Source organism: Solea senegalensis, linkage group LG14, assembly GCF_019176455.1.
Source record: "Solea senegalensis isolate Sse05_10M linkage group LG14, IFAPA_SoseM_1, whole genome shotgun sequence".
Lineage (NCBI taxonomy): Eukaryota > Metazoa > Chordata > Actinopteri > Pleuronectiformes > Soleidae > Solea > Solea senegalensis.
This window is the reverse complement of record NC_058034.1, coordinates 3,453,962-3,724,534: the sequence shown is the minus strand read 5'-3', so window position 1 is coordinate 3,724,534 and position 270,573 is coordinate 3,453,962. Positions and strand designations below refer to the sequence as shown.

General features: G+C 39.6%; 14 protein-coding genes and 1 long non-coding RNA gene across 27 annotated transcripts; 6 read left to right on the top strand and 9 right to left on the bottom strand.

Annotated features, from left to right (window-relative positions):
* Nucleotides 1-13,154: 13,154 nt before the first annotated feature.
* Nucleotides 13,155-28,706, bottom strand: hapln4 (hyaluronan and proteoglycan link protein 4). Its single transcript, XM_044044567.1, has 7 exons — nt 28,612-28,706; nt 26,204-26,336; nt 17,157-17,346; nt 16,818-16,990; nt 16,599-16,714; nt 16,070-16,256; nt 13,155-14,294 (listed from the first exon to the last, which is right to left on the bottom strand). The coding sequence occupies exons 1-7, from the start codon at nt 28,612-28,614 to the stop codon at nt 13,903-13,905; spliced, it is 1,194 nt and encodes a 397-aa protein (XP_043900502.1). The 5' UTR covers nt 28,615-28,706; the 3' UTR covers nt 13,155-13,902.
* Nucleotides 28,707-39,072: 10,366 nt separating this feature from the next.
* Nucleotides 39,073-53,021, bottom strand: tm6sf2b (transmembrane 6 superfamily member 2b). 2 transcript variants are annotated; one of them, XM_044043426.1, is made up of 11 exons: nt 52,972-53,021; nt 52,562-52,679; nt 49,916-50,019; nt 47,859-47,956; nt 47,553-47,656; nt 46,142-46,224; nt 45,682-45,806; nt 45,260-45,361; nt 43,593-43,685; nt 40,568-40,687; nt 39,073-39,508 (listed from the first exon to the last, which is right to left on the bottom strand). In XM_044043426.1, exons 2-11 carry the CDS (start codon nt 52,639-52,641, stop codon nt 39,260-39,262), a joined length of 1,158 nt encoding a protein of 385 aa, XP_043899361.1. In that variant the 5' UTR covers nt 52,642-52,679; nt 52,972-53,021; the 3' UTR covers nt 39,073-39,259. The 2 variants fall into 2 exon arrangements, with proteins under 2 accessions (XP_043899361.1, XP_043899362.1); XM_044043427.1 differs by lacking the exons at nt 39,073-39,508; nt 40,568-40,687 and adding an exon at nt 40,706-40,929.
* A 3,294-nt stretch (nt 53,022-56,315) lies between these two features.
* Nucleotides 56,316-59,146, bottom strand: LOC122781068 (piggyBac transposable element-derived protein 3-like). The gene is made up of 2 exons (XM_044044566.1): nt 58,242-59,146; nt 56,316-58,163 (listed from the first exon to the last, which is right to left on the bottom strand). The coding sequence occupies exons 1-2, from the start codon at nt 58,493-58,495 to the stop codon at nt 56,867-56,869; spliced, it is 1,551 nt and encodes a 516-aa protein (XP_043900501.1). The 5' UTR covers nt 58,496-59,146; the 3' UTR covers nt 56,316-56,866.
* A 397-nt stretch (nt 59,147-59,543) lies between these two features.
* On the top strand, nt 59,544-122,078 carry si:ch73-63e15.2 (protein strawberry notch homolog 2). The gene is made up of 33 exons (XM_044044381.1): nt 59,544-59,705; nt 73,240-73,460; nt 75,207-75,295; nt 81,216-81,339; nt 100,122-100,298; nt 101,492-101,578; nt 102,303-102,408; nt 102,519-102,679; nt 102,761-102,894; nt 103,097-103,187; nt 103,332-103,475; nt 104,089-104,206; nt 104,299-104,404; nt 104,579-104,732; nt 104,813-104,989; nt 105,274-105,371; nt 105,945-106,027; nt 106,756-106,938; nt 107,926-108,047; nt 108,139-108,270; nt 108,349-108,484; nt 110,932-111,044; nt 112,399-112,470; nt 112,580-112,688; nt 112,778-112,849; nt 112,977-113,120; nt 113,467-113,561; nt 114,761-114,853; nt 115,621-115,752; nt 116,186-116,262; nt 116,422-116,612; nt 117,467-118,287; nt 118,381-122,078. Exons 2-33 carry the CDS (start codon nt 73,353-73,355, stop codon nt 118,828-118,830), a joined length of 4,899 nt encoding a protein of 1,632 aa, XP_043900316.1. The 5' UTR covers nt 59,544-59,705; nt 73,240-73,352; the 3' UTR covers nt 118,831-122,078.
* A 1,396-nt stretch (nt 122,079-123,474) lies between these two features.
* Nucleotides 123,475-149,945, top strand: tjp3 (tight junction protein 3). 4 transcript variants are annotated; one of them, XM_044044378.1, is made up of 30 exons: nt 123,475-123,672; nt 132,699-132,755; nt 133,675-133,799; nt 133,930-134,032; nt 134,119-134,410; nt 134,509-134,612; nt 134,705-134,900; nt 135,054-135,129; nt 135,445-135,542; nt 135,751-135,850; nt 136,467-136,652; nt 137,879-137,982; nt 138,535-138,619; nt 139,321-139,397; nt 139,920-140,016; nt 140,817-140,905; nt 141,009-141,081; nt 142,284-142,357; nt 142,610-142,676; nt 142,799-142,955; nt 143,573-143,681; nt 143,766-143,985; nt 144,528-144,733; nt 144,829-144,924; nt 145,034-145,107; nt 145,272-145,482; nt 145,932-146,032; nt 147,180-147,749; nt 148,677-148,732; nt 148,964-149,945. In XM_044044378.1, the coding sequence occupies exons 2-30, from the start codon at nt 132,708-132,710 to the stop codon at nt 149,088-149,090; spliced, it is 3,921 nt and encodes a 1,306-aa protein (XP_043900313.1). In that variant the 5' UTR covers nt 123,475-123,672; nt 132,699-132,707; the 3' UTR covers nt 149,091-149,945. The 4 variants fall into 4 exon arrangements, with proteins under 4 accessions (XP_043900313.1, XP_043900311.1, XP_043900312.1 ...); XM_044044376.1 differs by lacking the exon at nt 123,475-123,672 and adding an exon at nt 127,910-128,283; XM_044044377.1 differs by lacking the exon at nt 123,475-123,672 and adding an exon at nt 129,159-129,451.
* Nucleotides 149,946-150,698: 753 nt separating this feature from the next.
* On the top strand, nt 150,699-171,842 carry arhgap45b (Rho GTPase activating protein 45b). 3 transcript variants are annotated; one of them, XM_044044189.1, is made up of 25 exons: nt 150,699-151,203; nt 152,694-152,852; nt 153,855-154,098; nt 155,418-155,600; nt 159,117-159,257; nt 160,342-160,426; nt 161,350-161,422; nt 161,539-161,602; nt 162,690-162,821; nt 163,037-163,098; nt 163,227-163,337; nt 164,026-164,106; nt 164,187-164,354; nt 164,752-164,889; nt 164,982-165,175; nt 165,303-165,418; nt 166,459-166,545; nt 166,676-166,777; nt 166,872-167,035; nt 167,532-167,720; nt 167,801-167,938; nt 168,689-168,960; nt 169,061-169,298; nt 170,382-170,484; nt 170,958-171,842. In XM_044044189.1, the coding sequence occupies exons 1-25, from the start codon at nt 150,910-150,912 to the stop codon at nt 171,392-171,394; spliced, it is 3,975 nt and encodes a 1,324-aa protein (XP_043900124.1). In that variant the 5' UTR covers nt 150,699-150,909; the 3' UTR covers nt 171,395-171,842. The 3 variants fall into 3 exon arrangements, with proteins under 3 accessions (XP_043900124.1, XP_043900125.1, XP_043900126.1); XM_044044191.1 differs by lacking the exon at nt 150,699-151,203 and adding an exon at nt 151,273-151,477; XM_044044190.1 differs by lacking the exon at nt 152,694-152,852 and having other exon boundaries at nt 150,703-151,203.
* A 321-nt stretch (nt 171,843-172,163) lies between these two features.
* On the bottom strand, nt 172,164-174,215 carry polr2eb (RNA polymerase II, I and III subunit E, b). Its single transcript, XM_044043434.1, has 8 exons — nt 174,025-174,215; nt 173,395-173,569; nt 173,144-173,259; nt 172,912-172,992; nt 172,774-172,832; nt 172,595-172,673; nt 172,437-172,505; nt 172,164-172,301 (listed from the first exon to the last, which is right to left on the bottom strand). Exons 1-7 carry the CDS (start codon nt 174,079-174,081, stop codon nt 172,440-172,442), a joined length of 633 nt encoding a protein of 210 aa, XP_043899369.1. The 5' UTR covers nt 174,082-174,215; the 3' UTR covers nt 172,164-172,301; nt 172,437-172,439.
* Nucleotides 174,216-174,465: 250 nt separating this feature from the next.
* gpx4a (glutathione peroxidase 4a) lies at nt 174,466-180,625 on the top strand. 2 transcript variants are annotated; one of them, XM_044043435.1, is made up of 7 exons: nt 174,466-174,624; nt 176,966-177,051; nt 177,148-177,292; nt 178,150-178,301; nt 178,457-178,481; nt 179,079-179,138; nt 180,321-180,625. In XM_044043435.1, the coding sequence occupies exons 1-7, from the start codon at nt 174,529-174,531 to the stop codon at nt 180,351-180,353; spliced, it is 597 nt and encodes a 198-aa protein (XP_043899370.1). In that variant the 5' UTR covers nt 174,466-174,528; the 3' UTR covers nt 180,354-180,625. The 2 variants fall into 2 exon arrangements, with proteins under 2 accessions (XP_043899370.1, XP_043899371.1); XM_044043436.1 differs by lacking the exon at nt 174,466-174,624 and adding an exon at nt 176,095-176,269.
* A 528-nt stretch (nt 180,626-181,153) lies between these two features.
* LOC122780474 lies at nt 181,154-183,019 on the bottom strand. The gene is made up of 3 exons (XR_006361697.1): nt 182,962-183,019; nt 181,332-181,443; nt 181,154-181,219 (listed from the first exon to the last, which is right to left on the bottom strand). It is a non-coding gene; the product is annotated as an uncharacterized LOC122780474 (long non-coding RNA).
* pip5k1ca (phosphatidylinositol-4-phosphate 5-kinase, type I, gamma a) lies at nt 182,863-212,149 on the top strand. Its single transcript, XM_044043433.1, has 15 exons — nt 182,863-183,190; nt 197,932-197,963; nt 198,511-198,597; nt 198,752-198,882; nt 199,102-199,219; nt 200,049-200,201; nt 203,415-203,714; nt 204,378-204,586; nt 206,352-206,435; nt 206,835-206,883; nt 208,635-208,719; nt 208,974-209,135; nt 209,599-209,740; nt 209,942-209,974; nt 210,252-212,149. The coding sequence occupies exons 1-15, from the start codon at nt 183,058-183,060 to the stop codon at nt 210,409-210,411; spliced, it is 1,878 nt and encodes a 625-aa protein (XP_043899368.1). The 5' UTR covers nt 182,863-183,057; the 3' UTR covers nt 210,412-212,149.
* An 878-nt stretch (nt 212,150-213,027) lies between these two features.
* On the bottom strand, nt 213,028-220,833 carry LOC122780469 (tax1-binding protein 3-like). Of its 2 annotated transcripts, none has more exons than XM_044043431.1 (4): nt 220,513-220,833; nt 216,884-217,003; nt 214,703-214,780; nt 213,028-213,840 (listed from the first exon to the last, which is right to left on the bottom strand). In XM_044043431.1, exons 1-4 carry the CDS (start codon nt 220,831-220,833, stop codon nt 213,688-213,690), a joined length of 672 nt encoding a protein of 223 aa, XP_043899366.1. In that variant the 3' UTR covers nt 213,028-213,687. The 2 variants fall into 2 exon arrangements, with proteins under 2 accessions (XP_043899366.1, XP_043899367.1); XM_044043432.1 differs by lacking the exon at nt 220,513-220,833 and adding an exon at nt 218,407-218,617.
* An 882-nt stretch (nt 220,834-221,715) lies between these two features.
* On the bottom strand, nt 221,716-225,000 carry hsh2d (hematopoietic SH2 domain containing). Of its 2 annotated transcripts, XM_044043429.1 has the most exons (6): nt 224,819-225,000; nt 224,249-224,401; nt 223,848-223,937; nt 223,599-223,764; nt 223,233-223,475; nt 221,716-222,062 (listed from the first exon to the last, which is right to left on the bottom strand). In XM_044043429.1, exons 2-6 carry the CDS (start codon nt 224,365-224,367, stop codon nt 221,718-221,720), a joined length of 963 nt encoding a protein of 320 aa, XP_043899364.1. In that variant the 5' UTR covers nt 224,368-224,401; nt 224,819-225,000; the 3' UTR covers nt 221,716-221,717. The 2 variants fall into 2 exon arrangements, with proteins under 2 accessions (XP_043899364.1, XP_043899365.1); XM_044043430.1 differs by lacking the exon at nt 224,819-225,000 and having other exon boundaries at nt 223,848-223,942; nt 224,249-224,339.
* A 1,547-nt stretch (nt 225,001-226,547) lies between these two features.
* On the bottom strand, nt 226,548-233,540 carry LOC122780381 (ras-related protein Rab-8A). Its single transcript, XM_044043278.1, has 8 exons — nt 233,309-233,540; nt 232,731-232,791; nt 231,342-231,402; nt 230,889-230,966; nt 230,398-230,487; nt 230,218-230,283; nt 229,256-229,306; nt 226,548-229,141 (listed from the first exon to the last, which is right to left on the bottom strand). Exons 1-8 carry the CDS (start codon nt 233,430-233,432, stop codon nt 229,052-229,054), a joined length of 621 nt encoding a protein of 206 aa, XP_043899213.1. The 5' UTR covers nt 233,433-233,540; the 3' UTR covers nt 226,548-229,051.
* Nucleotides 233,541-234,242: 702 nt separating this feature from the next.
* Nucleotides 234,243-236,056, top strand: LOC122780382 (40S ribosomal protein S27-like). Its single transcript, XM_044043279.1, has 4 exons — nt 234,243-234,386; nt 235,039-235,147; nt 235,248-235,358; nt 235,489-236,056. Exons 1-4 carry the CDS (start codon nt 234,381-234,383, stop codon nt 235,563-235,565), a joined length of 303 nt encoding a protein of 100 aa, XP_043899214.1. The 5' UTR covers nt 234,243-234,380; the 3' UTR covers nt 235,566-236,056.
* tpm4a (tropomyosin 4a) lies at nt 235,892-257,118 on the bottom strand. Of its 4 annotated transcripts, none has more exons than XM_044043274.1 (9): nt 256,798-257,115; nt 254,507-254,632; nt 240,976-241,109; nt 240,649-240,766; nt 240,457-240,527; nt 240,284-240,359; nt 239,564-239,626; nt 238,626-238,695; nt 235,892-237,214 (listed from the first exon to the last, which is right to left on the bottom strand). In XM_044043274.1, exons 1-9 carry the CDS (start codon nt 256,909-256,911, stop codon nt 237,132-237,134), a joined length of 855 nt encoding a protein of 284 aa, XP_043899209.1. In that variant the 5' UTR covers nt 256,912-257,115; the 3' UTR covers nt 235,892-237,131. The 4 variants fall into 4 exon arrangements, with proteins under 4 accessions (XP_043899209.1, XP_043899211.1, XP_043899210.1 ...); XM_044043275.1 differs by lacking the exon at nt 235,892-237,214 and adding an exon at nt 237,749-238,017 and having other exon boundaries at nt 256,798-257,118; XM_044043276.1 differs by lacking the exons at nt 254,507-254,632; nt 256,798-257,115 and adding an exon at nt 249,323-249,924.
* Between the last annotated feature and the right edge of the window lie 13,455 nt (nt 257,119-270,573).

Genomic DNA, 270,573 nt, shown 5'->3' with positions numbered 1-270,573 from the left:
GATTAGAGCACGGCCACGTCGCTGTGTTCTCGTCCACTCTGTTTGAGTCGCTCAGGTGGGAGCACAACTTGGTTTCATTTGTTGTACAGTATTTATTGTCAGGGAGTGTGTGTCTGGTTGAATCAGTGTGGCAGAAGTGGTGTGAACCAGTCAGAGGAAATTGAGTTTGGATCTTGCCTGTGCCTCAGCTCACAAAAAACAGTGTGAATGAGAGAATGGATAGAACGATAGAACTCACATGTGTCCAAGCATGAATTTAAACAAAGGCAATGAAACAAATTCCTTTGTTAGAATATCGACTTTACAAGTTAGGCAATTAATGCTTGTTGTTGTTGTGCATGTCCAGGGTTGTGTTGAAGTGCAGGATAAAGGGAATCTATCAGCTAAAAATTAAATTCTAATAATGTTATTTTGGTGTATAATCAGCAGGAGCTAAAGAGCGGATCACATCGACGCATTGTTAGAAAGATGTCGATAACAAAGCCCTCGTTTTCAGTTTTCATGGGCCCCATGATCTTCCCTTGTGGAGTCACAGCAGCTGTCAATGTCACACTTAAAAAGCAAAGTCAAGATCTGCTGTGTCTGTCAGATCAAACTCTCACAATTGTCCTTTGTTACCCCATGAAATCCTTATATCTTCATGAAGAGGGAGTCCTCTTTAAAGGACTCTGCCATGTAGCGCCCGCATGTTTATTTTACGATAGCTCAGAATGAACAAAGAGAGTTCATTGACATTCTCCCATACATTTGTGACTATTCATGTGGGTGCAACATGGAACTCTACTGCAAAAAGTCACTGAACCTTCAAATATTGACGAGATGGCGACAGGTGTGGTATGAAACTCAAACCCTGAGGTTCGACTTTTCGTTTTCTGTTTGAAACAGCTGCGATCTGAGCAGGCCGCTGTTCTTGGACAAAACATAAAACTAAAGGAGCAGCAGGGTCCAGCCAGTTAGTCCAGTAGTATACAAAGCATAAATAAAGATTTGGGAAAGTGAGTTTTATTTGTATAGTAAGCGTCAGCTCTGGCTGTAGAGATGTGGTGGCACAATATGACAGGCTTCATAAAGCAATTTACTTTACAAAGAAAATGATTGAATTATTTACTTATACAAGCATATTTATGGGTCGTATATTACCTTATAAGCCCTTACAAACAAAGAACACTCTTAATACAACGCAGTGTCCACAGCTGTCATGTTAACAGGCCTGCGTTGGGCTTAGTCATCAGTTAAGGTGTGATTTGTGTGAGTCAGTCAATTAATGATGCAACGACAGTTCATAGCTGAGTGTATTAGCCTGTTTATGTGTCGTCAAGGGAAATAAGTGGCAGTGATTGTCTGCACTGGTGTGAAAACATTCATCCTTGTGTGTTTAAGTTGATTTACAAACAGTGTAAGCTAAGAGTATTAGTTTTCTACATGAAGCAAATCTTGCGAGCTATTTCAGGCAGCTGGAGCCGCACTGTTCTCCTCATGTGACACTGCTGTCACTGCCAACAGCATTGCCCCACCATCATCATCATCATCCACGACTGCAGGCTCTGACAGTGTTTGTCACTCACTAATATATTGATGTAATCATGAACCAAAAAAAAAGTCATTGATTGATTGATTACAGCATGCATTGATGGTGGCCTTGTTTTGACACAACATTTATTTCAAGTTGCATTCGTTTTATCACCAACATTTGTGGCGGGAGAGTCTGAAGTCTTCTCCAGCACATCCCACACATTCTGAATGACCAGTGTGTGAATCCATGTGTGAGGATGTGTGAATCCGTTATTTTCACACATGGATTGGCCACCACAGCTGACCTCGTTTTTGAAAACCCAGACCTGAAGCAACTGAAGCGATCCCAGGTCATAACACAGGTTTGCACTGTAGACACAGAGACACAGTTTTCTGGTTAGAAAAGTAAGTCTTCAGACGTAGCAATTACCCACCAGGTGACGAACTTTAAAAAGAACTCCACTGAAGTGGTAGTCTATAGGAAAATTAGCCTACTTTTCACTACCTTTTCCTGTGGAGTTAATGGTCTGAATCCCTAGTTCCGGGCCTTTTTCAGTAGAACATGTCAGTATGTTCTGATTTAGATGGAAAATAAGACAATTAAACATGACACATATGAGTGGACACCAGTGTGATTGACAGCTGGTATCATCTAGTCGATGCTTTGAGAACTTCCACTTTTCAAGAGTTGACACGAAATACGTATATACTTTATTTTTGGCTACGCGGCGCTTATGGAGAAGTGATGACATGGTCGGAGACTTGAAACTCTAATCATACTTTGCTGCAGTGACAAACATTTGAAACCCGAGTTGTTTGTTTGACTGAACTGTTCTTTTACTGCGGGGACTGTAGGAAATTAAACGCCGCACTTGTCAGCAATGACAACCAAACTGAAGTGACAGAGGCTTTTGTCCTCAGTCACACACAGACAGACTATTGATTTCACGATTACGCTGTCTGTCTTTGGTTCCTATTAAGTCTGTCGATGGCATTGATGGCGCAGTAGCGTCGACTGACTGTTGGATATTTTCCTGACATACTGTCGTGTTTACTGCTGTTCTAACCCCTGAACAGCTGTGTATGTTCTCATGTGACCAGTTCTGTTATTCTCAGATATTTTCTGCTCCATTTGTATCATTATCTTGTTTCCATTTTCCTATCTCCAGCTCATCAGACCTTTCAAAAGTCTTTGTTTTCCTCTTGTGGATTGCGGCATCGTTCTTGAACCAGTCAATTTCTAATGAGTAGGTACACCTAGTGGTATTTGTATATCGTGTCTCTGTCTGATACTAAGTTGAGACAATTTGTCATTGTCAAGAAGAGAAAGGCTGCGTTCTGTTGGGATGGATGGATGCCTGAATGAATGGAGACACGTTACAGTGAGAGAATGAGTAATGAAAGAGACGAATGCAGAGCAGAAACCAATAACAAACACTCCTCCTCTCTCCTCTGTGATGTAAATACTCTGAAGTTGTTCTTGTTTTTTTCTAAACAATCCATTTAAACTCTGGGTGTTTGTTGCTTAGTCTCCCTGGACCATGTTCATACAGTCTGTAGATCCAAAACACATCTCCCTCTTTCTTGTGTTGTTCCTGTCTCCTTCACACACACACACACACACACACACACACAGAGAAAACGTACACCCCGGTTTTTAAACTGCTGCATCAGGAACACACAGATGCTCTCGTCACCACACACTCGGCAGGTGATAAGTTACAGTACAGACAGAAAGATGGACGTCACCTCTGCACAAACCTCTGCTTTCTCTACGCGTGTGTTTACGTCGACTGTGAGCACAAACACACTGTACCTGCGACTGAGCCCGTCTGTGGCTGTGTGAATGTGGTCCACAAGTATTTATCCATATTTACTGATGTATGTTCTTATGAATTCCAGTCCTGTCATTGTATTAAATTCTTTACAAGTGATCATTAAAGGAACCCCTGTTTGGATCCGTTATCTGGCTTCATTGGAGTGGTCATTTGTCTTCGATTCACTTAGGACTGTTTACACATCCAGTTTGTTGCACTAGGGTTTTCACACAACGCATGAGCAAATAACCAAGTAATAAATGAAAGAACACACCTGCCTTTTTGATTAGGTACACGTGTTCAACTCATTGTTAATGTAAATATTTTAACAGACTACATTTGTCAATAAGATCATTTTTGACATCGTTTGACCATCTGACCTTTGTTACTAATTTTCATCACTTCCTGTTTTATTTTGGTAACTGACATTCTTTCTCATTTCAGATTGCTTCACTTCCTGTGATTTCCCGCCACTTTTTTGATTGCATGCTCCTCCCCCAATTAGTTTCAGCTGTGGTCAATAACTGACCTCACTATTTAGCCACTGCTCACCCTTATGTTTCTGCCAGTTTGTTTTCACTAAACATCCCAGGATTCTGTGTCTGGTGCGACTGCTTAGTCTTGGACTCATACCTTTGCTGTCTTTATTTTTGGAGAGGATTAGAGGAGTTTGCCTTTGTTTGGTGTCTGTATTTGAGTCATCAGTGTGGGCTTTGCTGAGGAGTCATGTACAAAAGTGTAAAAAATGACATTTCAAGCAACAATTCTGCACCAGATACAGTCAAGCAATCACCTCTAATGTTTGTTGTTTGTATAGATGGCCACACAGACAGATGTAAGATAAGTAAAAGTATTATTTACTGGAAAAAAAAATAGAACTCCTCAGTTCCACACATCAGTTTGTGTTGAATTGTATTGATTTGTTTGTCAAGGCTTTGTTCATCATTCCAGAAAACATTTGTGTTCCGTCTCCACTATTTTAACACCCACTTTCTTCCTCTGTACAGATTTGATTATGTTTTAAGATGCTGACTTTCTACTGGAGAACAATCTATGCCTCTTTGAAGAAATCCAAATGTCCTTGGATCGGGCTGAAATATTTTCGTCCGTCTTGCCAAATATCAATACAAATGTTTTTTTTATTATCATTTTGAACAGTTTGAACAATACAAATTAAAAAAGAGTAGGAGGAAAATAAGAAGAGTTGGACAAGTGGGGAGAATCAAAAGTGAAGGAGAGGCAGAATGAGAGAGAGAGAGTTGGTGAATACATCCACTGTTATTCTGTCTAACCTGAGAGACCTTCAGTTCACCTCTGATGATGAACTTCCCCTGATGAGCTGAATCTTGAGTATCCTCTCTTATCAGAGAATGGTTTCATTTCCTCGCTGCACAGTCACCTGTGTAAAACACAACTGACTCTCTGTGTCTCCCGGCCTCCTTCTTTTCATCTCCTTTTTGATATGCGCCTCTCTTGTTTCGTTCCTATTCAGAAACGCTGGAAGATGCCACACTGCCGGGTTCTGTTTTCTGTCGACCATCAATCACACTGAATATAGCATCTCTTCCTTTACATCATCAGCCTCTGGTATTTCTTCTTTTCTGTCTTTTGTTTGCTCAGCTCAGTCAATTCCTAGAACACTTGCTCATTAAAGCTGCCTGTCATTGAGTTTCTGTAAAAGTCACAGCTTTAAATGACCTTTAACTGTTACTCAGATTTGTTCCAGACATTTGAAGTGGAACTCCAAATAATCACAAGCATGATGAGCTCCGAAATAGTTTGCTTCAAGGACCAGCATGCACTTGTGAAGGTTACAAAAACATAGCCAAGAATTGCAGAACTTTCTCATGATAACTAGTAAGGAGAGTTAAAAATGCACCACTGATGGCACAGATTTGTCCTGATCCTTGTTATACAACTTGGCTTTTGAGATGAGCAGATAAATTACGTGTGTGAAAAACACTCCTCATCATAACCTTGTTCCTGCGTCGATATCGGGCTCATCTGGCAGGCGTGGCGAATCAATGGGGATCTCTGCTCTTATCCTGCATTATCTCCTAATGACGTTGCCAAAGTTCCTGAAGATTATAAAAAGCAACAAGGGATTTACATCATCTTGGGCCACGGAGTCTTCGACTCAACCTCGGAGCCACTCGGCCTCTTTTCCTTTCAGGATTACTGTCTTTATCTTGCACATCAATTTAGGACACTGGAGGCAAAAGCATAAGCACGCACACACACACACACACACACACACATGCACACACAGCAAGCTGCTTCTTCAAATCATCATCTTTAATGCAGCCAGGTTGGTGAATCTCTTCACCCATGATTCTGCTTTTACACACCCGTCCTCATCATGGCTGCAGATGGTGCCACGTCAGCTCGCTAACAGCTCCTTTTACACTGTGTGTGTGTGTGTGTGTGTGTGTGTGTGTGTAAAGAGAGGAGCAAAGCCAGCGAAAACATCAGAGTGAGCCAGGTCTTTCATACACTGCCGCCTTCATATTCTGCTCTGCCAGCTGTGTGTAGACTGTGCACTGTTTATTTGGATGACCCCTGACTGACAGTTTTGGAAATCTGGCACTTCTAAGTGAAGGAAGGTAACTAAACTAAGTAAGTAGTAGTGTTTTTTCAAATACTGTAAGTACTTTCAGGGTACATACTGTGCTCAGTAATAGAGGTTATACGTGGAGAAGATGGTTGTGCAGTCTCATTGAGTGTAGAATGGTTGACTAACGTTTAAAGAATTACTTCCGTCATTTGTGTCGCGTATACTAGGCAGTTTTTGTGCAGCCGCGCTGTGAAGATCCCGCCCACGTTGAGGATGTACTATGGAGTTATAGAAAACAACGCGTCTAGTACCAGAACTGTATATTGGAAAAGTGCCATTAGTCTCGGGGTCTGACAGTAAATGTATGACAAATGTTCCCCGTGTTGCACCACAGAGTTCAACAAAGAGGTTGTCCTGACATGCAGAGGAAGGAGGAGAAGCCATGGACAACAAGTATGGGTCATACTATCTAGGCCACAGTCTCGTGAATACTAAAATGAGGGTCTGCAACCATCCACACATGCATAATCAATGTTACATTCCATTACTGCCAGGTTCACCTTTTATTTGGATGTCCTTGTATTCTATGAGTGATTGTATCCTGTGGTTGTACATACTGTATGTGGGACCAAGTGTCCACAGTAAGTCTTCTGCTTTGTCTCGCAGGAGCAGGAGGTGCTCGTGTACATCTGCCAAAGTATGACCCAGGCCTTAACCAAAAGACAATGTCACAGCCCACAGATCTCCATGTATATGAATGTAAGATAGTGTAAAGATTTGTCCACATCAACATAAAAGGCTGTGCCAGTTTTTCTGGTCAAGAGTTAGGGCACTTTACGCTGGCTTCCTCAGGAAAGTCACCCCGAATTCCTTCAAAGATGATTGTGCCCACAGCCCGTGAAGTGAACTGCAGGTGTTGTGAATGAGGTGAGATAAGGTTCAGCAGTGCTGTGTGCTCCAGGAGCCACTCAATTCCTTCTCTCCCCTGCAGGACCACAATAGCTGACTGACCAGCCTCCTGCTTCCCCCCAGCACTCTGCATTCTGGCAAACTTTCTTCCCATTCTCTACTTTTCCCTCTTATCTTTCTCCTTTCATTTGAGTCCCCTCACCCTGCCTCCCATGCACCTATCTCTCCTCCACACTTTCTATTCTCTCTGTTGCTGTCCCTTTCACTCTGTCCTACCTTGTGACTCTCTGTTCGTGGTGTGACTGTTTCCTCTCCTTCATCTCTTTCTAGCTTCCTAACTGAGCCGGGGACCTCAACAAGGTTTCAACAAGAGTGTATTCATTTTATGTCTGGAATAGAAATGAATTTAAAAAAAAACAACTCAGCATTAAAATCATTTTTGTGCGTGAAAACAAATAGAGTGAATGATTTCTGACTGAATTACTGGGTGCTTATTCAAAGGTGCCAGGTTTTTGGGTTGTTTTTTTAAAAAAAAAACGCTGATGGGAGTAAAGAAAGCTGAGGAAATACCGTTTTTGGGCTCTCATTAAAACCCTGGGTGCTCAGGCTGTTTAAACATCAAAACAAAACTCATCCACAAAATAAGCACAAGCAAAATAAATAAGCCACAGACAAAGGGCCACACATTTTAAACGTAAACGGGATTTATAATAACAGCGAGTGCTTATGAGCAATATTCTTAATTTGCTGTAAAACTTGTTATTGGGGGCTCTTAAACAAACTCATCTACAACCTGCAACCTAGAGGATATACACACACAACAATCGTGGGTGTCGTCCAATTTTAGAGATAGGGTTAGGTTTTTAGGTTTTTATATATATGTATATGTAAACATATATATATATACACATATATATATATATCTATATATATATAGGTATATATATAGATATATATATAAATTATAGTTTTTCTTAGGTGAATTAGACAGATTATCTGGCCAAATTATCCTGTAATGTGAGGGAACGCATCAGTCTTCCCCGATTTCAAATTCAAATTTGATTAAATTTCAACGTATTAAACATGTTTGATATTTACGACGTGAAGCAGAATCCCAAAAATAACCAATGAGAGCAAGTTGAGCGGGTATCGGACGTTGCAGACTTGTACTTGGAACCGTAACTTGTACAAGTCCATGGTGATCCAGATCTGATCACAGAAACCACATTCACAGGTGTTGTGAGGACACATGGTTGCATGAATGCCATCCGTCCTCAGGATGGAGTAAAGGCCGCCAATTTCACAGTATTTACACCACAATATTTATATCCGAAGGGTTAAAATCTTATCTCATGTTACAACACGAGTAGAGCTTTGAGTCGGTGTATATGTGAATAAATAGTGGGGTTGCCAGATCCAGTCATGTGTGTTTAATGCCAGGTTTGAACAGCCGTACAAAATTCTCATGGACTGAGGTTAATACCAGGTGTGAATGGGGGGTAATGAGTTTAAGCTTCTACCTTCAAACATATGGTTCCCACTTCCTGGTTTGCCTTGCTACATCATTATATTGTTAGTAGTCTGTCTTCATCAACTGGAACCACTGGAACAAAGCCTCTCCTTGTTGTGTTCTTGTTAGTTTCTGTACTTTGAGTCTTATTCCATCAACCTGCCAACAGGGACGACATCGTTAATGGCTACAATCAGGCACGTTGTTGCTCATTAATGTGTAATATAAAAAAAAAAGTGCAACACACAAACAAACAACATTCCCACACAAATGGTCTGAGCAGTTTCATTAACCTCCCACTGTTCTCCGTCAACACAAACTACGGATGTCGTGAGTGCGACAGATCACAGATGGAAGATGGACAGAGGTGAAGAAAAAGCACACTTTTATTTACAGGCACCTATGGAAGACTAAGCAAACGCTGCTTTCCATTACCCCCACAGTGCACTTCTCCATTAGATGGTTAACACTTTCAATTACCGCCACACTGCTGCCTGTTTGCTCTGCCCCGCACTCTGGGGGAAAGCTCTCACAATATGGCCAATTACCCACATCTCCACAAACCAAGAGCTTTCAAAGCATAATATGTATCAGCGTGCTCCAGCCAAATTACACACACAACACATAAAGCATTAAGGGAGATTGTGAGGGGAGATAGGGTTATTTAAGAAGCTATTTCCCATAGGCTGGTGCTGTATTGCATATTATTATGCGTTCTTTCATAGCAATGTTGAGGTCTGATGGAAAGTTCAACTTAATCCCTGTGAGCATAATCTCCACACACTGCATTATTCCCTGTTCAAGCAAACATATGTCAACAAATGAATCCTGTCCTGAGACATTTGTAAACATGGATGCACAGAGGATTTTTCTACTTTTCTAATCTTAATGATGATGTTCTTTGTTGTAAAGTTCACGGTGGAGACGTGGTTTTTTATTTTTTTGATTTATTTACTTATAAGTGTGAGTGAACAATTTCCCCGTGTAAATGTTAATATTTTTTTGGTTTATTCTCTCTTCTCTGACAGTAGATTAAACATCATTTGTCTGGTTATATTAACTGTGTGTGTGTGTGTGTGTGTGCAGGTTTTCTTCGATTTCTTATCACACGTTTCTGTGACTAGTTCCCTGACCTCTGTCCTAGGATGATAAATGAGAGGCAAGCAAGAGCCAACGTCGTCCTATTCTTTTGAATTTATTGTTTAGAAGTACTCTGTTGTTATGGGGTCACCTAATTTAATTCTGTTCTCATAAGAACAGGTGATGAAAGTGTTCAATTACATTTCCTTCTGTGTGCCTGTCTTTGCACCATCCATTTTCTTGTCTGTCTTTTCTCTCTGCCGCCGTTATATCAAATGTTTATCTTGTCACGGAATAAAAAACGTTTGAAAAAGCTTTAATCAAGGCCATTACCTCTGTTATTTTTCTGTCTCGTGAAGATTTTCCGCTGCGTGCCCTGTTGATCTCGCCATCTGTCGGATGAGTTGATTTCTTCAAGCGTTCACTAGGTCCAACATGTAGCTACTATTGCCATTCATATTTTTGTCAGATCAGAGAAGAGATAAATGCTTTTATTGACACATTCAATTCCATTCCGTTTGTAATGGACACATGTACAGACACACATGGAGTCTGAGTTGACTGTCAAGAGCTGGACTATATCTCTGAGTGTTACCGGATGCTGAAACATGTTTTCTTTGGCAAATGTCATAACAAAAAAAATAAAAATTGGAAATTAAATGTATGATGATAATGGGGGCGGGACTAGTTAAGCTTTGCTTCTCCCGCTTTTCCCTTTCGGTTATGTATATTGTGTGAACTGCACTGTTATGTGATGAGTGATCTAAATGTCATGACCGAAATAAATAAATAAATAAATGTCACACTAAGCAAAAATGCACATAGAATACAATTCATCACTGACAGGAATCTGAATCTATTGTCCTAAATTGGAAACAATAATAATTTATTATAATAATTATAATAAATATAAATAAATCATTTATAAAAACATTTTGTTATAACAGAGAAAACCTGCAACTAAGGATTGTTAGTTCAGTACTTCCAGCATGACCGGAGCAGCGACTCCATCTGACGTAGTCACTGAAATATGGCTGAAGAAGTTATGATGCAGCTCACGATCCCCGGCTTTCAGCGGTGCTGTCAATAAATACACCAGAATATCCTGTTAAATATTGAGATTTTAGAAATGTCCATAGTAAATGTTGGAGATTAACACACGGTTTCAGGATTTTTAAGTCTTTTTAACTGATTTACGGTTTGGAATTGTTCAGTTTGATTCATTTTCACATAAACCTGAGGGTTAGCCAATGTATTCCAGCGTGTCCTCAACTGGCAAACCAGATGTGTCTTCTTCTCTCCTTGTATGCTGTTGTAAGAGTATAGGTTGATTCATGGAGGTTCTGCAAAGGTTACACAAAAGCATACTGCACACAGACCTGTCTCAGTGTTTGCCAAAGCGCTGATAGTCATCCTGGAGGTATCGGCTGCTATTTATGCAGCTCAGTAGCTACTAAATGCTAGACAAAGTGAATTTCAAATGTTAACATCACAATCCAGAGCACATAAAAAAAACATCTAAATTACTTCAGCGCTGAAATCCGGAATACATAACTCACTGTAAAATATAAATGTCACCGTGCATCAAGCAAGACTTATTATGCTTATTAATTTAGTGGCTGTGACTGAAAATTCGCACAGTAGCGCAGACTAAAAGGGCTGGTGGAAACACTTCGGAAATCATTAAAATCATCAACTTTGATCGTCTACGTCACACAAAGGTCAGAGCATCTCTTCTCTCTGGAAAACCACAGGGAAGAGCTTTTCCTCAGGTTTGTCACTCACAACAATGGTTTTATTACATTGGACTGGCCGTGAACTTCACTTTGGTTACATGCTGTTGGTTGCTATGACGATAGCAGTGTTGGCTCTGTTGTGTTGGCGTAATACCAACTCACTCATACTCATAAGCTTGGTGCACTCCTCAGCAGCTTCCCCTCACTGGCAAACACTGAAATATATGAGACAGTGTGAAGCACATACAGTAATGTACACTCCAGACTTGAAACATTCATCATTGAACAAGTGTGACTTCGACCAACACATTGACTCCAGACTGCAGAAGGAGCTCAAGCAGGAGCACTGTTTGCTTTCAGAGATAAATATCTTCTCGCTACGTGGACTTACTGCAAATCAGCATGATGATGAGTTGCTTTACTACATTACATAAATGTGATTATGACCCTGCACCCTGCCAATCTGTATGTGCAGTATGTGCAGTGTGTAAGATTTGGCAGAAACTAAATACATAATTACCCATGACCATGTATGTTAGCTGTTAATTGCTTTAAAATAATAGTTTAGTTTTGTTGCCTTACACTAAGGATTTTTTTATGTACTTTAGGAAAGGGCCTTGCTTTATGGAGACCACCATCTTGTGTCGCAATGTTTCTACAGGAGCCCAAATGGACAAACCACCCAGAGTGGGGGGGGGGTCCTTCAATACAGCATATAGCAATCTCGTCACCACCTAAGATCAGGTGACAGTTCTGAAGATAAACGCTGAAACAAGATAAAGGAAAACGTACTGTTGTCTACAAAGAACCAAAAAAACGCACCAGAAGACATAATGAACATGCACAATATAATATACCAATAGGATACACAGTAGTATACACAGTAGTATACACGGTAGTATACACACTTTTCCACTATACAGTACTAGCACTACTCGGCTCGGCACGGCTTACTCCATATTACCTCCTCAGCGCGGGTGGGTTCGCCATAGCGCGACTGCACGAAACTGTTGTGACGTTGTTTTATACACGACACAAACACACTAAGTAGTGTCGAGCAAAGCAGTTCCTTAGAATCTGTTTTTAAAAAGGTTAGTTCAGTACTTCCTGCATGACCGAAGCGCAGTCACTGAAATATTCACTGAAATATTCCATTGACGACACTGTCACTGGAATATTTCAGTGAATATTTCAGAGACGACACAGTGTGAACAATCAGCAGCCGACTGTCTGCTGACGTCACATTTTAGTATCGTCTCAGCTCACTTGGAAGCTCACCAGAGCAGGTACTACAAAAGCACCGGGCACCAGGTACTTTCACTAATGTTAAAGCAAAAAAAAACCAAGCAGAGTCGAGCCATGCCGAGCCAAGTCATGCTATAAATGTATAGTGGAAAAGCGCCATTAGTTAGTTCACCATTCTAAACCAGACAGTTGACTTTACTACTTCCTCAACTGCCAAGGTTCCTATTTATTATTAAGCTTTGTGAAGATTTGCCATGACATTTAGTGCAGATCTTGACAATTCCCAAAGGAAATATCCAGCTGACTTTGGCACTGTTACTGTTTTGTGGCTTGCCATGAATTTCAGTCACTGTGCACATGTTGACATTCTGCTACACTGCTAATATTGCAAAGAGACTGCCATGTTTCAGGGTTTTTGCAACGACTGGTTTCACTCCATTTTATTTACATGCACATAAACAGTCGGGGTCTGTGTTTGAGCAGTTTGAGGAGGTTAAACTCAGTAAAGTCAGGATTGATCTCGGACCCTGCTGATGTGCTTTGATGACACTAAATCTCCAATTATATCCCGTGCTGGTTAGCCACACACCTTGGGTGGATTGTGCTTGCTGCCAGTGTTAGTGTGTGTGAATGAGGCGTATTGTAGTGTGCTTTGGATAATACCCTATAGAAATGTATTCTATTCTTATACAAGGAACCAGTGAAGCTTTCAATAATCAGAAATGAAAAGTTCACTCAAATGTTAAAAACAACTATTTCAAGATGTTATTGATTTATCATTTTATTTATTTCCCCAGAACATTCTATTGTGACAAACATTCTCTGAGATAAGGTAACATTTATAGTGCAGTTGGTGATCCAAGTAGCTCAGAAGTGCAGCATAATGAGGTAAATAGCATTTGCTTTAGCTTTGCATTTTTGCTAATTCAGCCCTGGTGACTACGCTCTAATACATGCTCGCTAAAGTTCAAGCTAAAATGCTGTACTAAAATGTAGTCCTATGCAGTTAAAGTGCAAATATTTGAAGAGCTAGTGCAATATTTACTGCTTGGCTTGTGCAGCTCTGATGATAATGAGATTGCCAGGTCTTAGTTAATGAGAAACATGAGTCACAATTGTGCCAGAGGGTTGCAAGCCAAGCATGGTTTCCGTTGCAGGCAATTGCACTTTCTACAATCAAAACCCTACCACAGTATCTTGGATTTTTTTTATTTTTTTTGTATGGTGAAGCAGATCATCTCATCTCACCAGCTAATTAATCCTTTCACCCTGGCACTGAGATTCTAGCTCTGACTGAGGCTCAGTGCTCACACACACATTTAAACATGTAAACAAGGGTTTAACGGCAGACTCTCTGATTTGATGTATGTCTGATTGATGATCAAGCTGCTGTTTAATCTAACACTTTCCTGATGACAGATTAGCTAACATACTCCTTAAGATGATTGACTGGCTTTAGACAAAATGGAAAATCACCCTAGGCGACAGTTACAGCAAAATCTAAAATCTTCCCCCCCCCCCGCACTCAGTCTTTCCACTTTAAATCACTCGCGTGGCATTCATGGGGATGTTGTTGCTGCTCTTGCTCTTTGTCAAGCTTTCTGCAGGGCTTCTCTTCATGTCAGTGCCTCCTTCTCTTTCGTCCTTATTCTTGAGGAAACAGTAGACCCCGTAGAGGCGGAACTTTTTATCGGGGAAGCCCAGGTGTCGCACGCCTGGCTGGGATCCTCCGCAGCGAGAGCGGGGGTTTACTATGGGGTAACGGATGCTGCCGTCCTCCAGCCAACCGGCTTCACAGCGGTCCAGGAGCTGGAATTTCCACGCTGCATACAGCTGACCCACTTTGGCCACCACAGAACCGTCTCGGATGCAGGCCTTCGTGGCCTCAGCGTAGTTCACCTTCTTGAAGCGTTTGAGGAAGTACACTTTGCCTGATGGGGATACAGTGGCAAAGGAGAGGAGAGGAGGTGCGGTTTGTTATGAGAACAAGTGAAACGGGTGAAAGAAAACAAAGCAAGCCCACTGTTCAGGAGGGCAAAATCAAAGAAAGAGAGAGAAGAGAGTGAAGGAAGCCACAGAGACGGGCTGAGCCCTGAGGGTGGATATTCTCTGTTGTACTTGGCAATCACATTGTGTTCAGAATATCATTCAAAAATCTGTATTGGAAGCTGCTCAAAATCGAAAGCCAATAGTCTTTTTGTGGACGGCACTCGACATCAGTCTTAAAGCTGTAGTGTGTAACTGTCACACAATACTATCAGACCTGACTGAGCGTTTATGTGAGGGCAACAAGCGTTTATCCTGTCAAACTTCTGAACCACCGAGTGTTTTAAGAAGTGGAATTTACTTGTGAATCAACCTGTTTGCGGCCATCATGCTTTACTTGCACAATGTTGTTTTTTTAATAATTCTGGCTGTGTTTATGCATTAGTCATGAATTCTGGCAAGATTGTGTATTTTTATTTGATCTTAAATACACTGTGTACAAACAAGTGTTACACTCGTACTGTTAAGCGCGAAAAATGTGCCATTGAAACACATTCAAACTTTGATTTTTTTTTTATCTCAATTTCCATTAAAGCATAATACATGCATTTTATTATATCTGGGTGTTAATCTGGGCTTTTGCCTTAGAATTGATCATCTTTACATTTCTCCACCAGATGACATAATTTTGGCCATATTATGCATAATAAACATGCTATTTCCATTAGATGGGACTGTCACGTCAAGGGTTGCTGCTAATCATTGACAGGCTGTAATAATTCAACACAGAAAAATGACTCTGCATGTAGTATATTGAAAAAAAACTTTAAAAAGCTTGTTTTTGTGCTCAGCGGTACGAGTGTGACCCGGCTCTTCAGGCTGCATCTCCTCAGAAAGAACTAAAGGAAGAAGACTTCTCAGAATAACTGCTATCATGGAAATTGTGTCCACAACTTCAGTGTTGCACTTGGCTCAGCTATTGATTTAGTGTTTATTTATGTGGCTGGTGGTTATTAGAGGGGCAGAATATATTCTCATATTTCCCCAGGGGACGGGAAACAACACTGGTCATGACCACAGACTGTCAACTAAAGTTAACACACAAGATAAGCCAAGAGCAATCATTTCACGTCATTTTTTTGTCACAGAGGAAGGTCTTTCTTTGTTTTTGTGTGCTAAAAGTTAGGAGAAAACCCCAGAAGTGACACTCAGCACACCCCATTTACACTATAGCCAGCAGCAGGTTGACATTATCCACCTGCAGTTATTTCTAAAGCTCACTCATTAACATAATTACATATGATTTTTTGATCATGTGACCCTGCAGCTGGCATGTGTGACAGAGGCATGCACACACTCTCTTTGGGAATGTTCTGTATATCAAGCAACTGGAAGATGAAAAGCAATGGATGGCATCCAGTGGACACGGTGGCCCTAGCAGTGCTGAATCAAAGCTTGATCTAAATCCAATGGCCTTAGGCCTGTGAGCTCAAAAGCTGACAATAGTGGCACATGCCTCATGTTCCCAAGATCCAACACTCATGATACATCCTCTCCCTACACAGTATCACAACACTCCACCTCTGCTGGTGTCAAGTTCTCTTCCAAACACAGATGCAGGATAGTGGCTGGATGTTATGATCATGTAAAAGGTGTGTCTGATTGTCAGATACACACACACACAACTGTGGCCTCCAACCCACAGTATCTCTGATCTCACCATTCAGCTTGGATGTGAAACAGAAACCATCATAGCGTTCGTCCTCCTTATGCCTGTAGCCATAGTTACGAACACCAGCTGGGGTGTCCTTGCGGCCACACTCGTCTCTGGGATGAGAGATGGGGTACTGGACTGAGCCGTCCTCCAGCCACCCAGCATTACACCAGTCTAGTCCCTCCAGCCAGGCCTGTAGAAGCAGATAATTGAGGCTAGTGGGCCATACTGAAGGATTAAAGACATTATTAGGTGGAGAAAGAATACAGTTTATCTCTTTTGACATAACTCCACTACTATGGACTATTTTGGATGTTAGGATGAACCTGCAGTTAAGTTTTTGGTCTTATCATATGCATATTTCAAATTTCTTATTCCTGATTTCAGACTTCCTGCTGCTGTAAAAGTGTTTATTACTAAGTGCATTATTAGATCCACATATGTAGGCCAATAAATGAATGTACAATAACTCCACATGAAGCCGTGGTTATGATATTGGATTTGTACCCTGACTGCAGGGACAGATTGAGTTTACCTTGTGCAGTTGAGAGTGTGAGGCCAGAATGGCGTCCTGCTGTTTGCAGGCATCCTCAGCCTGGTGGTAGTTGAGCTTATAGCGCCCCTCACGGGGGTAATAAGGAAACACCACCCCTGCAATTGACAGAAACAAGGTTATTGTTGAACATGAGGCTGTAAAACTGTGAGTATGGCAACATTGTTTCAACTAAATCTCCAGCGGGATTTAAAGCCCGACCTTCTAGATCAAGGTTCACAAATCCTGTGTCGTCTTCCATGTCATTAGTGACTTCACATTCATAGCGTCCGTAATCCTCCAGAGTGACGTTTTGGATGATGACTGAGGCATCGCCTGGTCCTCCCTGCTCCAGAAACACACGGCCTCGGTAAGGGCCAAACACTCGCTGCTGCCTGGAGACGTTTGACACAGGTTTAGGTTTCATTCCGTTGCAAGAGCACAATGATTCATTATAAGCTTCTTATTGATAAATCATGCTGTTGGTGTGAGGAACAGCAAACTCTGTTCAAAACCATAAATACAAACTGACTGACTGAACAATGCAGTCACAGAATTTACCTTCCAAGTGCTACAAAGACGTCCTCAAACTGCAGTGCATCTGTCACTTTGGTCCATTTAATGCGTATGCGAGCGGGGTCAGTGTTTTCTGGCTCGTGATGGAATCTGCACGGCAGAGTGATGGAGCCACCGCGATGTGTAATCACTTTACCAGGAGCTGTTTGCACAATGACCGCCCCACTGTCATCCTCTGTGTGAGGGAGGAAGAAAAACACAAGGGATTTGCAGGATGATATAATTATATTATTCATTTCTTTGTCTGATTTGTTTTTCATTTGTTTGTCCCTTCATTCATTTAGCGGTCTATTAGTTGTTGGAGCAGGTGGGTGAGTGTTGGGTTGGTGTTTAAGTGGCTAGCTGGTTTGTTTTTCCGTTCAAATATACTTCCATCTGTCCGTTTGTTCTGACCTTTAAGGCATGTTGTCATTACCCGGTCACTGTTATGAGCAGAATTCAACATTTTGAATAGTGGTGCATATGAGTGAATGCCTAGGGGATTTTCATATCCATACAAATGATGCACAGTCCAGTCCTTTCAGTGCTGTTTGCAATCATCAACAACACTGCCAGTGTTTGTAATTGATATTCTAATCATAAAATCCGATCTTTGAATCTCTTTGTGAGGGATATCACAGCAGGGCACTGGCAAAATTGAATCAGCATCATGTCACAAAGCCTATGCTGTCACTTTTGTGCCTCAACATTCAGCATATTAACTGGACATTTTTTTTTCATCAAAGGTTTCAGTTCAGACTCGCTTCTGTCCAGATCTTTCAAAATCTGTGTGTGTGTGTGTGTGTGTGTGTGTGTGTGTGTGTGTGTGTGTGTGTTCCCTGGCAACTGAGCAGTATGTGCATGACAAGTGTGGTGAAAACATTTCAAACATTTAATGAGCAGCTGCAAGAGGTTTTCTGCTATGTTGTGACCAGATAAAGGCACCTACAATTATTCATGCCAGCCAGCAATTAGTACTGTCACTGCTCCCTGCTCTCTGCAAAGTTGTTTATCACCAGCAGTGACGAAAGCATCAAGTGGTGTTTGATCAAAACTTTCAGCACATTATTTCCCAACATTGGACAGGGAACACACAAAGAACCCCGTGGTACTGTTCCATTAGGGAATTCACAGACCTGATGCAGCAGGGGCAGTTAAAATCCCAAAGGTCACTGCACTATTGTGCAAAAAAACACAAACGCATCAAGATTAGTTTGCCTCTGTACCTGATAGATATTTAAAGTGACAATTCTGGTCCTGGTGACCAGCTGTCAGGACACACCCTGCATGTTTTAGATGTTTCTCTGCTCCATCACACCTAACGACCCGTTTATTTGAACCAGGTGTGTCGGAGCAAGGAAAGATATAAAACATGCAGAGCAGTGAGTCACGAGGACCAGGATTGAGAAACGCTGCTTTACAGATTTAAAGCCTTGTTATTCAGACATGTTGGACTGAGGGCAGACTGGCTGCTACACTGACTATTGTCTTTTGAAGGACTTGAGGTGGATTCACAAGAAAGGACATGATTAAGCTGGCTGGTGAGCATGCTTACTTAAGTGGATAACTTTGCAAAGGAACACAGAGATGTCTTTGAATGTTTTTTTTTATGTTCATATTTATTTTTAAATGGTGTAAACCACATATGGTTTATATATTAGGATATTAGGATTGATTTTAAAATTCTCTTTGTTTTTAAAACATTGAATGGGCTGAACTGGCTGAACTGCTGCACCTACACAGTCCAGTCAGAGTGCTTAGGTCGGCTAACCAGCAGCTTTTAGAAGTCCAAAAAACAAAGTTAAAGACCAGAGGTGACCGAGGGTTAGATGTGCCCAGACTGTTGAGCATTTTAAATCCTCTTTAAAAACCTACTATTACTCCATGGCATTTAACACAGGTTGAGTTGGACTCCCATTGTTTTTGTTTGTTTGTTTTGCTTCTTATATGTTTTTACTATGCTCTGTGTCATTTTTAAATGTTTCATGTTTTCATACTTTCTATTTTTACTTTTATTTTGTTATTTGGCGTCATTCTGTACCACACTTTGGTCAAACTCGGTTGTTGTACTTATGCTATAGATGTAACCATCTCCTTTCTGTCATCTATTATCTTGTTTTCCACTTTTTGTATTACACTTCCCCAAGTTTTCATTGTTGAATTGTCCAAACTGGAACTGTTGTCAAGGCAACACCATAACCTGAAGTTCAAAGGACACCGTGACTTCATGAACTTGCATGTTCATAGCAACAATAATGACTTTGATGAATAGAGGAAGTCAGTAATGCAACATTATGCAAAACGCTGTAAAATACCAATGAAGTTTTTAGGTTTAGCTATATCCAGCTTGCATGCCACAAGAGACAGAATTAACAACACAGTATTATGAGACCAAAACTGACAGACAGGATTTAAACTCACATAATCTGAGGAAATGGACTCAATGGGGAAAACAGATACTAGGACAGAGGACAGTGATTTATTCACTGACAAGCTTGTCTTAGACATCATCAAGCAGACTGTGGTGGATATCGAGGACCTAAAGATGTCACTCTATATGTGGGATGCACAGGAACTTCATATGTATGGGGATCATGGGGATGAATTCAAACTTGGTCTGATCACAAAGGGGAAGGCAGAAGAATATCTGGAGATGTTTTTTAATTTGCAACTAAAGTCTACCAAATCTTTTTGGGGGACCCAGGATCTCCCTCCAGCTTTGTCAGAGGAAGAGGGACAGGACAAAGATGTCATGATTCCTAAGACAAGGTCATCCTCCAACTGCTCTACTGGATCTTCCCCTGCTTCCTCCTCATCTTCTTCTGCCAGCTATGATGAACATAGCAAAAACATTGTAATCCCTGCAACATCATCCTCCAAATGTTCCACCTTTGAGGTGACCCACTGTCTCTCTCCAACTATGACAGAAAATGAGGAAACCCACAGACTAGCTCCAACTTCCACTGCAGGATTAACAGAGGCCACCCAACACAGTATCTATCCACCTCTGGTGGGTGAGGATTTGAGGGTATTCACTCACCACATTACCCAATCTTTTAAAATGTTAGGGGAACAGGGAGAGAACAATGACTGCAAAAAGGTGATGACCCCTGAATCACAGGAGAGGATCTTTGAGGAAACCTGCAGTGTCTGTCCAGCTTTGTTAGAAATCAAGGACAACCACAATCTCTCCCCAGCTTTGTCAAAGACAGAGGGCCATGAAGAAGACAGTAGAAATATACCAATTCCTGAAGTAAGGTCATCATCAAAATGTTCAAATAAATCAGAGGACACTTCTTCCCCTTTACCAACGGTTATAGCAGTGTCTGAAATGGAAGGCAGTTGCTCTATGGCCATTGAGGAGACCAAGACCTGCAGTCTCTTTCCATCTTCATCAGTCAAGTCTCCAGCTTTGTTGAAGCAAGGAGAACATGATGAAGAAAATATGATGATCTCTGCAACAATATCATCCCCCGAGTGCTACACCAATTCAGAGAAAGAGATCGAAACAGCTTTCCCTGCATCTACTACTCCAATGTTCAACCCTGAGATGGAAGACATTTGCTCTCAGGCCTTTGAGGAGACCAAGACCTGCAGTCTGTTTCCAACTGCATCTGAGAATGAGGAGACCCACAGTTACCCTCCAGCAATGTCAGATAAAGTGGGACACGACAAAGACAGCAAACACGTTATGATCCCTGACACAAGATCATCCTCCAAGTGCTCTGCCTGGTCAGAGTTGAAGAAGAAAACAGCTTCCCCTGCATCCTCTCTAGCAGTGTTCACCCCCAAGATGGCAGACAGGTGGTCTCAGGACTTTGAGCAGACTGACACGTGCAGTCTCTTTCCACGTTTATCAGAGAATGAGAAGACCCTCAGTCTTTCCTCAGCTTTTCCTGATAAAGGAAAACATGAAGAATGCACAAAAAAAGGCATGAACCCTGGAAGACGATCATCACCCAACTGCTTCACCAGATTCCAGATGAGGGGGAAAATGTTTTCGCCTGCTTCCTCTTTGCCAACTACTACAGCAGTGTCCACCTCTGAGTGGAGAGACAAATGCCATCAGGCATTTAAGGAAACCCGCATTCTGTCTCCACCTTTGTCACAGAAAGAGGGTCATAAAGGAGACAGCAAAAACATCATGATTCCTGAGAAAAGTACGTTATCAAAACGCTCTAATATATCAGAAGTGAGCAGGAACACTTGTTCCCCTTTACCAACCATTACAGCAGCGTTGAAAATGGAAGAAAGTTCCTCTCAGGATTTTGAGGAGACTGTGACTTGCAAACCCTTCCCAGCTTTATCTGAAAATGAGGAGGCCCTTACTCTCCCTCCAGGTTTGTTAGAAAAGGGCGGACATGAGCAAGAAGACACCAAAGAACGTATGACACATGTGACACGATCATCATCAATCTGCTCCACCAGATCACTGGTGGGGGGGGAAACGTCTTCACCTACTTCTTCTTTATCAATTTGTACAGCAATGTCCACACTTGAACCGGCAGACAGTTACTTTCAGGTGTCTAAGGAAACCTGTAGTCTCTCTCCACCTTTGTCAGAACAAAAGGGACATGAAGGAGACAACAAAAGCGTCCCCAAGACACGTACATCATCAAAATGCTCCACCACATCAGAGGCTTGGAGGAACACTCCTTCCCCTTTGCCAACTGTCGCAGCTTTGTCAGAGAAAGGGGGAGATGATGAAGACAGCCCCAACAGCATGATCCCTACGTCTAGATTGTGTTCCATTGGGTCAGATATGATGGGGGAAACTGTTTTCCCTGCTTCCTCTTCACGTACAGCATTGTCCACCCCTGAGATGTCAAAGGGTTCCTCTCAGGCCTTTGAGGGGACCCAAAAACTATCTCCTGCTTATTCAAAATTAGAGGGACATCAAGAAGACAGCAAAAATGACACAAGACCATCCTCAAGATCCCCGACTAAATCCATAATGGGCATAAAAATTGATTCCTCTGATTCCTCCATAAGTTCCGCTGCATCTTTAACAGAGGCCACTCTATGCAGCATCTCTCCAGCTATGGTGAATGACAATCTGAGAATATATACTCACCGTCTTGCCAGATGTTTTAAAATGTTACAGAAACAAGGAGATAAAGATCGGAAAAAACTCCGGTCACCTGAGACACCATCATCTCCTATGCCTAATGCCTCTTTGCCAACCACTACAGCGGTGACCATCCCAAAGTTGGCAGACATTTGCCTTCAGGCTTTTGAAGAAACCTGCAATCTCACTTCAGCTTTGTTAGAGAGCAAAGACACCCACAGTCGCTCGCCTGCTTTGTCTGAGAAAGAGGGAAATGACGAAGACAGCAAGAACATTAGCATTCCTGAGACAAGGTCATCATCAAAATGCTCAACTAGATCAGAGGTGAGGAAGAAAACAGCTTCCCGTCCATCCTCTACAACTGAATTCACCCCTGATATTGCAGACAGTTGCACTCAGGCCTTAAAGGAGAATGACACTTGCAGTCTCTTTACAGCTTTATCAAAGAATGAAGAGACCCTCAGTCTCACTCCAGCTTTATCAGAAATGTATACATATGATGAAGATGGCAAAAAAACCATAAGCCCTGTAACACAATCATCTCACTGCTCACCAAAATCACAGTTGAGGGGGAAAACATCTTCCCCTGCTTCCTCTTTGCAAACCACTACAGCAGTGTCCACCCCTGAGCTGGCAGACAGTTGCAGACAGGAAACGGGCAGTCTCTCTCAACACTTGTCAGAGAGACAGGAATCTGACGGAGACAGTAAAAACATCATGATTCCTGAGACAAGTACGTCATCTAAGTGTTCCACCAAAACAGAGGTGAATACAAAATCAGCTTTTCTTGCATCCACTTCTCCTACTTCTACAGCTGTGTTCACTACCAAGACGGCAGACAGTTGCTTTCAGGCCCTTGAGGAGACTCAGAACTGCAGTCTCTTTCTAGCTATATCCGAGAACAATAAGACCTACAGTCACTCTCCAGCTTTGTCAGAGAAAGGGCGACTTGATGAAGACAGCTCCACCATCATGATCTCAAGGTCATCCTCCAAGTGCTCCACCAGGTCAGATGTCAGACAGAAAAAGGTTTTCCCTGCTTCTTCCTCTCTTACAGAATTGTTCACCCCCGAGATGGCAAAGAGTTGCTCTCAGACCTTTGAGGAGACGCACAGTCTCTCTTCAGTGATGGCAGAAAATGGTGGGACCCTCAGACTGTCTCCAGCTTTATCAGAATTAGAGGGACATGAAGACAACAGAAAAACTGTCATGGTCCCTGACACATCCTCTAGCTCCTCCACTCGATCGGAAATTAGTATAAAAAATGATTCCTCTGATTCTTCCTTAAGTTCCACTGCAGAACTAACAGAGGCCACCCTACGTAACATTTCCCCATCTATGGTGGATGAGGATCTGAGGAGATACACTCACCGTCTTGCCCAGTGTTTTAAAATGTTACAGAAACGAGGAGATAAAAACAGCAAAAAGGTCAGTTCTCCTGAGACACGATCATCTCCCACCTGCTCTAATCGAGCAAGGGTGTGGGGAAAAACAGCTCTCCCTAACTCCTCTTTGCCAATCTCTGCAAAAGCGCCCACCTCTGAGCTAGCTGACAGTTTCCTTCAGGCCTTTGAGGAAACATGCAATCTCTTTCCAGCTTTGTTAAGGATAAAAGAGACTCACAGTCTCACGCCAACTTTGTTAGAGAAAGAGGAACATAAGAGAGACAGCAAAAACATCACGATTCCTCCAACAAGGACTTCATCAAAACACTGCTCAGAGGTGAGCAGGAACACACCTTCCCCTTTACCAACCATTATAGCGGTGTCTGATATGGAAGACAGTTGTTCTCAGGCCTCCTGTTTTACTCCAGCGAAATCAGCTACCTCAAGCTCAACTACCTCCTCAACAGTGTCCAACCCTAAGACGGTACACAGTTGCTCTCAGGCCTTTGAGGAAAGCAGCAGTCTCTCTCCAGCTACACTAGAGAGAGAGGGACATGGTAAAGACAGCAAAATCGTCTTGTCTGGCACGGACCCATACCCCAGCGGATTCGGTAACAAGAAAATTGTTTCATCTTCTACTTTACCTACCACTGCAGCATTAAGTGAGATTGCCCTACAGGGCATGTCTCCAGGGGCAGTGGATGAGGATTTGAGGTGGTTTACTCACCGTCTTGCCCACTATTTTATAATGTTGGAGAAAGAGGAATATGGAGACAAAAAAAGCGTGATCTGTGATGTCCCACAGCAGCAACCAGAAAGCGGCAAGCAGCAAAAGTCTGCATGGAGGAAGTTTTTTCATGCAAGACGTAACAACAAGATCCATCCTCTTTCACATGAGGACCTGAAAGAAGACTCCACCGCTACTTCAGCACAGTCCTCCGCCAGAGAGGATCCATGCCAGTCAAAAGATGACACTGCTGAGCTGCAGAAGAAGAGGAAAAAGTCTGTGTGGGGGAAGTTTTTTCATACAAGGCAGAACGAGGTCCAACCTCATTCACAGGAGGACCAGAAAGCAGAATCCGTCACTCCTACAACACCAACCTCCGACAGAAAGGAGCCATGCCAGCCTAAAGATGAAATTCTTGAGTTGCAGAAAAAGGAGAAGCAGAAAAAGCCTTTGTGGAGGAAGTTTGTTCCTGCAAGACGGAACGGAACAGAACAAGATCCATCCTCTTCACATGAGGATCAGAGAGAGGATCCCTGCTCTCCTTCAGCACCTCCCCTCACCACAGTGGACCCATGCCTACCTAAAAATGAAACTCATGAGCAGCAGAAAAAAGAGATCAAGTGGAAGTCTGCTTGGTGGAATTTCTTTTGTCCAAGGAAGAAGAACAAAATCCACCCTTTTCCACAGGACGATCCATCATGACCTGGCCCAAAATGTCACAACAAAAAGGGACAAATATCATGTTTAATGTTTAAAGGATACTTAAATTAAATAAAATCATCATTTAAATCTTCCATGTATGAGATGTGTAAATCAGCAGTCAGTAGCATGGACGTGTACAGATAGACCCTTGGGGCGATACCCAAGCACCTGCCACATATTTATCAGTTTGTCTGATTTTATATTTATATGTGGGTTATCAATTCTCAATTAAATGTTTGTAATAATTCCCCAAAATTTCATATTAACATCTATTTAAAAACGACAAGCACCATGCTATTAGTAGGTAGTGTACTTAAATTCCCTTGTTTCAATTGAGCGCCACAGACTGATTCATTGGCCGTCTTTTAATGACGTCAACCACTGTGCTGGGCTGCTGCTGTTTTACAAAGGGTTTGCTTTTGAAAATTGCCATAATTAATAAAACTTTTAAAATGCTTCAAAAGCTCCTCTGTACTCAATAAAATGCCAGGACCTGCACACATTTCACAATAAAAGCAGGGAACAGAAACGCCAGAGTGAGTTTACTTTGACATGGGTACAGGACTTGTTGTATTTGTCACCCATGTTACAGATAAAGACATTGGCCTGCTGTTGAGGGAGAACTGAGAGCCAGTCAAGCAGAGAGAGAGAGAGAGAGACAGAGGAGTCAGACGGTCGTCATCACACTTTAAAAACAGCTAATTGTTTTGTGGCGTATGCAGCTTTTTCAAAAAACCTGCAACACAAAGAAGTGACTTCAGGATGATCAGTCATATACTCAGGTGAACATTGAACACTACTCTGTTCACTTCATTGGGCTCACTACACTCTTACACTGATTGCTTTGTTATAACACTACACTGGCACTGATTCATTTAATAGAAACACTTCATTTTTTGGGGGAAACTACACTAATCAGTTTATTAGGAACCCTACATTGATCACTTCATGAGGCCCACTACACTGACACTGATCACTATTAGCAACACTTACTCACTTTCAGTGGATGTGGAGGTTTGTTTGAGATGGTTCCCATAGAGAACTCGTATTTGGTATCCCCAAACAAATATAAGTATCACCTTGGACTGAATTTATATCGTCACAAACTAACATTACAGCCATGCATCACTTTGCCACTGTGAGAATCCTGAAAAGAATAAAATGTCCTTACCGAGAACATGCACCACTTTTCTTCTTCCCTTCTCGATGTCAGTGGGTAGGGAGGTCACTGTGATGCCACAGGTCACGATGAGAACCACAAAGGACACTTTTTCAAAAGCCAGGGATTGAAAAGACTTTGGAAACTGAAAAGACAGATCAGAGCAGTGGGAGCATCACAGGCTCGCTTAAGGTGGAGAAACTTGAAAGTAGCATAGTATGAGCACACATTTCCCATGCATCTTGGACAAAATTCATCACCTTCCTGCAATTTTCCCTGAGTTCAGCCATGCTGAAACTTCCAAACGCCCCAGAATTCAAACGAAAGTGGATAAATCCAGGTGGTCAGCGAGTCGTGAAAAAGGCAACACACACAACTGATTTCTTTAACTTTCTCAAAACAAGAAAAAAAAGGTCACCTTGTTTAGCTTCAGAGTTTCACACTTTAAACATCTGCTTTAAGCTGGTTTGGCACTTTTTACGGCTCAGTGCCAAGTGAGGAGGAACACCAAGAATTTGCAAAGTGTTGAGGTTGACATACAGAAGAAACACATGAAGGCTCAAATGATTTTTTTTTTTTTTTATCTAGGCTGGGTCTCACATGTAAACAAACAAGTGTAATCTCAGTATGACTTCATAGTATAAATAAAAGATAAATTTAAGTATTCTATGAGGGATGCAGGGGAAACTGGAGCAAATCCCAGGTGACATTGTGTGAGAGGCACCAGGATATCACCTACATAAATATGGGCCAACATACAGAGACAAACATTCGCATTCACATGCACAACTATGGTACAGTATATTGTAACCCAAAAATGCATGTCTCTGTACTGTGTACCCACAGAAATCCCCCCCCCACACGGGGGAACCTCCACACAGAAAGGCCTAGGCTTGCTTTCTTCACAGAAAGCAAACCCATAGCCTGTTGCATTATATGTGAAGGTTGGACATACAGTATTTAACAGTGTAGAACGATTTTTTTGCAAGTCCAAGTCAAATCTCAAGTCTCTGGTTTAAATTAACAAAATAAAGCAAAGCTACAACTGATACATTTTAATACTGTACTGGATGGATTAAAATTGATCAGTTGTAGCTTTACTTTAAAACTTTACTTTTAAAACTGCAATATCATGTTGAGAAACATAATAAAAACTTTGTTTTAATTTCATCACAGTATTTTTGCAACGTTTAAATGTTAGTGTTATTAGTAGATTATTGTCTGTGTTACTAACAAGCTGTTTGAGGATTCATACAGTTCTTATTGTTATTCAACAATAATTAAGAATTAGAAAAAACAACCCTCTGCAAGGCTATACAGCTAATGTATATATATATATATATATATATACATATGTATATATGTATAATGGAATACTGTCCTTGAGTCAAGTCTTGAGTTCTTTGAGGTCAGGTTGTCAAGTCTGAAGACACTGTTTGTGTGTCTTAATTGTGACTTGAGTCTGAGTCTCAGACTCAAGTCCGCATCATCTGTTGTAGATCTTTGTGAGGACATTTTGGCTGCTCCTTACATTATGAAGTTCTTTATGAGGGTTAAGACTTAGTTTTAGGGTTGGAGTTGGAAATGGGCCTGTAGGGTTAGGTTAAGGCTGTGTTTCCCCAATCCTGGTCCTTGGGGATCCCTGCCCTGCATGTTTTAGATGTTTCTTTGCTCCAGTACACCTCATTCAAATGAGTGGGTTGTTGTCAGGCTTTTGCAGACCTTGATGACAAGCTGACTATTTGAATCAGGTGTGTTGGAGCAAAGAAACATCTAAAACAAGCAGGGCAGTGGATCCCTGAGGACCATGACTGGGAAACACTGGGTTAAGGCTTTTGGTTGTGATGGTTAAGGTTAGGGTAAGGGGTTAGGGAATGCTTTATGTCTATGAGTCTGTCTCACAAGAATGAATGTTGTGTGTGTTTGTGTGTGTGTGTGTGTGTTTGTACTGGATGCAAGGACCCCTACAGTAATCGACTCATGTGTTTATACTGTATTATTTATGTTAACAATGACGATGCAGCTAAAAATATAGCTCTTTGCCAAGTGCAGACTTTCAACAACTGCACAGATTCTCCTGTGGACGGAATAAAATAGTCACAATAACAAATTAAATTGGTCCAGTGGGTATCCTTCTACTATATGCATTGCTAGAGGTCTGCATTGTCAGTGTCACCCATGAATAATTGCCTCCCATAAAGCAGCACTGCAGCAGTACATAACATTTAAATATGAAGACAGGCCCCAGTGAAGCAGAGTAACTAAAAACAACAGCTATTTCACATGCACATTGTACACTAACAAAAGCTCTGCAGCATCATTTTTCTCAAGGTGAGTCCAGTGGCCGTCTCTGCAGTTCTCATGCAGCACGGAGAAGTGCAGGATAGAATCACACTATTTAAGCACAGAAGTGAACTTACCATGACTACCAGAACAGAATGAATGTGTAGATGAAGCTGATGTGCCGCTGTGCACAGCTTAACTCCTCATCCACCGTAAATGTTGTTCTGCAGCAGCTCTCAGCTCTCCTCCTCCTCCTCCTCCTCTATAGTTCTCCCTTCTCACTCTCTCTCCCCGTTTCCAGTCCCATTGCTGATCTCTCACACTGCAGGGGAACCACTGGTGTTTGTGGGTCCCGCAGTTCTCCAGTGACGCAGCAAACATATGACTGTGCACACAGCCACAGCAGTGGTTTCACACATTTGTGTGATAATGAAGCCCATCAGAGTGACGCTCATTGCTTTAACAGCCACACTTTGTTTCAGTTGATGCAGTAACACCGCATTCATTTTCACACAGAAAACTATGGCCATTCGAGGCCCATCCGAATCATGGTGGCTGTTTGTGTGGATGTGATGATTAGAGGCTGAAGCTGTGCATCTTATTCAAAACAAACCAAATTCAAACAGCCTAATGGCTGAAATATGAAGAGAGGGGTAATAGCATTTAAATGAAAGCCATTAACTTTTACAGCAGTGACGCAGCGTAGCTCACAGTCAGTTCATATTCAGGACAAATATGAGATAGTATTTCTACTTCATACTGAATTTGGCCTACACTTGTTTTACTATTACGAGATGATTGGCCTTTTAAGCCATTACATTGATTTGGCAATTTCAGATATTTATATGTTCTGGCTCATCAACCTGCCATTCAACAAAGTTGATTTTGAGGCATAGTAAATTAAACTGAAGCCCAAGCAGAATAGAATAGAATAGAATATAATAGAATAGAATAGAATAGAATAGAGCAGAGAGCTTTACTGACATTGTATAAAATAAAGAGAGATAAGGAGTGCTACTCTAAAAAAAAAATCAAAGATATCTGTAAAAGTGGAGCTTAAGCTATATAACTGAGTTCATCTTGAATTCAGTTGCACAAACACCAAACAAGGATTTGAATGCATGGATTGTTGGAGCCAGATGTAACTGATCCTAGTAAGTGCACATTCACAGCCTTTTGAAGTAGACCCTGAGGTCAAGTGCAGGTTTACTGGTGCAGAAATGAAGAGCGAGTAACAGCTTTTGATAGAAACGTATGAAGGGGTGAATCACTTGATATATATTCACTTTTAATGAGACCAGATAATAGCAGCCTGGCAGACAATAGCAGACCGACTGAATGCAGTGGCCCAGAATAAATACGTACAGAGCTAATTTTGGCAAATTAATTGTTGGTAATATCAATCAAACTGAGTGCATTTGACCAACAAAAGAGAGGTACTCTAAAAATAAACATTTGAAAAACAAAAAACAATACTTTTTTTTCTCACTTGTGCCAATTGTGCCAGTCTGTTTCTGCAAATGAAGTCCTCACTTACAAACCACTGCTCCATGGAAATCATCATATTTGCAATTCAAGGGGTTTTCATAAGAAAATGTACACTCTTCATGTTCCTCTGAGGGATGTTTGATGTGGATCCATGTGCAGTCCAGTGCACCAAGCACACAAAGGAAAAAGCTGTAACACAACATGAGTTACACTACTGCGACTGTAAGGGAATGGGTTTTTTGTGTAATCTGTGTTTCATGTTACCGTAAATCTTGCAGAATTCCTCTTTGATGTAGCACAATTTTCTGTGGCCAGAGAAGCTGATGAAGATATGTGTCACTGACTTTATTAAAACATTTACTATATACTTTGCAAATTAAGCCTTTATTCATATTTTCTGTATCTCCAATATAAAAAAATGCTGAATCTTGGGAAGAAATCTGCACATGCAAAAGTAAAAAATAGACTTCTCGTGCAGGTACTTGTCAGGAAACACCAAGGGAGTTTGACCTGCCTCAAAACCCTCTCTACCATCTAAATTATCATCCAAAAACAGAAAAGTCATTGTGAAAGAAACACACATGACATGAATTATTGCCCTCGTCACAGACTTCATTGACACCATATTGTTAACCTCCAGTCATTCTAATCATCTCAACAACTGCAATAATATTTTGCATCGACACGACAATCAGTCATCATGAAATCCATATAACAGAAGTAATACGATAAGATACAACTTTATTGTTAGTTATAACTGAAATTCATTTTGCAGTTCATAGGACGCTCTGTTGCAAAAAACAACATATAGTACACAAACAAACAGTGCACAGTCATAGACCCTGGTCTTGATGGTATTTAACTCTTCACTGGTTCTGGTAAAGCAGCTGGATAGATTGGTGGATAAATTAATTGATTCAGTTTATTGTGTTACAATGACTCATCTGTTTGAGGGGAGAATGTCATGCTCCGCCTGCAATCAGTTCACCTGCGGCAGGAACACACCTGCTCCCAATCTAATCATCAACCCTCTACTTATTGCCTGGTTTTCCAGCCTCTTGTAACCAGATTGTTACAGACCTCTGTATGTTGAGCTGCATGTTTCTTGCTTCTCATCCACTCACCATCGGCATAATGTGTTGAAGAAATGCATCACTGACGTGTCAGACTCTGAAGTCTCTCTTTGACTCCATACGGACAAGCGGCGTAGGCTCAGCAAGAGCCGTCAGTGAGAATGACAGCGAACTAAGTGAGGCTCCTGAGATCACAGCAGCCAAGAATGAGAGGAGACAGGACACTCAGCATGAGGCAGCTGCACGTTGTGTTTAAAATAAAAAAAAAAATGATGCTGCATGGCTACATTATTCCATCCTCTGTTGCTGAGCAAGAAAGTGGACCTGTCAACTGCTGTGCAGCTGCTGGTGTTACACTGGCCCTTAGTGACATCACTGCGAGAGCAGTTTCCACAGTTTGAGACATGAGCACATCACAGAGGGAAGAGGGAAACATTGTGTCCAGAGACGTTTAGCTTTACTGACACTAAAACATTAATATTGTATTCACACAGCTTTGCTTTAAGGCTTGGATGTTTCTGAATACATTAACAGACAGTTTTGTATCATTGAACATAATCTTCATTGAATTATTCTTGTATTCTTTGTATAAGACTACAGAACAGGAGAGAGATTATCCTTCCAAAAACATTATATATATATATTATATAATATAATATAGACTGCAGGCAACTGGAACCTGGGAAGGAGGTCAACTTCTCAAATTAAATGCATGAATAAGAATCAAGAATAACCCTGGGCCTGAGAGTTTGAAGACATGAAAGTAAAGAGTGTGAAAGCAGAATCAAAGACATCAGTAAAGATAAAAGTGTAATTTATAGATGCATCAGGAGTCAGTTTTTGTTAAACAGAATAGGTTAAACAGATTGTTGTCTCACTGATTAATGCAGATGTTATCCCTAGATTTGCATGTTCATAACACACTTAAACATACTGATTGAGGAGAATTGGAGTCATGCAGACACATACTTGGCCTTTTGACTGTATTTAGACTTACACTAAAGTAACATGCAGAGACGTGATGTGGCTTATTGGTTAGTATTACTTAGTTACCCCGAGATAAGAAACGTCATCTTTCATTTTATGCACAGGATCTCCAGAAATAAGTGTCATTCAGAGTTAACCCAGAGTTTAGCTCAATCGTGAAGGTGGTAGACTCATACTCTATGATTTATACTTTTACACTAGCAGTGTAGGAAAACATTTGGACACACTCCTTCATAGTGTACTTTATCTATATTTCAGTATTAATCTGCAATAATAAAGAAAAATCATTGAATGAGAAGGTGACTGTTATTCTTAACCTTTATTCTAGGAGACCAGGCCTAAAAATGATTCACAAACTATGTAATAAGTAGATATAGTTTTTAAGAATGATTTATAATTTGTTTTGTATTGCAGCAATACTTAAATTGAAGCTGGATCATCTATTACATGCAGATAGCATGATAGCAGATATTGGTGAAGTGGAGGAAGGTGACCAAAGATTAAATGGTCTGTTACCTTCAAAATAAAAATACTATGGATTTAAAGACATAACATAAGTGCACTACTCAACAAAGCATATACCATTAATCTTTTTAGATATTTCAATGCAGAAATCTTACATATTGTGTCTTTAACATGCACCAAAACATCTCTTCAAAAGGTATTTCCTTTTAAAACAAAAGGAAGCTGCAGAGCTGAGCAGAGATGTGTAGCAGAAATCTCCTGTGACTCCCATCATGGGATTACAAAGCTGTTTGGAGCAGCCGTGTTTGATTTAAAGCCTCTGTCATAGTCACAGAATGCACCGCTAGCATGTGCGAGCAGGGGTGATGCCTCACTTCAGCGTGAAGAGCTGCTGAGCGAGTGAATTAAATAGACTGCCCCTGTCGTTCTGCATGTGTGTGTGTGTCTGTCTGTTTGTGAGCTGGTGTATTGCACAGCGAAGTACAGGGGATAATTGCTGATGAGTGAGCTACTGTTATTGATGGAGTAGGCACAGAGAGAGGGGTCACGCTGCTGTTTTAAAAAGCTTTATCTGACCACATAAATAGCCCCATTTATCTCTGTCAGTGGAAGGCTGTTTGGTCATGTGAATGGCTGACCTGCGTCAAATATCATCATTACTGAAAAGGTGTGGCAGACACAATTACACTGTATGGTGTGCTGGTAAACTGCTTCGTTTTATACAACCAGTAGTTCTCACTGTAGAGGGTTTAATTGAAACTAGATGCTACAGTAACGTTCACTTTCATGGTTCTTAGAAAAGGGACCAAAGAATAGGACTCGGATGGGTAATCTTTATGAATTTTAGATATTTCTCATGTCTTTCAAATTTAAAATTGTTCGGCCAAACCTCGGCTATGGGATTGTGTATCCACCTTTTTCTGTACTAGATTGTGATAGTTTTGTTGCACTGCAGTTGGGAAGACAGCTTTTTTTTTGCAGCTACAGCAAATAAGAGGAACAACCTGCCTGACGATGTGAGGAACTGCAGCTCTTAAAAGTAGCATAGAAAGTGTTTCTGCACTGATGACACTGTCGTAGAGCACAAGAATAACTTTGTCACGTGAATCTTGAATCTCAGTGCAGACAAAAACGAAATGTATGTTGTTCGCCACTTCAAAAACTGCGAGATCAGCGCTGACATTTTAAAGCGTTTTAACAAGAAATTGTACTGATATTGGGTAGGGTCATGGTGGGAAATATTTTTAGACCTAGTTCCTGTGCAATACATTTTTGCTTGCATGCTGCTTGCTCCCATTGAGAACTCCCCAGAGCTTCAGGCCGCCTGAGGCACAGGGAGAGAGAACGCAAAAGTTATTGTGAGGAAATGCAAAAGCATTGTGAGGGAACACGAAATTTTGGTCTAATTAAAAATACTACCTGGTTTCTACTGAAACAGAAATTGGTGGAAACAACCTTTTTGCCTGTTTTTGAATATGGAGATGTGTTGTATATGAATGCTTCTGCTCATTGTCTTTTGCTCTGGACGTGTCTCTCCTCCTGTTTCCTCTTCATCTTTCCCCTCTTGTTCTGTCGGTGTGAGTGGGTGTGTTTGTGGGAGTGTCTGTTAGTCTTTTCCCCTGCAGGCTGCCCGGGGAAACCCCATTATTTGTTTTCCCTCCACTACCTCCAACTCACCTGCAGTAGGTTATCCTGATTAGCACCACCCACTGTTTAAAAGCCCGACCATCCTACCAGTCTTTGTCAGATTGGTTGTCCTTCATCTGACACTTGGTCTTCATGCATGTTCTAATTACTCTTTTACTCAGCCAGAGTTTCTATAAAGGTTAAATAATAATTGATTTGACTTTTCTTTTTTTTTAAATTTTCTCACAAGTGTACATCTGTGATGTCATTTATTTGTTGTTTGCTATATATCTGTGTATAAATGTGTAGTTTGACAAAGGGTACTGAGTACTGCCCCAAAAAATCCAATGAGTACAAAGTGTCAGACTGAGGCAAAAAAATTGAAGGAGAAGTCACAAAAATAAAGATATGTGCAGAAAAGAGTACTAGAAAGCTAAGGTACCTGGCAACAAAGCTGGTGTTTATTTCCTTTAGAAACATAATAAGAGGAATGGGAGCAGGTCAGGTGATTCTACTATGAGAAAGACAGGTAAGAGCAGGGTCAGAAATGACATGAAAAATAAGGCCAGACTACTGGACTGGTTGAAAAGTGAATGAAAGGACGTGACAGGTGGTCATTTCCATGTTAAACCAAACAAAAACAGAAGTCATTCATTTGATTCATTTGTAAAATCCAGTGATGGGTGCAGCAGCTCCGGGCCACCCACTCAGAGCAAACACATCAATCAGCAGAACAGAAAAAGAGGGTCAGGGAATGAAAGAGGAGAAGCATCGGGAAAGTGTTTCAGTCTGGGAACTCGGGATTAGACTGAACACAGGGTGACAGAAGCATGTCCAGTTAAACCAAGAAAGAAAAGCGGTCTGTTAACAGGGAAAGCCTGGAAATAGACACCAGCAGTGTGAGTGACAAGAGCCACTGTTGAAGTATCCATTACCTTGTGCAGCGTGTCTTTCATCATCATTGCTTCATCTCAGCTGTGGTTGCTCCAGTGTGGTTGAGTAACAAATAGCAAGAATATTGTGCTTTATCAAACCCAATATTCAATAAACGTAAAGGTCCATGTAACATCCAGGAGAGTTAATTGGCAGAAAATCAATGTAATTGTTGGAGCCACTTGTGAAACACTCTTGAGTGTATTTTGACCCATTAGCTGAGTGTTTCTGTAGCTTCTCACTTAATGGTTTTGATGTTGATTCGAGCCAGTCCCAGCTTCTGATTGGCTGGATAATTATCACTCTGCCTGTGCTTGTTAAGAGAGTTTAATTGAAGCTGTGGAGCTGGGAGAGCAGGTTTTAGTTTTGAAAAATACTCCTGATGTATTTTATTTTGTTTTTGTTCTGAGGTCTTTAAGTTTTGCATTAGAGAAAATGCTTTAGTGAGTGTTTCATTCGACTCATCTTGACTGTCAGGTTTTGTTGAAGCACGCGTCGGATACCATCTTTAACTCCACAGCTTTTGTGGCCCCTTTTTTGATGAAGTAGACAGAGCCACATTAACAGTACTTTTTCATGAGTATGTTTGTGTAAATGTAAAATCACTTTAAATTAAAACTTGCTTGGTTTTTATAGCATTAGAATTAACCTTTTATTCGTACCTTTACGAAAGGCCCTTGCTTTAGAGGGGCTGCCATCTTGAGCCAATAGTATTTGTACAGTAGCCCAAATGGACAAATGGATTATTTTGATACCCTAACCCTTACAACAGGGGGCAAATCACCTCTGTCAAAGCCATTGACACTATATAACTTCAGATTTCAGGTCAACAACTACAACTGCCAACATTCTACTTTACAGCATGCAAAGTAGAATGTTGTTATACAAACATTGCATACAACATTGTTGTTATACAGATCTTGTATAACATGCTGTAACATAGGTTGCTGTACTTGGTCTGAAGACGTGCTTGTTTGTACATTAGAAGTGCTGCTTCAGAGTTCACCTGTATACATGTTTGCGTGACATCATTGTGTGAAAAACATTGTTTTCTAATGTCACTAGATGGCACTTTTTTCACTCTGGAAATCCTCTGAGGGTGCGAGGACTCTTGGGTAATGATCTCATGAGAGACTTGGAAAAGAAACAGAATTTCACTCAATGTGCACACGCAGTGTTTTCATTGCAGACAGTTTTGAAGATTTCTCTCAGGACATGTGTGGAGCAGACACTGCCCTGCGACCACTGTTAGCACTCCTGAACATATTGTTTTTTGGTATTTTCTTTTGTCATAGAGACTGACTGACAGTCCAAGTAAGTGTCGATTGTAGCCCTGAAGTTATTGAACAGTGAATGTGTTTGCGGCACATCTAATAGGTCTGACAATATTCTGAGACTAGAAACCAATAAAGGTCCTCAGTGCTGGGTTGATTTGATTTATTTTTATTGTGAGGCATTTCAATCCAGTTTTTATTCATTGCTGTTCTATAATTCTTTCTTCTCTGAAGAATAAAGACCCCAAAATTATGTCTGTGTCCTCTGCCGTTATGTTAACTTTCGCCAGGTTACACTACATTGTGTTACTTTGATAAAAAGGTCAAAGTGCAATGAATAATAAATTCATTTTTTCAGGGAACGAGCAAGTTTGGATACAACTTAGGGACTGGAAACATCCAGATGTGACTCCAGATGTGTTTGGTTCTAACTAATGAGTGTTCTAACTATAAACTGTATTATTGGCGAAGACTTTTGGATGGCGTTCATCTTTGACTAAGATGATCTTTTCTAAAGGAATAGTTGCTTATCCGTCTGTTGTCACACACAAACACTGATACACACACACAAAGCTAATGCCATACACACATGGTTTAAAATTGCTGTCTGTCAGAGGCTGCTTGATTTTGCTCCGCTGCTGTGTCACATGTAAATTGTAAATAAAGCTTTTGCCACGCGAAGCTGAAATCTTCCCCTCTGTCAATTCTTTTCTCCACAAAAATGTTTGCAATCTCAGTTCAAACTATTTATAGTCAAGCCATTCTACTGGAAATGAGAAATAGCTTTTTCTGGGTTTTTGGGGAGGATGTGGCCAATAGACTCATCAATCAGGTCACCTACTTATATTAATGACCTCAAATTCCATTGTCACCTTAAGTTTCTTTCTTTCTTTAAATTAAAAGATAAAAATGATAAATAGACACAAACGACCAAAGCAAGTGGTGTGTGTCCCCCTCTTTTGCCGTGACAAATGACAGTACTATCATAACTAATTCGTTTTCTAATGTTACTTGTAGAAAGTTGCAGCAATCTTTGCTGGTCCACCAGAGTCAGCAATAAATCAGCTTAGCAAATTGTAAATGTAAGCATTATTCTTAAGTCTCTGTATTTATATTGTTGTTGATGTGTGTTTTCATTGCATTTTTATAAACAACACATTCTACTATACTGTATTATGCTGCTTTCATCTTCTCTCTGCTCCGACTAATACACAAGCTGAACAGAGAGGCCTCGTTATGTCATTCACCGGGCTGTTTGTGTCCACCTTCTCACATTTAGTCACACTCTATTACCACTTAACAACTTCAGCAAAGAAGAGTGCCGCTCGTTTTCATCTGAGGTTGAACGCGCGGGAGAGTCTTGCAGGTATTTTCATCAACTCCCCTTCATCTGCTGTCTAATGAAAGTGCAAACTCAATCGTGTGCATCTGTTTTCATACGACATCCTGAAAAATAGCACGACAGATGTCTGAGAGGGAAAAGGTGCTTTATGAACAAAGTGTCTTTGAACCACAATATGAATCGTAAAATAAAATGGACCTGGTTTCAGGTTTGGACGGTTTAGATATTTATTAATTTATATGAGATATTTATTATAAAACAAGTGTTTCTTATGTAATACTTAAAAAGAAGTTACATTAACACAACTAGAACACCAAAATGTGTTCATATAAAATGAAGCTATAAAAATTGTATTGTTGTTTTATTGTTTTAAATAATATTTAATTAATAAAAACCCTTAGTCCTCATCATACATATCAAAGATTAATTGTTTTTTTTAAATGTTTTAACCCTTAACTTGCCAAGTTTTTGTCACGATGCATCATAAATTGTGACGTGAACGGGTTTCAGTGAACACATGTTAGTGTGAGTATTTTGGTTAATGTTGTTTACAATAGACTCGAAATAAACAAATAAAAATGCAAATATTGTCGAAATTAAAAACACAAAAATGTGTGTTTTTAAGGGTTAAATAACAAAAAATAACAAATACATTTACGCCGTGGAATCATATTTGGTTTTTATAAAGACTGCGTATATTACTCTCATATCTTCTGCACTGTTTGAACTGACAGTGATTAGTGCAGATCATAGGCTGTTACACTGTTAGTGATGGCATCTGCCAACATTCTAGTGCCGCATTCCACACAAATATAACCATGACAGCATGTTGTTTCAGCTGTCACTGGGATGTTTCCGTAAGGCCCATGTAATGGAAGGGTTCAGTCATTTTAAGGATCTTACTGTTCATTCATCTCCCCTTTGTCTTTGAACGGAATCAAGAAAATGTTCAGTAAACTCTAAACAGTGTTGGACCTTTGTTTGAGTCGTGTGTCTTCCATATGACCTCTGTGACACGACAGGTACGGGTACGACCTTGAGGGGTTCGCACTTACTTGTTATTTGTTGTTTTTGGTACTTTTTTGGAAATATTGTTCTCCTGTATATATGACCTGAGTGCGTAGAAAATGAAACAAATAATAAAAAGAAGAAGAAGAACTTAGTAATTAGAGTCACTTTATTGCTTGCTCCATTTTAATCTAATTTCACTACACAAGTGTGTGAAGTATATGTGAGAAAGAGGAGGATGATGAGAGAGCAAATTACTCTTATTGGGAAGAAACATGGTCTAATTCATCAGTACTGATGTAGAGTAGCATAAGCCCATGGGTTTCATCCTCTGTGGATCCTGAATTACCTGAAAAGATCCACAATAGTCGATTGAAACATCACCATTACATTACAAAGCCATTGTGCTGCAAACCATGTTTATTGACCAGTCAGCTGTTTCGGTGCATGACATTAAGAAAGACAAACACATACATAACAATTAAATCCAAAGATGTCGAGCAAGACAGCGTTACATTTTGGCATTTTGAAACACGGTAATAAAACAGCTCTCCATTAATTACCAATTAACTCCAAAGGTCAGTGAAGATTACATTTTTTTAAATTTGTCTTTGTACTTGGTATCTTTCTCCTCACTGTTTGGTAAACCCGTTTGCCCAGGAAACTGATTGATCTTAAGGAAGAAATAGGGATTACTATGAACCCGCAGGGCCACCAGGATGGGAGTGGCAGTGTAGAGCAGATTAGCTGTCAGAACACACCAGAAAACATCATTTGGTATATGAAATGGAGCTGTGGTACGAGGATGCAGGGACCCGCCGATATGAGCCCACTGGCACTGAAAGCAATAAGAGGGGAAAAAAACATCAGTGCATCAGTGCAGATTACACTGGCATCACAGAATACTGTATATTATATCTATCACCACTGACGCTTCCACTGTTTCAATCGTCAAGTCATTTTATAGCCTAATGTAATGATTCTCATTCTGCCACAGCCCCCTGATGGGCCGTGAAGGTAATGCAGGTAAACCGCATGAGATTACAACAACAACATAATAGAAAGGATTTTATGTTTGAGTTGAGTCAATAATAAGCTTCAAATCATTTTTAGATGTTAAGGATTCATCTTTTTTTTCTTTTTTTACACCAAAGCCACTTATTTTAACCATAAAGGGCCAGAAACAGAGTACTTTTACTCACAGGACACTTACTTACCATTTACTGCATGTTACAATAGTGCAGTTGTACATGAACACCAGATTTTGCGTGTTGAATTTGAACAGTATATAACATGTGTAAAGTAACCCTGTAAGTTAATTACCCTTGCTATTTTTAATTGTGCACCTTGAAAGTAGGTATAAATTAAACAATGCTTAAGACTAATAGTTACATTCACTTACCTTTATCAAGGCAATGAGTTTCCTTAATTTGTTGGACTAAAATTTACTTAAAATGGACATTTCCTGACTGGTAAGGTTTTTGTTGGGCCTCATGAGGTTTTCAAAATTTGAACTGGGCCACAACATCCTTAACTTCAGTAAAGGCTGAAACACTCCAGAGAATGAACTTGGAGTGATGTTTTCCCCAGCAGTCATTAGTCTACACAATTGTGCAGATCAGGATCACTAACAGGTGATAAACCACTGCAGAGACATGTAAAAAAAAAGCTGGTGATTTATCAGTTAGGGAACACAGAGTCTGCACCCTCAACCTGAACACCAAAAGAAGACTTTAATCAAGGACTCAGATAAGGAGAATATAAGGAGAGGGAAAGGGATGAGTGTAACGTCAGACCTCTTTTAAGATATGAATAAAATATTCAGTTTGAGTCATACCTGGATCCTAACTACATATGTTCAAGTTTCCCTTAAGATTCTTATAAAAATGATCTAGACCTGAGTCATGGCTCCAGCGAAGAACACCGTCCAGTCTGTCATCCATGTGCAGCCAGGCTTGAGGAGACCGTAGGTAAATGCACCCAACAAGGGTAGTCCATAGAAGAACAAGTGCAGCATCTGTAAGAACCAGTATTCACCCATTAATTAAATCCTTTTTTTTTTTGCCTTCACATTTTATTTTCCAGTCTGCATTTTGCATCATAAACTGACATGAGTGAGTTGGAAATGTAGACATTATAGTTTATATTCCAGTGGGTATTCTGGACACTGTAGAAAATGGACAAAGAAAGTGCCGTAAGGCTTTTCCCTCCATCACTGTCGCTGCTGATGTCGGGCACCGGCCTGTATGAACAGCATTCCTGCAGACAATACAGCATATCTTCTTTCTCCTGTGGCCGACACAGCACTTCACCTGCTGACACTGTGACTCCTCAAAATATTACCATGGGTTCCCCATTTAAGACACGGCATAAAGGCAACACTGACAGGGCTTGAAACTTATCATGTTTGCAGTTAAGATGTAGAAGTATGAGAAGTAAATGTAACTTAGCTTCGTTGGGACTAGAGCCATGGTTCTCAAACTGTGGTACATTTACCACCATTTGTACGCGAGCTGAAATACCGTTCAACTGTATATACCAGGGTATGTGATCAGAGTGGAGCTGATTGATTCTGACTGGAGTGTGCAGAAAATGAAACAAGTAACAAGAAAATTATAATTAATGAAATAATAATAATAATCAGAGTCACCTTATCTTTCATTACATCTTAATCTAATCTCACTATACCTGTGTGTGAAGTATTTGTGAGGAAGAGGAGAATGGTGCGAGACCAAATTATCTTATTGGGAATAAATCTGCTTCCTGTGAACAGTGTGGCCTATTTACACCACTGTATTTTAACGTTGGTGATAATGGTGCACTTCGAGAGCTCAATATTTTCTCAGGTGCTACTTGGAATAAAAAGTTTGTACTCGAACCCTTAAAGCTGTAGTGCATGATGTATGGTATTTTTTGTTGTTGATGATGTCACAATGTAATTATTTGTATGCCGCGTCCTCCAACTGAAAATAGGCTATTTCAAGCAGAACTGTCAGGTCTGATTGAGGGAGCAGGTAAGAAGCATTTATCCAGTCAAACTGCTGAACGACTGTGTTTTTCCAGGAGTAGAACTCACCTCTGAGGCTTTTCATTGGTGCCTCTTTCTTGCTTTTAGTAATACACTAACCTATTAGCAGCCATCTGTCTTGACATACAACAAATCACTTCCTGTGTGCAGCGCAGGAATGCTGACACGGCGATACTGAGAAACACAGAGAGAGAGAGTCGTGTGGAGCTGATAGATGTCACCAGCATTGTGTGAACTCATTTGACAATGGTTTGACGTTTGTTTATATTTATCCAATCCAAAACGCCAGTGATTACGGAATTTGATAGAAATGAAAACGACAAAGCTGGTGGTGCCGCAAGACTTTTGCACAGTATTGACAACCGACTTCCTACATGTCTGTGCTGCCAGGCCTTTATTACTACTTCTTTCAAAAAGGCATTTTCTTACTCTGCCCCTTCCACGTTTCAACAGGATCTGAAGTTGTCCAGGTTGATTCCATTGGGGGACTTGAGGGCATTTGAAAAATCTCTGGAAACTTGTTCCTGTTCTTAGCGTTTTAATCCGCTCCGCTTGGCACTTTGATTTTATTGTACTGTTTTGAATGTGCTTCTGTGTTTCTGTCTGTCTGAAAGAGGTCTCTCTTCAAAATGAGTCCTCATGTCTCAATGAGACTACCTGTATAAATAAATCCATCCACCCGTCCATCTTCTACCACTTTGTCCTTGCCCGGGTATGCTGCGCCAATTCCAGCTGACATAGGGCAATAGGCAGGTCACACAGTCCATCGCAGGGCCACACATAGAGACAAACATCCATTCACACCTACGCTCAATTTAGAGTGTCCAGTTTGCCTAATCCCCAAATCTGCATGACTTTGGACTGTGGGTGAAAACATGCAAACTCCATGCGGAAAGGCCCTTCTTTCAACCAGATCACGAACCTGGGTCTTCTTGCTGCAAAGGCAAGAGTGCTAACTTCTAAACCAAACTGTATTAATATATGATAACCACTGTGCCCTAACTCAATACTAGCACATCATTTTCTCATCATGTTTTGTCATGTTTTGAATATTATTGTAAAATGAAATGAAAGTAGTGGACAAGAACATGGACACTCTCATTTCACGATCTCAAATCGGTTCCAAGGTGCCATGCAACAGAAAATGATTACTTTGACACAAGTGCCATTATAGAAACTGCCCTGACCTTCAACTCCTACTTTATAAAAGAGAAAATTATACCGCTGAACCATTTCTATTCATTCTTAGTCTGAGGTCCCCTTTAATTCTGTAGCTCTGTCCCATATTGTCCGTCACCGTCACTGAAATTAGAGGTTAGATACCACAGAAACAGTTATGCTATGCTACACAGACACACACACACACACACACACACACTCCTCCCACCCAGTGAGATGCTGATGGTGGGCTTTGGGCGAGGGATTAGCTTATCAAGTTCTCAGCATGAGGTTCGTCTGTCTGATCAATGACTCACAATTGTGCCTGGACTTCCGCCGAACAATGTCTTTGGATAACCTATTGACAAAGCTGTGCACCCACACAAAAAAAACACAACAGAACCTCCAGCCGTTCAGAGGAAGGAAACAAAAATGGAGGGCAGACCCACAGCCGCCCACAATAACAATCTGTTATCTCTCTTAACCAAATGAATGAGAGAGACAAAGATGCACTGGCCCCCTCACCCCACGCTGTAATGGTGAAAAATGACTCCTTAATGCGTGCTCAAAGAAAGGAGGAGATAAGAGCAAGCTTCCTGCACCTTTACAGAGATAACCATTGTGTGGTTGGTTATTTAAAACGGGCTGGATAGGGGCTATCAGCTGCTGTTGGGGGGGGAGACAGAGAAGCTGAGTGCAGAGACAGACAGAGGAAGAGAGAGGGAGAAGCACCCACCATGACCTTTGGGAAGCCCACAGGATCCTTCAGGTAGGGTTCATAATCTGTCAGGTAGACAGAACAGGCCTCGAGTGGAGAGTCCAGAACCACCTACGGGTGGGTGGGGGGGACAAAATGACATAAATATCTCAAGTACACAGCATTGAAAAAGCTTCATATTTGTTGCTCTAGAATTATAGATTATCTAATTATTTCTCAATGTCTTTATTAGAATACAGCATACAATAGGTATAATGTATGCAGTATTAAAATGAACTGCTTCGATGAGTAGTTTATATACACTTGAACAGTAGCATGACCCTGTCTCACCTGGAGTGGAACCCTAATTAATGTCATTGGTAACACCTGTGTTCCTCGCACTTGTTCTCATTTAAAATAATGGTAACACGTTAGATTAGGGAACACATATTCACCTTATTAGCATGCAAATGAGTAATATATTGGCTCTTCTTAATTAGATGAAGTACTTATTGCTTATTAGTAGTAAATAAGGAAGTTGTTGTATATGAATTGCGATCTCAATATGCTTTGCTTAGTATGGACTTTATAAGGTGGTAGCGAAGTGTTATACAGTGTTAGAGCCATATATAAATAGTATTATTTATTTATTTATTTATTATTATATAATTCAGTAATTAAAAATAATTTATTATTCACTTTTATTTTGTGGCATCTGGTCATATTTAGCACTTAAAAAATGTTTGAATTTTGGGAACAGGGAATTGAACCCACAACCTTCCAGTTGAAAGACAATTCACCCTACCACTAGTTTTTCGTAACTTAAGTACATTTTTTATCAGAGAATAACTTAAGTACAATAAATGTCATATACTTTAAGTAACCTTTTATTGAAGTAATGTTTAAAGGTGACTTCTGCTTCTACTAAAGTCACTTTCTGGTAAGATATTTGTACTTTTACTTAAGTAGCCCTTTAAGGTACTTTATACTTGATTGGTATAAGGTGGTCTCATGCATACCTGTTGGTTGTAATAAGTGGATATTTGAGTTACTGTTGCGTTTCTATTATGTCAAACCAGAAGCGCCACTCACTGGATATTCAGACCATTCTGTGTGGTTTTGTGTGAAAATCCCAGACCAATCCCAGATTATTATTATTAACGTCTACATTTCTACATGCCAAAATGCACTCGTGTCACTGCCGTGTGATTGGCTGATTAGATATATACATTATATAAGCGTACCTAAAGAAGTGGCCAGTGAGTGATAAGTAAAGTAAGATCCTGAATGTGGTTACGGACATCACGCTCCCACTGAGAGTTAGAGAAGATCAATATTACATGGAAGGAGCTTCATGTATCATGTGGTCATGACAGAGGTGTCTAATCATTGAACTCTTATAGTCCCAAATGTCAAACTATTCTCCCAAATGACTTGTTAGTTAAAGAAACAGTTTCATACTTACACAGTATTCATACACTGTTCAGTTTTGCTTTGTGGGCTTTCAAGTCAGATTCTTTTACAGAAAATAAGCATTCCCATGAGGTCAATAAGTTGAACTCGCTCCTTGTAAAGGCAAAAATAACACATTCTCTGTGAATCCTCGACACTCTCTGGACAAGGAGTGTTTCTTTTTCCTTTTTTTCTTTGTGCCATGAAAGCCCTGCATGAACATTGTCCATCACATAAATATGATGCACTCTCACCAAACCCCTGAGGATAGTGAAGGCCATTGCAACCAGGAGAAGCAGCACCAGGATCAGGTCCAGAGGGCGCCAGATCAGTTTCATGCTCTGAGCATGCTGAGCCTGTGGGGACACGTCAAGACAATGTACAGTACATCGCTGGTTAGTCAAGGCCTCAGTTTCCTTTTAATGAGATCTGTGTTTCTGTGGAGTTTCTGTAGAGTAAGACGCTTGTGTCATACAGAAAGGAGAGTTTTCGTCCTTCAAGTCTGCAATAACAGTTTTTTTAGTCAAGGATAAAAAATTATATGATACATAAAATGTCATAAAATGATAAATGAATTGATCACTGTAAATTAGAGTATACTATACAGAAAAAACACATTCAGCAAACACTACTTCAGGTTCAGATCGAGGTCTAACCACGAATGCGTCAGACTTGCATTGTATCCACCGATGAGTGGTTTGTCCTTGGGCCTGGTGAACAGCGTGACAGCTCCGTACACAGGCATCAACAGGAAGAGGAAGTTGAGCCAGAAAACTGGACGGATCTCTGACCCATATTTACCTGCCAGAAAGAAGAAGAAAAAGAAGTCACTGTGAACATCTAGATATAATCTAGTAATTGAATGTCCTGTTAAAACCTTCATTAGGACTCTACAGGTTTGTGAATGACTCGACAGAGAGAGAAAAGACTTCTGTATGCAGTTTGAAAAGCCAGCAACAGTTGGCGTGCGTCTGTTTTGTTCGGGAGGTTTTGACAGCAGGCTGTGCACAGAGCATGTGGGTGTTTTGTTGGCAGGCTGAACTATGACACTGATGGTTCGCGGCAGTGCAGATGTTCACACAATCAAGCTCATCATCACAGGACTAGAAGACGAGGGAATAGAAGAAGAGGCTCACCTGTCACAATCCCGACAAGGAACACGCTCATGTTGGCGCACAAAGAGCCAGCCCAGAGCAGGCCGACGTTACGGTATGCTTTCCTGGGACGGAAAACAAAAATACAATGAGTGATCATACTAGTGTTGGAAAGGTAGGAGAAATATACTGTATCTAAGATTTTCTTAGCTGAGTTTAGCCTGGATACACTTAAAGTAATATTACATTCAAGATTCATTCATTTTTTTTGATCTCCCTGAACAGAAATGATCTCTGTCTTACATTTTGAAATGGGCCCCGTGAATCAAAACTATCAGACCTGACTGAGGCAGCATTTATGTGTATGCAGCAGCAGTGCAGGGTTCATCCTGTCATCCTGGTTTTTTCAGCAGTAGAATTCACTTCTGCAACTTTCCGTGGGCATTTCTGTGTGTTTTCAGTCATACGTAAACCCGTCTGAAGCCCCTCTCACTCCACTAGCGCAAAGTTGCTGTTGCCTCTGTCTGTCCAGACATAACACAAATCAGTTCCTGTGTGCATGACAGGACTGTCGACTAATTTAACTGCTTCAGAAACAATCAAGGCAGCCACAGCCTGATTTTAGACGTTCATCATGACAGTATGACTTCTATCGGAGGAAGCGAGGAAGAAGTCTGACCGAGCGAGGGGCCACGCATAAGTCAACATTGGCCTGCAAAATGGATGCTGACTGCCGTGGTTACAGGTTACCAAAACATTTTTAAGTCACTCAAAGACTCAAACATATAGGGGTGAGCCAAAAGTAAAATTCTTGACTTTCCATTTAACGATGTAAGTTATAATCCAGGCAGCCTGCCAGTTCTTTTATCCACATTCCAATAGAGACTATGGCCATATTTTTCTATAATAGCTCACTTATCCCTCTGGCTTGTAAAAGTCCAAATTCAATTAGCAACAAATGCTGCCAAGTCGCAACCAAGTCTTCAGGGTATATTTCCAGTAAACATAATTTGGCTTGTGAAAGTATTTCCTTTCCAGTTTAGAGGCTTATATATTCAACCACATTCTTCCAGATTCCCTGAAGCTGTGTACAGCAGCAGATAAGCTCAATCTTTTTCTTTTTTGCACTTCCTACAAACACAGTCAGATAGTGTATTATAGACATGTGCCTATAAAAAGCCATTGCTAAATGAGCTTCACTAATATCTGCCTATGTATGCATTCTCTGTGCCTTTAAAAAAATAAAACAATTAACAAAAGCCCATAAAACAACCCTCAGATGCTTCATCTTATTTACTGTTTCAGTACTGTTTAATTGCCTTCTGTTTCTTTCTTATGGTGGTCATTGCTAGTTATCTGTGCAATCGTTTACATGCAGGTATTTTTATTTATTATTTTTTTGCATAAGATAAGTGAGTACGACGTGAGTGGACCCAACTCTACCTTCACCCACCTGTCTGTTATCCTGCTGATCATCACCAGGTACATGATAAAGTGCACTATCCCGTCCCAGTAGCACATCATGATGCCATAGGCTGTTCCCAGATAGGGTTCTCCCTGAAGAAGCACATTACATGAATTCATACTGTACGCATTTGATTCATAGCTGTGTGTGACACACATGGCCTAAAACTGTCTTTGCTGTTGCCTGTGTCATCTTTCAATGACATTTTTCAGTCAACTCATACAGATTTAGTATCTCTCTCTCTCAATTTCGATTTCTTTTTTTATGATTTGGCTATGACAACAAGAAACCTACTGTCTGCTGGTAGAACCTCATAAACCCAGAGAGAATGCCGTCATGTTCCAAGGCACTCGTCAGGTCAATGACACAAGTGAATGAGAATTCAGCAAAAACTGCAGAGGAGAGAAAACACTGTGTCATAATTCTTTTTAAAAATATATATTCAGTGATAAAACTTGTCACACAGAAATGCTTCAGATTTCTGGGGGGGCCAGGAAACTGTGTTAAATAGCTTCATTAACTATGAACAAACTGTGCGAGTACATAGAGCCACTGCAGTAGATGTATGGATGACCAAATATGTAGAAAAATTAAGTTGATAATATGATTCACGTAAGGAAATGATAGTTTGACAGTGCTGTTGTATGGGATTCAACCTGGATCCCCTTTTAGAGGTTGCTTCCTTTTTCACTGTTAATAACATAGATGGGGGGGTAACTCAACCAACCTACTTCCTTGCATTCGGTATACATACAGTATGTTATACGTTAATTTGATTATTAATCTATCATTTATTTTCCTTATTTGTTTGATTGACAGGGACAGTGTGCAGCTATAAGCTTGTTTTCATCTGCGGTCCATGGCCAGGAAGTGGGGAATAATGTCTAATAATGAATAAAGAAGAAGTTAACAGCTGAATAAAAAACACATTCATGAAACAAAACATCTTAAGCAATAATAATACATCACAACATTAAAACACAACACATTCATGACACAACGTATAACACAATCAGCGACATTAAAACGCAATGAACTGTGAGCATTCATTGATGTGCAAGACTGGGATGATTTGAGCCATGATTTAATCTGAGATTCAAAAGCAGCAAAGCTGTGGGACTCTCTCATATTACTGGATATTTGGACTCTAATTTGGACGAAGCAAATGTCCACAACAGTCGGAACAACTTCACAGTGAACAGCTGCACAAACCGAGGACAATAAAAGCCTCACTCTGCCGATGCCAGGACTTAAAACACTCTCATATCACACATCCTTCCTCTCTGTCCTTCACGTCTACACATGCAGACACACAATTTGTTTCTGCTGTGCACCAGTATCTCTTCAAAACCTTAAGAGCGAACAGGTTTATCCCAGACATCTAACAGGTGTTTTATGATCGCTGGCATACATGTTGTGTGTGAGTTTGTATCTTTATATGTTTTTTGGAATCCCTCAGCTCACACCAAACTCACCCTGACACGTTCTTTTCACGTGTAATTCCACATTAATTCTTTGGATGTTGTAGGAATGGGCAGTCAGTTCCTTTTGACCCCATTTCCTCCTGTTTATGTTTAATTATAATTTGCGGTATTTTCATTTCGAGAATCATCAGGTAAGATGTGTTTATTTTCTAGTTAGATTTGCCCTTTATTGCCCACATTCTGAAGCCTCTTTTTGTTCTTTGCTGTAAATAAAATGCACTTAATTGATTCAGCGGTTCTGTGGCTTTTTTTGAGTCTTGAGGACTCCTTTAGACGGTCCTTTCACTGACATGAGTCCAACACAGCTTTGCCGTCATTGTTTTCCTGCTTTTATTTACCAATAAATCAACTTGTTTGTGTTCCACTATAGCCCTCAGCATCAGCTGTGGTGGCTGTTTATTTGAAAACGCTTCAACAATTGTGCAAAACAGGGTGAAAGAAGAGAAAGATCCCATAGAAATGTTATTATTAAAAAAAGTGTGAAATGTGCACAATCTGCTGCTAACACAGTGCAATCTAAACCTCCTTATGGTCTAAATCTGGATTGTGTTGTAAAGGAGTGAGTGAGGATTCTCGTCCTGTCTTAGTGCATTCAAATAGCTGTGCCTTTTGCCTCAGGATCAATTCAGTCAAAGTAAGAGTAAGTAGAAGCATTGTGTAGGTCCTCAGCTAACACTAAGGTCGCTCATTCTTTCGAAATGTCAGCCTAAGCTTCACAAGCCTGATCAGACTAAGCAGCTTTCAACATATGAGGTGAAATCATTTTGAAAACAATTCAGGTTTTCACTCTAAGCCAGTGAGTCGTGAGTGAAAGTCCCGAACATTCTTCCTTTTTAGAAATATGTAACAACACAGTTAGGAAATTACCAAAGAATAAGGCATCTTTGGGTGGGTTGACACGTGTGATGAGGAAGTAGAAGAGAAAAACAATGACCAGCACAGCAGCACCGATCCCCAGGACCACATATGGCCTGTGAAAGCAGAGAAATGTGTTATCAGAGACAAAATAACAGCATTGTGTCCATGTTATCAACACAATCTCACCGCCAACACTCATTTTCTCCTACATTCTTTTTATTAATAAGGTTTTTTTTCATATGGAAGTTATGCCAGTCTCCTCTGCTGTGATGAATTAGCAAACAATGATAAATGTGAAGTCAGTCAGAATGATAATCACACACATGAGTTAGTACCAAAGGAAATAATGCAGAGATGTGAAGGGAGATCTGTGAGAAAGATGAGAACGGCTCCAATGAAAGAAAAGGCAGCGCTGGTTTGATTAGTTCCAGGTGAAATAGAGTTATATGAATAAAGAAAAAAGAAAGAAAATACTATGAAGTTTTAACGGCATTTCATCCCTGACCTTTTACTATCAATGAGTTTGAAGCATCACTTGCAGTGACATTTTGAAACGTTTAAAACGTTAATCTTTTTAACATTTGGCCTTATAGTTTGCAAAAGTTTTATTAACTTATTTTACTGCATCGATGGCATACATTTTTGTTCTGTTTTCATTTTTCATCTGTCTAATTCCATATATATTTTAATCCTTTTTATTGACCCTGTCCTCTATTGATTTAGCATATTTTATTCTTTCATTTAAAATCTGTTCTTCATTGTTGGTGTTTTTATTTCTTTTGTCTTATTCTCAGTTTATCAGTCACTTTGAATTGAACTAATCAGTATGAAATATGATACACAAATACACAGGAGTTTGATCGATTGATTGATTGATTGATCAGGTAAAAGTCACAGTATTTTTTTTTTATTGTATACCCTATACTACTGTATAGGCTACATTAAGTTTGTTGTTTTTTTATAATATTATTAAAGTCTCATGATTGGCCACATCATCAGATGGTGTCATTTTCATGGACAGAGCACAGTCTGCACGAGGCATAACTTAACTAATGCTGCTTTTCCACCATACATTTCCGGCACGGCACGGCACAACTCTACTCGATGTTGTATCATTTTCCATAACTATAGTACCTCCTCAACATGGGCACATCCATCATGGCATGGCAAAAAAGTACCTGGTACTACAGCTAACGGAAAGCAAAAACAAACAAAAAGCGCACTGAGTCGAGTCATGCTGGAACTGTGTAGTGGACAGTAAGATATTGAAGACATGTGCATATCCTTACGTACATGTTTATCTGTTTGTTTTAAGTTTATTTGGCTTTATTTTGGGGTTAAATATTGCAAATTGAGTGCACATTTGCACATCTGTTCCTACTTTTAAAAACCAAAAGCCCATTAAACTAGTTTGCAGCAAATGGAACGTCTGCTGTTGTATTTTGTTATGTTTTAATTCAAGTTCAGTAACAAAACTACTTAGTGCTTCACTTTGAGTATGAATGCAAATCAATGCCAACATTCTAATGTAAAAGAAGAAAAAAGTCAAGGTCACCTTACATACAGTACATGTAAACTTAAAAACAGAATAAGATAAAATAAAAGACAATAAGTTTAGGGCCCCCAAGCTTAAAGACTGGGCCAGCACTGTTACAGAGTTATGGTATTAATAATAGTGTGCACTTATATAATATATTACCACAATGATCCATTGTTAAACTCAAGTTCTCCAATATTTCATTATTGCTTAGTGGATTAAAAGCACAACTTTGCAAAGGCTTAATCAATTGTATATATAGGCCGAGGTGTGAGGAGCAGCTCACTGAGGCCACGTTAGATCAGCACTGCTCTCCGTGTTTGGTGGTCAGGTGTGCCAACAGAAAAAGATTAATGTTCCCGGTGTATCTCTCAGCAAAACAACATTACAGCCTCGGAAAACTCACACTGTGACTCCGCAGAAGGAAAACAACTGCTGTGAGTGCAAAGGGAAGCTCCCTCACTGCCTCTCCAAATCAACACTACAGGAAGATTTATGCACACAGTGCTGTTTGTTTGCAGAGTGGAAGAGAAGGAGGCATATTGTATGTCAAGAGCAATTTATCAAACTCTTTCTGTGCAGTCTGCATCGATTGTCAGAGGCTCAACATTCAGAACGAGCCGGCAAAGATATTTGCACGGGGGATAAATGTATGTCACAAATGAGCAATATCTCCTTCAAGGACAGAATGGAACATTGTACGTCACGGCTGGATCTCTTTATACAGCAGATGGTGTGCAATCATCAAAATAAATGATGGGTTAAATCATTTAGTGAGTTAATACAATGAGCTAATACATACTGAAAATTGAACTCAATGAATTAGCTGTGGTCAACATTGTTGAGGATTTATGATCCAATATGGAGAAAGAAATGCAGCTTGAATTATAAGCTTACAGTGTCCTCTAGTGGTGGTAATAATAATCATAATGACATAATACAAGAATCACTTCTTCTTTGTATATACTCGGATTTTTTTTATCATATTTTAATTTGAGTATATATATTTTTAAGTTTTATACATGGTGCCAGTGTTATTGCCAAGATTTAATAACATTGATTTAAACTTAGACTTTATGCTGTAATTCAATATAAAATCAATGAATGTTGTGACTTACTCTTGAAATTCTGGAATCGTGTTCATGGCATAAAGAATGCCCAGTGCAGAAAATGAAAATAAAAAGACAAACGTCTCCATTTCTTCCCAAATCGTTCTACCTTCTCCCTCCAGCAATGCTGAAAATACAACACAGATATGTTTTGAGTTAATAACACGATTCAAAGGATGCAAAGAGTTTTAATGTCATTCTAGTCAACACTTAACATGGCTGAAGTCCCGGTAGCAGCCAATAAGTAAACATAAATATAATAAAATATTGCAAACGGCCTCTTATTGCAGATAAATGTCTTTTTAAATGTCCTCAATGTGTTACTCAACACTGACATAAATAAAATGATCATTTTGAGTCAATATCCTGGAATAAAATGTAAATGAATTCTACAGAGAGGAGGCAGAGCAGGCTCTTACCTTCAGGCTGCACTTTCTGTGGATTAATGAAGTTACAGCTGGCTTGGCCTTCGCTGGGAAAATAATGAAGTGGAGACAAAGAAGCTTTTGGGGGGAGAGTTATGCAATTTGGTTTTGTCAGAGATTTGCATAAGTCGTATTAGGGAATAGGCCCACATTCCACTTTATTCAGCAATGCACTCTCAAGTTTTATTGAGTTTTGTTATGTGGTGCAGTCGGTCATACAATAGAATACAATACAATACAAATAAAATACAAAACAATATTAAAAGCAAGAAACAACTTTCTCTTGGCAAACCAAACATTTTCAGCTGATCATGTCTTTATCACCAAATGCAAAAATGTAATTTATGACATTTATCTCAATTATATGGTGATACAATTCTCACATATACTGTATGACTGTGTACCCAGTGCATACATAAATGAATAGATATTTGTATTGGTTGTGGAAATGCAGATATATATATGTATATACATATATGCATACATGTTTACATGTTTATACAGTATATAAAACACTGTGCAAAAGTGTAGTATGGTGTTTTTATGTGACCATTGAGGGTCTTATACTGTATATTAGAGTATTTGTCAATGAGTTTAACTCATTCCACGTGTGCATGTAATGATCATGCATGTCTTGAATAAACGTGGTGTAACAGACCTTTTCCACAGCAGATATTTCTCAACATGAAATAGTAGAACAAACACAGGTTTTACCAATAACATTAATTAGGGTTCCACTCCACATTTAAAGGGCCACTTCCCCAAAAAATATACCGTTTTTTCCCACTAATTTCCAGAGATCAATGTGTTATTCGATCATTAAACGGTGGTGGAAGTTGGGATTAGAAAAAATAAAATTGACAAAAAGTCAACGTCAATCTCCCTTCCTTTTAAAAGAAAATAAAAGCCCTACACTGCTGCTCTTTACTGTTTGTTTCTGTCAAGTTTTTACAAGTAAAAGATCTGAAAAAATCAAAGAAAGAAAGAAAGAAAGAAAACAGAACACCTGGTCAAATTTTATCCGACTGTGTAATAGAATTTGACACAGCAGCCTCATAATGATTTTAATTTTATTCTTCATTTGACCAAGTGGAGACAAAATGGGTTTAAGAGAGTCAGGGTCATGCTGTTGTTCACATATATGGTTCACACTAAAGACATTTTAACCTGTCCAATCGTTTGGGGTGTTTTTTTGGTTTTAATTTTGAAACTTCTTACAGTTTCCTTTGTTCCAATGAAGTGATTGTGAAATGATGACACTGTATGGTCATTATTGCATTGCAAAAACAACAAATTTAATGGTGGCGTTTGCACAGTAGGCTACTGTACAAAAACAGTATTCATATATCCTTTATACATGTATATCATACGTCTACAGTATTTCATATGCGGATGATATTTGATATATGCACATATTACATGTTGGTAAGGGCAATGTAAAGCAATCAAATACTAAGAGATTTGAATATTCTTTCACATCTTTAGGGGGATCTTAGGATCTGAGGTCTGATCTGATGTCCTAGCGCTTGTTTTTTTATTTATTTATTTCTCCCTCGGATTCACTGGTCTCAGGTCTTCACCACTTGCCTCTTTTGCTCTATTTTGTTCAAATAGTCATTGGTTAATTAAAAGTGCAGAATGATTCCAGTAGGGTGCGCCAAATTCAAACTCAAAGGGCAGACACCCTACTGTTATAAACAAAAGGCTGGAAAATGCATAGAGTTTTGACATACAAATTGTTTTCCATTTAAAAAATATTATTGTGTTGAACCAATCCTGACACAGTGAAGCTGCTGACAATCAATAGCAATGAAAGTGTCCTCAGTGATGAGCGAACATGCATTACGCAGCTAAGATGTGGTTTGGTGCATTCGTCCTACATCCTGTTTCATCAACTTCTACCTTGCTGACGTTAGACAATACAAAATCAAAAAGTCACACGCCCTGCCAGCATCTCTCATGAATACTACCTTGACTACAAACACACACACATACACACAGGTTACACCCACATACACACACCGCCCTTAGCTTCCCACAACCCTCCTTTGTTGGGAAAAGAGGGGACTGTAATACCAGGAAGGCGGATGCAGTTTGTGTTTGCTGGAAACAACTGGAGCTCTTCCAGCTCGGTCGGTCAATAATGTAGAACAAATAGATGGACGCCAAAAATGAGACAGCAACCTGCAGGGAAATAGATGCAAACATGTTCCATTTAACATCCTAAATTAAATACTCATTTAAAATGCCTGTCCTTCACAGATAATCTCTTCCATTAAAGAAAAAATGGGATATGCATGCAATATGAGAATATACGTATACATTTGTATGTGTGTGTTTAGCCCAAAGGTTTTTAATCATGTTTACATATTTTTTATTTTTAAAATGCAGCCATGCAATTCCTCTTCTGGCAAATTATCTCTGGTTTTGACCTGTGTGTCAACATTATTTTCAGTGGCTTATTACTAGAAATAGGATCTGTGCTGCATGTCTTAGAAGCAGAGGTAGTGCTTTGGGTATACTGGGAGCTAAATTTAGGCCTGCACTGGTCTGTTTAAGTTTGAAGTGAGAAAACAACTGCAAAACCTGATGAAAGGATTTCCCTCTCATCCTTCATATCTCTCTTACCCGGAATACCTGGTTTTCATGACAGCCCTCTGAGGATATTCTTCACACCACAGTTACAGCCCAACATGTTCATCTTAAATAATTCACCGAAACAAACCACAGGCAAAAACAAAGAGACGTTCAACTGTCACAGCCTTAGGTGCTCTGTAAACATACAGCGAATTATTGCTCAGAGTGATGTGGATGAAATAACTGTCAATTCTAAAATAAATCCCAATTTACTGGTTGAATTAACTTCTTCATTTGTATCATGTACATTTGCACAAGGCTGTATAGCATTATGTAACAAGAAATCATATAGTGAACCAGACTAAACTCATTTTAATTATAATTCTCAAAGAATAAAGAAAATTATAGCCAGATGGATGGTTTAAAAACTACAAACTATGATCAAGCAATACGTTTAAAATAGACTAGAGTGTCTGTTCATATCAGAGCTGACTAAACCATTGACAATTAAGATCTACTTATTTGTCCTTAATTTCCATTCAAATTGATATTTACAAATTCTCTTTAGCTAAGAGAATAGAATAGAATAGAAATACTTTATTCATCCCCAAGGGGAAATTGTTTTAACATAGCAGCAATACAATACAAAAAAAAGTATTATAAACATAAAATGTAAAATGTAATTTAACCTCCTGAGACCCCGACTTTTATTTCATGTGCATTTTTTATGTCTCCTTACTATTTGGGATTAGTAGGACCTCATATTAGTTGAAATAAAATTTTAGCTTTCTACGTGTTCTGGATATATGTCAAAACCAAAGTCCATATATGAGGACAATGGGTCTGTCTTTGCATTTATTTTTTTTCCTTGCTATTTGGGATCAGAAGGACTCATTTAGTCTACAAATGAAATTTTAGCTTTCTACAATAAGTAGTTATCTAAAAACCCATTGTCCTCATATGAGGACAATGGGTCTATCTTACCGTATGATAAAGACAATTCAATCAATGTTATTATTTACATCTGTGTAAATCGTATTCACAGTATGTTGATTTACACTGTTTTGTTTCCAGACTTTCTGTATGACACGGTAAAGACAGCATTTATTAACAAAGTACACATTTTTATTTTAAAAAAGTGCATTTTTTGATAACAAAAGTGCAGATGAAAGTGTAAACATGAAAAAGTGCAAAAGTTATGAACGCCCCTTGCCCCAGTATCATAGCAAACTCTGAACTCAACCTATACCTGGACTCTGAACTAATAGGCTGTCTGTCTGCTAAATTCATCTGTCTGTCTGAAACAGTCCTACTAGCCTGTGTGAAAGGCTTCATAGCAGTTGCGTCCACTTTGTAGGCAAAGGAACACATTGCATGTCAAACAGTGCACACGGGATTTCCCAGTGCAGCCTTGTAGTCTGCAACGCATCGGGTTCTTCAGGTTGGCAACTTCCGGCAGATGACCAGCAGAGGCTGTGCGCACTGAGATGTTGGGGATTGGAGTGACCCGGAATCTTTGGCCAGGTTCTGGACGGTGTGCTCTCTCTTCCTCTGCATCTGTGACTTTACACTTGTTGAGGAACACCTGAGCCACGTCCATGCGGTACTCAAGGAACTTCATGATACCCTTTCTTGGGGTACCATTTTCTTGATTATCTCGGCGATACAGCAGCCAGCTGTTGGCCAGAGCAAGATCCATAAAGTGCATAAGCATGCGAATGGTCCACTTCTTTGTTCGCACACTCATCCTGTAGTAGCTCATCATTCTGTCTGATAAGTCTACCCCACCCATCTTAGCATTGTACTCCCGTACAATACTTGGTCGTCTGACCGTCATGTAGTGTTTCTCTTTCTTGGACCAACGCTGGCAGGTGTCCTCTGGCTGCTCTGCATGGACAGTAGAGAGCATCATGACTGGCTTGTTGTCAAACCATTTCACAACACACAGTTTCCCATCTCCTCTGACAACTGATGCGGTGGTACCTCTGCCTTGCTGCTTCATGATTTTTTCACTTGGAAGCTTCTGCATTGCTTTTGTGACCCTGTTCTTCATGACTGTACCGGTTAGGTACACCTGCTTCTCCAGCATGCATTCCACAGCTGATATGGTGGTGAAGAAGCGATCGCAGTACACCTTTGTACCAGGATGCACTGTTTCCGTCAGGCGTCTGAGGACCAGGGCTCCCAAACCCAGTCCTTCTGCGTCTGGAACCTGTGAAGCCAGTGCCTTTGAACCTTGGTACACTTCAAAGTCCAGAACAATGCCATCTGTTGATGCTAGAACAAAGTTCTTCATGCCAACTGGATTTGGCTTTAGTGGCACATACTGGCGGAATGGACAGGCTCCAGTGAACGGTATCATCTGCTCATCAATTGAGACAGATTCTGGTCGAGCCTGAATGCAGCAGCCATCGAGTACACGATTCATGAAAGGCCTCACCTTCCAGAATTTGTCTGTTTTCCTGTCTTCTGGAACGTCGTTGTCAATTACTACCTTCAGGTGGCTCCTCAGCTTGAAGAATCGATCGCGTCTCATTGAGTCACTAATGGCAGGGATTCTTAGGGCATTGGACCAGAACATCCGTGTTTGTGGGTAAGGGACACAGGACATTAGGATGGATACTCCAAAAAAGTGGTACATCTCTTCAACCGATGTGTTGAGAGATCTCCCACTGTTAGCTAGCGACATAGAATTTGTACAGTCAGCAACAACTTTCATTAGTTCTGCATCAATGTACTGCTCCATATAATCTGCTGGCCACCAATCAGCTCTCTCAACTAGTTGTTCATCCCCTCCCTGAAACGGGACTACAATCGGGTTGAATGGAGCAGACTTCCAGTACTCTCTGAATCCTTTTTTTGGTCCTGCCCCATGTCCTTGCTCAACCTGGTCAGGTTTATCATTCTCACCATGCTTTTTTTTATGTTGTGGCTCATTCATATCACTGTCACTATCTTCACTGATGTGATCAGCATCAGATGGTAAATAATCAGAATCAGCATCTTCTGCTGCATTGGACAGGGAATCAGACAGTGAATCAGAGTCATCAGGTGGTTGCTCCACAGTTGCTCCACATGAAACGAACTCCCCCACAAGAGGATCATTCTCTTCACCATCTGATAGCTCTTCAATGTCAGAGTCGTTTGCAATTGCATTGAGCAATTCTTCAGCTCTTGAAAAGGAAATTTTTCCTGTGATATAAATGATTAAAAAATATGATGATAGACCCGATGTCCTCAAACGAGTACTTCATGTTTACAGACGTTGTAGCTTGCTAATATTGCTCAAATTGATCAAATATGCATGCCATATGAAGCTACAGATGTTATTGTGCATAAATATACAAGTTTCATTCATAAAATTCAATTAAAATTCTTACCATGTCCATATTTTGGTCGAGAGCTGCCATAAAAAGTTTTGCTAGGTATTGCAGCCATCTTGTTTTTTATCACATGACTGTAATGTTGTTATGAGACCACTAGGTGGTGCAGGCAGCGTCCCTAGATGAGGTCGATGGGTCAGTGTTCTTAAAAATTAAGTATCATGGTGCAGAACAGCAAAAATGTAATGTCCTCATATGAGTTCGCAGGGTCTCAGGAGGTTAATGTAAAAAAAATATAATATGTGCAACAGTGGGAAAAAAATAGTGCAATAATAAAGGAATGAATACTGCACATGGAAGTTTTAATGATCAATATTAAAGTTGTTTCATAATGTAGAGGTGACATGATGTTGCTATTATCCGGTTGTTTTATTATTATTATTATTATTATTATTATTGTTATTATTATCGTCATTACTACTACTGTGTCGGTCAAAGGGCTGTCAGCATGTATTTATTAAGTCTTATGAAACACCCACAGCTCTATCCTGGAACAGTGGCTCAGGTGAACCAAACATGACTATGATGAACTATTTATGGACTGGCTCTTTTCTGCTCGCGATCAACAAGCGGCACTGCGCGTGACGACAGCGGCGGAAACATTTTTTCGCTATTCAAAATGGCAGCGTCTCAATCAGGAAGTGGAGAAAACTACTAAGAAGAATAAGTTGGATAAAATTCCCAAAAATCGTTTGTTTGACGCGAGCCCTCGTTCAAAAACTGCCCGTGTGGTCGGGGCTTGGGTTGAGAATAAGTCACGCATTAACGGTAAGTGTGTGCTTCGAGGATATTGTTGTAAAAGGCGAGCGACGCATCGGCAGTTGCCTTGAAACAAGATGCGTTCTGGGCAGCCTCTCCTAGGCGCGCACGTTTTTTACGACGGGCTACGCCGCTTCTCTCGCGGCCGCTGTCGAGTTAAACGTTATCGGAATGAGACGTTATCTGAAAACTTTGAACGACATTAAAACCCATGAGAGTAACATTAATGAATAGAAAATGTCGTGGTTTTCTCCGAGCAAGTACTGCATCGGTGTTAAGAAAGCCAACGGCTAACTACGCTAGCATGTTACTAGGTAATAAGCGCTTGCGTTGATAACCAGCACGTAACATATATCTTTAAAATCAATGGTAACGCTTCTTTGAAACAAAACCAATACCATATCACTTTACGTGTTAGCTACACGAACTACAATTCTCACCACACGGTCAAGCATTTATCCAGGATTAACATTTTCTAGTGCTTACTAAACTGTAATGCCATCCCATTAATCTTCGTAGACAATATACAAAACGAACATACCCAGTTAGCTACGCTAGCCTAGCTAGCACGGTTAGCTTCGGTAAAAGTACGCCCGGTATTTGCAAACAGATCGGAGATCTCGATACATTTCGCCGTCTGTGATTAGACGGATTTTGAGCTGGACAAATGAGAGATGCTTTACAACCAACGATCGTCTGACGGGTAACGCTTGTTAAATGTACCGTATGTCGTTCGGCAAAAGCTAACAGTAGTTGCTACTGTAACGTAGAGCTTCGGCTGCTTTCCTTTGTGCTGTGCGGACTCTGAGACCGATGTTTTCTGTAGCTGCTTGCACACATTCACGCTCGGTAAGCTTGTGTTTGTGTTTCCAAAGTCCAAATGACATACATTTAAATTTTTGAACATGAAATATCAGCTAATGTTAGCCGAAATCGAGGAACGGCACCGCTGCCTTATTATCTCAGGGTATATCTGACTTTGTTGAAAATTACTCCCACAGCTCCCACAGTACTCTGATAGACTGAGCGCCCGGTTTGTTTATCTTATATCATAATCGCTTTTATAAACGAGACGGGGCAAGCTAATGAAAATCGAAGTCGTACGTGTATATACATTCTTTATATTACACTTTGTTGATCAGCGTCCTCACTTGTGTATTGTTGGCTAACTCGAGTGCGATGTGTAATACACTCATTGGCCAATGGTACTCCTTGCTATTTGGACCCCCCCTTGCCTTCACAACAGCCATAAAGGTCCAGTGTGTAACATTTGAGCGACAGTTTTAGCAGAAAATGACTATACTACCCATAAGCTTACTTGTGTATGTGTACAATCACTTTAACATTATTGTCATTTGTTTTTGTGGCCCCAGAATAAGTCTTTTCTATGTACTTTATACAGGGGCCTTGTTTTATGGAGGACGCCATCTTGTGCTGCCTTGTCTTTACAGCAGCACAATCAGGCAAAGATTAGCATGTGTTCCGCAAATGAAGTAAAGCAACATAATTTCTGGTATGCAAAGGCCACCGTAGTTCCCTGACATGTTTCAGAAAAGGGACCTTTAATATTACATTGCATAGATTCCAGATCTGGCGGCAGTTGAGTCCATTTTAGCTCAATTATGCTCTTTAAGAAACCCGTCTGAGATGATTTCTTATATGGTGCACTATCCTGCTGGAAGTAGCCATTAGAAGATGGGCATACAGTGGTCATAAAGAGATGGACATGGTTAGCAACTGTGGCATTTAAAGGATGCTCATTTGGTGCTGAGGCCCAAAGTGTGCCAAGAAAATATTCCCCACACCATTGCAGCACCACCACTCATTTGATACAAGGCACTGAAGGCAGGATGGATCCATGCTTAAATGTTGTTTATATCAAATTTTCACTACCATTTAAACATCATTCATCAAGACAACTTTCAAATATTTAATTGTCTTATGTTGGTGATTTCAAAGTCACTGAAATAAAACTTCTTGTCGCTTCTGATGCCCAGTTCGTTTTTGACCATGTCTCATGCCTTAATGTATCAAGTTGCTGCCATGTAATTGGCTGACTAGATTTAACAAGCAGTTGTAAAGGTGTACCTAGTGAAGTGCAGAATGAGTTTACATGCATGCACTCCCATATATTTTCCTCGAATTAGAGATTGGCATGGGTGGTCGGTATGAATGGAAGGTGTTACCATAAAAAAATGTATCCTTTGTTTTCCCAAATTAATGGACCATGCCACTTTACAACCATGGTGTGTTTTATAAAGGTAAACGTTATTGGCGTTATCTTGAATTTAGCAGCTCATGTATTTTGATAAAAATGAACATAATGGGTCTTAAATACTAACTTGATATGCATTATACTCCAATCTGCCACAACAGTCAAACTGGTAACTACCCCTAATGTGGTTGTTTTTGTTTTTCGTATTGTGACTAATTGGTGTTTGTGTATAACATATAACATACATATACTAGTATGTGGTTTTTTTGTAGTTATTCAGAAAACAGGACTGGGGTGGGAATGAAAATAGCTCTTTAGAGGCTGTACCCCCCCACCCCTTTTCTTTCCTGCAATTTTCACTCTTTAGTTTCCAGATCGTCTGTTGCCTGCAGCAAAGGCTAGTTAAGCCCTGTGCAAGCCTTGACATAGTTGGTTGCCATGGTGGCTGGCTATTTTTCTAATTATGTCATTTCCTCCTAGTTGATGGAAACTATTTGGTGACTTTAAAGTGAATGATAAGCTATAGTCCCGTCAGATTTTTAGTTGAGTTGCCTTAACTTGGCTATGTGGTCAGTGACCTTGGAGTAACTTGCTGTCAAATTCCTCTGCAGAGCCAGTAGACTTTAATAGCGAGGAAGAAGCTGTTTAAATCGATTTGTCTACAGGTGAAAAAAGTAGAACTCCTTTTTGTTACATCTTTCTACAACCTTTAGTGATGAAGTTTAGTTCACAGCTGATCACAGAGGCATCCCTGTGAGTAGTAAATTTGCTTTCAGATTACTGTGTAACAATCTTTTCATTTTCCCTGGGAGTTTGTTTGTACAAAATGTACATTTTTCACAGCTGCATTTGGACAGACAGACTTGTATGCCATATTCAGTTTTGGGAATTGATGTCTTCCTCATAGCAATGGATTTAGAGAAAAAAATGGTGAGCTCTGAACCATCCCCTGGTGTGTTTGTGCATATGTGTGAACATTAAGTTGCGTGTTTGTGCTGCCCTGGACCGAGCCCCCCCTCCCCCCCTTCTAATTTTTCACTATGCCGTATGTGATCTGACACATGTGATGGCAGTCTGCCCTGCAGGGACTGGGGACACGAGACACATTGGATCTTTTGTTTCTGTATTTAAAGCTAAAGAATGATACACAGGGGGCGTTCCATATAGAGCAAGATAAGCAAGTCAGTTACTTCACGTTGAAAAGAAATATGCTCTTAGACTATCACAAATGTTTTTCATTGCATTTAAATAACAATAATAATTATCACTGAGTGTCATGCTCATTTTTGTTTGAGATGTTGAGTTGACTGTTGAGTTTTTGACAAATTCCCTGATAGTGTGACCTCAGACAGCTGTGACCCAACCATCACTCATGCCCCTTGTTCTCTGGCCTCCGTTCTCCCTCTCTGTCTCTGTCTCTCACTCCTTGCATTTGCTAGCCCCTTTTTTCTCCCCTCTCCAATTGGTGCCAGTTATAAATCTCATTTATGGCCTGTGGGCTGATTAGAGTGAGAGTGAAAAATGTGGAGTGGAGGAGGGGTTCGAGGTAATGCATTTGATTCAGCTCCTGCGTTCCCAGAGTCTGGCCCTCATTTGATAATAGTTTATGTATTAAACATAACATGTATGTTTCATCAGAAGAGAGAGAATGAACAAATGAGGGAGAGAGAGCGTGAGGAAGAGACAGGGTATGTGACCATGATGTTAACGGCTATACTATGACAAGAAACTAACCAGTCCTTTATGAGTATCTCATGTCACAGTGAGTATCCAGACCTGAAGGCACTGTGGATGTTTCCTAAGCCTCATAGGAGCCATTACAGCTTTGTACAAGACGAGTGAAATGCAGGCAAGCGTGCCACACTCTGGCATTCCTCACCTTGTTATCCTATGGATTTTTGTGGAAGAAGTGTGTCAACATCGTTCTGAGAAAAGTAAGCACTGATCTTACAAATGACTCTCATCCAGGAAGGAAATGTAGGAGAAGCATGTGTCTGCATTGACGGCTGTCTGAATACTGTGTCTCATTGTTTCAGTTATCAGCTTACATTTCAAACCTGACCTGTGTGGAAGGAAAATACAAACAGTTATTTGAAGGCTGGCACACAGCCGGTGCTGTCAAAGTAGTTGTGTGTGTGTGTGTTGTTTGCCTCAGTCTCTCATAGCAGACACGAGGACCCACAAAGTTGTGTTATTATTACACAAGATGAGAATTTCAGATGTGTGTTGCTGCCATGTGACTGGGATTACGTGTGAAGGTTTGATTGGAAAGGGGAACTGTTTTATTTCCTGTCTCTGATTACAAGGAATATTCACTATTCTCCTTCCCTTTATTTAGCCTTTTGATGATTATTTTAGTAACTCCACTCATTTCATTTCAATTTAGGGGAGAAATCTCTAGTGCAACTCAGACTTTCTGCAAAACCTTTTTTTTTTGCCATATTGGTGCACAACTCCTCGCAGTTATGATCAGAGGGGAACAAAACTTAAGTGATTTCTTTCTAATGTGGGTGTTTCTGAACTGAAAGGTGAATGTGGTGAACCTTTTTTAAAACTGATGCCATCTCTACACAGCCCACTCATTGACCACACATGTTGAGCAACGCCTTTATTGTAACAACAACAAAGTCAAAGATGGAGGCAGTCAAAGTGAAACTCTGACCATGGCTATGTTATCACTGGTCACCCTTAGTCCCTGCTTGGTGTGAGGGCCTAATATTAGGCAATTCCAAGTTGACCTGTTTTCCAGCACTCCTGCTTGGAAAACACATAAGATACTGGATGAAGGCCATTGTTATCATTGTGTTAGAAATGGAATAATGCACTTCCTTTGTGCCATACATTGTGTTGTCATTTTTCCATGACAACCTTGTCCAGGTGGCCAAGAATATAATGTATAATACTGTGAAAGCATGGTATGTAGGGCAACAATATAAATGCAAATTATATTGCATTTCTATTGATGTTACACAATTACTTACACAAGTGCATCCCTTGAAGCTATTATCCATTGTTTTTGTGTGTTTACTGACAAGCAGTGGTGTAATTGTTCAAGAATACGATACCAGTCTCACTTGATACCATCAGTCAGCTGGCCCTTTGCTCAAGCCTGCAGATGAACTGAACTGAACCTTGCATAGCAAAGTGGCACAGACAGACATAGACAGTCTCCCCGACGCTGTGCATGTGCTGCAATATTCTCACGCCTGCCAGAGAAGTGAGGTCAGTCTGGGAGGAATAGAGCACTGTCTAGATTTGAACAGTAGAAGGGGCAGAGTACAGAAAACTGAACCTCTGCTGGCAACCTAACTCGGAGAATTTCAGTCCTGGGTTTACACAGGGCGACATTAGTATTACTGGTGATTTTATACTAGAATTAGAAGTATCACAGGCTACTTCAATACTGAGATGCAGGTTTGCTCCAGTTCCCAGTATAGATTACCTTAAGTAGGCCGTTACATGGACAACTGGACTTGCATTCAAGTTTTTGTATTGTGCACTGCACTCCATGTCGGTAGTCCAGATTTTGCTTCTCTGTACTTCGTTGGTTGTTTCTGAAATGTGCACCTGATAGCTTGTGCCCGGTGTTATCACTTGGCTCTGAATAACCACGACTGAGAGACTTTTATCAGGGGTGGGGATTCAGAAGCAAGCAACCAGCTGCCTCCAATCAGCTGCAGAATCCAGATGAGGGTGAGACTGGGTGAGAGGTAACAGCCAATGCAGCGTGTTCTTGCATGAGGAAAGGAGAGAGCAGAGTGAATAAAATTGTTAAATGGGGACATGGAGCACTGTTGAGATTTGAGCAGCACAAGGGGCAGAGTAGTTCAGTGGTAGAGGGAGTCCTTTTTCAACTCAAATGTTGTGGGTTCAATTCCTGGCTCCATTTATCTACATGATGATGTGTCCTTGAGCAAGATACTTGTTGCATGATGCTCTGATGTCAGCAGCATGTGAAGGGGTATCAAAGGTTTGTGATTCATACAGCTGCACATAAATGAGCTGTATGAATGTGTGAATGCCAAAAACCTGCGTAAAACAGCTTTAAATGGCCATCAAGACTAGAAAAATTGCTTTAGAAATACAGACCATATACCATTTACCATGGAGATGCATAGTGGGACCTACACGTGGCAAAACATGTTTAGTAATGGAAATAGAAAAAAACAGGTGGCTATTACTAGAAAGAAACGCAGAGTGATATAAAGGGGAAGTAAGTAATGTAACTCAGTGAATTTCAAATAAACCTGAGAATATGGAGTAGGAGGGTGACAGGAAGGCAGAGGATGACACTCCACCTTTAGAGCATCACACAGCCCATATAAGTGCACTATATTATTATGGTGGATGAATATACAGAAGCTCATGCATAAACTGTTGTTTAAATATCAAAATCTGTGAGTGAGGCCAGCTGTTTACCTATCTAGTAATCCAGACTAATATAGGGTAAAGAGCTGCTCACAGCTGGCATGTGTCATCATCCCTCTTTTCTGAGCAAATTAGATGACGTACGAAAATGGGGGCAAAGAGGCAGCTAAGTGGATCGTTCTCTCTTTGATCTAGTGAGCTTTGATCTATTTCTGGTGGGTGCTGGTGTTGGCAGTAGAAATAGAGGGATTTGGTTCCAAATGAGTGTCATCAAACCACCATAAACTGGAGTTAGTAATCTTTTTCTTATTCTCTGCTCTTTATACCGCTCCGTTGTAGTCATTATTGTCACTGTCCTTGCTGCTATCACCTGTCTTTGCTCCTTGGCTCTTTCGCTCTCTCATTTTTTTAATTATCACAATATGGCCATCTCCTGAGCCACAAGAGCTCATTTAAGTTCTCCATTTATGGACAAATGATTTAATGTCCCATTCAGCTGGTGTTTGTTGGCCCAAAGATACTCATCATCAAGGTAAATGGTGCTGAATAACCACTTGGAGTGTAATGATGATAATCTAATGAAGATTAATTGTTTTTTATATGTCTTTGAACTGTCCGTGCCTTTCAGTTGGACCAAGTGGTTGTTCATTTTGTTCTTGTCTGCTGCAGTTCAGAGCCTCTTTGATAAATATTTGAGTGGGTGAAGTAACAGTCTCTTAAGAATCTTGTTTCCATGTCTCATTTTGTGATAAAACAATAGATTTAGTTACACAGTGATTCAATCTTTATTCTCTAGCCATCGTCTTATCCAGTTTACTGGGGGAATTTGCCTGAAATGGACTGAAAAAGACTGAATAGAAATAGGAATAGACCGGGAGCTAATGTATTTGTCTTTTCATACATTTGTGCTTAAGGGTATGCATGTATTTGCATGCATGTATATGTTTGTGAATGTATACACCAATGCATGTATAAGTTTTTGTGTTGAAAAAGTTGGTGATTAATAATGTAGCTTGTTTTGAATGACACAGCCTTGTCTTTTCCAGCGAAGTAACTTGTTCCTTTTATGAATATTTCATCACGGTAACTAATGAATCCAGCCACTCTGGGACAATCATAACCAACTAACAGCACCCTTGCTGCTCTGGTGTGAAGCAGCTGAACCCTAATTATTTCTAACATGATTACTGGTGATGTTGTAGACTCTGACTGGTGATGAGTAAGTGTTGTGCGTTATATTAGGCAATAATCATTCGTCTGTTTGTTAGGAATAAAAAAAATAAATGAATGCTACTTCAGTAGAGAGACACGTGCCAATAGATTTACATTCCTGCACAGTTACAGTATATGCAAATATTATAAATTAGCAGCTGTGTTCTTTTCATGGATGGATTCCTGCCGTATGGCTTCTTGAACATGAGAAGAAGCAAAATGACCACAAAGAAACTTGAGACAACGACAAAGGGAAGCAAAACAACTAGAAAGAGATGCTAAACTAAATCAAAGAGCCCTAAAATATCTGCAGAGACGTGCACAACAACTACAAAGAGAAAAATCAGACCTATGCACTTCTGTGCAAAAGTCTCAGGCAACCACCAGCTTTGGTGTTTTTATGTCTATCAAAGTCTGGAAAACAATTTCCTTCGGGATAATAAAAGTATTCTGATTCTGATTCTGTGATCATTTGCATTTGGATTGGAATGATGTGACTGTAAGTTCGTCCCCTATATTGTCTCCCATATTTTATGGACCTGATCTGGTAAAATAATTGTGAAATTATTATTATGTATGGTCATTATAGAATTGCTTAAACAACACATCTAATGGTGGCCCATGACACTGTATTGTTTATGGTCCATTATGTCATTCCTTTTCCTCCTTTTTTTTGTCTGTCATTCCCTCTTCCCTTGGCATTTCCTTGCACAGGCTATCCACATATGCACTGCAATGACTGAAGATTCAGCTGCATAAAAAACAGTCATGTTTGCACTAGACCTGTTCAGCAAGTACTGCTGTCCACATTATTCACAGAGCTTTTGACTAACACAAAGGTATACCAACACATGTAATTATTAAATACGGCACATTGACATGGTTTCAAACAGTGTCACGCATACAGTAAGTGCAACATGGCCAGTGTAGATTTCTGCATTAGACAAAATGGAAGTGAAAAACGACTGAAATGCCACTGTTGTAGATGTGCCACATGTGTTTTTAGATTATGGTTAATGATAATTAAGCAAACCTATGTTGATAGATACACTTGGATGTGGTTAGAAGAGGTAACACGGATTTTCTGCTGTAGGGCTTTGTAAACCATAATATGTAGCCAATACGTGGCAAAGGTTAACCGATCACATGCCTTTATCTCCAGCCTCCAGACCAATTTCTCATGCATGCTAAAGGAGGGTGGCTGCGTGGAGTTTGAGTTGGCCCATGTTCCATTGCAGAGGAGGCAGCCACAAACTGTGGTCACAGGGTCATTTGTATGGAGTAGATCACAAGGACTTTTGCACTCACAGAAGCAAGAACTCAGATCTAGCAGGAGTTTTGGGAGAACACTGAGAGGAATTTCTGGTTGGCCTCAATTCATTTCTGGCAAGCCGATTGATGATGACTTCTGAACCCATCCCTTCCTGGATGAGTCAGAGTGTTTTGACTTGGAGATAGATTTGCGTGTATACCTGGCAGAGGTTGCTTAATCCTTGTTCACATTGAAATTTGCAGGTATACCTTGGATTGTTGAACCCTGGTCAGCATGCAATAAGGAGTGATTAACACCATTCTGTTCTGTTCAAGTTTTGTTTTTACCCCTTCATGGATTAAAACACCATCATCATGGAGCTCAGTCACCGTGTTATGGTGCATATTATCTGGATTGGAATTTATAGCTTGTCATATATCATTCATTTTCACATAATTTACTCAATAAGCCCCTCTGTGTCAAGGCTCTAGGTATGACACATTCGCCCCAAGGTTGTAGGCTCTGGACACCTTCATAGCCAACACGCCCCCACCCCCCTTCTGCGATGTGTGGAAGGCAGAGACAGAACCTAGATTTATGACCTAAATGTCTTTCAGGTGAATTTGTGCTTGTATGTAATAGATTCCCTTCTATTATGCAATCAACCTCATCTAGAATTGTATATCAGCAGTCTATTTTTGCCTGAGATGGCACACGCTTTTGTTCACCTTGTGATCCCTAATCGTGACTTAGCAGCTTAAGGAAGTCACACTTCCCTGGATGATCCCCATGTGCCCTGGCAGCAGCTAATAGTCAGTAAAGGCCACCAGCTCACAACCAGGGAGTCTTTAATACCCAAGCCTGCATTTTAGCCTCACTTCACCTCATGTGTTTGCTAGCTAGCACTTGTTGGGTGCTGTAACCAACACAACTGTGAGGGACTGTGCATCTTGTGTTCTTGAAGTGACAGAGCCGTTTTGCTTGTTAACCTCTGTCTGGCTGACAGACACAGGGTGACTCACACAGACAAGATGAACCAGCGGCCTAGGAAAGGGATATACACTACCAGTCAAAAATTTGGACACACCTTGAATGAGGAAGTGTATCTAAAACTTGGCAGTATATACACACACATATATATATATATATATATATATATATATATATATATATATATGTGTATATATATATATATATATATATATATGTGTATATATATATACATATATATGTGTGTGTATATATATATACACATATACATATATATATATATATATATATATACATATATATGTGTGTGTGTGTATATATATATATATATATATATATATATATATATATATATATATACATACATATTTCTGTGCATTTGGCTTCTTCAGTGCATAGTGAGTGGGCTTTTTTAAACATTCTACAGTTACTGCACATGACATGGCCTAATCCTGCACAGAGCTGTGTTGGCCACCCAGAGAGCGGAACATATGGAAGGAGGCTGCACAAGAACCAGCAGTAACCTTTGAAGTAATTAGCAGATTTAACAGATTACACTACAAAAGAGTCTCTCTCTCTCTCTGATACAGGCTATACATTCAAATATTATCCATGTAGTTGTTTTAAACAGCCATGCATGATACTAAAAAGACTGATGTGTTCCTGCTGATTTTTGTTGAATGAACTCCTTGTGTCCACTGTGCCGCAGCGGTTCTGCTTCATCCTTTATTTTTTGTTTTCTTTCCACCGTAACTCCAAGCCTCTCCTTTACACTGAAGGCTTTCTTCATTGCTCCCGTCTTCCTCTCTGTGGAGGTTTGGAGTAGCGGGGTGTTTGCTGATTTACTGGAAGGAGATATCTGGGTCCAGTCTTACAATGATCAGAATCGATTATCCTGTGGCTCACTAGGATGAGTGGGGAGTGGGAGGGGGTCGGGTTAGGAAACGGGGGACAGCAGAAAACAGAAATTTTTCTGTTGCTAAGGAACAGTGACCGGCATCGTACTGGAAGCTGTGGGTGGTAGGGGGAATGATGGATAGGGCATTATGGGAAGATGCTGGAGAAAACAGCCTCTTGCTAAACATTGTGTTTATCATAATGCAATTCTGGAGTATGACATGGGGCAGTACAAAAGCATATTCATTATGAGGTCTAATCAGGAAAACAAGGAACTGTAGCATTCATTGATAGATTTACTTTGTAAAACATGTGCTACTACTACTACTACTAGTACTACTACTGTACTCTTGGGCAATTATTTATTCATATAGTATATTACTAAATTCAGCTTTTTCAAATACCCCAAATCTCAAGAACTGCTGTCACATCATCATGACATACATGTTGATCTTTATCTTTTTGAGACAACAAGCTCAGTATCATAAATGTCACAGAAAACCACAAAATTCTACTGAATTACACAATAAATGAGCGAAGTTAGGTTTCATTTTAGTTTCTTACACTTGCTTATCCACTTACACACCTGCGATCTGTTAGTGTGGTTTTTAACTTGTATAGATAATACATGCTTAACCCATTCATCTTCGCTACATACATGCATTTAGCCTTTGTTATTTGAAGCCTGCAACTTGGGCTGAAGTAGTTATGTGAATAATTCCACTCCACCATAGATTTGTTTGTTCCTATTTTATCTTTGTCCTAAATTGAATTGGATTCTAGGAAACCTTTGTCCTTGGGAGAGAGTTGCATTCAAGAACATTTTTTTTGCAGTACCAAAGGGAGCCTCACAAGGGTGCAATACACACTCCCTGACGACCATGAGCTAAGCTGCTATCATGTGGCCCTTGAAGACCTGAATCGGGCTGTACATATTGAGAAAATGTCTCGTATTCTTTTGCTTCTTTGCGTTGGGCTTCCCCACATTTACTTCATCCTTATCTGGACAGTATCACACTGGCAGCCTGAGGGTAAAATGGCCTCCCTTTGTGTGTGTTGGCTATGTGAGTGGTGAATATGTTGGGTCAGGTCTCTCTTACTTGCTCTCGCTCTCTGTAATATGCACATGCACACTCCTAGACACACAAAGGCCCTCTTATTTAGACCTTTGTGTACTCTATTAGGATTTATTACCTTAGCTTTGTCCCCTGTGAATATGTCTGGCTTGTGTTCAATACTAGTGGCAAACTGGAAGAAGGAATTAAAAAAGGTGAAGGAAGGTAATAGTTTGATTAGTTTGGAACAAGGGAACATTCAAGGCATTACACACATACATTGTCGACATTTAAACTAATTGATTCATCTCCAGAATGGGCTTTGAGAGATAATTATTAATTGATTTCAAAGAAAAGGAAATCAATAATGTTGCTTTAATTTTTTTTTTAACATTTTGTTGATTTATAATCTGTGATTGTAACCTAAAGCTGACTTCATACACATTGGTAAGTTATATTCTTAACAAAACTTACCAAGAGCCAGGAAGCAGAACAAGTACAAGCTGCCAGGTTTTGACTCAGAGGGTTTTTTGTCTCTGTGTAAAAACTGAATCAGGACAAAGGAGGTCATTGTGGCCAGTTTCCCAATTTTAGGTCAGTTGTATCTACTTGACAAATTAAATGGGAAAAGAGACGTAATGTATGTTTAAAGAAAATGTAAACTACTGCGATTGTGATGTCTTCATCCCTGTTTTCATATAATATGTGTAATATATAAATGTACTGTATGTATAGAAGAGAAGAGAGACTATAGTGGGAACCTTGTTCGCATTGCAGGAAGCTTCCTGCCTTAGAAAGTCTGGACAAGCTTATCATTATATTGGACACCCACTGCTTCAGTTGTAAAACACATGCACACAGAAAAGGCCTTGTGAGTGCGTAGTATGTTAACTACCTGATTATGCTTTAAAGTTGTGAAAATTTATTATATTTTGCTGCTTAAGTGTAACACCCTCAAGTCTCGGGTTTCAACATTTTTGCACCCCATATGTTTCACACTGTCGTGAACTTCCTGTTGTTTTAATTGGTTCTCCAATTAATGTGGAAACTTCAGTGAGGTCACACGGCAGCCACTTAATGAGGGCCGTCAGTCTGTAAAGATAAAAAGTCACACATTATATTCTATTGCCAACTTATGCTTTCGAAGAACTCTGACGGGATTTGTTTTGTGTTAACTGTTTGTTTAAAGATTTACTACACCTTTTAGAATGAATCCTACAATACCTGTTCCAAATAAAGTACTATCTTCTTTCTGTATGTCAGTGTTACAGCTCTTATTTGTACTCAATGCTTCTTTTTTTTAATAATCATCATGCAGATGGACTGTTTGAAGTTTTAGATAGGGCGCCATTTAAAAGAAGTGGAATAAACCATAGTTATTTAAAACCATTATAGTTTTCCTTACATTGATGTCTAGCATTTGCCATTAATTGCCTTCTCTACATGCTATTGTGTATTATTTATTATTTTGATGTTATTTTTGTACAAAAAAAAGGGTATTTAGAACTTCACTTAATGATTGTTTTTCCCTTCTATCTTCACTGTCTTCCACAGGTCATGGAGAGCTTTTACCCTTGTTAGAAGTACAATCTAGGACAAAGCCAGCACGTGGGTGAGACTGTGCGTAGCCTAAGGCAGCTGGTGGTCATGTGCAAAGCTGTGGTCTGATGCCCACTCTCTCGTCAGCGCTGGCCATGGACGGGGAGAACTACCTGCATCCAGAGGGCCCTCAGCTGGACAGCAGCCTGTTCTCTGCCGTCTCCCCTAACATGGAGGTATATAATTGTTTTTATTTGCATCCACACACTTAAAGCGCCAGTGCATAACTTTGGTTGTTTTATGTTGTTGTAGTTATTGGTATTATTAATGAACAGAACTATGTTTTACATTGTTTTCATGCTGTGCCCTTCATCTGAAAATGGACTTGGTCAATCAAAACTATCAGACCTGGCTGAGATAGCAACAAAAACAAAGTGAATACTATTTGTAGTACTGTTGCACGGCACAGCTGGTAATTAATTATTTTCCAATCAATTAACGAGATGTCTAACCCAGATTTTGTCTTTCCTTTCTAGTGGTGTCTGGGCATGCAGATATGTTAATGTGCTAAAGGTTTAAGATAAGGTGTCTGCTATTTGAGATTACTGCAATATACTTATTTTCCAAGACATTTGTTCGCCCTCGTGGTGCTTTTGGGTTCAAGTCTGATTTAAAGTACCTTTCATAAAAAGAAAAAAAGTCTCCAATGACCTGGAGTGTCTATGCCAGTGACTGAGAGTCTAGGCACGTAAAAACTAAAAGGATCTGCCTCTCTGGGGGCCTCCAAGCATGCATGTTTTGTAATGTGGCTAAAGTGCACTGAAACAAAGAAACAAAACAAAGTGTACTCAGACACTATCCACCTTGAGGCAGAGCTGGCGTTTTCCATGGTAACTGGAGAGCGATTGTAAAGTTTTAACTTGTGGGAACATCACCTGTTTCACCTCAAAATGGGATGATGTGGTCATTCCCTGTCTTCTTCTACACAGTATGAAAGTAACACTAAAAGTGTCAATTAAACACCAATTTGGATATTTTGATATCTGTGTTAAATTTTATCATTAAGAGATAATTGACTCTTTGACACTGTCTGTAATTCCCAATTAATAACAAATGTGAATAATTAAATGTATTGTTTTTAGTGTTGCACTGTTTGATTTACTGTGCATTGCAAGATGGAAGGACGACCTAAAGAAGTCATCCTTCCAGTTAACACATACCCTAGCATATTTAGTCACTTTATTAACTCCAGATGGTGAAGCTATGAACAATCTGAAAAGCTCCAAGGCGTAGTATCAGTATTTACACAGCAACAAGGTCAGTTGCGTTTTGTTTAAATTGGTGGAACACAATGTTATTTATTCAAAGCCAGAAATAGAACCAAGTGAGAGCCTTATTAGTGTCCTACATCACCAAACCTGGGTTTTAGTTTCCACATCAGGTGAAATACAAACTGCAGGATGCTCATGCATTGCAGGAACAGCTGCTGCTGCCGCCGTGTATTGCCATGGTAAAGAAATAGTGTTCTGCTGCTTCCACTTTGGCTCCATCATTTGTCCACTAGAGGCTCCGTGGATATAGGGTGAATAGTCCAGTGCTTTCAAGATTGAGTGTAAGCTGTGATGTCATCAGTGACAGTGATTTAGAGGGCTCAACTAGTTGAATAAAAAAAAAAAGGGTTGTGTGGACTGTTCTCAAAATACTGCACAGTGGAGAGATGATGGCGCCCACCGTGGCCTACATATTTGCTGTGCTCTGAACCAAAAACAGATATACATTTAGGTTTATGTGAGCATCATATTTTATTGTTTGTACCTACAGTGCTTGGACAGAATGCACTGGTGATGGTTGCAGTATTTTCTATTTTTGACCATAACAAATGATATAGTTTTTGTTGGTTTTATATATAGAGCCTGTGTTTTTCATGTTTAGTGTATTTCTATGTATTTCCACGTGTGACGTGTTCATTTTGTGTGTTTTAGAATTCAATATATGCGCCCTCTGGATCTTGGGGATCCTTTTCTCAGCAGCCTGGATACAGCATACACTGCCCTATGCAATCTGGAAACCAGTAAGTAAATACAAACTCCCACGTCAGCCGTTAGCTAATGTTGGTGGTATATGAGCTGAAAAAAATAAAGTGATATACTGTGCACTTGTGCATATGACAGCTGAGAGACTTAAAGATAAAGTTGAATAACGAATAATACGCTCAGTACTCACAACAGACGCTCTCCTTTAGATTGAAGGCTGTAAACTGCCAGTGCAATATATACCCACAGGACTTGTGTGATCAACACAATTGTCCAGTTCTTCTGTTTATGTTGTGGTAGTCTTACAACTGTTCTGCCTGTGGTGTTTATTTTAGACTCATGTATTATTATGTGAGATCACCACACCTGAGACAACAAACAAATACATTTCCTTTTAATTTGTTGATCTTGCTGTAGGGCACAAATTAAAGTGGAACTTTGCAAGTCTGAACGATTGTTTTGCCTTTTTTCCCTCTACAGAGCTGCCCCTATAGTTTCAGAGTACATGTTTTTATGACACCATTGTAAACATCCATCCATTGTCTACCACTGTATCCTCACTGTTGTAAAGATTCACAGCTGATGCTCCCCTCCCCCCCCCTCCTCTCCTGGCCAAGTGCATTTGTTTTCAATGAGCAGCGAACTCAAGCCGTGGAGTTATGTCCATGCCATTCTGCATGCTAATGTTTTATTTAATTCAAAAAGCAAGTCCGATGTTGACTTGTGTGTAGCCCTTTGCGCATTTAGACAGTTTTTTCACTCTGTAATGATGAACGTCTAAAATAATGCTATGCCTTGATATTATAGCTGGTATAGCTTTGTGTGAAGTACTGTGAAGCAATTAGTGTTTCTCGGGAGACCTCCTGATTCCGAGGACTTTGTGTCGGCAGCCATGATCTTGCAAGGCTGGTTTTCTGCTAACAGATGGAAGGGGGGGTGGAGGCAGCCCCCAATCTTCCCACAACAAGCCATTTAACCCTCACAATGACTTCGAAGCTGTTAAATTAGGCAAAAATCCTGCATAGTTCTGCTTGAAAGGCATTCAAAATTATTAAAAGACAGTGCATTAACCCAGTATTGCACTGTTGACACCTGGAGTGACGAAATACAATCAAATCAATACCTCAGTTCTTAACCGGACACTACCCGGTTCACTTCATGGGGGTGGTCTCTTTTATCTGCTCTCCTTCATTTCCTGTCATGGGTGGCCTGGCGTCAGCTTTACCAAGGGAGTTAATCTCAACATCTTGCAACTCCGCTCTGTTGTTATGACCTTACTGCTCAATGAGACTTTTTTTTTCTTTTCTCGTGTGTGTTTGCATGTGCATGTATGTCTTCAACGACCTTGTAGTTTAGCAGCAACTTGTCAACCACATGGAAGCAGCTACAGTTCTTGTCAGTGTCTGTACGTCATCCGTTTAATGGAGATCACAGCCCACTACGCAATTACTTTTGTTGAAAATACAGAAACCTGGCTTCAGTTCTTAGTAGACAGGAATTTCTATTAGGCATGAAATGATCTTTTCATATATTTTGGAGCCCCACTAAGATATTATGTGGATTAAATTTGAGTTTTTGATGGGTTGTTTGATGTCTAAATAGGTGTATTTATCTGTTCTTTATATTTGAAAGAAAATGCATACTTTTTAAAGGGCAAAACTAACACAGAACATAACAGAGCTTATTCTGGAATATGTGGTCTTTTGTTTTGTTGTTGGTGAACATTCAGTTCAAGCATCAGGTGACGCAAGTGTGCAGCATGTGGTTTTCAGGTTTGCCCGTAGTGGAATTTTCTGACAACATGAGCCCTATCTCACTCTCCATCTTACAATGTACAGAAATGATTGATATCATGTGTCTGTGGTTAAATGAATAATATCCTCTCTTGTAAAGACCCCCCTCTTGAAAGAACCATGTCAGGGTGTTTGCTCAGTTTCGAGTTCTGTCAGTGAATCTTTTGTTCTAATGTGACTTAGCATACTTGTGCATCACTCTGATCATCAGGCCTCTGTTTTTAAGTCTAGTAATCATCTATTCCTTCCTACTTGGGTTTTTTTCATGACAGAAAGACATACAGGGGAAATCAATGTGTCTTTAATTTCATTTTATTCACATCTTTAAACGTGACCACCTCAAACACATCCTTTCATCATTTGCTGCTTTTATCTAACTTTTTTACTGCTGCAAAGGTGTCAGTCAGTAATAAATGCTTGTGTGTTTATCTACTTTGGTTATATCTGTATGGTTGTGGTGAGACGGGTAAACACAGCACATGGTGTACTATTGCTAATCAAGCATTTATACAAAGACTGCTTATTCAGATCATATTCATATTTAATCAGTTGATCACACAAAAAGACTATAGCTTGTGATTATTATATTCATGCCAGATAAACATACTGATTGTCCTCTATTAAAGGGAAGGGAATGAATAGTGAAGGCAATTGGTTTTTTAACTTTGCCTAACTGTTCCCATCCAATATTTTGTTGTATTATCAACTGCACTGAATCAAAACTGGTGGTATATTCAAGACCACATAAAACCAGAGTGTACTGAGACATGACCAAGACTTGTAGTGATCAAGGCAGAGGCTAGATTAAGACTGGGCCACTATATTTACAACATGGTATTGTATTTAATCTGTAACGAGTATTTGAACATTAATTTTATGTCATCGATGAAGTTGTTAAATGTCCCCTCTGTTTATGGCCGGTCAAAGCAGCTACCTAAAAGGTCAATCAATCTTCACTCTCTGTTGTCATTCCTCTAAATCTTTCTCCCAAGTGAGGGAGTGGCACTGTTGTATGTAGTGTATTCTATGATAGATGCAATATGCAAACAAATTCATTGTGGTTTAGGAATGCAACAGATGATTTGGCTGCATCTCTGCTCTTGTCTTCATGAACCTAACATTACGCCATATAGGGTGGTTAGTGGTAGCAGCTGATAGTGGAGACAAGAAATTCTTAACTTGAATGACCTACATTAGTGTTTGTAATAAAGGTTTTTCATCCAGTCACAATAATCATTCATATAAATAAATCTGTTGTGTTGATTTGCCTTGATTTAAGTCTGGTCTTGAGACCTCTATGCCAGAAACAGACGAGACGGAGTAAACAATGTGTCTGATACAGAGACAAGGCCAAAACCTGCCAGTCTCTAGCACTGCAACGCTAAAATATTCAGCCCAACAACATCACTAGTGGCCTTCTCCCCCATTGATGTTCTGTGACTACACCTCAGCAATGTACAACAAAAAAATACAGAAAATGCAACAATGCTCAGTTTGTTATTACAAAAATACACTGGGTTTTTCTGTTGTGCTCATGTTTTTTTCACGCTAACAATTATTGCCAGTGGGAAAATAAGACTCTGTATTTTGGGTCTGAGCTAACTGCAGTGTGTGTGGTTATGTGTGTCCCACACAGCTTAGTCTGAGTGTTTACAGAGATTTTCTTAAGAAACAATAGAGGTGAACTTTTTGATATCCCTTCTCCAAAGTTTAGCCGAACCCACTGCCTGCCATCTTTGTGTTATTCACTGTTGCCTGCAGCTGCACAGTGGGATATTCCCCTGTTTTATGACTCAAAGTTCACTTTTTGCACACTGCTGCAAGCGTCAGATTTATATTTCATGGCTGAATTCACATGAAGCAAGAGTTGGTCCAAGGAATCCTGGCAGTTGGTTATTATCTGGTGTCACCCTTGCAGTAGAGTCTTAGTTTGTAAAATAGATGTTCTAGTAAACAGCTAATCACTGTGGTGTGATTTTATTTCTCACGATTCAAATTCATTTTTGACAGAATTGACAGAAGAACAACCAGATCAAGCTGATGCAGTAAAATGTGCTGAATGTTGCGTAATTCTCATTGTTATTTAAATGACACTAACACTAGCTTAATACTCTTTCTGTCTCCACAAATAAATTAAAGTAATGAATTTGCCCCACACATGTGCATAATCCCTGCTAATGTAAAGTGTGAAGAGTAAATAACTTGCAGTTATTTCATGATAAATTGCACCATCAATTCTCATTGTTGAATCTCATTCGTTTGAAATACACAGTAGTTCACTGATACTCTTATGTCAGTATGTTTTCAGCCACACATAAACAAAGGTTCATGTGATCATCTGCAGACTGTGTGCTATCAGAAGGCTACATGTCACTTGTTGCCTTTGCCAGGAGCCCTTAACTGGCTTATGCTGTTGGAAGGTAGCTGATGCAGACCTGCCAAGGATTCTGCTATAATAATATCACTGTCATGTCACTGCTAACTAAAGGGCCATGAAGGGGATTTCCACTGTCAATGATTTTTACTATTCATCTTTAAGAGATCTAAACGGGTTCTTTACCAGAAGGATCTCATGACCATATTTTCCCCTTATGATTATACAAGAGGACTTGTCTTTTTTTCCAGTGTGAAGGCCAATATTTGAATGTCACACAGCATGTAACCTTTTTATTTGCATGACTACAGAAAACAACAATCACTTAAACTTGCCATCAAAAACAAACAATAATCCACCAGTGATCACTGTCAACATAAAACCAAAAGTAAACACACAGCCCAGTTTTACAGCCCAGTGATATTTATGCTAATCTAGGCAAGTCTTTAAAACATCATTAAATGATATAATAAGCAAATGTAAAACCAACCTCTCAAGCTCATTTATTCCAAGAAGAAAACAAGTTAGCTAACTGCCAGCACTGTCACTTTACTTTAACACAGTTTGCACTTACTGCTTTGTTTTTACAGTATTTTATTATCATAATTATTATTGTTATCATTATTATTAGTAGTAGTAATTTTATTATTATATCTGGTCTTACCGACATGTTTAAGTTTTTTTTTAGGGCATGTGCAATATTCTTCTCTTTTTATTTGTTTCTTTTTTTATATTCCGTGAGTTTATGTCCTTTGTTGGCTGGTTGATGTCTGTCTTGCTGTATATTGTTCTGCAGCTGTTGCAGCAAGTATATTTGATATGAAAATGAATGGTTATATTTTGAATTTTCTGCATGTAATTGTTCTTAAAAAGAAATATCAAAGGGTCCATGGTTTTAATAGACAAGCTTCAATATACTAGCTTGGGGCTGCCCTTTCATCCTCTTGGTGTGTTTTGAACTTAAATCAATCAGTCTCGCTGATCTCTGGCCTGTGGTTGAGTATACAGAGCCAAATCCTATGAATAGGTTTGGCCAAGCTCATTATCTCTGAGCTGGAGTCCTGACACTTGATTGGATAAGAGAAACACGTTCCACCCTATGGAGGTTTACTTTTGCTTTCATTTTTTGTGTAGCTCCACCACTGTTTTCACTGTTGGTTTGCTGTGTTATGAGAGTTGTACTCAGCCAGAAACTGAAAACAGTTCATAGTCTGAGATCTGTAGACGTGTGCATTTACTCTGGGCTGAAGGGAGAATGTTAGGAGTTGACACAAGGTGGATGTTGGATCTTCACAGCAGGTTGGACTAGTTCTTACCTCTCTCCTTCTCTGTCCATGTCTATTTTCCTAAATGATGTTACATCTAATGTATTTGCATTTCTTCTCTTTGTATGATTTGCTTCTTTGGTTGTTTGAACACGTAAATATAACATTTTTCATGTAGTTATTATCACTAATTGTCACTGGTATCGTTCTGTTCTATAATTTAAGTAATCATTTCAATGTGTCACCAATAAAGGACTCGTATAAACTAGTTAAGTGGTTTTTTTTTTAGTGTTACATCAGTTATTGTTATGAAAGTACTGTATTGCTATCTTGTATTGTTTTGACTTAACAAGACAAACATGTATTACTGTAACAGCAACATATCTTTTGTTGTGAAAACACTTTAATGTCTTATACACTTTGACAGTTGCATTTGTTCATACTTTGTTCCGTACCCTTCATTTCTCTATTTTTTTACCTGGCTAAGTAGCAACTTATCACATAAAGTATCTCCTTTTCCCTCCAGGCAATACCACTTTAACAGCAGCACTACCACCACCACTCCGGATGTGCACATGGATGTGTACTCGGGATTCCCTGACGTGGACTTTTCCAGCCTCAACCTTCCTAGAAATGGAGATTTCCCCCAGGTTGGTGTTAAATATCTGATATTTTTATGCTTGCATCAAAGTTACACAGACACACTCAGATCTGCATAGCCAGAAAAAGTCCTAAAGAGGTACCCACACACATTCTGCAATCCCAACAAGAGCAAACATGAAAACCTTCAGCCTTCGTTACCCTACTCAAACACAATGTAGCACACCTCCCACCCTCTTCTTTCATCTCGTCCTCTGTGAGCATTGGGCTCAACATAATTAACCAAAGAGCAGCCTGATTAAAGCTTAGTGTTGTCTAGACGACTGCAGCAGTACCTGCCCTGTTCCTGTGAAGGCATGTTATTAATAAGACACTATAATTTGAATTTCGTCTAAGCTTTCCAAAATGCATCTTCAGATATCAGTTTTAATTATCAGTCATGCTTTGATTAGGAAGTGAGATGTATTTCCAGAACATTGTGAAGATGTGAAAATGTTCTTCAGCCATTTTTAAGCTTCTTTGCATAATTTGGTGTCTCTAGGATTAACCATCCCACAAGGGATACAACTGTAAGAGCAGGACATTTATTGCAAAATGGGAGATGCTTAGAAATGCACAGTCAAATTAAGGTGCAGCCTTTAGCTCACTTATGTATTTACCCCACCCACTCACCCATCATTTGCATTTTCTATTTCTGCGTCCATCCAGCCAATTCCTTATAGTTGCCATTGTATGAATAGAGCTAAAAGTAATGACACAGACCAGTGAGTTTCTAATCTGAAGTATATTTGGGCTGAATTGATGAGAACTATAATATGAACCATATTATTACACAATATGCTATGATAATGAGTTTTAAAGAAGAGCAGCCATGGGTTACCAAACAGACTGTCAGTATAATTCTTATGATTAGCCTGTCTAAAAGTAGAAAAGCCATAGCAATCAAGAGTTTTCTTGGTTCAACATAAGGCCAAAGCAGTAAATAACTAGGTAATGGTTATTTGTAACAGTGGTTGCAAGAGAAAGGGCATCTCTTACTCTAATTATGTGTTTTTAAGGGGTTTCAGTGAATAATAAAATATTTTATGACATTTTATACTGGCATTGACCCAGACTTTATGTTCCCACAAAATTGGATAACACTTAAAGTAGTTATGATGCAGTCTTGACAGAGAAGTCTACAATATCATAAACATTCTCTCTGAAAAGACTCATACATTTAGTTTTTCAGAGGTTTCAGGACCATTAAAGAAAGTCCATTAATCTCACATCAGCACTTGAGTCAAAGTCCCATCAGATAAGACTTAAACCACAGATATCTTTGTAGCAATATACAAGTAGGTCAAATGCAAAGATATGTCATTTTGTACTTGAGTTGACCAAAGTGAAAGTGAAACATCCTACAGTATCTTATACTGAACTAGTGTATTTATAATCTTTATGCAGGTTCTCTTTGTTTATTTATATCATGTTTGCATACACCAGATGTCTAGAATGTAATCTTGATCAAATTTGTCTTGTGTTAATTGTAATACTTCTGATGTTGATTTAACCTTTATCAAACAAAATTGCCAATTTCACAGCAAGGGATTTTCATGCAGCATCTGTCGGGTTTTTATGCCTCAATGCTGACAACAGCTGTGACCAGAGGCATTGTGCTTTTGTATTATCCGCCTGCTCCTTTCTAATAAATACGACATCTCATATGCCTTGAGGAATCTTATTTATAGTTTGTGCAAAAAGTTCACTTAGATTTAAGGATCAAGTTTATTGTGGCCTCAGAAAATATGTTTTTGGCTGCAACTCACTGAATTCCTGATGACACAATTTCACACTAAAATACTGATGTTGTGGGGAAGTGATGAGATTTTATACCTAAAGGATCAAAGGTTGGTACGACAGCAACATATTGTTTCAGTAAGATCGATTTTTCTGGCTTTTATTCACTGCTATATGACAAAAACAGAGGAGAAGATATTGACACAATGCATTGTACTGAATATAAAGTTAGACAATGAATTGATGTGGTCATTGTACTGATCTTCTTTGCTGTTCGGCATAACAATTGTGGTGTGTGAATTTATACAGTTTACTTGAGTCTAACAATTAGCAATGTGAACTGCAACTTGATTGGTTGGTGTCTGCAATTTTGTAAGACACAATTGAGAGACAGGAATGTCTCCTTTAGCCTAAAGGTTTAGGTAAAACCCAGGTCTTCATTTTACATATCATTCAGCTCGACTTTAACCCTCAGTGGCACACCCTTGGTAAATTGCTGCTGGAATAATACACCACTCCTTATATGGACATCCTGGGGTGTGTGTTTTGTGTTTTGAGTCCAAGTTATGATTCATTATATACCCTTTTCTTTTTCTTTTTTAATGAGTGTAGTAATTATTGTGCAGAAGTCACAAAATGGATGTTTTTCTTTAATTTTTGTTCATAGAAATTAGTTTAAGCAAACTTTGAACTGTGATGTATTTCTAAATTAAACAAATTCAGTCTGATTTTAAAACATTTGAGTACTTTTTGCTCAGGTGTGTTTATATAGTAATTTCATCAGATTGCCTATAAGTTGTGCTGAAAAAAAGGATATAAGACACTCTATGTTGCATATTCTTATAGCCTCTGTATATACATTTAAACATAGTAATGGAAAAAAGCAGCCTAAGTGCTTTGTGTTCTAAGGGTTAAGCATGGTTTTACAAAGAAACAACCTGGAAGAACAGTATAGGTCAGTTGATTTTAAAATTACAGGTGACGTTAGCTTTTCCATTCTGAAGCTGTATTAGACTTCACTGAACCAAAACACAGAAGCACAGGTAGCCACAAAACCTACACAAGACTTTCACTTCATGCTTGAGCCCAGATTTGTGAATATGTCATTATGGTTCTATGGAAAACAGAAGAATGAATAACGTGATATAAAAATGCTTTGTGTTGGTATTTTAAACAGGGGGAGGGAAAAAAAACAAAGGCTACAAGCAGTTTTTTGTACACTAGAAAGTGATGACGTCAGACGTGTCCTATCACCGTCATGGATTCTCTGATTCATGTGGGGTTTCCCTAATTTTCCATTGGCCTATTGTAGCTCATCTGCATGTCTTCCTTACAGGTAAACTACAAGAGCTTGTTTTTATGGGATACACGTTGGCTGTAATTTTCTGCGTACAAAGTTTGGAAAAGTATAATGTTACAGTTGCCATTTATGTCTGGTCTTTGTTTAAATAAGCTCCTTGGTGAGTGGTGCGTTTAAGAGACGCAGCTTTGGTTTCATGGCACTGGAGATGTGGAATCTTAATGTTGCCTGTTTGAGTAAGAGAGAGAGAGGCGTTTTGTGCTCATGTTGTGCTTTCTCAGCTGTTCTTTCTGGTTTTGGACACTCCCTGCCATGTGAGGCATGCAGAGAAAATGTAAGCCACGGGGTCATCATGACTAATCCACTGCCTCACACTCAGTCCCCTTTTCCTCCTCCATTTTCCCCATCCATCACATCACATGGCGACCCTGCTTGTTTTCTTTCCATAAAGCAACACAATGTTACTTTTGCTGGATTTGCTGCAATAAAAGTAGGTTTTTGATGACTGCTAAGGCTTTCTAATGGACCCTCAGTTCAGCATTAAAACATCCTTGGTCTGAGTCTTGCAGTTTGAATAGCTGATACTCACTCAGACCTGGTTCAGTTCATTAACATGCTTTCCAGATGCTTTAATCCGATATGATTGAATTCGACCGTACTGTATTCAAGTTTGCATGTGTGTGTGCACACATGCAAATGAAAGGGAGCGAGAAAGAGAAAAAAAGAGATATAGGACAAAGTTCTTTTCACACTGCTGTAACATGTAATCTGATTTTCACCAGTGGAAAAATAAATCATGTGTTAATGTCATGGCAGTAGCTACAAACAACCTTATGTATGAGTGATGATTGTTGTAAATAAAAAAGGGAAACTACTCCTGGTCAGAGGACATCAGCTGAGGAGTCTGTGACTAATCTGTCCGTAGGATTTGTTTATGCTCAGGAATGTGGCCACGTGTCCTCAAACCACCTCTGAATGTGGTTTTTGTGATCAGACCTTAGAATGGATTGGCACCCTTTTCTTTGCTACTAGTCAGTGACCAACCATAATGATGTTAGTTCAAAATAAAGTCATTTTACAGTGTTGCTTTAACATATCCAGAATCCGAAAGAGTCGATATACTTTGTTACCTTGTGTGTGTTTGTGATTATTTGTCAGGTGACTGCCATGTATACTTCATCCAGTTCCCTATTTCAGTTGGAGCTGTAGAGTCATTTTGGTTTGCACAGCTTCCCGAGTTTGTTTTTGCAGTTCAGCAGAGCTCTGCTGGAACATCCTCATATTGTAAGGAAGGACACCGTGGCAGCATGTGGCCAGGATGTCTATCTCCATGTTGCTGGTAACTTGGGGGGGAAAAAAGAGCCAAATGTTTATTTGCATTAGATTTAATAGACTTCCTTTTGAGATCCCTTGCCGCTTAGATTATCTCCCAATTACAATACATCATTAGATGACAAATGCAGTAGAATACAAGGCCATCGTACAGTTATATAGATGAATCTGACCTGTCACATTTTTAATAAACATGAGACATCATGTCTGTCATAATAGAAGTTCATATTCACCATTTAGATTGACATGAATCTAATCTTGATGTTTGCTTTTTATATTTCATATTTTGATTGATATTTAAAATGGCTTCACAGCTCGCAGTACTTGATCCTTGATATGTCAGAATCCGATTGGAGTCCTTTCTTGGAATTTCTTTTTGAAAAATAACATTTATACACTAAATCCTTTTGCTAACAAATTAATTAATCTAAGCATTTTTAAAATCCCTAAATGTAGGCAGTATAAAATAACAATGAGTGATCGAAACTTTGACAAAATGGAACTGAGGCTTTACCATAAAATTGTAATTGTAGTTATTTTTTTGTACACACATCAATGAGTGATAGTGAATTTGACTTCTGCATTCAACCCTTCCTTATTACACACCAGTAGTGAACACACACAAGCTGGGAGCAGGAGCAGTGGGCAGCACTTGTCTGCACCCAGGGAGCAATGGGGAATTGGGTGCCTTGCTTGGGGGGCACCCCAGCCCTTCACTCGTCCCAGACATCCCTCTGGTCCAATTCCTTTTCTTTTGTTCTTGGGCTGACAAAACATATTCCCGATTTTTATTAGGTCAGCAGAGGAATGAATGGCAGGTATTGGTTTTCATTATCTTGCTGAGATCATGTCAAAAGCTCGAACCCTAACAAAATTGCTGCCAGTACCAACAAAAAACACCAGCACTGCACTTTCATAGTGGTTTGACGATAAATTGCACATTTCGTCACAGCCACACGTGCACAACTGGCCAAGCCCGACATGGGTCATTTGTGGATCCACAGTGCGCGAAGCTTTATGCACAGTGTCAGAATGAAAACAAGACTTACTGGAAGACAAAAACCAAAACTCTTTTACTAACCACTCTGGCTAACCTCAAAGAGTGAACAGCACTCTGCGAGAATACACATTAACACACCTACTTTATGTATATGCGCGCGCACACACACACGCACGCACACACAAACACACTTATACCTTGGCATGTTTAAGCATATTCACAGTCTCTTACTACATACTGACATTTGCAGTGGTCTGCTTTTATGATACATGACATTCTTGCTTTTTTGCAACACACACACACACACAAATACTGGATGTGTAACCTTGATATCTACTGATTACAGTAATGCATGATTACATTTGGACCTTTCCAACAGCACACACACACTGCAGCTCAGTCATCATTATAACTTTAGATATAAGCATATAAGCATAGTTCTCTTCTGAACCCAATGACCTCTAAACATACTGTATTATATACACATTTTTTTAATAATGCATAATTATTATAATATTTCCTGTTGGTTAATTTGGACATTTTGTTTGTATTTGAAGCCTTTTCCAGGAAAGTGAACAACAATTGTTTTGTTGTTCTTGATTTCCTTACAGAAAGCAACCACATAAATTGGTTGATTTTTCTCCACTACTTCCTTATAACAATGTTACTCAATCATTTGGATGATCTGGTTTACAAGAGGAAGTTAAAGTATAATTTGAAGGTTTGTTAATAATCCTCTCTTTTGCATCAAGGTGTGTGTGCACGTTCCACCTGATATAGATCTAGTATGTGTTAAGTTTACCTTTGCATGGTTAAGGTGTTATCCATTATATGTCTCTTTAACCTTAAATTTAAATCTACTGCACCTTTATTTACATAATCCCTTGACACAGTCTGTCAATTTCCATGTGTAGAATTGACATTGTACAAGAAAACAAACTTCACAGGCACCTGCAATTTTACTGTGTAAAACCAGTTTGACTGAACAGTTTAAGGTGTAGTTGTCATTAATGTGTTTATTGGACACAAACACAAGTCTGTAGTCTTCACATTTCTCTAACAATTTCATTGCAAACTGATTAAATCATTGCTGTACTTGTCGCTAACTGACCTGCCTACCATCGTTGTTCATTATGATTACGTTTAGTGTATTTCATGTCATTATGTAATCGGTGTCTATGAAGCTGTTATCAGGCTGTGTGTTCATGTGTTTCAGTGCAGACCTTTGACGTGAGTGCAGACAGGGGAGGGTGATATGTATGAGTGGCATCAGTGAAGCCTTCTTTTACAACCATTTCCAAGCTCCCACTACACAGGATAACTTTTCTTTTTTTTTCCAGACATTTTAAATTATTGATGAAAAAGTGGATTTCAACAAATAACATCAAAAATTGTTTCCTAAACAAATGACAGTAATCATCAGTATAACATTACAAAGCATTTCCTCCAGCACAGGTGGCACCTATTATACACGCATCATATCACTAGCACATCCAGCTAAAGTTAAACACAAGTCAAAAGTAAATGAGAACAGGAATGAAAAGGAAAATAAGGACTGGAAATGAAATGACTGAATGTAACTTGAGCTCGATCAGCCACGTTGCACACTGTCAGCAGAAGGACATGGTGAACGTACAGATGGCAAAGCTGCAACATGTCGGTGTGATACATTAAGTGTGTTTGTCATGTTGTGAAGGGTGGATCCTTCTTTCTTTAGGCTGTAATGCAATGAGATGTGCGTATGTGTGTTAGAGTATTCTTAAGGAGCTTATCAATGATTCATGCCTCCCCAATGATCCAGTGTCCCACTGCACACACACATATACACACAGTATTTAGAGGATTCCCACTGACACGATGACACCATGGGAAGGCGCCACTCAGTCTCTGACAGTCTTACTCCCATTCTGTCCAGCAGAGATGAACATTACAGTACCTCCACATGCTGGCCTGATATCATTATTCCTGGAAGCAGGGTTTGGAAATGGACCCCTGTCCAACAAATTGAACAAATGTCCTCATTTATTTCTGCCCCCTGTACAGTTAACATTCTGATGTCATTATGATATTGTCTTTGGTCAACATCTTGGATTTGTTGAAATAACCCATTTGCCATCAGATTCCAAGAATAATATTTTTTTCAGTGAAAGGGTCCTTGGTTCCAGTAAGTGGAAATATCTTCTATCTCAGATGAGTGTAAAAGTGTTCAGATAGAAATATGGGCTGACCCATGAAAACCTTTGACGTGGGCACATATGCAGCTTGCACTTGACCTGTAAATACATATCTTACCTTTTTAACTATCTTCTTGTTATGTTCTCAACGTTGCTCAAATAGGCAGAGCAAAGTCAGCTACAGACTTTTTACAAGAGGCAGATTTATTCTCAATAAGATAATTTGCTCTCTCTCATCCTCATCTTCCTCACATATACTTCACACACTGTTATAGTCAAATTTAGATTTAGATGGAATGAGAGATAAGGTGACTCTAATTATTATTATTTCATTTAATATTACTTGTTATTTGTTTCATTTTGTATGCACTTCAGTCAAAATCCCTCCCCAGTAGAACAATATTTTCCTCCCAAGTACCACCAGAGGAAGCTTGCTAATTCAGAATTTGTTCCACGTTTCATGCCAATTTAAAAATGCAATACATTCATGTTAGAAACAATCTCATATCTTTTTTACATTTGCACATCAGTGTAGAATCTGGTGATACGATGATAATGCTCCACCTTGTCTTAAATCTATGGTGGACGTTGAACTGAAGCTTGACTTAAAAGATGTGCATTTCACATTACAATATATGTCATTATCAGCCTCAGTGGAAACTTTATTTTCCCCTTGAAATCTTTTTAGGTCCCATATAAGACAAGAGTTGAAATGACAGGAGAATATTTTGACAGACTCACTGACAACTCAGTATTTAGATTCTCATAAGTGAATAATTTCCTGGATTAATTAAAAATTAATTGCTTCCTTCTTGTTGATTTTGACCTCTCTTAGTTATAAATCTATTTATTCTCTAATCATTACTCTGACAGAAGTCCTGAAGCTGAGCCTGTGCAGACAAATATAAATACATATAGCAGAATATGAAGTAAGACAGACAGCCAGGCAGGGAGTCAGTCTCTAAATATAATAATCATTAAATAGTGGCCCTGGCCCATGTAGCATTGAGCAGTGGGGTGTGAGGAGCGGCCAGGTCCACAGCGCAAAACTGTTTACACTACAAATGCGGTTGAGTTACACCATGTACAGTAAAATGGGCCTGACTGCCAGTAACTCTAGTCACTTACCAACAAAAGCATCATTTCCTGAAAGCTCCTCCCCTCCTCCCTCCCTCTTCTCCCCACCTCTCCCCTCCTCTCCACTCCATTCCCCTCCCCTGCTCGCTCTCTCTCTCTCACTCACTCACTTACTTACTCCCCAACCACCTTCTTTTGAGTTGTGAGGAACTAGTCCTCAATCACTATGACTAAGCCTGCTATGCAAATGCCTGACTGTCTTCCAGAACCAGGAAGCATGTTTTAGACTTGCCCGTGTCTCTGTTGGTGACAGCAGCACAGCTTGTATGTGTGAGCTTGTGGCACAAAGTGTACCTGCGGTAGAGGCAGATGTGTGTTGAACCAAAGAGGAAGTGTCACAGGGCTCGTGAGAGTCCACGGTTGGGCTGAAGTGTACCCGCTGTAAGGTGAATACCGTACACTCTGACCAACACATGGAAGAAGCTCTGGGATTGAGGGATTCAAGGTGAAGCAGGAGTGTATGTCTGTGTGTACTTTACCCCCCAGTACTGCAGCATTTGGACCCATGTCGCTCATGCAGTTCTGGACTAAATTTTATTCACAGCTGGGACGACCGCTTCCCAAGGTACTGGTACTGATTACTTCTTTTTGCCACATATTACGCTGAGTCAATCTGTTGTTTTAAGACTTGCTTTGTTGAAACTTAATCTATTCAAAGAGGTTTTATTTTCCTTATACAGGAATCAATGACTTGTTAATTCCCCTCATAGTTAATTACTCTTTTATGACTTGAGTGTGCTTTTAATTTTAATGTTCCTGCATTTCCTCTGAAAATACTTCAGTTTAATTAAAAACGAATGCAGGCAGGCTCATGATTTTTCTTTTCTCTGTGTTTTATGTCGGTGCTTGGTCTGCTTTGGGACTTTTTTTAAACTAATAATATGACTTGATTTACCCTGTGATAACTGAAATATTAAAATGAAAGGTAGATTTAACAGAGGCTTTGGATTTAGTCTGAATGTTGAAGTTAGGCCTGTTAGTAAGTCAGACGTCCGTGCTGAAAAGCATGTGCACCATTTAGACTCTTACTGCCAGCCAGGAACTATGACAAATGATTGTCTGCCTCAGTTCTTGCTGTCTTCCAGTAAGTGCAAGAACCTGATATCTTGTTAGGCTAAATAGCACTCGTGTCTGTTTTCTGGTACGCAATTAGATACGTCCGTCATGTTTTACTTTTTGCTGTGAATGGGAATGCATTGTTTGTTTGTTTTTTTGTTTTTAAATCTATCTTTCATTAAAATGTGCAGTATTGATAAAATTAAAACTCAGCATCAGCCCACAACAGTGTGAAGCCCACTGATTAAGCTGATTAGTTATTCAGCATTTGCCCTCAAATGTTGTAGATTAAACAATATCTTTTTCATTAAATGTAAACAAAATTGTAGCCAGCAGACTGTTGATAAGCAGTTCATTTGTATTCCCAGCTGTAGGGTCAGTGCTAAAAGGAAACAAATTATTGTTTTAATCATTAGACTGTAAAATGTACTTACTGCCAGTGAAGTAGATGGCTAGACATTAGCTCAGGCTGCAAATGATCCTGTTGCTTTGGACCATTTGCTTGTGTTAGTTTTTCTCTGACAAGCTGCCAGCTGACTCGAGAGTCCCTGTCCACAGCATTTGTAGTTAGTGTCCCAAACATTGTCGTTATATCATTTTGATTGTGTGCGTAACCTTTATTGGCCACTTTAGAAATCCCATCGTAGCATGTTCACATTGTAAGACACATGATTTATTTTGAAGGCTACCTGAGGTCCGACAAATTAGGTGGATTTCTTCCAAAATTATTGTCTTTTTAGTGTAAAATACAGACTTTTTTTTGTTAACTTGAACATTCACCGACCTGTTCTGAAACATGAAAGAGTGCAGCTGAAAGTGGGCACATGTTCACAGTTTCCTGGTACTACATTAAACCTCAAGCATGACCAAGGCGTGCAGTTTACGGGAAGTGAATAAACAATGAGAGTAAGGATGAGTGACTGCATGGGGGGTGTGAGGATAAGTGGTGGAGAGAGTGAGAAGGTAAAGGATGGACACAGGGTTTTTTTTACGCTGCACTGTTAACAGACGGACAGAGGACAAAAGAGGTTGCCGCCTTGCGTTTCTTCCTCGCTGCTTTCACTGATACCAATTCGTACCGGTGTAAATTGTGAACTGTGTGATAACTTCAGCACGGTGCAAGTTAAAACGACAACTTAACAGGGTGATAATACTTTTTAAATATCGTTGCTATTAAAACAGTTCTTGCCACCTGGACGCAGGACATGTGCACTTAATCTGTCTGGTCTGACAAAAGACACTAAGGACAAGCCTTGCAACAGAATGAGAGATTAACAGTCTCAGTTAGTGTTACGGTAGACTGTATAACAAAAGGTAGTTACGGATCATTCATCTTAAATGGTGAAACGATTTTAGTATTCACAGTATTGGTGTTTGTGTTTTGTGATGACATGGAAGAGATTCTGCTCTTTTCTTGTTTTGTTTGAGTTGTGATTCTTTTTCAGAAGCCTGAGCTTAAATAAAAGACAGTGACTCACAAGAACAATTTAATTCAAAATGTACAATACACTTGGATTTTAATAGAGTTTTAATACATTTTAGTGTCAACTTCTTTTCATTCAAACTAAGCTGTTTTACAGGGATTATTTCAAATACCGATTTATTTTAGAGTTTAATTAACACGTCACTGGTCCAGCCGCATAAAACAGACTAATAAAACTACTAAACTCTGTCAAGATTTACTACAGAGCCTCTCGTATTGGATTATGGACACAGCAGCTCAGTGTTTATAGTGACATCACACAGCACGGAGGTCCTGGGTTCGAATCTGCTGCCCAGCTGGAGCCTTTCTGATAAGAGTTTGCAGATTTTCCTTGTGTCTGCAGGCAGCTGACTGGAGCTGTGCGGTTTCTTCCCACAGTCCAGACACATACAGTACAGGTTACATGGCTCCAAAGTTTGACTGCATGTTTTTCTTGTAACATGTTACTGACCAATCAAGGGTTTGCGTCACATCTTGTTTTCTTTTTTAGAAGCAGTTCCGTCACAGTTAAGATACCGCTTTTGTCCGATTTTTGAGGCATATAAAAGCTGTAATGCGTAATATGAGTGTTTAAAGCTGTCGTAGTACCAATACATTTTATTTTAAAATAATATTAAAGCTTCTGTAGATGTTTTAGATCTCTTTCCCTCTCACACTAGTGATGCCTCACTAATGTCACAACATTTCATTTAAGCCACTTTGTCCTCAAGCCAGTTTATTTGATTACTGAATGATTGATTAGATGATTACTGAACTTTGAAACATATTCAGTCCCATTAGCTTGTAAATATTTTTGAAGGCTTCTTATAACTTGAAATCGTTCACAGAATAATCAAATACAGAAACCAGCACACAACTATCATAAGATGGAAGTGCAGGAATAATCCGACAAAAAAGTTATTTCAGATAACCTGAAAACCTCATTGGTGTCAAACAGTAAAGTAAAATAAGAAACAGCAGTTGTCTCATGTCAGACACAGGTCTTTCTCTCTCCTTTCTTTCGATCCAAAAATGTCTCTCTGTCTTTCACATACTGTATGAGTCCCTGTCTTTTTTTCTTTTATGATAACATAATCTTCTTAACTGTGTGCACCTATGTATAACACACCTTGTGTTGTGTAAGAAGTTCAGTTATTCTCTTGTCAATGTTTTTCATGACTGCAACAGTTGACAGCTTTTTCCACTGTTGTAAGTGTGGTGCAGTACGCTGTGTCGAAATTTCTGCATAGCTACGACGTCATCTTGCGTCAGCAACACTCCCCTCACCTCCACTTTTCTCTAAACTGTGAATGTGGAGTCACGGATGCAGGCAGTTTCTCACACACTCGCACAAACGCACACACAGTTGATTATGATGTAATTGTGATGTTTTTTCAGAGTTATTTTTACAAATCAATTGCAGAGGCCTGCTTTGTTTTGTGGAAGCATATCTTGTTTTATGTAGATGTGGGTTTAAACTATTTAGACATGGCTGTGAATCCCAACAATTTGTTAGGTGACTTCCTCTTAGCAACAAAACAACAAAATAGCAGCGCATCATGAAATTTCCCGTCAGCTTTTTTTTTCTATTTTTTGGCTATATTCTCTCTGTTTTTCAGTTTTTCTCCTCTTTTACTCCTTTATACATTTAATTATTCTTTAACTTGAGAATGTGAATAGGTCAGGCCCTGTGCATTCAACAGTCTTATTAGTATAAGGTACCTGTTTTAGTACAAGCTTCATGGCTGTTGTTCACAAATAGCTAAAGGGGCATTTCCTTAAAGTGCTTGTTGGGTCACTTGACATGGCATCTTTTAATTCCCAGAACATCTGAAAACACTGGAAAATTCCACGAGCCATGTAAGCAGTAATTCTTGTTTTAGACAGCACCACATGAAGGCCTGCCTGTTAGGAAGTTGTTGGACTGGGTCTACCTCTTTGATTAGCATAGGATAGTTGGGCTAGGATTAGCTATATTTGGTTGCATACTATTAAGGGTAGAAAAAGAATTATGCAATAATTGTCTTTTTCCTCAGGTCATCCATCGTATCAAAAATCTAAAAAAAATAAGTCCAGCATGGTCAATCAGCTTTTTGAGAACACATGAAATTTAAAACATCAGTGTTAAATAGAATAAGTATCATTACCAGATGCTTTTTAGTATCAGCCTGGGCTTGAAGGGGCCCGTACGTGGTTGTGTAACACACTTATAGAGCAAAGCAAGATTTAAATCTTTCCATGTGTTCCCGTTCACAAATAGGGTCTCTTTTTTGACAAGTTGACTCCTTGCTCAAAGCTCTGTGACAGGATAACCCTATTTATATATTCATGTAAAAGGCAGCTTGTGCTCTCCGCAAAGCTCTTGGTGGGCTACACAACCACAAACACATCAATTTCACATCAATGTAATACAGAAAACACAAAATCTCAGTAGCAACTTAATCAAAGAGCTGGTCTGCCAAAAAAAATCTGCATGTGAGAAGGTCAGGAAAGAAGAAAAGCTGAGAGCAGGGTGCTATTAACGTCACAGTGGAGACAGCCTGACATAACATAATACACACAGAAAGGGAGACACCAGTGGTAGCTTTTCAGTGCTTGGCCCCAGACCCATCTCATTAACACACACACGCACACACACAGGCCATCAATCAGGTTCTTTTGACTCCAGCAAGGTCAACAGCTGACCCTATAGAGAGGAGGGGGCTGTTGTAGCCAGCTGGGGTAGGGGATTTAACAACCCCCAGTCACACCATCACAAGATCTGTGGCATTTAATTAGCATTATGAAGCCCTCTGATTCACAATTGAGATTTGAATAAATCCCCCCCCACACAGTTACCATTGTTTTGGCAACATTTTAGGGTTTAGAATCAATCTAGTGTGCTGTAGTAATCTCGAAAGTATGTGTGAGTGATAGACATTTTCTCAGTTGGTGTGTCAGCATTTGTTCTTAATGCCATTCGTCATTTGACTATGTGGTAGCTGATTATATCTCAGAAAAAGGGTATATGCAGTTGTATATTAAATGTGTAAAAAAAAACCTGTTGGATTAAACCACTTCTCTTCCTGCTGCAGAAATCATTGGGAACAAATAAGAATGACAACAACAAATAAGAGGGAAGGAGTTAGACTGGGCAAGCATAAGCCAGACATGACAAACATGTATGCAGGGGTTGGTGAGGTCATTCAAGGTGTGCATCTCTGTGTGTATGTGTGGGTGAGTGGTGAAGTGGGAGGCCCATGTGACTTGTTTCCTGGCCTTGGAAAAGCAGCCAAGCTGGCAGTGTGTAGGAGGGGGAAGCCCAGGGCCTGGTCTGGCTGCCTGGGGCCCCAGCTTGGCCTTGCACTGCTGCAGGTTGTTAAGTTTAACAGGATATGACCAAGAACTGCTGTATGTATACAATTATACACCTGCAGTTTTGATCACAAGGTATTTTAGCCTCTAACATGTAGAATGAATATAATTTGGACCAGAACTGTGTCAAACTTTGGCTTAATAATGCACAGCATCAAAATACCTGGCGGGAAAACGATAAAGAATCATTTCCCTGTCTATGCCGGCAACAGCAGCACGATCACAGTCACAGTTAGTATTTATTTTAGCTTGAATATACGCTAAAGTTGCCTCTCATCATCATGGATTAGGAGTGTGGCATAAGTTGATGTTTACATTGTAAATACATGGAGCTGTTTGTGTGTGGTTTATGTTAAGAGGTTATTTTTCTTTTTTAAACCACTTCTGATAAACACTTTCTTCAACCACAACTATCAAGTAACTGCAGCTCTGCAGGCATCGTGCCAGTGTGAGGGACCCGTTACAGCCATTTCTTTCATCGTTGTTGTCTCCGATAGTTTTCTGTAGTCAGTTGTCGCAGAGTGCTTGTTAAGATGCTGAAAAATCATATTTATGTTGGATCATTAGGATTTGTCATATTATTCATATTGACCATGTGATACTGTATGGTTATTATTTGAAGTTCTGTATATATCGGAAGTATTATTGACAGTAGTTTTGTGTTGTGTTTTAGCCTGCGGTTGCTTTGCTGATTTTCAAACACTATCTTGGAGAAAAAAATGCAATATATCACTTTCCTTACCTATCTCAATATGTTGCAATATTATCTTATGTCACCCCTGAAACAGGTATGTATTGTATGGCCAGGATATTACCAATACTCAACCCTGTTTCTGAGTATCATTCACATGTTCTTCTCTGTTATTGGATGCACATTAACACACACTCATACACTGTGATATTTTTTCCCCAGCTGTTCCCAGAAATAACAATAAAAGTTTTGAGTATATTGAATTCCCCGAAAGCTAAATGAAAAGAAACACTCACAGAAATACACACACACGATGTTTTTTTTATTGTGCAGCGGAGAGAATGGGGAGGGGGGACAGAGAGGCAGGATTAGTAGTTTTATGGTTTTGTGGCTGTGTGTTTTGGATGCTGCCAGATTAGCATCAGAGCAGTTGGAATTCAGGCCCTTATCTTTGCTTGGCAGGACCCAGTCTTGGGAGCAGTAGACGAGAGTACAAACACTGCTGCCTCAGTTGCGCTCTAATTTGCAACTCAATCAGCATTGCACTGAGGTCAGCCATGTCTTGATTAGAATCAAAGTAGACCTGGACCAGTTTTCAGTGTTTCCCCTGGATCTGAACTAGTCCTTAATATCAGTCATTCCTGGAGGCTGGGTCAGAATGTTTTGCAGCATGTTTTGCAGTGGTAAACCTAGTAAGTCACAGTGTCAAGACATGTGGAGCGATGACCCATGACTCTAAATACAATTGATTTAGGTCTGATTTTAGCCAGGTTCTGAACGAATCCATTATTGTGTAGCACAGACTTTCATAACAATAAACCGTTTGTACAGGAAAAGAATATTATGATGGCTTAAAACATGAATCATAACCCATTGTATTCTGTTATTTCAATTGTTTATTACTTTTACCAAATGGTGACGAATCCTGTGTGGAACAATACATGTGTGTCCGTGCTTCTCTGTAGTTTTCCACATATCTTTGTCTGTAGAATATTGCCTCTGGTGTCCCTTTTCTGAGCATTCCTGTTTACATATCCATCCACAGTAAGAAAGGAGGGAGTAGAGCAAGGAGTGTGAAGCCAGGGAATGAGATGAGAGTGGAAGGCCCTGTTCACAGAATAAACAATCAGACTGGAGTCAAGAACGGTGGTGATAGGTTATGTGTTTGGGAGTGGCAGTCATATTTTACAGGGGCCCTCACACATCTGACCTATCTGTCACCCCAGAAAAGGCATGCGTGTTGTCTGCCACAACAACTTTGGAGTGACTGTTTTCCGAGCTCATGCCTGATCTTGCCCTCAGGAAGCACACAAACACGTACAGAGAGAGAGGAAAACAGAAAGGCAGGGTGAGCGAGTTTAAGAGAGAAACACAATAATCATACTGCTAACAGCAAACACTGATAAGGTGAGCACTGTACCCTTGGAAAAGCACAGCACACACTAAAATCTAAATGTTTTAGTCAGTGAGTTAGTTCTCGTATGTAATGGAGGCAAAAATATACACATGTATCTCAGAGAACACACAGACAGACACAGGGCAGAGTCTGTATCTGTGTCTGCTGTCTACCACCCTCACTAGGCCTCATTCCCACGTGATGTAGTCACGTTAAACACGAAGCGCACCGTGTCTTATCTTCTCATGCCTGTGAGACATTTTCAGGTGAACCTTGAGTAGTGGTTAATAGGTAGTTATGACCGAAGTCAGCATTAATCAGTAACAGTCAGTTGCTAATTGAGCGACTGATCACTTATCTGGATTAGAGAAAGTTTGTACTTCCTCCTAACGTACCTAACCTGCGTAACAGTCATTTCAATCCTATCACTCTGCGCTTTAACTTCATTTATCACGCCTTTAAGGCTGTATACTGTTTTCATCAGAAAGTGTATGTAAGCCTGTTTACAGTTACAGAAGCGTGTAATTGTCTTAAAACAAAAAGTAGGTCTAGAGCCCTTGAGCTAACTCCCAAAGATTACAATGACCTGAAAGGTCAGCCAGCATACAGAGGACAACAGCGAGAAAATCATGGTGAAATCCAGACCACTGCATTTTTGTATTGTAGAGAAGACTGAATTAATGCTCTGTTCGCTTGAAGAATTCAATATTTTGAAGTTAGTGGGTGGTAGAAAGACACAAAATGGTGCCTGACATGTTAATGACTAACCTTGTTGTTGCAATAGGTCAACTGCAAAATGCCCAACAAGTTGAAAGGGGGCATATCACCAAATATTGTAGTGGAAGCAGACACACTTCGCTCAGTAAAGCGATTGTCCACTAGTGTATACTGGAACAAAGACAGTAGACCAATTAAACAACATGGTTGTAGTTCCACTTAACCCATGGACTAGTGTAAGGGAATTTGTCTTGTAACCGGAGGTCAAATCCAGGACAGGTCAAGGGGTGGTGTGCTCCTGAGCAAGGTACCCGACCCCCATTGCTCCCCTGGTGCAGATAAGTGTGCACCCAGTGTGTAAAAATTATGGGTCAAATGCAGAGGTCAAATTCACTGTCATTAACTGATATGTGCAAAAAGAACAAATTCAAATTGTAACCGTGCATGAAAACTCAAATATTTTTGGGAAATTTCCACTGAGGAGTGTGTGATACAATGCTATCTGTCTGTATGCTAAATATAACTCTGCTTACCACAATGACTGGAAACAGGGGAGCACTGAGCCAACCCTCTCATCTAAGTGAATAAGCAAATGTCCTAAAATATGGAAGTGTCCCTTTTAAAGGGAGATGAACAGTGGAATGGAAATTACTGAATGGACAAGTTGGGCAGCATCATGGAGGGAGGGCTACTGCTTTAGCCACAACATGAGGTTGTGGGAATCTCCACACATGGCCCACTGATTATAAATATACAGTACTCGCATAATGTCCCACACAGGCAGAAACACACCCGACCATTAAAACAAAGAGATAGCCATCGCTAAAAACAGTCTCTCCTCGGCTCAGCTGGTCGTTGTCTACCATGTCACCTCCCCTGCCCATCCATCTCCCCACTTTCATCTTTATAATCCTCCCGGGGGTCCAGGGTACCAGCGAGAGGCTAGTTAAAGAATATGACATGCTAATGGTTGGGAGAGGATATGAATAGAGAGGGGACTGGAAGGCAGCCATGGCTAAAATCACACACACACACACACACACACACACACACATATATATGTACACACAAGCACTCTCTTTATGCTCTTTACATTTTACGTGCTCACTCTCACACATTTGTGTGCAATTAGATTTAGGTAGGGCTACTGGTGATACAACCAAAAGAGTGCGCTATTGGCTCAAATTCAGAATGAACGTGGCACATTTATTGTGTGTGTATGTGCCTGCACGTGTGTGTCCATGTGTATGTGTGTATTGTTTAACTTAATCAATAAAGGGAGTGACGGAACACTCATGAACCAACCTAAAAAGAATCCACTTGTCACGTTAACGGTTTTAAACTGTTTTTAATGGAGGAAAATCAATACGACTCTGCTGTGTTACTTATTCTTCTACCATGCTGAAGTTAACACCTCTTTCTCTGTGTCTTCAGGACCTGTCCTGCATTGATGACCTCTCCACCAACTCTTTGTTCTCCTCTCCGGCTGACTCGCTGTCGGAGTATGCTGATGCCCAGTCCTTCATCAGCACAGATAACCTGGACACAGTGCCCACCCTCTGGGACGTCAACACTAGTACCACCGCCACACCAGCACAAAGCCAGCTAGAGGTCAGCAACAAACACACACACACACACACACACACACACACACACACACACTGGAACACAAACTTAAAAAAAACAGCATGTGTTTCTGTGGTGGGAGAAGACACTTGGCACCTGCACCTAAGGGTCAGGTTGTCCCTTTAACTGAACATCTGGCAACCTGCTGTAGATTTTAGTCTTCAGATTTTCTTATTGTAGTATTTATGTTCACTCATCAGAAAATACAACACAAAATGCAACACAATACACACTGTGACTCTTTTGTTTTGTTTGCCTTTAGTGCAGTCGAGTCTGAACACTATTGTCTTCCTTTAATTTGATAGCACGCAAAAGCATGACAGACACCGGGGTTGGATGAAGCATTCTCCCCAAGTTAATCACCCATATATTCTGTCAGTGACATAGATTGGCCTATTATCAATAAATTAATAATAATTAATAATATAACACGTGATCAGTTTTAATGAAACAGCTTTCCCATGACCCAAGAATTGGCTTGAGTAGCAAAAACAAAAAACAGTGATGCACACATTCACATCCAGATGTTTGCTTTAACTTGCAGATGCAAATTTATTTCAGTCTTCCTTTATTGTCACAACATACTCAGTATGAACAGAACAGGTAGATAATGTCTTACCTCTGTCATACCAGTTGTTTTTGTTTACTGTAACTCATCAACTAGTATGTTTACATTAGCCACTGAGATCCATATGAGACTCTACAAATAATACATTATTTTTATGTACCATTATTTAAAGAGAGCAACTTTTGTTTTCAACTGTTGCTCTTCCTTCCCTGCCCAGGCTCCTGTTGAAGCTTCTTTGAATTATGTGGATCTGCGAATATCTTTTTTGATATGAATCAGTGTACATTTATTTCCCCTACCCTCTGAAAGCCTTTTATGTTCTCCTTTTCATTGTGCCCTCATTTCATCCATTATGTTTCCCAGACGCACACACTTTATCTGCCTTTTGTTGTTGCTGCTTTCTTTTCACCACCAGCCAACAAATTGTATTTTGTTGAGTGCTGTTCCATCAGGCAGTTTTAAAGCTCCCTCATGTACAGACAAACACATGCACGTACACAGTGATTATTCATGTTTGTTTTGGTTTTATTTTTTCACTTTTTTCTCATGCAGTTGGCATTGTCTTTATCACTGAGTTTTTATTTTTTTCATTTTATTTTTCTTTTGACAGCAGAATGGCACCAGCAGGTTTCATGGCTTGGCCAGTTTGGATGATATAACTGCTATTATCAGCACCCCACCTTTAGGAGGATTCCAGGTAGCCACGCCGAAATCTCTAGTCTAATTTAAAATGAAACTTTGCTCTCTCGACGGATGAGCCTGTTCACTGGAAATTCTGAGTAATGTCCATGTGCAGATTGTGTCATGTGTGCAAATTGCAGCTGATGTGTGTTTGCAGTACCAGATAATCCCCAGACTGTTTTACATGGAAACATAACGTGGCACTAATCCGAGAGTGAAGATCTCATATTGAAAGTGCATGTGAGCAGTGAAAGTCTAATGCTTGTGCCTTCTTTGGCATGTCAAAATTAACACAGATGATGAAAGAATTGCTGCATTTTTCATGTATTGGACACATTCTGCAAATGTGCCTTGGCGTAAGAAGCAAATAATACTATATACTGGGACAAAAGTGGAAACAGTAATGTTGAGGCTTCTGTCTTAATGAAACCTTACTGATTTTCGGTTTTGCTTTTTTGTCTTTGGCAACAAACCTCTTTGGAAACCCTCTCTCATTCTGCTTTATGCACCTTTTCGTTTTATTTGCTGTCTTACTTTTTCTTTGGTAATTATTCCTTGATTGGTCATGATGCTGTGCTAAACTCTTACTACCTGCTTCCACCTGCCTCCAACTTTCAGCTGCCGTCTCTTTTCTAAACCATCTTTGCCTAACCCGAAACAAGAATCCGAGGCAACAAAACTCCCAAACACAGTGTTTCTTGCTGTAAATTACACTGATGAAATCTACTCTGTGTTTTCAGGCTCAGAGAACCCAGACACCTCCAGAGGAGGAAGAGGATGCTGAGGAAGAGGAGACGGAGGAACTGGGACATGTAGACACATATGCTGAGTACAAACCTTCTAAATGTAGGCCACTATGCTGAATATCCACATCCACTCATCCACTTTTTTTCCTTTTTAATTATGACATCATGTTCATGCAGATTGCTGCTAACACATTAACTTTTTTCCTTCAGCCACCATAGGAATTTCTCATCCTGACATAGTGGTGGAGACAAACACACTATCCAGTGTCCCTCCTCCTGACATCACCTACACTCTGTCCATCCCTGAATTAACTATTAACAGTGGCCAGCTGTCTGCTCTGCAGCTAGAGGCCATCATCTATGCCTGCCAGGTACACTCACACACTATAAAATACAACTGTTTGGTTATGTAGGAACCTCCGTTCATGTATTTGCTCTTCCTGTGTCCTCAGCAACACGAGGTGATCCTCCAGAACAACCAGAGAGCAGGCTTCCTGATTGGAGATGGGGCAGGGGTCGGAAAGGGCCGCACTGTGGCAGGAATCATCCTGGAGAATTACCTTAAGGGAAGGAAGAAAGCACTGTGGTATGAGAGATTTACTGCTCTGGTTGACCTCATACTGACGCCATAAATCAAGCTCCAAAGCTAAATAATGGCTGTAGTTTCTCTTATTGGTTTACAATACCTGATTTATATGATTGTGCTTCGTGTCCATTTGCCAAGTTATTTTGAGCATGTATGAGCTAGAATTCTGGAGAATTACTGACTTTCCATTTCTTGTCTTCAGGTTCAGCATATCCAATGACCTGAAATTTGATGCAGAGAGAGATCTCAAAGACATAGACGCATCGAATATTCCTGTGCATGCCTTAAACAAGGTAAATCCAGGTGGAATAAGTGTGATAATCTGAGAACATAAGGTTTCTTCTTGGCGACAGATTAGGGTTTTATCTGCATTGCAGGTAAAAAGACACAAAAGCATATTCTCCACTTGAAAATGGTCTTAAAATGCATTTTCACAGATAAAGTATGGAGACACAGCTACCTCAGAAGGAGTCCTGTTTGCAACGTACTCTGCGCTGATTGGAGAGAGCCAGGCTGGAGGGCAGCGTCGGACAAGAATTAAACAGATCCTGGACTGGTGCAAGCCAGACTTTGATGGAGTTGTATCCTTTCCTGTCAAACACTGTCTCATGTTACTCCATCCTGCGTTCACTCATACATTCAAATGGAAGAAAACTTTTTCATTGTACTCCACACACTAACATCCACCAGTGGTGTTTTAATGCAAAGTGTCCCTGCATGTCAGTCATTTACTGTATTTCCATGCATAACTGGACCACTGTCCTTTAGTTAATTGAATGAGGGATATATGACTCAGATAACAACATGCCCCCTTTCAGTTTGTCAGTATCAGAGCAAAGCAACTTTATGTGGTGTCTAGTTGGTACCATGTTGAGCATCATAATGTCTTTCTACCTCCCCTCAACTTCACAATATTTAGTTCTTTAAGCTTAAAGCATAAATTCAATCTCCTCCTCACTCCAAAAAGTGTTTTCACTTCTATCATGTCCATGTCAAAGCCCAAGGGCAAGGACTGAGGAACATACACAGAGCATTTTAGCCAGTGTCAATAGTCTGACTTTGAGAAATAGTATTTAGTATTTTTTCTTTGTTTAGGCATCTTTACATGTATTTTAAAAGTCCAGTTTTGAACTAACACAATGTGATTTTTTTCTGTCATGAGAGATATTTGCCCTTGACCTTTCACCCTCACAGATTATTTTTGATGAATGCCACAAAGCCAAGAATGCCACATCGACAAAGATGGGCAAGGCAGTGCTTGATCTGCAAAACAAGTTGCCACGGGCCAGAGTGGTGTATGCCAGTGCCACAGGTCGGCGGACTTTCAATTAAACGCACATTCTTACACATAATGTGACACAGCAGAGGAATTTAAATGTATGTATTCTTTTGTTCTTTCCACAGGTGCCTCTGAGCCAAAGAACATGATCTATATGAGCCGCTTGGGAATCTGGGGTGAGGGCACGCCCTTCAGAACCTTTGATGACTTCCTGCACACCATCGAGAAGAGGTTTGTTGGATGAAATGTGCTGGAAACTTTATCTAAACCATGTGTTGTCAGTCATATGAATTCATACCTTCATATGGCTGTGCCTACTGGAAAATTCTATACAAATAGTTTGCAGGTATGGCTGATTAACATATGTCAAGTATGTTAAATAATTTATTTGCCGTTTGTATACAGAGGCGTCGGTGCCATGGAGATTGTTGCCATGGACATGAAAGTGAGCGGGATGTATATTGCCAGGCAGCTGAGCTTCTCAGGAGTATCTTTCCGCGTCGAAGAGATCGGCTTGGATGGTGACCTCAAACTGGTCTATAACAAGGCTGCCAAACTGGTAAGCATCACGAATATGCACGAGATAAAAACAATCTACACCACACAAAAACCAAACATAAATGTGGAATCTGTTTCCAGTGGGCAGAGGCTTTGCAAGTGTTCATGCGTGCGGCGGATGAGCTAGGCCTGGTCAGCAGGAAGTCTCTTTGGGGGCAGTTCTGGTCATCTCACCAACGCTTCTTCAAATACCTCTGTATTGCTGCCAAGGTCCGCCGCCTGGTGGAGCTGGCCCAGAGGGAGCTGGGGGCTGGAAAGGTCAGCACAACACATGCCAAATGAACACTGTCTAATAGTGTGTGTATAATTTTAGAGAAAGAAACTGTCTGTCACCGATGAAAGATAAAAGCAGAGGCTTCAGTTTTCATACAGATGTTGCAAGAGACAAACGGGAACATTCTAATAAAATCACTACTGTCCTTTATTGGCATATAAAACTCATTTTTGTTATTGGATGTTATTAGTTAAATTCCAGAAACGCCCAACGTGATTGAAGTACAGATAACTCAGTAAATGTGTTAAAAAAACATTTTCCACTGCAGTGCATCGTTATTGGCCTTCAGTCAACTGGAGAGTCTCGCACCAGAGAGGTTCTGGATGAGAATGATGGACATTTGGACAGATTTGTCTCTGCAGCAGAGTGAGTAACTTTTGAAAAACATTGTCTGTTATTTTACCGAAATAAGAAAAACATTGAAACTAAAGTTTTGAATGACAACAGAAAAGCTGTGCATTTTCCATGTCGATGCATTTCTGATTCCTGTGTCCCCGTGTGTAGAAGTTATGGTTTTTTTGGCAGAAGCCACCATCGTCTCTAGGTTTTTTCCATTTTGTTTTGTTGCCTCATTAAACTCCCAAGCCTGAGGAAAACATGTCACCTATAAACCACCGGGTATTTAGGCCATGTGGTTTAAGTCCTCACCATTTAGTCAGCTAGTCTCTTTCATTAGCAGCTATTTAATTAGCCTACAACTTACCCAAGGAAAACAAGAAAGAAAACAACGCCTAAGTGCTCTCAACTTGTTTGACCCCAAACTCCTTGCAGCTGCCATTCTTGAATGTCTAAATGAGTATAATAAATCATGCATAATGTGCTAATCTGCCTGTCAGTACCTGACATGATAGGAATTCACAGAGTCTACCTGCCCTGGGTTGTCCCTATCTCTTTCCTGATTTCATCACATTTTCTTTCTCCTCTTTCTCTTTAATTTAGGGGAGTTTTTCAGTCTCTTGTGACAAAACATTTCCCTTCGGAAAAGCAGAGGAGAGAGAAGGCACCAGGGAATAAGAGGAAACGTAAGTGTAGAGGATGCATTAATATATTGTTTTTTAACTACTGTTTTGCATACCCAGTGCTCAGCTTTGTAGATTTCATACACACAATTCTAGGTCACTTTATTAGTTACCAGGTGTGGTCCTCTGCTTTTGTAGCCCATCTGCCTGTTGTGCCTTCATAGATTTTCTGCATATCTTGGTTGTAACAAGTGCTTATTTGATTTACTGTTGCCTTTCTGCTGCTATCTTAAACTAGTCTGGCCAATTTCCTCCTACCCCTGGCATCAACAAGGCAGTTTCACCCAGAGAACCACAGTGCACTGGATTTATTTTCTTTTTTGGACCATTCTCTGTAAACCCTAGAGATGGTTATGTGATAAAATCCAAGAAGCTGTTTGTAAAATACTCAGACCAGCCTGTCTGGCACCAACAAGCATGCCACGTTCAAAATCACCTTGCTTCCTCATTCTTGAACTTCATCAAGTTATTCTGATCATATCCCGATGCACTGAGTTGCTGCCATGTAATTGACTGATTATATATTTGCATTAACAAGCTGTTCAGTGGGTATATGTAGTAAAGTGGCCGGTGAATGTTTATATTTGTTTATATCTGGTTGTTTTCAGCACAATCGGATCCAAAATAAAACATTTCTGGCCTGCAATCATTTTAGGAAATAATGATACCAATAAAACAAAAATGGCAACACCTTTGAAATACTCTTGTTTCTTATCACATTGTGACTTCAGGGAAACCCAGAGGTCGACAAACCAAGGTACCCAAGCACACAGTGGACAGTGGTGGCGTGATCAACATCACTGATGACAGCAGCAGTGACACTGACGGCATGGACACAGACTCTAACTCCTCACCTGACTCCCTGTTGGACAACGATGATGTCATCTTTGTAAACCACACTAGCTACCAGACAGGTGAGGAGATGATTGTGGGGGTTTTTTACGTGAGAAGATTAGTCAAAAAAAGATATTGTGGTTCTTGGTGTTGGTGTCTTGATGAAACAGTAGCTCTTCAATCCAATTAAAATCATTCTGATTAGAAATTACAACTTCCCTGTTCACAAATAAATAATCCAATTATAGTGGGTGTATATTGTACATGCATCAAGCCATAAATCAGAATAATCCACTTTGACGTGTGCAGAATTGTAAAATTGTCTGATAGTAGTATCTGTCTAATTGTAGTAGAGGAAGAAGCTTTAAAAGCTTCTTTTTTTAAAAAACCAAAGAAATGCTGATGTCACTGCCCACGCTCAGATATTTCCTCACTCTGCACCATCCATTTCCCTCCTCTCCTACATTTACTCTCTTTTTGTTTGTTTCAGAGAATGTACCTACATTATATTTTTCAAAAAAGACTTTGGTTTCCTCTGTTTTCTGCAATGAAGCTATAAAGTCAACAGTTCATTTTGTGCCTGACTTCCAGTAAACAGGAGGCGGACATTTATATCAATCCAAGCACTTTTATTTTACTGCCCTACAATCAGAAGTTCTTTTAAGTCTCTTATAAGAAAACTCAGTTGCTTTCAGATGCATTTTTGCTCCCACCTCTGCTATGTTTCTAGAAATATCAACAGCAGAAATATATCTAATTTATGTCGGGCAGACATGTGATAACTCAGACCAGGAAGTCCTCATAGAAACAACTGTTTAAAGGAACACCGATCAGAATGATGATCAGTATAAACCACCTCTCTTGATCAGAATGAAATTCCTATTCAAATGGACTGATTGTACTAGAATATTCGGATTGGCTTGTTGACATTAAGCATTTTTTATTCAGATTATTTGAGACCATGTAAACCTAGCTACTGAAACGTTCTTCTACTCTGACACGAGCTTCCGGTGCTGTGGTACGTTTGTGACTCTCACCTAATTTCCCCCCCTGCATTGTGTTCACAGCAAGGATAGAGGAGATGAAGCAGGGCCTCCTTCACAAAATATCCGCACTGGGTAAAGAACTACCTCTTAATACCTTGGACGAGCTCATTGATAAGTTTGGAGGACCAGATAAAGTCTCAGAGGTATGAAAAATCCACACTCCACTAGAAATGCCGCAGGGTCTTCACTTGTCGGCACCACCTTGAACGCTACTATTTATGGTTTTGTCTGCAGATGACTGGTCGTAAGGGTCGTGTGGTTCGACGTCCTGATGGCAGTGTCCGCTACGAGTCCAGGGCTGAGCAGGGTCTTACCATCGACCACATCAACCTCAAGGAAAAAGACCGCTTCATGTGTGGAGAGAAGGTCAGAAACATCAAATTCATAACCTCTTGTTCATTAAGATTTCCAGCAATCATCCTAATATAATCCTCTCTTTTCCAGCTGGTGGCCATCATCTCAGAGGCAGCCAGCTCTGGGATTTCCCTGCAGGCAGACAAGCGGGTGAAAAACCAGAAACGCCGAGTCCACATGACTCTGGAGCTGCCGTGGAGTGCAGACCGGGCTATTCAGCAGTTTGGTGAGTCAAGGAACTGAATCTTTTATGAGCCTTTCAAAGGTAAAAGGGTAGGGGGAAAAAAGGACATTCACTGAGTTACAAAGAAAGAAGGAAGGTCTGATGCCATTGTAAGCATTTGGCTTGAGTATGATTTTTCTTAATTAGTATGTTTTCTTTCATTTGAAAAGTGTGCTTGGATCTACCATTTTCTCTGTCAGTGATATATAGTTCAGGAAAGAATCACTGTAAAGGGACCTGTCTAGTTTTATTTTTCATTCTTTGATTCTTTAGGACAAAGACTACAATATATAAGGCTCAATTGTTTAAGTGAAACACTGTTGTTGATGTGAGGTTGCTGTCAGCTCTTTCACATGTTTTGCTCTAAGAGCTACAGAGTTTCAGATGAATACACTCTCTGCGTATGCACCTTTTTTTATGAGCTCTCTCTCACACACACACAAAGAGTCATTGATGATTTAATTGTTCACAGTAATTAGTAAACTTTTTTAAACTTTTTTTTGTCAGCAGTTCTCAAACGTTTTATACCAAGAATCAGCGGAGAAAATATTCACCTCTCTAAGTACCACCATTATGACCGATGTTAAAATACAGTAGCTCAGCTATTAACATTTGACTGAAAAAAACAATTATTCCTAATAATATAATTTAATATTTACTGATTTTTATTAGAACTATCTCTTGATACACACACTTTCTGCCCCGTAGCGTTCTTCTAGTTCATTTGGATTGTACTCACATACTGTATGTACACACTTTATAAATACACACCCTAAAGTTGATTTCCTCGAAATAGAAAAAAGCAAATGGTTTTAAAAATTTGCTTTGACTTGGATGTTTTTTGGTAGTTGATGAAGAACATTAATAACAGTGTGAAAACCGTGAGCTAAATTAACAAACTCTGAAAAAATCTACTTTATACCGTGAGAAGAAGCCAGAACACCACCTATAAATAACAATGCACTCATGGGGGAACACATGCTAATTCCACAGCATGTGAAAGGCCTTGGTCCAACCAGGATTCAAAACAAGGAACCTTCTTGCTCTGAGCTGCCATGGCCCCGGGGAAAATTAGCGTTCATCAATTCCTGTAATTGCTGACAAGCCAGTATAAGTAGTGTAGTTAGTTTACAAGCAAACGAAAAATGAAGGAAAAAGAAATGAATGTACGAGAACCAGGAAATCCAACTGTACTGATGACCATTATTTACCGGAATGAGATCAATGCCTCATTCCCTGTGGTTGTGAGCAGACAAACAGGATTAATTACTCAAAAAGGTGTCATTCAACATATTAAAGTTTGCTGGCAAAGGTTTCATTAATAACCCCCGAACACAATTTTCTCTTCTGCATAAGAAACCTCAGTGTAGTCCCTCTTACTAGGATCAAGCCTTAGTTTTCCTTCTTTGAGCAAAACAACTTTTATCTTGGAGATGTCATAGTTATTAGAATTTTCTGAACATTTCATCGCCTTGAGCAACTCTTTTTACAAGAAAGCCACATGAATACAGCTCCACATTTCTCTGGTATTCGATGATTAGTTGACTTTTTTTTGCACTTCATGTTAAAGTGAAGCCAGTAATTTTTAATAATCTTGAACATATGCTGTAACAATACTAACATTTGGATTATGAGAGTGTGTTATTACAAACATGAACTAAACAGATTAGCTACAGAACCTGGTTTGTGCCCAGGGTGTCAAAGGAGGTCGAGGTGAAAACCTTTTCTTAATTTTATTGCTGACATTACTTTGTTTCAATAAGCCTCCAAGAAACATTTTACAATATTCTACTTACAATTCACTGCTGTGTAATATGTCTCTACAAGTGTATCTTTGCTGCTGGTAAGTCTGTTTCATCTGTTTCATATAAAATGCAACCAAGATGAGCTGCTGTTAAAATGATTTTCAAATCACATAATATGTAGCTCGTGTGTATTTTCAAGCCTTAATAAATATTGTCTGGTTTGTGAATATTTTCAGGCACTCCATCTGATTTCGATCTTGAGATAAGACCACAAATATGATGATCCCAGAGTGTTTGCCTCTACTGTGGCAGCCATAGCCAAGTTTGCTTTATTTATTTCACACTTCTCATAGTAACATAAATCGTGTTGTTTCGTTGTAGTGCTGTATACAGCAATTACTGCCTCACTGTTGCTCTTTCTCTCTCTCGCTTACACATACAAACACATCGTGCACAAACAGTAATCCCGCAGCATTGGTGGTCCTGTGGGCCACCAAAACAGCCATAAAGTTTTCACCATCTTGAGCTGGTAGAAAGAACTCGGCTTTCTGCTGCAGTAAATGCAGCATGACTACACTTTTGCTGCCGATTGGATCAAATCCTGTGGGGATTTCTGACTTGTGAAATTATGAACATCCATTTTAAGGAAACAAGGACATTATTACTATCTTCTCGTCATGTTTTGTCATACTTTGTCATTCTCAGGTCGCACCCATCGGTCCAATCAGGTGACGGCACCAGAGTACATCTTCCTTATCTCAGAGTTGGCCGGGGAGAGACGTTTTGCCTCCATTGTGGCAAAGAGACTAGAAAGCCTGGTAAACTTACATATTTGCTTCATTTGTGTGTTTGGGTGCATGTTGCTTTTCCTCTTTTTGTTTTGCACATTTTTTAAACGCATGTTTTCTTTGTTTGTGTCTTGGGAAAACGATCTGTGTCATCTTTTGGTCTCAGTGAGAAGAATTTTCCGCTGTAAACAGAGGGGATCTGTATTTTATGTTTGTTGATTGTTGGGCTCAATATTGCCATTTGCAACTTCACCCTGCCGTCACCCGCTGTCCTTCCTGTCTCCCTCGGTATTCCCTCCTCCAGAAACCCTCTATAAAGTCTCTTTATTGTCGGTTTACTTGAAGTTTCATCAAATATTTTTCCACAAACCTCAAGAGATTCTGGGCCTTTCCCTTATTGAGCTCCACAATGGAAAACTGAATAAGCAAAAAAAAAAAAAAAAAAAGGGCAAAAGAGCTTTCCTGGATAATTTAAAAGTCCTTGGTCATTTTCCACAATTATCAATGCATTTCAGCGCAAGCAGTCATTTATTTCCATAGTGACACAGCATGACAGTTCTTTTGGGAAGAGGGCAAGGAGGGTGTGAGGGGATGGCGGTTCCAGGAAGTCATTCCTGTATTTGCCAGATGCGTTCGGTAAATCTGCATCAAGGAAAGGTCACATCTCGTCCACTTGTCTGCCCAAACCCGATACAACAACACAAATACACGGAGAGAGAGAAAGAGACACACTCACACGTACTGCAACTAGATAGCTGAATACCTTTGTCACAGGCTGACTTCAAATCAGCAGTGAAGTCATATTTGGCAAAGGCAAACCTTTGTTATAGAATCTGAAGGCATTCTTCTGTGTGGCAGGGACCGCAGCCAGCTACAAGGCCAGCCTGCTGCTGACTTGGCTAAATTTTCCCTCATCTCCATCACACATTTCCTGAAATCTATCAAGTACAGAAAAATCTCCAGATTTCATTTTCACCAAATAACATTAATAGCATTCTTGCTCTATATTTTAGGAAATCTATTTGGGTTTTTAATTTTGGACCACACAGAAGAAGATAATCTGAAATGTAACTGATCATGAAACTTGATTTACAATTGGAATTATGCAGATTAGGTAATCTTGTCCTAGTTTATGCAACATAATAAATACACACATGTGAAGTAACTCAAAATGTATGACAGCTTATGTTATTGTAATCCATTTATCAATACTTGTTAGGTTGGTATTCACTCATGCTTTATCCGAGCATTGAGGTCTGGATGTTTCATTACACTGACCAATTCAGATTCACGTATCTGTATTAGTGTGATGATCTTGGAAGAGCTGTTACGATTCCAACTGCTATGACTATAATAATAGTTGTTATTATTATTCTCTTTGTAGGGTGCATTAACACATGGAGACAGAAGAGCCACTGAATCCAGAGATCTGAGCAAGTACAATTTCGAAAACAAGGTAAGAAATAATATTCTGAACCCAGTATTATCTTACGTCTTGACATATGTCCTTTTTAGTAGTACAGTGTCTTTTAATAATACTAATTCTAATTTCCCTTTTCTTGCAGTATGGTACCAAGGCTCTGGATAAGATCACCAAAGCAATCCTTGGTCACATAGAAAACAAGGTGCCCCCTCCCAAAGGCTACCCAGGGGGTGAAGCCATCTTCTTCAGAGGTACTGCATGTTCAGCATCTGTGAACAGAGAACATTTTCTGTGATTGAGCCTTGAAAAAAACAAACATGTTTTTCTGTATTTCATTCAGACATGAAACACGGAATGATGGACGTGGGCATCTTTTGTAGGGAATCTCGCTTTGGGATCAGTACTGAGAAAGGTATCCAAAATCATGCAGGCAAATTTCATTTCGGTATACTAGTGATGATCACGACCAAGGCCACTCAAAGGCCCAGGCCACACAAAATGAGTCTAACAACTTTTGTGTGCTGTTTTTTTTACCTCAGATTGCAGCATCACCAAGTTCCTAAATCGTATCCTGGGCCTGGAGGTCCACAAGCAGAACTATCTCTTCCAGTACTTCACTGATAACTTCGACTACCTAATCGAGAAAGACAAGAAGGAGGGCAAATACGACATGGGAATCTTAGGTACGCAAAGTTACTCAAAGTTTAAGGCTTTACTGGTAGAAGCAATCTGTTACAACCACAAACATAAAAAAATAAAAAACACATTGAGGAAATCTGTTACCACTTTAAAATGCCTTTTTAATAATTAGTACATACTGTATTTTACAACTACACTTGCTAAATTATGAAATTAATTATATCAGAACTGTTTGTAGAACACAGACGACGAGATCGCTGCTGCTTTCTTCACACAGTGTATGTCTGTCAACACATGGAATCGTAAATTTGATTGTAATTGCCTCTTGTGGATTGATCCTCTAGCATGGGTAATTATTTTGGATTGCCTGTTCTTTTGTGTCTCTGACAGACCTTGCCCCTGGTAACGATGAGATCTATGAGGAGAAGCAGGAATCTTTCCTGACAGTTGGAAACCCCCAGGATGGACAGGTTGTTCTCTATAAGGTAGGCACGGCAGGACTTCATCCTCAGAGCTTTCATTTAAACATTTTATTTATAGGCATTACTTGCCCCTCTGGACTCCTACAGCTGTTGTTTAAGGGCCAGTTCATACCACATTCTGTGTTTGCAGAGAGATGCTACACATTCCGGCTTGCATGTTCATACTCAAACGAGGAAAACATTTATTAAAATGAATTAGCTGGTGCCTAGCATTATTCAACAGGATTTTCTTGCTTCCAGTGTATTTTGCCAAGTGTCCTTCCTGTTTTCAATGTGTAGCTCTTTTCCCAAGGTTTTGTTTTTTTTTGTTGGAGTTGGACCTAGATCCACATTCAGAGAAAATGGACAGAAATGTGCAGAAATAACACCAAATGACTCTGGGTTTAATAGCGGTTTGAACAGGGTTAGGTTATGCTGACTGGAGTTTTATCAGTACAAGACGCACTGTTATTGCGGTCAATGTTCTACAATTTCCACTATCGTCACAGAGCCATATCTACTGATCAGCACAGGCATAATACATCGTCAAAATGTGAATGTCTTTGTCTGGTAAAAGATGCCTTGTTGTGTGTACAGACATAGCATTAGCATTATCAATCAAAAGTGCATTTAGAAGGACACTCGATGTCCAAAAACTGTAAAAGTTTTTATTTTCCCAGCAGACCAAAGAATAATAGTTCCTTCTCAATGGTAGCAAAGCTGTTTTCTTAGTGACTATAAATTCAATATGATTTTCTTTACAAAGCTTCAACTTTACACACTTTTTGGTTACATAAGTTACCAGGGCTTATGTAACCAAAAAGTGTGTAAAACTTGCTCACTCTCAGGCAGCTTGAATATTGATGTCTGTAGTCAAATTTGTGTTTCTTTTCCAGCAGTAAGACTGTGATCATACAGGATTAACCCAGGGCTGAGGTGCCTATGTAGACATTTGTTGTAGGTGGGAGCGGGATAATTACTACTATCTTCTGCTCTTAGCTGTCATCTGCAGGCTAATCTACATTTTGACATTTCAAAGCTGGCAGCAGAGCAGCCAGGATTGGTTTAGCATGTTGAGTATTTGCCTCAGTCTATGTACAAGTAACTATATGTTGTTAATTATTTGTTAGATTTCTGTTTGGCTTTAAGGATACCGGTGTAGGGTTGTTTGCACACTTAGCCCCTCCTCCTACTCAAGTCTCTCTCTGTTTTTGCACATGTAGATCAGTGTGGACAGAGGAATGCCCTGGGATGAGGCCTACAACAGGTCACTGAAGCTCAGCGGTCCTGATGAGGGATTCTACCTGTCCCAGAAGGTTAGTCCATGTCAGAGTAAATAAAGTAACCTCACAGATTAAGAGTAATGTGACCTGTCATCTGAATGCTTAATGCACATTTTCCATAGCTGCTTTAATATTTCCTTAGATATATTACTCTTGAAACATTTAAAACATTTTTTAATTAAATGCATGTTCTTTATACTTCCCGCACATTTGGTCCTGTTTCAAAGAGGTGTCATGGTACACACCTGATCTGTGACCACCTCTAACTACAATACTGTTTGTATGTTTATATATTAATCATGAATTCTGAAACTCTGTATAAAAGTGCAAATTGCACAATTTCCTTTCACTTCTAAGTGCAATAAAAACTCTGGCAATGTGTAATTTATTTCTCTTAAAAGGTCTGTGTGTAATACAAAAGCACTTAAGCACCAGATACTCTAACATTTAGTCCCCTAAGCAGTTTGAGATGTTTTATATCTCTGTCTCTTGGTTTGCCTTGCTGCATCACATATTATATTTTGCTAGTATTTTGTCTTTGTCAGTTGAGCACAGTCTATTTTGTTTGTCCTTATTTGTTGTTATTGTCATTTCTGTTTTCTTCTTGTGTATTCACTTGTGTGTTTAGTTTTATTCCATGAAGCTGCTTAGGGACGACAAATGTAAATTTGCCAGTGGCTATAATCTGGCATATTGATGTTGATGTTCATTAATTTGCAATACGTAAAATAAGTAAATAAATCAACTGAAAGGGTTTTCTTTTTGTACATATTCACTGTGTGTGTGCTGCTTCTCCACAGCTGCGAGGTAACAACCCATGTGTGCTGCTGGCTGAGCAAGGAAGAGGCAAAAACTTAATTGTCTTTAAGCCCAACATTGGGAAGCAGACCCATCCTGAGAGCCTGGACAAACTCCTCCAACGTTACCGGAAGGTAATGGTCCAATGATTTCTTCATCAACCATATGTACAGTTTAAAATGTCAGTATATCTGAGGGGAAAACATCTCAACTGCAGGAAAGGTTTGAAAGGAAAAGACTGCGCTTTTTCAATCTGCTTAAATTATTTGGTCTGTAGTCATCATTTTATGATTTCGAATATGGAATTTGCTGCCACCAGGTGGTCATTGATAGGCACTGGTCCAGATGGTTTTGAACTAAACAGTAAGGGCAATATTAAACAACTGTGATCATAAATGACCATTTGACACCATTTTCTTCTTTGATATAATGAAGTTTCACATCGGTCAGTGTTGAAATTAGATAAACCTTTTGATATGAAGCAAAAGTTCATCATCAAAGTTTATATTTTGGTAAGGCTGCTCAGCAGAGATCTTAGCTCATTTCTGTGTACATTGTCTTTTCCAGGTGACTCCAGAGGAAGCCAGAGACAACTGGGAGAACCAATTCACATTCTCGTTCAAGAAATGCAGCCATGCCAACTGGTAAGCAGGACGCTACCCTGTCCCCTTTGGATTAATTGACTCACTAGATGCTACACTGCAGGCTGATATTATCAAGATTCAGTCAGGGTGGTTTCAAAATCACATTTGCAGTATATATTGCAATGTATATATTTTTTGTCTTCTTTTCATTCTCCATAGGAACGGGAAGTGTAAGAAAATTGAGGAAGGCCAGGAGTGTCTGCAGGGCATGCGTCTGCGTCAGTACCACATGTTGTGTGGTGCTCTGCTGCGTGTGTGGAAGCGTGTGTCTGACGTGGTGTCTGACATCACCAGCTCCAGCATCCTGCAGATCGTTCGCCTCAGAACAAAGCAGCACAACAAGCAAGTCGGTGAGTACCTCTCCCCTGCCTGATGTTGCATTGTGACTCGACTACATAGATGGTACTGTAAGAGTGCAGAGTGAAAAATGTCAATTTGAATTTACAAATAAGTAGTTTCAGTGGCAGGATAGGTTGGTAAGTGCCTACACATGTTTATGACATATTGAGGAAATGAAACCGATGCTCACTTCCCTCATTTGTCTCTGCTGATCTCCTCAATGAGCACCAAAGTAACACCATATTTTAACTTTGATAAAAGTAGACCCAAAGCACTGATATGCACTGCAGGTTAACATCTATGAAACTCATCAGTGAGGGGACACCAGGTAGATAGTAAAAAAAACTATAAATATAAATGTCCCCATTTGAAACTTTTTATTATGGCATGATTCTCCACAATTTGATGTGAATTGATTCATTACAACGCATAATAAATCCATCCATTTTAATATTTTGTATTTTAGTGCTTCAGCTACATCATTCCAACCTGATAAGTAATGTTATTCAACAGTAAGGGGCAGAATAAACATTAAATCTTGTGATACATTTTTACACCCCTGAAATACACTAGGAGATATTATATTACACATTTGAGCAGTGTGAATATCCAATAATAAACCTTTTAAATTGTTTCATACCTCAACACAGGTAACGACAACAGTAGTAAACAATCTAGTATTTATGGTGTGTGCTGAGTTAGGCCTAAAAGGATTTTGTGTGATGATGGGAAATTAGGTTTTTCTACAATTTAATTTATTGTTATTATTAATATCATTAATATTATTATTGTAATTATTATTATCATTATTATTATTATTATATGCACTGATAACTGACCTGACCACACCCCTCTGCTTTCCAAGGCATCAAGATCCCAGAGAACTGCGTGGCCCGTGTGCGTGAGGAGCTTCTGCTCATGGACGAGGAGGTGAAGAGGAGAAGGAAAGAGAAAGAGCAGCAGGCGGTGGAGCAGCGACTCGCTGAGGACCGCATGCGTAAAATGGAGCAGGAGAACAAGCACCTGCTGGCAAATCTGTTCAGCCAGAAACCCATGCTGAACCAGTCTCTTGCTCAGTCGCTCGCACAGAGCCAGATCCTCAAACTGAAACTGAACCAAAATGCTTTGTCAAGGACTCAAACTGGTAGCTTCTCGCAGCTACCGAGAATGCCAGGCCAAACCCAACCTTCACAGCCATCACCCTCCCAGAACTTAGCCCTGGTGCCCTTACAGAGAAACCCCAGCCAAACCCAGCAACGGACCCAGCAACTGAACACCTGGCACAACAATTCCACCACCGCCTCTACCACCAACCAGGGTTCCCTCGCCAATGCAGTCAGCCTCAACTCAAATTTCTCTCAGTTTTACCCCCAGTCTTTCCTTTCCTCTTTTCCTCAGTTAAAGAACCCATCACTTCCACTCCACCAGATGTTGTCACCCAGCTTGTCCTCCAAGAACTCCCTGAACGAGATCTTGGACCTGACTGTCAGCTCACCTTCCCCCTCCCCAGACAGCACGGAGGGCAGGCTGGGTCTGGGTGAATTGGCAGGACATGCAGCCGCATTCGGAGATGACTTTAATCTGGAGTCTCTGATTTCCCAGAATGCACCGAATGCCCAGCCCGCTGCACAAATTCAGCAGCCCCTTTTGCTACAACAGCAGCAGCAGCAGCAGCAGCGTCTCCAGGCTTCACAGCAGCAGCAGCAGCAGCAACATCTCCAGGCTTCACAGCAGCAGCAGCAGCAGCAGCAGCAACATCTCCAGGCTTCACAGCAGCAGCAGCAGCAGCAGCAGAATCACAACCTGCTGGCCAATAATCACCAAAACCTATTAGATTTATTTGACCTGTCTTTGTCGCCACAGATGCCCACACAAAAAGCTAGCCCTTCACCCTCCTCCTCCTCCTCCTGTTCCTCTTCCACATCCTCCGCCTCTTCTATGTCAAACAACCTTGTTCCTCATGTCTCCGCTGTCCTCCCGCCCACATCCTCCCTTATCCCGACATCGTCTTCCTCCTCACTCTTCTCCAACCCGCCCTCCTCCTCTTCTCTGTTTGCCGGCTCTCCCCCCTGCTTTTCTCCCTCCTTTCTCCTCCCCCAGTCAGACTCTCTGTCCTTACCCAACGGCCACTGCAGTTCCAGCCTCCTCGACGTCCGTGAGGCCCTGAACAGCATGCTACAAGCTGGACCGGACCGCAAATCTGTCATTCAATACAGGCAACAAGAGTAAAAGCTTAGAAACAGCTACAGGTCAGACTCTTTTCCTTTAGGTGTTTTTTCTCTTTTAAAGCAGATTGCGTCTTGTTTGCTGCTGTCTACGATTGCACCCTCGGACCTACACCCTCTCCCCTCAGGGCCTATAGTCACGTCACTGCCTGTCCTGCGCTCTGCTCACCCTTCTCTCTCTCTCTCTCGTCACCCGTAGCATTCACCTGTTTGAGGCTGTCAAGGTGATGACGAGCTCGATCAATACCAGATTTCAACACCAAAGTGTGTCCCCTCCTCAGTGAAAGGCAGCTGTTAAAAGAAAAGTATGTGATATCTGTATTCTATTGAACATAGGAGCTGTCCAAACAAAAGCTCAAACAAGCCTCCCACTGCTGGGTTTTTTACGAGGTATGATCGGTGAAGAAGCTGGAAGCTCTGAATGCCTTTCAACACGTGAACACAACATCTTTAGACTTTGCTTTACTGTTACCTCGCGTCATGGCCATTTGTCTTGTCTAAATCAAGGCTGTATGCAAGGCTTAGTTTGGGTGAAACAAAGGATGGTGTTGAAGTGGAAGGGCGGGGAATAAATAAAAAGAAAAAAATACGTTAAATCTGTTAGCTGATTAGCCATGAAATGCCTCAGTTTTCTTTCTTTCTTCTACAAGCTCCCTCGTGTTTCTCTCCCTGCTTTATGGACACTAGTGTGAGGAAAAAGGGAGAGGAAGAGCTGTCTCTTGTTGCAAACAGTGCCTTTGGAGAAATCTATAAATGCAGTCTAGAAATCCATGTAGCCTGATGTATAGATTTGTATTTTGTATTTGGTTTTCTTTTTAATTTAATATAGTGTATTACTATTTAACTTTTATCCCTCTTTAGTCAGTCATTCATCGTTTTGTGTTACACTATGCTGGTGGTGGGTTTCAGGAAGGAGCCTCCATTGAGCCTGTATTTGCTTCTATTATGGTCTGTGGAGCTGTGGCACTGTGTCAGGAGGTCACTATGGCACAAACTGTCGAGCAGCAGGATGAAAAATTGTTTTAAAAAACAACAACTTATTATTACCCTTTTTTTAATTTTAAGCTGACAAAAACTTTTACCAATATAACTCCTGGTTTGATTTGACTTTGAATTTCTCAGGAAAGTCTCAAGTGTTGTGCTGGGTTGTGTTTGTGTGTCCTGAAAATGAGTTAGTCTCAGTCTTTAAACACAGTGGATGATTAAGAATTTGTTCTCTAGAAGTATTTTTTTTTTTTTTTGTTTAAATAACAGAAGCCTCACATTGACAGAAATTCCGTTCACGTATGCCCCAACACTGGGTTTAAGAAGAGTTTAGATTCTAAAATGAATTTTCCATTTCAGGCATGTGTTCACGTGTAGACATACGATGTTCACCATCTATAATAGTCCATGTTTTAGAAAAAAAAAGAAAAAAAAACCCTGTGAGATTTGGCCGTCTCTGAGTGAAAACCATGCATGTTGTTGACAAAATGGTGGCATAAGTTGAAGTGATCAAAGAGCAATAAAACCACATTCTTCTGCAAGTGTGATGGAACAGAAAAGTACTGTTAGAGCTCAACAGGCAAAGCTTTACTGCTACATTTACATGGTATGAATCTCGCCATTTCTATTGTGCTTCAAAGTCTTTCAGTTAATCACATTCTGAAACGCATACAAACCTTTGTATAGTAAGTTTTCACGGGATGAGCGCAATGCGCTCTTGATGTTTTAGTCATCGTTATTATAAAAGTTATTGTTATTTATATTTAAGGGAAATTTAGATTTTAGATATGTTATCCTGCTTATTAGAATAGTTATCCTAATGTTTGGTCAGGGACGTTTGTAGTTGTCAAGATTACTATAAAAAAACAAATTCTATTATAACCTGCCACCAAATAAGATTGCACTGTTCTGTACTGCTGTACAGTGTATGGATTTATTTCAGTTTTGCTGTTTTGTTTTTTCCACCAGTAAAATTGTTTCTCCGACTTGTCGGCCTCAGTCGGGCCCTCAGGTCGCAGAGAGATACCAAAGTATTCCACGGACACCGCGTAAGTTACTGGCTCTAAGATATCAGACCTTTTTATCAATCTCAGGAAGAAACCTACAAGACGTGTACCAGTGGGGCGCTACCATAAATATATCATTTCCCCGAATAACAGTGGTGAAACTAACCAATAAATGTGCTGTTTTTTTCTTAACTTTTGTGCTGTGACTCTTGCTGTATTTATGTTTTAGACTTAATGTGATGGGTTTTTGTCGTTTTGTCCTTGTGAAAATGTCAGTGATTCTAAATGTTTATGCCTTCTTAGGGCAAAGATCAAAGGCGGTTTCTTTTTTTTAAGGAACATTATTCTTTCTGTGGACGTTTTATTTTCATTTGAACTTCTCATAATAACTTCTGGCAGGCTGTACACAGAATTGTTGGGACATTTGAATTCCTGTAAAAGCCGACTGGTTGATTTGCACCCAGGTTCTACTGAACGGTGCGATTGTCCGTCGAAGCCTTTACTCCCTCAGTGTAACAGATGGTTTAGTTTAACTCACTCACAGCATCTCTTCACAATACTTCCAATTCTTTTTAATCTGCAACATCCTAAAATAGCTTGCTCTCCTCATACCTTGTTGATTATGCTTTTAATTTTCCTCATCAGGCACATTCCGAGACACCCGTCTGAAAAAGATCTGCCTTTGATTCACACAATTAAAGCTTTATGCATTTGAGGGATGTGGACCGTATTTAGGAAGAAAAAGCTTCTTTCTTTTTTTTCTACAATTCATTAGTATAGTTGGGCCTTTTTTCATGTTGTTATCATTTTTGCACTAAGAATGGCATAATCAAGTTACTGTTCTCTTGTTGGTTATGATTGAGCGTCGCAAGCTTGTTGTTTTTCTGATCTTTGATGGATTGCTCTGTGTATACTGTAACCATCTCTCGTTTCTTCACCATTTGCATATTATATAAATGTTATTACTCAAATAATTTATTGCTAACAACAAAAAAAATGAAACAAAAAACATGCTACTGATTGTATGTATTTTTAAACAAAGCCTATTTTTTCTGTACAAAAAGAAACTGTGTTCAGCACTTTTATTCTGGGTTGTGCTTTTGTTTTCTATATATTTATAATTTAGATCCAAATGTATATATTGTAAAATTTGTGCCTTTCGACTAATTCTTTAAAAAGGTTTTCTACACATTAAAGGAAGGACTATATGAAATTGCAATCTTAACTTTGTAAACAAATAAAAACTTGAAGATTGCTGAAACGGAGTCTCATTTTTTCATAAGTTGTGTTACATTATTAGTAGCTTTGCAATAGTTTCAACATTTACAACTGCAGTTTCTAGTTACTTTGCAGATTAAGATTTGCAGATGTGATGCAGCATCTGTCACATGCACAGTAATGTGGTGTTGGAGCTGGAGCCAGTCTCAGTAAAGTGTCACAGGGCCGACAACCATTCACACATACTGCAAACTCCATATAGAAAAGTCACTACTTAAATAGTACAATACTGAAAAGGGTTATTCTGCTGAATAATACTTAACAGATATTATATTATCTCTACACTTTCATTTACTTTGAAGCAGAGTTACTCTTACTTTAATTAATCAACCTTTTATTTTCTGGGTCTTGTATATAATTATTTCTTCTTCTGTGTTCTGGAACCAAACTGTAGTACAGCAGAAGTCACTGAGGACTGTCAAACAACCATAACCTTGGATGAATTACTGAGTGCACCGACCCATAGAGCAAAAGGAAAAAAATACAGAGATTTTTACCTCAGATGCCTTTGCTTTTCAGTACATATATATATTGCAGATACATATACCGCAGCTTTTTTTCCAGAAACAACACACATCAGATCAACAATTTATGTACGAGACCAATATAAATGATTTTCAGGATGCAGTTCACAGAATATTTACATTGATTTCACTTGTGAATCTCTGTAAAAGTAAACAAATGAATGAATTAAATGATCAGAGTAGGAAGCGGGAGGTTTTTTTCCCTCTGTTTATTCAGCAAGTAATAAAAAGCAAACAAAAAGGAAGAACAGACTAAAATGAGAGTGCAGTATATGTACATTCAGAGTAATTTAAAATGTATAATTTTGACATAACATTTATAAGTCTTTTCTGTGTTTAAAATAGTTTTATGTCATTAAGATAATCGGTTTGAAATATTGGGGTTGATATGAAACTTTCCAAATGAAGTATTTTTAAGTGTATGTAGTATTTTTCTCATAACAGCCTCATTTTACTGACTTCCTTGTCCAAATATTTGTTATAATACATCCAAGTAATTGCCCAGTTAAGTGTTTGCTCTAAGATGTTTTAGACCAATATGTTAATATCTTTTATATTACTAGGCATTATATTGTATACTTAAAATGTATAAAACTCCAATAAGAATTTAAAAACAATACATTCAAATTTATAAAATAACAACACAAACAAACAAATACAAATATATGTAATTCCTGACAACCTTACATTGATGTATATAAAGTTGAACTAAAAGAAAGACGAGACTGCACAGATACTACTTTTTTTTCAGGACTTTTATTCATGACACGCTTCCTGTTTTCGATGCTACGTGATGACGTGTAGAAACTCACCTGTGCGTGATGGCCGCTGACGCCACACCCATTCTCCTGCTCCACCTCCTCTTCACCTGTCCCAAGGAAGGTGTAGAAGAAACTTCTCCAGCTTCCGTCCGAGAAGAGACAGCGTGACTGAGTGAGCGAGACTTTACAGTGAAAACAGTGACGGTTCGTGAAACCGGAGCGAGACAGTCAGACCGACAGACAGAGACAGCGTGACCAAAACACGGAGTTTGGTCCACAGAGAAGTTCACAGGTGAGTTGACAACACTTTCACTTCTGTCAAAGCGTTTCTTGGTAAACACTCAGAGCATGGCGCTCACATTAGCAGTGTGACCAAGTGGAAGAGGAACAACACCACTTAACACTGTAACTGAAGTCATTTTAAGTAAATCGTCATGCTTTATTCGGTTTGAGGCGGGTCTTTCTTCTGTTTAAAACCGATGTAAGCTAGCCACAGAGCTAGCTTGTAGCATTAGCAGTGTTAATAGCTCATGATTCATGATTGTGTCTGTATACACAAGTGAGATGTTGTGTGTGTGTATACATTTATATATATATATATATATGTATATGTATATGTATACATTTTAGTATGGGTATCTTTGTGAGGACGAAAAAACATGTAAACCTAAGGAAGTGGGGACATTTTGCCTGGTCCTCATGCTGTGTGACCCCTTAAAGGTTTTTTTTGAGGGTTAAGACCTGGTTTTAGTTAAAGTTAGGTTTAGGTTAAGGGATAAGGCTGGACACCAAGTTGTGATGCTTAAGGTTAGAGTAAGGGGCTAGGGAATGCATTATATCAATTAGTGTCCTCACTATGAATGCCCCGTCATGTTGTCATGTTCTGTCACCCCTTAAGGTCTTTTTGAGGGTTTAGACTTGGGTTTTGGGTTAGGGTAAGGGTCAGTTGCAAAGGTTAAGGTTAGGGTAAGGGGCTAGTGAATGCATGATGATGAGTGTCCTCACTACAAATGCTGTGAAAACGTGTTTGAGTTTGTCCATGTTTTTGTGACCTCTTAAGGACCTTTTCTTGTATGAACACTGACCTTTTGCAGGACCTGTAGTTAGGTTTGATCAGTGCATTGTTTTAAATTCAGATTTGCAATTTGAAACTTTCCAAACACTGCAGTTTAATCATTCTCTATGTTCTGTGTGTTCTATGTCACAACCTTTGTGCAGTTGGAATAATTAATAGTTGCCTGTTGAACACACCTTGAAGTTCACATCCTTGCGTCATAGTACAAGTTCACATTTGTATGGTATGTCATATGATAATTCTTCATTTTGATTTAAACCTACATATAACACAGTAAATAGTGTGCTTGAATTGAGCAGATTGCCAGATTATTTAGGCAGATTTCCCTAAATTTAAGGCAGATTGCCAGATTATTTAGGCAAATTTCCCTAAATTCTTCAAACCAATCATTTGTCGTCATGGGGATTGAAGCCGAGGCCTAATGAGGTGAAACCTATTTTCTGAGGCTGTTTTTAAAACTAGAATTAAGATGTGAATTGTGGTTAGGTTAAAGTTAAAGTTAGGCATGAACTAGTCATGGTTAAGGTTATGGCCTTGGCTTTGGTTAGACTCTCCAAGTGAATGGAATTCAATACAGTGTCCTAACAAAAGTAGCTGTACAATTCTGCGTGTGTTCACACTGGGTGGGTTGGTGGCTTTGATGGCTTCAAGTCCAACTTTCCTCAACCTCACTTTTCTGGTTCTGCCACACATGCAAGTTTCTACTTGCTCTACTCGAGGATTTCAAAACAGTTTCGACTCTGCATTCCCAAACACCTGCGTCTTTTTCTCCCTTGACCCCAACCAGTGAATGGTATTTACTGATAAAGTGTTTGACTGAGTATGACCCACTGGCTCAAACAATGTTTTAATGTAATGCTGTTCAGGACATTCCCTGTTCCAGATTTTGGTTCAAGTTGTTTAATTAAATCAAGATGCTTTAATCAGGAACAACCACCTACATTATTAGTATTATTACTAGTAAATTCATATATATATATATATACTTATATATATATCTATATATATGTATAGATAGGTCACAATAAAAGTGCATTTCATGATAGAGAGGAGTTGAGAGGAAATGTTAATAAATAGCCAAATACAAATGTCTGGTTCTTCCTGGAAATCTGAGTACTTTATTGTGCAGGTGTCATTTACACGCTATGGCTATAGCTAGTGATTAACCTGTTGATTATTTCCTTAATTTATCAATCGACAATTGTTTCATAAAATATCACAAAATGATAAAAAAAAATTATTGTTTCTGTCCACAAAAATCCAGTTCACTTTACAGGTTTACTTTACTACAGAGGAGAAAATAAATCACCAGAAAATCATCTTAAACTTAAACACTTAAACCAATTCAATTATAATCAGAAGAGTTAGTAAAAAATATTCAATTTGGTCTGTCCTTATTAATCAGCAGCATCACCTACTGTGGCCAAGCATAGTTTCCACATGTATATGTATTTGCCTTAATAATATTCATCATGAAACCGTTCCTATTTGTTTATATTTGTTAACATCACAGACAATTGCTTACAAATGGGTGATGATATGTTTATTATAAACTCTTTAGACAGGTTCACTGTTAGACACCACACATTTACAACTTTGTCTTTTTAATATTTTTTATTTATAAAGATCCTTTTGAAGCATTACAACATTGTGTGCCCTGATGCTATTGAGGGGTAGTGTTCCTCATCTTAGGATCCTGTGTGTGACTTTGTCAGGACCATTGGTCCTCATGGAGACAAAAATCTGGTCCTCATTTCTGTAGGCATTGGTTAAGTTTAAGGGCTAAAATTTGAATTGTGGTTAAATGGTTATGATTGAGGTTAGGTTGTGTGTGTAGACATCAGACATCCATATGTAAGACCAGGTAGATGTGAAGTGGGTGCACTGTTGACGGCACATACCATGATGTGTAGATCCACTGTGAGTGGAGACTGTGTAATTACAGCCACTCAGTGGGCTTGTAAACCTCTGGAGTATTTGTCTTACACAGTTCGATATTTACACCGAGAAGCTTTGCCATTCCTCATTAACCACTAACCACTGTGTAATGAAATCTATTCAAGCCTTTATGCCTCTGTCACTCATTAATATTTATTGGGTTAGCTTGTTTAAATGATGCAATGTGATAGAATTACTCTTTTTATTTGAGAGCAGCGTGTTCCTGGAAGTATTTTGCATGTTGTTAGATGAGCAGGAATGACCTCTGACACGACTGAAGTCCTGAGACAGCACTAAGTGATTATCTAACTACCAGATGGGACACACCTTTACTGAGTGTTTGCCCTCGTAATAGTAGTAGCTGTTTTTGAGCTGCGTTTACCGCCAGTCCTATAAATAATTCAGCACTCGTGCCCTGACTGACCTGAGACCAGCTAGTGTTGGTGACTTAACCCAAGTAACTAACAGATAACATTTTAAAAATACCAAGTAGGGACAAACAATTAATCCTTTTCAAATAGAAATCACATTTTAAACGAGGCTGCAGTTTATTAATATAATGATAAAACGATTTAATGCTGATAATCTTAGTAATGTTCATTCATATTTACTTGCATTAAAGAATAGATCAGGCAATAATTTGTTTTTTTTCTTGTGGAAAATGGTCGCACAAACTTAAACAATTATTTCAATTGGTAGCACAAATCTAGCAAGTTAATTCAAACTTAAACTATAAGTTATATGAAGTTTTGTTAATTTCCATGTTAACTTTAATTTCACTGAATCAGATCATTTGTGTGTCACCACCTGAAGTAATTTTTGAAGTTTTCTTTTCTAGTGATCTCATTCATTATCAATTACATTATGAATGGCTGATCCACATAGTGAAAAATGTTTACCGCCCCCAAAGAACTTGTCTTTTGTTCTTAATCAAAACTGTGCCAGTTTTCACAAGGGGTGGGGCATAACCCAAGAAATAATCTATTCACTTTTGGAGCAAATCTGATTAAGGGCGTGGATGCAGGAAGGAACTTGTGTCGTCATAGCCATATGCTCTCGGAGCACTTAAATTGATATTAATCTCTCTACACCCCTGAGGTAGAAAAAAAAAAAACAACTGCTCCTCCCTTTTATGCTCCCTACGCCTGTACAATTTGGCAACAATTCACTGTGACTCTCGTCCTCATGAGGCAGGGCACTGATAACCAGAGTCGAACGGAGATTGTAGCACACCCATGCTGTGGGGCGCCGTGTGTAAACGTTAACCATGACTGAGTGATACCATCAAAGCTCTGTGTTGCCTCAGTGTTGTTTCCTGATCCTGAAACACAGCAGGGTCTGTGCAAGAACCCATGAAAACTTTACTCAGGGTAAGCAGACCTGTAGTGTAGCAAACACCCCATCAATTATTAACAGTCCAGTACCCTCATTCCTCAGACGTAACCATAGCACCCAGTAGACTGAAACTCAGCCAGCAGTGGCCTGGGACCTGCTGCTGCTGCTGCTGCTCTGTGGGAAAGACACTCACAAAACACTGACAGTGGGAGCAAGTGGACCTGTTTGACATAATTAAACGGTCAGGAAAGGAATAACTGAGGACACTTTACTGACATAACTAGACTGACGGACACAAGCTGAAACTCAGAACTATCATTTTTTAATACTTTTTTCCACTTTATATATTTTCGGTGTCTTCCTTCTGTGGATTATTTGATGTATCAGTGACTGGGCTGGCCTGGCCCGTCTGGGGTTTTTTGTGCGCGGCTGTGACTGAATTTAACGGAGGAAGACTACGACATTGTTAAGATGAATCTGACGCAGCGAATTAAACTGATGAAGCACTTTGGTTCTCTGCCCCCGGAGCCCAAACCACCTCTTCTGGTGGTTCCTGTAAGTGGATGCACATTAGTGATCATGTAGCACTAATAGCATTGTTTATTTTAAACAACACCATTGCTCTCTGTCTTCTTTGGTAATGGGTCATGTTACCAGAGCAATGTTTTTACATGATGAGTTTGCAGTTCACTCAGATCAGTTGATAGCTTCACTTTAATGGTTTTTGTGGTGAAATCTAATGTTTCCATAGAATTGCTACTCAGACAATTAGTTAATAGATTTTAATATTTTTGCATGTATATATGAAATGAAGCTTGAAGATCACAGTATTCTTGAGAAACCTGTGTAGGGTTGGGTTTATTTGTGTCATTAATGGAAATATAAAGTCTCTGCAGTATTATTCATACTTCTGTGCTGTGAGTGTCTTATTTGTGAGGAATCCTCAGAGGATTGACATTTTGTCTTTTTTGTACACTCTATATATTAGATTTTTTTTTTCAGCTGTTCCCATCAGAGGTCGCCAAAGCAGATGTTTTTTCCTGTCATTGTTGATTTGTCATAGATATACATCAGATCCTCTTCCCACTCATTACTTATTCAATAATCAGTCACAAAGAAAACACAAACTTTAAAGTTGAAAATGTATTTGATAGTGAATAATTGCATAAAATTAGTATTAGTTTTGCATCACAAAAATCCCATGTACTTGAAAGCAGCAAAATTTAACTCCTTTTAATTTTATCAATTTTATTTTTTTAAATTGGGGATTATCTCGCACGTTCCTCACGTGTGACTGATTACATTACCTGTTTAACTTATGATACTACACTTGTGGTTTCTGTCCGTGGGGATTTTATGAACAGTGCAGCTCCACCTTAGACCATGTTTATCAAAGAGCACTGGAGAGTGACTGTGTGAGTGGGCAAAGGCTGGGTGGGGGAGGAGCACTCCTGCAGGTGAGGTCTCTCCTGGCAGACGGAGGGGGAAGTCCACAGCTTGTCATTTTTAAAAAAAATGACATTAGTAGGATAAGGACAGAAGCTGTCATCCACATGGAGCTGATCTGAGGAGCACGAAGCTGTACGGTGTGGTTGTTTGGCTCTTGGAGTTGCCATATGGAGCGTAAAGAGCAGGCTGTTCACTGAGTGCCGGAGGCCACAGGTGTTTTTGTTCATCACAGAAATCCTAGTGGGAAATGGAAGTGAGGTTCAAAGACCATGTGGTAAGTGGCCTGGGAGGAATACAATGCTAACCGTCTCACAGCATTTTACTCTGCACTCTGCACTCTGAACACACCCAAAATGTCGCTTTTTAAGAAAGTAGATATAAATGATAAATGGTCAGTGTGAGTCCTCAGCATATGGTTTGTTAATATACAGGCAAGACAGTGATATACACCACTGCAGGTTGTGAGCTCATGTTCCACCTAATGATGTTTGTGTGAGCTTTTCACACTGATACTACAGAGGTTGGTTTGAGGATTTGTTAAGGGATTATCTTTTTAAATAATAAATTATTTTAGTGCAGACGAGCGTTGCTTTGTTCAAATATCTGATTAGTTTTTTTTGGATATCTTGTCCTACTTCTAGGAAATTGCCTTCCCTGGCACTTTACTGGCAGTGTGTATGCATTATCATGTCTTGCGTTGCATTCAGTTGTGGATTACTATATTGGCTGTTTAGTTGTAAAAACAGGTTATCTGGCTTCAGATATACTAATGTAATGTAAATATTTTGTGTTACATTTGCTCCTTTATGACAGCAACGTGTTTAGTTTGTGAACAAAACATGTTTGAGAGACACTGAAGGACATCTTTATCACTTTCTGACTGAACAACTAATTGATTAATTGATATATAGATAGACAGACCAATCAATAATGAGAATAACTGTTAAAAGCAGTCTCAGTTGTCTCAGTAGTGTCACAGTAGTAGTAGTGATTTGTTCTCCTCACCACAACAGTTTTAGTTGTTTTATAATCAGCTGAAGTAACTGCTTCTGCTTTATTATACCTTCTGTTTTGACCCTAAAGCCACAGGTAACTGCAATGAAACTATAGCATCAAACAATAATAACTTCAGGTATCGGTGCCAGTCAACCATATACAGCTTTTATTTGACCCGTCAGGTCAGTTAATCAGTAACTTGGTCAAACAAACGTTCTTCTGTTCACAGGTCACTCACTGTACACCTGCACTGCTGCTTTCCATCGCCAGCCAGTTTTTTTTTATTTTTATGAACACGTTTGAATGTGTTACCCCAAAGAGATTACTGATTTATACATGCACAGGGATGCAGCCAACATTCATGATAGAGTAATCAAGTGACTGTTTCCTTTATCCGTCCATTACTTAATCCTCTAAAAGACAACATTCTCAAATGTCTCGCCTGGACCAAAAACTCAACGATGTGTGTTTACTGTCATAGACGAGCAAAGAATTTAAGGAATTAAGAAAAACAAGTCAATTATCAATTGGTTATTTAGATAAGTTGTCATTTGCTAGGTGCAAGAATGTGTGTTTGTGTAATTTCTTCATTGCTGTTACTATGAAACTGGAATTCATTGGTTTGAGGAGTCGGTATGGCTGTTGCATACCGCGTATCAAGTGGTTTCACCCAGATAATGCAGGCACTGTACGCTGTCTCTCTTCCGTTGACGTGGGATTCCATGCTGAACACTGAGCGAGTAATGTTAATGCAAATTCCAAAATCTCCAACATGCAGAGTGTGCTGCAAATCAATAAAAGTGGACGTCATGGATGAAGCCGCTCCTACAACTTGCATTGCCATCATAAACTGTGTCGGCACATTTGGTTCTTGAATTTGAGAAAATTGGTCCTGGAAAGTTCTTGTTGGAAGTCCCTCAAGTAAAACAGTGTTGTCTAGTGTAATCAAGAATTTGCAAGAATCTTTCTTAACTGGGGCAGCATTTTGAACATTTGAACTTTTACTTTTATAAACTGTGGCTGTGCAGCTATTCAAAGAAAGTGTTTATGGTTCATCCCTAGATTTATTTGTGTTCTTGTTCAGTTGTAACTGTCATAACATCTATCTGTCTTTAAAGGGGTTTAACCTAAGACACTTCCTGGTCCGTTTTACACTGCAGAGCTAGGGCTGCAAAATTAAGTGCAAAATAATATAAATCACAATATGACCAAGTGCAATATGTAAATGTAAAGTCACAGCAGTAACTTATGCCAAAATAGCATTATGGTGGAATTCTGCAGTGCTGCAAAAAGTGATTGGTTCAAACTCTTCAGATGAGAAAATATGTTTTGTTTGTTAACAGACCATGAAATCGTCATGATTTGGATACGTCGTTTTGTGACATCATCACTCAACTTGTATTGTATTGGTGCTGTGATTTTTTTGACCATGTCATGCAACTCAAAGCTAATACACATCAGTTTGCTGATACTAGCAATTGAACAAACTCCAGATAGTTTATGTATATCCCTTGACTTGACTAGAACAGTAAATCACTGTGTTCCTGAGTGGACTATCTGGATTTACCTGTTCTTTGTTCTGTGTCTCCCTCTTTGCTGTATGAAATGTAGTGCACAACCTGCCCACACTTTGTGTTGTTTGGTTTTGAAAAGAGCTAGTATGTGGAAAATGAGAAGCACGAAAGGCATGCTGCCATGATAGTGTAGCAGGTAAAAGTCTCTGTGGTTTAGTGCAATGATCAGCATCTAATGTATAAACACTGCTACAGAGAAACAGAACTGTGTCACAATGTTAATGTAGAGATTTTCTGAACCTAGACACTGTATCCGTTAGAAATAACATGGCAGGAAACATTCCCTCAAACCAAACAGCACTGAGAATGTTTACAAACGCTCTACTATTGCACAAACCTCTTGGGAGTCAGTCAACATAACTCCTGTGTACAACAGGTCCTGGAACAGGCTACAGTATATATTAAATTATGAATTATTCTGTACAGCTATTAACTGCATATTTGTCAGTGTTTCTCAGGTTTGGCTTCGAGAAAGATAATTGAAAACACCACGACACACCTTTAGCATGAGTGTTTTTGTTATTGTCTGACTATTGACCAAATTAGAAAATAAGAAAATTAATTAAAAAAACATCATGAAAATGAGTGTTAGTTACAACCTTATTCACCTCTGTGCTATATGTGTTTTTTCTGTGCGTGCAACTATGGTATAATTTCCTTGAGTTGAGTTGTCAGAACGGACAAACACACACAGACACTCACACACTATACGCAGCCCCTCCTCCATACCAGTCAGGCAGGATTGCGACAGGTGAGAGCATGCTGAGATCAGGTTGTCTCACATACAGACACTCTTTCCTCTCGGCTCACGCTCAACTGTCCTACCTGTAAGGACTTGGATTAAATGATGTGATACATTAGTTCTGGTTTGATCATGTCACATGTAAATATTTATTTGTTAAACCATTGATTCCTCATGATTGTTTTTTCTGTGTGTGTGTGTGTTTCCAGAAACCAGGCATGGAGGAGTTAACGATATGGGAGCAACATACAATAACACTGACCAAAGTAAGTAGATTTTTAATGGGCCATATATTTGTGTTATTGCTTCTCGGTCAGCATTAGCATCATTCGCAATGATCAAGCATTAACATTGCTTTATTAATGTTCTTCTTTTGCTCACCAAGAGCTCATCAACTTTTAATTTGCACCTATTACTATCCATTTTTTTGCTTCTGGTTAAGTTAGTATGCTAACCAGGTAGGGTAGGCTCATCACTTTTGAATGGTAAGTAGCTTTTGGCACCCGCTCAGTTGATGCATCGTGATTTGTACAGGCAACAATGGCTGATTCTCCTGGCAAGCGACCATGACCATGTCTGTTCTCCATTCTGGAACAGAGAAATCTTCCATACAGTACATTTTAATAAAAACAATGTTAAATAAAACTATTGGATGTTGGTGTGAATGCACTGATGCTTTTTCTTACCAAATTAAACGGGAATTGGCAAGAAACTAAAATGAATTTCAAGTGCAAACCTCTTATCTTTAGCATGTCAGTGCGGTTTGTTCTGTGCTTAGTGTCTGCTCAAGTACAGAGGTGAAAGTCGAGCCTCTGTACAGCACAGACAAAGTCATATCATTGTTTACAGGTATTGTGAAGGACTTGTGGGGTTTGAACTGAGCCATGCTTCAAATTCTCAGTTTCACTGCACAGACACAGCAGGAATTAAGAGCGACACACCCTGCTGCACCCCATAGCACCAGCTGTTCATGAACACTACTGGAATGTGCTCCTTCGCCCTCTATCGTTCTTTATCATTTCACAGTATCTCTCACGCATGCTCGGGCTCTTCCCGCCTTCTTTGTCTTCACTCATTGCCTCTTTCGAGGTTATTGTTTCTTTGAAAGTAGATAATGACCCAAGGAAGAAATAAAGTAGATTTTTTTTCATCAGCCTCATCAGCCTCATTCTGTTATGATGACAGGATCCCAAATTCGGGTTTGGATTTGCCCTATCAGGAGGAAAGGACAAGCCTCACCCAGACACTGGGGATACAGTTGTGGTGGTGTCAGATGTGTTGCCAAATGGACCAGCCATGGGACGACTCTTGTAAGTTGACTACAAATAACCTTGTATGACTGGATGGACTTTAAAAACACCCAATAACTGTCTCTGATTGTTCATTAACCTGGAAAATATGTGAGCTGAACCAGACTTGTGTTTCCCTTTGTCTTTGCAGCACCAAAGATCACATCGTAATGGTAAATGGAACGTCCATGGAAAACGTCCACTCTAACTTCACCATTCATGTCCTGAAAAATTGTGGCAAGACTGCAAATGTAGTAAGTATAGAGCCCAAACAGCACACAGCATACGTTTGTTTTACTGCTCATTTGTAAGAAGGCTTTCGCAATCTTTCCCTCTCCAGACAGTGAAGCGCCCTCGCAAGATCCAGATCCCAGCCACCACCACCAGGCCGACTCGAGCCGCCTCCCACTCCAACCTGCTGGACTATGACCCACCAAGACGCACACGGCGCTACTCTGACGGCAGCGACAACCGAAACACAAATCACTACAGAGCGCGCAGCACTTCGCCAGATCGTAACGGGCACGGAAACACGCTGCCATTGATGTCGACAGGCTACAAGAGGCTGCCACAGCAAGACATTATAGACAAACCCATCAGAACTACACTGACTAAAAAGAAGATTACAGATGGTGAGTTGGCTGGATTTTTCTTGAGGCAAAGATAGTCCACACCTGTTAGCTTATTGCTGATTTCTGTCAAGAAAGATGAGACCTCTTTTTTTCTGCAGAGTATGGATTGAAGCTGGGCAGTCAGATCTTTATCAAGCACATGACAGAGACAGGCCTAGCAGCAAAAGAAGGCACACTGCAGGAGGGAGATCTCATTCTCAAGGTACAAACTTAAGTGCATCGCCTGTGTGATACACTATAAAGTATCTTTAAAGTTTGTCTGTCTTTGCTAATTGATTTGTTTCCTGTGACCAGATCAATGGCATGACAACAGAAAATCTATCCCTGCTGGAGACCAAGCACCTGGTGGAGAAGAGCAGAGGGAAACTGACCATGACTGTCCTCAGGGACGATCGCAAGTTCCTGGTCAGCATCCCAGAGGTGGAGGACAGCGCTCCCAACAGTGAAGACGACCGCCGCCGCCGCCGCGACAGCAGCTCTGAGCTCGAGGGTAAGAGAGGGAGAAGGGCAAAGGTGGTGTAGCATTATGGAGAATTGTATGAACAAAGAGGTAATAATGACAGCAATGAGAGAAGACAAATGCAGTGGGATTAAATGGAGGGAACACAGGTTGATTATTAGAACATTTCTGTTTTCCCACCAGATATTTCAGACCTTGACGCAGATATCGCGGTTCACAGAACATCCCGTCAACCCCACAGAGAGAAACGGACACGCAGGTACACGGCAACTATATTACTGACTGATAACACTGAAATCTCTAGTTATAGTAGTTGGACTCTGTCTCAACTCTGATATGATCATTTGAAGTTTAATTTTCTAACCACAAGTTACTTGTCTCTGCAGCTGATTTCAATAGGTTGTCTGTTTTGTCATTTACATAATTTAAAGCTTTACATATGTCACTTCATTTATAAAGTGATAGCTTAGGATGTAGTTTGTAGTTTTTAAAACCGATCTCACATTATTGCAGCCCCTGATGAAAAGCAGTAAAGCCTGCATTGAAAATACTTGTATCTACTCTCTTTATCCAGACGAGCTGACCCTCCTCCTCCAGCCAAGTCTAGGGATTCGTCACCTGTGCGCTCCACCTTGCCTCGGGCTCCTGTCACATCCTACGCCTCTCGCAGAGGTCAGTCCCCCAACAAATCACTCATCAACACCAGAAAAACAAACTTAGCTTAGATAAACACTGAGTGTCTTACCTGTACAGGTATTGACAGCAAAATACAGGTTGGAGCTGTGGCTGATACTGTGTTTGCAAAAGTTTGACGCTTCTGCAGCTGCTGGAAGTCACATTGAGTTCTAAATTGTAACTTGTGCTGTTATTGTTTCTCCAGCTCCATCTGATTCAGAGTCTGATCCCAGCGCCTCTCCCCCTCCTCCCATCAGGAGAGAGAGAGAGACTTTGGACAGGAGGGAACCACCCAGTAAATACAAGTCAGTTCATTTTCCTCTATTTGGTTATTATGACTTTGATGAATAAAGAAAGTTTCCAATGCAGTGCCAGGAAATATAAAATGATTAAATGGTTCAATTTGTTAGAAATATAAGCAAGGTAAATCTTTACTATGTAATCTGGAAACTTGGCATATATGGAAATAACTCCTTTGAATGAAAGCCAATAGGAAAATAAGTCTGCTTCTCACTTGATTTATGTTTAACATCAATAAACATTTTCCTGAGGAGTATAAGTCCCATACAGAGCAGTACAGAACATTATCTCTGTATAAATGCACTTGAGATCGAGTTTTCCTCAGTTCTGTCTTTTTTATTTGACTTTTATTATTACTAGTATTTCTTTTGTTACATTACATTGACTGGAAAAATGCAATATAAATAAATAAAGAGGTGAAATTATATTACAGGAAGCATGTGGTCGAACCACAGTTAAGGAAAAGATTATTGAATTTCATATAAGAAGAGTAACTATTGCTGCTTTCATTTCATTGTAAAGCACAAGCACCCTACAACATCATATTTAGAAACATGAAGAAGCAACAAATGTGTCAAATGAGTTGTTCATCAATAACTTTTTGTTTTGCGCTTTCTGTAGATCTCTCTCTGGTATGTCCACCCTCCCCACCAACCTGCGCTCCTCTCCTGTAATGTCTAACTGGAAGACCTCTCGCCCTTCCTCCTCTGCCTCACGGCCCCGCAGGCCAGTGTCGGACTCGGACTCTGAGCGCAGCGCTTCCCCTCCTCCAGCCAGAGAGAGCCCACACCCAGACAGCAGATATAGGTAGAGATGATGTTTTGTTAATCTCAGACTTTGAATAAAGATCTTAAAAGCTTCACCATCATTAGAATATGAGAGTTCCCTTTTCTGTCATATATTTGTACTTTGTGAGTGACCAAATTGTATCCTCAGCCCTCTACATAATCATGTTTAAATACTAGGGCTGAACGATATGGACAAAATTTCATATCTCGATATTCATGCCAGATATCTCGATATCGATATGATACGATATGACTACGGGTTCGGTGAAAAGCAAGCATTTTTCAGAAAAATAAAAACATCATAATACAAAAGACTGTGGAAACTTTCCACATGGAAAGTGTTTTATTGATGAGAACTCACTGTGAGACTGTGTACACGGGTACCATGTCTTTTGCAATGTGGCATGTTATAGCGTCTGTAACGCCTTTATGTCTGGTGGACGTCGACTCATATGGTGTAACACTACTGAACGCATCAGTAAACACACTTAACTTGGGCTTCTTTTGGGATACCTGAGAAGTCCCCGGTGTTTCTCTCATTGTAATACACTCTTCGTGCAGCACGCGATGGTGTTGTTTCAGGTGGTGAAACATGTTTGTTGTGCTACCTTGGTTCGTTGCAATTTTCGCCAAGCACGACCTGCACAACACCTCGCTCGGGTTGACATCCTTTTTAAAATCCAAAATACCTCCAAATAATGGAGGATGATTTATGTTTTGGCACAAAATCGCCACCGGCCGCATTATCTTCTGTCACTTTTCTTTCCCGCTGTGTATGTCGTGTGTGTGTGTGTGTGTGTGTGTATGTGCGTGTCTCAGTCTCCGTCTCCCTCCCGCCCTCCTATGTTTGTCATTGGTTGGCTTCAGCTGTCGTTCCACAGCAAGCATGAAATAAGGTTTGTGGTTGGCTGGCCGTAGTGGTGCATTCAAGGGCAATCGTAAAAATGAAGTTTATTGTGACCGCCAGAGCTGTACATGCAGGGCGAGCGCGGGGGAAAATCTATTTTGTTTATATCGTTGCTTTTTCGATATGAATATCTTGAATGTTCATATCTAGATATCGATACGATAACGATATATCGTTCAGCCCTATTAAATACCAATAAAAATGTGTCACAAAAAACATGCAGATCATTGACTTGGTCGCAGTGGCGTAATAGAAATAAAAATTTTTAAATTCTCATAGATTTCATCACCTTTAGTCCCAGCAGATTATATTCTAACTGTGTTTTCTTCTTACATCAGAGTTCTTCCTGATCTGCGCCCCCAAAGCCTGAGAACTTCCCCCATCCCTGTTCGCCAGGAACTACCAAGAAGGGTCAACTCGCCCTTGAGAACCCCGCCCCCAGGTCAGCACACACTCACACACACTCTCTCAAACATGCATATAGACGAACAAAACATTTGTTCGTGATGGTGACATCCTGGACTTTTCTCTGACACCTCCTATAACAATATTTGATCTTTCTGTGTTTGCTGAGGAGTGGGTGTCAGCAGTCACATACATCGGAAAAACATGAACACTGCTCTGTGCTGCATTTTAGGAAACCATGGTGGAAATAATCAGCAAATCCGGAAACATGTTGGATTAACTCTCCTAAATATTTCAAAATGATATAATATTATGTTTTCCAGCATTTGACAAACTAAGATAATAATATCTGCAGCACAAAAAAAGCTATTATTATTGCAGTTAAATCAGCTGATTCTTCTGTATCATGATTACATCATTACAAATATCTCTGTTTTATTTATTTATTTCGGAACTGAATGATCTACGATTTGCTCAGTATCTATTGTAGGTCTGAAGTTGGATCCCAGGAAGCCCAGCTGTGCTTAACGGCACTACATGGGGATTCTCACAACAAACAAATAAACAGGGTTTTTCTCTCTCTTTTCAGACTCTGAGTCCGAGTCAGAAGAAAGCATGGTGCCTCCTCAGAGGCAAAGCACCTCATACAGTCAAGACTCCCTCAGCAGATACAGGTACAGATGATGATTCGGCCAATCCCAACCTCCACTCCCCCCAAACCCCACCCCACTCCTGAAACCCACCGCGATCTCACGGAGTGGAAACTGAGCAGCCTGTGAATAAACTCTGGCATTATTATTTTTAGCATTATTATTATTATCATAATAAGATAATCACACATTTTATTTACCTTTTTAAACCTTAACTTATCCCTCTCTGTCTTGTGATCTCTGTTGATTTGCTCTTTTGTTTTTTATGCTTTTTTGGTAGCGTTTTTATGTTGCTTGATTTTGTGTTTTTGGCTGTATACCAAGTGTTTGTGCTGACATTTTGTTAATCAATGAAATAAAAGTGACTTTCACTGAACATCTCCCTCTCCTGTATGTGGCTAAGTGTTGATTAAACGGAGGAAACTTAACAATGAAGCAACAAAGATCATGTGTAAAATATTCCTCAGTGCATCGATCAGTCCCTGCATGTTTATTTCAGCGTAGTAAACACAACATGAGACCACTAATAACTTTTGATCAGTCACAAAGCAGTAAAGCATCAAAGAGAGCGCTTCCCTCAGAGGTACAAAGGTGACTATTAAACATTTAAGTCTCATGCACTCAGCAATAATCATCATATTAGCCACAGGTGCCCCCCACTCAAAACGTAACAGATTTGTTGTCTTCCTCTTCCCTCACTCCCACCTCCCTCTCTTCTCTTGCAGAGTCCTGCCAGATGTTTCTGTGGAGCCGCCGCGGTGGAGCGCTGCCAGTGTCCCTGCCAGCAGTCCGCCGAGGAAAGGTGTGTTTATGTGTTTATGTGTGTTTCGGCTCACGTGGGGATTTTTTTCTGTTTGTAGTAACTAAGTAAGTTGTAGAGGAAGTTATGGTGTGTCCTTCTTCCTGGTTGGAGTCATGTGCCAGAATCAAAGATTTGTCATTTGACTAAAGGGGAAAACCAGTATGTAAGTTGTTGGAAGTGCATGGAAGTTAACTAAGTAAAGCAATAATAATGCAACTGAAACACAAATGATGATTTCAATGACAAAAATAGTCTGAATAAATTGGTGTAAGCAGAAGCCGAGCATGTCGTGCTTACCCTTATCACAGATAACATTCAAACATCCTAACTTAATCAGGCTATACCCTTCAAATAACTAGATCACTTTATTACCCCCATCTCCAATATCATTAGATTTCTTTCATCGAAGTATTTATCTATTTATCTTGAGGGATTTTTTGTCTTTTTGTCTTAATTAATCCACAATATACTAAAGTGTGATGTATTTTTAATGGCACTTCCTTTATTTGTTTACCTTTACAGCTCCTTCAGAATCTGACTCTGAGCCCAGTTACACATCAGTCACTCACAGGGCGTCGACAGACAGTGAAACCACCAACACAGTCAACAACAGATACAGGTAAGAGGACATTTGTATTTACTGTTACAGTGATTTAGGTCTAATGTGTTACAGCGCTGAACAAAATGTGTGAAGAAATGTCACATTGAAAAATGTCATGATGCGAACTGTCTCACACCTGTCTCACACCTGTGGGACAACTTTACATCTAACCTAGATTTAACTTCACTGTTCACTGTAAAGCTGATAATAATATGACTTAGTTCTGAATGTAAATATGGGCAGATCACGTGATATATCAATGACATATCAAATATAGTATATATAATATAGTATACAGGGATTCTTAGTAACATTAGTAACATCTGTCACTGTACAGTGTCAACTGTGGGTTTTAAAATGCAGTCTTTTGAGGCATTTCAGGTTGGTTCAGTTCTCTCTGAAAGGGAAAGAAAGATGCTGACCTTTATGGTCTTGGAAAAGTCATCACCAGCAGAATTAAAAAAAAACAATAGATTCAATGTATTTTAATAGAATTTGACTCAAACTTTTGACCATCTCATAGTAGATACTGTCCACTTTATGTGTGCGAAATGATACTGGATGTCAAACTGGTTAAACTGCTTTATCCACACACAGACATGCATTATTACATGTTGTTGACCTGAGGTTAGTTATCATAAATTAGCATTCGTGTGCTTGCGACAGTGACGGCACGTCCTGCTAAATCAAACATCCTGAGACAAACAGAAGATATACAGTTACCACTATGTATTTCACAATTAACTATTAAACATAGTTTGGAACATACCATAGTTTACTCCAGTACTACATGACTACATTTGCTGTTCTTCTCTCAGAGTCCTTCCTGAGACAACTTACACTGCAGTCGCTGTGAAGCAGGAGCCTCCTCGTCGTGTCTCGTCATCCAGCAGACCACCTCCTGAAGGTCAGTCATTCTTTCTTCCTGTGTGTCGCATCAGTTTCAGAGCTAGAAGGCTGAAGTCTGTCGTGACCACATTCTCTGTATGTCGTCTTTGTTTTACCCTCAGACTCCTCAGTGTCGGACGAGCTCTCACATCTCAGGAGGTCTGGGAGCTCTGAGCGAGACGAGAGCCACCGCAGGTAAACACTGTTGTTGAACTATGTATTTGAATAAGCTCAAGTTAAAGGGGAAGTTCAGGCTTTTGAAGTGTGGTTGTATGAGGTTTGACTCGTTATCAACCTTGATTTTGCCGCTTTACAAAAGGCTCATTAACTTTATGATATCTTAAGAATATGTTTTCCACTTTATCTCACAATTAGACAGCCTTTCCTCACTCTCCCACACCAAAGTCCATAGAAAAAAACCCTGCAATTTCACATCGAGTTGTTGATCCACTGCTGACTCCATCACTTTGTTCAAGATTGAAGATATTTATTGTCATACGTTCAGTTAAAACAGCACAATCAAATTCTTAATTTGCACATTCCCCATAATCACTACAACAAAGAAGAATATATATTTGTATAAAGTCAGTCAGTCATTATCTACCGCTTTATCCTCCACCAGAGGGTCGCGGGGGGTGCTGTGTACACCCTGGACAGTTCGCCAGTCCATCGCAGGGCCACACACAGCTAGAGACAAACAACCATTCACTCTCACACTCACTCCTACGGTCAATTTAGAGTGTCCAATTTACCTAATCCCCACATTGCATGTTTGGGACTGTGGGAGAGAACCCACGCACGCACGGGGGGAACATTCAAACTCCATGCAGAATGGCCCTTGTTCCAACCGGGGCTCGAACCCGGGTCTTCTAGCTGCAAGGCGAGAGTGCTAACCACTACACCACTGTGTGGCCCTATTTGTATAAAGTAAACAATTAAAAAAAACAAAGAAAAAAAACAGTATCAGAAAATATAATTAAAAAAAACTAGAATAAAATTTAAGTTAAATGTACAGACTAAAAATATAAACCTATGTTTAAATATAAACTTAGACTAAACATTTGACTTAAGTACAAAAAAACAGCAATAGAATCTTAAAAGTCGGATAATATTGCACGATTATTCAGGTCTTTAACAGCAGCAGTGTGTGTGAAGTGATGTCAGCAGTTCAGTGTTGTGGGGGTGTTTAACTTCACTTGTATTAGTGTAAGCTACTTTTCCTTCTGTCCATTCTTGCAGCCATGTTGTCAGTGACAAAATCAGTGTTGAAAATGTGTCAACATTTCCTCAAAAACCTGTACCATCCCTTTAGAATATTTCACACAATAAAAGGACTTTTCCTTATTCTCTTGTAAATGTCACACCGTCGTCAAACATCTCCTCCTCCTCTTCCACAGAGTCCCTCGTCCTGCTAATGGCAGCACCAACGTCAAGTCTGGGATTTCAGTGAAGAGCAACCCACCTCAATACTGTAAGGCTCCCGACTAGCAGTGATGTCACATGTCCACTCTTAATATTGTTTCTCTAGTGGTTGTAATGTTTGTCACCAGATTAAATTGCACCATTTCTTTGTGTATATTACAGATTATTCTCCAAAGATGTTGAGCGTTAATTAACACAAAAACATAATGGCTGTTGTTTAGTTGACATTTTATTGATTTAATAATTAAACAAGATGATTAAATAACCAGTAAAGTGATAATGGAATGTGTGTCTCCTTCAGCAAAGCTCGCCACAGAAGAGCCCATTTACTCCTTACCTCCAGATTCTTACCCAGCACCTAATCCAGGGTGAGTGTTGCTCCCTCTCCAAAGTTTATTAATCCTGATATCAACATATTTCTCATCATTGAATCAACAAACTCTCTGCAACTGAGCCACTGTCTGTTTCCTGTGCCGTGTGTTTGCCTCAGGTACAGCTCAGACATGCGCACAGTGTCGTTTGTGAAGGAGGGCAGCGTGGGCCTCAGGCTGGTGGGGGGCAACGATGTCGGCATCTTCGTGGGTGGAGTTCAACCGAACAGCTCCGCGTATAACCAGGGAATGAGAGAGGGAGACCAGATTATGCATGTGAGATACTGGCACTACACTTAATTTTCACCATTAAACCATAACCAAGGGGAATATTTACTTCAGCATTTAGGTCCAGAAAAACAAACCCTGTTTGTTTGTTTGCGTCTGTTCTATGTTTCGCTATTTCGTTTATATAATAAACTCTAACACTGTACATGACAGTACATTAGCATGGTAATAGTGTGGTAATAATTTGTAATATCATGGTAATACCATCATATTTTGGTTGCAATTTGGTAAAAACAATGGTAATAGTGTATAAGTAGATGATATCGCATTATCAAATTAATATCTTGGTAATATGAATAACTATAGGCTACCATCAGTGAAATACCTGCAAAATTGATAAGTTGAAATCTCCATCTTATTCCCCAAACACATTTTTCATTGTTATTATCCAGCTATTACTTGTTTATTACCATTATTTTACGTCCATACTATTACAATTTTGTCGTGTAAAGTGTTACTTGCATTGCAAAATAACTAAATTGCCAAAAATATGTCTTGAATTTTCTTCATTTCACAGTTTAATAAACAGAATCATGTTGGCTTCTCATCTCATAGCTGAGGATGATAAATGATGGGAATCTAATGTAATTTCACTTTATTTCCAGGTAAATAAAGTCGATTTTGGCCACTTCACACGTGAAGAGGCGGCCAACCTCCTTCTCAACATCAAAAATAAAGAAAGAGTGGAAATTTGCACTCAGAACAAGATGGACAGTAAGTGTGGTGCACAACTCGTCACCTGGTTTACTCTCCAGCCGTCACAGACCTTTTTCAATCCCAACACTTTTGTCTCTTCAGTTTATAAGAAGATCATGAAGTCCAACCTGGCAGACAACTTCTACGTCCGTACCCACTTTGACCACGAAGCAGACGGCCCCATTGGGCTGAGCTTCACGCGAGGAGAGGTGTTCAGGGTGGTGGACACTATGCACCGCGGCAAGCTTGGCAACTGGTTGGCCATCCGCATGGGGAACAACCTGCACGAGATGGATAAAGGCACCATCCCCAACCAGGCCAGGTCAGGGAGAGAGCTCTAGAGTTCTTCTTTAAAGCTGTCTTCTGTAACTTGTGTGTATATATATATGTATGTGTGTATATATATATATATGTATATATATATAAAAATATAAATATAAATGAATGTCAGTTACAGTAAAGCCATTATCAAGTGAGACAGCACAATTCTGATGAAGCCTGGGCGACTGAGTTTCTCAGTAGCAGCATTTGTGCATCCACGTTCATGCTGTGCACCAGAAGTGAATCACTGTTATTAGAAACGGCTGAAAACATCGGGAACAAACCTGCAAAGTTTCAGATGTGGATTCTATTCTAAAACCTTCAGTGTGAAACTTCAGTAGTTTCATGAGATAAATGTTTTTTGCACCCGGGTCATGGAGGACTTAGGGAGGTCACCTCGGCACAAAGATCATTGTGTAGAGATCCTGGCAATGTTCTGGTAAACACACAGAATTCCTGAGGGAGAGCAACAGAAGTCAAACACTGCACGTTTAAGCAAAGGTGAAGGTTGATTTTTTTTTTTCCGTCATTTATCTCCTGCAGAGCTGAGACGCTGGCCAGCATTGAGCAGGCACAGCGGGTGAGTGGAGAACGGCAGGTGACGGGACCAAGAGCCGAGTTCTGGAAACTAAGGGGCCTCAGAGGGAACAAAAAGAATGAAAAGACAGTCCGTCGCAGTCGAGACGACCTGCTGCAGCTCACCATTCAGGGCAAATTCCCAGCCTATGAGAGAGTCCTGCTCAGAGAAGGTACACGTACAGATGTGTCATCATGTTGAATCATGTTCCCACTCTGTAACTAGTTGAACAAGTTTTTAATAATCCTTGATTGTTTGTGTCTGCAGCTAATTTCAAACGACCAATTGTCATCCTGGGTCCTCTTAATGATATTGCCATGGAGAAGCTGGCCAGAGAGATGTCTGATGAATACGAGGTGGCAGGTTGGTTTCTTCTTCTTTTTTTTCCTCTATTTCACAAGATCACTTTCGTCATTCTCATGATGATCTTTGCATGTTGAACATTTGTTGTTTTCCCGTTGCATCGTGGCAGAAATGGTTCCTCGCAGTGGAGGAGGAGACTCCACGGTTATCAAACTGGATACTGTGAGGAGAATCGCAGAGAAGGTGAGCACGATAAACAAATATCCAGTTTTTCATGATATCTGCGTAACGGAAGACAACAAAAACGTCTCTGAAACGTTAAAAGTGCAGGATTTTTCTATTTATTCACAACAGCCCTACCTCACACTCTCTATGCCTCTGTGTTATTCTTTTCTTTACATTCCCAGGACAAACACCCTCTTCTGGACATCACCCCCACTGCAGTCGAGAGACTCAACTACATCCAGTACCACCCAATGGTTCTGTTCTTAGACCCTCACAACCGCAAAGACGTCAAGGCCATGAGGCAAAAATACAACCCCAACTCCAACAAGAGCTCCAGACGTCTTTACACACAGGCGCTCAAGCTGAGGAAACACTACAGCCACCTGTTCTCAGGTAATACAACAAAGCAGAAGTTACGTATTTCATTTATGTCATGTTTATTTAAAAGGGTCACAGCACATGAATTAACATTAGTACAGAAGACACACGTGAACATGCCACAGTTAAATTAAGTCTCTTGTCCCGTGGCAGGTGACAAACGGTACACATTGTAAGATCATGGCACAAAATACAATACAATTTGCATAAAACAACAATTCATACCTTTTTTTATTCAAGAACAGCAACAGTTCGTGGCACATTTATCCATTTATTTATACATAGTACTAACAGATAAAATGTATAACTTAACAGAACCTAGTCGACTGTTTTGTGTTATTCTTGACAAATACGGTGCATTTATTTATCCATTTATACTTGAGGTACTTTATGTGTTCAATAATTCCTGGTGTATACAGGTGTAGTGTCTCCAGTTTCTAATAATGTAAATGCTTTTCCTCCAGCACGTATTGACCTTCAACCCAATTCCCACATTTGGTACGAGAGCCTGAAGGATAAGATCCGCCATCAGCAGTCCAAACCTGTCTGGGTGTCAGAAGTCACGGTATGTCACACACACACACACACACACACACACACACACACACACACACACAGACTTTCTCCCTCTCTTTACTTTTAATACAATAAATCACCAACTCTGTTTTTTGAATGATCAAAAGACAAAATGTTTGGGAAACTTAACTTCCACGGTTTTGTACATGTATATTTATTTTATTTTTAAAGGTCCAGTGTGTAGGTTTGGTTACTATATATTTTTATTTATTTATTATCACCTGATAATTGGAAGTGGACACTGGAAGAGCTCTTAAATTGTACACCAGGGTTATCAAACTAATTGTAGTTCAGGGGTCACATGCAACACAATTTGATCTCAAGTGAACTGGACCAGTAAAATAATAGCATAATAACCCAAGATCTCCAATTTTTTCCCTTTGTTTTACATTTAATGCAATTTCTTGATAAAAATAAGCAATTTGCAACAATATTTTGCCAAAGTTTAGCATTTACACATGAACTTAGAGATCACAGTGGATCTACAAAGGCACAAAACATTTAGTCACAGGTTTCTGAAACTGACAAATATAGTTTTTCACATTATGAGCAGACTGTAATCATACTGTGAAATTTTAACAAATTCATCCTGTGGGCCGGATTCGACACTTGGGTGGGGGCGGCTCTCGCCCGCGGGCCGTATGTTTGACACCCGTCATCTTCTATCAAACACTGTTAATCTGAAGGCCATCATAGGTTTTCTTTTGGTTGTTATATATAAATTCATCCCGAGATGTCACTAAATTCTTTACACTGGTCCTTTTAAGTAAATGATTCTTTTTAGAATAATCTAATTGAAAAATTTCTTCAGCCTCAAATCTTTAGGACTTACTACAAATGAAAAGTTTGGGTATTTAATTGATATATTACTATAGTTTTGCTTCATAACATGAATTTGTACTACAGTTATGTGCTTGTCAGACGTGTATTAGTATGTGTATATGATTGTCCTTTTACTGTCTAATCATAGTACCATTAATTCTATTGCTACCTATTTCTTATTTTTACTTTTACTACTTTAACAGCAAATTTAACAGATCTTAATCCTAATAATCCTAATCTTAATTGAAGAGCAATGGTATCTGTCCTCCAGTTTGTTAAACACGTCTTTGTCCTTGGCCTGTGTTCCTGTACAGCTGGAGAGCGGTGGAGAGCAGGACCTGGACGCTCTGGACCAAACCCAGTCCGACTACCTCAGTGCTGCTAGTGACCTGGAAGACACTGATGGGGAGGCCTTCACGGACGATGCCTACACCGACAACGAGGAGCTGGAGGAGGCGTATCCCGGTCAGGAGGCAGCCAGGACCTCGCGAGGGTCAAGGGTAGCTGGATCCGCGTTAGCCCGATCGTCCGAGCCGTTCCTCGATCGCCATAGCCCCAGCTCGGACCCCGAGCCTGAAGCCGACAGGTACTCGATCAGAGAAGTCCCACCTCTGCTGCATGTACCTGAGCCCAGGTCCAGCCGCAGAAACACTTACAGTCCACCTCAGAGCGGTGCAGAGGAGGAGGAACCCTCGCATCGCAGCTTCACCGACTCTGACTTCAGTGCACTTGAAGCAGTTTCACCCAACGCTCTATCAGAGGGACCTCCAGATTTTGTAGCACCCGACCCCACGACTCGGTATTCTATGAATGAGCCTTCGTATGCAGAGCCTGAGAGTCCACAACAGGCCAGTCTGTCTGTCATCGAAGAGAAACTACAGCAGGTAAATACAGCAAAGCATTGATCTCATTTAAAGGACCACTCCTATGTTTTTTTTTTACTCCTTTTAGGTCCTAAACTATTAATTAATCAATTAACTAAACATTATTTTAATATCAGGATACTTCCACTGTAATGGATGTTTGTCACAATGGTTTGGTGAAAGTAATGGTGAACTACAGTTGCTGTGTAACTAACTGTTTGTGTCCAATATTTAAAGAGAAATGTCCTCCAAAAACTGACTAAAAGTAAAAAATTTAATTGACAGACTGATATTTTTCATGATTTCAGTATCGGATTTTTTTTTAAGCAACAACTGTAGGAACATATAAAGCTGCGTAATTACAACAAAATACTTTGTTTACCTGATTAATAAATGTAAATAATAAAATCCAAAAAGAATTAATGAAACAATTGTTTGCTGTAATCGCTGTGTAATTTACACTGGTGCTTGTACTGTGTATTATAAAAGGAAAATGCAGACTGATCTGACTTTTGAATACTCAGAACAACCTCACCGTTTCCTTTTTGTTAAAAGAAACTTATAATCTTTCAGTGTTTGATTTTCACAGAAATAACTGAACTCACCAGCAGTGGAAACACTTTAAAGCTGCATTATTGTGACAAAACAACATTGTAACAAACCCAAAATATACACCTTCATCTTTCCCACTACAAACCAGTGGCTGACTTTATATAAATGAGAAGAGAAAAAAAAACAGCAAACAGCTATTGGTCGTATTAGAGCATTGAAATGGCTGCATTTTAGTCATGAAATCTCTATAACTCTTAAATCATCATCCAGCCCAAGTTAGGCTGTTGGAGTCTGCAGTCAGTCGTGTTCTTGTACAAACTGTGACTATATATATATAATGAGGAACAAAGAAGTTCTTAAATCCTTGTATAAAATCATTGTTGCTGTCTCTTCCAGGCTCGTTCAGTGGAACCACAGGCAGAACCTGAGAGGAAAGGACCTCAGTTCATCGTGTAAGTCTTTTCTTTCACAACGTGTGGTATGTGTACCACCAGTGGTACTTGAGCTTCCCGTGGTGATGCTTGGAGGAAAATCAAAAATACTGTTCTCCTGTACTTCAAGAGCTCAGGTGGTGCTATTAAAAACCTTCAGAACCATGGCTCTACAGGATTATGAGAGTTATACAGTGGAGCAGACTGAGGCTCTGTGCTCATGTTAACGCTTTCTCCTCTGCCCCTCAACAGGCTTGCACATCATCACCAAGCCGTCCAGTTCAGACGCACACAGATCCGAGGAAGCGACAGCTCTGACGACGACAACGACGACAACGAAGCGGACGACATCGAGTGGGGTCCTGCGACAGAACTTTAGGATTAAATCTGAAGTCTGGTGATTTTCAACAAGACATAAGGACAATTTCACACCTCCAAGAATCCTTGGATTACTTTTTCTTTGCAAAAGCCAAAGCAGTTTTATTTATACAGCATAATTCAGACATAAGACATCTCAAAGTGTTTTACACTGGCACAAGATTACATTTTACACCTGAAGATGTCGGTCTGGCTCTTGTTGTGTTCAGGTTCACTGCAAAATTTACTCTTAAGTTTCAACAACTGAAAAGGTTGCCAGATATATTTTGAGATCAAACTTCAGATTATTATTTTTTTAAATAATCTGAAGTCAGTGGGGCATTTGTAGTTGCTATTGTATGTATGCATTTCTAGCATATTCTAGTTGTTACTTCTTATTATGGAAATATATCAGGACATTTAAGATAATGTTGAAATGCCTCTTTAACTTTTTTTTTTCTACATTAAAGTGTTTTTGTAATTTCAAATGTGTTTAGTTTTTTTATTATTGCCCATAACAGTTCAAGCCTATATATGATTTTATTTTTTAAAATCAGGTTTCACATGAGTAAAATTAATCCTGATTACAACAAGTCACTCAAATGACATGTGAACATGTTTTGTTTTGATATGAATTGAGTCTGATTGTTGAATGGAAATGTTGTGTGTACATGTATGTGAAATAAATCCTAGTGAGCCTCTGAGGCTAAAGTAACAACTGGACAACATCAGCAATATCCTGATGTATTATTATTTTTTAAAGACAAATAAATTAAAAACACAATGTAAACTGATATGTAAAACATTTTTACACAGTTCTTGATTGTACAGGATCAAAATCTAGATTTGATAACTTCAATAAATCAGTTTAAGTTCACAGGTTTCAGTGTTCAGTCGCTCTCTGAAGCGTTGAATGTGACAATAGTCATTTAAAAGCAAATATAAGTATATGCACAATTTCTTATTTAGCATTATTTATTTATTTTTATCTTTTCTTAAATACAGTACCCATAATTAAGTTTGTATTAAGTGTGGAATCACATCAAAATATAAATTGTCTAAGTTGTTTTTTGTAGCCTTAAATCAAGTCATATTATGTATTTAGGGGTTGTCAAACTCAAATGACCTGTCATCTTTTGGACATCCAGTCTGGGCCTTTCTAGAAAAGAAAATACACAACATTCCATCATGATATCACAATTAAAATATGAATCTGTACTAGCATTCTTTGTAAGTGAGCATTTTTGTTCTTTATGACTTAAGAGGGCAGTATTTGAAGACATTTTGGCTGATCCGCACCACGTTAAAGACCTGGTTTTAGGGTTAGAATTAGGTTTATGTTAGAGTTAGGCACTTAGATGTTTAAGGTAACGATAACGGGCGAGGGTATTATTTATTATTTATCCAATGTGTCCTCACTAAGATATAAAACAAGTGTGTGTGTATGTGTGTGGGCGCGTGCACGTCTGTTCGCGCACGTGGCAGGTGCACAAGGCGGTGTGTATCGTCATCAAAAGCTTCAGGTCACGTGGTGAAAGAGACGCACGTGTGTCGAGATTAAGTTGATTAGCGTGACTTTGATCGCGGTACCGCTTGTTTAGACGCAGTTATCTCTGATGTGACGTGGGTTTGCGTGTATATTTTCTAAAGGACACGGGTTGCTGCGCGCGTGAAACCGAGTGAAACACCCATAAAACCCAGCAGAAGTTTGTGAAGTAAAGTTGTGTGTTTCTTTAACGGAACTGAATGTGCGCGCAGCAGAGCGGATGCAGAAAGCAGCGCACTGACAGTTTGCGGTGAGCTGTCTGTCTGTCTGTGCGTCAGTGAGCCTGCGCGGCTCGATGTACGACAGCAGCGGCAGCAGCAGGAGGAGGAAGACGGACAGACACACTCCGTGGCTACAGGTCGGTCTGAATGGCACCGAGGTCCCGCTGCTGAGCGCCGGCGGCACATCAGCCAAGTGGAGAGTCGGGGGGTGGGTGGGGGGTCTCTACGTGAAACTGCGTGAAGTCAGGATGGACGGGAAAGGCACTTTGAAGATGTTCACGCGAAAGAAACGGGAACTGATCAAGACGCCATCCATCTCGAAGAAGAGCCGAGCAGGAAGCCCCGGGCCGCAGAGCAGCGCACAGTCTGTGAGTGGAAGCAAGCATCACTTCTGGTTTGTGTGTGTGTGTGTGTGTGAGAGAGAGAGATGACCTTCAGTTGGAGAGGACAGGGCAACAGAGAGGAAGCTCTGGACCAGGGTTATCTCTGTGTCTGTGTGTGTGTGTGCGCGCTTGTTCTTATTGCCTCTGTAGGACCTGATAAATACACCGACTCTTTAAGGACCATTAGTCCTCATGAGGACCAAAACCTTGTTCTAATGAGACAGAACCACATTTCTGAAGTTTGCGGTAAAGGTTAGAGGTAAGATGTTAATTGTATTTAGGTTTAGGATTAAACCAGGCTAAAAAAAACAACAGTTTTTTAAAGTCATTGAGTAGAGACACAAACACTTTAAGTTTTGATTTAATCATTGTTGAGAATTATGTCATCAAGGTGAAAAAGTGAAATAGTGTTGGTCTTATGCTGGGCAATAATTCAGTAACCATATATTATATTATATATATATATATATATATAAAAAGTCCAGTTGTGTTTTGACAAATGTTACAATTGTGAGATGATTCATAATTGGTGCAACTTAAGTGTTACAAACTTTCACAATTATCAAAATCATGATTGACATTTTGTGTAATTAGTCAAACAAATAAATAATAAAATGTACTCATCTGAATAGTGGTATTTTGACCGGTGAATTCCCACGGCACTGCATCTTTTCAACTTTATGGTGTTCTATCATACTTTATCAAAAAATTGCAGTGTCTTTCGACCTAGTGTGACCTTACGACCACTTGTTCGTATTGTGTTTTAGAATATATATATATATATATATATATATATATATATATATATATATGTGTGTATATGTGTATATATATATATATGTGTATATGTATATATATGTATATGTGTATATATATGTATATGTGTGTATATATATATATATATATATATATATATATATATGTATATTCTAAAACAATAGTGTACACATATATATATGACTGAAATATATATATATATATATATATATATATATATATATATATATATATATATATATATGTATATATATATATATATATATATATATATATATATATATATATATGTGTGTGTATATATATATATATATATATATATGTGTATATGTATATGTATATATACATATACATATAAAAAAAAATAACTCTCCTCACAGACACATTGTTTCCCATTTTAAATCACAATTTGCTGGTTTCTTACACTCGAGCAAAAATCAGTCTTTAATCATCTGACTTTGATGGGGATTATCTATAGGGACTGAGTTTAACCTTTTCCGTTGTGATAACTTTTCTAGCCATATCGCCCAGCCCTACGTTTGTCTGAATGAAACCATATAAATCCAGTCATCCTGATGTCACCAGGTTAAATATTCATATAATTGTGACTGTGCGTGTGGGGTTTTCACCCATGAGGCAGTGGCATCGGTGAAAACTCTTGCAAGACCAGTTTTGACTGTTGTCTGGTGCTTGGTTAGAGTGAGGACACAGCCATAGGGGGAAGGAGCATGCTGAAGCGAGGTGGCAAGAGTAGCTACAACCCTTACTCTACCAGTCAGAGAGTTAAGAAAGCTGGGCTCAAAGGCAACGACAGTCTGGACATACTGCCCAACAAGCACAGCGTATGGCTCAAGCAGGTATGTGTGAGTGTAAGTGTGACTGACATAAGCAGCAAATGTAGGTGGATGTTTTAACTGTTTTGTGCTAGAAACTGCGTTCATCCGTTGTATCACTGAGTAGTAGTTTTCCTTGGCTTTGCTGCTGATGCACCTGTTAGGCCCCAACACTGAGAGATGCATGACCTGTGACGCAAGTCTGTCGTATCTGGAAAATTAAATTCACTAACCCAACTAGAAAACTGGTTCCATGGCATTAGTAAATTAAGGTAGTTTCCACCTCTAGGACTTTTTATTTAGTCACACAGATATAAAATCAACATAGTCAAACAGTTACATACAGCGATGACTGAATGAGGCTCAGATGACACAAAACAAACGCTTATGCATGTCCTTTTTATTTTTTTTGTTTTATATAGCTATATGATCCATGTATAGTGTATCGTGAAGTTCCCTTTGATTCTCACCACTAAGTAATTGAGTAACCATTTGGTCCATAAAATGTCAGAAAAAATGTTGATCAGTTTTTTCCAAACTGGAAATGATGTTTTGTCCTCAAACCAAATGATTAAATGTTAATGATTTCTTATATAAGGAGCAAAGAAACATCAAAAACCTTTTTTTAATTATTAAAAAAACCCTCAGATTCATTGATTATCAAAATAGTGATTCATTTAAAAATCGAGTAAATGTTTCATCCCTAATTATTATAATAACTAGCATTATGAATGACGCGTATTGTCTCTTGTCTTTATTGATATATTTAAGTATTGATATTGTAAATATCTGTTATTGAAAGTCTGCTCAGTTTGCCACACCCAACAAGAGCTTGGAGCCAGGAAGTGTTACGCAACACAGGATCTTGTGAAAGTCTTCGCGCATGTGTTCACTAACATCAACAGTGTCACTCATGTTTGAGGCCACTGGAGCAAAGAGAAGTCACACTCTTGTTTTTTGTTCCATTCAGGAACGTATCATGTGATCGTCTTGACCTTTTTCCCCCCTCTACCTTTGCTCTCTCAGCTGTCCATCCTCCAAGAGCGGAAAGATGCAGGTGACATCAGCCTCTCCTCTTCCCCTTTGTCTACGTCCTCCTGTTCAACACTCACTCCGTCCTCTGCTGGGCTCCAGGACACCTCCATGTCCTCACCCGGTACCCAGAGCGTACAGCACCTTAAGCTGCCATCGATGCAAGGGATGAGCTGCCCGTCTCCTGTTTCCACCCTGAAGAGACCCACTGCATTGAGCAGACACGCGAGCGCTGCAGGTGTGGGTCAAACTCATAAGTACCGGTTTGAGTGTATTAAAGTCATTTTATATAGCACTTTTCAAATTGATGGACAAAAAGGCAAAAGAAAATAAAGAAAATTAGAGGATAAAAGGATAAAGATCAAATGATAAGACAAAACACAAAAACAGTATAATAGCATAAACACTAAGTGTTGTGTGATGCCTTTTAAATTAATTAGTGTTAACTGTGTTTTCAAGATGTGTCCATTTTAACACCCCCTCCCTGTGTCGTATTCCTGGAAAAACTAAGTGGAAATGTTTTGAAAGCTCGTACTTCACCAGTTGAGATATTTCAGTGTCTTCATTTTTCTCCAGTACAGTACAGTATTAGTAATTTAATTTGCCCCAAGAAAATGTTCCAAGGCTATTCCTGTTGTTGCTTTCCCTGCTAGCTGCTAGTCAGTTGTTCCCATGACTTGAATATTTGAACATATGAAATTTGTTATTTTTAAATTTTTGTCTTTTTATCTCAACAGAAATTCACAAGTCCCATTTGAAGGGTACTGCATCATTGAGTGATGATTCTTTTTTCATTCAATTACCTAATTCTCCCAAATTTCCAAATGTAGTGAGGAATAATCATGCTAACATTGTGAGAAAACGTTGTGAAATAAATTAAACAAGCAGCAAACTTCACTTTAAAGAAATAGTTCTTTGAACATAGATACAACTTTCACACATGCTTGTTAAATATGAACTTGCAGTTGTTTAGCTTTAGCATAGAAAAAGTTAGCAAGGGGAACCATTAACCCCAGCTTTGTTAAAAAGCTATCATGTCCAACTAGCATGTAAAGCCCATTTGATAACACTGTTTAAAGCTTAAATATAAAATACATTTTATTATTTATTAACAATTCTACTTCACCTCAAGTCACCTGAATTTTGCTAAGCTAACTGTGAGCTGGCAGCAGCTTCTTATTTTTTCACCCAAATTTATGCTAAGAAGCCCATTTGTTGAGCTGAATTAAGCAAATATTGATTTCTTCTCAAGCAAATGAGCACAAGGTTCTTCCATGGTTGAGAAGAAATATAAGGTTAGAGGTGTGACATGCATATAAACAAACGTTTACACACATACATGCATAAATAAAAATACAGATAAGCACATAAATACACAATAACACACAAGATCATAAAACAACACACATTAAATACTAAATGACATGCAATATAATAGTAGTCATTTGAAATGTGTTTTGGCAATGTATCTTTCAGTTGCAGCATTGTTAAGTCTATGTTGATTCATCTGTAAGTTAAATGCATATATGCTGAATGATGTGCTCTGTGTCTTCTCAGGATTCCCACTTCAGTCATGGGTGTTCTCAAAGGGCCAAGGGAAAGGGGCTTTGACCCCAACTACTCCATCTGAGAGTCCAGAGAGCACAGCCATTGAAGTGGAAGACATCCCGGCCCTGCTGAGGGACGTGGCGCGTTTTGCTGAAGCTGTGGAGAAACTGAAGGATGTGGTTCTCACTGAAGGTATGACACCTTTTTTGTGCCACCCATCTCAAATCATTCCACAGAAACCTTCCCAATGAGTTCAAATATTTACCTTGTAAAAACTGTCAAAACGGGTTTGGTTTATGTTTCTTTTATGAGCTGTTACAAGCACAAGAAACTTTTCTCATTTCAGTTTGAACCCAGTGTTCTGGGAATAAGCTGCAGTCAAAGAATTTAAGACATGACGGTATGCCCCGTGTTTGTCTTTGCTCCATTTTGTTTGTCAGTTTGGTGACGGAACAATACCGTCTTGTCTCCAGCTTCCCCTTTTGTGTCGCACACTCCAAATCATTTTGATAAGGGCTTAAATGAGGAGCAACCCATCAAAGGTTTCTGTCGGTCTGCATCATTTCTGTACATTGACACTTTTGGGTATGATAAGGAAGGTGAAGGGAGAGGGAGAACGGTGGTTAGAACAACCCTGCAGAACCAAGGCAACAAGTGACTGAGCTTCCTCTCTCCAAATGAAGGGTTATGTTTCTGTTGCACCCACAGAGTTAACCGCACTCTTGTCTCCAGCAGGAAGCCAGCTTCTTGTTTACTGAAGCCTCATTGACACTCTCCTCTTCTCCTCCTCAGCAAAACGGAAACGTATACTTTCCTCATAGAGTAAACACCACTATTTAAAGATTTAGTCTGTTTGTTTCTGAAACACTTTTTAAATATAACATAATTTTTAATATTATGTATTTCATGACTTATTTTTATTACATGTCATTTAGCAGACACTTTTATCCAAAGCAACTTACAATGGAGTACAATCAGCCACTGAGCCACTCCACCCCCCCATAATAATGATGATGATGATGATAATAATGATGACCTGGGTGTACCTTTTGTCCCTACGTCAGCTGGGATTGGTACCAGCAGCCCTGCGACACTCATGTGGAGCATTAAGTGGTAGATGATGAATGAATGAATAATAATATTCTTCATAATCCTCTTTGTGTCCACATAGCCATCAATAAATGAAGTTGTCTGGGGGGGAAGAAAAGTATTCTTGTGTAGTATAACACATGCATGAGGGCAATCAGTTTGAGTGAGGTGTATTCACCTCCGCTACTCCAGGTGGCGATATACCCACGATACACCCTCTTTCAGCTTGTTAGTATTAGGCGATTTTTGGTTTTGCTGACTAAATCTGCATCTACTTTAAAATATTCAATTATTTAAGCCGACAGAGCATAGAATTGATTTCCTTGTCAATCCCTGAATTTCTCCATATCTTCGTCGCTTTTGTCATATTCTTATGTGTAATGGCTTCTTCTCTTACTTCCGGGTGTTAGCCAGGGTAGGAGCTGTGGTGTGTTTGTATATCACCCAGGCCAGCTCAAGCGAGTGTAACTCCCGTCCAACCGAAGGCATACCTGCAGTAGTAGTTCAACTTTCAATCACGTTACCTGCGTGTTTTAGTCTGACTTTGAGAAGTTAGCCAAGTCTACCAATAACACAACTAACACAATAATACGTTTTTTCTAATGTCACGTAATCTGGACATTGTCCAAGTGAATTGCACAGATAGGTAAGTTGGTTGGCATATTGGTTACCAACAGGCACACCACTGAATTATAGTTATTATTATTATTATTATTATTATTATTATTTTATTGATCGTGTTTATTACAGTATTTGGAGAGCAGTACTTATTTTGCAGAAAAATGCATTTATAGCTTTTAAGTGTTTTGGAAACAAATGACCAAACAGTTTGCCACCTGTAGGGCTGGCAATTATTGTATATTATGGTATACGAATAATATCTCAATATTTCAAGGCTATGTCCTGATATATGAGCTATATCTAGTAGATTAGCTGGACACAGGCCATTTGACCTGTGAGAAGCATCAACTAAACTCGAAAAAGAGAAGTGACAGTACATTGTAAAAACTGTAATATACTCTAAGATAAAAGAAAGTATCTACCCTAAACTGTCATTTCTATAGCTGTTTTTGTGTTATATATTTAAACACATACAGTTGTTACCTTTTTAGATATCTGGTGTATTTCTTAGGCTTTTGTATTAATAATACTATTTGATATCATAATATTTGACTGAATGGTTCAATGTCAGAGCTACAACAGCCCTTAAAATCAGGAAAGGATGTGTCTTGCATGATGAAATCCAAAATCTACGATGTCTGGTCTCTAAATTCCAGTATGGATATCGATATATTTCCCAGCTCGAGCAACCAGCTACACAGACTGAGTTCAAGTCATTACAGCCTTGTGTAATGACTTGAATTTGTGTGGTTGGGAAACATCGTCTGTGGATAAGATGAGATGGACAGAGCTTTGGTTTTGTATTTTTCCGTCTGCTCCTATCTGACTCTGGATCTATTACGTTCTCCACCCAGCGTTGGCTCTCTAAACAGGAAGCCATGATGGATAGTCTCTGACACAACAGCCTTGTCCACACTTCCTCCTTTGATAGGTTGGCTACATCATCGTGACCCAATGTCTCCTCCTCTTAATCAGCAGCACAATCAGAGTTTGGATCTTGTCTACTGCTTTGCTGCAATCGAGAGAGTTCCTTAATCTCAATCTAAGCTCTGCTTGCATTTTAGGTCCCACTTAATTTCTTTAACTGCAAACTGTTGTTTAAACTGAGTGTATTTGATAAGGTGATTTGTTTTCTTTAGCTACTGACACCAGAACTGTGCTCTTATTGTCTGCTGTCACTGCTCAGATACATTCAAACTGTGGGAGGATAGAGGAACCGGCTGCACTCTGGCCTCCTCTGTCAGCTATGTGCCTCCATCACGTAGTTCAGTAGGAGGAGGCCAAATTGTGCAACTAAAAGCTGACGAAACCTGTGTGTCTTTGCGTAGGTTGTGAGGACACATTTTGGTGGCTTTTTTATGGTTATTATGCTTATAATAACCATACCTTATGATTATGGCTGTGATGGTTAAGGGAGTTTATTTGAAATATGCACTTGAATGTGTCACTGGTGAAATCAGAGGTATGACCTGACAGATTGTGCAGTTTGAGCAGTGTAAAATGAAGTGGGAGCTTCTTAGTTTAGGGTGATAACAAGCAGCAAAAAGTGTTATTTGCTGCATTATACATGTGGTGCACTTCACTTACTGACTTAAGACTTTTTGACTAGTGAATTTGTAATTCTCTAAGAGTAGGCATATAGCCCTGTCCTGAAGGCCTCACAAAGAAGCAAAATCACTGTACAATGAATTACCATTCATTCTTTACCAACATTCTCCTGTCTGGGTCATTGGGGGATGATGGTGCCAAATCCAGCTTACACTGTGTGAGAGGCCCCGGACAGGCCACCACTCCTAGCCAACATACACAGAGACGAACAACAATTCACACTGGCATCCACATTTACTGCTATTTAGATTCTCTCATCAACCAAACCCCAATTCATACCGACAGATAAAATGAAACCTTCACCACAAACGTATAATATCCCACAAATGCTTCTCTATCCTGTTGCTAACTTCATCTACCGCCTCTCCGCCATATTTCCCTCCCATCCAGGTAAGGAGAGTCAGCGACCCGTGGCCCATGAGTGCTTGGGTGAGGTCCTACGTGTGCTGCGTCAGGTCATCAACACCTACCCTCTGCTAAACACTGTGGAGATCCTCACTGCGGCTGGGAAGCTCATATCTAAAGTCAAAGGTAAATATTTGCAAGGAAAGAATATTTAAAAGACCAGTGTATAGACTTTAGTGGCATCTAGTGGTGAAGTTGCATTGTTACAGTTATTGAAAGCAGCTGAGCACTTCATCAGTTGGTGTACAACATCATGGTGGACTTGGTGATAATTAAACTTTATTTTAAATACCGTTTTATGTATCTGTTGATTGATTCCAGGGGTGTGAATAGCCCAGAAGATATTGCAATTTATTGACTTTTTTCTAACTGCAAAGCGTATTCCCAAAGTTAAACAGCTGCATGATATGCAAGCCTATTATACGTATAATTTAATGTAATTTTATTTTAAAATGTTGTTCTGTTTATTTCATTGGGAAACATTCTATCTCATCGTCGTCATCCTGGTCACACAGTATAGCTTTGCTTTTACTGCTTTGGCTTTAACTGGTGCCACAAGAGTCATTTTTATTTACTTTTTCACTAAACCTGAGAGTGACGTTTGCATTAAGAGCAGCAGGATGTCCCACAAAAGTGCTGTTTCCGGGACATGGCCTCTGCTGCAGCAGCTGCAGCAGGGTAAGTGACGGTGTGTTTAAAAAACATTGCAGTCAACCATTCAGCTGCTCTGTCCAAGATAACAGTGCTGTCCAGAGATGCAGCCTCTGTTTTTGGGTTTATTCGCAGCAGCTGAAGTGTGTTCATCTTTAGTTTGAAGTAGCATTTATTGCTTTTAACTTCACCTCAGGCTCCTCAGTTCTGGATCTATCTGTGTCTTTGTGAAGCAACACTTAAAGGGAGGAGGGGGATGAGAAATATGTATCAATGTTGTAACACAAAACTTTTTGTTGCTATGCTGTATAAATAGTTTTGCCCCACCTCCCTCAATACTACACACTGGATGTTAAACCACTGAAACAAATGTATTTAGGACACAGCTATTTTTTTCTTCTCTGTGAAACACAGTTTACGGTTTAGTCAACAGAACATAGTATCCTTAGGTATTATACAGTTGATCTTATGGTGTGATGTAACTGATGTGCAGGCGTATAAAATGAATGTTTTTGGTTTATTTTTGACATGACTGAAACCTGACGTGTATTTTTTTCAGGTTTCCACTATGAGGCTTGTAATGAGGCAGACAAGAAGGAGTTTGAAAAGGCAATTGAAACAATTGCCGTTGCTTTTAGCAGCAAGTAGGTACCTGGTTTATGTTTTTATGTGTTATTGTTAAATAATCCCTTGACAATCCTGTTCCTGTGGTATTCGTTTCTCCAAATATTTGTTATTGATTTAGCTGCATCCCTTGCCAGTGAAATAGCGATCTTTAGCTGTACTTTTACAGGCAGGATGTGTGTTAACGTGTACGTTGTAGTCTGTTGTTGGGAATGAGAGAGAGAGAAGTGCAATGATGGTGACACATTTGCATGAGGCTGAGCTGAAAACAGGAAGTGGTTTTTCTTCTGCTGGGTGACACAAACCAAAACTTGAGGTTGTTGTTCACTACCTGGCTGCTAAAAGAACAGATTGCCACAGACAGGAGAGTTGGATGATAAAGACGAGTCAAAGGCCAATGAATTTAAATAGACAACTATGAAATCATCAAAGTGATGAATATGTCCTTAAAATTATATATTAAAGTAGAAAATATGTTTACTTTGTGTAAGATAAGTATATTGTATGTTTATTGTGCCATTTTGGGTTTAGATATCAGTCACAGAAGGAAGTGAGCAGGCACACATGGTTGAAATCTGCCTGACAAGTCTGTTTCCTCATTCTGATATTATGATTATTCTTCTGTACATGAAGTGTAAAATCCAAGCGTTTTCATTTGTTTTGCCTCTTTAACAGTCGTCCTCTGAAAGAGGTGTCAAAATTATGTAAAGTGGATAAGGAATTCAATACAATTTTATAAAGTCCTACTGTATAAGAACAATAGGTCATGTGTTGGGCTGAAATAATGCAGATAAAACTTATTTTTCATAATTTATGAACCTGCTGAGGTTTGTCCAATGGTTTTCCTTCCCTTCAAATCTGCTCTACAGTGTCCCCTGCTGCTTATTAAAATTGTAGAATAGTTGTGCTGATGTAACCGTGTCTTTCTGTTTCTGCTCCTCAGTGTCTCAGAACTGCTGATGGGAGAAGTGGACAGCAGTACATTGCTCTCTCTGCTGCCCACAGAGAAAAGCAGGGTCAGTGAACATTGATCACAAAGCAACCTCAACATAAAAAGACATTTCCACTCCCACTTTTGCATTGGGTGTAGAGAAAATGAGTTAATGATGGTGAGTTTGTTTTTGTTGTGCAGTCGATGGAGAACTTGTACACTGCGACAGATGGTGGTCAGTTCAGGAGCGACCTGCAAGACATGGGTAGGAAATCAGTCACTTCTCACTTTCCTACTTTCACTGGGTTTGGTGTTAGTTGATGTCTGTGTACTGTCATTCATTTATTTTGGAGAGGAAACTATATTTGGCCTCCATTCACTTCATGAAAGATTTTACATGTTCATCGTCTGACATTTTGATGTTCACATGAGACGCAATCACAACAGCAGGAGAATGTCTTGAGGATCCGGCTGAAGTGGTGTCGTCTGGCTTTAGCAAGATGGAGGCCGGACACTCACTCATTCAGTCACTGTAGCGTAATTGGACTTTCTTCTGCAGCGATCTCACATGAGCTCACTTGGATATTATGCAGAGATTTGATTGGAGAATGTCTGCTGGTGCTTCTGCAGACTTTTGCTTTCTCGCATGGATAATCTCTGGAGAAAATCTGAACTGCATCTCTGAAAGTGGCTTAAGAGAAACACCTGATCAATTAAACAACTAAATGGCAGAGTTTATAAAAAAAGTTTTAGAGATTTGACTACAGTGAGTTTAAAATGACGATCGAATATCTGCATAACCAAAATAAATACTAAATATTTGAGATGATCACTGTGAGTTACAGCTCAGATAATCACTCATTTTCCTAAAAAAAAATGCCATCTGCAGACATGAACGTGTGATAATGTCTGGAGACAATTCTCCACTGGAATTTGACCACATATAAGAAGTGAGACGCATCCACAACAGCAGTACAATCTCTTGAGGTTTGGGCAAACAGGAGCCAGGTCACACACACTCCCCACCTTGCAGTTTTTCCTGCTGTATTGTCATTTCAGCTCAGTCGGTTATTCAGAGATTTGACCAGGTAGTTGGCAGAACAGTCTCTGGAGAATGTTGGGAGCGACTTCTGCAGATGTTTGCATTCTCACATATAGCAGTGCCTCTGGACAGTTTCTGGAGAGTGTCCACACTTTAGTGCATGTACAGCATGTGGCAGCTTAACGTCTCATCCACACAGAACTCGTCTTAAATGGTGATGAACAAAACATTATCACCAAAATAATATGCTGAATGTTGGAGATTTTCACCTTGTTTGTGCAGTGACTCATGTTTGTGTGTTGACGTGTAGGCCGAGGAGAGGAAGTGGATGTGATCCTCCAGCACAGTGAGGGAGGAGTGGACTCTGCTCTGCTTTATGCCAAAACCATCTCCAAGTACATGAAGGACCTGATCAGCTACGTGGAAAAGAGAATTTCACTCGGTAAGTGTTAGAGCCAAATGAGTTGATTGATCAATGTGTTTAAGAAATTAGAATGATTTCACAAGAATGTTTGAAAGAAATGAGTTTGACCCTTTGCAACTTGATCTTCGTTTGCATTAGTATATTCTGATTTATAGAATAAATCAGTTTAATCAGTATCAGAATATAAATGTACCACACATTACATTGTTATTTGTGTTCTTCTCTTTTATCAGAGACTGAATTCTCCAAGGGCCTCCAGAGATTATACCAGTCCTGCAAACACAGCATAACGCATGTAAAGCCCCTTTTTCAACCTTCTCTCAACATTTTTTTTGTGATACACTAATGTTTAACACAAAAATACTTCAGTGTTTCATTTTGTCAGTTGGTTTTGGTTGAATATCAAATCCTTTCTTCCTCCAGCCCCACATGCCTTTGTTCTCCATCTATTCTCTGGCTCTGGAGCAGGACCAGGAGCAGAGTGTGGGGCTGCAGCAGGCCAGCACCACCCTGCACAGCCAGACCTTCATCCAGGTGACAGAACAATTCACTTCATCTGTTTAAAAATGCTGTGCCAGGTTAATATTCTTGGTGTTATTCAACAATAATGCCATAATAACCTTTCAGTGTAATGTAAAGCAAGTGATCTGAAAGAACTGGACTGTACCTCAGCTTTGACCAATCACAGGGCAGTTCAAATGGAGGATACAGAAAACTTTATTAATCTCTGAAGAGCAATTTATGCTGGTATAGTACGGTTTAACACAGGTTTCCACAGTCCACTCTAGTATGTATACATTCACACTAGATGAATTTTAAGTCTCGGAGGAGACGGTATGGTATATGGGAAGAATATATCTACTATGCACATGGGCGGGCCAGAATAGCTCAGTTGGAGGAGCTTGCGCCTTGTGGGCAAAGGGCCCCTCCAGTAACAATACAGGCAGAAAACATCTTGAAACTCTAAAAGTGTGTGTGTGTGTGTCATACAAATCTGTCTTCGCTTATAAGTTGGGAGGGGCTCAGGACATCGAGCTATGATCCATAAATATTAGTATTTAATGACCTGAGGACTCATCAGTTACCTATTTTTCTAGGCATTCTGCCAACTGCAGCTTTAAATCACCCTGCAAGAGTCGCTCATAACCTACTGCTGTTTTTAATACCAGAGTGTCCTGCTCCTGTGCACACTGTGTTGATCTGTTATTGTTATTCCGTGCAGCCTCTGATGCAACGAAAACAGGACCACGAAAAGAGACGGAAGGAGATCAAAGAGCACTGGATTCGGGCAAAGAGAAAACTGGTGAGGTCTCATTTTCTTTATATGTACAAACACGGACCCATTTGTCTCCCAAGCAACGATAATGTAATGTTTCTATTTAGATGGAGTGTGAGGCGAACCTGCGTAAGGCCAAGCATGCTTACATGGCTCGCTGCGAGGACTACGACAAGGCCAAAATGGCGGCCTTTCGAGCTGAGGAGGAGGGAGGAGGATCTACAGCTAAATCTGTGGAGAAGAAGAAACGATTAGAGGAAGAAGCTCGTAATAAGGTCTTTATCTGCATCTTCTGTTTGTCCTGAATGTGTAGATTTAGAGCAGTCGTTCCCAAACTTAAATTGTTTAATATAAATACAAGAAAATATAATAAAGTATGAGGGTGTGGTTACCCATAGAAGTACCCAGAAGAATATCCACTAGTAAAAAATAAAATAAGAATTTCTTAGAGTTGCACACAAACACCAATCAGTGTTAGTGAATTTAACGCATCCTTATTCACAACTAGTTGTGAACACACAAACTAAGCAACAACAATGGTACCTTTCTCAGGGCCACACTCAAAAAATCATTAGATAATTATCTCTGAAACCTTCTCTGTACTGATATTAAAAAAAGAAAAGGATGTAATGAGATGCTTTTATTTTTTAATGGTGCAATATGCTTGTGCAGGCAGATGAAGCTGAGGCAACCTACCGAACATGTATCGCAGATGCCACCACGCAGCAGCTGGAGCTGGAGCACACAAAGGTCACCGTGCTACGACAGCTGCAGGACGTCATCAAACAGAGCGACCAGACTCTTCGCTCGGTCAGAAGAATCACAAAAATACACTCTGACACGCCGCCATTCCTCATTGCTACAGCTTACTGACGATTGCTGAACCTCTTCTCTTCCTCCAGGCGACCATCTCTTACTACCAGCTCATGCACATGCAGACGGTAGCTTTGCCCGTCCACTACCAGACTCTGTGTGAGAGCAGTAAGCTGTACGACCCAGGACAACAGTACGCCGCCCACGTCAGAGACCTGCAGTTACCAGAGCAGCCGACTGTTCACTACACATTTGAGGCCTACTCCGCCTCGAGCTCATCACAGTGAGAACTTCAAAGTTTTTCATTTGAAAAGTTTGACATTATTTGCTGAGAGGTCACAAAAAGGGTAAACATTAAATTCTACCGCTTTGAATCTATTGACTGTTTGATAATCTTCTCATTGGTGCAGCCATGGCCACAGACCAAGGAACGACAGTTTCAACACAGAGCAGAGCCACACGGACAGTCCTGCCACTGGCTCGGATACAACAGTTCCTGACAGAGAGGCAGAGGCTCAACGCAAGAGTAAGTGATGTCGCCTGCTGCTGTCTTCTAATATCAAATTACTTTGACCGGACTGCATCCAGGATACTTACTTGGAGCTGCAGGAAAGAAACAGCAGCAATTGTAACTGAACATGCAGGCTCATAGTCCGGCAGTTGTTCAGGAAGTGCTTTTTGATCACATTCATGAGAAGCCAAAATCTTGCTGAGAAACACAGATAGTTATGTCATAGATGTAATCAGCATTGCGTGTACTGGTTTGGCAGTGGTTTAAATGTAAGACATTTGTTTATATTTAAACATTACAAACTACAGCTTGAGAACAGACATACAGCTAAACGTAATATGCCGTGTTAAACAAACTATGGCTTGGTTCAAAAATGTAATTTTCAGATTCATATCAAGCATCATTTTTGAAAGATCATAATATTGATTCATAAAATCACCAGATCGACTTTTTCATATCTACCATTTCCTTTAGCAGTTTTGAATTGATTCAGGAATTCAGATGCACTACAGAGCTCCAGTGCATTTGAAGACTTTTGAAGAATCCAGCTATTTTTAATCCAGTCAAGAGTGAGAACTCTACAAGGAGGCAGTCCTCTGCTCATGATGTCATGTTTCTCCCAAAAATGCATTCATGTGCTGAGGAAGAGATGAGAAAAGGGAATGCTTCATGAGGCAGCAGTGGACAAGAATACATACATCACTGGTGGCAGCTTTAATAAAACAATTAACCTTTAAATGACCTTTTTTGTACACATTTTATTCCGTTCTTATTATGTCAAGAGTAAAGTTTTATGTGCATTTTATCTACACTTAAAAATATTAGGATTATTGTAAATGGACTAGAAAATGTACGTATGTAGTCACTCACTCAATTGCCTTCTCATGGAGGGATTTTCAGCTTATGTATCTTTATAATGACCTTTTTATATCAAAGTCTATAAAGTGACAGGGATCGCAGTAACCCTTGCTTAGTTTTAAAGCTGTTTTCCTACATTGTCCCAGACTAATAAACCAATAAGAATTAGATAAAATACTAACTTTGGCTGTCCACAGGGCAAGGCCACAAGTCTTGGGGTTCAACAGTGAGCGATGACAGCGTTGGAGGAGATGGAGGCCTCGAGTCTCCTACCATCAGCACAAGTAAGAAACACCTCAGATTCACAGTAACATACACTAGTCTCAGATTCTCCTCATCATGCACAAAGATAATAACTTTGCTCTGCTGAAATCTTCCCTGCATATCTTGGACAATGTTTTTGTTGATTTGTAGGTGACATCAGTAAAATTGCTCGAACATCGTCCACTGGAACAATGTCGTCCAATGAAGACGCAGATGAGAAAGACGGGAATGTGACTTCATTTGAAACTCCAAGTAAGATCATATTGTTGATCTTGCATTTAGATTTTTGTTGATAAAACATTTCCTTGGCTGTGTGAGAGCCTCTGATGTTTTTCTTTCTCTCCAGATATCAACGGCATGGATCCTGACGTGGTTGTGTCCACCAGACCTTTCCGTAACATCGGACTGTCCAAAGCAGCTCAGACTCACCGACTGAGGAAGCTGCGGACTCCTGCAAAGTGCCGCGAGTGTGACAGCTACGTTTACTTCCAGGGGGCAGAGTGTGAGGAGGTCAGTTCTTCATCCTGACATTTGAGTCCAGTGAAGCACTTGTGTGACGTTATTGTATGTGCTGAACATGCATACTATGTTTGTTTATACTCAAGGTAACATTCTGGGTAACCCAGAGAAAAACAAAACGAGTAGTAAAAGCAATGACAACAGAGACATAGGATTTATTAATGCTCAAGGTGAAATTGTGTCATGACAGAATTAGGACACTTAGAAATAGGCAAACAGTGAGGAAAACAACTAACACAGTAAAACAAGTAAGGGTTTGTTTTGAAAAGTCTGATCAGTAACAGTATAAGATAGCATTGAATATAAAAATGACTTTAAAACCTTTAAAAAAAATCTTTAAATAAATAACAGTAGGAGTAAGGACATGCTGTATTTTATTCCATGAGTGAGCTGCGATGAAAGGAAAATCATTTTTTCCGCCGTGGTAGAGCTTGAAGTATCCTATTGATGTTTTAGACAAGGTTCTTGAAATCCTCTCTGTCCTCAGTGTTTCCTGGCGTGTCACAAACGCTGTCTAGAGACTCTTGCCATCCAGTGTGGCCACAAAAAGCTGCAGGGTCGTCTGCAGCTGTTTGGCAGAGAGTTCTCTCAGGTCGCCAGCTGCGCCAGTGATGGAATCCCCTTCATCATCACCAAGTGCATTTCTGAGATTGAGAGACGGGCACTCAAGATGAAGGTGAGTTCAAGTTTGGACATTGTGCCCGACTCTGAGGAAGACGGGACTGTCCGATAATAACCACTGCTTCCTGCCTGCAGGGAATCTACAGGGTGAATGGGGTGAAGACTCGTGTGGAGAAACTGTGTCAGGCCTTTGAGAACGGAAAAGAGCTGGTGGAGCTGTCCCAGTGTTCACCACACGACATCAGCAACGTTCTCAAGCTTTACCTCAGACAGGTACACGTGCATGTTGACAAGAAGTTGTTTTCCCTTGGATTGTACTCTAATCCTGTGTGGATTTGTTTATTTGAATCTGCAATAAGTCAAGCTCAGTGCCATAAAATATTTTAACCATGCACTTTATACACACATGATTGCAAATACTATGCACTGCATATTCAGTCCACTTTATTAGGTACACAGGACAGATAATAAAGTGGCACCTGGTGTGTTCTGCTGCCGTAGCTCATCTGCTTCAAGGTTCAAGGATGTGTTGTAACATATGATTTATTGAATTAACTTTTTTATCATTTGAAACCAGTCTGGTCATTCTTCAGGCATTTTACCCTGAGAAATGCCACTCACTGGATATTTATTTGTTTGATTGGACCAGTAGATCAGTAGTTGCTGAAATTCTCACACCAACAACCATACTACATTCACTTAAATCACCTTCCTTCATGAGGTAACAGTAAGTTATAAGGGTATGTGCTGTAAAACAAGTTCAATAATAGAAACAGAATAAAAAACATAATTAATACAGAATAAGTAAAGCAAAAGTTACAGATGTGTCTAAAGTGAAATTATGAAACAAATATAGATGATTTAGGAGGATAGATTTACATTATGAGCAGGTCAATGATGTACCTAATAAAGTGGCCTGTGCTCATTTAGAAATTGTGGAGTTTTTAATTCAATGTAAAGAATTTGTCATATTGTTTGTTTCATGCTCAGTTCAACTCTGTTTCCTTTATCCTTGTCCACCAGCTGCCGGAGCCCATCATGCTGTTCCGCCTGTACAACAGTCTGATGGGTTTGGCCAAAGAGAGTCTGCACAGTGACGAAGAAACACCAGAGGGGGAGGAGGCAGAGTCGAGCAGTGTGAACCCAGCAGCGGGCAGAGGGTCTGAGCTGGTAGATCTGGGTCCAGACACCGATCCAGAGGTTCTGGTGCTGGTGGAGAAACTGAAGGAGCTTCTCAAGGAGCTGCCCAAGACCAACTTCTCTTCACTGAGATACATCATTCGACACCTGCGAAGGTCCGTTGCCATGCAGGAAAAACAGAGCGGACTATCAAAGCTCAGCACTGTTAAAAGTTAAGAAGTGCAGAAATCATTCCTCTACTTTCTCTTCTCCTAGAATCGCAGAGCTGGAGGAAGATAACAAGATGAGTCCCAGTAACTTGGGGATTGTGTTTGGACCCTCGCTGATGCGTCCACGTCCAACTGGGGCAACGATATCTCTGTCATCTCTGGTTGATTACCCGCACCAGGCCCGCGTCGTGGAAGCCCTCATCGTCTTCTATTCATCCATCTTCCAGTCCAAAACCTCTCAGACACATAAAATCTGTCGCTCTGCTTCGTCCTCTGCTCAGCAGGTATGTTTTAAAGGTCCAGTCTGTGAGTTTTAGTGAACTTAAATGTGAGACTGCAGAGTGCAATAAAAGAAGGACTCAACTTTCCTTTTTCCACGTGTTCAAGTCAAGTCACCTTTATTTCGATAGCACATTTAAAACCAACCAGGTTTTAACGTTCTTTACAGGGTAAAAGGTACAACAACAACAAGGTCTTCACATACCAGAAAGTATGTAAACACCATTTCACAACAATCACTCTTTCACTCTCGTCTTTTATCTTCTTTGTTGGTTTGCAAACATGGGGGCACAAGATGTGGCCTTCATAAAGCCCTTTAAAAAAATGGCATATTTTAAGGTTATGAAAACTGAGCACATTTTTATTTTAATGCAAATATACACATATTTATGGATAGTATATTCAATATCTGCCAATAAACCCTTCTAAATATTTCACTGGACCTTTTTAATAAAAAAATACTCCAATTACCAACTTCATGAACTAAAATTCAGCTCTGTTGAAACGTGCATTTATATTAACTTTTAAAAGCACATATTAAATGTTTAAAAGAATATGAGCAATTGACATATGGGATAACAAACTGATATTTCGTCATTAAAAGGTTAAATGTTAAAAGTTAATTGGGTTAATCTCAGTACAAGAGATAATATGGTAATGCCCTTTGTACTGATTTTCAGTATGCTTAAATCATTCTGGCGTTGTCATTATCTTTAACATAAATGTCTGTAACCACAATTTTTAAAAAAGGGATGCTGTTTGTTCATGGACCTTTTTTTTTATTAAAATGTGTTGTATTATTCGGTTGAGGCTTCAGAGGAATCCTTCTCATTTTACAAACCTCACTTTATGACGGGGAAGAAGAAACCTTGACATGAGTCAGTCATTTATGAGTGTGAACATTATCTGGTATAAAGGTGAGTAGCAAATAAAAAGGTTGAGGATCTGGTTGAGGATTCAATCCTGTGTACTGATCAGTAACCACCTCTGTCTCTTTTCAAAAAACATAAAATAAATGTGTGTTTACACAATGTGTGTTATGTTATCTCATTGATATCAATCTATATTTTCCCTGGGTTCTGGTTCAGGGTCCTAATGCAGAGGACAAGACGACGAGTCCTGCTGATGGAGAGGAAGATGGAGGGGAGCAGCAGAGCAAACTGGACTCTGACAAAATGGAGGAGGGATGTGGTGAGTTTCCATAGAGACCAAGTAAATACAATCATACGGTAGATGACGTAAATCCTGCAGCGTTATAGGTGTTTAAAAAGTGTCTACAAGGCAGACGACAAAATCTCTAAAATAGGACCTTGTTAAATAGGAATCATCTCCATTATAGTAATACAGAAATTGCACATTTGTTTTTTATTTCTTCATTATGAGTTTTCATCCTTGCCATGTTTTTTAAAGTTGTCTTGCACAGGCGGAGACTGTTGTCTCCACCTGTGTTCATATGAAACAAATGACTTCCTGTGTGACTGAGCAACACAGGATCCAAACACTGCTATATTTGTGTGAACTTGTGTGGCAATAGTTTGAATCTACTGGACGTTTGTTTATATTTAAAAGTTAATAACAGTTTTAGAACTGCAAAACAAATGTACTCTCGGGTTTAATTAGAGTGACTTAACTGCCTGACCTCTGGCCTCTTAATCTCCATTTAGAAAGTTCTTTGGGCTCTAGTGAGCAGCTCTCTGACTCTGAGTTGGATGACAGCGGTCAGAGAAGTACACACTCTGGTGGCCTGGTGAAGCAGGAGAGTGTGGTGAGTGTGGATGATGACCAGCTGAGCTACAGGGACAGTCTGGACCTGTCCAACCAGTCTGCGCCTCACACTGACCCAGACCAAGATGTGGATCAGGACCAAGATGACCCAGAGGGTAAAGAGCCGCCTGCTGTGCCAGACAGTGGACCCCCAGATGATGACACAGGGCCAGAGCAGAATCTGAGCGCCTCCCTGGCCGAGCTCAACGTGAACCAGTCCAACAACAACTACCCGTATTCCCCCGTTTTGAGCCTGTCTGGGCTTCCACTGGCACGTCTGTGTGGAAAGAAATTGCCTCTGACCAGGAACAGGGGCAGCGAGCCAGAGTTTGTCTGATCATATCAGAACATCACTGTGTCAAATCTGTGAGATTCATTTGATTGACAGGAATCTAGTTTTATTTGTTAAAAAAGGAAACGTGAAACCTAGAGGGTTATTTTATACAATTATTTTTAAAAAACCTGTGTGGATGTTTGCAGCTGTGCAGTCTGATCCTGCCACTGAAACCTCTGTTCGCTTCTTGCTGCTCAATGCATTTCTTCCTGTTATTTACAACAGATTTGACTCATTATATAAAAGTGTTGTCTATTTTTACTTGTTTGTCTTACAATCCAGGGGAAGAGGTGTGTAGCAGTCCAGTCTGGATGTGTGCAATGCAATATTAAGTAAATTCTCTTTCAAGTGCTACGGGTTTAATATCGGCACACAAGTTTTGCCGTTTCTTATAAATGTTGCTGTATTGCCTTTTAGGTCTATTTTAAATAAAAGTCTTATTTTAAATGTATCCTTGTTTTTCGATTTATGATCCGAGTACATGAAAATGGTAACTGTTACCACAACGCAAGCAGGAACAAAACAAGTGATGATAATTCTGTGACTTCCTGGTCGTGGGGAGGGCACCAGGGAAACAGTTATCAACCGTGGGTGAGAACGCTGATAACATTAGGCTGAAGCAGCATCACCCAGCATGCCTTTCAAAAGGAAAAACAAGGTAGGTATCTTAAATCACTATAACCTAATGTAGCATGATTGAGTGAGAATGCAGTTATGTACGTTTTTAGCTTTGAGCTGAGATGTGAACTGAAGCAAGGAAAACACATTTTCATATTGAATTATTTATTTTACAAAATCTAATAACGTGAAATATTTTAACAAAACAGAAATAAAGAACAATCCAGAATTTCAGATTTAACATCTTCAGTATTCATCAATCTTCCTCCTAAATGTCGACCCAGAAAAACACCTGGAGCATAAAACATAGACTTTTTAAAGCATGTTATAGACCAGTTGTCTCCATGGCTATGACTTTTTTTTAAATGAGATCTTTGAATATTAAAATTATAGTTTCGTGCTCAGCACAAATTTGCATGTAACATACCTGTCACTGGACCAGTCTGTACGTGATGTACCTCCCAGCTGTTTCACTGGGTCTAATGATCTTTACTACCTGGAAATGTTGAAGAAAAATTGCAAAATTATCATCCACTCGATTTTTTTTTTTCTACGCATTAGTTAAAAAAGAATGTCACGTCGTACCTGTCCTCTTTTTAAGCCAAAGTAACGAGCCACAGGGTCTCCTGCCTGGATCCTCGGCAACTGACTCTCTTTTAATTTACTGAGGTAAAAATGTTAAGAAAAACCAACAAATGCACATTCTTACTGGAGACAACTTAGAGGAAATCTTTGAGTAAATAAACAGCAGTTTTGAAGGATACTATCTGGCCAAAAGTTCAGTCACTTCCTCTTTTGTCATGACTATGTGCTCTGGAACAAGCTGAAAGACAAAGAAAGAATGTTCATCTGAGGCATTTTTGAAATAGACTGTTAATGAGAGAACCCAGTGTGTTCTTTACCTCATGCTCTGTGATGTTAATAAGCAGCTCCTGTTGTAGAAACTGTTCCAGTATGTACTTGGGCGCCATGTCAACGAGAGACTGTAAGATATTTCCATAGATTTGGTTTTGTTTATAAACATTTCTGCCAAAGGCGTAATATGCAAAAACCACAGCATTATCATAACATGTGTTCTTTACTTTATAATCATCAGCTGGATTTCTTTTACAATTACCTTAAATGGTTGCTTACCTGTTTGGCTGAGGGCGTCATGCCCATCTGCACAACAATGATGGCCCGTGTGATGTTCTCTTCCTGCATTCGCTGACAGTACATCTTAATTGTCTTAATTCCTACCTTTTGCTCCTCTGAAAAGTGAATCAAAACATCAGAAATTAGTGTGCAACACATCATTTTAAGACTTAACAATTGTAGAGCTGCAACTAGCGTCTATTATTATATATAGGGGGTTAAATATTTTAGTATTCTGGGTGTTTACCTACCAGGAAAGAAAACAAACATCTGGTCGGTGGGGTCATCGTTATGTGCCACCAGCACAGTGAGGTCTGTGCGTCTGGGGTGACCCTCACTGGGTTTGTCTCCAAACTGACTCTTGAACTCATCCAGCGTCTGGTCCAACTCGTCCTGTGTCACCAGGTAGCCCCTGTCATGGCACAGCTAAGGAGAGAAGTGAAGTTTTTGTAAGAAACTAGTGTTTAAAAACCGAAGAACGCTACACTAAAACTCCAATGTAGCTCTAACAGTGCTTGCAAGGTGACAAACTAGTTTTATCTCGTATTTATTTTTTTTATCTACCAGTAGTAATTGACGTGTGTTTTTACTTGTCTGCGAGTACTACTGACTGCAAAACAGTACTGTTCTAATCTGATATCGTCTCCTCTGTATCATTTGAGAGTAGAATTTCCCTAATCCCTGTAGTGTAATAGAGTAGCGGAGAGCTAACAGCTACATGTACCACAAACATTTCCTGTAGGTCAGCTGCGTGTCAGTAAATAAAACACAAATTACCAAACGCCTCAAAATCCAACGTTACACATCACAGACGCCGCCATTTCACATACACTACATGCTAAGCTAGAAAGCTAAAATGAAAACAATCCAATTACACGCACCTGCATGATGGTTTTGCGAATCCTCCACAGTCTGTATGTTTCCTCCTCGTCATCCATGTCGTCTCAAATGTTTTATTTTATCTAGATTTACTTTAGATATGTATATATTGTTTTGTTTATCCCTGTACTCAAGCGGACGAAGCGGCGCACGTTTTAAAATTGAGGACGCAGCCTGATGACGTGAGCAGTGACGGCAGGAAATGTACGAGTCAAAAACTACCTAAAAAAACATCGGGTACAGAGGAGGATGAATGTGGTTTGGATTTTTGAACATTAAAACGTTGACGGAACTGCCGCGTGAACAAGTTATTATATATATATATTAATATAAATATTATCTGCGGACAACGCTCCGGAGCAGAAGGTGGCAACAATGCACCTAATACGAAGATGCCATCCGCTGTTAAAATCAAAGAGGAAGAAGAACCAGGATATTACCCTTAGTATCCGCCTACTTTAAGCTCTGTTTGAAAATATGGCGATGAATGACCTGTTCATGTCAATATGAGGCCTTTAGGCGTTATTTTAATATTCGGGGCTGTAACGAGCGTCGGAGTAGCAGTGGTCATGATACTCTACTTTGTCCTCTTGTCCATAACGGTAACGTAACATGCTGATTATGCTTTCTCTTGTTTTCATGACAGTGGTGGTGAGGAGTGTGTGTAACACACCACTGTTCACTGATAACTGTTTGTTTTTAATCACATGTGACTTTGAAAAACAATAATGATCTGACGACGACACTATAAAAAACACTGAGTGACAGCAAAGGCTGTGCAAATGTTGTCAAACAAATGAGTAAAATGAGCCATCAAAATCACACGCGTACAATAAAGTATCTAGGTATATTGAGAGTTTTTCTGATTGGGAAGAATATGGTGCTTACTCAGAAGTAAAATTGCATTTACCAAATCAGAAACAGGTGAATATGCTGTAAATAAATATGGGAAATACCAAATGTTGGTTTACAGATGTGTATATACACAAAGTCAATGAACAGCACAACATTCAGTCACTGCTGGTGGCAATGAAAATAATAATTATCAAATAAGTGAAGAATCAAATTGCACAAGAGAGCAAGAGTGCTAAATTTCCTTACTAGATCCAAGGCCTTTGGATTTATTTTTCCTATTTTTTCCCCTCCCATTTTTAATAGATTCAAATTAATGGCAAAAATTGTGGATAAAAACATACAGAGGCAGAAAGAGGGAAGAGAGTTTTCATGTACAAAAACTACTATGATATTTTTGGCGCCTAATCATGTCTGTCAGTTTATACAAGATGAAACATATACAAGCAGCAAGATGAAAAGCTGATACACTTATTTTTGAAATGTGATGGAATTGCACTGCTCAAGCAAATGTACTCAGTTACCCTCTACTACTACTGAAAACTATTAAACCAAATACAGTATGAATTTCCTGGATGTAAAAAGGGTCTTAGCATGTTTTAGCAAATAATAAATTGTACTGTGCTATTTTAGTACAAGAGTTACTTTAGTACAGTAACTCCTGATATAGTTTATTGATGACTTGCATGTAGATTTGCCAGAACATTGTAAAATAATTAATTTTTTATAAATCAGGTCATGATGATGCTCTGTCACACTCTATAAATACATGTCCTGACAGTTCTACTGCTATTACCAGACTCTAATTTTCAAATAAATGTGTTGTTTTTTTCTCAGATTATGATAATTTATTATGTTGAATTAATGATTTAGGTTGAGTGAGTCTTATGGGAGGCTACGTATATGCTGGAAATTCTGCTAATTCACTGATGTAACCTTTTGTTTTTCCCTCTGAGATTTAGGAATGTTATGTAACAGGCTTATGTATTCCCTCACACCGCTGCTCTTTGCCCTGGGCACATGGAGCTCAACCTCCCATGGTCTTAATTCTCTGCTTTTTAAGTACTCCAACAGTGTTTAGTGTGTTCTCATGATGATGACCTGTGAACTTTGGACGACACGTGCATTTCTGATGTCAGCTTTTAAAGGAATCAGTAGAGAGGAACCTATCAGAGCGCAGTGGTTGTGTTAATGATCACCCGGCTGGCTTTATATAAGCTCAGTGGGACGTGTGCTCTCTCAGGAGAGGGACTGTAGTTTCTCAGTGAATGTGCAGCTGAAGCCACTGAGTGGTTCAGAGATTTGATCACAGCTGCCTTCAGAGGACCTGTCTCAAGTGCAGTCATGCGCCTGATACGGTCCACTGTCCTTTTCTCTGTCCTGCTGCAGGTTATGGTAAGATAGAAAACGACATTTTGACCTAAATAAGTTTTTATACTTAAGGACCAGGACCTATGTTCATGTCATACTCTTTTTTTTAATTAATAACATAGCAAATTTTGGAAATTGGATGTTTTCTTTGTAAGCTTTCTTTTCTCTCATGTTCTATGTTTATTTTCATTTTAAGTAAGTTCATCTCTGTAAACTGTCTGTTATCATTCTTGTCCTTTAAATAGATGTTGTTATTTGTTATTGAATAGATTACCAGGTACTAGATGATTGTCTAACACTGGTCAGTGCATATCAAATAGACAAATCATAAATATTTCAAAGAAAATAAGGTATGAAAAGGAAACAAACTGTTAAGCTCGCTAATGTATTATTATGAAGGTGGTTTTATTATTAATAGTAGTAGTGTTATTATTGTTGTTATATTTTTTCTTCTTTAGAGAAATAAGGTGTACCCTGCGTGTCACATCACATTGTTTCTTGTTTGTGCATAATTGTGTTTATTTATTTGTACACAAATGTGAATCAGATCTCTTTTATAATGAAATAACTATCATTGAGAGAAAAGACTTGTATTTCATGGTAATTGTTGCTCCATCCGCTGGGACACACAGTAGTGTAAGTGTTCTTGGAAACCTGACCTGATTGTGCACTCTGAAAGTCATCACTCTTCTCTTTTTCCCTCCTCTGTCTTCCTGCCAGTCTGCTTCCACAGAGACGGCCACATCTATTTATGACTTCTCTGCGACAGATATCGATGGCAATGTGGTTTCCCTGGAGAAATACAGGTAAATCTGTCAGTCACAAAATTTGCTGCAGCATCCCATAATGACTCCACAGTCTCTAAAACTGTATGGATGTGTGTGTCTGTTTTGTGTCTGCAGAGGGGATGTTGTCATCATCACCAATGTTGCCTCTAAATGAGGCAAAGCCCAAGTAAACTACTCTCAGCTTGCGGAGATGCACGCCAAGTACGCTGAGAGAGGTTTACGTGTCCTTGCCTTCCCCTCCAACCAGTTTGCAAACCAGGTACACAAACACGCTCTTTGTTTCTATGAGAAAAGGAAAAAATAAATGAATGTCTTCAGAAAATTTCACCGTGAATTCTTTACTGACAAAGATGAGAGAATATTTTATAGATTTAATATTCATTGTGTATCCAAAGGAAAAGTGATATTAGATGTTAAAGTCACGACTGGAAATCACTTTTTTAGAATGGTTTATCAATTAATTTATTTCATTTTAAGTCACTTTTATATTTTGCTCTTGCTTTATACTTTTGGTTTTCATGGTTGTACAGGACATTACTTGAATTGAAAATGGTTGGTAAATATTGTAGTACATGAAACCAGCATTGGTTTAGTAGTTGTACCTTAGGGGGGCAGGTTTGATTCCTGGCTCCACTAGTCTACATGCTGATGTGTCCTTGGGAAGACACTTAACCCCCTGTTGCTCCTGACGCCTTTGCCAGTGGCGTGTGAAACTATATGCACTGTATGAATGTGAGTGAATGGGTGAATGGCAAAAGTGTTGTGTAAAGCAGCTTTGAGTTGTTATTCATAGAAAAACACTATATAAATGTAAACTATTTACTTTAGTACTTTACTTACTCTTCTCACTGGTTTTTAGCACTGGTTAGACAAGGTACCTCTGTTTTATTTTGCACACTTTAATTTACTTGTTTAAATGTTGTATTGTTTTTTCTCTTTTTAAAGTTTTACTTATTTTAAAAGCACAAGTTGCAATTGCTTCTATTTTTATGTATTTTAAATGTGCTATAGACACAAACTTTACTGACTTACTTACTTAGTATTATGTATAATTCAATACACTGTAAATCCACTGGCTCTGAGGTTTGTTTGTTTTTTACTTGTTTTACTTTGAAGGAGCCTGGCACTGAAGCTCAGATCAAGAGGTTTGCCGAGTCTTACAACGTTACGTTCGACATGTTCAGTAAGATCGATGTGAACGGGGCCAACGCTCACCCTCTGTGGAAGTGGCTGAAGGAGCAGCCCAACGGAAGTGGCTTTCTGGGAAAGTACGTGATGAATTACACATGAATCATTAGCCACTTTGGCTAAAACAAAACATGGGGTGAAACTTCTCTTATTGTTAAATAAAAAAGCCTTCTGTGTGCAGGTTATAACAGAGACTGTTACTCACTGATCATGTCATTTCCTTTCATTCCTGCAGTAGCATCAAGTGGAATTACACAAAGGTAAATGTTTATTTCAGTATTTGCACATAACCAGCAAACAATGAAACACCATCTGTGCTTGCACCTTCAGCTCGAACCCAGGCCATTCCTAAACTTTAGAATGTCACAGCATTATTTGAATTCTGAAAATCTTCTGCCGCCCACCAAAAATCTTAACTCACAATTCTGATAAATGTATATGTTTTCTTTGTCTCATCTGAAATCCACCGCTCCCTCCAGCCTGACCCAACACACAATGAAGTGTTCTGTCGACTGTGGTACCTGACCAGTTATACCTGTTCTGCTATATATACAACAATTGACCATTTACAAAAAAAAAGGTTATAAATATAACACAAGACAAGAATAACACATTAAATCTAATGGCTTTGTTTTATGACTATATTTGTGTTTTAAAATCGATTATAAATATTTTATTTGAAGCTTAATTGAAAAAATAAATGTATTTGTTTTTAATGACCTCTCAGCCCACCAGGGGTCACATACTATTTTTTTCATTTTATTTTTTGCAAAACATGTGTCTTTTGTGCCTTATTTTACTTTGAAAAGTAAACCATGAAAATGAAATGATGAGTTTCCTTTCGTCTTCCTCTTCAGTTTCTGATCGATAGACAGGGGCAGGTGGTGAAGCGATATGGACCCATGGATGATCCAGTTGTATGTACAAACATCTTCTACTGCAAATACTCGTGTTTTTCTGGCTTTATCCTTTTTGGTCTTAGCTTTCTGAGGTAATCATTTGTGTGCAGATGCCTGCTAACAAAAGAAGAGCTTACATAAACTTACGCAGTTTAATATGGTGAAACTATATGCACAAATCCCTGTAGATTTAAATTGGTCCATTATGCAGGATTTTTTTTTTTCAGTCTGAAACATGCTTGTCCTCACAGAAAACATGGCTGCCAGTAGATACAACAAAACAATTGATTTGAAATCCACCATATCTTAAGAATATCAGGGTTCCCACGGGTCCTTGAAATCCTTGAAAGTTTGTGAATTTGAAAAAGAACCCTCAAGGCCCTTGAAAGTTTTTTTGAAAATTGCCCTAAATAGACAAAGACTGACTTGCCCAAGATCTGAAAGACAATCACTTGTCTAGATGCAGAGCGTGCTGCAAATCAATAAAACGGGATGGATGCCAGGGGTGAAGTGACTCTTACAAGTTGCCCTCCCATCTTAAGCTGTGTCAGCACATTCTGTCCTTGAATATTGAGGGAATGCGTCCTGGAAAGACCTTGAAAAGTCTTTCAATTTGATATCAACCAAGGTGCCTGTTAGACAGCCTTCACCTCTTGGAAACTAAAATGTGTACACCGCTCACTCCCGTGACCAAAGTCCACAAAGAAAATCAATGATTTTACATCACAGCACACAGGAGATGTTGATCCACTGTTTCCTCCGTCAGTACATTCAAATGTGCAAACCTGCGAGATAAAAACACTGATTATCTCCATGGACTTTTAGACAGAAGAGTGCATGGTTCAGGGAATATCCAGCAGTTCCTCTCCCACAGAGTCTGTCACAATTCCAACTGTAGCCAGACCAGACTGTGGCTCTAGTGGGCTTTTAGCATATTTATTCTACCTGAACTGTAGTCTGATCTTCAACCAAAGTGGAAAGGGTGTCCAGTTGGTTGCTGTTTCAGTTATCACTAGATGGCAGTACACCCCACACACTGAACCTTTAATGATCATGGGATTAGAGTAAAGTCTCATGCCCATAACTCACAGTCAAACGTTTGTATGCCACTACAGCTGCACTCAGTGTATTATGTGTTCCCAGTCATGTTTTCTTGATACACTTTCATTTGGATGACAATTTCTCCTCTCTTTTTTCCAGGTGGTGGAGAGGGATCTTCCTCAATACCTTTAGTCTGATACTGAATTCACTGATACTCCGTCCACTCTTCCCCCCTCTCCTCTCTGCCTCTCCAAGCCTCAGTGGTTATATAGTTTGGATTCACCCCAGACCAGTGACGGTCTATTCACAAACCCGTGTGTCGGGCAGGGCAGACCTGATGAAAATGGCGTGCAAACCTCCTGGGAGAATCTCCAAGCGTATAATCAATTGTTTCTCTGGAGAGAAGGAGAAGAGAATTCCTGAATGTCTAACAGTGTTTTCCTAATAAACATCTTTAAGATTTATTTTTGACTTGTTTGGTCTGTGGTGGGTTTTTTGTGCCTTGCAGGTTTCCGTGGAATATCATGTGTCCTGCGCTCTTTAAAAAAAAAAATAAAAAAAAATAGAAATCTGTGTGGGACAGAGAACCGTGATCCCAAAACATAAATTGTTTAATAATCTGTGGATGAAACTCAACAATTAATCAGTATTCCAGCAATCCAGTCTACCGCTGCTTTAAGGAATCAGATCATAGGCCAATAAACTTTAAAGATGCCTAAACACAAACTGAGATTTCTAATCTTTGTTGTATGCCTTTTTATATTAATAGCATTGATTAAGGAATTATGCATTTTAACTGCAATTCAAATTACAGATATTTGAATGTATAGATGCAGGGCTTTTGAGTCCACACTGTAAAACTGACTGATTTCCATTTTCAGTAACATAGTCAAAGTTGTCCTGAACTCAGATCACTGCCAGAAATTACCTCGTAGAGTTTCCCATACAACAAATGTTTCAGGTCCCTAAAATTGTTAAAAAAAAAAGATTTGTACACTAACAAGAATGTAGCAAAAAAAAAAGGATACAAGGATATCTTCAAAAGAGGTGAAGTGGACCTGAGGAAGGAAGGAAAGAAGGAGCCGCGACACCTCAGTCACCACTTTACGTCAGTGAGTCCGCAGTGGAAAGAGTGATGTGGATGCAGAGGAACTTGAAACCTGACCTCACCTGGACACACCGTGTAACCTGGCTGACCGGGAAGGCTCAGTAGAGGCTGTACTGCCTGAAATCCAGGCTGGGGAGATTCAGCATCAGCAGCACACAGGCAGAGTGTAGATGCCTGCAGAGTCATTAAAACCACACAGCACAGTACATCAGAAGTGTCCCTCCCCTCTTTGTATGACACTCACCAGGAGAGTCCTCAGAGGGACACGCATACAAACCATCACCACCTCTTCACACTCCTGCCATCAGGCAGATAATACCCAAGGGTGAAAGAGGACATCAAGAGTGAAAGACAGCTTCTCAAACCCCCCACGCCATAACAACTTCATACCACCCACAAACCACTGTCCCCTCCCTCCCCAACATAATCACTAATGGACTCAATAGCACTTTACTTGACATAATCTCTATCATTTTTGGATTAGATACTGTTTACACATACATACTATGTTTGTTGATTCAACAGAGACAAAGCACCACACTGCACTTTATTTAATCCCTTGGATTTTTACATCATGTTATTACAATTGTAGATATTCTGATTCACATACCATCCACTTATCTCACTGACTACATTGCATTATGTATAGTATCTTTATTTCTTATCTGTTCCTAACTCCCCTTATTTGTAGTCATATTTTCTTTTTCTGGCCATTGTAAGTGCCAACCCATGGTGAACGGATGACAATTCATTTCTCTGGTTCCTTTGTCAGGAGCAAAAGAAACAACATATCAACAGTTTGGGAGTGAGGAGACTTCAGAGGCAGAGTTTACAGTAAATAAAGAAATAAGATGAAATACTTAAGAATATATGGATAAGAGTGAATCAAATAAGAAAGTAAATAAAAGTAAATGACAAGTGCTGGATTAACTGACAAGTGCTGGATTAACTGAAAGAGAGCAAAGGATAAATGGAATAAATCCCAGAAAGCACTCAGAGAGCATGAACCTCCACCAAAGCCGCTCAGTTTCTCAGTATCGGTACACTCTCCTATACCTCGCAAGGTTTACACTTATTTTAAATAATCCTGAATCCAACATTACTTTTAGTGATGCACACATACCACCTCACCACTGCTGCTCAAATTTCACACAAACTGTGTTTAAACAAGGCGAATAGAATATTGTGTGTACTGTGTATGGATGTTGACCCCTGTCCTAAAGAAATCCGACATCAGGTATGAGGTATAATCTAATAAACCTTTAGGTCATAGGAGTAATCAGTTTTTGGCAAATGGAAATAGACATTTTATGGGTTGTACTGGCCCTGTAAGTGTATTCAACGACGAATTCCAGTCGACCTCTATTATTTACTGTTTATTCATTCAAAGGTATCCATCTTCAGGGAACACTGACATGGGATTGTGTTTGTGTACAGCAGCTCTGAGCTCTAAACTCATGGCTGTGGTTCCCTCAAGCTCCTATAGAGGGCGCCAAAGTATTCAGTACCAGTAGAAAATAACCAGGCAGCGGCAGCAAGTGCGGTGAGGAGCACCGAAGAGGAGGAGGAGGAGGAGGAGGAGGATTGGAAATGAGCGAGTGGAGAGGAGCGGAGTGCGAGGAAACACTGACAGATGAAGGCGCCGTCGCTGATAATCATAACATATTCCTCGGTCTGACTGTTGTTACGTACCATATCACGCTCTGCTCCTTCCTTCCACCGGGAGAGCGCTGTCGCTGCGGGGTCTTTCATTCGGAGGGCTTCTCTGTTTTTCCTCCGGGAGACTGAATGGAAGCGGCAGCGGAGGGAGCGGTCGGGCTGTCGGAGGCCAAGGACGGGAGCCCGCTATCCGGGGACGCAGCATCCGATGATGGGGACACGGTCGTTGGAGTTAGCTACGGGATGGACGCCGCAGACATGGGTAAGTTGACTAATGACTCAATTTCACCAGGAATGTGTCACTCATTGCCTTCACATCATTTGTATGTAAAAGAGATAAATTCTGTTGCTGCTCTCACAAAAAGTCCCGACTCATCTTTGCTAGCAAAGAAGTGGTAAGCTAGGTAGGCTACTAGCTAACTTAGCTGAATGGATGGAGCAGGTGAAGTAATGTATGGACTCTACACATGAGATACTGTGGTGTATGTTTAATGTATATGTTAATATAGGACAGTCCTGAGCAATCATATGATCACGATATTATCGCGAGAAAAGCCCTCACAATAAGTTAAATTTTCATTACTGGGGATAATCGTGAAGAAGTTGGAGAAAACCGTTAATGATTAAATGGCATGATAATGCTGTCTCACTCGCCAACTTTCCGGCTTCTTTGGAAATTTTTCATGAACATCAGCTTTTAAAAAAATGTTATTATCATGTGTTGTAATATTTCAACATATTTGACACTTTCTGTTATCTACTTTTAGAAAATATCTGAAAGTGCACATTCAATCCTACACTCAGTATCCCAGTCGGTTCAGTGTTGGTTAGAAATGTTCCAGACCTGCATACAACATTTGCTTAGTACTTTATAATCTACTGCCTTGCAATAATTGGAATAGTTCTGTTATCAGGAATGATGCCTAAACACAACAATATATAGAAATTGTGATTTTCTGCAGTTTTTATAAACAATATGCACAATTTAGGATAATGAATTGAATTGAAACCCTTAAAAGCCTCTATTTTGGCTTAATGTTTGTTAGCTGGCAATTTCTTGTGCCAGGAAATAGAACATTTGGCAGAGGAGGTTGGCTGTAAAAAAAACCCACAGCCGGTGTCTCATTCTCTGACAGGGTGGGTTTTCATCGATTTTAATTTGCACTTAAAAAAACAAAAAACAAAATGGAAGCACAGACAATTAAAAAGAAATCTTGAAATTAGAGCTGAAACAATTAATCGATTAATCGATTATTAATTGATTACTAAATGAATCGACAACTATTTTGATAATCGATTAATTGATTTGAAGTTTTTTTTATGATTAAAACAAGATTTCCAATTGTTTAATATTTTCTTAATTTCTTTGCTCTGGATAACAAAGAAATCCTTCAAAGTGAATCTTTTTGGTTTGTGGACAAAACAAGACATTTGAGAACGTCATAATTTCCAGGTTTGACAAACACCAATCAACATTTTTTAAGGTTTTCTGATATTTTATGGACCAAATGATTGATGTCAAAATGCATAAAAGCGCAATTGAGTGGAATGTTTCAGGTCCATTCGGTGGCGCTTTACGTAATTTATAATCATCACTCTTAATTTGCTGAATTCTGTTGTACATATTCACATTTACCTTTTTGTATTGTGGCACCGTTTCCACCCCCTACAAGTGTAAAAACTTAGTGATATTTAAAGATTTTCCACTGTTTCCACTCACCTTGTGACAGATTGCGATACCTGCCACTCTGATTCTGTTTGCTTATTTTATGAATTTTTTCACACTGACACTAATGCAGATATAAAACGTGAAAAATAAATCTTTAATTTATCTATTATCATATTAGCAAGAGATTATACTGTCCTGTTACACATGGAGACAGACACATTTTGAGAGAATATAACTGGAGATGGGTTATCCAACATCTCCATGGTGAGATGTTAATCGTGATACAAATTAGATGGAGCATGTCTTTTGTGGTTGCTGTGTTGTCTGACAAAACGACGCAGGTGCATGGTTTCCGACAACAGTACTGCAGCTGTCTCCTTCTACTTCTGGGTCAAAGACCAGGGAGGAAATTTTGGTGCATATGCAGAACGTCAAGTCCGACTCCAGTCCAATTGAGTGTATACATTCAGGAGTAATCGGAATATGAATCGCAATAATAATCGCAAGTGTGTTAGTCGGACTAAGACTAGCTCGATTTTAGTTGGACTAATGTGCTTACATGACATTAAGAAAACTAAATTATTGTCTTATAATATGAACACAGTGAGTGCTGTTTTTATTCTTCCTACAGTTGGGACAAATTTTACTTTGTCTCATTTTACATTTCAGTGTCTTGGCAGAATTATCCTTCACCACCATGCTCCTGTCAGTTTGTGATTGTATGAAATCCGCATTCATTGTCCCTGCTGAATGAAGCACAGATTTTCAAGGAGCATTTTTACCTCTACACAGAACAGGCTTGTGAATCAAAGGGCCACCTGGTGAGGGTTACTCATCGAGCATAGCTGTATCAGAGGATGAAAATAGAAGTCGGCCGCCTTTGGCTGCAGATGCCATTTTTTTTTCCTAGTGTGCTAGATGGCGCGTGTCTTATCCACGTTTGGAAATTTCACGAGCGTATGCCTGCACAGTCAATGCACCTTCACATGTAATGGAAAATACAGGCCTTTCTGAGACAGAGGGTGGTTAGATGGTTAGAGAGATTGCACATGCAGATGTTTAATGTTGCAACTACTACTATAATATAAAAAATAATCAGTTAAACTGCTTTTGCTGCTTTTTATTTTCTATATTTTAGAGTAGATTTTGGATCGTATCCACTTTCACCTTTTTTCTTTTTTATGCATTTCATTCCTTGATTTTGACTTGATTATCTGACCAGTACCGATATCAGCTCAATACTAACGCCTACCACACTGTTGTAATACTGTTGTCGTGTGCAGACACATCAGCTTCCATCTACCATATTATCAAACTGTACAGTACTGCTGTCCCATAGTTTCTATCACTGTGTTAATTAATTTGTCCTACGTTATGTGCAATGATTTATTTTCCAGAATCTATTCCACAATTTTAAACCTTTTACTTAATCAATTTCTATTTTTAATTCCTAAACTTGTGTGTGTCCTCTGACACAAAGCTATTGTTGTTAAAGGTATTTTGTTTGTACTAAGCCCAATGGCAGGTCAGGGTAGGTGTGGTTCACACCCTGGCTGCTTTTCAACATCTGTCAGCAAACAGCCTTTAAGAGATTCTTGTGTTTAACACAGGGATTGTGTTAAGTTTCCTATGACTGGAATATTGGCTCTGATTAAAGAATGAATGCCAATGTAAGCTGCAAAGGTCACAGAGCTTCATTCTTATTGGCTCATGTACATGCTATATGTCCACGTAACATCTCAACGTCAGACTCTCCATAATGTGTAATTTCAGTGTTTAGCTCAGCTGCTCTGAATGTGTGAATACAGTGTTATGTGGGTGTTGCAGCTGGCTCTTTAATAGCTGTCTGAGTAGTCCCATTTAAAGCTCGTCATCCTCAGAGTGTCAAACAGTATTAATCTTACTTATCTTCTCCCCACACATGTGTTTGACTCCAGTCACCTTCAACCTCTGTTGAGGCCATTTTTTGCCGCCCTATTCCCTCCTCTTATCCCTGAGTGAGATGCAACTCTTCTACCTCCTCCTCTGAGTGATTCCCTTGGCTCTGCCACTCATTTGTCACCGTACACCCCCTCTTGTTTTTCTCAGTTCTCTCCTGTAGGCATGGCTTGTCAAAATTGATGACGGAAGCACAAAGGGTAGTTGCCTCCTATGGATTCGACCATCCATCTGTTTCCCTTGCATTATTTCTTCTGCAAGGCCCTCTGCATCTGTCTATACCAGGATCAGTTTATATCCTGAGTGGCCAGTTCATTATTTGATGAGATATTATTGCATGTGGAAGATGACGCGGTTCATTTACATCTGCTGTGCTGCTGATTTTGTCTGCACAAGTGGGGGGATGTGTACCACACACACTACATATTAAACACCACATGGAAGGAGTGTTGTGCTTGCTGCTCATTGTCCTTGTGCTTGACCAGTTTTTTTATTCTCTGAGTCAATACATATCCATGCACAGTTTAGTCAACCCACACTGTTTAATTGGACCACTGTCCTTGTCCCGATGTACAAGCACTGGCTGGGAATTGATTTATTGATTAAAGAGTGGCTGCCTCTGCTTTGTTACCTAGTTAGTTTCAGGCAGACTCTGGTTTAACTGGGGTCACACGGCAGTATAGTGGTTAGCGCTGTTGCCTTCAAGCAAAGACCTGGGTTTGCGTTCTGGTTGGAAAACACGGGCCTCTCTGCTTGGAATTTGCATGTGTAATTTATAATGTATGTGTGTATATGTTTATGTGCGTATATGTGTGTGTATATACGTGTGTATATATATATATGTATATGTATATATATGTACTGTATATACATACTTATATGTGTGTGTATATATATGTGTGTATATATATGTGTGTGTGTATATATATATATATGTATATGTATATGTATATATATGTACTGTATATACATACTTATATATGTGTGTATATATATGTGTGTGTATATATATATATATATATATATATATACACATATACATATAAGGGTATTTGGAGTGGAGCTGAGGAATTATCACCAGAGTGCGTAGAAAATGAAGCAAATAACAAAAAACATTTTATTAATAATAATAATAATAATAATAATAATAATAATAATAATAATAATAATTAGAGTCACCGTATCTCTCACTCCATCTGTATCTAATTTGGCTATACCAGTGACTGAAGTATATGTGAGGAAGAGGAGGATGATAAGAGAGCAAATTAAGTCTGTAACTGACATTGCTCGGCTTATTTACACCACTGTATTTTAATGTTGGTGATAATGGTCTGACTTCAAGGGCTCAATATTTTCTCATGTGGTGCTTAGTATAATAGGTTTGAGAAGCACTGTTCTAAATTGACCATTGGTGTGAGTGGGAGAGTGGATAGTTGTTTGTCCCTATGTGTGGCCCTGTGATGGACTGGCGACCTGTCTAGGGTGTGACCCGCATGTCAGCTGGGATTGGCACCAGTGTCCCTGTGACCCTCTTAAGTGATAAGATAAAGTGGTACATGATGGATGGGTGGATGGTTTAGCTGGCTTCCTACCATCCATGAAATTTCAAATATTTTCATCATCAGTCCAAAAGAAATGTATTTCCCTGGATTTTGCCGTGTTCTTCTTCTGTGTATCAACTTCTTCTATTATTTCTAGGTCAAAGCCAGTGGGTGGGAAATTACATACACACAGCGCCTTGGCCAGTTTGGATCTGATTGACCTCATACAGAATGCTGTTTCCTCTGTTGTGGTGAATTTGCTGTCGTAAAAAGACTACATACAGTATGTGTCACCAAATGTGGCTCTGACTCAGTTTTACACTCAGTTTTTACACTTTAGTGTTGTTCTTCCCACGCTAGGAAAGGGAGGACCTGCTGTTTTCAATTAAGAGTGTGTTGCTGTGCCCACTGTGCAGGCGATTATTATTTCATCATCACCACCTGGAGAAAATGCGAGCACTGAGCTTTCAGACAGGACCACAAAGCTGTCAGACGTATCTGAAGTGCCCAAACAGAATTGATGAAGCTTATTTTTATTTCCCTGAATAAGGCATTGGAGTTGTGCCAGCCTCAGGCGTCACTCACTAGACCTTCGTAGGAAATTAAAAGCAAGGATATGTTGTGGCCTGGTATCAGCAGTGATGCAGGATGACTGCAGAACTGGTATTGGTACCTCGGGGGCGACTGTGACCGTGCTGGTCCTGTGCTCAGCAGCTTCCCTCCATAGTCCAAAAATATGCCGTTTGGGTGAAGTGGAACGTATCCTGCTTCTCCAGATAAGCTTCTGCCGTCATCAATTTAGTTATTTGCCCTTGTGCTTTTCCTACTGCGACCTGTCAAACTGTATACCATTTACATCAGCTTAACACATCTTTGCACAACCATGTTACGAGAAGTTTGTGGAGGAGAATTTCTTCTGTGAAATTAGAAATTGATTAGATGTATAATTACTGGTGATATTCACCATTTATTTAATTAGTTTTTCTGTGTTTAATTGTGTTTTCCAATGACCAAAATAATTCAAAACACAAAGCTACTGTTTCCTTCCTTATGCTGTACACTCACTACATGTAAACACAAACTGAAACATGTTATAGTGCAAATTTGATACTACTGTCATAGTCACAGTTCTGCCTCTGGAGTCTGGACATCGTCAAGGTTGTTATGTCACTTGTAATGTTGTGTTGCTCCCACATTGTAATATGCTCTCCAAAATCTCATTTGTTTGATTATTACAGTCTGCACAGCAGGGGAAAATACTGTGTTTACACTCGTCACAGACACCTTTTTTTCCTCCCCTCAATTTTTCTATATTCCATGGCAGCCTTAGGAAAGAGGAGTCATTTTCTACACAATTGTAAAGTTAGATCAGCAGCTGCCGGCTGTTAGTTGCTGTATTATATAATATATTAGTAAAGGCCAAGGCTGCTGTCTATCTGTCAGTCTGTTTTTATTTTTCTGTGCGGTATTTGTCTGGCCCTACATTGGTAGTGGGGAGGAGGACTCTTTGAAGTAGCAGGCAGTGCACCCTCACTCAGTGAGAGAGATACAGAAGCTGCTATGTGTGAGTAGAATGATAAATGATAATAGCTATAAATAAAGATATAGCTTTCTGTTTTGATTTGATATTTATCTTATTAAGAAAACAAAACACAAAGACAAAATAACTTCTGAATTCATAATAATAAACCCAAAAGGTGTAGGTTAAAGCTAAAGCTTTTCATAGCCTTCCTGATTGACAGAATTAATGTTTAAGTTTCAGCGCTGTAGTGCCAGTAAATCTGTAGGTGTCTGTAGACTGTGCAGTTATTATATCAATGGGAGCAGCTGTGACCTGAGAATGTGTTTCTCCTGTAGTTACAGCAGATTACTCTTTGAGTCACCTGCAGTAGCAGAAGATGCAACATCAGCAGTAACACAGCAGCACACAGGAGTCAGGCTGATTAGCACCCTGTTAAGTCAACACTGAAAACATCCTCTCTCCTCCTCAGTCCGTGAAAGGACCTTTTAGTCTTACTCAACAATTTTCACTGCATTGTGAGGATGAACAATGTTCACCAAGCTCAGTCCTGTAATGAAAAACATACTGAAAGAATTTCAGCATGTGTCATTTTGTAGAGGTGAGAGCACTGAGCTGTTTTTAGCTTGATAATGAAAGTCACTCTGCCAGAGGGAGTATACGCCGCCCCACACCCTTTTAATGTCTTTCTCTAATGTTTTAATAGTAATTCAGCATTCCCATTAACCATTGCCATGGATACATTTTTACCAAAACCACAAATAGAGGGATATTAATCACTGCAACTCATCTCTTAATGTGTGTTTGTTCTAGCTCAGTGTTCATGCTGAGTCACACTGCTGTGAGGCTTGACATTCCCATAAAGACACAGGTATTCTACATCTCTGACAGTGAGGGAGGAGTTGCTGTTTTATTGACTTGGAGATTTATATGGGTGTGTGTGTGTGTGTGTGTGTGTGTTTTAAAACAAGCCACTTTTACTATGGTTTTCATGATATTCTGTCAGGATATGGTCGATCAGCTTTACTCCGCCTCAAAATTCTTTGCACTTCCTTATTGTGAATGTCCTTTTCCAAGGCCTTTTCTTTGTTTCATTATTAGTCTGTTCCATGCTATGAAATGAAGGTGCAACAATCAAAGGCTTTTTTGAGCAGTGGTAAGATGTTGAGCCATTTCAGCCACTTTTTACTGTTTAAATGTTAAATAAATGGATTTTGACAGTGAGGGTGAATGGTAGATGCTGAAAACTGGCAGCTGTTTATTGATATTTAATTTCTTTTGTCAAGCTTCCACCAGCCTGAGAATGGTAAAAAAAAAAACTTAAGAAAATACATTCCTGTGTAATCAGTGAGAGGCTCGGAAAATGGATAAAAAGTGATTATTTGCATGTGCACAAATGCTGAAGCACATCAGAGATGGTGCGCTGCAGGCAGCCAGTAAACTAGAAAAACAGACAGACGGTCTTGTGTCTTCCACCTGTCCTTGCATTTTATCCTGATAATCCAGACAGATAGTCTGGAAGCCTCATGTGGATTAGGGATAGTAAAGTAACAGTGACTGTGACTTGTGTCGTGTGTCTGCTTTTGCATTAGTGTTGCTGTTTACCTGTGATATATTTACACAACCTGTCCTTGATATTTCAGATGTTCTATTGACTCATTACATGATTTAGTGACAGCTCAAAATTAAATGTCTTTGACCCCTGCAAAAAATAATAATCAGAAAACCGAATATAATCCAGATGATTCACTCATTGAGCTAAAGAAGATGCAGTCAGTTCTGTAAATGATGTTGTTCCCATTATGGCACATGGACACCAGTGTGATTGGTTGCAGGTCCCACCTCTGAACTCCTGGTTGCAGAACGTCAACATGGCGCTGGCCAAATTGCGATTCTGGAGGCTTCAGAATGAGAGTTTGGATTCTTACGTCATGACCCCAAGCTGTGTTTCAGAGGGACATGTGCCTGCTGCAGCTGAGAGCAGGAAGCTTTTTATTAAGCCTGCTTTGTTTTGTGATGGTACTGATTTTCATGGATGACTTGGCACAGTGAAAGTTCCTATTAGCCTGCTCCATGCTTACATTCTGTTTTTTGGTATGCAGCAAGGCTTGGGACCCTTCATATACCATTTGTGGTACTTTACTCTCTCTGTAGGTTTAACACTTGTATTTTCTGTCTTTGCATGCACAAATATAAATATATTGTATAATAATGACAAATGTCTATGACTGATAAAGTAAATACCAGTTACTATTCATACTATATATTCATGAGGGACTGTGTTTTTAACTTAAGCAACATGAGAATGACTTTCACGTGGAACACACTGCTGTCAGATTTAATTTTACAATCCCACAGATATTCAGAACACTGACAAAAGACCTGACATTTTACTCAATTTTGTATTTAGGCTGCCTTGTTGATTTTTCCACTCTGGTAATATTTAACAGAAGTCAGGTTCTGCTCACTCTGATACATAAAAAATTAACATCTAATCAATAACTGGAACAAAATCACTTAGCCTTTGTCAACATAACAAACGATCGTTTTAGAGACTGCCTCTTACTCCTCCGGGAGCCCCCGTATTGATGACATCTGGGTCAGACAGTGAACACACATCGATGCTGTGTACATTTCCTGCACAACCTTGTAGTTGAGGGCACACACTCTTCACTCCCTATGTGTAATAGGTTAAGGTTGTGTTAGGGTTGGAATTTGCTTCAAAGAATAGGTAAATTACAGTTGAGATGCCCCGATCTGATACATACTGTATGATTGGTATTGGCATATATTAACTCTAATGTAATTTGTGCAGACTATAAACATAGTGCAAACATACATAACTTAATTTCAAATACCAGTGGAGATTCTATTGAAAAATATGTCCAGTGAAATTGGTACAATGTGCACCAGTACAATGGAAATTATATAAATAAGATTGTTTCTTGTTTTGTCTCATGGCTATAACAAGCCATTAACACTCTTTAATTTTAAGGATTGTAGAAATAGCACTTTCAAAACTACATCATAACAGTAGAACTCAGTAATAGTTTCAGCTAGGGCTTATTTATTTGGATGGGACTGTTTTTTTGGTCCATACTCTGAAGAACAGACAGTATGATTGACAGTATGACCACAGTATGATTGTGGTGGTTTTTGTTTTTTGGAAAAGTTAAATCTATTATCAAATCATCATGATATTATGTATTATAACTAAAACACCCTCATGTCCTTTAATGTCATAATACTAATGTGTTGAGTTTAGATAACAAGGATTGTTATGTACCTCAGATACATACTATTTTCAGTCATTCTTACAAATAAATTAAATGGCAAATATGTTGACGTAGTCCTGCATGACTCGTGCTCGTCTTCCCAGAGCTATCTCTGTCTTTCCATAATTTAGAATAGAATAGAATAGAATAGAATAGAATAGAATAGAAAATACTTTATTAATCCCTTGCGGGAAATTCTTTCGTCACAGCGCTCCAGTGTACAAAGGTAACGAATGTTGTAACAGCAATTTTTTTGGAAATTACAAAATTACAAACTATAGGAAGAAGTAGGAGTAAACATAAGATTAAAATTACAAAATTAAAGAATACTATTAAAATAAGAATAAATTTACAGAGTTAAAAATGCTATTAAAATAAGAATAAATTTACAGAGTTACAACATTTCCAGAATATACTTCACAACTTGTACTTCCCCCTCCCCCCATATTAACAATATATACAGAGGAAGTATAAGCCTATTTATCATATAGAGGAATTGTACAGCTTAATGGCCACAGGCAGGAATGATTTCCTGTGGCGTTCTGTGGTGCAGCGTGGTAGAATAAGTCTCTTGCTGAATGTGCTTCTGTGGCTGGTCAGCACATCATGTAGAGGATGGAGGGAGTTGTCCAGTATGGACCTAATCCTGGACAACATCCTTCTCTCTGACACTGCTGTCAGGGAGTCAATCTCCTCTCCAACAACATGGCTGGCTTTGCGGATGAGTTTGTTAAGTCTGTTGGCGTCCCGCACCTTCAGTCTGCTGCCCCAGCACGCCACAGCGTAGAGAATGGCACTGGCCACCACAGACTCGTAAAACATCCGCAGCATTTTCCGGCAGATGTTGAAGGACCTCAGCCGCCTCAGAAAATAGAGACGGCTTTGACCCTTCCTGTAGAGTGCGTCTGTGTTTTTAGTCCAGTCCAGTTTATTGTCCAAGTACACCCCTAAGTACTTGTAATCCTCAACTATGTCCACGTTAACCCCACGGATGGAGATAGGGGTCACTGGAGCCCTGGTCCTCCTCAGGTCCACCACCAGTTAATTTATTCATAGTAATGGTGTTCTTGTGATGGCTTACTTTGTACATAAGTGAGGGCGGGGATAGAATAATGCGTTAAGTAAATGCCATCCCTCCATTATTCTTTGAGGGTCACGGGGAGCTGGAGCTAATCCCAGCTGGTTTTGGGCGTGTAGCAGGGTTCACCATTCAAACTCGCATTCGCGTCTCTAGTCAATTTAGAGTCTCAAATGATCCCAATCTGCATATCTATGGATTATGGGAGGACTTGGATGCCTGGAGCAATAAAACACACTTACAGAGAGAATATGCAACTCCATGCAGAAAGACCAAGTAAAATTTGAATCAAGAGCCATCTTGGACTTAAATTAAGTGAAATACAATATTCAGGATAGTTAACAGAAGAAGCATCACGTATACCACAGAGTTCGATGTTTGAGTACTGCATAGCCCAACTTGCCTCTTGAAACTGAGTTACACTGTGTAATATTTAAAATCTACTACTGCAAAAATAGAAAGAAAACATGTTTTTGTTTTTTCGTTTATTTTTTGTTTTTAACCAGAGATTCAACCAAAAAAAGCAACTGTTAGCTGTTAAATTGTTATTGTGGACATTGGGAATTATATGCACTTGTCTGCAGCGAAGCATAATTTGCTAACCACTGCTAGCTCTATGACAATAACACTGGTTTAATTTGCTTCACTCAATCTGGAAACATGTCATAGCCCTCCAATTAAAGTCTGGAAAACACTTCACTCTACCCCTTGTCCTCAACAAGAATCAGGGCACCCTATGCCTACATCTGTACATGCAAAATGGAGGGGTAGGTTAAGTTGGTGGGGAAAGGGGTGAGTTTGGATTGAGCCATAGATGCAAAGATGCCTAATGATGCCTACACATGCTGTGATGTTGGACCATTCTCAACATCATGTGAAAGAAATGCGATGATGAGTTTGGTTGTGTCAGACTTAGAGAGATGGTTTGTTGTTGTGGTCTTATGAAAAATGATAGCCTGGGATAAATTGTGATAGCATTGAAAATTCAGGAAAAGCATTCCATGTCTTATAACTGAAATTGTTACAATTGAAGCATGTAATCATTGCTTGGTTTTCATTGTGTTTCATTTGATATAGCATTGCTGATGGATAATGGGCTATTTTATGTGTATCAACTTGCTTTACACCCTATTCTATTCTGCAGGTGTTATGATCCATCTAGTCTTGCAACAAATCTGATGTTGAACCCAAGTTTTTTAGGTTAATGTTGCGTGTTGGGGTTGTACTTTGAATGTTAGAGAAGAATAAAGAGAATATTTTGGAACTTGACTACTTTGGGCTTTGTTTGAAAAGCACATAATGCTTTAAACCTGTTGTGTCAGCAAGCAGTTGCACACTCAAACCCCCACTCACATACCTGTGCATGCAGACACACACTGAAAGTGTGCAGGTGCAGACATGTGGAAAGGAAGAGACGTGGCTGCAGTGAGAAACATGTCATACGCCCTCTCTATCTCTTTTGAAAAGACACAAATACCTGCACACCCAATGAGTAGGAATTTGGAAATGACAGAAGGGACTTTAAAGAACCTCACTTAGCCAGCCAATCGAAGTACATTCCCACACTTGGATGCATAGACAGACACAAAATTAGTCACAGGCAAAAAAGCATCCTCTTCAATTCAATCTGCAGTGCACTGAAAACAATTACTTTATCACTACATGAAGAATTTCTCTCTCTCAGATGTTATTGTTGTTTCAAATGTTGTTTCAGCTTGCAGGAAGCTGTGATGCTGGGAATGCACTGGCACACTATCATCCTACTGTGAATGTATTTGTGTGTGGCAGAGTCAGAGAGATAGAGAAAAAGAGCAAGAGGAGGGGTGGCAAATGGGTTATTCTGTGGCTCGATCACATGGGCATGCACGAGATACAGGCAGAGAGGGAGAGCAGAGAGAGCACGGCTATCAACTCAGCTGCAAGCACTGAGTCAAGCTGTGAAGATACTTTCCCACTCCCACTGAGAGATACTGGGTTACACTGTGCTGCACAAGTAAGCTGTTCATGTCTCAGCTGGTAAGGGAGACACTCAATCAAAGATTGAATTCAGAAGGAGAGATTCTATCCTCTGTTATGCTTATCTTATTCTTATGGCCAGCATTGGCCGTAAGAATAGTTAACTAGGACAGGATATTAACAGCAAACTACCAATTTAAATTAGATTTTTGATTGAATAAATAAAGTAAAATCCATCAAAACCATTGAGTTTCTGTCTACATTTCTTTTCTTTTTTCTTTTTTTAGTTAAGTCTTTGAAATGTTATGTTATGCATAATTTCTACACAGTATTTAGACTCAGCAAACAGTACTCATTGCAAAGATCAGTCATGAGATGCAGAATATTAATATTAGTATTCATATATTGATAATATTAATACAACTTGTTAACATGTTGAATCACAAGGAAAATGCTTGTATCTCTGTTGAATTATTAGGAGTGGGAATCTCCTGACAAGGGTTATGGTTACATTGCTGACGTTTCTGCATTGAGACATAAATCTATCAAGAGTGTGTTACAAAGTTCATTTTGTGAAAAAAAACCAAAACATTGTCATAAATATTAACCTGTTAAATCATGTGAAAGGTAAATGGAAAGAGAACATGTCAATAGAACTCTGTAGTTGATAGGGTTATTATATGTGATTAATGTTTGCACACTCTTATTTATTCACAAATGTTGCCGTTATAAACATATCAGTCAGTTTCTTCATAACTTCCACCATCTGCAAAGCTCAGTGTGAAACTGGTCATAACAGAGGGGGAATTCATCAGCCTCACTGTTGTGCTGTCTGAAGCTGTCTTTCATCTCTCATTCATTTGCTCATTTTGTGTCTCTCTTTACTGCCCTCCTTAGCATTCCCTGCATTATTATGCTGAGCGTCATACATCTATAATTATGCATCTATTTCAGGCCTTCCTGGTGAAAACAGTCATCTGATTGCCTTCCTCTACTGCCTGCATCCTGTTATTAAACAAGAAAATCATCACAACATAGCATTTGCATGGCTGTTTTACTTCTGAGATTTTTTAGATTGCCATGTGCAGTTTGCATATTTAATCTTGTGGTATAGCATGTGACAACCTATTTAATATTAGCCATGCAAAGCCGCTATTCTTGCATGGCTAATATTAATCTTTGCAGATTGAAAGATGTTCAAGTGAAACATGAGAGATCCTGTTCATATTGTATATGTTTTATTTCAGCTTGTCAGCAGTTTTGAAACCCTGAGAACTATGTGATTCCACATATTTTAGTGTTTGTTTTTGAATTTATAAATCAAGTTAGAACAGATCTACAAATATGCAGCCACCAGCTCACTGAGGCTGTATTAAGGTACAACAACATGTGGAGCTGAATGCCAGTTTCAGCATTGCTGAATGCAATCATATTAACCAATTTAGTTTTATACTTTTTAACAATAAGCACACAGCTAATCCTAATTGGAACTGTCATTTGTTTTGGCAATTAATTATTGAAGGAATACAAGACCTGATGGTAGCAGCAGATGTAATATTAAAGGCTCACTTGAGTGTTCTGGATTTCTTGGTAATGTATCCAATAGTGCCAGAGGCCACAAATGTCAACCTGTCAGTGTTGCTGAGGAAAAGTCATTAAATACATCTGCAGGGAAAAATAAATGTCTGCACAAAATTGCATGGTAATCCAACAAGTAAACAATATCATACTTCATTCTGAACTAGAGTGATGGACCAACAGACACTGCCATTTTGCACACAATATATGTACATGTTAAAATGAGATTTCATCATTCTCTTGTAGCTGACAATATACTTTCCCGCAGACCCTCTTGCTGACAGGCCCTTACGCGTTTTGACACCATTATTGCAGAATGTTTGACTGTCGTGACCACCGATTGGGATTCATTTATCTCTCAGGGAAAACTAATGATGCTGAATAATGGAGTCTCTCTGTCTTTAAAATGACTAAGTCTGTCATCTCTGTTTCTTTTCTCTCTTTCTCAGATGCTGCAGCTAAGAAAGCCTTCATCACAGAGGTAAGCTGCCATCTGTTTCTGCGATAATCCGCTCTGTTGTTATTCTTTCACATGTCTTTCACAGACACTGATGAAGACTGTCACGACACAGAAGTGTTTGATCGGTTGATCTCGGTTAATTAATGTTTGCCCTTCCTCATTGTCCTAGCTTGATGCCCGAACACTGCCACACATATCAGTGTAGACTAAAGCAGAACAATGATCGTTTTCAAACAAAAAGAACCTCATCTGTACTGTATGCAAAACAATTTATTTTATTTGACTAATCAAACCTTGTGCTATGTACAGTCTAGGGTTGATTGAATCAGGAAGTTAATTTTTACCAACTGAAGATACTCAGAACAGATGAAGGTATATTTGCATTTTGTCTCATAATGAACACCTGGTCTGCTCAGTGAACGCCTTCATCAAAGCTTGAAATTATTCTCATGCATTGACATACTGTGTCACTGCCCGTCTTTTAATATTTAATGAACAGCTTAAGAGTCTGTGTGTGTGTGTGTGTGTGTGTGTGTGTGTGTGTGTGTGTGTGTGTGTGTGTGAACAGATGCCCTCATCATCAGGCCAGCCTGGTCAGGGAAAGAAGATTGGCCACAGAGGGGTTGATGCATCAGGAGAAACTACTTACAAGAAGGTGCTGAACACACAGAGCTGCATATTTTCTGGTTTTAAACAAGCTAGGTTCTATGAGCTGTGATGTTTTCATATGAAGTTTTTTTTAAGGTTAAGGAGGTAGAAGTACTGAATCTCATTCACATGCCTCTGCTTCTCTCACCCCACCAATGTAGACCACATCCTCCGCCTTGAAAGGTGCCATCCAGCTGGGCATTGGTTACACGGTGGGCAATCTAAGCTCCAAGCCTGAGAGAGATGTGCTGATGCAGGACTTCTATGTGGTGGAAAGCATCTTTTTCCCCAGGTCTCAAATGCACACACGCACACACGCACAGACATGCACTTTCAGTTCTGACGGCAGCCTCCAGAACTTTCAGTTCTGAAAGTTGGTGGTTAGTTAAATTTATGGTTTTCACAAACTTGTCAATAGTGAAGAAACCTGTTGCTGAAGGGGATGTTTTTGTTGGCTGGTTGATTTGAGAGAAATATAAAGTTGATCACTATCTTCTACTCTTTTCTTTAGTGAAGGCAGCAACCTCACTCCAGCTCACCATTTCCCAGACTTCCGCTTCAAGACATATGCTCCTGTGGCCTTCCGTTACTTCAGAGAACTTTTTGGTATCAGGCCAGATGACTACCTGGTAAGACCTGGTCCTTTGTTTGTTCATAGCTGTAACAAATCACTCATTCCATGCACCCTTCCATCCATCACCTATATTGCTTGTCCTTGGAGACTTGCTGGGGAGTTGAAACCAATCCCAGCTGACATTGGCTGATAGGCAGGGTACACCCCTGGCAGGTAGCCAGTCTATCCCAGAGCCAACAATCGGAGAAGAACAACCATTCACGCTCATATTCACATTGCTGACAAGCAATTTAGGGTCTCCTCCCTCAGCTGCACGAACATGCAATCTTCACACAGAATGGCCCTGGAAGGCTGATAATCACCAGAAAGTCTGTCCTTTACAATTAATAACGATAATGAATCTTATATAGTTACATCAGTTCAAAATGGTAGAATAAGTCACAATAAAGTCTCAAATCTTTCTGGTTGAGTCCCTGCTTTAAGTCAAGCGTACCTTGCTTGCAACATTTAATGATGCAGATTTAAAACAACAGTGCAAGTGTTCATGATTCATGTTTTCATAAACTCATGTTCACTAAAAACTGGTGCTCTTTTTTTTCACTGACATGGGTGACATATTGTGATTCTTGATTCCCTCAAATCTGGAAACCCCCAAACAACTTTCTGGTTTCAGTGAGGCTAACAAGTGGTGATTTATCGAGAAATGGAAGCGACAGCAGGCAATATAGAATAGAGAGTCAACACACAGATATGAGGGCAGTCAAAGGTTAATGAGTAAAAATAACTTTGAGAAAAATAAAAAAGAATGTATGTCTTTGTTAAAGGTTTTCCTAATTTTCTAAAATCATCTACATCTTTGTTTCTGTCTCTGTGTGAACCCACAGTACTCCCTGTGTAACGAGCCCCTGATTGAACTGTCTAATCCTGGAGCAAGTGGTTCAGTCTTTTATGTTACAAAGGACGACGAGTTCATCATCAAGACTGTGATGCACAAGGAAGCTGAGTTCTTACAGAAACTGCTGCCTGGATACTACATGGTAAGTAAAGACAGCACGTGGTACTGTATGTGTGTAAATGTAATCAAGGTGCTGTCTATCAGTATATCTTAAAGCTACGGTCCATAATGTGTTTTTTTTCTGAAACACAATCTTATTTGTTGTCTCGAAAAAGAAAAAGCAGGTTTCTGTAGCCCTAACAATATAGTGATAAAAACGACCTTTCATTTCATTCAGACCACATGAAATGATTTGCTGGCATACTTGCTGTCACTAACTGACCCAAACCTTCAAGGTTTGACATGTTGTGCCTTCTGAGATGGTGTTCTGCGTACCTTGGTTATATGAGTGGTGATGTTGATCACCTCAAACCAGCTGTCAAAGAGCTATTTTCGGCCAGAGAACTCTGCTCACTGTAATTTTTATCATTTTTAAGAGGCAACATATAAAGATAAAAGAGGAGAGGGCCTAACATTGAGCCTTGTGTGAACCCAAAATCTAGTGGGGCTGCTGTTGAGGAGTATTGCTTTACGTGCACAGAAAAGTCCTCTCTGATAGATATGATTCAAATAAATGAGGGTTTATTTAGAGTTCAACCCTAACCCAAAGGCTGCAATCATGTCAAAAGTACCAAGACAGTTTCAAGAGTTCCCACAGTTAACAGTGAAAGGAGATCATTAACAAACGTGTTTTTAATGTGACTGGCTGGTTAGTTGTGTTAATGAGCGCGAGGTCACGGCACACATGTCACACTCATTTAAATGCCAACTTGTCATTATGTTCTTATTCCAAGACATATTTTTTTTACAATCTCCTTATGTAAGAACCTTGGTAGTCTCTCCTCCAAGCATGGAGTCCTTCTCATGTGAAGCAGACATAACGGCTCCGTCATTTGACTGAAACCCCAGGCTGTGTGGTTTCATAAGAGACTGGGTAGTCGGATATATTGTACTTAAAAACTAACAGAGCATGACTTGAGCCAGGAGAAAGCCCCCCCACCCCACCCTTACAGTCTGCAGGCACATTCTGCGTGAAATCAACCAGCAACAGCTCCATGTATGTACATGCTACTAATCCACCCTCTCAGAGTCACATCAGCTATGGCCAAAGACCATTTCAAGGGAATTCATGTTTTTTCATAGAGGGATGTTCAGGTGCCAACACATGTGCCGTGACATTTTCCATCGTTTTGGTTGTTCACCAACGTATGTAGAGAAAATAACAGCAGTGAGATTCAGACTGGCTGCAGTCTAAGGTCAATGCAGATGGACTAAGGAAATAAGATACAAAACCTGATGTAGATTCATTAATACAGTATATGCATTCACAGAAAAAACTAATCAGAGCTGTGAGCATCAAAATAATGTAACTGGAAAAGCCGTCAGTATGCAGATAAGGGACAGGATGCACTGGTGGAGCTCCACATGTCGGCCACAGCTGACTTACTGATGGTAGCAGGGAGGCTGAGAAGTCTTGCTCTGGGCAGCATACACATCACTATGATGTAACAGACTCTGCCTTCTGTGCTTATGCCCCTCTATTATACCTCAATTTGACATCCTCGCTCACATTTGAATATGTCGTTTCACTTCCTTCACTGCTCTGACACGCACCTAGGTGTAATTTCTTTTTCTTAATCTGCTCTTCCTCCCTTTATTCTTCACTCTCGCTCACGTTACAGTGTTGTTGACTCGTCACTGCTCTGTATTTGTGACATTGACTGAAGGGTCATGTATGGCTGACGGCTGAGGATGCTCTGTCTCTTGGTCTCCCGCTGTATCCCTCTCTCTCTTTTTATCAGTTTTTCAGCTGAATGTCATCCACACCTGCTGAGCGTTTTAGCCACACTTCCACATTTAGCTTTAATCTATCAGGTGTCTGCTTCTCTTTCTTTCCTTGTAGTTACCAGAATTCAAAGAATATCACAGAATTGTGCGCAGTGATGCATGTGTGCATCACTGCGTGGACTCTCTCTCTCTCTCTCCCTCTCTCCCTCTCTCTCTCCCTCCCCTCTGATTTGTCTAATGGAACTGGCTCATGTCCCAAGGTCAAAGCAGGTTTTTAACCGAGCACAGCCCAACTAACCTCATTTGTGTGGATTGACTACTAAAACATTCAGCACAGATTGATGATGGTGGGGAAAGTCTGAGTGGTGTCAAAGCAGAGGCATGTTGACAAACAGGAAAAGGTACTAAAGGTGTCTTTTGAAGTAATGGTAATAGTAGTGTGTGTTGTTGAATTCATTTTTTTACATTTTCTGTTGCCTTGCTAATGTAATTGGAGCTTGAATATGGATACCCAATCCAAGCTTTTATAGGTACCCCATAAGTGGAGTTGAGTTGAACAAATAATTTGATATCGTATTTCAGGTCTGATTCAGTCACGCTTGCTGGGCCAGCCTGAGCACATGTGTGCCCTTTATTTTTTTTTCTATATCTATGCCCATTATGATGGTCTCATACACGGCATGTGTCTGTAAAAAGGAAAATGCAGTAACCACGGTAACACCTGGCTCAGGTCGGGTTCAGACAGAAAAATGTGTCCTGAGTCATACTTGTTCAGTGTTCAGTGTGTGCTTGGAGAAATAGAACATTTTGGATTTATTGCCCTTTGCACTAGAAACTGAACTTTTGGTAATGAATGGCTCCCAGCATTTGAAATGGCTGTTTGAAAAATGTATTTTGAGTATCCCATAGCCATATGAGCTCATGATGAAAACCTAGTATCATTAGGTGGTGGATGATTAATATTGTATAGTAAATCATGGACCAGTTTCTCACCAGAAAAGCTGGAAGCTGTTGCTGTGTAAATATGGGTGCTTGTAAAGGTTTTGTTTTTTTATCCCATGAGGAATGAGCCGTAGGATAGCAAGACACTGAAATACTGCTATAAAACTGTGAATTTAAATACATACCATACAAGTCAGTTAAAAAGTGGGTGGGTAAGGTTGAATGATTCAGTGACTGAATCATTCAACCTTACTTATTATTCTGGTTGAATGTTGTAATTATACCTTGAGCATTTCCACTTTCATCTATCATAGCACTCAGAGGAATAAAACTTGATTTGTATTCACTCTATATATCAGATGACCAATGTGTAACTGTAGCAAAAGTGTGTGTATACTGCAGAAAGTATTGCTTTCGTTTGCAAATGTTTTGTCTCTTGAGATTAAAATGACTCTCAAGTCCCAATTTATGACAGCTCTAAAGATCATTTGCCTTTTCTCACTCATCATGTACTTTTCTGTTCCAGAACTTGAATCAAAACCCTCGCACTTTGCTGCCCAAGTTTTTTGGCCTCTACTGTGTCCAGTCAGGCGGGAAAAACATCCGCATGGTGGTGATGAATAATGTCCTTCCCCGCGTAGTACGCATGCACCTCAAATACGACATGAAGGGCTCCACCTACAAGAGGCGTGCGTCAAAGAAAGAGAGGGAGAAGGCTCGGCCCACGTTCAAAGATCTGGACTTCATGCAAGACTTACAGGATGGACTGATGCTGGACCAGGACACATATAACGCACTTGTCAAAACGCTACAGAGAGACTGCCTGGTAAGACTACGCATTGGTTGAAAGATCCACATACCACCCAGATCAACGGTCTCCAGAGAGAGGCAGTAGATTCAAGACAGTCACAGGTGGAAGGAAGAATTCGAGGGATGGCAGGAAGACACATTAACTAATAAAAATGCAGTGTCTCTTAGAAAACGACACATAAAGTGACATAGATGAACCGTGCTGAAGATAATGGAGAAAGAAACACCATACTGATGATGCCCTGATCAATAAAAGAGGGTCATGGATGGTGCAGTAGATGGGGAAACATGGGAGAGAAGACAGAAAGAGAGCAGGCTATTTATGCTTGTATTCGACATTTCCAAAATCCCTCACTGTAAATTAGAGCTTTGCCACTAGCAAGAGGGAAGCAGGTTTAAGGGAAGCAGAAAACACCCTTGTCATGTAAATCACCACCTTATGTTTACATTTACAGGTTGTGTGCTTGAGAGGGAGTGTTTTTGCATGCACATGCTCTCATATACATGGTTTATTAATGTGTGCATGCTCGTGTCTCTGTGTTTCATGTTTATGGGACTAATAACTCCACTGTTGCAGGTTGCATTTCCTTTTTTATGCACTCTAGATTAAAGCTTTTTTTTTTAAGTTCTTTACAACATCGGCCCATCACTGCACACTCACATCTGTCTATCTGCATAGGTGTTGGAAAGCTTCAAGATCATGGACTATAGCTTGCTGCTCGGTGTTCACAATATGGACCAGGCAGAGAGGGAGAGGCAGATGGAGGGCTCACAGGGTGACAGTGATGAGAAGAGGCCCGTGGCCCAGCAGAAGGCCCTCTACTCCACAGCCATGGAGTCCATTCAGGGCGGAGCAGCCTGCGGAGGGTCCATCGACACTGACGACACGTGAGTTTTACCAGAGAAACCAGAGGCATTGATGATAAATCCAATGATTATCCAATGATTTGTTTGTTTTTGTTTGTTTTCTTGGAGTAGAAAGTAGACTGTTAAATTCATTATTGTAGAACTGGAGGAGTGAGGAATGAGTGACAAGGTGTACGTGTGTTGCCATCTGCACCTGCTGAGAAGAACATGATTTTCACTGATACAATTATGTCAGAGACAAATTTAAAGTCTGTCGTGTAGGTTTGAATTGAACACTAACACTTTTCTAGTTTCCACTTTTCTTGTGTTAAGGTTTTATTATGACCCCATATTTAATAACAATAAACTGTCTTAGGTTGGAACTTTTTCAACTGCAGTGTTTAACCATACATTCTCCATTTCACATGAAAATAATGTCCCATTTTTAATCTTTTCATCATCTAACCCTGACTTTATCAGTGTAGCATGGCACGCTTACTTTTTTCCCAGAAAATTATGTCTCCAGTTCCAATTTGAAGAAAGTGACTCATCAAGAAAACTGTTTAAATTAAATTTGTTGAAAGATGTAAAAGGTGATACGACTGTCGGCCCTTCCACTTTCATTTGACCTTGGTGACAAACTGGAGATTTACACATAAAACAGTCAGTAATGAGGAGTCATCGTCACACTGGCTGTGCTTGGGTTCAGTGTGGATTAAAATGTTGGCAGTATGGCTCAAAGTGAAAATATGTGAGTTATAAAATAAAGTTAAAGGAAGGAAAGGATGTGCACACCTTAAAACTCCCATATTGTCGGCCACATGTTGAGCCCAACAGGCTCTTTGTAACACTAATCCCCAGGGGATTAAGAATAAATAAAATCTTAATGTTGAGCAAAGACAACGAAAGTTTTTGCAATCGCTGGTGTGAAATCCTGAATAAAAGCTCATTCAACTTGATGACTTTGACCATGTAGAAGGTTTTATCCCAGCTCAAGAAGTTAAGGGAGGGGATTTCAACACCACTCCTAAAGGAGAATGTCCAAAAGTTCCACAGCTAATGAAGAGGAACAAGCGTTGTGCCTTAAACATCACTAGCAATAAAGTACATTCCGTCCTCTTACTGTTATGTCGATTTTTCATTGATGCTGCACCTATCTATATGTTACCAGACAAAAACCTCCCTGTCACATGAAGGAAGCAAGTTCCTTGGTAGTATTTTTATATACTTGTAAGGTAAAGTAGATTATGGTAATGACATTCAATGCCTCTTAATTATTTGTATATACGAGATAGCTGTATTATTATGTGCTAATTATATATTTTGATAGGAGTTTGATAAGAACACCTTGGGGATAATTACCACTTGTCAGCTTATGCTTTGGAATGGAAAACTATTTTTTCAGATAGGCCCATCTGTAAAAACCCATCTTAGCATGCTGCCTCCACAATTCAAACCTGAATAAGGAAGAACAGGGCTGCTGGGTGAGGGTCAATCCCAGCTAACATAGAGCAAAAGGTGGGGTACACCCTGGTAAGGTCGCCAGTCCATTGCAGGGCCAACGCATAGAGACAAACCACCATTCACTCTCACAAAAAACTCGTCCTGCATACAGAGACAACATGTAGTAAGCCCTTTGTTCTGATGGGGTCACATACCCGGGCCTTTTTGCTGCAAAGCAACAGCATTAACCACTACACCACATTTGTGGTCTGAGCGAAAGGCCTCAAAAATTTGGACTCAGAATATATTAAATCCCTGAAGAAACCGAATAATCTGTCTGCATTTATTTCCCTTCTACTTTCAGGATGGGTGGTATCCCAGCAGTCAATGGAAAGGGAGAGAGACTCCTTCTGTACATTGGAATCATCGACATCCTGCAGTCCTACAGGTGATTATTCCAGTAACCATGCAATTACATGTAGTTACACTTTTTTCTTCATATTCTACACTAATATATTTATCACAAAACAAGTAACATGTAAAACTGCTGCCAGTGAAATAAAATAAGTGTTATGTAGTGTACTTGGGTTAGACAGTCAATCTTGGAGAAGTTTGTGTGTATCTCAAATCACATTATCCAGTCAGGACCCAGAGCTCTATAACAGGGCTGTCCTCTTTGCTGGTGAGGTTAGCCTGTTTGTGCAGCAATAAATGCTCCAACCTCACAAACGTGTTAATGAGGTGACATAAGAAGGAGAGAGGGGAATGTTGACCAGCAGACATGAAGTTAGCCAAAAATGTGTCGAAACATAACTTTGTTAATCTGTGCTTTTCTTTGTTTCTGCAGGCTAATCAAGAAACTGGAGCACACGTGGAAGGCTTTGGTTCATGATGGGGTAAGTTTATTAATAGCTCTGAATGTGCAGACATATTCAGTCAAATGCAGTGCTCACAAAGGGTTGACAAAAACACATTAACTCTTACTTGATTTACCCTCTGGTAGATAATGCAGGGGCGATAAACTGTAGTTTTCAGTTTGTTTGTTCTGTGATCACTAAGAAGAGACATTCACCCTCCACCTATTGAGTTTCCAGTGAAACTAGCACCCATGTATTCCCATCAGGACTTGTGTGTTTGTCTCTGAACAGCGAGCTCAAGGACATTTTACAACTTCAGATTGCAGTGACAGCACAAAATGAACTGCCATGTGAAGTTTTGTGGGCGAGGTGTCATCTCCTGGTGTCTCTTTTAATTCAATAACAGAAATCTCATTGTCTGGCCCTTGGGGATATCATTTTATGATTAACTGTAGTTTCATGTTTGGCAAACCTTATTGGCGTGTGGTAGTGCTCACCTGTCTGACTGGATTTTTGTCTTCGTCAGCTCATCCCCTCCCTCATCTGTCCATGTCACTCCCTCTTAAGCTGCAAACGTGTGAACATGCCCCTGGTGCAGTGGCAATACCGTCCCCCTCTCTTAACACGTTTATTTTAAAAGTCACATCGAGCAGGTCGCTCTATTTATTCATGTCTATGGGTTTGTTTGTGTAACAAATCTTATTAAAAGCCAGCTTTAGGCAGCTATGGATTGCTCTAAACATAATTATATACCTATCAGCAGCAGCAGTTCTCTTCTATAGTGCAAGTGTTTTAATATTGCAGTGCACTCCATCTGCAGTGTGGCGTGTCATTGTCATTAAGATTAGCCATTATTGAGCTTTTTCCACAGTAAATCACCTTTATGAACAGTGAGCCTTTAATGCAGTAACACGGACAGATACACAGTGTTGTGTGAAGCCTGCAATAGTCGGTGCTACAGAGAAAGGATACGTTTTTTCAGTTGTGCATTTTGGTTCTGCCTGATAGTAGAGGTGGGAACTGCCAGAGGCTTCACAATACGATATTCTCACAATTCTTATGCAAAAGTGCTTCCTCTAGTTTTTCATATGCATAGTTATACCAGTACAGCATGCAGTGAAATGTAATCCCTCTTCTGGTAACATCATTTTCATTAATTATTCCAAGTTAACACTTACTAACACTTCTTTTGTAGCTTTATTGTTTAAAACTGTCCACACTTTGTGTGCTTGGTCAACTATAGATCCTTCAACTTTATTGCACCTCACATGTCATATCATCCCCCCACCCACTAACTCATTTCATTTTTTCACTATGAAGCAAACTAACACACAAAGCATGAGTGGGAAAGCAACAAACCGTGTCACTGCTTTTCTCTCTCTCTCTCTCTCTCTCTCTCTCTCTCTCTGCCTTCAAAGATGTTACTCATGGTGAACTCCACTGATAATAACGCACTGGATTATAATGCACATAGTAAGCGTGTAAGGAGAAGTGACTTAGTCCCCGTCTCTTTCATCCCTCCTTCTCTCTTCTATCAGTCTAAACCAAACACCAAGTGTCATCTGTCAGTCTGCTAGAAGTGTGATCGCCGTCTGCTGCAACATAAATAATGTAGAGACTCGTCTGTAGCCTCGTCTGGCTGTTTCTGTCTGTCTTTTGTCTTTTTTAGTGTTGTCCTGGGTTGACCCTGGGAAAAGACTTAATGAAATAGGATTGTTAATCTACTGTATGCACAAATTTGATTATTTTATCCATGCACCACTTGTCTCATAATGTCTGTCTCTCCTCAGGACACTGTGTCAGTCCACCGGCCCGGCTTCTATGCGGATAGGTTCCTTAAGTTCATGAGCAACACAGTTTTCAGGAAGAGTTCCTGTGAGTAAACACTGCCTTACATAGTCAAACTGAGCTGTGTGGGAAGAGCTGCACATGTAGATGTCAGATGCCAGGCTTAGTGTCTTTTTTACTGCTGAGCTTTGACAGGACAATAAGAGACAGGAGCCAACTGCCTTATTAGGTTCTGCTACATGTTGTGTGAGAGAACCACACCAGTTTGATCCTTGTGTGGCTTTCTTAACAAGGATTTTCGCAAGTCTCAAGTTAACGTGTTTATGTGATTTGGCCCTCAGCTCTGAAATCCTCTCCTTCTAAGAAGGGCCGCGTGTCATTGATGGTGCCTAAGTGCGCTGGTCCTGGTGCAGCCTGGTCAGCGAGCCAGCTGCCCTGTGAGAGGGATGAGAACATCTACGACCTGAGAGGAGCTCGTAGCTTTCCAACACTGGAGGATGAGGGTAAATAAAACAGTGTTGCGATGCAGTGACATAACTGTAGATGTAGAGACAAATAATTGAAACAGAGCCCATACACAGATTCAGAATTTACCAACCACAGTTACCACAAGGCAGTAAAGAGTTTAGAAAAAGCTTATTTTTCAGAACTTTGCTTTTGTCTCAGTCGCTTTCTCAGTCATTTGGGTAACAAAACACAGTGTAATCTCTATCCTACATGACATGTTAATGTTTTGAAGTCATCTTTTGTAAACAAAAGTGTGACTGATCTCAGCTCTTTGTCCACAAGAGGGTTGTAGCTGTTGCCAAGGGAAGGAAATGGCTACACAGGAATAACAACTAGTACTAGTAACAAGTATTTTGTAAAAAATTCATAGAATATACATGAAATACTAAAATATGCACCAGGTTTCTCAAAGGATGAATAATGGAATTTCTTTGTTGTCTCTTTCTCTCTTTGCTCCAGGGCGGCCAGATCTTCTTCCATGTACTCCTCCATCATTTGAGGAAGCCACCACAGCGTCAATCGCCACCACGCTGTCTTCTACCACCTCTCTGTCCATTCCTGAGAGATCCCCATCTGACACATCAGAACACCCTCGCTACAGGTAAATAGACTTTTGTGTTTTCCTTAGTTAATCTATTTTCTTTATTACTTTTGAAGGGTTAAAATCCTAAATATACACATGTGAAAAATCTCACTGTTGCATCAGTAGTTTATCATATGAACACCTAACTTGTTGCGTGTTGACTAGAGGTAAGCAGTATTCATATGCAGTCTGCACTGACACTGTGTCCTCTGTCTGCAGGCGGCACACCCAGTCTCTCAGCCATGATGTGAGGTGAGCCAGGACCATGAATGCTACTTTCACTGCATCAAGCTTTTAAAGCCGGCATAACTGTTTTTATAATGTGCTGAGGTTTGTTAGCTTCATGTTTTCAGGGTGTGGTTGGAGGTAAGAAGTGAAATGTGGGGTCAGCCTGTTGGTCGGTGTGTTTATGAGTGGTCACACTGTTCCTATTGCTGTGATGAAGCTGTGTGTGTTTTCTCACATGTGGTTCATTTCCTCTAAGCATTTCATTTTTCCCTGTATGTCACATGTTTTTGTTTGTGTTCAGGACCCAGGAGGAGCTGCGTGTGCGTGAGGAGGATCAGCAGACCATCACAGTGGAGGTGGAGTTAAAGAGACATGACAGCGAGCCCACCATCTCTGTTCCACAGCTTTCACCTGAAACCCGGTACATAACAACAAAACTGTCTACATATACTATATATTAACAGTAGAATAACTCCTGCAATTTACGGACCAGTATGTCATGTACTCATTAATACTACTTGTGATAGTGAGTGATAGGTGTACTTAATGTTAGGGCTTCTTAAGTGTTTCTGACACACATAGTCTGAATTATACTCCATCACTCGACACTTTTAAATGGAAATGGAAGACGTGTTGGACACTTTCCTCACACACCTGTGGAATTTCCTTGTGTCACAGACACAATTTATCATCTTTTTTCACACATTGTGTCTCATTGTAGACGTTTTATCTTCAGCTGTCAGACAAAACTGTTCTCTGGACCAGTAAATTCAGAATCTTTTTCTCCTCAGTTACATCATCAACATCTATTCATTATCAAAACAAAGGCAAAGCAGCACAGATATAGATAACAAATAAACAAACCTTGACAGAAGGATAAACTAAACAGATGTTATAAGAGGTGGATGGAACACCACTGGAGCATATATGAAAAATGGTTTGTCTTCTCAAAAGTGTTAAACAACAACGTAAAAACAACCCGGGTTTATTTGTCAAATTAATTTTGACATCTTTATAGCCATAGAGAAATACATTTTTGGGGGCAGCACTGTTGTAAAGGTGACTAGAGACTATAGTCTGAGTTTTGTTTGCAAGACGCAAGAGTAAGTGCAGCAAATATTCCTGCTTCCAGTGCAGACAATGACTTCCAGTGTTTTTAGGGTCTAGCTTTATTGAAAGGGTCAACGGGAGGGGGTGCTTTTTAAAGTGTAGCCTGTCATTACTTGAATTTCCAGACTTTCAGACTCTAGCTTTAATGTAGACCTGTTTTCATGAGCGAAATATCTCCAGTACAGTGCAGTACTGTAGGATCTGTCACAAATATAGTGTCATTAGACCAGTAGTGGGCAGCACCTCCTGACAACACCATTAGTGAGGTCTTAAAACTCCTATTACATAGTAGACTCCAGTGCTTTACTTGACAGTGTTGGCATAGCACAATGTGAACTGTCTGATGGTTTGGATATGAAATTACTCTTCTCCTACTGTACATCTTCTCTTAAAGTTGAATATCTGCCAACAAACCAGATGGATCAATCAGATAAAAGTGATAACAGCTTTACCATTTTCACCGTAAACAGTGACTAGAAGATGAGTCAGCTCTGACACACTGCCTGTAGTATGTATGTGACCCTGACAGAGAGTAGATAAGCTGCTGAGCTCCAGTGAGTCGTCCATGACCCCAATCATCAATATGACTCGTTTTGATGTGACAATATTAATAACCTGTCCTTGTCTCACCTGGATACACACTCTCTCTCTTTCTCTCTCTCTCACTGTCACACACACAGCAGCTAGACCCATTTGCTTATTGGGGCTCAGGGATCTCCTGCTCTAGACAGCTAAGTGCTGCAGGCACTATGTGAAGCAGACACTGCCGTACAGTAATGAGACTATGAGAAAGTGCACATCTGTATTAATTGGTGTCGAATTGCTGTGTGTATAGACAAGGGGCTAAATGAGCCCTGACATGGGGTAACCAGCCATTACAAGTAGGGCAGTGGGACAGGAAGGCTGCATGCACAGGCCAGCTCCCATAATTCCAGGATGACCTGACATGCTTATGTTAACCTGGATTTGGTTGTTTTAAGCTTTTTTGTTTTGGCGCTTACTTGAAAATGAATTGGAACAAGACAACAGCAGGAGAGATGCAAACTCAATAACCACAAGATCATGACTAAGTCCACATGGAATCTATCGTGAGAGGAAACAGTCAGGTGTTAGAGCCAAAACAGTGTTTGGATTAATACTAAATCCCTCATTTGCATCATGATGTAGTATGTACTGTACCAGAGGAAAAGCATCATTTACACTAAAACACACACAAAAAAACTGTTAAAAGGAATATGGAGACAAATAGGAATAGGAATAGGTACGAGAGTAAGGCAGGTGTGCATCAAGTCACATTCTCTCCTGCAGAGTTTGGTGTTACTGTGGTCACTCACAAGAAATACAATTCAAAGCATCTTTAAACGTTCCCACAAATATGGTGCATTTTAAAGTATTGCTATTTTAGCAGATTCAGATGTTCCCTTACATGTAGCAGACATCACCAACAATAGAAAGAGAAAAGGAATATGTGTCAATAACAGGATTTACACATAATTAACGCATTAACACATGATTTAAAGGGTTTCCCCAGCCCCCAAAACCATTAAAGAGAAAACGGACAACTTTTGTGTCACTTGCAGATCAAGGTGGAATTGTATTGTGGTTAATGTCATCAGGACGCTGGAACGTTTCCATAGACATGGTGATATATGTGCCATAACAAGCACAACTGCTTGAAAAACAACCAATTCATATGCACATTCTAGTCTTTTTTTGCATCAGGGATACTTACTACAGAAGATAAAGGCTGCTGAGTTATTGAAGTGTCGTACATGTTTTACCCAACCAAGATTTGACATTTAACACCGCTCCTTTGTGCTATAAATCGTGCTGTAATTGTTTTGCAAAAAACTTGTCCCGGTAGCTGAAAGAAAAACTGAGCGAAAGACAGAGTTCTAGAGGACTAATTGAGAAACTAACTAAAGGACTAAAGGAAACTAACTAGGACTAAAAGGAAACTGTTCAATCACTTTTAACATCATAGAGGAAATTGGGCCAAAAAAGTAGACAATTTCCTCTTTTGTAAAAATGGAAAAACAAACATGAGGATAAACATTCTTTTCATATTTTAATCACATACTTGAGTGTTTTGAGGCTTTTTTGTTTTGAGGTATTTTGCATTTGATTTAAATTGAATAAAATGCTTAACAGCAATGAATGTTCTTGATTAAAGCTATATTAGGTAAAATGTAGGAGGAAAAGATGAGTTTGCGGTTTTTCAAACAAACAGGAATCACAGGAATTGTCTGTGGCATTAACTTTGAGTGCACACAATACAAAAACCTCAGCAAGTGTTGTTATTTTTCTGCTTACAATTAACTGGACAGCAGAGGTGGATTTACTGACTTGCTATAAATCTCTGTATTATTATTCAGAGATTATTCTCTGTATATGATTCAGAAAGTTACATATGGATATGCTAAATGTAAAAAAAACTCAAAAGGAAATTGATGATGTGATGGTTGTCAAACACTGACTTGTGCAGCTTCAGGCATCTGAATATGTCATCTAAACCCTGTCTGGTGTCTGTGGTGTGGTAGTTGGTGCAAACATCATCTGGATTTGTGGGATAATCAGATAATCAGAGTGTGTTCAGTCGTTGGCGATTGCTTTGGAAGTGTAGTGTCTCAGTGGCATTGGTTGGGGTAACCCATGGAATGCTTGACAGCTTCCTCCAGTGTCTTTCTGGTTACCAGTAGTCGTACCACATCCTCCTTTTTATTTGTTAGTCTTTTACGAGCCTTGTCATGGGGCACCATGGTCATATCCCAGCCGTTCACCTGGGATAAAGAAAATCATTTTGTTTGAACGGACAGTTGAGGGTTTTTTTTTTATTCACGTTTGTATCAGGTACTGACAACATTGACTTTGCCGAGTGTGCAATGTTACCATAGACCTGCCTAGGAGTGCACACACTCTCACTCATAATAACATGCCCACACAGAAAGGGACAAAGGAGCTGCAGTTCTGCTGCGGTTTGTGCCACATGGGTGCATTTGAACATAGGATTTCAAAAACGAAGTCAAAAGTTAACATAATTTAAAAAAGAGTACTCATGAGCACATACCGATGCCAAAGCTTAAACACCTGTCCCTGCATTTTAGATACCGGCACCTGACATTTTTATATTTTGATCCACTGGATCCAGACGACTTTCTGGATCTGTATAGATCATAGACAAAATGTATCCTGATCTGATGATATATGGATATGAACTTGTTAAACAGGGCTTTTTAAATTTAAATTGCCACCAAATACATAAACAGATTATGTATTTGGTGGCAATTTAAATTTAGACCTGGATGAAACATAGTCTGGTAGAGTGTCTGATCCTGCATAAACATTCCAAATTTTGATTACATGAGCTTTGACAGAGATATGATTTGCAGCCATGTTATAGGTGAGGGTGTCCTGGACGGCCCATGGAAACTGCAATACCTCATACAGCCACATTTAATAAACCTAAAGTACCCGTTTAAAAAAAGCTGGAGCCACTTTTTTTATTACCATTACTATGATTATTACTAAAGTTAACATCACTCTTCGTGATCATGGCTCGGCTCCTAATGCCCAGCTCACTCTTGTGTACACATAGCGCCATCTTGTGGATTTAGAGCACAGCAGCTCCATTTTAATACCCACCTGCAATATTTTGTCTCCCATCATCAAGTTTGCCGCCTCTGCTGGTCCTCCCGGTGTTATCCTGGTCACATAGATACCCTTTGGACAAAAGAAGCACATGCCATTATCCCACTATACTTCCTCTTCTTCAGCCTATAGAGCATTTTTCTTCTTTCTTTTTTTTTATTTAAATTAAATTATTGATATTTGCCATGGCGTATTGATTATCTTATTGCATGAGGAAGGATAACAATATATCACCAAACCGATATTTTGACCCCCAACCCCTAGTTATTGTCATATATAAATTCCTATGAACTCTTACTTTTAAAATTAAGCAACTTATGATGATGATGGTGGTAAGATCTTCTTTTGGCTTCTACCATCAGGAGTCGCCACAGTTGATCATCTGCCTCAATCTTGCCCAATCCCTCTTCTGTCCTCTTCTTTTACACCAAATGTCCTTGTGTCCTCCTTCACAACATCCATGAACCTTCTCTGTGGTATTCAAATATTAATGCTGCGTTTAGGAGCTTAATATTGATCAATGGAACGCGCCAGGAAGGGTATCCGTGCAAACTCAAGTATGCGGATCATTCGCTGTGGCGACCCATAGAGAAATAAATTATTGATTATAATACTACAGCCAACAATTAATTCCATCATCTGTCTGACAAGCTTTTCATATTTCTTACGTTCTTCACTTAACTTTTGTACATACAGTATTTTGGTCAATCATCACTTGATTGTTGGACAGGGAAAAGCAGCAGTAAAACCTCACGTTGTTTAATAACATACTAGATCAATAAATGAAGTGATTAACTAATGAGCTATATCAGGAATATTGTAAACTCCTCAACAAAATGAGACAGGAGCCCAGTGCACTTTTAAAGATAAATGTTTTGTGATATCAAGGTGAGGGAATGTAATCATAATGCTTCCGTAAAGATGTAAAGAATGTCTACTGTTTACATAGCCAGCACATTCAGATGTGGCTAAGAGCAAAGCGGCAGTCTTTCCTTTTACTTCCTATGATCTCAGTCTGGTTTGTTCTTACGTCAACCTACAAAAATGTGTTCAAGCCTGTCCCTCAGATACAGTCTTACCTCACCTAAACACTGCTCTAGAACTGCTGTGCAACAGCAGAAGCAGGAAGAATATCGCTCGCTGATTATCTTTAGATAAAATGGTAACACATAAACAAACTTAAAATGAAAAAGTGCTGTTGAAGGCAGCAGCATGGATGTGTTTCTCTTAAGTTTTTGAACAAGCCTCATCATTCTAACCAGTCAGAGGAGGCCAATCCGCTCACAGCCAGTTTGGTCAATATAAACATAAGGTTGGTGACTTCATCATAGCTGATTTTTGAAATCCTACTGCACTGCAGAGTGACCCTCCTTCCAAGCTGCTGACAGTCAGTCTTAACCTCAGTATGACAACAGTAGTTTTAGGTTAAGCCATGTGTGCTGCCATGACAGCATATCACTATCTGCAGACAACACCCAACACAGAAGCTAAATAATAAAAACAAGTAACACTCCCCAGTGACATAATAGGAACTGTTTACAATGAATCACTTTGAAAGATAAATGGCCGAGCACCAAGCTGGTCAACCAGAGGTGTAACAACATGGTGTAAGTTGTAACGTATTCTTTACTATTTGTATGTGTGGTGCAACACCATTTTTTAGAGCAGGTGGAATATTCATCCATTTTATCCTGTGTTTTCACTGTATATTCTAGAAATGAAATACTCTTTGTAGGCTGTTTGTTGTCTCTGCCGTGCTGTACACTGTTCTGCAGCTGTTGCTACACTGAGGGGAAAATAAATTGTATTTGATTTGATTTCACAGATTTATACTCCGTCAGTCACACACACTCATGGACATTCCTTGGTGTATGACTGGATCTGTTGTTGTAGTCTGGTTATAATGATAATGATGGTGATGAGAATGTCTCTTTGTTGGCAAATTGTCAGAAACACACAGGTTTGTGCTCCTATTCTTGTTAGGTCATGACACTACATTATCCTTAACCTTAACAATAACCAGTTAATGCCTCACCCTAAATTTAAACAATTTAAACACTAAGAAATTAGGTTGTGTCTCATTAGGACCAGGTTTTTGTCTTCATGATGACTACTGGTCCTGATAAGGTCAGTGTTTGTGCCAGAAAAGGTCCTAAAGACAATACACACACTTACTTTGTCAGTCTTGTCCTCAGAGAAAGGGTTCTGACCAGGATCCTGGTCTATCCCTCCTCCGATGCTGAAGCCCAGGATCAGATGATCTCCCTGTCGTAGTTTCTTAATCTCAATTTGTTGCTGTGTCATAAAAAAAAAAAGCTAAATCAGATAAAATGTCCTCTCAGAGGCTAATCAACCATTCCCAAACAAGTCACAACACAGACAAGTCAGAGAAAGAGTTTTGACTGGTTGTTGGAAATCTGAACTAATTGTCCATCAGTGCTGCATAACTCAGCCAATACTAGATACATTCCTGTACATTACTAAAAGACAGATTATATGAGAGGCAGAGAGGAACACCTAAAATGTATTGTAACAGTCCCATTCAACTTTAATTTCTTTGTTAAAAAAGGATAGACACTGGAAATGACAAGAAAAAACAAGTAACTATTATTTGCAACAACGAGGCACTGATTAATCTAATCTTGGTTTAAGCACATGACAAATGATTCTGACCCATGGTTATTGAAGCCCACATTGACTTTATAAGTGCAGCCCTGCCTTTGACACAGACAAGCAGCTGCAGGCTCAAGAAACTAGATGGATGTGTGACTCTGGCAACAACACTTGTCAAGACAAAGACCGCCTGTGTGCATGCTGATGAATAAGCAGTGAGTCCCTTAGTGCTGTGGCCGATACAATGAAGTCTGAGGATGTTGGAGAGCTTTGAAGAGTCAGTCAGTCAGTCGGAACTTTCTGGCACAGTTCTCGCTTCTAGTAGAATCAGAGGCAGTATTTCTCTCTGTTACACTAATACTTTAATAAACGATGATAGCATACCACTTACCTGTCCCTATTCAATTACATTTCTAGGTATGGAACTGCTGAAAAAGACGTCAGTGACGTCATTCTGACTAGCAAATACTGAATTGCAGATATCTGTAACTGTAGTTTTTGACTGGTAAGAATGACGTCACAAATATCTGTAATGCTAATTCCACATAGTCAAACTAAAGGCTTGTCATATTGATAGAAATATACACCTATATTTAGCATAATGTGCACATTCCTGTAATGGCCGCTCCAAAGAAAGCTCGTCTTTAATTTGCAAATGTACTAATAGCTGCTAATATTCTAATACTGTGTCCACCAGGAAGACTGAAACAATCACAGTGGTGACGCCCATTGCAACTGTTCACTTATGGCTAAACTGTACCTATCAACACAACAATGTTTTTAAAGTAAACGCCAACGACATAATGTTAGGAACGCACTAGTCTCTCCCATTTGTCTCACTTCCTGATGTGTTTTTAAACAACTTGACGTGATGGTTTCAGTGAAGTCAGTCGAAACCACTGTTCTCACTGTGGCTACACTAGGATTTAACTAACAAAGTTAAGTTTTTTTCACTCACGTTGACGTAGATAACAAGTCAACCAGTGTAAACGGTGTCAACTGACTCAATTTTGTTCGTCACTGACACGGGTTATGGTCAAACCGCTGAACAATAGGGAACAACCCCGCTCCCCTCCCAAACTTACCGCTACAACACACATCGGCTGTCCCGGGACGAAAGACATGCTGTTGTCGGAATGTTTCACACTCGAACACAACGAAGAAAGTCGCGAAAATAACTATATTTTGCAAAAAAAAAAAGTGAGAACGAAAGCGTGTTCGACGTTATGACGAGAACTTCCTCGGTCTTTGCGTGAATACCAGCAGCGGGATGATCCCTGGATACAAGAAAACCAACGTCTTCCAGCATGACGTCATCCCGTCTCCCATCAATTCAGGTTTGCGCGTTTTGCAGCACGGGAGCAGCCCACGAGGGCGGTGTCTACCGGTTGGCCATCGCCCTACTGACTGTGTAAAGAATGCTGGAGCAGGTTCCTGTGTTTTCCTTAAAAGGAAGTGGGATCAGCTTCAGCGAGACACTTGCATATTCTATATGTGGAAAAACAACTCAAATCAATGAACATTAATATTGGAAAAATGAATATATCACAGCTTCATTTATAGTTACATTATGTATTACATTATGTATTCTGCTTTTACACAGTGGAAGTTCCTAAAGGTTAAACCAATTGAAACAGTTCAGTAAGAATGAACTCTACCATAATTCAGTTGTATTAATGTATACAAGTATAAAGTTTAATGAGTCAGATTGTATTAGGGGCAAGCTATAATTAGTACATGATAAACATAAAGTTGATGTAATGATGAGACATAAAAATTACAATGTTTTGGAAAATATAAACTGCATTGTAAGTGAAATAGTGAGTCAAAGATGTATTATTAAGTAAGAAACTCTTTATTATATCAAAAGAGAGGTGAGATAATAACGGAAAGAGTGTCTTTTTCTGGCAAATAAATGGCTCCATAGTCTGTTTGTGCCTTTGTGTAAATAAACCACCGTCACATGCTTGAGTAGCTGTTGTGGTTTTCCGCCACTAGACGGCAGCATTTGGTTTGGACTGATTCTTGTAAAGTGGGGGTGTCAAACTAATTTTTGTTCAGGGGCCACATACAGCACAATTTGATCTCAACTGGGCCAGACCAGTAAAATAATAGTATAATAACCTATGAACAACAAGACCTCCATTGTTTTTTTCTCCTTTGTTTTACATTTAATGAAGGATATTTTTTACAAAACATGACATTTCTTGAGAAATAAGAGTGCGGTTTCAACAATATCATGCCTAAATTTACCATTTACACATCACACTGGATCTATAAAGGCACATACATATTGTATTTGACATTAGATTGTAATCGGAATGTCAAATTTAACAAATTCATTCTGTGGGCTGGATTGGACCCTCTGGCGGGCTGGTTCTGGCCCCCGGGTCGTATTTTTGACACCCCTGTTGTAAACTAATTGCATAGACTTAGTGAGTGAGGTACCTTGTGATTTCAAATGAATTTTCCATGGTGTTATGATGTGTATAATTTTCATTAATACACATAATCATATTACCAACAATGGCTTCAAGAGTTGATGTCAGAAAGTTGAATATCTATAATGCATTCGTGTACATTTCTGAAATATAGGCCACATCAATTACGATATCTATTGAAGTGCCATACCCTGAGTCATAATTCATGAATATAGTTTTCGACTGAGTTATGATGAGAGATGGAAACAGGATCTTGATGGCCTCCACCTCAGCAGTACAGTGTGGCCGCATGACCTCGTTTCACAAGTCCTAAACATTTTTTTGTTGTTGTTTTAATTCACAAAATCCTCTCAGTATATACTAAACACCAACACGTCCACCAAACTGAAAATCCACTTTACTGAAGCAATGGCATGCAAAGTTCAGAGTGAGAAATGAAGAATGAATGAGGAACTGTGCAGAAGCAGAGCAGGAACAAACTTATGGGGGAATGAAAAAAAGCTTTGTTCGTGCAAAAAACTAAATGTTATGGAAAAAATAAATAAACCTCAGAGCAACACAAACAAAGGGCTTTAAAACAGTCATATTTTTTTTTATAGTACTTTATTATCTCAGTCATGTTGCATCTTTTCATACTTCTCATAGATAAAGTGCGCAGTCAGAGACATAAATATCAACATAAATTACTTACTGACCTGTACTTTTCTACCTCTGAAACAAGTTAGACCAGTTTCTGTGTTTTCAGCCTACCTGCTGTTGATAACTGATCTGCATCAGGTCCTGCCATGTAAAGTTCTTGTATTCAAAGTATCTGCTATTAAAAGACTCATTTCCTGATTTACATAACACCAGACTTCCTCTTTCAGCCTGCTCATTACAAAAGACACATTCACAACATCTGGCCTGAATTAAAAGGCCTAGAACCAGCAAAGTAGTCAGCAAATTAGTCTCATCTAGAGACCGATATACAGTCCACTTAACAAAATATTCATGCAACAAATAAAAGATACAAGATAATCCATCCACTGGGCAGGTACGTATCAAGATATGGAGCATCGTACACATCAACATCGTTGGAGGAGGAGGAGTGGACCAAAGTTCCACAGGCCACAGTCAAAATCCTGATCAAGTCTTTGTGAAAGGAAAGTGTTACTGACAGTTTCACTGTCCCTCCTCAAAAATGACCTACATGTGAACCTGGAGCTCAGTGCCTAATAAAAGTGCTTCTTCAAGGAAAACTACACATTATAGAGCGGCTTTTTATTGTGACCAGTCTGAGGCACACCTGTGCAATTCTTTATAATTAGCATCTCCTTATGTCTCACCTGCCATGTGGATGGATTACTGCACTAAAGGTGTAGTGCTCACTATAACAGATGTTAACTCATTTGTGATATTTTTATACATATATGTCATTTACTTCAATTCATCAAATACGAGCAAAAACAAACATGTTGCATTTCTATACTTGCTGATTAAATTACATTATTTCTTCTTATGTAGCAAGAAAAGAAAAGACGATACACTGATACCAAATGCTGCCACATATGGACAGCAGGTTCATCTCTTTCATTAATTCTATCTACTCATGTAGAGCAAGGGTGTCACAGCGGTGTTTGCAAAGTAGGCAATAGTCTGCATGAGGCCCTCAACTGAGCTGATTTATGTTATCTGCAGCAACATTTGTCCCTGATTCTCTTTAGCCTGGGGCCCCTGAAGTCTGTCGAAGCACCACTGATTTTAATCCACTGGACAAAATGAAGGTTGTCAACTGTTAGTGGGTGACAGGAATCAAAACCATCTTATCATTTAGTCAGTCAGTTGATTTTGACTGATTGTTCCTTCAATTATTTTGTTATTAGTCATGAGTCAACTCTTGTAATTTATTTGCTTGTTTCACTATTAATTCATTTCACAATTCATTAATTCACTTTCAAGTAATCCACATTCATAAACTACATATAAGGGTGCACTTGTGCGTCGTAGCCCGGGGCAAAGGGAGGAGGCGGCAGGTACTCGTAAGGTAACTCTTCCGCTTGATTGCAGCCAAATTGTGTCCAATCGACACTCTGCTCACCTGAGATCTCCTGGTACTCAGTGTTGTCTTGTGCCTCCACAGTAATCTCTGCATACAAATGATGCTGTGAAGTGCTTTTCTTTTGTAATTTCTTCCTCAGATTCTTCAGGTTGGAGACAACTGACAGCTTCACGTCGTGGCTCTTTGCAGGCTGACAGTTGCTACTCCGAGGGTGTTCACTGAGACCATCAGGTGCAGACACCGTCCTGATACAGACCTGGTTCTGAAACATCATGGAGCACACAGCAGAGCACAGGATATAAGAACTGCAGGCATTTGACATTTAAAGGCAATGAAAATGTGAGTATGAACTGAAAAACAAAAAAATCCCTTTACTACAAGATGAATGCTTCAAAAGAGGAACCAGCATCCTGTTACTGACAGCTGTTTTTGTGTTTCTTCTCTTTAAAGGTGGAGTGAGTTAGAATAATAACCCCTTTACACTGGTCAAAAGAACGGCTTCTTTCCCAGTATAAACAGGTTTTTGACCTGTGGGAATATGTTTGATCAACTTTCACTTTCTGGGTCAAATTACTATTACTATTATAAACTCTGCAATATACTGTACGTGGGTTTTTATTAGTGAACATCTTTATTTTTCTTGGTTTGCTTCATTCTTGGCAGTGATGCAAAGTCCAGCGTATGTTTCGATGCAACGCTATGACACACATTCATCTTCTAGGAGTTAACAAAGCTGTTAGCTACAGATATTTTTTAGAGAATATTACTTTTTACAATTTGGGGAAGCGCTTTTATTAGTGCTTTGCATTGTGTTGCTCCCCACTGAGTTTGAACCCAGAACAAGAAGATAACAAAGTAAGATTGGTGTCACTGAGCTCCACTTCAATGTCGTTTTCTTCTTCCTCTGACTCATTTCATTTCTGGCACCTGTGATATCACTTATCACCCACATGTGAAAAAACACCAGAGTGCAGACAACCACTGGCAACAGAAATCATGTTCACTGGCGGGTACAACTAGGGACGGGAACTGGTATCGATCGGTCCGGTCAAAAATCACTGCATCAGATATTGGATAGATACAAAATCCAACACAATCCAAAAATCCTATATGTCCCATGCTTCACTATGCAGAGACAGTAAAAATGTAAATAAAAATCAGCAAAAGTGTTTTAGGTGAGTCATGTCTGGCTTGTTTATTTCTTCTTTTGAGGAGAACAAAGAATTATGACTCGGCACAAATGTGTTGTTAAACAGCTTCATAGTTCATAAATGATCTACAATGACTGTTTTGGACTAATATCAGTATCGGTAGATGCTCAAGTTTACAAAAGAGACTTCAGGGATGTGTAATGGTGACCCGTCAGACCTAAGTGTGTCAGGGAACTACTGTGGTGGACCATTACCTTTAAGATTGTTAAAGTCATTATTACCGTGGCAGGAGATAGTTCTTTCAGATCTGGGTAATGTTTGTTTGGTTTGTTGTTTGGAGGCAGGACTGCAGAGTTGACCAGGTTCTGTGGTCGATATGGAAGTGCTGGTCTGTTCATTTCCTCCTGTGATTCTTTGTTTCGCCAGTTCAGTTGCATTGAGTTGCTCTGTAGCAAACTGTCATCGGGTCTCAGGTGTCTCTCAGGAAACAGAAGTTCTACATAGTCAGTCTGGTCATTTGAGGGCTAATCAGAGAGAGAGAGAGGGAAGAAGACAGAATATGATTGTGTACTGTAAATGCACAATAAGTGAAAAATATCTAGTGTTGTCAATTCAACATCATACATTTCTACTACATAAGACAATACCTGTCCACAAGCGGCAGTCAACACCTGATTGAAAGGCATGATGGGAGTTCTACGATGAAAGTCCACAAGGTCCTGCAGAAAGCGGTGATGCCTATTCTGGCCCACTATGACGTACTGTCCGCCTTCCAGTGCATCAATCATGAAATGTCTGCAGCTGTCTTCAACACTAAGTGGATAGGAGCAAGACTTTGAACTGTTAGAATGAGTCAAAGAACAAAATAAATGTCCTTTCATGGTGCAAACACTCACCGATGCGATAGAGTGTAGCCAATCCTGCTCTCACTGACTCTGATGAGGAAGTAGCCAGGAGGCTTGGGCACGAGCAACTCCTCTGCCGCCCTGCACAAATAATTCAATTATGGACTATGCCTAAATCTACAATAGACTACTGTATTCAATCACACAAAGGTTTTTTCCCTACATAATGGTTATAAACATAGAATAAAGCTATGAATATGCTGAATTAAAGCATGAGCGTGCAGTTTGGACTGATTTACTGACATATTTGACAAAAACAAAAATTATTTATCCATGCAATTATTTTATATTTTCTTTCTATATAGTATAGTATACTATATTAACTACGGATATTCAGCAGATTGACGTTTTATGGATATTAGATATTGTGACGAAATTGACCGTATTCTTACTTCCTGGAAATGATCCCATGAAACCATTCAGGAACGATACCATTCCTGATGACAGACTGGAGCTGGGACTGTGTGAACCAGTTGAAAGTCTGTTGTCCTTGTAACGACTGACTCCACATTCTGGGAAACAGCTCCTATAATCTGTTGCCTCTGCTGGATAAAAAAAGAAAAAATAATAAATCACTGAACAAAGGCCTGCAAATGGTATAAATTACACCTCAATGAATCCTCATATGCAAGATAAGTGCGTAGAGAACATGCAGCTACAGAATTCATCCCACAACATCTGTTCTGTCACCGTTGTTAAACCTTTCCAAAACATCGACCCAACCCAATGATACATGTTCATATATATTTTGAATGTAAACATTATTGACAATTTGGCTGTTTTTTTGCAGCAGCATTGGTTTTTGGTCTTTTTTCCAAACTTCACATAATGTGCTTCATTGAAACCCTTACACCTGTACCTTGAACACTAAGGTCGGCCAAAATGACTTTGTATTTTCTGTATTAATGCCATTTGTGTTGATTTGAATTAAACACAGCTCACAGAAAAAAAAACCAACTCACCTTGTCTGGCAGCTCCACGATGAAATGTCACAGCAGAGCTCGCTCTCCTGTCTCTGCCTGACTATAGGGGTGGAGACAAAACCTTGGACAGCCACTCACACAATTGGAAAGGCTGTCAAATGAAACGGCAGGTAAAGAGCGGTCCAACTGTTTAGCCCTACACAAGTTTCAGTCTGCCTCCCTCTGTGCTGCAGAATGTCAGTCCACACAAAAGAGGGAAGCGTCAAAGGAGGTCATAATTCACTACCTGACAGATTTTCTTCCTGTTACAATTTTGTTTTTATTCTCTCGCCAAGTGATTGCTCACTGTGTGAACTGCTGGGTTCCTCTTCTTTATATCACACAATGGCTTCAATACTGCTTTGTCACTTGACCCAATAAAAAAGGGTGCAGAAAATGACTATACACTATATAATGATTTTTCTAAAAAATAATGTATTTTCAGTCACACAACACTTGAATAAAAAGCCAGCTTTTATTATTTTGATACATTTTAAGGGTGCTTAATTTCTCAGACGGGTTCACTTTGTAGTTAACGATAGAGGAATTAAATAATTACTTTGCCTTCATTTCATTTTCACATCAGTATCTGGACGTTATCCAGGCACACCAGGGGAAGCCAGAACAGTGGTGACATTGCTTCTCTAATACTTAGGTCACGACCGCATCATGATTCACTAACCATGCTGTTGGTGTTGTGTGACTGGATTTACTTCTGCTCTTACTGGCAGGAAGCAACCGTCTTGAAAAGCAGGTTTGACACATGTGACGATATCATCGCTGCTCACATGCACTTTTATCTGTTCACGGGCTCATTTCACTTCACCTCACTTGCATGTATCCATATGATCACTGAGTAAAACATCCTTGATATTGCTTATAAAAACTGTGATAATCGTTAGGAGTAAGCACAGAAATTAATGTGTATGCAATTGAATGCATAATATTCATCATTTATGCATGCACAAACTCTGAAATCAGTATTTACTATTGTACTATAGATGACCAATATTAGTTATGTCAGTTAGTCAGTTTTATACATCACAATTTCTGGTGTTTGTCTGGACACTTGAATTGTACTTTAAAGTTGTACCGAGTAGCTTTTAAATCCAAAAAAAAACTTCTGCTACATTCAGACTTTAGTGACAAGTTCATTCAATGCGGATTAAGCCCGTCAGCTCAACACAGCAGTGTTTGTTTTCATGTTATCCACAACATGACACCTTTTAAGTCATGACTGATGGAGGCAAGGTGGAGTTAAGATAAGAATGGGGATATAGCAAAGCGAGACAGCAGTAGTTATGTATCTGTCACTCCCATAATGAGTATCAGAAGTGGATTCTCCGACTAAAAATAAACCTTGAATGACCAAAACAATTTTGGCTTCTCTCAAATGTGATTGTCTGCCAGTGAAAATGCAGCAAATGCAGCAAAACACAGCTCCTTCACAACTGCTCGACCAAGGAACAGCAGCTCCAGGTTTTCTGGATAAAGTTAAAATACAGATATAGAAGTCATAACTTAGAGACCAAAACTCTAATGTCTACCACGATGAAGTGGATAAGCTCTCCCTGGGTGAGAGAGAGCAAGGTAGGGTGACTGGTTGTGTTTCGGTAATTACTCATAAATCCACAGGAGGCAACACAAGTTCCACATGAGATTTAAATGATAATTTACAAAAACAACAGGGTCCCTGAAAGAAAACAAGTAAGAGATAATAAAAGGAAAATAAATCCTGACATCATTTTTTTTATTATTTGAATTGGTCAGTTTACTAGAACATTTTGACTTGACAATTCAAATTCAATGTTTAAACAAAAATAAGCAAAACATTAAAACCCATTTCGTAATTCAATTGTTTATTTCCTATAAAGTCAGGTCCTCCATATTCCATGGTTGGTTAAGAAAATATAATACTATAATAAGTACATAATCCTTCAGAAAGTCCTTCTGAATAGAAATTTTCATGTTCATATAAAGTGGTTTTTGGATGGAAAGCTGCAAAAATCTGCTCAATTCACTAATAATAACCCAAAGCCAAATAGCAAACATAAACAAAACACGTGCTTGAATTATCCTCCCCAATAAAGTTGTTATATATTCAATATAGATCAACCTCCAATGATAAATGGTGCAAATGTAAGACGACTTAACATTTAAGAATCTAATTTTTCACAATTTAAAGTACACAAAAGCCGTAGATCAATAAATTTATGAAACTACAGGACAATAATTGTAGATCTTATTTACAATTGCAGAATTATTAAAAAAAATTCCCATCAATAAACCCATCGAAATCCAAATGTCTGAAGATGGGATTAAAATGGGACAAAATTTCAAATAATCCAAACCAAAGAACCGAGTCAAACCAAATTAAAGCCAATCTTAAATCTAAAAACCATGTTTTTAATGTGCGGGAGTCAGTTTAACCAAAATAGTGCTTAAACATTTAAGTCCATCAATGATGACTTAGATCCACAGGTTAATATTTTTGCAGCTGCAGAAAAACTGTCACTCAGGGCACTCAAACAACCAAGGCGATTCTAACAAGCTTTCAATGATTTCCCATTCTAAAACTTGCTCAAGCTTATACCATATGCAATAGAATGTGGAGACAGCAGAAAATAAAAAAAAAAGCTGAATCCTATGCACACTTCTAATCTCAAATAAAGCTTGTCAAGTCAAATGTGCAAAGCTTTATGAGGTTTTCTACGCACCCAAAAAATGCATAGTTCAGACGGCTGTGATACTGGGCCAAAAAGAAAGAAAACACAGAACAAAACAAAAAAATTGTGGTATAAGTGGAAAGAGGTGGAAGAGGAGTGGTGGAAAAGAAAGAGTAAATGAAGGGAAGGCGGCATTTTGGGTTCCCAAATGCATCAATAGTAATGCAAATTTATAAAATGCTTGAAAACGATTAAATGAAAAGGTTATATCTTTAAATCGTAGGCAATGTCAGTGCACAGATGTTTTTAGGGAAAAAAACAGATAGGGAACAGGCAAAGTTGTGCATGAATAATCTCTGCTTTCAGTTAAGACTCGCAACAAACATAGTCAACACGTTAAGAACTTTTTTTTTTTCACAGGACGAACAAAAGAAAAGTGCATAATCAATAAGAACATAAAAGGGCACTTTGTCATTTGGTGCTATGTTTTGTTTTCACTCCATAAATACTGCTACAGCACAGCCCCGATCCAAGGCCCAGAAAAAAACAGTCGTGTTCCCCCAATGGAACTGACAACCAGAAACAAGTATGAACGCAATGATTAAGCGCTTCGATTACTTCTCTGCCGCTGCATTGCCTCCAGGTGTGAGAGTTAGGTATTGCTATTGCAAATAGCAACACAGAGAGAAGGAATCAGTGTGCCCTAAAAATGTACTGCAAACATGTGAATACTGGACTCTAAATACACTACATTGCACATTTCAGTGTTCACAAGAGGAATGAATGGAATGTTTCAGCCTAGGAAATCAACAGAGACATGAGTAGAACAGGAGGACAAAGGGAATGTAAACTCCATCGTTGATATGATGAGTAAAACGCACTGGCACTGCTGTTTTATACGGTGAATAATACTAGATAAGATATATTTATATGCTGTCTTGACCTATTGTGCATATAAAAGGAATGCGGGTCACCTAAATCAGCGATACAGTAATTCATAAAATGGGACTAAATTGGATTGTACTTGGATCATACAGTCAGTAGATTGCATTATATGATTGAGTATATAAAAATGAGATACTCCATTAGATTAGAGTGAGAATAATCTAGAAATATTACTTGGGGCTACTTTTAGAGATAAGGACTGAATAAATAAGACTTCACAGAGTGACAAAACACGTCAGACAATATTGTAAGAAAATTACAAATACTTACAAAAAAAGGTCTGACTACTCCAAGTGTCTTAAGTGGAGGCAGTCTTTAAAAGTCTACAAAATGTAGGGAATTAATTTGGATCTACAGGTCTAAGGAACAACTGCAAAAAAAATGATATAAGTAGATATGTGATACTGCATGTAACAGAGTCCATAGATGACTAGTAGACAAGGGTAGCAATACATTTTTGTTGTTCCCAGTAAATAATCACAGGACAAATGCGAAGAAGGCAGAGGAAGACAAGACAAGGGGAGGGGGGATAAAAGAGATGGATATCAGAGTGTGCTCTGTCCAGTTCTGTCCAGTGGGGGACACGGTTAAGGCGATGGTGGATGCCAACGCTCCAGTCTCCTCACAGGAGTGTGCAGCGAAAGAAACTGCTCTTCTTGGGCTGTTCTGTAATCTTTACTCCTTGACTGCTGCCCTGGGGGTTGTTGCCCTCCTAAAAATACACAAGCATGAGAAACCACAATATGAGAACAAACAAAAACACCCATGCAGATAACACACTGCACCAAAACTCAACAATCAGCTTTCCACTTTTCTGTATCCTTACCAGCTTCTTGTCCATTTTTGCTTTGATGTCTCTGGCGAGGGTTAAGAAGGCCTGCAGATGAGAACAGGTGAGCAAATTCAATCATAACAGTGTTCAGGATATTGGACCCAAGGAGGAAGAATGTGACATAAGTTAAAGTGACAAAACCATAAGAAATACGATTGATTCTTAGGGCCGGGTCATACTTTCTGCGTGTGTCCGCATGACCTTAGATTTAATTATCTGCCCATTTCCACAACGGCCCATGTGGACCCTATATGGACAAATCTGCACACTCCTCAAGTTTGATTCCAAGCGGCCAGTATGAATGTTCCCTGTAGCTCAATACAGTTGGTGGGGGAGCTCTTGTTTTGGTCAAAAGAGACAATGTCAAAAAAGACAATAACCATGGAAATGAGCTTGAGGTCACAAGAGGATGTTCACTGGAAACCACACATATACAAGTCAGCACTCAAAGAATACAAAGAAACACAAGTATGGTTAATTTCATGGTGAGAAATCGCAGCTACCAAAATGGAATATGAGATTGAGTACGTCAGCCTGGAAATGCTACACTAACGTGCACCCTTGTTTAGTACGAACAGAACCGCAGGCATTTTTGAACATGTGTTAAGTATGACCCGGCCCTTACTCATCAATTACTGCATGACAAAGTACATAACACTGTTTGCAGTGAACGAACCATGTGGTTACAATTAAATTATAGCCGATTAAGTGATTTGGCATGATTATTGTCTTGAGTTAAATGTAGAACCCAGGGAGACTGGACGATTGTCTTATGTAGGTTTGAGATAACGAGGATCTTCAAAGGGCAAGACAAAGAAATGCATTGTTGCACTCCAGTGTGTGTTAAGGTCATCTATATTCTCTGGTTTACAGATTATTCAAACACTATTCTTGCCAAATATGCCGATTAGAAACAACCTAGAGCAAAAAACACAGCAGAAAAAGTGTAAACTCACATTCTCAACATTGATGTTTGCCTTTGCACTGGTCTCCATGAACTTGATGCCGTACTCCAGCGCCAGCTGAGTGCAGGAGAACAGAGTAAAGTTAATAATTATTCGCACAACGTGAACACTGCTCTAGAGCACGTTTAATTCGAGCACTCAGTGCACATTTTGTGAGATTCATCACTTCACCTTCTCTCCTCTGTCTTTGGACACCTGTCGCTTGTCATTAACATCACATTTGTTTCCAAGAACCATCCGCTCTACATCTGCTGAAGCGTGCTGTGGGAGACAAAACGTTGGTATGTTGAAAATGCAAATATAAATTATAACGTACCCAAATCAAGATTTGTTCAAAATTGCAATATAATTGTATTCAATATCAATATAGAACAAGTTATATATACACATCTATGTAAGAATGATGAATTGTGCAAACATACATTAAGATGTAAAACATAATCACTTTGAATGCTTTACCTCATATGTGTGAAATGTTTCTCTAACTACTGTTTGTTGTTCTGATTATAAATTTGAATAAAACTGCTCAAGAGCAAATACCTTTCTTTATTTACCCAGTATTCATTGTGATAACTTTCATTCATTTTTGGTCACATCATCCAGCCCTAGCAAACACAGACTACACCCAATTAGACAGATTTCAAAAAGTGTAAAATGGTTACCTCTTCTATATTCCGTATCCAGTTCTTGATGTTGTCGAAAGACTTCTCGTTTGTTATGTCATACACCAACATGATGCCCTGGAGAGTTTATAGAAGAAAGAACTGAGCAGCCACACAACAATGGAGTCATTCCTTGTCATTCTTGTTAGTTCGTAGAAAAGGACTTAGAGAAGAATTAGCCATGGATCACATGATTGTGCAGCCACAAGTGAAGGCATGGCATTTAAAATACCCGAGGACAACAAAGACCAATCGAGCACACAAACAGATATTGGACTAAAGTGAAAGAGATGATCAAATATACATCAAGGGTCCCTATAAAGCAGTGTTAATAGTCGTTCTGGGAAAAGGTTAAGTAGTGCACACATGAAAGACGACCGCTTCAGAATCAGATACCAGAGCTAATCTCTAATTTTATTTTCTTTGAGCTGAAACACTGATAATGCAACTTGCCATGGCTCCTCTGTAGTAGGCTGTTGTGATGGTCCTGAACCTCTCCTGTCCTGCTGTATCCCTACACAGAAAACACATCTTAACTTATGTTGACAAAACTTTTGAATACATAGAGAAGGACAACTCCCCTGTAAGACCAAAAACTAGTCACTACTATGCCCACAGCTCAGTCAGTAAACAAATAAAGAAACAAACCACCAACTGTTAAGATAATAAGGACTGGACAGACTTATGAAATAACAAGGAAATGTTGTTGGTAAGCTCAAACAGTAGCACTAATGCTGTTGACAACAGTCAAGCTGAATAAAGTCAGCACACATACATACTGATGATATAAAAGTTATCACTTCACTTAAAATAACTCATGAAAGTATTTTCTTTATTAAATGCAATAACAAAACATGAAGCCATTATAGTCAGGGGAGAACAAAACTGGTACAAAATGTTAAACAGGAAACCTACGTTGTAATGGATAAGGTGTTAAAAGATTATGTAAATCGTTTACAGACTCTTACGCTGATAAAGAGTATTTAATAAATAAGCTTTATATCTATATCTATGTGCTTTTGGTGATATAATCTCTTTATATGGCTTGTGCATTACAACACAGCAACAGTAAGTGTCCTATTGTTCTATTCAATTATGCAATAAACACACCCAACCAATGTGAATAAAATGTTCAATCTATGTAGTCATTTAGATGGCTATATTTTGCACTACAATGCAAATATTGTGTTGCACTGGGAGGTGTTTCCAATGTTGTCTGCCCAGTTCATTAAAAGGACTGTATATTTGGGTGTTTTCCACATAGAGTGCTTACTAAATGACTAGGCTAGGAGATAACTGCTTAGTTATTGAATGTTAAAGTGAAAACCGTAATGGACCAATGTCTTCATCAGTAGTATATAAAGTTGTTATTTGTAACCACCACAATGAAGGCCTGAAGTATTAAAAGGTCCAATGTGTAACATGTGTGAGCCTTTATTGACAGAAATAGAATATAGTACCAATGAGTGTTTGTTTATATAAGGGTATAGGCACTTTACAAGAAATACATTAGGTCATTGCAACCTCAGAATTAGCCTTTTATATGTACTTTAGCCAAAGGCCTTGATTAATGGAGGTAACCATCCTGTGATGCCATGTTTCTACAGCAGCACAAATGGACTAACTAGAGTTAAGTCAGAGTTAACAAAGACGAACCAAGGCCACTGTAGTTTCCGGTCAAGCACAGGAAGGGAGGAGTGAGCAGAGGAGTTTGTTACAATCTCAGTCTCACTTATAGATGTCACTAATATTTACACAACTTTAGAAAAGATGCACCTGATAAGTGAATGTTAATGACCTCTACCTCTCAATCTGTAAGTGACACTGTCAGGACTTAATTACCATATCTGTAGCTTGATCTTCTTCCCATCTAGTTCTATTGTTCTGATTTTGAAGTCAATACCTGGAAAAACAAGCAAACAAACAAAACCACGTTATTTATCAACTTAAGAAGAGTAACGCAGTGTCAAATTTCAGCATCACGTTGGTAGTGACAGTAACGAATGTGCCCTCATTAGAACAGATAGTTGGTGATAGGAGTGAGCAAAGTACAGACAGCTGGTCATATGAAGGAATGACACTGCCCACTGACGCTAGCTCACTGACAGCCCTGGTAGCCAGTTAGCTCAACTTGGCATAGTCAAGCCGTATCCGATATTCGCTTAAAACCACGGGCTGGGTTGCTGCTTTAGTTGAAAATGTATTCAAATGCTATTTTGTAGCATCACAGTTGGTTATAATATCACTGACTGTTGAGGGAAAAGCCCATATTTCACGCCGGCTTGGCTGCTTCCTGAATAGCCATTAGCACAACATGATCGCTAGCCAGAGGAGCTAGCAACAAATTAGCACGACAGGATGGGCTGCTCCTTGTGCCCCTTTTCGCCCAAGACACTGCTATAAAACCTCCTTTTACCCACCTATAGTAGAGATAAACGTTGAGTTGAAGGCATCCTCTGAAAATCTGAAGAGCACGCAGGTCTTTCCGACGCCCGAATCGCCGATTAAAAGTAGTTTGAACAAGTAATCGTAAGTCTTCGCCATGTTATTAGCTAGCTTACTACTGCGGATATCCCGCCCGGTGTGGAGACAGAAACGTCAGTGCGGTGAGCAGCCGTGTGGTCAAATCAACTGCCACTCTTCTCTGTCGTCGTGGCTCCGGAAGTCTGCTCCCCCTGTGGGTGTGTTCGTTTTTATGTATCATGTCACCCGGACTAATGTACACTGGTTATTTAATGTCTACGGGATGACCACTGTCCTCACACGAATATATTGTTGAGTGATCGATGATCAAAATGAGACAAATTATATCACAGCGACACGTAGTACTGCAGTAATGACGCTGTGACTCTTAACACCAGGCCTGGCAGAAGGTAGTTTCACTTTTAACTGTTGTTCACTGAGACTTACATTCACGCATACATACGCATGCTTCTATTGCGTCCCTGAAAAAAAGACCAATGCAGAGTGTCGTATTATGAATATATTAAAGTTTAAACGTCTATTTTTAAATATATTTATTTATATTTATAATATAATATGATATAATATAATATAATATAATATAATATAATGTAATATAATATAATATAATACAAATATAGGCAAACTATAGATCTATTGTAGGATGAAAGGAACTTTTCTTCATTTTCGTATGTATTTTTTAACCACTCATAGTTTCCATAATGTCTTTTTCCAACAATTTCCATTTCTAAATAAACTGCTTGCTGCTGTTTATGTCAAATATAAGTACAAGTTTGGAAAACCTGTTGCTGTCTTGAATAAATGAATTATTTAGTTTTCTTAGTGACGTTTTAAGATGTGTCCCTCCCAGAACAACAAAGACACCGCCCTCTCACACAGTCTCTCTCTCGCTGATTCTTAGCGTTTGTCATCAGTTCAACAACAATCAGTGTTTTTGTGGTTTGGACAGACTGCACCTGTCTGCGTTGTATTTGTCTTGTACTAAAATCCTGATCTGATTTTAAAACAATGTCTGTAAGTAAATATTTCTTCTTTTTTGTTATTCAGAAGATTATGCCTGACTGTAAGATTATATGAATGTCTTACACTGTCAATGAATCATTTGTTTATGCAGATCATGTCCGGCTGAAAGAAAGTTGTCACAGTGGAAGCTTATTGATAAAGTGTAATTAATTAGTCACTACATGCGATGTAGTCTTTACTGGTTATGCATGTTATGTGCACTGAAAATGTACAGGTACAGTATATGTGTGTCCGAGATGGTGCCAGAACTTGCCTGGACATGTCTGTGCACATGTTATAACGCGTAATTCATTCTTCTGACTGTAGGAGGCGTAATAACAGAGTTAATACAAATATCATTCAGTTGTAGGTTTTGGTTAAGAAAAATCATCGTTATCATCAAATCATGTGCTGAAAAAGTTGTATGTTTTGTAAAGCCTCAAAATAAAGTAAAATAACCTGCATAGAACTTATCACTTTACATTTGGCCTCATTTTATTGTATGTTTGGGCGTGTAGGCTTGATTATATCTGCTTGTTTGCACATACAGTATGTAACTACTTGCCAAATGTAATTTTTACATTATGTATATGCAGGCATTTTGTAGTTGTGTTTAATGGTTCAATGCTAATATTAATGTTGCTTGCTTTATTTTTAATCACAGCTGGCAAAGGATCTGATGCACCCCAGCTTCACTGAGGAGAGGAGAAGACACAAGAAGAAGAGGCTGGTTCAGAGTCCTAACTCCTACTTCTTGGATGTTAAATGCATAGGTAAGGGCTGTGGAGCCTACTGCACTCCATATGTTATTTTCATCATACTTTTTGTCATTTAAAGTGGGCTAATCTCAATTCTGTATTGACTGTTTAACAGGCTGCTACAGGATTACCACCATCTTCAGCCATGCCCAGACAGTCGTACCTTGTTCAGGCTGCTCTTTAATCCTCTGCCAACCACGAGGAGGGAAATGCAAACTAACAGCCGGTGAGAAGTGTCACAAACTGCTTATTTTAACAGCGCTGTTTCGTTTCTTTTTTGAGTCTCTACTGCAACTCCCTGTTGTTTATGCTGATATACTAACATGTTTTTTCTCTTTTACCTTCTCCCGCTCTAGGCTGTGCCTTCAGAAGGAAACATCACTTAAACACATCACTGAGCAAACAAGCACCTGAACTGAATAACAAGCAGTAAATTACCAAATGAGGCTTTGCCTCACACTTTGTAATTAAATGTATGGCTGTTTACACCATCCAAAGCAGATAAATCACCTTAATGTGTAATCTGATTGTTTGGAAAATGAACTCCCCCTGTGGGGGTTGAATGGGGAAGAGGGAGAATGAGCTGTGTAGGGAAATTTTAGACACTCCCATATGCTTGGATTGAATTGTATAGATAATAGAATAACGATGATGAGGCACATGATGCAATTTGAAAGCTGATTTAAGTGAATGATATAAGTGAAACATGTTTTGTAATCAATGAAATGCAAAGAAAAAAAAAGGGGCTCAAAGGAGTCGTGATTTCTGTAAAACATTTATTAGACTGACATAGAGGGGGTGGTGAATGAAATATTTCAAAACAGCCTTGATCAAATGTGATGCACGATTCATGGCCCTGGCACAAAATGAAACCATGATGGCCATCATAATAAATCAAAAATAAAAAAAAAAAGGTATTCAAAATGTGTTGCCTATCTTATGTGAGTTCTTTGGTCTTAAGACTTCCCCTGGCAAAAAAAAAAAAAGTGGCGTAATTGAAACAACATCCCCCAAAAAAGTCAAAAATAAAACTTCTCACATACCTAACATTATTCTACTATATACAATAAGTATCCATAGTTGGCAAAACTTAACCAAGCTGCCAGTGGTTTGGGGTTTAGCTCGCTCATATAAGTACAACAGTTTGTAAATCTAGTAAATATTGGCCACATTATGACATCTGTGGCAGTGGAGAGGAGGTTAGCTTCAGGAAAGGTGTTCATGTCATGAATGTAATGTATATAGATAATGTCAATACAGATTCCCACACTATAAGGAGTGCCAATGAAAATGAATGCACTATCGATATTCTGTGTCTTCAACATGTCGGCCACAGGAGAGATTGGTTTTAATTTAAATGTAGAGACACCAAATGTGACTGAGCAGCATGTGCCAACATGACTTTTTTATTTATGAATGAAAACCTTTCCCCAAGCCACATGTCCATTTGACCATCTTGCTGCTTTAAACACAGATTTATGTGAGCACGACTGAGACAGACGAGTTAAAAAGCCTCTTCAGTTAGTTGTTAAAGCATGTTCAGAATCACCACTAGGTGGCACTTCAGAGCTGCACTAATGTTGAGTGAGAGAAACCCAATACCATCTGTAGCCCATGTATTAGTATAATCAGACAGCGGTGTAATGAATGTATGTATGTGCACATAAAATGTAAAATTGAGCCAAGTGGTTGAGTGACCAAATCTGACGTTTCTTTGGGCGGTATTAAATGCCAGTTCTTTCTGAAGGAGTGGTCAAAAAAAAAGAAAAAAATTCAGGTGAGAATTTCTGTTATCACAGCTGGAGATTTAAAGAAAATACCATTTCAAAATTACTTCTCATTTTGAAGAAAAAAAAAACTTCAAGGGACAAGCATTAAGTTAAAAACCCTGTTACGTGAGGGTATAAAGATTTTACAGCTCGAAATGTGGAATGGAGTCGAACGGGTAATGGAATGTTACAATGACGATGTCATCCTCTCCAGTTTCCTCTCTGCACATTTATAAGCTGTTCAGGTCCTGCAGGGTCTGGTCCAGGACTTGCTGCATGCTCAGATTCTCCTCTTTGGCACTTGCTAATTTCTCTGTAGAGTAAGTAGAGCGAGAAAGAGAAAGGGACACAGTGAGTCATCAGCAATCAGTAAACAACATTGTTCTCAACAAAAGCGACGTCATGCTAATAATTCATTCTCCTGTACGCTACATGTTTGCCATGAGACATCCGTTAAATAAAAGTGAACAGAGCAGTTTTACTGGACAGATGGTTTGCATAACCACTTCTATTAAGTTGTGCTGCATGCAAAAATGGCAACCACACGCGTGAACCATAGACTAACTTTCTGATAAGGTGTAGTTGGAGAAACACACGGACACACTGTGCAGACTTCCTAGCAGGTGAACAATTGTGTTGATAAATAAAAAAAATAAATAAAAAAATGTTTCTAAGGGGTTAAAGTGAACTGAAAAAAAGATTAATTCACAGCAAAACCAGAGTAAATCTCACTAGGAGAGCTCACCTTTTAGAAACGACAATGAGATGGATGATGTACAGTAACAATTAAACGACAACAATTTGCTTTTTACCTACTTCAAATAAAAACAAGCGTGAGACTGCAGTATGTAGGAAACTCACACTTTAACAAGCACAGAGACATAAGCTGCAAAGTGGCTTTTAATGACTTCTTTGAATCATAAGATGGGCAGAAGGCACATGTGCTGTCGTCCACAGAGGGAAAAGACACCAGTCCAAACATTCAGAGGAAGACAGGAAAAGGGAAGTGAGAAGGCAGAGAGAAGCAGAGCATCTACAGAGATGTCATGTCATTGAGAGCATGGTCCAGCTCCTCACTAATGGCCTTGTACTTCAGCTTCTGAGCATACAGTTCATCTGGAGGTCAGAGGTGGACAGGACGAACAGGCAGGTGTCAAGGAGAGCGGCGAGACAAACAAGCCAACGGACAGGGCGAGAATGAGAGACAGATGGAGGCAAAAAGCAGAGAGAGGAAAGAGAGGACAAAAAAAATAGGTCAGGGTTTTTTAAAGACGCAGAAAATTGCTTGGAAGAAAAGATAATGCACATATAATTGCAGTTCTTTTCCTGGGTGAGCTTTGAGCACTTAAAAAACTCTTTACACTAAAACATACACGCACATCCTGCCTTCTCTGCAACATGACTGACACGGAGAAGTTTTCCTTCAGGAACAAGTAAATTTTATAAGCTTGTCTTAGTGAAGTGGATTTCCATACATTTGGCAGCAATCATTTTCCTTTCCATGGAAAATATTTCCAGTGTTGCAGAAATAGGACATTCCTTCTGGGACCTGGCAAACTGAACTATACCTCTGTGCCTTTGAGCCCTAAAGAGATGACGGCTGGATTGATAAGAGACATCTACTTAATGTAGCCTTGTCATGTTGGAAGAAATGTGTACATTTCGATGCAAAATTCAAAACAAATCATCAACATTTCACAACCCGAGTAATAAAAGTCTCATACCTTCCAGGTCATCGATGGACTTTTCCAGTTTGGCCACTGTCCTCTCTGCAAACTCTGCACGGGTTTCAGCCTGACAGGAACACAGACATAGAATGTCACAGGGTGTGTAACAACAGATAAAACATGCATCACAGCTCTAATGCACATTTGGAAGCTAATCACCAAAAAGCAACCAGTTTTTCAGCATGCACATAATGAATAGTTAAGTGCTTGTGCATGTCATACACAAGGTTCATTTTATCCTGGTATTTGCCTTTTGAAAATACTGCGAGTATATAATCAGTACTTTTCCATGCACAGTTAATCTGAGCCACGATAGCCCTGCTACGTCGTTTAATTGGACTACTGTCCTTGTCTCAATATACAAACATTAATGGGCGATCGGTTTTCGTTTGACCTATTATGTCACAGAGCAAAACATCTTTAACTTGCAGTTAGTCAGTAGTATGTCAAGCATTTACGTTTGGTCTCCTCATCAGGAATTTGCCATGTTTTGCTCACTTTATTCTGTGTTCTGGCCTCTTCTTTTACCATTTTTTGAATGGTAAAGGGTTGTTCAAGGGTTGTGGGAATCAAACCCACAACCATTGAAAGACTGATTTAGTGCAATTTCAGACTAACATGTTTATATGCATTTTAAAAGTCCAGTATTAACAAAATAACCTTTGTGATGTAAATGCTGAGTCACAGGAGTGACAGGAAATGTGGGAGTGCAGGTATGTCCTGGATTTGATATGTGAGTGTGTAGTCCTTGATAAATTACTGCATACCTGGAATTTCCTTTGGAATGAATAAAGTATCTATCCATCCATCTAAGTAATATCCTCTTTATGTGCCACATTACTGATTTGTGTCACATTTATGATATGTTCAGAAATGTTAATTGCCGGGAGGTGAAATATATCTTCTGCTGCGGGATCAAAAGTATCGGCACCCACCTCCTTCAGTTTGTCGGTCAATATTTTGATCTCCTCCTCGTACTTGTCTTCTTTTTCTGAGTACTGTCGACGGAGAGAAGCACAAACAAACACAGTTTCTCAATTAGAGGTGGAAACACAAATACATGCTTTCACATGCACCGTCATCCAAAGATTATTATCCTTTCAGAGCTTTAAACCACTCCCACTAAGGAATGACATGCAAAAAGGGATGTAGTTGCACAAAAGAGGGAAGGTGTTGGCCTAGACTGAAAACAAGTTGAGCTGTGATGTCATCCGTGGCCTGACTGAACGAGGTGAGGGCAGGTATTGCAAAAGGGGAGCAATTGTGGTGAGATTGGCATGTTGGCATGCTGTCATGCTGCGTGTCTGTGCCTGGGGAGGTGCACAGCACACAGCAGGAATGTGCTGCAGGTCTGTACTGGCTGCTGCTTCACACATGCCGAAACAGCGTGGCCATTTACTCTAAAGTGGCTAATTTGTCACAGACCTTGCAAATCAAATATTTAATCAGCTATATGTCAGAGGAGCACTGGTCTCCATCCAATCAGGCAGAGTATGAAATAAAAGGTTAGGTCTGTAAGTAGGGCTTGATATATAACTTAAAATGAAGTCAGTTTGAAACAATACCATGGTGATGTGGTGACATACTATAATGCTCATCTTGAGTCACAAGAAAGTTTGCTGCAGTCTCTATAGGGAGCCTAAAAGGACTCTCACCTTCTCAGACTGAGCTTCTAAGGATTTCAGGTTGTTGGTCACATTTTTCAGCTCCTCCTCAAGGTCGCTGGCTTTACTGTGGAGATAATCATAAACACATGTTTAGGTTAGATGTAGTGGGTGAGAAGTGCATTCAGTCTGTGTTTATACATTTGGGTTTTGATCAGGTTTACCATTCTGCGAGCTCGGCCCTATCCTCAGCTCTCTCCAGCTCTCCCTCCAGGATTACCAGCTTACGAGCCACCTGGGTTGAAAAGCATAAATAAAATAAATGAACTTTAAAATTAAAATAAGGGCAGAGTGTCTTTTCCAATTTCTTTTCTTTTCCAGTTTTAAAATTTAAACCTTACTCCCAGCTAGCTCACCTCCTCATATTTACGGTCAGCCTCCTCTGCGATGTGTTTGGCCTCCTTCAGCTGCATCTCCTGGATCTCCATCCTCTCCTCGTCCTTCATCGCTCGGTTCTCAATCACCTTCATTCCTCTGAATGGGCAAGACACAGAGGGAAATAAGGAAGAATTATTCCAAATGCACAAGACAAACAAATAAGCTATCAGGTTACGCATTTTATGAAAAGCAGGTGAGGTCAAACGTGATCTCACGCTACAGTGAGAATCATAATTGCCAACCTGCAAAAAAAATGAAATACAGATGTCTAAGAGAATATTAAAGTTGATGTATTTTGCACTGACCTCTCACTCTCATCTGCAGCTTTCTCAGCCTCCTCCAGTTTCTGCAGAGCTGTGGCCAGCCTCTCCTGGGCTCGGTCCAACTCCTCCTCTACCAGCTGGATTCTACGGTTTAGAGCTGCTACATCACCCTCCGCCTGATGAAAAGAAATAAATGGGAGGAGAGAGAACGTTTAGTCCTTCATTCAGACTTTTCATCCAGAAAAGGCTCAAACTGAGGGCAGTGGTGCGAGACAGACAGACTAAAAATATGCACTGGATAAAAAAGAAAGATGAAGAAGGCCTGTGGAAATGTCACTGCCTAAATCAGGAGGTTTCTCATCATGCTTTTCTCATTGAAGAAGCACAGCAGTTTACTCAGGGTGTCCACACCAAGGTATCAAGTATTACTAAACCCAACCACTTCTGATTTAAAATGTGGTCTGTGAATAAAGTATATATTTTACTCATAATTAACTCAAATCAATTACATGAATTAATTCACAATTTCTCTATCACACTCGGTTTTGCAAGTGAGTTAAAACACACTGAATTCAATGTAAGACGCTGTTATCTATTCTCCTTGCTCTCTCTGGGGTTACTCATGTTTCACAAATCAATATCTTACTCGACCTGACGTATAATCCCTGAAACAGACACAGCTGGAGGCCTCTGGAGGATCGTCTGCAAAAGCTGCAACTACCTGTGATAAACAGCCTTTGATGAAACAGTAGCACCAACTGCTGAGTCAAGCTGGAGACGGGAATCCTTTATAATATCTGAAGATCGCTGGACTTCAGATTTAAACGAAGTGCTAAAAAAAATCTCAATGTCCGGGGAACATGAATGCACAACTTGAGTAAGAAGGGAGAACAAATGGGCTTCTTCTCATCTGCCCTTGGTAAACAAAGGCAGAGAGAGGGAAAAAAAGCAAACAGTCAACTACAGACATTTCCTCTCAGTTGGTCAGTTTTTCCAACACTACCTCCTAGGGAGCCACATTATAACTTAAATCCAGCGCAACACAGTTTTCATGCAAACATTCCCTTTAAAGAAACTTTACCCCTGTTAAACTAAATTTACAGCCATAAAAGTACCACATAACTGCACTTCTGAACCCTTGTAATACAGAACCATTAAACCCTTCCACAAGTTTACACTCCTTGGTTCTAAAATGAATCAGCTGAGGACTTCTTCATACGGGCATTATTCTGTGCACAGCTGCAAAGCGGCAGTTAGTAGGTCAGTGACTCATTAGCTCAACGTTCAGTCCAGAAGTCAAATCAACAGTCAGCGTCTGCCCCTACGTTTGCATGTCTATGTGAATCCCTCTACCACAAGTTCATCGTGATCCTCTCTAAAAGAGAAAAGACAAAGATAGAGAGCTCAGAAAGCTCAGTGGAACTGAAAAATTCTGTCACAGACTCAATATTCACTAGCCTCTTTCATTTTTTATGATTTTTTCCTCGTCATATTTTTCTTATATTAAGGCCAACCGGCCTGTCATTATTTTCTCCTCTTCTTTTTCATCCTCTCCCCAAGTCTCGGCCTCCTCCACACAGACTAGCGGCTGATACGAGACAGGAAACGTCTGTCAAACGAGGGTTAACGTGTCTTAAAACAACCAGCACTTGACAGAGGAAAACCTAACCCAACACAGACTCCATAAAAAGTCATAAATCAGTCAAAACACCTTGAAATCTCATCAGCAATGCCTTTCGCACATCCATCTACACTACATCTGGCTACAGAAAAGGGCTGAACAAAATCCTACTGGAGCCTGGAATAACAGATATCGTTACTTCCTGAGTCCCAAGTGAAGCAATGTGTTGTGATGAATTGAGCCAGCACGAAAACAAACACGCTATTCATGAGGTATAGGTCAACTACACTGGCAACTCAGATTCTGTAATGTCCCCACACACAAACATGCCAACAGAAACTCTCATTCGGTCTCCTTCAAAAACACACACACACACACTATAATCACCAGCTAGCAACCAGCTGGTTTCGTGCACAGTGAAATGTTTGTTGTTCAGCAACACCCAAACTCAAAAGATGGAGACAATACCACTGTATATCTACACACACAATCATATATGTTTGACCTGTGTGCTTTATCTGGCTCCAATTCCCCTTAAAAAAAAAAAAAACTTGAATAAATAGTGTACATTCTCTCCCGTCTCATGATGTCTGATCCTTGACCAGTGAAGAGAAGATTCTGATGGTGCAACTAAAAATACTTCCCCCCCACAGCTTCAGAAAATAGCTTAACCAGTGTGTGACAGACAGCAACTTCATGAAAACCTTTATTAGATATACTTTTAATAGACATTTTAAACCAGAAACTTGACAAGAGCAGTTAAGTTGAGGAAAATCCAACAGTGAAATGAAACTAATGGGCGACTTTACAACAGTAATAGACTCTAGCATCACTTAATACACGAGGATGTAGAAAGAGTGACAGGAAGTCAGCAGCCCGACATCCTTTCATTTCCTCCCTTTGATTGTTCTTTCTTTCAGACTCTGTCTCTAACCATGCCCCTTTCTGTAGCACCCACTTTACATTCCTACACTGCCCGGAACGCACACCGCCTTATATGGTAAAACAAACTATGGAGAAATGTGTGAGGCATTACCAGGAAGATTGTGACTGTGCACTTTTGGTGCTCTGTTATCAAGCTGAATTAATATGCAACACCAAGATGCAAATGTCACAAATGTGAAACTCAAGCTGGTTTCAGTCATGCACCTAACGCTGGATTTTTTTCCAGAATGAGTCTGGAGGGACTGTATACAAGAATGCAAATGTAAAGGAATGTTGCTCGAGACATTTTCCCTGCGACGCTTCCTTTCAGCACCCTAGTCAAATTTTGAGAAGATTCTAAAAAAACCTGTCTGAAAAAAGCAAGAACATTTCCACAACTGCTGTTCCTCATACACTACCAGCAAATTGTGGAAATGCCTGGGCTTAATTTTAGTGACATTCGAGTTCATATCTGAACAAAAACATCTACATCTTGTAGCACCTTTAAGGCTAACAAGCGTATGTGTACAAACTACTTATTATACATTAATATAATGAGATTTAATGCTGGCAGGTGGTTATTTATTGCTGCTTTTCCTTGCTTGGTGCAAAGCTAAGCTGACTGACTATAGCTTCATATATAATGTAAAGACAATGTCATCTCAGCACATGGATGAGTGGACATGGAAAACATATTGGCTAAATATAGCTGATCCAACTGCCACAAAACACTTTAGAAGAATATTCTCTGCAAAAGAGTGAATAAATGTACAGTGACTTTTATTACAATATATTGGAATAAAGCATTGTGCTTTTTATTAACTGACCTCCATGTCATTGTTGATAACATCCACTCAGTAGCAGTCCACACTGTAATGTGGACATGCAGCACATTAGAATACCTCAGTGTATTAAATGTATTAGGGAGTGGATCAAGGACAGAGGAATCTAATTACTGGCTGATTCTGGGGCACTGGGCTAATAAGCAGCACATTACTGTTGAGGTTCAGAGGAAGTTATTCCTGACACTGCTGCACGCTACACTGACTGCAAATGTGCGAGATTGTTTTCCATTAAGACGTGACATGCAAAGACAGACGCACAGAGTAAGTGTAGACCAGCATGTCATGAGGTGAAAAGGGTGGATTTACTGAACCTCCAGACAAGCATCACAAGGAGTTCTTTGTGCCATTTTTCAACAACATGTATTCTGGCTTTCACAAAGATTTGTGGGTTGGATTTATGGCTTAGTTCAAAACTGCTATAAAAACACTGAGGAGTTAAAATCCTGAAAAGAAGTCGACTGCCACCCATACGTCAAATGTCAACTGATAGAGGGCTGAAAATGATGACGGAGCTCTTGTGCTTTTCTTGGAATTTTCATGAATCTTAATGAGATTTTGGTATAAATAGATAGCGGGTGACGGGACAAGTAAACAACCTTTGAATAAATGTTGATGTGTGGTTCTTTCAGGCAAAATGGTGTCTATGTTTGGATCCTGCAGGGATCCTGGTTTGACAAAGATATCACTGGACATTTTGTAAGTGTGTCAGTGAATAACGCACGCAACCATAAAAAGTGATTTCATGTAGTGGATTTGAAATGGTTCATGCACTGCTAAATGCTATATAAAATCATCATGTCCACTTTCCAAATGCTCCATAGACATTATAGCAAATGTAGCTTTGCTCAAACGAATTGTACAAATATATTCTGCTCCTCACTGGAACGAGAACCCACAACCTTGGCCTGCATCGTCAGCTTAGCCACAAGCAACATGGGAGTGTTCCCCCAGAATGCCAAAGACTGCCAAAAAGCATCAACATGTGGAAGGTATATTTGAAAGCTGAGCTATTCCCAGGGAGAAAGTCCAATGAAAACAGTGACACCAGGAAGTAACTCTTTCAACCAAATCTGTTACAGTTGGAGCAGAAAACATTTGAGCCTATCGAGCACACAAAGCAGCAAAGAGATGATACCTTCAAGTGATTTTGACAGCGTGATTATCTTGGGAAAGCTGTACTTAAGATATGGATTACTGCTAAAACAAAATGTACGAGTATGATTCACATGAACTGTTGTGGGGAATATCTTCAGTGTCATCCACATAGAAAATGTAATTATGGTTCTTTAGACCAGATACATTTCTGTACAGAGAGACATACAGTCTCTGCCATTAGACGGCTAACTTCTGGTGAGCTGATTTGTGGATTTAAGATTGTTTTAGTATTTGACGTTTACTTTACTACAACCACTATTAAGCACTAGAGAAACACAAAGTCCACCACACACTAATCTTCCTGTTGATCATGGCTGGAGCTCAGGGACAGGAAGTGTTGGGAGTAGAAGCACAGGAAGTGCCGGACTATGGACGGGAGCCAACATCCTGGGAGGATATTCTAAAATGTCGATGAAGCCCCACTTCCCTTTTTTTTAAATCACTGTTTAGAGATGGCTAAGTATACCACAAACTCTTTCTGCATGTAAATAGCGGCCCAATCTGGTTCATCTGTATTGTATACAAAGACCTCCAAGTTGTGAATGAATTATAAGTGACCTTTGGTTTAACTCTCAAAGCTCTTGCTTCAACCACTGAACATTATAACTTCTGTGAACATTGTGAATATGCATGTAAGCAGCTGAAATGAGTGTTTCAATATGTCATGTCTCTGTAATCTGACAGAGCCGATAAGCATAAATGAGTTGAGTAACATCTCAAGAGGCTGCAAAAACATTATATAAACAATACAAAGAGCAAGTGCTATTAGTTTCTCTAGTAGGAAGTGTAGCCAAGTGTGTTTTTTCTGTTGCCTTCACATTTTCAAACAATGATTCATTACTTAACACTCAGCAAGAGTCTGTTTTGATCTCCTCGTGAGCCTATGAAAGAGTTTTTGTGCCAAGGAATAACTCCAGGTTGCCCTAATTATTCACATATGGGACCACACCAGCCACGCCACACAAATGCACCACTCTGTCTCACTCTGAGTGCACATGGAGAGAGATGCTTTTACACAGTACAGATAACAGGGATGTAGTGGAAGAACAAAACATAATGTTAATAATGCAAATAAAGGGCCATAGTTACCATTAGCAAGAGGATAAACAAATTCAATTACTTATTAACACACTGTTAACTGCTATATCATAGCATACAGCTATATTTTCTGTAAGACCAATTGATAGAAACTCTAGAACAAGAAACAGATAAGGAGGATACACTACATTAGGTACACTAATAAATACACTCACACCCTTATAGCTACATACGGCGTCATAATGATACAAATTTTTGCTTGAATACAGTTTGTGCAGCCATGTTATTCAAAATGTTTCATACTGTTATATTGAAAGAGTGGATGTGTTAACTTGAAGAAATGGGAAAATTCTGCACACTTACAAGTGACAGGAAATGACACAGTAACCTCATTAACCATCACAAATCAATGTGTTATGTTTGACATACTATTACTTTACTATCCATACTTTCACAGTTTTAATTGAGTTTATAACAACAGATAGGACATTATCTCACAGCACAAAAAAAACGGTTGTATCCCTTACAAGAATGAAGAAGAAGAAAAGAAGGAAAGAGAAAGAATGGGTAGAGCCAATTACCCATTCACGTTAGTGACAAAACACACAACTATGACTTCAAATGTAATAACCTTAACATGATTGTAATGACAAATAACAAACATACATATTACCAAGCTGAGTGATCACTGTCGAGTTACCTAAGAGGCAGTCTATAACAATGAGTTTAGTCCTGCAGGAGGCCTGATCTTTTCATCATCTCTGTTGCCATATCTTTACAGCGAGCCACACCTTCCCCTCCCACTCTTACAATCTTTCTTCTCAGCCTGTCATTAACCAGCTCCGATGCAAAGGAAATGGCACCGTGTGTCATAAAGTAACATGTGAAAGAGGTCAAGTGTGTGTAGAGTATTTGTGCTACTAAGCGATTTTGTTTTTCCTGCAGTCTCTAACCTTTTTCATTATGAAGCTGTAAAACTCAGTTGTGAGTGAAGTCCAGAGACAGACAGGTGACAGAAATGGGTGAATATGGACAGGAAACAGATGAGTCACATTCAACAACTTCAGCTATGATGACTCGTGTAACTGCAACGGCTGCTGAAACTGTACGGTGAACTACACCAGCACTGGTGATTCGTTATTCATTCATTTACTCCTATTATTCCAGCGAGTTTGGTTCATAAACTGCCAGCAAACAACATCAGACCTTTTCTGCATCCTGTCTTCCCAAGGCAACAGAACAAACTACAACAAAATCCAATGATGTTCTGCTCACCACCAAAGATTAGTAGGAAAACTGTTTTAGTATTAAATTAAAACTTTAATGCTTTGTTAAAGACCAAAACATTGCCTGTTAATATTCTGATGTCAACTTTAGCGACTAATCATTTCAGTCAGTCTTTTTAAATACAAAACATGTTCATTTTAACTCCACCCTGCTTTAATGCCACTGAAGTCATAGCATGAGTTTCCATCAGTCTATTTTCAAGCACGTTGAATGGAAAAACTATTAAACTAGAAAATATTTCAAGCGTTGAACTTGACACTTGAAAACTTGGCATGGTAGATGAAAAATGAATGAGTGCAATGGAAACTGATTCAGCAAATAAAGGATGACAATCAGAAATCATCAAATTGAAACGCAACAACAGTAACATTCCTCAACTTACTGCAAGAGGCACATATTTTTATAATGATCGATCGGAAGCTGCAATGATTTATGTCATCAAGCTGCACCTTCTTACATTGCTTGTGTGGTGACCAGCGTTCATCTCGATGAACTAACTTGGAATTTTCTATAGCCGATGCAAATTTTATGAAACAGAGACAGCTGATGGACGATTTATGATGCCATTTCTTTGGCTTAATCCAGATTACTTGGCCAAACTACTTCTGGAACTAACTTCATCCTAAATTAACTCAACAGCAGTGGATAATGGTAATGGATGGGAACACTTTATCTTTTTCAGTTTGAAAGTCCGGTTACAATTTGCAATATCTTTTAATGGAAACTAGGTTACTGCAGTCCCACACCCCGTTGTATTCTGTATTACTGCATTGTTGTAAATCTGCATCTACATATAGATAAATATTCATATAATTATTGGACACAGGGACACAGTACTGTAGTGTTTTACTGAAATGAAGTGGAGATAAGAGACAAACTGTTGTTTCTTTGTGGTTCCCAATACTGATTTTGAATTGAAGTCATCCATAAACAAAAACAATACTTAGAGCTGTGTAACTATTATGTTTTACCTTTTGAGTAGCCTGTACACTGTAGCCTGGTTTGCATTGAAATTTAAAACAAGATGGTATTTTGCCTTCCTGGAGCCATTCTGGGGTTAAATCAATTCATTTCACCCTGTGAAAAAAGTTTCAACCAGAGAATTCATCGATGTAATGGTTTCTTTTTGACTGATGTATAAACAGCAGTTTGTATGAATGATGATTCATAAGTGTGATGAGTGAATTCCACTTCACACAATAGGATCAACGCGGTCTACGTGGTCCTTTCAGTTTTCACTGTAGTTTCAAAGCGGCCTGGGACTCTGACGCCACTGCGCATGCGCACGGACCTGCAGGAATCCAAACTTTTTTCATTAGAGACCAACGCCTTGCATTGTGGCACAATCACGCCCGCGAATGAATCAATGACACAGACGTTTTAGAGCCCGAGAGGAAGTCGTGAACACACGAACACCGTGTAACAAAGACAGACGAGAGATAAGACTAAGGTTAAGGTTTCAACGCAGACATAGACCAGAAAAGAGAGAGAAAAAGAGGGTAGGATTTGATTGTCTCACTTTCTCTCGGATCTCCCGTTCACTGTCCAGCTCTCTCTGGAGGATCTGAGCCCGGTCCTCTGCCTCGTCGGCCTGCTGCTGCAAACACTGGATCTTCCTCTTCACAGCATCCACAGAGTTCAAACCTGCCATTATTCACTGTTTGGTCACTTAAATTAAGATACGCGCAGAAAGAAAACTCACTCTTAAGACTACGTTTAGCTTGTGCAAAAAAACCGCGTTAGTAGGCTGTTGACTCGGACGACTTGTTTGGTCTGATGTGACTGATTAAAAAAACCACAACGAATTCGATCGTTGACCTTAAAAGAACGAGGAGAGGGAAAAAAAAAGGAGTCAATGTCCGCCCAGGGCCAAAGTCTTAGGAATGTGGAGGATTCGTTCAAGTGCAACAAAGGTTATATAACCAGGAAGTGGGAAAGTCCAGGTGATCCTGAAAGTCTTCTCTGGTGTGGAGGAATGTAAAGAAGATGAGCGGGACACACAGTGGAGTCTGTCCTCTGCTAGTTTTTTGGTCCGGACACCGTGAGTTTGAGGAGCAGGATTGAGGAAAAGCTGCGCGGTGAGGAGAGCGGATAGCGGCAAACTGTGGCAGCCGGAGGAGGAGAGAGCGATGACTGGAGCGATGAGGTCATCGCAGGGGGCGGGGCTTCTGGGGTGTTTGTGAATGTGTGCGTTTGTGCTCGTTTGTGTCCCCACTTCAGGACCTTTTACTGGTCTAGTGGTCCTCGTAAGAACCAACGCCTGGTAATGACATAAGCTATTAACTAAGCTATTCAACTACATTTCCTCAATAAACTGTGTACTTTTACTCCAATACATTTCCCCCAACTATCTTTATTACTCGCTACTACCAAATAAAATCAGAAGAAGAGTTGGTACTGGTCTGTGTCTGTATAGCACTTTGCTAGTCTTAATTAACTGCTTTATACTACAGTTCAGCCATTCACCCATTCACACACTTCAACGTGGGTCTTGCTCAAGGACACATAGCATGGCCAGGAATTGAACCTACAACACCTTCCAGTTGAAAGACAACTCGCCCTACAACAGAGCTACCATACCTTCCTTACCCCTCACTTTTTTAATACTATCAGAAAATTACATTTGATACTTAAAGGAATACTTGGAATACACTGATTTGCATTTAGCTTTGTACTACTAGAATAGGGGTATTATTTTTGAAAAGCTTCCCAACCTCAGTTTCCCCTGAGTCAAAAACTAAAATATCTTCATTCTTTTTTTGTTACATGCCCACCAGTGACACTTGGTCCCAGCCTTGGTCCAAGGCTTGAAACTGCAACACTAATCCCACACTATTTAGACCCACTTGTAGGGGGACGGGACCTCATTCTCAGAATGTAAACAGTGTCTGCTAACAGTTACACTAGCAGGACCAAGTGTCACTGATGGGCACGTAACAAAGAAAATAATGACGACATTTCTCAACTTAGGGGAAATGCACACCGGTGAAGTATTCCTTAAAGTACAGTAAATGTCACATACTTTAAAAAGTGTCTTAATTTTCTTGTTAGATACTTTTACTCAAGTATTGCTGCTGTAACAAGCGAAGCATCGATGACGTCAAATCAGAATCTAAATCTGATGATAATTAATGCAGAGTCCTAACAAGAATAGCTGTGTGTGTCTTTAGGAACTTTTCTGGCATAAACACTGACCTTGTCAAGACAATAGGTCCTCATAGAGACCAAATGTCCACATTACCAGACTGAAGCGACTTGTGTCCAACTTTTTTTCCCCTTTAAGTGACATAGATCTTTTTTTTCCCAGGGCTGTGTGAACACAGAAATCCTGTCATCAACTCTAATCTTCAAATCAATCTCTTCAGTATGTATTCCTAGATCAGATATGTGTCCAATATGAGGCTGTGTCACATGAGCGAGAGGGGTAATAATGTAAAAGTGTAAAAGCTGATCCCTGTGACTGATGTAGTCACTGCTCAGAGACTTTTAAAAGAGAAAAGGGAATAGCCAGAATGAATTACTTTCAGCTATTGTAAAGGTGCAGCGCCCATAGTTTCGACGTCACAACCACAAGCTTTAACCATTTTAAACTTCATTTGACCATGACATTTCCCATTGAGATTATTCTGCCATTTGCCAACATTTCAATGAGACTTTTTCAGTTGTTCCAAATGTGGAGTGCAGGTCTTTTCTTGGGCTGTAAAACACTGTAAATCTACCTCTTAGCACAAAAAACTCAGACATTTATTTTTATGTGATATCAAAATCCCAGAATCATCCAGAGTAACATATCGTTTAATGATATGATACAATAAATTGTTTGACATTAAAACCAGTTCATCATAGTTGTTATTATTGCCCCGTTCAGTTGACTCTAGCTTTTGTTATTTTAAGTCACAATTTTGTGTAACTTGGGTGAGTATGTTTAGCAGTTTTGTGTCTGTGGTGAATAATTAAGTCATCATGCATTTGTTTTTCCCTGAGACTCTGTCATTGTGTGTGTCCCAGGGCAAAGCAAACAAATATCCATCACCTGCCTTGCCAAAGGTAATGTCCATTGTGTGTGTAAATCAGATTTATGCTCCATCCTTCATGTGTCTCTGCCCGCCCTGCCCGTGTTTACCCTCATCATTTCCTCTTCACATGATCTGACTGAGAGCAAACATGCTGGGTGGATTAGCAAACCGCTCTGCAGACCCCAGATCTGCTTGGCTCAGCTCAAACTCACTCCGACTGGTCCGCGTGAAGAAGGAAATGTCTCACAAATAATTGCATCTGTAGATTCGGTCGCTCTGTGTGATTTGCCCCTTGCTCCGGAAACGCTGGAAGCATTGATTTCATTAGACACAGGGTTGTTGGGCTCTCTGTTTGCCTTAGCTGCATTCCTCACATACCAGAGCAACCCCCTCCCCCTCCTCTTTGCTTTCTCTGCCCACCACAGTCCAGCTTTCTCCTCAAACAGTAACTGTCATTGTGGTGAATTATGTTATCAACACCTGCATTAAGACAAGCTCCCGCCTTCACCCGTAACATTCTGTGTGCTAATATTGTGACCCAGAGGCAGAGCGTTTGACCACAGGCCGGCAGGGTGAGCTGTGATGACCTAAAATATCTGCACCACTGCTTGATGCTACATGAACTATTCTTCATGAATCAACTGCTTGCTTGTTGAGGTCTTGGACTCACTGCTCTGCTTTCCCAGCCCCCCCTCTAGCTTTCCAATGTGGTCGTCGTCGCTCTGTGTAAATTCTGATGTGTAATCACTTTGCTGCTGCCTCTAATACAGCGACATGTGGAGAGGAGTTCACGGAAGTGGAGTAGAACGGCTTAATTGTCTGTAAATGTTGGTGTCAAAGGGGGATTTGCTGTAGTAAACATCTATTCTTAACAAAAACTTTCTTCATAAGATCTTGCCCTATCTGTGGGCACAGATTTATTTATTTATTCTAAATTATAGTATTCATGCTTTATTGTGGTCAAATAAGAATTTCATGGCATGGCCTATACTACTGCTTTGCATATGACAATAAACATCTTGTATCTTGACAGTGTAAATTACACTGAGTCCCTCTTACACCACAACTTCAACGTCTACTCACAGTTACCAGCTATCAAAGGCCCAATTAACTCACTTTGCACGAGGCTTCTCAGAACTAAGTTTATTTAATCACTGCGAGAGGAAAATCCAGCGTGTCTCAGCCTTCAACTCTGTGTTTGTATGTCAGACACTTCCCTTCTCTTTTGTGAAGGACAACACTGCATTTCCCAGGGATTTCCTCTCAAACAATACCACATCTTGCTGAAGCTCAGAGATTTTTCTTTTATTCTGTGGTCTTTCTCTCTCTCTCTGCTCATGGTTTGCTTAGTAACATAATAGGCACAACATAGTGGACTCTTAGTTGTTGATATTAAATTTTCATTTCACATTTTATCAACATCTTGAACATAACTCCATATGCAGACATTGTTTGGATCTGACTTCCTTCATCTTCCCCTCTCTTTTTCTCACCCACATAAACACAGACATACACAAGTAATCACACATGTCTGTGTGCACACGTTGAAATGCTCTGTGGTTTGTGGTGTTGCCAAGAACATATAATATGATCTTTCTCCACAGATGGCAGCTGAGAAGATCTGCCTTGACTCATTTTCTGCCTAATTTACCGATATTGCTTATTTGTCGACAAAACATGTTCTCTCAAACATAAGTTTGGTCCGATGAAGGGGACACTTTCATTTGAGGATGGGTTTATTCCACATGTGAAAAGTATATATTTAAATGAAGTAAAAGTGACCTTATAAAGACCTTATCCAGAGCTTGTCCATCCAGAGTGATTTGATCAAAAGTGACAGTATGAAGTGCAAGTCTGAATGCTCCCTAATTCGCCTTCATATCTGATCACACAAACCACATTTTAAGGTGGTTTGGGGACACAAGTGGCCCCATTCTCTAGTTTGTGTTAACTCAGTCTGTACTTAATATGAATCCTCAGCTGATGTCCTCTGCAGTTTCACAGTGAATTGAAAGTATTTTTGTATATTAATCTCAGCACATACGTTCATTTATCTGTGACCCTTCCCAAAACACCAACATACGATTTCTTTCTTCTAATGGTTACAATCTTATTTCATGTTACAGCAGAGTGAGCAGTGCATTAATTCACTCAACTCCTTTCGACACACACGAACACAACAACAGTCACATTTCACAAAATAAGTATGATTACAGTGGTGAAGAGGATGATGAAGATGATGATGATGATGATGATGACGATGATGAACAACTGTGGCATTTCTCAGTTTTTTCCTGCCTCTCTCTGTGTGTGTGTGTGTGTGTGTGTGTGAGACAGCTGTGTGTTCATCTTTCAGGAGTGGCTGCACAGGAATGCAACAGTCTCTGAAGTGGTCCAAACCATTCACAGTGAATGATCAAAGTGAACCCACAGCTGATGATGTGGCTTAGAGAAGGTCCAGCTGTGTCTGTGTAATGGGCCCCTGTACTGAGTATATGCTGATGTGTGTTTGGTTAATAATTAACACTCAAGAGCAGCGACCTCTTCTTGAAATTCTAATTCTTTGTAATGATTTAAATGGCTGCTTGTGGTCTTGTTTTATGACTAAATGAAATAAAGTCAGGTGACCCCGGCCCCCTGTGCGTGCATATTGTACATGTGGTAAAGATATATGACACTTCACTTACATCTGCAGCTTTCTTCTCAGACAGCTCCAGTTTCTCCTGAGCATCTTTCAGGCCCTCAGAGAATTTGTCCAGTTCGTCCTCCGTCTGCTTCATCTTTTTCTGGAGGTCCAGCAGCTCCTCCTCCAGCTACAACGTGAGACATTATCTGTCAGGTCATCCTAATTTCCACTTTTCACCACATATTCCAGTTCAGTTTTGGCACGACACACTGTTCTGACAGTAAATGAGCTACTAAGCAAATTACTGCGTTTTGAAGCGTGTCTGTAGTGTGTTTACAGTGTGTTTGTAGCGTGTTTGCAGTGTGTGGTTATATAAAGGGGTTTAAATTCAGGCTACTGATAAAGCAGCTGTGGTTCTATTATTTTTGGGGTAATGATTTCTCATGATCTCTCTCTCTTTTAAACACACACACACACACACACACACACTCACAGAGTTAAGTGTTCCCCCTAATCAGCGTTCCCCTCTGAGCCCATGAGGTACTTCTGATAATCTTGCTGAAGTCCACAGGGCCATTTTCTCCTGGTGCCTATAAATACAACTGTTATCAGTGAGAACACACAGATGCCTGTAACTGTAGGCCTACTGTGTGTGTGTGTGTGTGTTTAATGTCCCATTTATTTGGCTACATGTATATTTCCATTTGCATGCTCATTATGTGCTTGTGTGTGTGTGTGTGTGTCGTCTCCTGTGTGTTGGATACAGCCGTCAAATAGAATGTATGACAGACTTCTATTGAGACCGATGCTCAATTAAGTCGTCCCTATAAATTGGTCCAGGAGGAAGAACATGAACATGTCACCACTTTTTTTTCTCCCAAAAGACCAAATCCCGCTCCTGTGTGGTCTCCTGAGTGTGATGAATTTTCTTTGAGCCTCACTGCAAACAAACAGCTCAAACTCTGACCCATTGTTTTCAATACAACTTGTTGATCCTGTTACCGTTTTTTCAACTGCTAAAAAAAAGTGTTGGTCAATACTGACACCACTTCAAAACTCTTAACACAAACAGCAAAACAGAAGTGTATATGAAACTAAATGTTCACCACCTGTAAAAAATTCACATTGAAATCTATAGAAAATAACACTCTTTGATACCTTTTGGTGTGTAAAAATGTATTATAAAACAAAGAGGAATTTTCCATGTAAAAAACATAAGAGTCTGTACGCTTTGCCTTTTAAGGTTTTCTCTTAATCTAGCTCTTAAGATTATCACAAAATAAAAAAAAAATAAACAAATAAAAATAAAAAATAAAAATTAAATTTGAATGATTCCAAACACAACTGAGTGCAGTTTGTAGTTAAAAACCTACCCAGGTGAACAGTTTTTGTGTCTTCTTTTAACTTTTATTCCACCCACGGAATTTGTAAGTATTTTGTAGTGTTTGCTTCCTGAGGAAGACTTGTCACCATCGTTGTAGGTGAATGAGCGTATTTTGTTACATGTATGATGTGTCGGAGGTGAGATTCAGGTCGGTGATGCAGACCGAGTGACAAGTTCAGGAAGAGCAGCTTCATTATGGACCAGTGATTGTTAGCAAATTAAAAATACGGTCGTCTCTGTCAGCGTTTGCTGGTTAGGTGACTCAGCTGAGGCACAGCAGTGAACAACAGTGATTAAAAGTTGGTTTGGTGTTTTTTTATGTTGAGTTATTTCCATTACATTCCTGTTATTATTGCACAAGAGACTGTATTTTCAGGAGCATATCCTGAGGGTGCTGCATGGCCTTTTAAGGACTGTTTAGTGTGTGTGTGCGTGCATGTGCATGAGTTTGTGTTTGTTAAATTTACCTGTCAAAAACAAAACAAAAAATAACTTCAACCATGTTGTGTTTGTGCTACAGCTTCATTGAGAGTAAATGATCTGTGAGGACTGTAGCATAAATACATGTGAAGTAAATGTCAAGTGTTTACAGACCGTTTCTGTGAAGGTATTTCTGGTATGGTATCACTGTTGTGATAATCTTAAGAGCTAGATTAAGAGAAAACCTTAAAAGGCAAAGCGTACAGACTCTTACACTGGGTCTGAATGTTTTTTACATGGAAAATTCTTTGTTTTATAATACATTTTTACACACCATGACCCTTTTTTACCAAAAGGTATCAAAGAGTGTTTTCTCATGTTATTGTGTTCTGCGCTGCCTGATACTATATACATACATTTCAATTTGTTGTTTGACCTTCATGTCTGATCACAAACACAACCATTTGAATCTCATTGTAAGTGTGCACTGACACTGTACTTTATCTGACCCGTACAGCTCCATGTCTGACCCACTTTTTCATTCCCACCTGTTTGCATTTATCCTCTGCTGCCTTCTTGTCTGTCTCGGCCTGCTCTGCTCGGTCGATGGCGTTCTCCTTGTCCAGTTTCAGCATCTGCATCTTCTTCTTGATGGCCTCCATGGTGGCTGCAGGCTTGTATTTCCTTCTCTGAGATGATTAAGCACAGCTTTAAAAGCCCAAGTCCTGTTGCTGACTTGTCTTCTGATGTTGAGGAGCAGGAGAGATGGACTCCAGCAAAGCTGTGGAAACAGCAGAGAGGTAGTAGGGATGGACAGAGAGGGAAGGAGAGACAGAAAGAAAGAGATAGAAAGAGCTGTGAACACACAGTTGAGCCCAATATGGTTAGTTATTTAAAGTGAAACAGAACCTGCCTCCTCTCTCTGATCACCTCCTCCTCCCATACTCTGACTCTCCTCCTTCTATTCATCCTTTCTCTCACTCCTCTCCCTCTCCATCCATTACTCTTTTTTTTATCTCTCCTCTCACCACTCTGCATCCACTCCACACTGATTCCCTGACTCTCTCAAACACACACTTTACCCTATCAAACCAAGGGCTTTGTGGAGAACAGTCCACATATCCACTCACTCACTGTTCTCCTTATTTGGGCTACTGAGGAGAGAGAGAGAGAGAGAGAGAGAACGGAGTGCAGGTCCAGTTTCCACATTTAACCTCTCACTAGTGCAGAGCATCTCACACCTGAGAGGGAGAGAGAGAGAGAGAGAGAGAGAGAGAGAGACATGCAAAGTGGAGGAAGGAAGAAGAAGAATAAGTTGCATTATGGCTGAAGGTGTTTCCAGTCTTGTTTTGGAGACTTGATTGATTATTTCACAGTGAAAACCAAACCTCAATGTGGTTTAGGATAAGATAAGATAGCCCTTTATTAGTCCTGCTGTGGGGAAATGTACATTGTCACAGCAGCAAAGAGAGTCAAGATAATCAATTATAAACATGCATTTCCACATGTGAAAGTACAATATAGAAAGATATTAATAATACACTATACAGAGTTAAAATAGAATGTACAATATAGACAGTTATCAAAATATATACAGTGTGGGCTTGATATTTACAGTATAAACAAGGATAGAACATGAGATATTGTATATTTATATTGCATTTAGGTAAAGTATATAGATGCTTGTTGTACAGTCTAACAGCTGCAGGGAAGAACGACCTGCGATAACGCTCCTGCAGACTTTTAGCATGTGTCAGTCTGTCACTGAAGGAGCTGCCTGGTGTTATGATGGTGTCCTGGTGTTTGGTGTTTAAAGAAAACAAAACAATAGATACAAATTCTAGCTCTTGTAGAAAACAAAACACAAGCAATACTAATTAAATGAAATGATTAGCTGGTGTAACCCAGCTTTCCTTCTCTGATGTATGGGGTAGTCTGATGTCATCGCTGAGCTGTAATACAGACAGTTGCAGGTTCAAGTGTGATTATAAGTTGCAACATAAAAAAGAAAAATATCCCTCACATCAGGTTTGTGAGACGATATAAGACACCTTGTGAAATTAGAGCTCAGAGTTCCGTGCACCTGATCTTTGAGTTGGATTAAAAACCAGATAGTTCATGTAAACAATGAAGGTCTGTGTCCAGAGCAGCTCACAGACAGACAGACAGATGGACGGACAGACGGACAGACAGACGTGTTTGTGTGTAAACTCTCTCTCAGTTTAATCTTTTGATGTTATAAAAAACCTTTAGCTCGACCAAAACTGAAAAACATCTCAGTAGTAATCTTTAAATCATTTGAGGTCTCAAGCACTGAATGAATGGAAATCAGTCATCAGTTTTATGTTGCCATATTTTATTTAATAAATACTTAAGTGTGTAGTTTCTTTGTTTTATTTATACATGCCAACATGAAAAAATGTCACAGTCAGCGGGAAATATTCTCTTTCTGGAGGTCCAGTGTGAAAGATTTAGGAGAATATATTGGCAGAAATTGAATATACTATTACCCCAGAGCTTTAATAAGCCTTTTAAATTTAAGCAATGGCCTTTGCTTTATGTCAGAGAGTGCATTACATGCTTTGTAGCGTTCTGTTCTTACTGTTGGATGTCACTAATTCTTACACACTGGGCCTCTAAAACCCAACCAATGCTGTACGCACTCATTTAGTAAGGCCAGCTTAAACACAGCATTTTTGTCTTCCTCTGTATTACTATTATTATACAGTTGAAAGCAATAATTTGACATTGTAACAGCTATAACTCCACCTGGTGTCTACAAAGATACCAAATAACAATATACTGTGATAAATAAAATACAGATGTAGCCTCAGAACTGCTCTGACTAAACATAAAATGCAACTGTTACATATCTTCTCCTGATCTCCTCAGTCTCTATCTCGCCTCCCTCTTCTCCTTCCACTCTTTCTCTCCCCCACCACTCCTCTGTCTCCCATTTTTCCTTTCACCCCAACCGGTCGAGGCACATGCTGCACATGTTTGAGTCTGGTTCTGTCAGAGAGTGTTTGCTAGTGTTTGCTCATTGTGTGAATTGTTTGGTTTCTCTTCTCTCTATAACATTTGAAGGTGTCTGCCTTACCATGTTAAGTGCCTTGAGATAATGAATGTTGTTATAAAATGTAATTGAATTGAACGTTTTCATGGGTAAATAGTGTTAATACATTCTGAGTAGCTCAGTAGTCAACTAAGCTCAGTGTAAACATTGCTTGCTTTGGCACAAACCCTTTTTAAATTCAGTGAGACACAAAGCTGATCTTACAAACCAAACCATATCAAATGTTTAGTTTGAACAATCTGTTCTTTGTTGGCATGGCAGCTGCCTTTCACCAGTCTCACTAAATATGTGTAAAGAACAACACAACATTATGTTGCTTATTGTGTCAAAGACATTTTAACACATCACAGGAACCATAGCAATATGTTTAATAAAAATTGACGTCTTTAATGTATTCTTCTGGCATTAAGCACACTCAATAAAATCATACTGTTTGTCAGTCAATAGCAGATGTGTTTTTGAAGTGTTGCATGCTTTGCTCTAAGAGATCTAAAGGCTGTGCTTCATACGGTCTTCACAAAGATCAATTTAGTTCAGCGTTACAATTCAATTTGCCATTTAAAACTTCCAGAAAAGGAAGTCGGGTTGAATTAATAGGCTCCAGGAATGTTTCATATCAAGTTTTGTGAGAGTTAAAGGTGTTAAATGCAGTGTCAAAAAAAAAGGAGTCACTGATGTGAGCAACAGCTGTGTGTGGAGAAACTGCAACACAACTGAACACAAATGTGCAGTGGGAAAAAAAACGCCTGGAAAAAGAAACAGTTTAAAGAGAGAACATTTAATAATAGGGCTTTTTTTTAACCAGACAGGTTAATGTATAAATTCAACATAGTGAACTGATGCTTGGTGTTTGGGAGCCTTTCTAAATGAATGCAGCTTGAACAATGATGTACAGTAGCTAAGTGGCTTTGTAATGCTGTTGGACTGTTGTGTGCTGTTTTGACTCCAGCATTTTTTTCACAACAATAACTGGAACAATTGCTTCAAGATGACATAAGACCTTGTAGTAATCATCTGCAATCAACCAGATTATCACTGTTTCACAGCTTAATGAAACAAAAATGTTCACAAACATCTCCATAATCTAACTTTTGGTGATTTTTTTTTTATGTTGACATTATTATTCCACATGAACAGAAACGATTACGATCAAGCTTAGACTATCAGACCTGACTGAGGGATTTGTCCATACATAGCAGCAGCAGACAGGAGCAAATTATGTTTGTTTTTTTTCTTTGTGTTTTCAGCCATACTCAAATCTGTTTGCAGTCATTTTGCTTTATGAGCGCAAATGTCACTGTTGCTTCTGTTTGTCCATCCATGAAGTCTCTGCTGCTTTATCCTCCACATGAGGGTTAGAGGATAGCTGGATAGCTGGAGCATAATCCTTGCTGGCGTAGGGCGAAAGGCAGGGAACGCCCTGGACAGATTAACAGTCCACAACAGGGCCAACACACAGAGACGAACAACCATTCACTCACACCACCACATCAACCTAATCTCCAATCTGCATGTTTTTGGACTGTGGGAGGAAGCTGTAATACCCAGAGAGAAGCCACGCAAACTCCAAACAGGACGGCAATCGATCAAACCAGGAGCCAAGCCAGTGACCTTCTTGCTGCAAGGCAAATATTACAGCCACTGCACAACTGTTTGAGTGGCTCCATTTGTCTTGACCTAAATTAAAGCACTTCCTGTCAGCAGCATGGGACTGTTGCAGACAACGCAAACTCTAAACACTGCTAGAGTGACAAAAACAGAGAGAGTCATGTGATAAATTGATAGTTATTTGTATTTTAAAGTGAAACACTGCAGTTGTATATGTCTCCTCCATCCTAAATATGAACTGCAGGAGCAGTAATTCTCTGCTGTGCACGGTGGAGCCTCAGCTGTAAGTCTGCTGCATGTACGATCACTGCCATCTTCCCCCAAGCCTCTCAGTGGCTAATTCAAGAGTGTAATTTAGTTTTTAATATCCTCCCGCGACGCTCCAAGTATGCTTTCTCTTAGTGCTGCGCGGCCACAGAAATGTTGTGGAGAGGCCCAGACTAAACATGAAGATATTTTGCAAATGCAAACGGTTTGCTGTGCTCAGTGGAAAGGATGAGACATGCAGGGGCTCAGTTGGAGGACACTATGGACCGTCGTCCTTAATTTAACTTAACAGTGAGTCTTTATGGGTTTTGCACAACTGAAGCTTTGGTGCTTCTGGTACAGTGTGTGTGCGTGTGTGAGTATACGTGAACTGCTGTGACCAAAGGGTGGAAACTCATTACTGTCATGACACCACACCTGGACTGAGGTCACACACACACAGGTTCACATAGCTATCCTTTTAAGGACATGCGTTGACTTTCATATGGACAGCCTAAACCAAGCATTGTCCCCAGTTTTAACCATAACTGGTTCATGCCTAATCCAAACTTTACCACAATTCAAATCTTAGCCCTAAACGTTCTCAGAAATCAGGTTCTGCCTCACTAGGACCAGGTTTTGGTCCCTACGAGGACTACTGATCCTGAAAATAAGGTCAGTGTTTATGCCAGAAAAAAAAGGTCCTGAAGAGGGATCAAATACAAGACCAGACAGTGAGACTCAGTTCCAACATTTCAAGCAGGAGCACATGTTTCCTGTATGACAACAAGCTTTTCTTCTTTGTGAGGTGACGTAACCCACACACACACACACACACACCTCCACCACCACTGCCCCTCTCCCTGTCCCCCAACACACATACACACCTTTTTCCACAGGCATTTCACAGATGTTTGGTTCATAGCTGACCAATCAGCAGTGAGTTTTCATGTCTGAACATCAACACACAGTTGCACAACAGGATGTTTGAAGATGCACATTTTAATTGCTTCACTACCTTATAAACAGATGTGCATCCAGGTTATTAATCCCAATTAGTACACCAACTTTGCAAAATACTTCCACGGCTACACAAGTTGTGATAGAGCACAGTCGGTCAGTCAAAGACTTGTTGTCGAGCCACCTGGAGACTTTTACCGGCAGTTCAGTTCATATAGTGGAAATTAAGTCAGTGTGAATACAGAGTGTTGAGATGAAGAAGTGTGACGTGTTGCGCTACATGCGTCATGTCTGAGTCTGACAAATAAGTCATACAGAACACGGGGTCAACACTACCAGGTGTGATATGGTGTGACTTCTGTGAATGTGTCATTATGCAACAGCTGTCTTAGACAATTGAGAACCTTCAAGTCTAAAATATGGATGGCACATAATGTCCCTTCCCTTTGAACAGTATTATTAATATTAGTAGTAGTAGTAGTGGGAGTAGAAGTATATACTGTAGATATGATACGTTTCTACTCTACATATGAAATCCAATTGAGAAACCCAAATTGCTGTTATTTTCATTTAGTCCAAAACAGACACATACATAAACCACTGTCATAGTGATTGTTTGCTTATATGTCTCTATACGATTTTAATCTCAGTGTGACTTCTTAAAAAATAAAGGTTTGAATTATTGACATTTAAACTAAATGTAACACAATTTACCATGAAACATGTGCAATATATGTATTATTTTTATAATATATTCTTAATATAACTTCATATTCCCACAAATGATCTTGATGTTCACATGATACTGAAGTAAACTCACTTCATTGCCATTATAACATAGTAGTATTTGTTTTAATAAGCTCACATAAAAATACAAACGCCTCTTATCACATTCAGTGGCCCCAAAGAGAAAGAAAAGAAAAAGTTCGAAACATGAAATGGAAAGTTAAATAACACTAAAACATTGTTTACAAGGCTACTATGGCTTGAAACTGAATTGAATTCCATTAAATTGAGTGGGACTGACAAAACATGGACACGATGATAGTCCACTTATGAAAGAGAGGCTGGGTTTTTAACATAAACACAGGAAAAGAGATAAAGAGAGGCAGACCGGTACAGTATGTGATAGTAATGACTTCACTCTGACATGGTGGTGACACATTAGCAGCTGTAGCTCTGACCCACAGTTGATCAGTGCAGCACAAACCTTATAAGGACAACATCTGACTGACTCATTTACTATCTGAGTGACAGACAGACACACTGACTGTTGACAGACACAGCCGAGGCGTTCACTGACTTCTCGTTCAACTCATCCCATAAAGGTTGCGTTCATTATCACCACTCCACACTTCTTCCCACTTCTCGCTGCCGTTGTTTTTTCTTCCTGTCCACTCCCACACTTTCATTTGTGTCAACATTTTCTTTCTTTTTCTCCCTGTCCTCTGTGTTTTACCGTTGTCTCTCCCTCATTACCCTGTCTTCCTGTGCAACCGTGTGTTCACCTCCTCCTAAGTGAGGGGGGTCATCAGCGACTGAGCACACAACAGCACGCACATTTGCACACATCTGGCTGTAGCTGGATTTCACCACTTTTCTGGGAGAGGACAGAGAGAGGGCGTGTACTAGTGTGTCAGTGGGTGTGACTGAAGCGGTTAGGGTGAGGGAGGATGAGGAAGGGCCCAGCCTCCATCTCCACAGTCAAAGCCCTCCCACAGGAAACCAGCGTTCCACTCCACATGGCCTTTTAAGGTAAAAAACTCCCCAAAACGCTTCTCAGTAGGGAAAGGGACTAAGATATAGTCATATTTAAAGCTACAGTGTGAGGCGAGGAACAGCATAGGGAAAGGCCTGTAAGTAAAGAATATAAAAAGTTAAAAAGAATAAAATTCAAAGACTAATAATGAGTGATTAAAAAAGCCTCCAAGACCAGTTCATCCTCTTTGTAAATCAAATGTGAATAAAGTGCGCAGCCATTTATGCGACACAGTTTTCTTATAGATCACATTTTCATATCATTTTACTATCAAATAATTTATGACCAAAGGCACAAATAGGTCCCGGTCATTGGACTTTTATCTTTAGTGACCCGCCGCACAGAGATGCCAAACACTCTCATGTCTGCTGTGTGAGTCACGTTGAGACAAGAGGAGTGTGGGAAGTTGACTCTACGCATCTCGTCCTCCTGGGAACCTTTGCTATAGCAATTGTGTCCAAAAGATGCAATCACAGTCATTATGGGAATTTGTTGTATGTTGTCCAGAGAAGTACACAACTTTCTTACTGTACAGTTTTCTCTCTCAATTACAGAAAAGGATCGAGTTTCTAAGGATCGTGTGTGCATGACACAAGTACAACTGCCATGCGGTGTCTGTAAAAGATATTTTACATGTGATGTTTTGTTTGTAATCTGCTCAACTTGCTTCTGCACATCTGACATCTACTGCATGTCTGTCCGTTTTGGGAGAGGGATACTTCCTCTGTGGCGCTTCCTGAGGTTTCGCCCATTTTTCCCCTGTTCAAGGGTATTTCTGGAGTATATCCTCGCTCAATATGAGGGTCTAAGCACAGAGGGTGTCCCTTGCTGTACAGACTGTAAAGCCCTTCGAGGCAAATTGTGTTTGTGATGTTGGGCCATATAAATAAAATTGACTTGACTTGACCTAGTAATCACTGATATGTGCTGTCTTGGTACATGTGCAGACGACTCTGCTCGTGTCTACCTTCCCCAAGAGTGTCGGGAGTGTAGACCAGAAAGGATGTAATCGCTCTTCCACTCTCAAACCCTTTCTACTGTTTCTTTCTTCTTCTTTATTGGTTTGAGCATTGCATTTATGTGGGTGAAGCCATTTTTCATGGTTTGCTTATTCATAGTTTCCACATGACTTCAGGGAAAGCCTCCTGCAGGCCAAAACAGGGCTTCCTCATATAGCCATCACAAGGAAGTTACATCGACAGAGACGCATGTCCATTCAGGCTGCAATAGAAACTCCCAACATAGCAACCTCCACTTAAGGAAGGCCCAAATCGAATACCTATTCTAAGGCTACAAAAAGTAGTTTAAAAAACATTTAGAATCTGCCAATAAACCCTACTAAATGCTACACACTGTGTAAAAGGATAATCATTTACCACTGTTTGTGTTCGTGTATTTGTCATCGCTTTAGGGCTTTTTCTGGCACAATCTTAATGATGCAGACCCTAATATCTCGGGAACTAATTACGTTCACGGCTGAGATTTGAATTGTGGTTAGGTTAAGGTTAGACATTAACATTTCCTTTCACTGAATAGTTTTTATGTTGAAGCATGTTTTGCACCATTTATTCACTTTTAATCAGAGTCATTCATGTGAGAGGAGCTGATGGGGAGAAAGGAAGAGGAAGAGGGAAAATAAACTGTGAATCTAGGGTACATGGTATCCTGAATTTATGTATAATGACAAGATGAATAAAAGTCTATCCTGAACAGGAATCACTTTCACTTTTTGTGTGGATTGTGTGACTGTTAAGTCCAGTCTTCAGTCCAGTCTTATCTGTGGATCCGCTTCTCTCTTTAGCCACTAATATCTCCACCTTCTCTTCTCAGCAAGATAATCATTAACTTCATCTGTCTGCTGATTGGTGATTGGCAAAATATAGTACAGCCTTTTTTTTCGTTATCAGAGATTTGTGCTGTAAACAGGTGCTGCTGCTGGAAACGTGACACGTCAAGTTGTGGGCTATAAACCAGGAAAAATGAGGAAAAGTGACATAATTCTCTGACTGCTTTAACATCATAGACTGAGACTGAACCCGTTGTTCATACAGTGCAAAACATTACACACTACAAACACATGTAGATTGTTTAAGAATAAATGTGCTTTTGAGAATTCCCTTTCGTCCTTTATTGTTTATGCGCAGCATCATAAACTAGACCTCATAACCGTCCAAGGACAAAGCTGTTACTATTTAAACAAAGCTGAATTACTGAGATTATCTAGGTGTGACACTTAAGAGCCCATGCAGGAAGAATGCATGACGTTATCCTGAAGCCATTTCTGCTAACAGGCTGCTGATAACTGCCAGCACAGCCAAACTGAGAGCAGCAAAGTGTTTCAGCACAGTCATAAAAGGTCAAAGGTCACTGAGCAATCATAAGGAATTAAACAAAAAAGGACATGAAGACTGCGTAGCATCATTTGTTGCTGCTGCTTGGACTCACATTCACATTCTGAGGCAGACTCAGACTCTTGTCTTTTCTGTAACGCCCTGTTGGCTGAACTTTACTCTCTGTAACCCCAGCGACTCATCTAACACACTTTTTTTTCCTTCTTCAAAAATCGTCCATCACCCTCCTCCTACTGTGTCCCCTGCTCTAGCTGCTCACATTACAGTAAAGTCTAAAGTCCTAACACTGGTGCAGGGAACTCCCACAAAGGCTCAGACCACAGCCGGTCTGCCTCTTTGTGACTTCTGGCTGCATACTGTTCCTGACCTGACCAAACCTGGACATGACATCACTCCACCGAGCCTGGCCTGAAATGGAAAGTGTGGGACTGAACTTCTCAACCACGTCAGGCTGAAAGAGTGACAAAGCTTTCCTTTTTTTTTAATAAACTTAAAGCTTGTTGCTCTCTCCAGTGCACCGCTGTATTTATGTGATGTAGAGTCCATTCTGTATATTAGAGTATAAATATATTAATATTATAATAATGCCTGCACGCCATAGTTTGACACCTTTTAGAATGAGTTGCAATATCATCATACACACACATTCTGTACAGCATTCTTAGTGCGGACACTCATAGACAAACAGCATTCCCTAACCCTTACCTTTACCTTAACTGTAAAACTATTCATCACCCTTACCCTAAAATCAAGTCTCAACCCATAAACAACCATTTTAAAGTGTGACTGAAAGCCAAATTGTCCTCACTTTCATAAAATGTCCTCACTTCCTGTGGCTTATACATTTTTTTGGTCTTCATAAAGATGACACACACACACACACACACACACACTTTTTTCACTTCCTAAAAAAGAGACCCTTCTCACTGCTTCTCTGCTGTAAGAGTGCAATCACCTCTTTAAACTTTGTGAACATCTCCCTCTTCTGGACATTCAGTATATCACACTTGTCAACAAAAGCCTTCTCCTACTTCTTTCTTTGCATCTCTTAGTTGGACGTAAACGTTATGTGGAATACACATGCCTTGAAACATACAGTATATTTAATGCAATCCCAACAAGGTCTCAGATCTCACCTGTGGTGCCACAATGCAATAAACTATCCTCGTGTAAAAATGCTCAACAAACTAAAGACAGAAAACGTTTGTGTTGTTTTGCATAAAGGGAACACTAACTGTACAATAACTATTATCTTTTTGGTGAATGGCTGAAGTAAATACACTATATATACACTAATATGAACTGTATTATTGCTAGTATTTACTTTGCATTGTGCAGTGGAAAACACATGATGCTGTAATGTGGTAGACATAGCTTAGCTCAGGGAAGCTCATGAAACTATAACTTGAATTTGCGATATTCAGCCCCGACACTAACTGCACTGCATGATCAAGGGTGTCAAGGTTACTGGGGCGTGATTTAGTATCAGTATTTTGATGAGTTAGTTCAGTAATCTGCTGCACAAAAGACCTCGTCTGGCTCGTTGTTTTGGGAATCATAATGTCATGACTTTGGGCCTTGAATGAAATAATAATATTTACACAAAGCAAGGCGCAAACGACCCTGTGAGTCTTATGTGTGATGTCACGTTGATGTGGTAAGAATATCAAAGTATGGGGTATCAGTAAACAGACACAACTAGATATTTGCACTCTCTGTTGATCAGTGTGCGTACAATTCAACTAAATATTGAGGGTCAGCGTTTCCAAATATGTCCTGACTTCATCCGCTTATTATCATCAAGGCAAAGCAGTAGAGTATTGTAACTGCAATTTGTAAGACTGCAGAGAATACACGCGCTACATGAGAAACTGCATGCAGCATGTGGCCTTTCAGCTTCATTTTTAAGAGCCGCCTGTAGGGGGAGGCATTGTATTGCAGGGGGACCGACGTCTGCAGTAAGAGTTTGGTGCTTGAGCTCTGAACTGAGCCCTGAACTGTGACTGACTGTCTGTTGATAAGCTTTACTGCAACTGTTTTGTTTGCTGCATCAAGCAATTAACAGTCAAAAATTTGAACGAACAAACACACAAAACCAATTTGCACCAATCTTACAATAATCTTGTTTAACAATCTTGTGTTTGACTCTTGTTGCACAGATATTAACTGCATAATTGAAAAGGGCGATTGTTATAATGATTTCATTAATTAAACATAATTTGAAACTTTGTGGAATTGCTATGACAAGAACTGTATTTTTGCATTTTAATAGGTGATGCACTTTAGGTTTAGATTTGTGTACTGTTATGCATGTATATAAAAAACAAAGGCTGAGATTTGATGCAAAAAACATGATGCATGAATAAGCAGATGGAGATGGATTACCTAAATATCTGCTAATCTGAGATCTATGTCAACCACTTGAATACAATGAGCTCATTATGGCATATGATGTGACACAGACTGGATATTGTGTGGTGCCCAGGCAGGAAGAAAAGGAAAACTCTATAGGCCTTTGTGAAATGCGTCAGGTCTGTGAAGTGATTGACAGTTTGCTATGTCAGCAGAAAGATGTGATTTGATAATTCCCACAGCCTTTGAACCCTCAGAGAAACAAAGAAACTTGTTAACGCTCTGCAGCGGTCACAGTAATTATCCCATGAACATTTGTCTGGCCTTAAGTAGCAGACATTTGCAGGGTGAGATTGGATGTCATGTGTAGTGTTGGTTTGAATTAGCTTCATAGGCAACCTCACAGGTTTTTCTCCTACAAAACCAAAACAAATGGACCTTAAATGCAGAGCAATTTTTGACATGTAGCCAAAACAAACAGGATCAGGTAAAGTAATGTGGCGTGAAAAGAGATAGATTTCATTCTTGCTTCTTTTTGTGTCAAGCTTTTCCTCAGTATGTTGACATCATAGAATAACCATGCAAAAAGGTTGTACGATTACGTGAAATGGAATGGTTGGACAACGGCTTTTTCATAATTGTATAATTTGACCATCAGTTTAAAGTTCAACGGTGGGTTCACTTGCAAAACCTAAGTATGTGATGTCCTGGCTCCATTTCTGGTCAATCAGTGTGAAGCAGGTGGTTTGTGGTCGAAGAGGACCAGGAGGATTCAAGGACAGGGGTGGATAAGGACTAAACCAACCTGTGGAGCACTAACCTGTGGGAGTTTTCTGGAGAAATGTCTCTGCTGCTGCAGACATCTGTATTACATTCATACAGGTCGTGATCCATCTTCTTAGCAAAAGCATGTTCTTAGCAAAAGTCAAGCCATGTGCATCAGAGAGATCAGGGTCCATAATCCCGTTAAAAACCAGACGGGATCAGAGTGCAAAAAAGCCAAAGGGTGAATTTCTGATCATCTGTACATTAACGTGATTGTAGTGACGTTTCTCAGCTTTTCCTGCTTCCAATAAACATCACTGGTGACTGTCTGCAGACTAGATTCTTACAATGCTTGAGTCCATGAGGTGACAAAGAATATAATGTCCAGACGTTTGTTGAGTTTGCAGAAGGTCTTGTGGTTTATTTGATTGACAAAAATAAAAGAAAACTGACTTTAAATACTCAAAACAAACAAAGGAACAGAATGTTGGCTAAGCCATTGTAGAAAACTTTTTGCTGTGTAATCAGCCACACCTGGCACTCTCCATTAAGAACACAGGCACTCAAGTCCTGTAGAGGACGCCAAAAACAAGCATTGCACAGAAATAATACTAAGCAGAATATGGCTCCTTCAGTGATCATGATGTATGTTATGGTCTGCAGAAACTTGAGAGATCAGAGACCAGTACCAGGGTGATGGCGGATGAAACAAGCCATAATTCACATTAATCTACAGCGTGTAACTTTTGTTGATTTGTGTTGATTTATTATCCTACCTCTGTTTGGTCTTCATGAACAGAAACGATGTAACCTTATTTGTATGCTGTGTCCTTCATTTGTAAACAGGCTCTGTCGAGCAACATTATCAGACGTGACTGAGGGAGCATTTGTGTGTATACACCAGCAGAGCAGGGGCGGATGGGAGCAAGAAGCATTGATAACAATTAAATTGCAGAATGACCAGGTTTTTTGAGGAGTAGACAATAGTAGGGCACTTCTTTTTTGCTTTAGGCAAATTATCCCCTGTGATTTTGAAAACAACTCTATACTGATAAACAGTGAGAGTCAGTTTTAAGGTCAAGAAGACATTCACAAGGAAAGTACCTTGCAAAAGCCTTAGCACATGGCCATATATCTTTGTTTCTAAATAATTTTGTCTGATTGTTAAAATTATTTTGGTGATTTTACAGAAGCTGTAGTGATTTGG

Coding starts and splice junctions, on each gene's coding strand:
- hapln4 (XM_044044567.1), bottom strand. Junction 16,991..17,156: donor GTCTTTGTAGCACTTGGAAG/GTAAATTCTGTG, acceptor AAACGTCTCCAG/GCAGCAGCGAGTGTTTGGCC. Junction 14,295..16,069: donor TTTCACATCCAAGCTGAATG/GTGAGATCAGAG, acceptor TATCCCCATCAG/GCAAAGTGTACTTCCTCAAA.
- tm6sf2b (XM_044043426.1), bottom strand. CDS start 52,641: ATGGAGACGTTTGTCTTTTTATTTTCATTTTCTGCACTGGGCATTCTT. Junction 45,362..45,681: donor CACTCATCGGTGGATACAAT/GCAAGTCTGACG, acceptor GTGTCCCCACAG/GCTCAGCATGCTCAGAGCAT. Junction 39,509..40,567: donor TCGCTGGAGCCATGACTCAG/GTCTAGATCATT, acceptor TATTGCTTTCAG/TGCCAGTGGGCTCATATCGG.
- LOC122781068 (XM_044044566.1), bottom strand. CDS start 58,495: ATGAATGAGCCACAACATAAAAAAAAGCATGGTGAGAATGATAAACCT. Junction 58,164..58,241: donor GCTGACTGTACAAATTCTAT/GTCGCTAGCTAA, acceptor ATCCATCCTAAT/GTCCTGTGTCCCTTACCCAC.
- si:ch73-63e15.2 (XM_044044381.1), top strand. CDS start 73,353: ATGCCCACTCTCTCGTCAGCGCTGGCCATGGACGGGGAGAACTACCTG. Junction 81,340..100,121: donor GAAATGGAGATTTCCCCCAG/GTTGGTGTTAAA, acceptor CTGTGTCTTCAG/GACCTGTCCTGCATTGATGA. Junction 114,854..115,620: donor GATTCTACCTGTCCCAGAAG/GTTAGTCCATGT, acceptor GCTTCTCCACAG/CTGCGAGGTAACAACCCATG.
- tjp3 (XM_044044376.1), top strand. CDS start 128,200: ATGAATCTGACGCAGCGAATTAAACTGATGAAGCACTTTGGTTCTCTG. Junction 135,130..135,444: donor AGAGAGAAACGGACACGCAG/GTACACGGCAAC, acceptor CTCTTTATCCAG/ACGAGCTGACCCTCCTCCTC. Junction 142,677..142,798: donor TACCCAGCACCTAATCCAGG/GTGAGTGTTGCT, acceptor TGTTTGCCTCAG/GTACAGCTCAGACATGCGCA.
- arhgap45b (XM_044044189.1), top strand. CDS start 150,910: ATGTACGACAGCAGCGGCAGCAGCAGGAGGAGGAAGACGGACAGACAC. Junction 152,853..153,854: donor ACAGCGTATGGCTCAAGCAG/GTATGTGTGAGT, acceptor TTGCTCTCTCAG/CTGTCCATCCTCCAAGAGCG. Junction 170,485..170,957: donor CAAAATGGAGGAGGGATGTG/GTGAGTTTCCAT, acceptor ATCTCCATTTAG/AAAGTTCTTTGGGCTCTAGT.
- polr2eb (XM_044043434.1), bottom strand. CDS start 174,081: ATGGATGACGAGGAGGAAACATACAGACTGTGGAGGATTCGCAAAACC. Junction 173,570..174,024: donor TTCGCAAAACCATCATGCAG/GTGCGTGTAATT, acceptor TTCTCTCCTTAG/CTGTGCCATGACAGGGGCTA. Junction 172,506..172,594: donor TTGGCTTAAAAAGAGGACAG/GTACGACGTGAC, acceptor CAACATTTCCAG/GTAGTAAAGATCATTAGACC.
- pip5k1ca (XM_044043433.1), top strand. CDS start 183,058: ATGGAAGCGGCAGCGGAGGGAGCGGTCGGGCTGTCGGAGGCCAAGGAC. Junction 198,883..199,101: donor GAAAGCATCTTTTTCCCCAG/GTCTCAAATGCA, acceptor TCTTTTCTTTAG/TGAAGGCAGCAACCTCACTC. Junction 209,741..209,941: donor TCAGAACACCCTCGCTACAG/GTAAATAGACTT, acceptor CTCTGTCTGCAG/GCGGCACACCCAGTCTCTCA.
- LOC122780469 (XM_044043431.1), bottom strand. CDS start 220,833: ATGTTGATGTGTACGATGCTCCATATCTTGATACGTACCTGCCCAGTG. Junction 214,781..216,883: donor CTGAGGACAAGACTGACAAA/GTAAGTGTGTGT, acceptor TTTTGTCCAAAG/GGTATCTATGTGACCAGGAT. Junction 213,841..214,702: donor TGGGAGACAAAATATTGCAG/GTGGGTATTAAA, acceptor TCTTTATCCCAG/GTGAACGGCTGGGATATGAC.
- hsh2d (XM_044043429.1), bottom strand. CDS start 224,367: ATGTGGAGTCAGTCGTTACAAGGACAACAGACTTTCAACTGGTTCACA. Junction 223,938..224,248: donor CATGGGATCATTTCCAGGAA/GTAAGAATACGG, acceptor TTATTTGTGCAG/GGCGGCAGAGGAGTTGCTCG. Junction 223,765..223,847: donor GGCTACACTCTATCGCATCG/GTGAGTGTTTGC, acceptor CTATCCACTTAG/TGTTGAAGACAGCTGCAGAC.
- LOC122780381 (XM_044043278.1), bottom strand. CDS start 233,432: ATGGCGAAGACTTACGATTACTTGTTCAAACTACTTTTAATCGGCGAT. Junction 231,403..232,730: donor AAGATCAAGCTACAGATATG/GTAATTAAGTCC, acceptor TTTTCTGTGTAG/GGATACAGCAGGACAGGAGA. Junction 229,307..230,217: donor CAAACATCAATGTTGAGAAT/GTGAGTTTACAC, acceptor TCTCATCTGCAG/GCCTTCTTAACCCTCGCCAG.
- LOC122780382 (XM_044043279.1), top strand. Junction 235,148..235,247: donor CTTGGATGTTAAATGCATAG/GTAAGGGCTGTG, acceptor ACTGTTTAACAG/GCTGCTACAGGATTACCACC. Junction 235,359..235,488: donor GAAATGCAAACTAACAGCCG/GTGAGAAGTGTC, acceptor CTCCCGCTCTAG/GCTGTGCCTTCAGAAGGAAA.
- tpm4a (XM_044043275.1), bottom strand. CDS start 256,911: ATGGAGGCCATCAAGAAGAAGATGCAGATGCTGAAACTGGACAAGGAG. Junction 240,360..240,456: donor AGGGCCGAGCTCGCAGAATG/GTAAACCTGATC, acceptor TTATCTCCACAG/TAAAGCCAGCGACCTTGAGG. Junction 239,627..240,283: donor TAGAAGCTCAGTCTGAGAAG/GTGAGAGTCCTT, acceptor CTCCGTCGACAG/TACTCAGAAAAAGAAGACAA.